Below are 250,437 nucleotides of genomic sequence, written 5' to 3' on the forward strand. Positions count from 1 at the left end.
GCTGTCTATGGGATTGCACAGAGTCGAACGCGACTGAAGCGACTTAGCAGGAGCAGCAGCAGCTGAGTTGGTCATAGCTTTTCTTCCAAGAAGCAAGTGTCTTTGAATTTCATGACTGCAGTCACCATCTGCAGTGATTTTGGAGCCCAAGAAAATAAAGCCTCACTGTTTCCATTGTTTCCCCATCTATTTGCATGAAGTGATAGGATCAATTGCCATGATCTTAGTTTATTTGAATGTTGAGTTTTAAGATAACTTTTTCCCTCTCCTCTTTCACTTTCATCAAGAGACTCTTTAGTTCCTCTTTGCTTTCTACCTTAAGGGTGGTATCATCTGCATATTTGAGGTTATTAATATTTCTCCCCTAGTCTTGTTCCAGCTTATGCTTCATGCAGTCTGGCATTTCACATAATGTACTCTGCGTATAAGTCAAATAAGCAGGGTGACAAGTTACAGCCTTGATGTACTCCTTTCCCAGTTTGGAACCAGTCTGTTGTTCCATGTCTGGTTGCAACTGTTGCTTCTTGACTTGCATACATTTCTCAGGAGGCAGGTAAGGTGGCCTGGTATTCCCATCAGCTTAAGAATTTTCCAGTTTGTTGTGATCCACACAGTCAAAAGCTTTGGCGTAGTCTATGAACTCCTTATTGCCAAATTCAGACTTAAATTGAAGAAAGTAGGGATAACCACTAGACCATTCAGGTATGTCCTAAATCAAATCCCTTACAATTATACAGTGCAAGTGGGAAATAGATTTAAGGGACTAGATCTGATAGACAGAGTGCCTGATGAACTATGGACGGAGGTTCGTGACATTGTACAGGAGACAGGGATCAAGACCATCCCCAAGAAAAAGAAATGCAAAAAAAGCAAAATGGCTGTCTGAGGAGGACTTTACAAATAGCTGTGAAAAGAAGAGAAGTGAAAAACAAAGGAGAAAAGGAAAGATATACCCATTTGAATCCAGAATTCCAAAGAATAGCAAGGAGAGATACGAAAGCCTTCATCAATGATCAGTGCACAGAAGTGGAGGAAAACAATAGAATGGGAAAGACTAGAGATCTCTTCAAGAAAATTAGAGATACCAAGGGAACATTTGATGCAAAGATGGGCTCAGTAAAGGATAGAAATGGTATGGACCTAACAGAAGCAGAAGATATTAAGAAGAGGTGGCAAGAATACACAGAAGAACTGTACAAAAAAAGATCTTCACGACTCAGATGATCACAATGGTGTGATCACTCAGCTAGAGCCAGACATCCTGGAAAGTGAAATCAAGTGGGTCTTAGAAAGCATCACTACGAACAAAGCTAGTGGAGGTGGTGGAATTCCAGTTGAGCTATTTCAAATCCTAAAAGATGATGCTGTGAAAGTGCTGCACTCAATATGCCAGCAAATTTGGAAAAGTCAGCAGTGGACACAGGACTGGAAAAGGTCAGTTTTCATTCCAATCCTAAAGAAAGGCAATGCCAAAGAATGTTCAAACTACCACACCATTGCACTCATCTCACACGCTACTAAAGTAATGCTTAAAATTCTCCAAGCCAGGCTTCAACAATACGTGAACCATGAACTTCCAGATGTTCAAGCTGGTTTTAGAAAAGGCCAAGGCACCAGAGATCAAATTGCCAACATTCGCTGGATCATTGAAAAAGCAAGAGAGTTCCAGAAAAACATCTACTTCTGCTTTATTGACTATGCCAAAGCCTTTGACTGTGTGGATCACAAGTAACTGTGGAAAATTCTGGAAGAGATGGGAATGCCAGACCACCTGACCTGCCTCTTGAGAAATCTGTATGCAGGTCAGGAAGCAACAGTTAGAACTGGACATGGACCAACAGACTGGTTCCAAATAGGAAAAGGAGTACTTCAAAGCTATATATTGTCACCCTGCTTATTTAACTTATATGCAGAGTACATCAGGAGAAATGCTGGACTGGAAGAAGCACAAGCTGGAATCAAGATTGCTGGGAGAAATATCAATAACCTCAGATTTGCAGATGACACCACCTTTATGGCAGAAAGTGAAGAACTAAAGAGCCTTTTGATGAAAGTGAAAGAGGAGAGTGAAAAAGTTGGCTTAAAGTTCAATATTCAGAAAACTAAGATGATGGCATCTGGTCCCAACACTTCATGGCAAATAGATGGGGAAACAGTGGAAACAGTGGCTGACTTTATTTTGGGGGGCTCCAAAATCACTGCAGATGGTGATTACAGTCATGAAATTAAAAGATGCTTGCTCCTTGGAAGGAAAGTTTTGAGCAACCTAGACAGCATATTAAAAAGCAGAGACATTATCTTACCAACAAAGGTCCGTGTAGTCAAGGCTATGGTTTTTCCAGTAGTCATGTATGGATGTGAGAGTTGGACCATAAAGAAAGCTGAGTGCCAAAGAATTGATGCCTTTGACTGTGCTGTTGGAGAAGACTCTTGAGAGTCCCTTGGTCTGCAAGGAGATCCAACCAGTCCATCCTAAAGGAAATCAGTCCCAAATATTCATTGGAAGGACTGATGTTGAAGCTGAAACTCCAATACTTTGGCCACCGGATCTGACTCATTGGAAAAGATCCTGATGCTGGGAAAGATTGAGGGCAGGAGGAGAAGGGGACAACAGTGGATGAGATGGTTGGATGGCATCACCAACTCAATGGACATGGGTTTGAGTAGACTCCGCCAGTTGGTGATGGACAGGGAGACCTGGCATGCTGCAGTCCATGGGGTCGCAAAGAGTCGGACATGACTGAGCGACTGAACTGAACTGAACTGAAAAACCAGAAGTAGATGTTTTTCTAGAACTCTCTTGCTTTTTCTATGATCCAACAGATGTTGGCCATTTGATCTCTAGTTCCTCTGGTTTTTCTGAATCCAGCTTGAACATCTGGTTTATGTACTGTTGATGCCCAGCTTGGAGAATTTTCAGCAATACTTTGCCAGCATGTGAGATGAGCGCAACTGTGTGGTAGTTTGAACTTTGGCATTGCCTTTCTTTGAGACTAGAATGAAAATTGACCTTTTCAGTCCTGTGGCCACTGGTGTGAGTCGGTGAGTGACGTTGCTCAGTTGTGTCTGACTCTTTGCGACCCCATGGACTGTAGCCTACCATGCTCCTCCATCCATGGGACTTCCCAGGCAAGAATACTGGAGTGGGTTGCCATTTCCTTCTCCAGGAGATCTTCCCAACCCAGGGATTGAACCTGGGTCTCCCGCACTGTAGGCAGACGTTTTACCGTCTGAGCCGCCAGGAAAGTCGGCCACTGCTGAGTTTTCCAAATTTGCTGGCATACTGAGTGCAGCACTTTCACAACATCTTCTTTTAGAAAGTGAAATAGCTCAACTGGAATTCCATCACCTCCACTAGTTTTATTTGTAGTGGTGCTTCCTAAGACCCACTTGACCTCGCGTTTCAGGATGTCTGACTCTAGGTGAGTGATCACACCATCATGGTTATCTGGGTCATGAAGATCTTTTTTGTATAGTTCTTTTGTGTATTCTTGCCACCTCTTCTTAATATCTTCTGCTTCTGTTAGGTCCATATGGTTTCTGTCCTTTATTGTGCTCATCTTTGCACAAGATGTTCCCTTGGTATCTCTAATTTTCTTGAGATCTCTAGTCTTTTCCGTTCTGTTGTTTTCCTCTATTTCTTTGCATTGATCACTGAGGAAGGCTTTCTTATCTCTCCTTGCTGTTCTTGGAGCTCTGCATTCAGATGGATATATTTTTCCTTTTTTCCTTTAACGTCTCTTGTTTTCTCAGCTATTTGTAAGGCCTCCTCAGACAATCATTTTGCCTTTTTGCATTTCTTTTTCTTGGGGATGGTCTTGATCCCCGTCTCCTGTACAGTGTCACAAACCTCCGTCCATAGTTCTTCAGGCACTCTATCTTTCAGATCTAATCTCTTGAATCTATTGTCACTTGCACTGTATAATCATAAGGGATTTAATTTAGGTCATACCTGACTGGTGTAGTGTTTTTCCTTACTTTCTTCAATTTGTCTGAATTTTTATTTTTATCCACCCTCTTTCTTACCCCGGGGAGGGGAGAAGATAACTAACATTTGTTGAGGGCTCCCTAGCTGGCACTAGCAGTAAAGAACCTGACTGCCAATGCAGAAGCCCCAGGTTCGATCCCTGGGTCGGGAAGATCCTCTGGAGAAGGAAATGGCAACCCACTCCAGTGTTCTTGCATGGAGAATCTCATGGACAGAGGAGCCTGACAGGCTATAGTCCATGGGGTCGCAAAGTGCTGGACACGACTTAGCGGCTAAACAGCAGCAGCAGCATGATTTGTATCATCCCAATTTTACAGATAAAACAAGACGAAAGTTCAGAATTTCAGTCTTCCAAGGAGAGTGTTTAGATTATAACTCTGCTCTGACTCCAAAACCCTTAAATATTAAATGAACATTACTAAGTATTACATGAACATTTTCAACCTTGTTTTATCTTTAACCCTTTCATAGTAATATATGGTTTTTTTAATTCCCTTGGGAATGTCTTGAACCCATTCTTTGGGTGTTATATATAAATGAAATTATGTAAAGCATGTTTAGATTAACTTGTACTATTAAAGACTATTCTAAAGTCAAATTTTTTCCATCATACTATATAGTATATGAGGTCAAAATTCTATTTTTTCTTGTTTCAAAAGTGTTGCACACTTTATATTTGTTTTAAATTTATAATTTAAGAAAAACAATGATTTGTTAGCAAACACAAAAATTACAGTATATCACATGTCTACCTGTGTGTGTATATAGATATAGACATAGATATATGGTGGTGGTGGTGGTTTAGTCACTAAGTCATGTCCGACTCTTACAATTCCATGGACCGTACTGAATATAAATTGAATAAATATGAAATGTTACTCTTTATGGTATTACAGGTAGTAAGATAGATAATGCTTTTATGACTTGTTTAGAATTATTATACTTTGCTCTTTGATATGTTATTGTTTATTTTATAATTGTCTATAATTTTATAATTTTTATGTTTTGTTTTTAAGTAACAAGAAAATAGAAATGATTTTAAGATGCTTCTGGCAAGCAGTTCTCTACAAACAATACATTTTGGGTGTAGCCAGTGAATGAATATTTTGGCCTGGTGAATGAAAAGATAAATTGGATATAACTGTCACATGTTTGTAACCATTTTTAAAGCCATAGTTGTTCTGATACTATCATTACTTTGTATTATGTTTCTCACTGTAATGCTATATAATTTTTATTTCTCCACCACACCACCACTCCTTGCTATTACAAAGACTTTGCAGATTACTATTTGATAACACATGTTTTCTATTACAAAAATAATGTATGGTCAATGCAGAAAACTTGAAAAATACAGTATTCATGGATAAAAATAAATATACCACTACATACCTGTTGAAATGGCCAAAATCTAGATTGCTGCTTAACACCAAATGCTAGCAAGGATGTGGAACAAGAACTTTAATTCATTTCTGGTGAGAATGCAAAATGTACAACCACATTTGAAAATAGTTTGGCAGTTTCTTACAAAACTAAGCATACGCTTACCATGTGACGCAGCAGTCTTGCTCCTTGGTATTTAACCAAGGGAACTGAACACATTTATCGACACAAAAAACTGCACAGATGTTTATAACAACTTTATTCATAATTGCCAAAAGTTAGAAACAAGATGTCCTCTGGAAGGTGGCTCAGAGGATAAAGCATCTGCCTGCAATGCGGGAGACCTGGGTTCCATCCCTTGGTTGGGAAGATCCCCTGGAGAAGGAAATGGCAACCCACTCCAGTATTCTTGCCTGGAGAATCCCACGGACAGAGGAGCCTGGTGGGCTACAGCCCATGGGGTCGCAAAGAGTCGGACACGACTGAGCGACTTCACTTTCTTTCACTTTCTGGAAGGTGAATGAATAAATAAACTAGTATATCCAGAAGACAGAATATTATTCAGCATTAAAATGATATGAGCTATCAAGCCATGAAAAGACTTGGAGAGGACACTTGTCTGCCTTTTATTGAGTGAAAGAAGCCAATCTGAAAAGGCTACATATTGTATGATTCCAGCTATGTGACATTCTGGAAAAGGCAAAACTAAGGAGACAGTAAAAAGGTGAGTGGTTTAGCCTATGATGACTATCCAATTCCAAAACATTTTCATCACTTCAAAAAGAATCCTCATACCCATTGGCATCACTTCCCACTCTCCCCTCCCTGTTGGCCCTGAATATACTTTCTCATTGCAACATTGTTTTGTTAAGCCCCAGAGATTTCTTGTGTTAAACAAGATTTTTTTTGTTAGATGAATACAATTCACAGATATATGTGAAGAGTACCTTAAGGCAAATTTGCAGCAGTATCATTTGGAAACTCCTCATTAACTAGTATTTCAGTATCAGGGTTCCTTATGCTTGGAGACTTTAACCATGATCCATCGAGGGTAAATTTTTAAAGTATATATGACTTAAACAGTACAACAGTAAAAACACCATGGAGGCTTCCAGTGTTCAGTTGAGTAATACAACCAACCTTTTAATAACATAGGTTAGAACTGTGCAGGTCCACTTACAAGCAAATCTTTTTTTTTCTTTAGATTTTTTTCAATAAATACATATATGTACTGTAAAATGTGTTTCACTTCCTTTCTTAATAACATTTTCTTTCTCTAACTTACATTATTATAAGAATATACTATATAATACCTATAACATACAAAATATGTTAATCTACTGCTTATGTTACAGATAAAGCTTTCAGTTAAGAGTAGGTTATTGACAGTTAAGTTTGGGAGGAGTCAAAAGTTATACTGAGATTTTTGACTAGTGGGTTGACACCCCTAACCCCCATGTTATTCAAGGGTCAGCTATAAACTGTTCCATGTTCCTCTGATGGCCAGGAACCACCCCACATTCATTCTTTCATTCACTCAAGAGTCAAACTGTTCCCTTTTATCAAGAGAAAAAATTTAAATAATTATCTTATTTCTTAAATGTTTTTAAAAAATGAAAATCATGATCATCAGCTTTAGTAATGTGGACCCCTCCCAACACCTTTGTAAACTCCTGATCTCTACCTCCTTGCGCCTCCAACATCACCAGTCTCAGTCTGGTTCAAAGGTATTTTATTTCCAAAATGACATTAGGCTTCCTTTTACCTTCTTCTCTCTCAGGAGGTAAAATGGTGGGTAATAGTGAGTTCTTTACTGGAAGATAGTTGAGTGGAGAGCTATATAATTCAGGCCCTGAGCCATATTACTAGGTTCAAACTCTAATTCCACCATTGCCGATGTTCTCAAAATCTTGGAATATCATTTAATCTATGTCCTTTTGGTCATTCATTTGTAAAGTGAGGATCATAACAAGAATTCATGCTATTCATTTGGGGTAAGAACTGGATGAGATAATCCATGTAATATATTTAGAACAATTGTTAACACAATGAACACTGGATACATGTAAGCTATTTTGAGCAATTACTCTCTGCTGGCATCTTTACATATCAGATCACTTGTTTGCATGTGTGTCTGCTCAGTTGCTCAGTCATATTTGACTGTTTGCAATCCCATGGACTGTGGCCCACCAGGCTCCTCTGTCCTTGGACTTTTTTCAGGCAAGAATACTGGAGTGGGTTGCCATTTCCTCCTCAAAGGGATCTTCCCGACCCAGGGATCAGATTTGCATCTCCTGTGGCTCCTGCATTGGCAGGCAGATTTTTTACCACTGAGCCACCTGGGAAGCCCATCCGTTGCATGACAACCCTGCAAAGCAGATATTATTATCCCTATTTTATGGATATGATACAATTATATCAGATATAGTATATAAATATGCTTACACATAACACATAGTATATAACAATAGTTAAAGAATAATATAAAAAGAGTACCCATGAACCACTACTCAGGTTAATAAATAGAACATTATGAATTCTTCATTTTTATTTTTTTAAAAATTTAAAATCAAAACACTCAATTCATGACTAATTTTTGAAACACGAAAGTTGCTTCAAAGATGCTGCAAAGGTGCCCTCTTAAGTTTAGGTAGTGTTCCTTCATGGAATTCATGCCTGAATCTGCATCATACAATTTTTAGGTGCCTCATTCACTGGCTGAGGCGGTATTTAGTCTTTTAGACTTGGCATTCCGTTGTATTTTCTCTTCCACTTGACCAGGTAGCTATGTTTGCCGCAGGTCAACTTCTGAAGGTGGGAGGCGGCAGTGTGTGCACCTTACTGCGATGCTTTCCCAGTGTTGATAGCCCTTTCCTCACCTCTTCTATGGCCAAGACCAGACAGGTGACCAGTTCTGGAGAAGCCCCTCCAGTGACACTCTCTTTCCACCTCCCCTCCTTTCCCTTTGTTTTTCTCTTTTCCTTTCCTTCTTTACATTCGTTCTTCCATTCTGATCCTTTGAAAAAACTCCCTTTTTTCCCCCTGCACACTGCTATTTCACAGCTATGAAACCTAGAGTAAGACACTGAATTCTTATGAACTTCAGCAGTATCCTGGTCTATAAAATGGGAATAATAGGAACAATACCTACCTTACAGGCTCATGGTGAGATTTAATAAGAGGGTTTAAATGAGATAATCTGTGTGAAATGTTAGCACAGACCTTGGCATATGGTTGGAAGTCAATAAACAGTAGTTGTTTACATTTTTATTATTATTTTAAAATCATTTCAGGACTTCCCTGGTGGTCCACTGGTTGAGATTCCCCACTTCCACTGAAGGGGGCATGGGTCTATCCCTGCTTGGGAAACTAAGATTCATGCTTGCCACATAGCATGGTCAAAAAATAAATAAGTAAACATAAAAAACAAACAAACAAAACACTTCTGTTATGGAAGAACTTTGTGGTATAACGGAAATAGGACTTTAGTCTCTTTGGCCCAGAGAGACCTGGATTCAAATTGTGGTTCCATTATATACCAGCAATGGCTTAATGCAAGTCACTAAACCTCTCCATCTATAACATAAAATGTGGGTGATGATAATGATGGTCAGTAATTGACCATACCAAGTTGTTGCGAGGATCAGAGGAAATGACACATAAAGTACCCAGGCATCCCTTAACACCTTTCCCTCCTTCTATCCTTCTCTTCTTTCTCTGGTTGAGTAAATGTTCTTTCCAACAGGGCTTTTAAAAGCAGCCGCATGCTGGTGCAGTTTCTCCTAAACTCTGGATTCAGTTCAGCAAGTGTGTACCAAGTACCCACTAGGCAGCTATGAGCACCTTCCGGGCTGAAGTGCTGCTAAGCCCAGGACATTAACCCCCTTTGAGAAAATGAAGTTCTAGGATCATGTCCATTCCTAGGTCTACTCCTCTGGGATAATTTTTAAAACAATTTCTTAAAAAGAAGAAAGAATAAGAAGTTGCTGAATTCAACTCTAGGTTCTAACCCGATGCTTATCACATACAACAGCTTCAGTAACAACTTTATCCAGTTGTGTGCTGTCCCAACTAACATTCTTCAGGAACTCTAGGGGTTTGTAACACGGTGAAGGTTGAATATCAATAACCTCAGATATGCAGATGACACCACCCTTAAGAAGAGGAACTAGAGAGCCTCTTGATGAAAGTGAAAGAGGAGAGTGAAAAAGTTGGCTTAAAACTCAACATTCAGAAAACTAAAATCATGGCATCCAGTCCCATCACTTCATGGCAAATAGATGGGGAAACAATGGAAACAGTGAGAGACTTTATTTTCTTGGGCTCCAAAATCACTGGAGATGGTGACTGCAGTCATGAAATTAAAAGACCCTTGCTCAGAAGCAACTGAGTGACTGAACTGAACTGAAGGTTGACACACGTGAGTCCTTTCCCAGAAAAAACTCCATTGCCTTCTCCTGCTGTGATCCCAGCTGTGGCCAGCAGATGGAGTCATTTCCTCCCTCCCCTCAACAAACTTGCCAAGCAGAAAATCTGTTAATCAAAAGCTGTGAGGTCCAGGAATGAGAAGACTGCGGGCATCACCAGACACCAGAGCTAAAGAAGGATGAAGGCTGACTACTACCAGGTAAAACCTAGTGCATCTAAACCCGGTGAGGATGGAAAGAACAGTCAGTCCTATCATGGTTTCAGCTCTACGGATTATTTCAGTTTCAGTTCAGTCACTCAGTTGTGTCCGACTTTTTGCGAACCCCTGGACTTGCAGCACGCCAGGCTTCCCTGTCCATCACCAAGTCCCGGAGCTTGCTCAAACTCATGTTCATCGAGTCGGTGATGCCATCCAGCCGTATTATCCTCTGTTGTCCCCTTCTCCTCCTGCCTTCAACCGTTTAATTCTTTGTTGGGGTTTCCCGGGTAGCTCAAACAATAAAGAATCTGTCTGCAGTGCCGGAGATCTGGATTCAATCCCTGGGTTGGGAAGATCCCCTGGATCAACAATTCTTTGTTGGGGCTGGGAGAGGGCTGTCCATTGTAAGATGTTTAACATCCCTAGCTGCTAGCCTCTAGATGCCAGCAGCATGCCTCTCCCCAACCAAAAATGTCTGTGACAACCAAAAATGTCTCAGACATTGCCAAATGTCCCCTGAGGGGCAGAATCACTCCTAGTTGAGAACCACTGGTTTATAACCATTAATAGTTTTGGGGCAATGGTCTATACAGAATAGACTCCTGTCTGTGCTTCCATTCCAGGGGTTGCTAGTTTGATCCCTGGTCAGAGAACTAAGATCCCACATGCTTCATGGCACCACACACACACAAAAATAATAATAACAACTCCTGGGGACCTTCAAAGGATGTACTCTGAGAGCCACTTGCCCTGAAAGCCCAGTTTCCAATGCTTGGGAGTTGGGGAAAGGAAACTAGCAGCCCTCACCTAATGAGTATGAAAGCTAAGAGGGTCACAAAGAAGAACAAAGAAAGCAAACATGGAGTTGAAACCCTCATGGTTAGGACTGGACTCTGAGGTGCAGTTTATTTTAATCTCTAAAGATAAATTAAGGCTCAGAGATCAAGCAACCTGTCTAAGGTCAAACCCCTAGAAAGTGATAAAAACAAGGATTCAAACCCAAGACTATCTCCAAAGCCTTAGCTGCAACTTTGGGACACCTGGACCCTTATTTATTCATTCATTCATCCATCTGTTCATTTAACAACTACTTAGTTTCCCCTAGGGCTTACCTGGTGGCTCAGACAGTAAAGAATCTGTCTGTGATGTGGGAGACCTGGGTTCAGTCCCTGGGTTGGGAAGATTCCCCTGGAGGAGGGCATGGCTACCCACTCCAGTTTACTTGCCTGGAGAATCCCCATGGACAGAGGAGCATGGCGGGTTATAGTGCGTGGGGTCACAAAAAGTCAAACACAACTGAACAACTAAGCCCTATGTTCCAAGCTCTGGGAATAGAGTGATGAACAAGATAGTCAATCCCTACATTCATAGACCTTATTGTCTAGTAGGAAATAAAAATGACAAGTAAACAATCATACAAGGCATTAGTCAACACCAGTTATAAGAGCATTGAAGGAAATGCTTACGGAACTAAGTCTGTGCTAAATGATGGACAAAGTAAGCCCTTCCATCCCTGGATACCTGCCCTTTTGCAAGGTGACTTTGCATAAAGAAATGAGTCTATTTCTCTGCCTTTGAATTTGTGCTGGCCCTAGGACTTTCTTCAAGTAACAGAATGCAGTAGAAGTGACATTATGTGACTTCTGAACTTCAGCATTAAGGAACCTGGCAGCTTCTACTTGCACTCTCCTGCTACCCTGAAGCCACCATGTAAGGAAGCCCCAGGTTAGCATCCTAGCTTCCCAGACATTCCAGCTGTCCCAGCTGTTTACACCACTTTGACTGAGGCTTCCTACATATGAGCAAAGTTACCCAGGAATAGCTAGCTGTCAGTCAACTCAACAACTGACTGCAGCTACAGGGGTTATCCAGGCAAGATTGAGCCAATCAAACTGCAGAATCATGAGCAAATGGCTAAGGGCAGTTTGTTACTCAAAGATAGAAAACCAATTGAAAGTCCTAACCATGTCTGGGGGTGGGGAGTGAGTCAGAGGGCATCTTTGAAGACACAGGTTCAAGCTGAGACCTGGAGTCAGCCTGATAGAGCATGGGGGAAGAGTATCCAGGCAGCAGAGACAACCATCTAAAGGCATTGAGCTAAAAATGCACTATGTATGTCTGAGGTCCTGTGTAGGGAACAGCAAAACAAGATGGTCTAACTGGAGAGGTAAGCCCAGCACCACAGGCAATGACCAGTGAGTGGAGTGCCTTATTTACTGCCCACCACCCATCTCCATCTCAATCCAGGACCAATTTTTTATCACATTCTGAATACATCCGTAGGCTGTGTCAAGGATGTAAATTTCACTCAGGATGTATGTCAAAGAATTAAAAAGTTGAAAATACAGACGGATGTTAACCTGCCTGTGAGAAACTTGGGAAAGGTTGAGTCACAGTCTTCTGGGGATAAATGGTATGAAAATGACAAGGCAGCCTGAGCACATGGTAAAAAAATGTATTTTTAATAGCTGTGATGACCATCTCAGCTATTATGGCCCCATCTTCACTGATCTAAGCTCATACTTAAATGGAAATTTACTTGAAAAGCCCTTTCTTTGCATAATGGGAAGGCAGGCTTGTCCAGTTCCATTTCCCCGAGGTAATAGCTCTAGGACATAATGGGAGGCCTTGCTACCAGCCCTGTTAATCAGGGGCCCAGAGCATGGATGACCCCCCTTCTCAGTGTTCTTAATTCTTATTACTCAATAAAGTCCCCCTAAGGATGCCTCACCTCCCAGGTCACTGCTGAGAACTGTTAGGAGGGAGAATTGATTGGACTGACATCACTGTGTTGTTCATGCTGTTCCCAGTGGGGAAGATGATACAGTGGGAGCTCCTTCTGTAGGGGCAAAAAGCTGAGCCTGAGCACAGCAGGCTTCCCATCAGGCAGGCTTCCCCCAGGACAACCACAGGACCCCACATCCAAGCAGTTTATTGGCTCCAACCAGTTGAGGGATAAGGGCAGGCTGGGTGTGACTCTGTCTTTATCCAACCTGGCAACTCCTGTTTTCTCTCCTTCCCCAAGAGGGTCCCCGTGCACAGTGCTACCAAAGATGGGCTCATTCACATTTTTTTTTTCACTACAAGTGAATGTTTACTTAGGATAATAAAAGAAAGCACACGAAATTACACATTAAAAAAAAAAAAAAAAAAACTGACAGGGACTTCCAGAGTGGTCCGGTGGTTAGGACTTCCTGATTCCACTGCAGGAGACACAGGTCCAATCCCTGGGGGCGGGGGACGGACTAAGATCCCACATCCTGTGCAGTGTGGTCAAAAACACAGAAAAACCCTGATGAATCCCATAACCATTACAAAATTTGAGGGGAAGAAAATGTTTTTATTAACTTCCTGACTGATATACCTCCACAATACATTTTTTCCTACATTTTAGTCTGCAATTTTTTTTTATTTGAACCATTTCATTCTATTAAACTCTAGCTTGCAAGAGCTTCCTTTTGTTTTTCTTGTTCTTTTTTTTTTGGAGGGGGGGTAAGGTATAAGATACATACAATAAAATGTAGAATGTACTAATTTTCACACATGAAAAGTAATTTGATCTTAAATGTACAATTCAAGGTTTTTTCTTTTACATAGATACACACTCATATAACCATCACCCAGATCAAGATAAAGAACACTTCTGATAGGTATTTACTCTTAGTCTAATTTTATTAACAATAACACCTTTTATTTATTTTTATTTTTTAACAATAATACCTTTTAAAATAAATTGACTGAGGTCCAGGCATTAGACTAAGAGCTTTATGGAACATGATATCATTTGATCTTCACAACAAAGTACCACTATCATCTCCATTTTACAGATGGAGAAACTGACGCTTTGAGAATTTAAATGCCTTGTAAAAGGTCACCCACAGAAGCAGGTGCCAATGTGACACTCGAATCCAAATGTTAGACTCCAAGGCTCATGTGCCTAACCACTGCCATGTGTATGTTAGTCGCTCAGTCGTGTCTGACTCTTTGGGACCCCGTGGACTGTGGCCTTCCAGGCTCCTCTGTTCATGGAATGCTCACCACTGAGCTACTAGGGAAACCCAATCACTACCACAGCAGGGGGCATCCACTGGCTTCACTTCAAAGTAACCGACTGCCTCCACCATTTTTGCTTTATTTTTCTTCTGTTCCCCAGGAACCTCTGGGCTCCCTTTTAAAACTTGGACGAAGCCATCTACACTTTCAGCATACCCACTCCTACGAGCTCAGTGCCCCCTGAGGAAGACATCAGAGGACCCTCCATCAGCCCACTGTTTCTGGAGGCACAGTGCCCACTCCACAGAGGCTGCGGCATCCCCTGAGAGAACAGCTCAGCTCTCACACTTCCCCAGGATCCATGAGTGTAGAAAGTACAGCTTAGACCTGAGAATGCTCTTTACCTGGAGTTGGAATGGAAAAGTCACCCCATCTTTGAATAAGTCTTGCTTCAACCACTTTGTAACCAAATAACCATGAGAAAGTTGTTTTATCTCATAGAATGAGAGCTTCCTCAACTGTAATAGGAGGGTATTAAGAGAAGTTCACTCACAGGGTTACTCTGAGAATGAGATGAGATCATGCCATGCAGACAGTCATTACACAAAGATTGTTGTGTTTCCAACAGGCAAAGGGTATGGTGCCCCTTCACATTTGCCAGATCACCCACTAGGTCTAGGTCACAATAAAAGAATCACAATAAAATTATGGAGTGTTGGCAAATAAAAATAAGAAGTAAGAAAGAAAAGGGAGCCAGAAAGATAAAAGATCTGAGCAGAGAGAGAGACTGAATTACTAGCTGGGAGCTCCTGAGGTGGCACCTCAGACTCAGGAATGAGCCCTTGCTGGGGCAGCCGGGTGCTGAGCATTCAGGCCTTCCCTGTTGTTGGATAGTCTCACAGACAGATTCCAGCTTTCATCTGTCCACTCCAAGGCCCTGGGCTTCCAAGATGGTGCAGTAGTAAAGAATCCACCTGCTAATGTAGCAGACTTGAGTTCAATCCCTGGGTCAGGAAGATTCCCTGGAGGAGGAAATAGCAACCTGCTCCACTATTCTTGCCTGGAAAATACCATAGGATCCTGAGGGCAACAGTCCATGGGGTTGCAAAGAATAGGATATGACTGAATACACATGCATTGTAAGGCCCACCTGGGTGTTGGAGGCTAACGAAATCCCACTTTCTCTCTTCCTGCTGTGCCCTCCAAGCTGAGATTGGTCCCAAGTCCAGTATACATTTCATGGTGTTGACCCCACACTGAGGTGGCATCTGGCTCAGTCCAGGCTCTTTCTGCCAGGGGACACACAGAGACATGCACCCATCCTAACCCTTCTCCCCGAAACCCCATCACCCCCCATACACACACACTCGAGACCTAGGCAAGAGAAATGCATCTTCTCTGCTGCCTCTCTAATTTGAGAAGGTAGACCAGAAGGCTAAGCCCACTCCCACCTACATTGCCTAGGAAGAATTATGAGTACCCATTCATTGAGCAGTTCTAGGACAGCAGACAAGGTATGCATTTGCCCCAGTAAGCATTAACTGCTATGCATAAATTTCTCTAACCGGTACAGCCCTGGGAGGGAAGCGTTATTTCCTCCTTTTTACCCATGAGAAAACTGACATTCTGAGAAGTTAACAGTTACGGCACAAGGTGGCCAAGCCAGAATCCAAACTCAGGTTTCTCTCTAAAACCTGGTTGTTTTAACATGTGTGTCCATCTAAATTAACTTCTTGCGGTAAATGATAATATTATGACCTCAGAGTTAAAGAAACTAAATCTCAGAGAAATTTAGCAACTTGCCTGCAGTCACACAATTTTTCCTTTGTCCCATTCCCTCTTGTTTGCTGATCTCCTTCATCCCTGTCACTGCCCTCGTGGGGCCTGTCTTTTCTCTCCTCAGGTTGGAGCTGACCAGGTGAGCATCCTTCCTCCTAGTCTGCAAACCAAAGTGCCTAGCATGTGCGGGGCTGTTGAACTCCATGCTTAGTCAGTCCTTGCTACTTGAAATGGATCCCAAATGGCGGCCAGAGCCTCTCCTCAGCCTCTGCCCCCAAGGGTCCCTTGGGCCCAAAGAAGTGTGATGACCTCAGATTGGGCTAAAGGCAGTAACAAGGAGCTGCCGGCATGCAGCCTAGGGTAGCAGACAGAAGGCCCCAGAGCAAGTCTGATTTAATCCTGTAATGGAATGTGACTCAGATAAGACTTTTATCAACCCTTCCTAGGCTGTGAGGGAAAAAGGACCATCCCGGAGTCATGAAGGGATGCTTTCCATTGTCCTGGGGCTGCCCAGGTGTCCCTGAAGGCCTGGCCCTACTGGAAAGACCAGGGGAAAGCAGAGGTATCAAGGAGCACTTGGAGGTATTTGACTCAAATTTTCAGGACTGAGGGAACAGGACGGAGGCAGAGAGGATATTAAACTCTAACAATAACAGTAATAGCTGCTATTATTTATGAGGCATTCTACTAGGCTTTTAAGTGTTTTTGCAATAGGTACCATTATCATCCTTATTATAGAAGTGGAAATCACACTCAAGAAGGTAAGTCACACAGTTGCTAAAATGGGAGAGCTGGAATTTCCACCTAAATCTGCCTGATTCCACTGCCCTCCGGCCTTGTCATGGTGCCGTCGGACAGTGCACAATCACTCTTGCTCACACAGTCCTTCACTCCCGGAACCTTTGTCAGCACCCCATGCATGTCTCCTCTTCCTGGAATTCTTCCAGGAAGCTTTATGTAACCACAAGCTGCAGCCTCCTCAACACCCCAGAAGGGAGAAAATACAGGATAAAGCAAGGTGAACTGACCAATCATGAGTAGAAAGCCTTTACAACCCCCACCTCTGAAACCCCAGGGGTAGCCACACCAAAGGCAAAGTGGTGTCTGGCCTTCGGCCAACTACTTTCTCTGTCCCTCGCCACCCCCCTACCCCCAGCCTAAGCTCCCTACCCTCACTTCTCATTTTCTTCCTAGATCAACTTAACTTTCCAGGCCCCACTCCACTTGTCTTGTTCATTGAGGAACACTTCTAAGTATTCATTGTTAGCAATAGACTAGGGATTCACCTCCCTTGCCAGAGAAGAATATGTACAATGCAATATTAATAGTAATAATAAGTAACACTTACTGAGCACTTACTATGTGCCAGTCACTTTTCTTTCATTTTGAGCTTGAAAATGCAGGCAAAACAAGCAGTAGCTTTTACATCAATATACAAGGAGACAGGGGAGGGATCTAATGTTCCATAAGCTTTCTCTGCATGGAGGCCCAGTACCCTCTCAGGAGACAGAGGAGTGTGGTAACAAAAATCATGGACTCTGGGTCTGAGGTCAGCTCCATTACTGACTAGCTATGCATTTACAGACAAGCTAATCCTCTGAGTCTCAGTTTCTTCCTTGATAAAATGTAAATAATAATAATTCTTATTTCCTAAGGTTGTTGAGAGGTTTAAAGAAATGATGGGTATAAAATGTTTAGCAAACTCCCTAACCTGTAATAATAATCAATCAATGTATAGCAGTTATTACTTATTAAAATACCATTAGGATAAAATAGCTAAATTGCAAACTTTTTTTAAGCTCCTCAGACCTAGGCAGGATTTTGTTGTTGTTGTTAATTGCATGGTTGCAGTTGTTCAGACTTAAAACTACTGTGCTCCTTGGGAATAATAGGTCAACGGCTTTCCACATCATTCTGCCTGCTGCTTGGAAGCCTACCTGGCAAGAGTTGTTCTAACAGAAGTGGTTTGGGGCAAGCACATAGAGATCTATTTATCTGGGCTTGGGCAGGAATTACCACTGGGAAAGCCAGAGGGGCAGCATTTCTGGATTTGTTTGTTTCACATATTAATGTTAGTTTGCTAGGGCTGCCTAGCAAATGTGGTAACAAAGTACTACAAAATGGGTGGTTTAACCAACAGGAATTCATTGTATCAGAGTTCTGGAGGCTGGATGTCCAAAATCAACCTATGAGCAGAGTTGGTTCCCTCTGAGGGCTGTGAGAGGAAGGGTTGCAGTCTTCTCAACTAGCTGGTGATTTGCTAGCCATCTTCAGTGTTCCTGGCTTGTAGGATCACTACCTTGATCTCTAACTTCATCTTAACCTGATATTCTCCCTGTGTGCTTGTCTATGTCCAGTTTTTGTCTTTTTTTAAGGACACTAGAGCTTTTGGATTAGAAGCCCACCCTTCTCCAGATTGACCTCATATTTTTTTAAAATTGAAGTTTAATTAATTTACAGTGTTTCTGATGTATAGCAAAGTAATTCCATTATAAGTTATTATATGATACTGAATATGGGTCCCTGTGCTATATAATAGGTCCTTGTAGATGGATCTATTTTATATATAGTAGTGTATACCTATTAATCCCAAATTCCTAATTTGTCCTTGCCCCCTCTTCACCTTTGGTAATCATAAATTTGTTTTCTGTGTCTGTGAATCTATTTCAGTTTAGTAAATAAGCTAATTTGTATCATTTTTTATATCACATATATAAGTGATATAATACTTGTCTGACTTACTTCACTTAGTATGATAATCTCTAGGCCCATCCATGTTGTTGCAAACAGCATTATTTTCGACTTCTCTGGTGGTACAGTTGATAAAAATCCACCTGCCAATGCAAAGGACATGGGTTCAATCCCTGGTCTGGGAAGATTCCACATGCCGTGGAGCAACCAAGCCCGTGCACCCCAACTATGGAACCTCAGGTTCTAGAACTGATGCTCTGCAACAAGAGAAGCCTCTGCAATGAGAAGCTTCCACACTGAAACTAGAAAGTAGCGCCCACTCTCCACAACTAGAGAAAGCCTGTGTGCACAAGCACAAATATAAATAAATTTAAAAAAACAAATAGCATTCTTTCATTCTCTTCTATGAAAGTCAAAGTCTGTCATAAGTCATGTCCGACTTTTTGCGACCCCATGGACTGTAGCCCTCCAGGTTTCTCTGTCCATGGGATTTACCAGGGAAGAATACTGGAGTGGGTTGTCATTTCCTCCTCTAGAGGATCTTCCTGACCCAGGGAGTGAACCCAGGTCTCCTGCTTGGCAGGTGGATTCTTTTACAACTGAGCCACCAGAGAAAGCCCCATTCTCTTCTGTGGCTAAGCAATATTCCACTATATATACATATATATATCTATATAAAACACCTTACTTATCCATTCATCTGTCGATGGACAGTTAGGCTGCTTCCTTGTCTTGGCTATTGCAGACCTCGTCTTAACCATATCTGAAATGTCCCTGTGCTCAAATAAAGTCACATTCTGAGGTACTGGGGAGTTAGGGCTTCAACATATGAATTGAGGGGGTGTAATACAAGCTCAACATTCGGAAAACTAAGATATGGCATCTGGTCTCATCACTTCATGGCAAATAGATGGGGAAACAGTGAAAACAGTGGCAGACTTTATTTTTTTGGGGCTCCAAAATCACTGTAGATGGTGATTGCAGCCATGAAATTAAAAGACGCTTACTCCTTGGAAGGAAAGTTATGACCAACCTAGACAGCATATTAAAAAACAGAGACATTACTTTGCCAACAAAGGTCCGTCTAGTCAAGGCTATGGTTTTTCCAGTGGTCATGTATGGATGTGAGAGTTGGACTGTGGAGAAAGCTGAGCGCCGAAAAATTGATGCTTTTGAACTGTGGTGTTTGAGAAGACTCTTGAGAGTCCCTTGGACTGCAAGGAGATCCAACCAGTCCATCCTAAAGGAGATCAGTCCTAGGTGTTCATTGGAAGGACTGATGCGGAAGCTGAAACTCCAATACTTTGGCCACCTCATGTGAAGAGCTGACTCATTGGAAAAGACCCTGATGCTGGGAGGGATTGGGGGCAGGAGGAGAAGGGGACGACAGAGGATGAGATGGCTGGATGGCATCACCGACTCGATGGACATGAGTTTGAGTAGACTCTGGGAGTTGGTGATGGACAGGGAGGCCTGGCATGATGCGATTCATGGGGTCGCAAAGAGTCGGACATGACTGAGCAACTGAACTGAACTGAACTGAACTGAATACAACCCATATCATGTTTTATTCCTTGACTAAGCTCATGACCTCAGACTCTGGAAAATTTAAGAATGTATGTGTGTTCATGTTGACCTTCTAAGTCCATGAACTCCTCCTCTCCATTCTTCTCATCTACCTACTTTTCAATACTTCTACCCCAGATTTAGAATCCTCTTCAAAATCATCATTTTACTTTCCAAAGCTTTCAAACTGCTATTCAGCCCTGTGATATCCTCCTGAGGGCTCAGTGGTTATTCAAAAAATTATTTACGGAAGAGGCACTGAGTTCTAAGAAAACTATAGCAACCAAGACCCAGTACCTACCCACACAAAGCTACTGAGTGTCAGAGCATTTACTTTAATTTAAATTTAATTTTAGAGCATTTTCCTTTAAAACCTGGTTCCAGCACCAAGTTTTGTCACATTTTCATGATCTTATAGCTAAAAAAAATTTATGGGTTTTAATCTATATGCCAGGCAGCAAAGAATTTTGTATGCACTGTTTCATTTACTACTTGGATCAATGATACAAAGTGGTTCCATTAATATCCCCACTTTATGATAGGGATAATAGACATTTATTACAGATAGATAGATAGATAATACACGCTTAGATAGCTTTTCCCTCCTTTTCCCTGTTTGTTTCTTTCCCCCCGCCTTTTTTTTTTTTTTTTTTTTTGCTGCACCATACAGCTTAGTTCCCTGACCAGGAATTGAACTTGGGCCCTCAGCTGTGAAAGTGTGGAGTCCTAACCACTAGATTGCCAGGGAATTCCCTTCCCTGCTTCTTTGGTTTAGCTCAGTCCTATAACCCCAACCACCCTTAGGTCCTCAACACCCCTTTAGAAACTACATGATCATGTAATGGAATTTTTTTAGAATATCCAGGTGCTGCTGCAAATCAAACATTTTGAGACTTTCAGTATAATGACAAGACATTCAAGAAAATATGGGGGAAAAAGAGGTTTCTCAACTAATTTGTGGTTGATACTCTGCTTTATAACGGCTCTTACTGATTTGTGCTTTCTAGTTAACTGAAGCCCCTGAGGGGCTTCCCAGGTGACATTAGTGGTAAAAACTCGCCTGCCAATGCTGAGACATAACAGATGCAGGTTCGATCCCCAGGTCAGGAAGATCCCCTGGAGAAGGACATGACAACCCACTCCAATATTCTTGCCTGGAGAATCCCATGGACAGAGGAACCTGGTGGGCTACAGTCCCTAGGGTCACAAAAAGTCAGACCAGACTGAAGTGACTTAGCACGTGGCATATAGTTAACTGAGGTATAGGTGTGTTTTGAGTATATAAGCTCATTTCTAAGAAAACCATTCAGGTTTTTAAAAAATATGTTTTATCTTATAAAGGAACAACACCTTTATCCTAGAGTAGTCTCTTTGGGTTGCAAGGAAAAGAGGTGCACTTGTGCCAGTTTAAGAAAAGGTGGGCACTAGCAGCTGGGTGTGCAGAATGCATTGACTCCAAGCACAGGAAATTAGCATATCAAGGCCTTATGGAACTGAAAAATCATCAGGAATAAGGCCATTTCCATCATTTTTACAAGCTAAATTGCCTCTTCTTTGTACATCTCTCTGCACTTCTCCACATCAGTTTCCTCAGCTCCTCCATCAGCTGTACTAGTTCTGGATTCTACATGACTCCCCACTTCCTAGGAGAGGAATCTGATTTGTTAAGTGTTCACTTGAGGTCCAACCAAAAATGGCCAAGAGGACAGGGTCATATGGCACAGAGATGGCTACCCAGGTCTAGCTATTTGGGAAGAACTATGAGTGAGAACCCCTTTCATGGATCACAGCTTTGTCCTGGCAAAGGGGCTTTTGTAACTCAGTGAAGCTATGAGCCATGCCAGGCAGGACTACCCAAGATGGTCAGGTCATAGTGAAGAGTTCCGATGAGGTCCACTGGAAAAGGAAATGGCAACCCACTCCAACATTCTTGTCTGGAGAAACTCATGGACAGTACAAAAAGACACAAAGATATGACACTGGAAGATGAGCCCCTGAGGTTGGAAGGTGTCCCTCTACTGAGGAAGAGCAGACGGCAATTACTAATAGCTTCAGAAAGAAAGAAGCGGCTGAGCCAACAGCAAGGAACAATGCTGGGAACAATGCTCAGTTGTGGGTGTATCTAATGGTGAAAGTGAAGTCTGATGATTATAAAGAACAATATTTCATTGGAACCTGGAATGTTAGGGCCATGAATCAGGGTAAACTGGACATGGCCAAGCAGGAGATGGCAAGATTGAACATCAACATCTTAGGAATCAGTGAAATAAAATGGATGGGAATGGGCGAATTTAATTCAGATGACCATTATATGTACTACTGTGGGCAAGAATCCCTTAGAAGAAATGGAGTAGCCCTCATAGTCAACAGAAGAGTCTGAAATGAAGGTTTTGGGTGCAATCTCAAAAACGACAGAATGATCTCAGTTTGTTTCCAAAGGCAAACCATTCAACATCACAGTAATCCAAGTCTATGCTCCAACCACTGATACCAAAGAAACTGAAGTTGACTGGTTCTATGAAGACCTACAAGACCTTCTAGAACTAACACCAAAAAAGATGTCCTTTTCATCACAGGGGATTGGAATGCAAAAGCAGGAAGTCAAGAGGTACCCAGAATAACAGACAAGTTTGGCCTTGGAGAACAAAATGAATCAGTGCAAAGACTAACGGTTTTGTCAAGAGAACATGCTGGTCATAGCAAACACCCTTTTCCAACAACCCAAGAGACATCTCTACATAGGGATGTCACCAGATGGTCAATACCAAAATCAGATTGATATGTTATTTGCACCAAAGATGGAGAAGCTCTATACACTCAGTAAAAGCAAGACCTGGAGCTAACTGTGTCTCAGATCATGAACTCCTTATTGCAAAATTCAGATTTAAATTGAAGAAAGCAGGGAAAATCACTAGGCCATTCAGGTATGACTTAAATCAAATAAAATCCCTTATGATCATACAGTGGAGGTGATGAATAGAGTCAAGGGATTAGATCTAATAGACAAAGTGCCTGAAGAACTATGGATGGAGGTGCATAACATTGTACAGAAGGCAGTGACCAAAACTATCCCAAAGAAAAAGAAATGCAAGAAGGCAAAGTGGTGTCTGAAGAAGCTTTACAAATAGCTAAGGAAAGAAGAGAAGCAAGGAAAGGTAAGGGAAAGATACATCGAACTGAATGCAGAGTTCCAGAGAATAGCAGGGAGAGATAAGAAGACCTTCTTAATGAATGCAAAGAAGTAGAGGAAAACAACAGAATGGGAAACTAGAGATCTCTTCAAGAAAATTGGAGATAGCAAGGGGACATTTCATGTGCTCATTTCACATGTTAGTAAGGTTATGCTCAAAATCCTTCAAGTTAGGCTTCAGCAGTAAGTGAACTGAGAACTCCCAGATATACAAGCTGAGTTTAGGAAAGGCAGAGGAACCAGAGATCAAATTGCCAACATTCGTTGGATCATGGAGAAAGCAAGGGAGTTCCAGAAAAAAAATCTACTTCTGTTTCATTGACTGTGCTAAAGTTTTGGCTGTGGTGATCACAATAAACTGTAGAAAATTCCTAAAGAGATGGGTGTACCAGACCTGTCTGCTGAGAGACCTGTATGAGGGTCAAGAAGCGACAGTTAGAACCAGACATGAAATAACTGACTGGTTCAAAATTGGGCAAGATGTATGACAAGGCTGTAAGTTGTCACCTTTTTATTTAACTTCTATGCAGAGTGCATCATGTGAAATGCTGGGCTGGTTGAATCACAAACTGGAATCAAGATTTCTGGGAGAAATATCAACAACCTCAGATACACAGATTATGGGCTTCCCAGCGGCTCAGTGGTAAAGAATCCACCTGCAATGCAGGAAATACGGGTTTGATCCCTGCATCAGGAAGATCCCTTGGAGAGGAAATGGCAACCCACTCTAGTATTCTTGCCTGGGAAATCCCATGGACAGAGAAGCCTGGTGAGCTACAGTCCCTGGGGTCACAAAGAGTTGGACACAACTGAGTGACTAAACGAGGTACAAGGTCAGATATGCAGATTATACTACTCTAATGACAGAAAGTGAAGAGGAACTAAAGAGCTTCTTGATGAGGGTGAAATGAGAGGGAAAAAGTTGGCTTGAAACTCACCATTCAAAAAAACTAAGATTGTGGTATCCAGTCCCATCACTTCCTGGTAAATAAAAGGGGGGAAAGTGGAAGCAGTGACAAATTTTATTTTCTTGGGCTCCAAAATCACCACCACCACCATGGCGACTGCAGCCATGAAATTAAAAGACGCTTGGTCCTTGGAAGAAAAACTAGGACAAACCTAGATAGCATATTAAAAAGCAGAGACATTACTTTGCTAACAAAGGTCCTTATAGTCAAAGCTATGGTTTCTCCAGTAGTCATGTACGGAAGTGACAGTTGGGACTATAAAGAAGGTTGAACACTGAAAATTTGATGCTTTCCAACTGTGGTGCTGGAGAAGACTCTTCAGAGTCCCTTGGACTGCAAGATCAAACCAGTCAATTCTAAAGGAAATCAGTCCTGAATATTCATTGGAGGGATTGATGCTGAAGCTGAACCTCCTATACTTTGACCACCTGAAGCAAAGAGTCCGACTCATTGGAAAAGACCCTGATTCTGGAAAAGATTGAAGGAGAAAGGGGCAGCAGAGAATAAGATGGTTAGATAGTATCACCAACTCAATGGACATGAATTCCAGCAAATTCCAGGGGATAGTAGAGGACAGAGGAGCCTGGCATGCTACAGCCCATGGGGTCGCGAAGAGTCGGACACGACTTAGCAACTGAACAACAATGACTGGGAACAGTTACTAGAAAAGTGGACCATAGATGACAAACCAAAGCATGTATACTAGAAAGTCCTGAAGACTATAATGATCCAGTTGACCAGACTCCCTACTCTGTCCCAAAATGTTAAGTTGGCAGATAAATTTGTGAACAATTCTAACATGTAACATTTTTTAAGCTCTTGCCTTAGTATCTTATTTTATTTTCACAGCCCTTCCCGAGAAGCACTGTCATTCCTGTCTTACAGATGAACCTGAGGCACAGAAAGGGTAAGTGGGAAGTAGTCACGTCACGGTGAGCTAGGATTGGAACCTGGGTCTATTTGACTCCAAATCCTGTGCTCTTAACTTCTAGGAGTAGGAGGCTTATGCTATTATGGTAAAAAGCAGTTTTTCAGCTACTTATCTAGCTTAAAACCATAACCTTAAATATATTTGTAAGTTCAATAAACTCCTTTAAATTATATTTGCATCAGTGACTCATATGAAGCCCCAGCAACCTATGCAGTGATCAAGGCAGGCTCGAATGAAGTGCCTTGGCCAAGGGCACAGGTGGGATTCCCAGCCTCAGGCTCTAGGCTATGTTAGCTGAAGACCTGAACTACTGTCTACAACCAGGATGCATCAGGACCAGTTTCTGGTCTCCTGGTTCTCCCTAGTCATTGGGAGTTGTATGGATTAAGAAGCTCCTTTCCCCAACTCCCACCCCCACCTTTAAACACCTTTCCCCCCACAAGAAAAAGAAAAATAAACACCTTTCCCTAGTAAATTTTGGCCTCTGTAGCCCCTTTGCAGGTAACAGGAGATGGTACCCACCGCCAGCCTCCAAGTTTATTTTTATTTTTATTTTTTTTAGCCTCCAAGTTTAGAAAGGAAAGCACAACAAGATTTCTGATCCAGGGAGAAAACTACCTGCTTTATACTTGGCTTCTTTTCCATTAAGATTGAAAGTTCCAAATCAATCAGGAGAAAATTGCCCTCGGGACCGCTGAGCAGACATCTTTGCTCAAATCAGATGCTGGATGCATGTGTCAAAAGCACCTCACACTCTCATTCATTGCCAGCCAAGTCTCTAGGGTGGTCCAATTGATTTAGAAGTATTCTCTCAGATCTAACATTCATTGCACACATCTTCTGTGTATTGTAGCTGCCAGGCCAGCCATCTGACTACTACTTCTCACTCACTGTCCCAGTGGGCAAGGTTAATCTACTGTGCGATGAGAATGTGAAGGAATGAAAGACAGAGTTGCTGTCCTCCACACTCCAGTATCACCAAGCTGAGAAAACTGAAGGTACTAAAATTTATCCAGGTTTTAAAGCTATCACTGAACATCTACCATGTACCAGGTGTTTGGCATATATTAGTTCATTTAATCTTAGAACAACTCTGGTAAGTAATCTTTGTTTATGGGTATAAACAATATTTTAGCTATGCAAAGTAGGATTTCCTTTTTTTTAGAATTTCTTAAACACAATAAATTATAAATAGGCTTTATGAGTATATAACCATCTCTAAAACTAATTTCTCTCACAAAAGGGACCTGGGAAGAGCTCTGGGCAGGCCGTTAAATGGTTATCACTTTTAGTGCCCTGCCCCACTATCGTCTTCCATTAAAAAAAAGAAACAAAAACTTTAAGTGCACTTCTGTGGTCAGCCAGATCTGGATTCCAATCATGACTCTTAGAGTAATCAGGAAAATGAATTCACTCTTAAGTATTTCATACAGAGGGAATTTAATACAGACAATTTAATACTATGACCACTCACATAGTAGAAGAACTGAGAAGCCAAACAGGAAAGTGAGGTGACCCAGAAATTAGCAAGAACAGGAAACCACTACCATCCCTGGTCTGGAGGCCAAAGGAAGGGGGACGGAGCCCAGAAGCTGCCAAGGCTGACGGCGTCCTGGTTCCTCCTGTCCTCAGTCCCCTAATCCCGAGCCAGTGACTGCCAAACAAGATTCAGCTGACAAGGAAGCCTGGGTAATGAAGCCTGCTGGCAGGGAAACCCATTTGTGACATGGACTATCAGAAGGGGAGCAATGGATTTGAGTGTAAACAGGCAAATGATGGGCCTACCTCCATGTTTATAAAATGGTCTCTATTTTACAGTGTTGTGAGAATTAAAGGAGCAAATCTAAGTGTTAAAACAGTCCCTGGCACATACTTTGGAGGCAGCAGCAACTAATTTTCCCTAGACAGGAAAATAAGATTCAGGCAGAGGAGGTCATTTGCTCAAGGAAAGAGTCTGTGCAGGGAACCCAGTGAGCTGATACAGTGAGGAAACTGAGGCACAAGGAAATGAAGTGACAGGCCCAGTTTCCTCACTCTACAGCTCACTGGGTTGCTGTAGAGATCCACTCCATCTGCAAGTATTCACTAAGCACCTGCCATGTGCCAGGCTCTGTGAGTGTAGTTAAACAGGGCAGACCCTCACAGTCCCTGCCCTCCTGGAGCTGACAGTCTGGTTGGGGAAAACACGTTGATCAAAATGTTGTACAGAGCACCATGTAATGACGCTATGACAAAGGCCAAGAAGAAGTCAGCCCTGGGAGGGTGGGTTACACTGTGGCCTGGCCCAGTCTGGGAAAGTCAACTTGGCTTCCTTGTGATTAAAGTCATGGGAGGGCCCCTGATGAGGAGGCAGCCACCTTGCCCCCAGCCTCCCCAGGGGAGGACATCCCGCATCCCACCCCTCGCAGGGGATCCGGGCAGCCCAGGCTGGGACACTGGCTCTTCCCAGCAACGCATCGCGTTCCGCCGCTCCGGGCCACCCAACTAGGATGTTGCAACTCGCGCCCGGGGCAGCCACAGATAGTGCGCTAATGCGTATTGAGTTTTGCTTGAATTCGGCCTGTGGCCCGCGCACAGAGCGCGGCAGCAGCACTGCCAGAGCCTCTTAATTCCCTTTGCATCGATCCCACCGTTAATGACATAACCTTTCCCTCTAATTAACTGCCAACTGCATTAGGCGGCGCGCCCCTTCTGCACGCCGCCTGCGGCTTCCCCCCCGCCCCGCGGAGCCCGCTCGAGGGAGAACCCGCGCCTGTTACCACCCTAATCAAACCGAGGGGCCTGGGAGGTGGGGGTGGTGGAGGTGGCGGGGGATAGTGTTTCAAGATTTGGACGTCCCTGCCGTTCTTATCGGAGAAGGCCATGGCACCCCATTCCAGTATTCTTGCCTGGAAAATCCCATGGACGGAGGAGCCTGGTAGGCTGCAGTCCATGGGGTCGCACAGAGTCGGACACGACTGAAGCGACTTAGCAGCAGCAGCAGCAGCCATCCTTATAAGGCAAAAAACTATTGCCGCTGTTTATGTTGTTTACTGCATACTAATATTGTGTCATGCTTTAGCTTACAGATTCGCTACCACCACCCAATAAAGGGATAAACTGGGGTCCGCAGGTGAAGGAACATAGGCAATAATCAACCAAGGATTGCAGCAAGCCAATGAGGAAGACGGGGCTCTACCCCTCTTACCCAAGCTTGTGTCCTTAGCTCCTAGGCTAGCTCCCTCTAACATGTAATACAGACAACATTAACATGAAATATACTAAATGTGAAGGGCTGAGCAGGCTGACTGACACATAACAAACACTCCATACATTTCAGTGGCAGGATAATTTATTGAAATGCTAATTTCTGTTTATTCTCTTTTGCCTCCCTTCTCTTGTCTGGCCATTTCAATCAGGTTTTGTGATTCCTTGGGCAGCAGAGAAAGCAAAGGCAGCTGCCTCTGGTCTCTTGTCAAACACAAGGGACCCAAACTTTGTATAATTTACAAAAAGTTTCTTCTCCTGCTCCCTCATGCAGGCACATGCACAGTATATGCTGGAACCAGAGCAGGACTTCACCTCAGTTTCATTTCTAAAATAGAAGTATTACCTTTAGCTCCATTTAAGATATACTTTCTAAGCCCTACTACCTGCAAGCATGATATATTAATACTAAGGGTTTCGTGCCAATGGTATTCATCTGGGCAGGATCTGCTCACACACATTACAGATTACTGAAATGATCTATCACTCACTGTTCTCTCTTCATCTTGGTTTTTGTGCCTTTATTTTCATTTTCTTGTATTGTGTATTTGTATAAGCCACCTCAAATCTCTTCTGGGCTAAGGGAGAATATGAAAAAATATATTTAGACATTAAACCCATGAAGTAACAATGCAAGTTTCTGGCCTAAACTGTCCACTTCCTGCAGGAAAAATCTGGATTTAACAAGTCCCTGACACCCGATACTAAAGTAACTATCAGATCAGTATGTTCCCAGCCAGCCATTTCTTCTCCCTCTGTGACAAACCCTACCAGTCACCACCTTTTGACAACAGGGCCCATGATTCTTGTATATCAAGAAACTGAAGCTTAGCAAAGTTAAGCAATTTGCTTGAGGTCATCTAGCTGATAAGTAGTTCTGCTGAGATGCAAAGGGAGAATCCACTTTCCACCGTGCTCTTTTCACTACAACGTGCTTCCACTAAACAGCTAGAGAGCTGTGTTTCCTAAGACACTCTTGACATGTAATTCCTGAAGAATTAAGTGTATTTGATTTGGCCTAAGAGGGGGTTCATTCTGTGTTCCATCACCACATCTCTCTCTCTTCCCCTATGTCGGGGAGGGGAATGGTGGGTAGGAAACCAGTCTGAATTAGATGGTCTCTTTCAGAAGACACAAGGAAGCTTTGTGAGGGAGGCTCTTAAAGGGCACAGGCAGAATGTGCCTGGGGCAAAGCTGGGAAATGAGGCAAGTCTCCTAAATGCCAGACCCATAACCACTGAGAGGGAGGCATGAGATGGGGAGAAATGAGATTGCCTCTCTTCTGACACCTCATAATTTGCTATGTTCATCTCTCAGGCTTTCCTGCCTTCCTAAAGAACACTTCTACTGCCCTTTTCTATCTGTTGAACTTCTCTTTATTCTTTGAGGTTCTACTCAAATGTTGCCTCCTCCATGAAGCCCCCCACAATGAATGAACTGCCTCTTCCTCAAGAGCCTCACAGACCCTAGATCACAGGTACTTTCACAGCAAGCACAAATTCTGCTTAAAAGATACTTGCCAGTGATTAGCTATGTGACCTTGGGCAATAATTCATTTCTGGACATCTGTTTCTCCATCTGTAAAATGGGGATAATAGTGTCTGCCCTTAGAGAGACATGAGGAAATTTAAACTGTATTACACATGTGAGACAAAGGAAAAATATTAACTACATATATTCATGGTGTAAATCTCTCCTCTGAGCTTCCTCTGAGAGAAGAGATTCTGTGGGGATGGCTGCTGCTTTGTGTATACAATAGAGAGAGACAGATAGGGGGAAAGGATTTCGGTTTTGCTGTGTATTTTTTTTTTTTTTTCAAAAGACTGTACAATAATTCTTTAAATTTTTTCAAATATTATGGATGCCAGACAATACCATGTGGAGACAAGCCTATGAGGCAACTTAGCTTTAAAAAGATACATATGCAAAACTCTCAGTGCAATGTTCAACACATATCAAGTGCTCAAATAATGAGGTCTCTGTTGTTTGTCTCCATCACAAAATTTGTCTTCATTTCTACATGTGCCTACTGCCTGCCATACCTAGTCCACAGTAGGTACAGCAGGAAGAAGCCTCCATGGGAACCCCAAAGCCAACCAAAGTCTGGGAAGACCAGACTCTTGAAATGCCCTGACACTGCAGTTGACCACAGCAACTGGAAGATCATGGGTGTGGGGGGTGGGAAGGGTGGGGAGTGGTTATTTGCTGGTATCCCTCTGTAGGGGATGGGCTATCCCTTTCTGCTTTTCACTGTTCCAGGCCAGACACAGTCTCACTTTATCTGTTCACCCACACAGTGATGACCTCTGTGCCCTTGGATGTCACCGAGGGGTCAAGAAGCCATGGGGCTCCCTATGACCAGAGATGCCAAGCATGCCAAGCCAGAACTCGGCACACCAGTTCCCCAAGACTCCTGCCTGCTTCATAGGGTCTGGCTTTCTCAACAGCAGCTCTACAGTTGGGTATGTCCCCAGAGGAGAACCCTCCCCTAGGACAGTGGAATGGGGAGTTGAGTGACAGGAGGACCTGAGAGCACCTCCCCTCAAATAATTCCAGTCACAGCAGACATCTTGTCATCCTCCCTTTCCAGCCTGCATTTGCCCATTCTGATTTTTGGGGTGCCCTTTCCCCAGTTTCTACCTGATAAACCCTATTCATTCAAGATCCAGTCCAAATACCTTCTCTTTGAGGAAGTCATGTTTGTAGCCGAAAAGAGCCCTCTGACCCCCAAGCTCTTCATCATGGCCTCTGTTGAAATTTAGGTAGTGGGATCTCACCCCAACAAATGTGATCACTGGATCAAAGACTGCACCTGGGAGTCAGGGAGATTGAGGTTTGAATTCTGGATCAGACACATGTTAGCCCCGTAACCTTGGACAAGTTGCTTAGCTTTGCTACAGTGCCCTTGTAAAACAAAGAAAATAAAAGAGGATACTTCTGAAAAGCAAATGAGATAATGCTCTTTAAGCCATTAGCCTGGTGCTTTGCACACATTAAACTCTTAATAAATGTTAGTTATTATTATTGTCTTTGTCTCTCCTCCACCCCCACAACTCCCACAGTATGTCAGATAAGGCCTTGACCAGCTCAGCATCTGAGGATGGAACTTTATTGCACCAAGTCTCCCATGTGAATAGGCTTCCTCCTGAGAGAAGCAGAGGTGCTGAAAAGAGTCAGGAATTTTTGAGAACCCAAGATTCCATGAGAGGAGTGAGTGAGAGCCTTGACTGTCAATAAGATGGGATACAGAAGCAAAAATGGAGGGTTATCAGCCAAAGAAGTGGCACTGCTTCTGCTGCGGAGGAAAACCCTTTTCTTCTACTCTCTTATGGTCAGTAATTGCAGGCTTGTGAATTAAGTTAACAAAAGATGTATTAACAAGAGATAAGGTACAGTTTTTATTAATATTTACCTACATGGGAGTTTACAGAAAAGAAGTGAAACTTATATAAGACTTAAGATTAGACTAGGGGCCTTATGTACCCTTTTAACAAAGGATAGAGAGTTTGGGCCCCAGGGAACAATAAATTGTGCAGAAGAAACTAAGAAACATATGGGGGGAAAAATTGGAAGTAATGGCTATTTTCGTAAGGTCTGTTTGTGCAAGCTTATCTTGGTGTTGACTCCCCATCTTCATTTATGCCCTTTCAGGCAGGTAAGGGGAGGACAGAGACCTTGTTGTTGGTTCTTAATTGGCTTCAGATCAAAATAATCCTTATGCCAAAATGGCATATTTTAGAGTGGCATATTCTGATCCCCTTGACTTTGCTTCACTCTTCAACTGTCAGGACCAGAAAGCTAGCAAGCTCCACAGTAGTAAAGCCTCCTTCTGCAGCCATAAAGAAGAAAGCCATTTAGCTCTCAGACTCAAAGGAGCCACAACATTGGGCGTCTGTCCCTAACTCCCATCCTTCAAGAAGGAAGCTCAAAGAAGACACTCCTACACCAGGAAGGAAGCCACAAAAAAAGCAAACTTGGACCTCGGGTGATTAAAATCTACCTCAAGTCCCTGCCAAGTGTCTATGCTCTTGGGGTCTTGCTGAGACACACTGCTTCTCTGAGAACTGCTTTTGGCTAAGAGGCCTGGGACCCTGTAATTACTTTAGTTGCATGTGTGTCTGTGTTTCTTTTACCCAGCTGATAGACCTGGGATGGGCCCTTAACCCAGGAAAGCCAATCTAAAACCTGTGCACAGTCAGATTTTTCATGACTTTGGAACTGGGATGGGAGGTCATCTGGTTGAAGATGCTGGCCCTGGAAGGTCATGCAAAGGAAGTAGGTCTGTAGAGAGAATGAAGTAGATGGCCCAAGATGTCTAGGCCTTCAACAGTTGGAGCTGAAGACTGGCTCCTGACTTTTTAGTTTCAGTCTCGTCAAGGCCCCAGCTGAACTTCCTGGAGTTAAGTTGCATGACATTCCCTTTTTACTAAGTAATTCTAATGTTTCTGTTGTGTGCGTGCGTGCTCAGTTGCTAAGTCCTGTCGGACTCTGTGACCCCTTGGACTATAGCCTGCCACGCTCCTCTGTCCATGGGATTTTTCAGGCAAGAATACTGGAGTGGGTTTCCATTTCCTCCTCCAAGGGATCTTCTGTTACTTGCAGCCAAAAGATCCTTGACTGAGACACTGTCTTTGACTCCACACCTGGTCCAAGGTCCCTCAGGGCCTGAGCTACAAACCAAGAGCTCTGGTTTTCATCCTGGAGTTGAACAGCAAATCGCCCAGAAGCAGCCCCACCCAGAATTCAGCCCCCAGTTGGAGTCAGAGCCAGCATCATCACTCACCATGGTTCCAGGGCTGGGAGTGGAATACATAATACCCACAGATCCCCTCCCAGAAATAATAATTTCAGTAACAGCTGCCATTTATTGACTCTTCATCCTGTATCAGGCACTATGTTAAATGTTATAATTATTTCTAGTCTTCAAACAATCTTGATAGTTCTAAATATTTTTACTATTATCTAACAAATATACATGGAGATCAAAATGAACATAAACTCTTCATGCTTATAAGCTTTTACAGAAATAAGAAGCCAAAAACATTGCCAACCAAAACCATTTAAATTGATGTAAATATTAGTTGATGTTGCTAATTTGCTTTTTTTAACTGAAATTAAATTGCTAATGTATTTATTTAAAACAAAAGCAAAAGTGCAATCTTTAAGTACTCGTATTGGCATCCCTACTGGAGATGAGGAAATGGTGGTTCAGAAGGATAAAGAGTATTTCACAAGGTCAAACAGCTGAGTATTACAATCAGCCAGGATAACTGAAAAGTCCCAAGTGCCTAAAGCCAAGGTCCGGTTGCCAAAGTCCTGGGCTGGGCTGCCCCTTCACCAAAATGGTAGCACATGAATAGGCAGGGACAGATCTTGAAAAATACAGCCTGGAACAGAGCAAGCACTTGCTAAGGTTTGCTGAATGAATACAAGATTGAATGGGTGAATTTCAAGATAGCTGTTTAAAAGACAATCTGCTCCACCCTAGTCATGTAGAGACCTGTAATTCAGCATTCTCTGCTTACCACTGCTGCCAGGAGACCTTCCCACCTCATTACCCAGAAACTAGTCTAATGGCATTAACCACCCTGGCCAGCCAGGATACCATTAAAAGCTTCAGTCCAGCCACTGTGCACCCCCACCCCGGGTCTTGGCTCTGGGCCCTAGGCAGGGAGAGTGGTCTGGTTGTTTACCAGGAATTTGGACCTTCTTCAGAGAAAAGTACAGATGACCTATTAGTCTAATTCAAGCACTTAGCAAGGAATGACTGTACCATTCAACTCCCCAGCCCCATGATAAGAGAGCCAAAGCAAATGGAGAGGCCCTGACGGTTCAGAGATCTTCCTGGGAGGGGAAAGAGGACAGTCCACCAGGTACCCCACTGAAGTGTACAGAATGGCAGGTTGGCTAGGCATTTCCTGGGGCAGGAGTATGTGGATACAAGAATGTTTAGAGAGTGGCTTCCCTATGCCACCCATTGTTCTGGCAGCTCTTCTGCACATCCTACGGCCAGTCACCTCCTCGCTGCCTTAAAACTTGGCTCAGAGAAAAATGTGAAGACAAACAAATATCCATCAATACAGAACTGGTTAAATAAACTATGTATGTAGGAATATGCATTCATACAAGTCCATGTCATGCAGCTGATGAAAAGGATGATGTATTTCAAGCTCTTCTCATGGATGTTGAAAGGGGTCTGTGACTTAACACTTTGACAGGCAGTACCTGATCTTACTTACAAAATATTATACATATCTACAGGTTCTCATGTGCACAGATGTACAGGGAGTAACAGATCCTAGGCAGCAGCTGGGACTAGTACCTCGTACAGCCTCACGTAAGTTACTTTTCTTCCAACTCCATGCCAAGTGCACAAGGAGGCTGAGAAACTTGCCTGGGGTCACACAGAACCTGGTGGCAGGGTCACTGTGTCTCTTAGATAACCTGGCCTGTGCTCTTGTGTCTGTAAACGCCGCTCATTCTATATAAATTCACAATGTGAGACAATGGGAAAACAGAGAAGTTTTAAGTCAAAATGTTTAATCATAATCCAAGAGGCTAAGGGGACTCTAGGACAGTAGCAGGAAGAAAGCAAGGCCCAAATGCTCCAGCTCCTGAAGCTCAAGTGTTGTGTAGGATCCTGGGGCAGGGCTGGCAGTAGGTTCCCATCCCCCACTCAGAGGAGAAAACTAGGGATAGACAGGAGTCTTCCTCCAGCTTTCCTCACCATGAGGAATGTCTTTCCAGGTCACTTCAGAACACCCAACTCTGCCTACCTGGAGAATGCAGCAGAGTGTGACTGATTTGTTAAGAGCCTGAGTGATCCTGGGTGGGCAGGAGAAAGAAATAAGGAGAGAGCCTGGGAGAGCTGGATACCACCATGTGATACGCTGAAGTCCTAAGAAGGGGCAGCCCAACAAGAAGTGAAGGGAGTGACCCTGGCAGTCCAGTGGTTAGGACTCTGAGTACTCACTGGGAGGGTCTAGGTTCAATCCCTGGTCGGGGAACTAAAATCCCACAAGCCGTGTGGTACAGCCAAACAACAACAACAACAAAACAAAAAAAGGAAGTGAAGGGCATGAGAACGAGGCTAGTCAGCTTCTACCATGACCTCATCTGGAGTTGACTGGACACAGGTCAGGGTTGCCACGTGGTAGACTGAACCTCCTTCCCGATGCTGTCCCTTCCTCACCCATTGCAGGCAGCAGGTCAGCTGGTGTGGCAGAGGGGAAGAAGGCCCCTGAGGAAGTCCAGCTACCAGAGGCTCGAGAGCAGAATCAAGGTAAGAGTACAGGAGAAAAGAGTGGGCACCCAAGGCTGTGGCCTCAGAGCAAGGTTTTTGTTCTGCGGAAAAAATGAAATGGAGTCAGCTCCACCCTTTGCACCACCTCAGCTTCCATTAAGGCCTATTCCCCTCCCCTGAGGTGTCCATTAGAAATCTACAGTCCTCATGACCACAAGGAACTCACGCCACCCCCAATCTCTTGTCTCCCTTGTCAGGGTTTCCCCTGATGGTCCAGAAAAGGCAGGAGGGGGTGTAACAGAGGAGCCCCTACCTGGCGTTCCATCACCGAAAAGGTAGAGGCTGCCCAGTCCCGGGAGAAGAGTTGGCTGTGAAAACGCATCTTAGCTGAAATGGCCTCCACTGAGGAGAGAAGGAAGACTGAGAGCAGGCAGATGTTGGAGATTTCTTAGGCTCCAAGAGAAGGAAAGGAAATGTCTCAGGGACCCTGGCATATAGGAGGGTGGGTGTGTGGCAGGTGGGAGTGGGATATTATCTCATTCTGTTTGCTATTCCTTGAGCTGAAGAGTGTTCCTGTGGCTCAGACAGGTGAAGAGGCAGCTTGGCAGGGGCAGGGAGGTGGTCATTTAGGGAATGGGAGAAGGCAGAAAGGCCCAGGCTGGGGAGATGTAAGCCTATGTTGAGGGCTGAGAAGGGGGCGGCTCCATCTGCAGGAGATGGATGGAACCAGTGTGGATCACAAAGCTGACCCCTTCCCTCTCCCAGGGTTGAGCTGAACCAGCCACAGGGACTGGGAGCAGGTGGTGAGCACTCACTGAGGCAGGGGTTGTGGGAGAAGGACTCTTCCAGCCGCTCACACTCCTCTTGCATATTGCCACTGCCTCGGCAGGTGCAGCTTAAGGCAACACTGGCATTGATATTGCTGACAAAATTGGGAGTCAGAGCAGTCCCTGTGGGGTGAAGAGAAGATTATCGGTGACTAAGCCAACCTCGCCTTCAGCTCCCATCCGTCTCCCACCTGTCTCAGGACCACTCCATCTGGGTTCAGTCTTGAGAACATTTTCACCCGCCAGGCTGGCCAACCGGTTGGCTCCCTACCCATGTCCCCCAGCCTCACCAATCAGCCCCATGTATGCTCGCAGACATCTGGACTGCTCTGTTGCACAGGTCCCTAGGATGTCCATTGGATGGCAGTGCGTCTGAAAATCTGCCAGACGCGATCTGGAAAAAAGGAAATTTTAAGAGTCCCTGTTGACAGTCTGGCCTGTAGCCATCACCTTGCTGCCCCTTTAAGCTGACATGCCTCTCTTCATGCCAAATCCTTCTCTGCCTTTCAGAGCCTGAGCCATGGCCGCCTCCTGAGTAAGGCCTGCTCCTGTCACAGTCAAATGTACCATCACCCCAGTCTCCACAGCATACCACTTTTGACTTGGGCTCCAAAATCCCTAATTATGAGACCTCAGGCAGTTTCTTTAACCTCAGTTTCCTTGACAGTAAATAGAGATGAAAATAGCACTACCTTGTGGATTTTTGTGAGGATGAAGTAAAAGTATTAAATGTACAGCATTTAATAGGGCGTGGTATACAGTGAGTATTCAGTAAATGTTAGATATTATTTTAACACTCATCCTACAATAGGTAAAGCTGATTATCTTTAGGCAATGGAATTATGAGTATATTTTTCTGTATATATTTGTGCAGTTTTCCTTACATTTTGCCTTGTGTTAGATCAGTGGTTTACTTCTCTGTCAACCCCATTCAACTGCAAACTCCTTGAAGGGAGGGACAATATCTTGCTATGTGATTGTGAGAGTAATAGTAACAGCTACCAGCATAACAACAGACAGCATAGCAGAGCCTTTAGGAGCCTCTAGGCCAGACTTCTTTCATTCTAAACTTCATTAACAAACCTGATTTACTATCTAGGGGTGAATTTGAGTAAGCTATTTATCCTTTCTCTGCTGTGGTTTCTTCATTTGTAAACTGAGGATGATAAAAAATAATAATAATAACAACAATCTTACAGAGTTCTTGTGAATTTTAGAAGAGTTAATAGATGTTAAGTACTTAAAACAGTACTTAGCCCATAGTAATTACTAAGTGTTAATATTATGCTAACTAAGAGCTTTTACTATGTAATATCTTACAGAAGAGGAAGTGGGACTCAAGAGAGGTGATTTGCCCAAGGTTACAGAGAACTAAGTGGTAGAACCAAGCTGCAACACAAAGTTGGTGTGACTCTCACTGTCAACAAATATGACTTGAAAGGATGATAACTTCAATCTGATGAACATTTGCGTGAGAAGGTCAAGGTAGGCCATATTAAAATTTTGCTTAAATTTTGATCAGACACCTTACAATTCTTCATGTTCTTTGATTTGGTAATGACATTTGTAGCAACACAACCTAAGCAATAATTAGATTTGTGCACAAAGATTAATGAATAACAGTAATATTTATTGCAGCATTATTTATAGCAGTAAAGAAAACAACCTAAATATTTATAAATAGAGGAATTATTAAATAAAATATGGGGCATCTATAAAGTGAAATACAATGTACACAGTCAAAAAGTAAGTTGTTAAAGGACAGTAAATTACAAAATAAGCACCATCATTTACTGCGTGCTTACTTAACTGCACCAGTAAGCTAACTCTCTACACAAATTATGTAATTTAACTGTCACCAGAATCCCCAGAGGTCTGCATTATTATCCCAGTTTTTACAGAGGAGTAAGTGGAACCTTGGGTTAAGTGACAGAGTTTTAGGTTAAGTGATAGATGCAAGGTCACACAGATAAGGATTTAAATTCACATATGTGTGACTTCAGAGCTTGTCTTCATCTCTATTCCATACTGCTTCCATCGGAAAATACTCGCCAGATATGTACCATAAGTGGAAGAAAAGCAAGATAAATAGACCCTCAAAATGTCTGATTTTGTTTATCTGTAGAGAAAAAAGACTGGAAGGAAATGCTCTCCAAAGTATGTTAGATTAACTCCAGGTGACGGGTTTGGGGTGATATTTTAAGACATTTTTATATTTTCTAAGGTTTTTACACCGTACACACACACACTCACATTTCCCCCTAGAAAAGAGTTTCAGAAGGTATCCAGAATAGCTACGTGGTGAAGTCAGTCCAGGATCCCTGGGCTAGGTTATATTCAACCCTGCCCAGGAAGAAGCCCAGAAGGAGTGGCACCCACCCCGTTCACCAGCACCCAGCACATAGCAGCCGCACCTGCACAGCGGGTCGGACACGCAGACGTGCCGAAGCTCCAGGCAGTTGGGGGCCTCCGAAGGCAGCGCGCAGCTGGGGGCGATGGTGTTGCGCCGCCGCTGCCCGCAGCCCTGGTCGGTGGGCGCGCACGGGCACAGCAGCAGGCCCTGAGAGTGAGGCTCTGAGGCCTTCTCAAAGAAGGCGCGCAGCTGCCTTTGGCAAGTGTGGCGCTGGCAGCGGGACCCGGAGCACGCCTCCCCGTACGCCTTGCGCAGCCGGTCACACTTGTCATTAAGAGTGCACAGCATGGCGAACTTGAGGCAGAGGTCCGAGTCTGGGGGGAGAGGGGAAGCAAGTCAGCAGTCCTCTTCACAGACCTGCAGCCCAGCCTCTGATGTATCAAGGGCAGAAGTGGAAGGGCACTACCGTCAGGGAGGACTGCCCTGAAAAAGGCCTTGCGCTAGCCTCAAACAATATTGGTATTCATGAGCTTCCCCCATCCTGCTCCTCTGCTTGCCTAGGTTTTTGTTTGTTTGTTTTTAACCCATATACATCTAACCAAATCCTTTTTACAATTCTATGCAATGAGTGAGATCCCATGGTGGAAACTGTAACCAAGAGGCCCTACAACATTGTAAAGTACTTTCTGGGAAATTCCCTGGAAGTCCAGCAGTTAGGACGCCAGTCTTTCACTTTTGAGGGGTTCCTTCCTTGGTGGGGGAACTAGGATCCCACAGTCCTCCTGGTGTGGAAAAGTATACTTTCTGAACTGTCCACAACAGATGCAACCTAATTCTACTTAGGATTTTGGTTCTGTATCTGTATTCTGTCCATCTTTCTTTGATTGATGCATGCATTAAAAAACCCATACTCTGAGTCTTGGGAAATCATGGTGATATTTCTATTAACAGAATATTTCAGCAGTCAGAACAATGGAGTAACTGGAATAGGTTATTCCCAGATTCCTTGTAACCTAGAGTTTCTAATATATAAATTTCTATACTTTTCTCTCAAAATTCTAACATGTAGAACTGACTGTACAACAAATCTCACATCTCTTTCAAAAAGAAAGTGCATGTGTGTCTTCCTCTCCAATTAACACAACAGCCTCACTTTCTTGAAAAAATGCATCATAGTCCTTGCCAGACAGATGGCTCCCCACCCTGAATCACTCCTGAGGAGTCACACTCTCTCTCACTATTCCCTGCCCAACACCTCGCCCATCCCATTAGAATGGTTGAAAACAAGCAATTTCCTAGTCTTCAGGGACCACAAGCTACTTTCCTGGCTGCCTCGAATTAGGGTAAATACTCCATTTCAGCACATTTTTTCCCTGGAACTGCTGCCACTCCCTTCTAACCCTTTGTTGAGATCCACCCTTTGGAAGCTGGAAGCTCTAACAGGCTCTCTTCGATTATCTCCTTAATAACTATTGCTTTTTGTTGACTTGTGCGACTAGATCATGCCCCATAGCTTAGACTCTCACCATGACAGGGCTTCTTTAGTCACCTGGCAGTCTAGAACTCTCCCCTCTTATTCCCCAGCTGTGTTCCCCACCAGCCACCCTTCCCGCAGGGCCCAGGCCCTCCCATACCCCAGCCCTGGCTGGCCCTGCATACCTGGTATGAGCATGTTCAGTTTGCTGAGATTCATTTTCCAGGGTTTTCTAGTCACTGTGTCTTCATAGGGAGAGACATCCAGCTCATAGTCACCTAGAGACAAGGTAGGATGCATCAGAATCCTGAGGACTGGGCTGGGGATGAGAGTAGGAGGGGCTGAAGCTCCTGGGGAAAAGGCAAAGGCACAATCTCTACCCAACTAGCTGCATCCTGGGCGAAGGAAAGGAAAAAGAACGGGGCCATAAAGGTTCAAGTTGGGCTTGATGAATAAACTGGGTTTAATGGTAAGAATAATAAAGCTACTGTTTGTTGTGCACACTGTATACTGGGCACTGTGGTATTATATATATAAATATATATTATTATATAAATATAATTATTATTATTATATAAGTAATATAAAATAAATAATATAAATATTATTATATATTTGTATTATATGTAAATTATATATAATTAAATTATATATAAATATAAATATATTATTATTATAATATAAATATATATTATATAAATATTTATATAAATTATTATATATTTATAATATTTATACACATATTATAAATATTTATATTATATTTATATATATAATTATATAATATACTATATTTATATAATTATATATAATATAAATAATATAAAATAAATAATATAAATATTATTATATATTTATATAATATATATAAATTATATATATAATTAAATTATATATAAATATATTATAATATAAATAATATAAAATAAATAATATAAATATTATTATATAAATATATATATATAATATATATATAAATATATAAATATTTATATATATATATATACACAAATTCACTTAGTCTTCATAGAAGTCTTTGGGTAGGTAAAAAGAAACTGAGGATAAAAGAGGTTTAATTCACTTGCTCAGGCTCACATAAGCTAATAAGTGGAGCCGGGATTTGAAATCTGGATTATCTGATTCCAGAGTCTCCACTCCTAACTACTACACATATTGCCCATGGGTATGTAAACAAGTAAAGGGATTCTGTCCTGTTTGCTCTTGCAATTGGAGAAGGGGCCATAGTGAACTCTGTTCCAGGACTGACCACTTGACTATGGAGATTTATCACACATTGAGGTGATGGAAACGTGACCAGGCCCAGAATGAACCTGACCGAGAAAAGCAGAGAAGGGAGAGACAATGATTAAAAAGAAAGCACATCTCTTTCAGATGCCGTCATGGGGCTATGGGTTCCTGATAGAGATGTACAGGATCTTATAAAATCACTGCATACACAACATTGTTAACCACCTGTATCTCAATTAAAAAAAAAAAATCACTGCATAGCTCATACACAAGGTGCTTAATAAATGCTGGTTAAAAACTATTGTTTAAAGACAGAGATGAGCTTGCAGGGACATTCTGTGAGTATGTCTTCAGTAGAGAAGGGATATGGATAGTATCAAGCAAATCAGAAAGGATGATTTGAATGCCTGGGGAGACCTGGGAGCTCCCAAGGGAAAAGAAGGGGAAGACAAGAGGATTTAGGGAGAGGGTTCGGGTGAAGCCCTAGAAGTGAGATGATTAGGATGAGGAGAGGAAGTCAGGGAACAAGGAAAGTGGTATATTGTATTACTGTTTCCAACTGCTTGCTGGAGATGATTATATATCCTTACCTGTTGCCATGTGCCTTCTAGGCCCCCTAGGAGAGTACTGTAGTTTCCCACCCTACTGTAAGGCTTGGCCATGTGACTTGCCTTGGTCTGTGGATTGTGAGCTGCAGAGACTTAATCACCTCTAAGAAGAATTTTTAAGAACTATCACGTGGTCCTGCTGTGGTTCTTTCCCACCTACCATCCTGGATCCTCAAATGAAGAAGACAGGTGGAGCTAAAACAAAGCCAACTCATGGAAGCCCATGGCAGATGTGTATAACATGAACAAAAGTTACATTTTTATTGGTGAAAGCCAAGGATTTTGCAGTTGGTTACATAATTTAGCAAACTCCTATTAAACATTTAATTGGTATCTAGAAGTGGAGTATTGAAGTAACAAAAAAATCTAAAATAAACGGTATTAGCTTTGGGAGTGGGCAGTGGGCAGTGAATAAGCTGTTATTGGGGGCTGGCAGCTCTCATTATGCAGTGGCACAATGTTTGGTAAAATTGTTGCCTGCAATAACCTGGAAGGGAGATGAGGTACCGAGTGAGCTTGTGCTTTAAGAGGAAGAAGCTAAGAAAAGGAAGATTACTAGTATGTCGTGAATGCTCATGGCTATATTTGGCAAGGTACCAGAAGAAAGACATAAGCTTAGAGAACTGACCAATATACCAATAAGGAGAAAACAGAGGAGAAAGAATACAGAAATTCTAGGACTTGCAGGATTAAGAAATGCAACTGCTTCTCATATTCTAATGGTAAAAGATAAAACTGAAAAATGCTTTGAGTAATAAGCTCAACTACAACTCAGCCTTGGGGCAAAGACAAATTCAAGTTCATGGCTATCATGCCCTTTGTGGAGATCTCTCATCAATTAAGACAGTATCGAATAAATCCTGCCAGTTGGACAAATATGCTCAGGGTAAAAAGACTGAGATAGTGGCTCAGGCACAGAAGTTTGATAAGGGCAAGGTACCTCTAATTAGGTCTGGAAAGAGATGTATGTCTTGAAAAGGATTATAGGAACAGCTACTGGCACACGAGGTGACAGAAAACAAAAGATATAAAACACAATTATGTATTGACAGAGTTGTACTGCAAAGAGCTACCAGCCTAGATTAAAAGAGACTCTGACTATTTGAGACTTAAGATGCTCCAACATTCCTCAAGTAAGAAGCAAGCAGAGAATGCTCTTCAGTCCCTAAGGAGGTCATAGTCTTCAATGACCTTTTCAGATGTAGCCCAAGAAAATAATGGACAAGAAAGGACCTCCCAGAGGGCTGAGAAACTCCTGGGCTTTTGCTCCCCAATGAGCAAAAGCAGGGCCTTATTAAAGAGCAATTCCTACTCCCAGGGAAGACAGCCCTTGCATCAGTTGTGTGGCAGGACTTCAGAATTGCTATGAATCAATGTCTCCTGTGTGCTTCCTATTATTCCTCTTTCTGAGTTTGTTGTGCTTCTCTGGTCCCTGTTCCCTTACTATATATTGAGTATATATGGGAAGCAGATGACTTTTTAGTTTATAGGTTTCTAGATTAAGAGGAACCACACATTCAGACCTTATACAGAAATTGTCACAAGATAATATCCAAGTCGGGGATCTTGGAATCTGATGTTCTGCTTAAATAGAATACTTAGGCACCTTCCTTAGACAGTGAGTAGATCTATTTTGCTTGTGGAAGGGAGGGAAACGAATGTTTTGACCAAGTGATGTACTACAGTAGATTGCATTACTGTTTCTACTTATTTTTACCCTTCCTGTAAGACTACACATCCTCATTTATTGCCATGTGATTTTTAGTGTCCCCTGGGGGAGGACATCAGGTTTGACCATGTGATCTGCTTGTCAATGGAATGTGAGCAGAAGTATTTCATGTAATGTCCGAGTAGAAACTTTTAAAGGCATCAAATGATTCTGCCAATGCTCATTTCCCTCTGCCATAAGAAAGGAACATCCCAGGTAGAGGCTGAACTGGATCCCAGAATGAAGAGGACATATGACACAGCCAAGACAGAACCTGAGTAAGAACTTAACCTTTGTTTTAGAAGACCCTGTTTCATTATTCCAGCGTAGTCCAGTAAAATTGACTATATAAAAAGGGATTTCTAGAGTCAGAGGAAGCTCCTCTTTGGTCTTCCAGTGCCCTCTGTCTTTTACCATCTCTTGTCTGGTTAATGAGTATCCTGTTAAAGGCTGCACCAGGACACAGCCGCCCAGTCTCTCTGAACCTATGGATTATCTTGTATTTGTATGTTATATTTATGGGTTAAGACCATTTCCCTCCACTTCCTCTCCATATCCATCTGTTCCAGGAGCTCCCCAAGTCGAGCCTCAGTTGGTTCAGAGATCTTCCAAGAGGCAGCCACGTTTCCAGGTAAAAGAAAGGGGGAAGTAGTGGGGAGGCAGGGCAGTATTCTGGGACCCAAAAGGATACAACCAATTGCTCCTTGCATTTCTTACTGATGTCAAATGCAGAGCTTCATTATCATCCCTGACAGAATCTACCATGTGGCCCATATTCAACAGGATTAAAAATCAACTCCCAAAAGCCATCTTCCCAAGCTTAGCCCACTCTAGGAGCGGGGCCTCACCAAGGCTGCGGGCAGGATGAATGGTCCAGTAGATGTCCAGGCAGGTAGCTTGGTTCTTCATGCGCCGATGGCATGTACAGCTCATCAGAGAGCTATTCCTGAGTTGCTGTGCTGCCTCCATGCAGTCCTCAGGGACCAAAGGCTCCTCTGCAGGTGATGAGGTGCTTATACTCGAGGCACAGGAATTCAGGTAGTGGTAGGTAGCATTGCAAGTGGGATTGGCCTGGCACTTCCTCCTGGCCTGGATACAGCTGTTTGTGAGTCGGCCTTCTGTGGGGAGGTGGTGCCCTATGGAGGGAGAGAGGTCAAGAGAGGCTCACATAAGGTCAGAATAGCTGTCTGAGAAAACCAAGTCATAAGGTAGGGTGGGGGCATTCTGGACGAAATCTTTAGCAGGAAAGTCTTGGGGTAGCACAGAGGCCTTTAGCGGGGATCAAGAAGTCCAGTAGGAGGGTCTGCCGTGGTCACAATCTGGACAGAAGAGATCAGGCTCGAGAAAGGGCAGGGGTTTGATAAAGAAAGCTGCTCAGATAAAGAAAGAAAGAAAGAAAGGCTGCTCAGCCTCCTGGGAAGGGAAGGGGAACAACTGTTTGAGGCTGAGCCTGATGACCCTGCCAGGCACTGGGAAGAGGGCCCTGAGCAGAGTTATGCCATGAACAGGGCTAGCATCATAACCAGAGAGTTGAGAATGCATGGGAGTGCTAAACAACAGTTAGCAACAACTCTCAGTCTTCCATTAAAAGTCACTTAAGGGAATTCCCTGGGAGTTCAGTGGTCAGGACTCAGCATTTTCATTGCTGGGGCCCAGGTCCAATCCCTGGTCAGGGAACTAAGATCCTGCAAACCTCACAGCACAGCCAAAAACAAAAAGTCACTTAAGAGTAACATGGTGTAAACAGAATTAAAAACTTAAAAAATATATATAATAAAAACCCTTATACTGGGAACTTTCTGGGATTACTGCACTCCATGGGGTCACTAAGAGTCGGACACAACTGAGCGACTTCACTTTCACTTTTCACTTTCATGCATTGGAGAAGGAAATGGCAACCAACTCCAGTGTTCTTGCCTGGAGAATTCCAGGGACTGGGGAGCCTGGTGGGCTGCCGTCTATGGGGTCACACAGTGTCTGACACGACTGAAGCGACTTAGCAGCAGCAGCAGCAGCAGCTGGGGTTGGGGTAGTTTTTACTGATTCTGTTACTTACTCAAGAATATCATGGTTGGTTACAGGTTAGCCCTGGAGAAAGGCCCTGCACCCTAGGCCTTAGGGTCCCTATCAAGTGGTAACAACACACCATCATCCCCCAGTTTTTCAAGGCAGGACATCTAGGAGTCATTCTGAATTCTTCTCTTTCCTTCACATCCTATGTTCAATCCAGCAAGTCCTGTCAATTCCACTGCATATCTGGAACCTGTCCACTTCTCTCCACATCTCTCACGACTTCCTTAGCTCAAGCCACCATCAATTCCTGTCTGTACTAGTTGAGAGTCCTTATTGGTCTCATGATTCCATCTTGGAAATTCATTCTTCCTTACCATTCAGCCATCTTTTTTGTTTTCCAGCTTTACTGAGATACGATTGACATACAACATTTTTTAAGTTTTAGGTGTACATGTTCATTTGATACATGTATATACTGTAAAATGTTACCACAATTGGTTTATAAATCTTTCACTTCACATAATTACCATTTTTTGTTGTTGCATCCATTTTTTTAAATAAATTGTTTTAGGTTGTGAAACATTTTTATTGAAGTAAAATTCATATCTGGTGATCGTTCTGAGATGTATAGAAATAGCAAATCACTATATTGTTCACCAGGAACATAGCACTGTAGGTCAATTATACTTCAAAAACAAACAAACAATCTCATAGGAAAAGAAATCAAATTTGCAGCTACCAGAGGCAGAGGGTGGAAAGGAAGAACTGGATGAAGGCAGTCAAAAGATGCAAACTATTTAAAAAAAAGAGAGAGAGAGAAAATCATGCAACATAAAATCAATCATCGTAAAGGGCACAAGTAAATCGCATTTAGTATATTCAGTGTTGTACAAGCATCACTTCTAAATCCCATTCATTTTCATCACCCCAACTGGAAGCTCGTACCCATTAAAGTCACTCTCCATTCTCACTTCCCCTAGTAGTCAGCTGTCTCTGCACATTTACCTATCCTAGATGTTTCATGTAAATGGAACCATACAATATGTACTTTTGCATCTAGCTTCTTTCTTCTAACATACTTTTTTTGAAGTTCACCCACATTGTGGTATATATCAGTGTTTCACTCTTTAAGAATAATATTTTATTGTATGGATACCATAATTTGTTTTGTTTATGTAAACATTAGCTGATGGACACTTGGGTAACCCATCCTCAGGTTACTGTGAATGGTGCTATGTAAACATTTATGTACAAGTATTTGCTTGAACACCTGTATTCATTTTCCTTGGGTATTTCTCTAGAAGTGGAATTGCTGGGTCACATGATAATTCTGTTTAACTTTCTGATGAGCCACCAGATTGTTTTCCACAGGAGCTGGTATCATTTTACATTCCTACTAGCAATGCATGAGGGTGGTTCCAATTTCTCTACATACTTATTAACTCATGTTTTCTGTTTTTTGTTCTGTTTTTACAGCCATCCTTGTGGGTGTAAGCTAGTATCTCATTGTGGTTTTCACTTTCATTTCCCTAATAACTAATGATATTGAGCATATTTTCATGTTTTTGTTAGTTATTTGTATATCATGTTTGCTAATAAAGTATAATGTAGAAAAATACATGAATCAAAAAATGTATAGCTTAATGAATTTCTAATTATATATACCTATATAACCAGACCCCCAGATAAAGAATCAGAACATTACTAGCATGCCAGAAGCCATCTGCCAGTCACCATCTTCCTAACAAAGCAAATATAACATCTTGATTTCTAACATTAGTAATTTGTTTTGCCTGTTTTTCAATCACATGTGTGTTTTTGGTGTCTTGGCTTCTTTTGTTCAATATTAAGTTTCTGAAATTCACCCACACTGTTAAGTATAGTTGCAAATAGCTTACTTTCATCGCTGTATAGCATTCCATTGTGTGAATATAACATAATTTTAATGCTGACTGGCATTATATGGGATCATTTCTTAACTATTCTCTTGGCAAAACATCCTGGAATGTGAAGTCAAGTGGGCCTTAGGTAGCATCACTACAAACAAAGCTAGTGGAGGTGATGGAATTCCAGTTGAGCTATTTCACATCCTAAAAGATGATGCTGTGAAAATGCTGCACTCAATATGCCAGCAAATTTGGAAAAGTCAGCAGTGGCCACAGGACCAGAAAAGGTCAGTTTTCATTCCAATCCCAAAGAAAGGTAGTGCCAAAGAATGTTCAAACTACCAGACAGTTGCATTCATCTCACATGTTAGCAAAGTAATGCTCAAAATTCTCCAAGCTAGGCTTCAACAGTATGTGAACTGAGAACTTCAGATGTTCAAGCTGGATTTAGAAAAAACAGAGGAAATAGAGATCAAATGACCAACATCCGTTGGAACACAGAAAAAGCAAAAGAGTTCCAGAAAAACATCTACTTATGCTTTATTGACTATGATAAAGCCTTTGACTGTGTGGATCACAACTGTGGAAAATTCTTTAAGAGATGGGAATACCAAACCACCTTACCTGCCTCCTGAGAAATCTGTATGCAGGTGAAGAAGCAACAGTTAGAACCAGACATGGAACAACAGACTGGTTCCAAATTGGGAAAGGAGTATGTCAAGGCTGCATATTGTCACCCTGCTTATTTAACTTATATGCAGAGTACATCATGCGAAATGCCGGGCTGGATGAAGCACAAGCTGGAATCAAGATTGCTGGGAGAAATATCAATAACCTCAGATATGCAGATAACACCACCCTTATGGCAGAAAGCAACGAACTAAAGAGCCTCTTGATGAAAGTGAAAAAGGAGAACGAAAAAGCTGGCTTAAAACTCAACATTCAAAAAACGAAGATTATGGCATCCGGTCCCATCACTTCATGGCAAATAGATGGGGAAACGATGGAAACAGTGAGAGACTTTATTTTCTTGGGCTCCAAAATCACTGCAGATGGTGATTGCAGCCATGATAATTAAAAGATGCTTGATCCTTGTAAGAAAAGCTATGATCAACCCAGACAGCATACTAAAAAGCAGACATTACATTGCCAACAAACGTCCATCTAGTCAAAGCTATGTTTTTTCCAGTAGTCATGTATGGATGTGGGAGTTGGGCCATAAAGAAAGTTAAATGCCAAAGAATGGATGCTTTTGAACTGTGGTGTTGGAGAAGACTCTTGGGAGTCCCTTGGACTTCAAGCAGATCAAACCAACCAATCATAAAGGAAATCAGTCCTGAATATTCATTGGAAGGACTGATGCTGAAGCTGAAACTCCCAATACCTTGGCCACCTGATGAGAAGAACCGACATTGGAAAAGACCCTGATGCTGAGCAAGATTGAAGGCAGGAGGAGAAGGGGATGACATAGGATGAGCTGGCTGGATGACATCACCAACTGGATGGACATGAGTTTGAGCAAACTCCAGGAGTTGGTGATGGACAGGCAAGTCTCTCATGTAGTCCATGAGGTCACAAAGAGTCAGACACGACAGAGTGATTGAACTGAAGTGAACTTAGAAACTGTATATCAGATCATCTCATTTCTCTGCTTAAATCCTTCCACCAGCTTCCATTGCACTTAGGTTAAGATCTAGTTTATGAACCCTGGTTTACAAAGCCTTGTAGAGATCTGGCCCTGCCCAGCTCTCTAACCTTACCTCCTAGCTCTCTCTTCCTCTCCCACTTCCCTACATCTGCACCGACCTTCTTTCTGGTCGCCATTAAATAAGACAAGCTTGTGCCCACCTAACCTTTCTGTTTGGCATGCTCTTCCACCTGATCTTCACATGACTGGACCCTTCTGGTCATTCAGTGGCATCTCACAAAGGCTATCCCCAACCAACCAAAGTAAAATAGCCCCCCAGCTACTCTAACATACTGTTATTCCAATTCTCTGCATAGTACTTATCACCATTTGATATATTTTTACTTCATTTTTAAATTTTCTTCCCAGCTAGATCTCCATGTCTATCTTATCACTACTCTGTTACCAGTGTTTAGAACAGTGCTTATTCTTTGTAAGCTCCCACTAATATTTAAAAAATAACCAGATAACAGATATTTTATGAGCCACCCCAATAACTTCTCTGAGCACCTTCTCTCTACTTAATAGAGTCCCAAAATTAGGAGGGGCCTCCAAGTTTAGTTAGTCCAACATTCTCTTCCAATCATATAATAATCAATTAGATTACTTATTAAAATGCACATTTCTGAGCCCTAGCTCCAAACTACCAAACGAGAATCTCTGGCGATAATGCCTGGGAATCTGAATTTTAGCAAATTCACTAGACAGAATGATGCCCCTTAAAGTTTGACAATTGATGCCATATCCAACGTGTAAAAAAGGGCAGGGTGAGCAGTACTGATTTTTCCTTTTGCTTCAGGTTCTAATATGCCTTGACATGGCATTGTTACTTTTGCTTTAAAATTTTGGTATTTTGTTCATTGTGGATTTTTTGGCATTTATTTTTATTTTTTGACATGTACACACTGCTATATTTATTTAGTCATTATTTATTTACTTATTTTTGGCTGTGCTAGGTCTTCGTTTTTGCATGCGGGCTGTCTCTAGTTGCAGAGATGGGGGTTACTCTCTTGTTGCAGTGTGTTGGCTTCTCACTGTGGTGGCTTCTCTTGTTGCAGAGCACAGGCTCTAGGTGCACAGGCTTCAGTAGTTGCAGCATGCAGGTGCAGTAGTTGCGACTTGTTGGTGCTAGGGCATGTGGCTTCAGTAGTTGTGGCACAGGGGCTTATTAGTTGTGGCTTGAGGGTCCTAGAGTGTGTAGGCTTCAGTAGTTGTAGCTCACAGGTTTAGTTGCTCTGTGGCATGTGGAATCTTCCCAAAGGATCAAACCCGTGTCACATGCAGTGGCACGCAGATTCTTATCCACTGCACCACCAGGGAAGTCCTTAATTTTGACTTAAAAAATTTTTATTTATTTATTTGGCTGTACTGGATCTTAGTTGCAGCTCATGGAATCTTCCAATGTTTGCTGCAGCATGCACGATTATAGCTGCAGCATGTGGGATCTAGTTCCCTAACCAGGGATCAAACTCAGTCTCCCTCCATTTGTAGCATGGAGTCTCAGCCACTGGACCACCATGGAAGTCCATAATTTTGATCTTTAAAAGGGGGATTGGACTAAACCAGAATTTCTCAATGCAGGGGATAAGAAAGAGAGAGGATGGGACCCTTTTAGGGACATATCAGAATTTCCAAAGAGAACCTGTGGTTCAAAATGGCATGCTTGACAGGAATTCCCTATAGTTCAGTGGTTAGAACTTTGTGCCCTCACTGCTGATGGCCCTGGTTCAATCCCTAGTCAAAGAACTAGGATCTTGCAGGGCCAAAACATGAACTAGGATCATGGCATGGCCGAAACAACAATGATAACAAACAAAATCAAAAAAGCATACATAACAATTTTATATGTGAAAGATGAACAAAAGGACTTTTGAAATTTCAAAATTTATTTAAGGAAGACATAAGATTTTTATCTTTATCAAAAAAGGGACATGGATTTAAACAGTTTGAGATGTGCTGCAAGTTTAAGATGTTACTTCTAGTAGGTACCCAGAAAGTGCTTGCTGAAAGAAATGTAGCAGGTTCAAGTCTTGTTGCTTCAACTGGACTAAATATTGAGTCATAACAATTTTCAAAAATAAACCTAATTTCTTAGCTGATACAGTTCACCAAGTCTGAGCAGTGGTAGATCTGAGGGCATTGCAGCTCCACAAAAGAAGGTGGGGGTCATGTTAAATTTCATCACTAACACAGGGTAACTTGTTCCACTAAATTGGTCATGATGAAGATGTTAAAAATTTACCCGAATCCTGACATACAGCCATACTGTGAGGGTAGTAAAATTTCCTGGGCAGCTCAATCAGATCAGTGATGTCTTGCTGCTCTGATTTACTGACAAAGTCAGTCTGAACAGGTCAGTACTTTCCCTCCTTCCTTCCACATCTGTCTCTCAGCCAAGATTGTACTTCTGCAGTCCTACTTTGTGGAGGAGGTCATGTGTAGATAAGTACCTGGTCTCTGCCTCAAGTGTCCCTCCAGCCAGGTTCTGGACAGGAGCCCCACAGTGAGATTCCATGCACCCATCCCTCTCCCAGAGGCCACATGCATGCTCCTTAGAGGAATGGCATAGTTCTAAAACCAGGCTTTGCATCATGTACTCCATAAAACACTTATTGTGGATCTATAACAGGGCAAGGCACTGTGCTGGGCAGCCTATACAGAAAGCCCATCTTACCCAATAGTGAGTTTTCTGCTCCAATTAAAATAATAATAAAGTACATCCTGAAGAGGGGGTTTGTTGGTGGTGAGCAATATTCTCAACCACTCAGTAATGGTGTTGGCGAATTCTGGGCAGCAGTTTTCAACCCTAATTTGTGACAAGTCAATTTTTGTGTGTGTATGTGAAAGTGCAGAGTCCTAACCACTGGACCACCAGGGAGTTCCCAGTGACAAGTTAGTTCTAACAAAAACTTCAATATTGTCATCTGTACCTAGTGGCCACTTTCCCAGTCTTTACACGGGGTGGAGGTGGTAAAGCCCATGTGGAGCAAAAGGCGTTCTGCTTCTGATTCTCCCTGCCTCCTAGAGATGCTGTCTTGGTAGTGGCCTGGCTGCGGGTTGTTCTATGACTATATAGGAGCACCTCAAAAGAAGGAAGAGGGGGAACCGACAGCGAGGAGATGCCTGGGTGCCCTGGCCACGGTTGACACTCAATCTACAAGTTCAGACACTTGGACTAGGCGTAGAACCCAGCCCCTTCCTGACACCCTAGGCCTCCTCCAGGCTTGGACAGACGGACGCCCGGCACCAGGGCGCAGTGTGGGGTCTGAGACCTCTCCGGGCTCTGGTGCCGGCACCCCACTTACACGGTAGCCACCAGCCCCATCCCCTTGCTCCCCAGCCTGGGCGGCTCCAACGACACTCACCAGCTCGGAGCAGCAGCAGCGGCAGCAGGAGCAGGAGCACAGGCGGCAAAGGTCGCGGGTTCCGCGGGCGCGCCATGGTGGGGTGCGCGCGCGCTGGCTGTCGACGTCGCGTGCTTTGCCTGCACCCGACTCGGCGTTACCCTCGCTCCTAGCACAGGAGCTCTGTGAGCCGGGCTCCTCCACCGGCACCTCCCACCGCTTCTCCCGCCCCTCCTCGCAGGGAGCGCCGCGGCGCGACACTCTCCCACCAGGGTCCCGGGCGCCGCCCTCCAACTCCAAAGCCGACGGACGCATCACGCAGCCTCTCCTGCTAGACCCGGAGGGCGGCGGGGGTGGGGGCGATCCAGGGCACGCGCCCCGGAGCAGCCGAGTCACTGTGGGAGCTGCCACTGGAAACTCGTCGTCCTGGGGGTCCAAATATTTGTTTTTTTAAAAAGTAGCCTATCTCACTTTCCGGAATCCGCTCTACCACCAAGAAACAACCACCCCAAATAAGATCTTGTAACAAATGCATGAGGGCACTTGCATTTCAAGGGTTTTTTTTTTTCCCCTCTTAGAATTTGCACATCTCTGATATCATTTCCCCGCATCAGTATCTTCAGGGGTGAGATTCCGTTGTATTATTAACCCCAAGATTCTGCAGACAGGTGAGATGACCTTGCTGGGGACAGACTTTGGGCAAGATCCCAGGACCTTTGCCAGACTACACTCCTCCAAAATTCAGCCCCTTCAGTGTCATGAGGAAGGATGGAGGGATCAAACCTCCCTCAGACTAAACTGCAGAGATTTCCCTAGACGAAAGATCACTGAGAAAGGTGGTTGGAGAGACCATTTAGGAGCCTCCTCATTTTCAGAGGAGGGTTAGGAGAGCAAGCCATTCTACCAAGAGCAAATACCTAGGAGAAATCCAGGACTTCTACCCATAAAGATAAGGGTTATTTATTAGATAAATTTACTGGGCTGGTTCCCACCTGCTCCCTGGATAAAGACAGAGGCAGAATGCCTTGGAAGAACGACAACTAAACAGTAGTTAGGGAAGATGGTAATGAAAGGTATTGAAGGGTGTCCTCCCCTGATCTTCCAGCCAAGCCCTCTTCTACTTCCATAGCCTACCTGGCAGAGGGCCAGGAGGGAGGGTACTGAGAAGTGCAATATAGACCTCTGAGATTTATTGGCTGCTGCTTCTGAATACGGCCATCCTGCTGTGGCCTCTGGGGGGCATTTGCCAATGTAATCAGCTCAGAAAGAGAGTCATTCCAGCCGGGGTGTAAATCACCCTTCACAAAGCTAGGAGAGAGACATGTGGTGCTAGATAAGGAAAGAGACTTATGTGGCCTCCTGTGCCCTTTCCTCCCTTCTCCTGCCCAAGGGGAGATGATTCCTGGGCTGTAATGCACTTTAAATGGAGTTTGTGCTTCATTTTAATCTATATCTGCCCTGCCAGTCTTACAGGAGAGCTGTGAAAGTGAACATCTGTCTACTCAGCTTTTATACAGGGCCTATTCCCCCCAACCCCCACCAGTCCCACCCTACCTCTTTGTACCTTTCCCAAGTCCTTCCCTCCAGTAAGATTAGGAAACTTGTGGCTGGGGAGCTGATAGCGCCCACTCTCCGCTTCACTCTGGCAAGAGTTCCAAAATGGGATTTACAAGGCAAAATATAACAACATCAGGTGATTAGGATGCTAGGAAAGGGTGCTATGAATCAACAAAGATGTAGGAGGTGATCAAGGGGTATCACCTCTGCTCTCTCCTTCAGCAACCAAGGCAAATCAGTTTGGGATAGGAGGGTAGGCTTAGAAAAGGCATTTGCTCAGGGTGCCTACTCAGTGGGTCTACTCCATGCTCTCCCCACAAAGGAACCAGTAAAGCAAAAGGAACAAGGTCAACTTGATGGGCTGAAAGCAATATCCAAAGCCACCCATAAAAGACCAGCCTCTGTTTGAGAGTAAATGAGATGCTTGGAGCATAATTCTGTCTGGGCACTGTGGTAAAGAGCTTGACATTATCGGGCCTTTAATGAGGATTGGTAACCAAGGTTAGTGGAGGGTTGAGGAAGCCTCTGCAAATAAATATGACTCCAAGACTAATATTTACAGCTCCTCCAGCACACTCTCTCCCCACCAACCATGTCCTTTGTGGCTGCCAACACCTGCTAGATAAGCAGCATTGCTGTTGGGAACCTTGTGGATAATGACAAATGAGCCAATCCTTTCCACAAAGATGTTACTCAACCATCATTCAATTCAATAATGTCTTTTGAGGCTGATTATGAGCCCAGCTTTGTGCCAGGTGCAAAAATGATTAAAACACGAACTGCTGTGGGAGGGCTTTGCAAGCCACTGATTGGGGCTCAAAGGTCCAGAGACTCTGTATCTTACTCCACTTTCATTTGTAACCCTGGTTTCCTGCCTTCTATCAAGCCCTCTCTCACTGTTGGGCCTTAGCTAACCCAGGGTGTTAGCAGTTCAGTGAAAAACAGTTAAGAGAACAAGTTTTACAGACTACCTGGTTTCAATTGACATTATCAACACATGCTGGGTGACCTCGGGCATGTCACTTAATTTTTCTGTGCTTCAGTTTCTTCATCTGAAAAATTAATAGCAGTATTTACTTTGTATAACAGTTTTGAGGATTAAACAAGTATATAGTGAGTAAAGGGTTTAGCTTAGTGCCAGGCACATAGCACACACGGAATGATATCACTGCAGGAGGCACGTAGAAGTTAATTATTCTATGAACTCAGCCAGCCCCTACCAGCCAACCTACAGTTTTGGAGTTGGAGGCTAGATCTTCTTCCTTTTGCTGAATATGGTAGTGGGCCAGAGTGCTTGTAGGGATGGAAGCAAACAGAGTCATTTCTACCTTGAGGGCAGGAACTGTGACATATTTGAATGCTTGTGGTACTTAGAATTGACATCCCTTGAAAGAAACTAGTGAGTCCCTCACATTTGTCTGAACTGAATGGGGAAAGAAGATCCTCCATGCCTCTCACTTTATATATGGCTGGTAAGGAAAGGGAAATGCTTCCCTCTCTGTAGCAGAGGTCAGCTAGGTACTGGGGCTGAGATTGCAACCAGAAGTGTTTTCAGACCAAAAGGTTTCCATTCTTTATCACCTGACTTCCTGCTGAATGAATACCAGTCAGTACAAGGACACCAGCACAGAGCTAACCCCTTCATAGCCTCATGCAAAGATTTCTGGATTGGGGTCTTAGTATCTGCCCTTAGCTTCAGTTCCCAAGCTGAAGCAACCCTCTGGCCCTGACTTCTCAAGAACCTATAACTGAGGCACTTACATATTTAACACCTAATACAATGCCAATTTAGAAAGACACATCGTTCCATCGATGAGGATTTAGTAACAGAAAAATCCATTAGCATTACAGACTCTGGAGCCATGCTGCCTGGGTTCATATCCCAACTCTGCCATTCATTAGCTGTAGGACTTTAAACAAGTTACTCAGTCTTTCTGTTCCTCAACTTCTTTATTGGGATAAATGTACACATGTATAATAGTGACTACTTACTTGCCTCACAGGATTGTTGTGAAAATTAGTTTATTTATATAAAATGAGTAAATGTTTACTTGCAAGCAGTAAACAGCTGAAAGGTTGTTAGCTACTATTATTATTGTTCCTAAAAATAACATGAATCACGTGACATGGTACCTATACAGTGGGAAGATATTACAAGAAACTATATGGGAAAATGTAGCCTTTTAGGCAAATATAATTTTCCACAAAGTAGATAGCTGATTAAGCCCTAGCTTTATGTTTTACAACTTGGAACTTCCATTTAGGATCACTGAGATGTGAATACTTGTGCACCAGTCTTTTCCCAGGTAGGGGCTTGCTCTCCCTTTCTGGAAAGAATTATAGGAAATGACTCACTAGGGTAGGCAGTGAGTCAGGGACCCATCCTCACATTTGGAAGTGGAGGTGCTTCAAGCAGTTTCCTGCTCAGGCGACTAAGCTCCTACCTGTTGTGAGGAAGTATGTGGAGTGGGACAAAATAACAGCATCTTTCCTTCAGCTGTCTGCACCTATTGAAGCTCTTCTCTCCATTTTCCCCCAGCCCTTCTGAGCTCAGAACTCAAGGGCTCAGGACAGGCAGGTTCAAGCTAGGAGTGGAGACTGCAGGCTGCAGCAGCTGCCTTAGAGAATACAGCAGTGCCCTCTGCTGTGAGGCAAGCATGCAGCACTCTGGGAGAAGAGTGTTCTTGAGCCTTGCAAAAATCAATTCAGTCACTCGGGCACACTCTTCCCTCCCACTCACTTTTTAAAAAGTCTCCCTGCTCCATCCAGATCTGGGAAGGTGTCATTTTTGTCTCCATTCTATCTCAGGCTAGGCTTCACAGCCTTTTGTCCATTTCTAGTCCTGAGCTATGACTACTTACCAGGTTAATGCCATAGAATGACAATGTGCAATTCCACTGCCGTCCAGGCCAAGTAGGGCTGTACCTTACTACACAGACAAAAACCTACTCACCTTAAAGAGCTCTAAAAAAGGAAAGCCTGGGTAATGCTGAAGAATGTAACTTAAAATATCTTTCTGTGAGTGCAAGTTCAATCCCTGGTTGGGGAACTAAGATATCACATGCCAGATGGCGTGGACAAATTTTTTTTTAAATTTATTAATTAAATTAAATATCTTTCTGAAGTCTAACTGATCTTGCTTGGTGCTTTCCTTTTCTTTCATTCTTATCTTCATATGGCACAGATCTCTACTTCCAACCATCCTAAATCTGTCTCTGTGAAACATGAAGTGGAGCACAAAAAAAAAAAATTTGGAAAATGGGAAAAGTCAAAATTCTGATGCAGACTTTCCTGGTGGTCCAGTGGTTGAGAATCTGCCTGCCAGTGCAGGGGACAGTTTCAGTCCCTGGTCCAAGAGACTCCACATGCTGCAGGGCAACTGGGCCTATGCGCCACAAATACTGACCCTGTACTCTCCAATGAGAAGCCACTGCAATGAGAAGCACCACAACTAGAGAGTAGCCCCCTCCACACACTGCCCCCACTCTCTGTAACTAGAAGAAAGCCCGAGCATCAGCAAAGGTCCAGTGCAGCCAAAAATAAATAAATAAATATTTTTAAAATTCTATTAAGGGTGAAGATAAGGAACCTTTGGAATACAACTCAGACCTATCACTTGGTCTTACAGAAAGGCAATTATTTTGGTTTTCTGAGTCTTGATACCACAAAGAATTGAGTCTGGGGCACACTTTTAAGCAATTCATACCATGGAATGGTGTAGGAAAGGAAAGTTTGGAACACTGCTGAAGAATTCCATTTAAAAGGTTTTCTTTAATTCCAGAGCTGTAGTTCTCAAGCCTTGACATGCATCACAATCACCTGAAAGGGAGATTTTTAAAACCCAGATTTCTGGGCCCTAACCTCAGACATTCCAATTTAGTAGGTCTGGAGTGGGCTGTGAAAACCTGCATTTCAAGCAAAGTTCAGATAATGCTGATGGACCAGGGCCCAAACTTTGAGAACCATGGTCTGGAGAAAAGCACTTTGGCCTCAGCTATGAACAGAGATGGCTACATCTTTGTCTGAAGGAATTTAAATGTGGTGATTACTTCCTTATATACATCTTCTAGGAGTTTTTCTCATTCATCAATGTTTATATTTCCATTTTTAAAAAAAGAAGAGAGAGGGAGACAAACAAGGAAAATTCAAAGAAAGAAGATGGACAACTCTCTCAACTCTCTCTTGCATAGGCAGAAGCCCAGGAGAAAGATCTGGCTGACCTCTGAGAAGACGCGAGTAGTTAGGAAGAGGAATGCAACAGCCCCCTGAAGCAACATAAATCTCCATGCAACCCAAGGCTCCAACCTTGGAGAACTAGCTCGAGGACTTTCTTACTAGCCAACAGCTCTACTAAAACATAACCAATCCCCATGCCTGGGATTTCTTTAGTTTGGCAGCCTGTTGGTTTACTGACATCTTTTAACATCTTAGAATGAAAAAAGGCTGCACAGAAGATGGCCTCTTTCTGCTCAGGGTTTCTACAGTGCCTTTTGGTGAGTCCCAGGCAGCCAGTAGGTGACCTGATATCATGGGCTCACATCCTTCACCAGTAAGGCAATCTGTTCCTGCAGCTGTCGCTCTCCTTCCCATGCTTTGTTCTGGTTTCGACACCTCAGCAGCTCAGCCTTATGGTCCTGGTGATGCATCGGGCAATAGCTCTGTGGTTCACACAGCTCCTGAAAGGCAAGGGACAGAGTAAGGAATCCTCTTGATGCCTACAGTCTGCCCACGAGGTATAACAGAGATGCTGCAGGGAATGGCTTAGAAGGAACAGCACTTTCTTCTCAGAGGGCTTAGCAGGCCCTGGGAGCTGCATGTTAAAGTTGGCCCCAAGTCTGGGCTCCCCCATTGCCCCACATGCCCCATGCAAGATTTACCATATATTCTGGAAAGAAGTCTCTGTAGCCCCCTTTGAGGATGTACAGCTCTGGATAGTACAGTGCAGGATACTGGTTCAGAGCCCTGTCCTCTTCTCTCAGAGAACGGCACCTTTAGAGAAAATCCAGATGGGCGGGATGGGAAAAAAGCAAGTTCAGGATTCCATGGGTCATTCACTGGGGAAGGGGAGGAAGAAGAGATTTTTGCTAACCCTCAAAAGGAGCTCCAGATCTTATTTTTGCAAAACAAGGTGCAAGTAGCACCTCTCTTTCTCCTTTCCTCCATTGGTACCTAACTCCAAATCCTTTTTCCTTCACTACTTCAAACCTTTGAATTGTAGAAACTCCTTCCTTCCACCTCCTTAACATTCTTTAAACTACAGTGGAAATCATTCATTCATTCAGTTTCTGTCTAAACTGGGCTGGGAAGGTTCCTTGACTGTAAGTCCAAACTCAAGATCCATCACCCTCTCCACGCCCCCTCCTCATGTAGACACTCACATTCGGGGACCCCTCTCAGAGGAGAATTCACAATGGAACACAATGATTATTCTTTTCTGGATATCCAAAGGCACAATGGGTTTCTTCAGAAAGAAGTTATATAGTTCTTCTTGACTGTGCAAGTTTAATGCTCCCTGTAAAATAATTTTATTAAGTATTTCCTTAAGGGTGAGAGAACAGGGCCAACACTTAGAAATAACTGGAATACCATCTTGAAATATTTAGTTCAGGAAGACTACACTATTAAGTACTTTCAGAGTGGAAATCTACCTGTATCTACCCCCAGGGCCTGGCATGGAGCTTGGTTATATATTAGGTGCTCAACAAACATTTATAGACCGGAACTACCTGAAGTGTAGGGATTATTGTGAGAAATGTCTGTAAGCATTAAGTGTCTGCAAAGTGCTGCTCAGTCCCTGGATTAATGTTTTTATGTCCAGGTAGGAGCTTTTGGCTCCTATAGGAAAGAGGCAGATTGGTCTAGGAGGCAAAGGGAAAGTAAATTGCTCAAGGTTCACAGAATTACAACAGGAATGAGGACTGACAACCTTGATGTGTTCCAAATGTATAATGTCTGCCCTGGTTCCAGAGGTCGCAGGACCCTTTGTCTAGACTTCTTAATAAGCAGTATCTCCAGGCCCTCCCCTGCTAAGTCCTCAATATAACCTTACCTGAATGTGTCCTCCCAGGTACTCATATGGATAGCGGCAATCGATGATATAAAACTTCTCAATCAGACCCTGGAACTCCCCCGATAGCAAGGCAGCCACCTGTACAGAAACTATGACTGAATACCCTGCCTCTTCGGAGGGAGAGAAGAGCCAGTAACCCAGTTCCTGATATGTACTCCTTTTAGTCACTCAGGATCCCACTGTATGCCCAGCCTCCAAAGTCCCCCTATATTTGAAACATGGCAATGGTGCAACCGCCCCCCACCAACCCTCCGCAAGTAAGAGAATAAAACAGGAAATAGCCTTTTGGAGAATCAAAACAGTCAGTACTGCCAGGACACAAGGGAGAACATTCAAGTTACTTATTTGGAGGAAGACACAGCTACAATCAATCTCTGAGAAGACACCCAAGGATTTCTCTAAGGGCACAGGTAGCAGCTGTCTCAATTTTACAAGAAGAAATGAGAAATGATTCCCCACCCTCTACTGGAAGACTAGAAAGCGAGTTTCTCAAAAGGGATATCGAAGGAAACGGTTGATATCCAGAGGAAGAAACTTAAGCTATGTGTGGTTATGTAAATTGGCTCAAACTTTCCAGAGGAAACTCTGTAAATACTTATAAAAAAATAAATAAATGTAATTACATTTTCAGCAACTTCTTTTCTAGCATCTTAAGTAAACAGAAGTACATAAAGATAGGGCACAATAATGTTGATCTCACCATTGCTTTAGATTATCAAAATATTATAAATAAATACTCAACAAAAGAAGTTTAGTTAAAAAAGTTATATATTATCAGTATAACAGAATATTACATAGCCATCAAAGGGATAATATAGATTTTTTTTAATAATACAGAAAGATGTTTACAATGACTTATTAAGCTAACTACAAAATTACATGCTTATTATGATACTATTTTTATAAAACTTATTATACCAGAATAAAATCTGTAAGGCCATAAGGAAAGTATGATTAGTGCTTATCTCTGATGGTAAGATCAATGGGTAAAGTGACAAAATAATTATTGCACAAACTAGAATACTTTTGAGAGTGATAGAGAGCACTATTAATAATATTCAGTAATAGGCATAAATGGAATTGAAACATGTAAACCAGGATGTAAGGCCAGCCTAATCAGGTGATTTTTGCTTTTCACCCTTCCCCTTCCTCCTTCCTTTCTTATGTAACAATTATATATCATTTGCTTAATTACAAAGGTGACATATAAATGAGTCTTTTAACATAGCTTCAGCTGAATACAGAGCCCACATGAGTGAACAAAGTGAAAGAAATACAAATGGAAGTGGGGATTTTAGGGACAGAACAGACCAGATGGCAGCTTATGTAACCAGTTACCATCTCCAGAAATCTGCTTACTGTTTCTGGGTTGACGTACTTCAGATCTTGGTGTTTCCCTGACACGGTTGGCAGTGCACATACCTAGAAATACCCAAAAGCTAAAAAAACGGCAAGTTCTCTATACCCAAATTTGAAATCATGACCCATATATTGTCCTATCCAAATGACATTTAAAACCCCAGATGCCTTCAGAAATCAATGGTCTCAATGTGCATATGCAACGATTCCATTTCTAAGAACTGAACCTAAGGAGCTAATTACGAATGCTTAAAAATTCTTAGATATAGCCACAAATATGTCCATCTTGGTACAGTTCATAAGGAAAAATTGTAGAAGTAAATAAGAAGAAAGGATTTATCAGGAAATTATGGGCAGCCAAAAAAAAAAAAAAAAAAAGAAATAGTGTGCTGTTATTAAAAGTGATGAAATGATGAAGAACTATTTATTGACATGAAAAGATGTTCCTGATATATCAAAGGAGATGGAATAAAAACCTCAAAACAAACATGGAAAAACAAAAAGTGTATTTGTGTACATGCATGTGTCTTCTCTGTGAAAAAACATACAGAGATATACACCAAAATATACACCAAAAAAAAATAAATAAATAAACAAAAACAATAATACTCTGATAAGATCTAGGGTAGATTCCATTTTCTATCTTCTGTAGTCACCAAATATGATTTTAAATTTTAAAAAAGTAGAAAGCCTCGTACTTGGGACTTCCTGGCAGTCCAGTGGTTAAGACTCTGCTTCCACCGCAGGGGGCACAGATTCGACCCCTGTGTAGGGAACTAAGGTTCCACATGCCATAGGGCACCACCAAAAAACAGACAAAAGAAAGCCTCATACTTTTTCCACTTCTGTAGATATTTCCAGAATGAATAAGGGATACTTTCTCATGAAAGGCTTAGGGCCTAGATCTACCACTACAGCACCTTCAGGTTATCAGTGAGTACTTGCTGAAGACACATATTAATTAAACTTAGTGTCCTCTGTAAGCAGATAAGATTCAGATCCAAAATATAGGATGAAATATAGGACTGGAGTAACCACACTCACCTTGGAGAAATCACCAATCAGAGGCCCCTGGTTTGAATCTTCCTCCAGCATCTGAGTCATGTTGATGTCACAGAGGGAGACCATTTTCTTTAGACCTAAGTCCTAAGACAAGATTCCCCCCACCCCAATCCTCATGTTAAAGGTTTAAAAACCAAGGAATGGAAGGAGTGTTGGGAGATTCATTAAAAATATGCATACTCTTTGATCTAATAATTCTACTTGTTTTACTAAGAAAATAAAGATATGTAGAAAGATTTGGCTATTAAGGATATTTACAATAGAGAAAAATTACTAATAAATTAAATGATCAATAACAGGATCTTGGTTAAACAAATCATACCCACACATTATCAATTACTATTAGGGAATAAAAAGTAAGCTGTAAATTAACTTCATTAACTTGAAAATATGACATCATTAAGTAGGTTAGAAAACATGTACTTTGTAATGCCTTTTTAATAAAAGAAAAAACATATTTGCATTAAAAAAAGTCTGAAAGGCTATACATTATTAATAGTAATTATCTCTGGCCTGTGGGATTATGCACATTTTGCAATGGCTTCTTTTTGCTTTTTTGGATTTTCTATTTTTCTATAATGTCATACACTGATTTCATAAAATAGCCAAAGTACTGAGATTTCTTTTTTTTTTTTTTTTTTTGAGATTTCCTTTTTAAAGGAGAGATACAGGATGAGGGCTAAGTTTTTACTTAAGTTTTATGAGGGCTAAGTTTTTTCAGAATTTGCTTTCCAGCAAACCAAAACATCATCTCTATGATGTTATTTCTGTCCAAATGCCTATAAAACATCAATAAATGTCCTTCTCAATCAGAGTTCTCTTGTATTCTCTCAGATCTTAAAAAAGGTGGTTGGGAAGACAATATCATTTCCAAAATTATAATATAACATATTCATTATTAAATACTTTATATATGGGTGCAGATGTAGAAAAGGAAAATGGAAAGAGGAGATAAAAGTAAAAGTACACAGCCAAAAGCTATGCGAAAGCAACCCCCAACCCAGAAAGGTGGAGAAGATGAGATAAAGATTAAAGAGACTGTCTTTTTAAAAAGTTTCTGACAAAAAAAAAGCTTCTTACCTTTCCAAGCTTTTTGTGGTTTGAACAATACTTCTTTTTTACTTTATCTGGTATTGTGCTGTCCTTGAATTTTACCAGCTGCTTCAGACTTGGACTGTTCAAGCTGTCTGGCAACGATGAGGAGCGATACAGGGAGCTCCGGTTCAGAGGTGGCTGTTTGGAAACATGAAACCCCAAAGTTCTTATTCCTTAAAGTGTGTCTGCAGGCCAGCATTGTGAACCTCCCCTGGGAGGCTGTTAGAAATGCAGAATCCCAGATGTTAGGCTTCCTCCCAAACCTGATGAATTAAAATTTGCTCCCTAACAAGATACCCAGGTGATTCCTAGAAACGCTTAAGTTTGAGAAACAATGCCCCCAGGTAAGGAACCTGTCTTCCCTTCCTCATTAACACCTTCTCCTCAAACTCCATGATGTTCCATCTCTCCTAAGACCTGATCATCATATATACCAATACTTGTAGAAAAAAGCAAATGCAAGCTTAATTCCTCCAGTCATATGTTAGCTTCTCTATGGGATCCTAAGACCCTGACTATCAAGATTTAAGAATCCCAACAAAACTGAAGATAACAAGCCAAAAAAGTTAGCCTGGGTGAAAAATACTAAGAAGCAAGAGTATATAGTTGTCCCTTGAGACAACTGTGAGGTATCTGTGAGAGGCTGGTTCCAGGACCCCTACAGATACCAAAATCTGGGGGTCCTCAAGTCCCTTATTTAAAATCATGTAGTATACTCTACGAACATCCTTCTGTACATTTACTTTATTTATTTATTTATTGACCATGCTGCACAGCATGTGAAATCATAGTTTCCTGGCCAAGGATCAAACCTATGCCCCATGCAGTTGAAATGCAAAGTGGTTAACCCAGGGAATTCCCTCTTTTATATTTTAAATTATCTCCAGATTGCTTATAATATCTGTGTGTGCCTGTGTGTGCATGTACATGCACACTCATGCATGCATGCTAAGTCACTTTAGTCATGTCTGACTCTTTGCAACCCCGTGGACTGTAGTCTGCCAGATTCCTCTGTCCATGGATTTTCCAGGCAAGAATACTGGAGTGGATTGCCATGCCCTCCTCCAGGGGATCTTCCTGACCCAGGGATCAAAGCCACATCTCCTGTATCTCCTGCATTGGCAGGTGGACTTTTTACCACTGTGCCACCTGGGAAGCCCGCTTATAATACGTAATATAATGTAAATGCTATGTAAATAGTTTCCCATGTAGGCAAATTCAAGCTTTCTTTTTGGAACTTCCTTCAGGGGAAAAAAAGAAAACCTAAAAAATTTTTTCTTTTCCAATCTGTGGAGTGAAAGAGGAAAAATATCATTCAGGCTTAAAAGAGGTTAATGGGGGAAGAAAAACAGTAAAATAAGCAGCATGCAATGGGAAAAGGAAATAATAGAATCTAATATCAGGATCAGGACCAGACGGCTTCACAGCTGAATTCTACCAAAAATTTACAGAAGAGATAACACCTATCCCACTCAAACTCTTCCAGAAAATTGCAGAGGAAAGTAAACATCCAAGCTCATTCTATGAGGCCACTGTCACCCTAATACCAAAACCAAAGATGCCACAAAGAAAGAAAACTACAGGTCAATATCACTGATGAATAAAGATGCAAAAATCCTTAACAAAATTCTAGCAAACAGAATCTAACAACATATTAAAAAGATCATACATCATGACCAAGTGGGCTTTATTCCAGGGATGCAAGGATTCTTTAATATCCACAAATCAATCAATGTGATACACCACATTAACAAATTAAAAGATAAAAACCATATGATTGTTTCAATAGATGCACAGAAAGCCTTTGACAAAATTCAACATCCATTTATGATAAAAACCCTCCAGAAAGCAGGAATAGAAGGAATATACCTCAACATAATAAAAGCTATATATGACAAGCCCATAGCAAACATTATCCTCAATGGTGAAAAATTGAAAGCATTTCCCCTAAAGTCAGGAACAAGACAAGGGTGCCCACTCTCACCACTACTATTCAATATAGTTTTGGAAGTTTTGGTCACAGCAATCAGAGCAGAAAAAGAAATAAAAGGAATGCAGATTGGAAAAGAAGAAGTAAAACTCTCAGTTTGCAGATGACATGATCCTCTACATAGAAAACCCTAAAGACTCCACCAGAAAATTACTAGAGCTAATCAATGAATATAGTAAAGTTGCAGGATATAAAATTAACACACAGAAATCCCTTGCATTCCTATACACTAACAATGAGAAAACAGAAACAGAAATTAAGGAAACAATTCCATTCACCATTGCAACAAAAAGAATAAAATACTTAGGCATATATCTACCTAAAGAAACAAAAGATCTATATATAGAAAACTATAAAACACTGATGAAAGAAATCAAAGAGGACACAAGTAGATGGAGAAATATACCATGTTCATGGATTGGATCAATATAGTGAAAATGACTATACTACCCAAAGCAAGCTATCGATTCAATGCAATCCCTATCAAGCTACCAATGGTATTTTTCAGAGAACTATAACAAATAATTTCACAATTTGTATGGAAATACAAAAAACCTCAAATAGCCAAAGCAATCTTGAGAAAGAGGAATGGAACTGGAGGAATCAACCTGCCTGACTTCAGGCTATACTACAAAGCCACAGTCATCAAGACAGTATGGTACTGGTACAAAGACAGAAATACAGATCAATGGAACAAAATAGAAATCCCAGAGATAAATCCACACACCTATGGACACCTTATCTTTGACAGAGGCAAGAATATCCAATGGAGAAAAGACAATCTCTTTAACAAGTGGTGGTGGGAAAACTGGTCAACCACTTGTAAAAGAATGAAACTAGAACACTTTCTAACACCATACACAAAAATAAACTCAAAATGGATTAGAGCTCTAAATGTAAGACCAGAAACTATAAAACTCTTAGAGGAAAACATAGGCAAAACACTCTCTGACATAAATCACAGCAGGATACTCTATGACCCACCTCCCAGAGTAGTGGAAATAAAAGCAAAAATAAACAAATGACACCTAATTAAACTTAAAAGCTTTTGCACAACGAAGGAAACTATAAGCAAGGTGAAAAGACAGCCTTCAGAGTGGAATAAAATAATAGCAAACAAAGCAACTGACAAAGAATTAATCTCAAAAATATACAAGCAGTTCCTGCAGCTCAATTCCAGAAAAATAAATGACCCAATCAAAAAATGGGCCAAAGAACTAAACAGACAGTTCTCCAAAGAAGACATACAGATGGCTAACAAACACATGAAAAGATGCTCAACATCACTCATTATCACAGAAATGCAAATCAAAACCACAATGAGGTACCATTTCACGCCAGTCAGAATGGCTGCTATCCAAAAGTCTACAAACAAATGTTGGAGAGGGTGTGGAGAAAAGGGAACCCTCTTACACTGTTGGTGGGAATGCAAACTAGTACAGCCACTATGGAGAACAGTGTGGAGATTCCTTAAAAAACTGGAAACAGAACTGCCATACGACCCAGCAGTCCCACAGCTGGGCATACACACTGAGGAAACCAGAATTGAAAGAGACACGTGTACCCCAATGTTCATCACAGCACGGTTTATAATAGCCAGGACATGGAAGCAACCTAGATGTCCACCAGCTAATGAATGGATAAGAAAGCTGTGGTACATATACACAATGGAATATTACTCAGCCATTAAAAAGAATACATTTGAATCAGTTCTAATGAGGTGGATGAAACTGGAGCCTAGTATACAGAGTGAAGTAAGCCAGAAAGAAAAACACCAATACAGTATACTAACACATATATATGGAATTTAGAAAGATGGTAACGATAACCCTGTATGCGAGACAGCAAAAGAGACACAGATGTATAGAACAGTCTTTTGGACTCTGTGGGAGAAGGCGAGGGTGGGATGATTTGAGAGAATAGCACTGAAACATGTATATTATCATATGTGAAACAGATTGCCAGTCCAGGTTCAATGCATGAGACAAGGTGCTCAGGGCTGGTGCACTGGGATGACCCAGAGGGATGGGATGGGGAGGGAGGTGGGAGGAGGGTTCAGGATGGGGAACATATGTACACCCATGGCTGATTCATGTCAATGTATGGCAAAACCACTACAATATTGTAAAGTAATTAGCCTCCAATTAAAATAAATAAATTTAAAAAAAAATCAGGGTGACCATTATAGGATTGATACTATGAAGCCTATCAGGAAAAAAAAAAATGGATTAAATACCATGGAAGCTGCTGACCCAAGATTAGACTAAGTACAGAAGGATAGACTAATTGTCTCTTTGAAAGATATGATATGGGTGTATATACCCAGATGCAGGGGGATATTTTAAAAGATCTCTGATAGCAACTTTAAACTAATCCAAGATTCTTATCCTCTGTTTTCCTTCTTTATATACTCATCTCACTAACTGCCATGGATTGATTTAGAAGCAGGCTAGACCATAAGAGAGTCAAACTTGGAAGACATATTGATAGTCAATGGTTTCTGGGAGAAGAAAGTAAGAACATCAGTAATTTACTGTACAACAACACAATAACTACATCTACACAACAGTATTTGTCACACCCATGGTCCTGTCTAAAGAAAACTCGATTGTTCATGGTACCAGTTGAAGGTACAGATCACATCTGATATACCAACATTCTATACCTACTTTTTCCCTTGGACTCCTGCCAGGCAACACCCTATAGTCTCCACAATCCTACTGCAAGCCACTGGTGACTGGACCTTATTGCTGACTAAACCTCCTATTTAGTGGTCAAAAATATGTAAACATAATCTGGGTCAATCAGGTTCCCTCTCTGGGAGCTGAACTTGCAAAATGTCAAAATAATTAGGCAGCAGTAGAAGTCAAAAGTTTTATTAAAAGGAAGAAGCCAAGAAATACAGTCAAGGTCATGACACCAATGATGAATGGATGGATGAACCAAAGGTATAGTGGTAGAGGAGATGTGGTAAACAACTGAGAAGCAAACTACCCAGCCTCCATGAATGACTTCCCTTCATACTACTTTGGTTTTGTCCTGAGAAGAATGCAGGAGGAAGCTAGATCAGAATATCAAATTTGCTGGCCTTAGTCAATCTTTGTTTCTTTAACCAAAAGAACCTCTCTAGAACACACTGTAATTATTAAGCAAGGAGTTCATTTTAAAGAGTTTGAATTAACTATCTACTAGGTGAAATGCATCCATTTATTAGCATCACATCTAAGAAATCTTTGCTTAACAGAGGGTCACAAGCATTCTTCTCCAGTTTTTTTCTTTAGCTGTTCTACACTCTTATGTTTAGGCCCATGATCCATTTTGTGTAAAGTTATATATGTGATATGAAGTATGGATTGAAGTTTTTGTTTTTCACATGGATTTTCCATTGCTCCAGCATAATTTGTTCAAAAGACTATGCTTTCTCCATTTAATTGCTTTTGTATCTTTGTCTATTACCAACTGACCATACATGCATGGGTCTATTTCTCAAATCTCTACTCTGCTGCACTGAAGCTTTAGGTTTTTGGTAGCTATTATGATGGCAATAATGAGGGTGGTAAACATTTCTTTGGGTTTCATATAGTCCAAGGACAAGAAGCCAGAAATAAAGGTTAACAGAAAACTACTTCAACAAACAGAAACAGCCATTACTGCTTTGATAGATTATTTCCAATACATCTATATAAAAACAAATGGCAACTTATGGCAAAGAGTATAAGTGCTAGGTCATAGAGGAATGATGATAATGATACTTTAGCTTTGTCTAGCTAGTCAGGAGTTTCCCAGTGTCCAGAAGCTGGTGAGGGCAGATCCCAGGAGCAGCTGTCTTAGATCTACAAACTAATGGCTTTCATTGTTTAAGAAACTAATGAACACTTTCCAAATCTGGGAATTTTTAAGCACTGAAAAGACCAGAAGGAAGAAAAGCTCAGTTCTACTTACAGATTTTTAAACTGGATAATTATTTCATAAACTGAAGAGGCAACCATTTCCTTATAGCTTATATGCTCTTTAACACACATAGACTTGGCTTCTGTCTGTAACACTCTACTGCTCTTATCAAGGTTATCAACAATCTTCCTGTCACATCAGACAGTCACTTCTTTAGCCCTGTATCATCCTGAATCACACAGTGGCTTCCATTGACTTGGCTACTTTCTTCTTCTTTAGCTTCAGTGGCACTACCTAGTTTCTGAGTTTAGTCCTCGTATAGGCAACCGTTTACTGGAAAAACTGTGATTCTTCTACCTCTCTGACTCATTCTGTCTTCTTTGTCAAGCTTCCCCACCTACCAAACCTCTAATAGATGTTGGATTCAGAGCTAGGATCTGGCCTTTTTTCTAAGTGATATTTTCCTACCCATGAATTTAGATTTTCCCTCTATGCTGATGATCCCCAAATTTCTATCTCAATACCTCTGTTCTTACTTCCAGACTTTCATATTTACATACCTGTTAGACAATTTTCAAGTACATACCAGGTAACATAGCAGTGAATAAGAGGGTGGAAGAGACAAACAAATAATTATACTCTGTACTTTCATATACTGATAAGTGCCATAAGTGAAAAATAAAAAAGGATAAAAGACAGGAAAAATATTGTGGTTAGAAGCTTGTTGGGAAAGGCTTTCTGACAAATGTGGAGATATGAGACTGAAATGAGGGAGAAAATCATGTTTGCCCAGGGGAAGTGTTCTAGGCTGTAGGAACAACAAATGCTCTGGTGAGAATGGCAAAACCAGTGATGGCAGAATTTAGGATGGTTTCATTTTTAGAAAGCTCAAAAAACTGAAGCAATACTGGACTTCCCTGGTTGTCCAGTGGTTAAGAATCTGCCTGCCAATGCAGTGGATACAGGTTTGAGCTCACAAACCTGCAAATCTTGGGGAAGATTTCACATGCCATATAGCAGCTAAGTCCATGTACCACAACCATTGAAGTCCAAGAACCCTAGAGCCTGTGCTCTACAACACAAGCCACCGCAAGGAGAAGCCCACACAGCACAATGAAGACCTAGCACCACCAAAAATAAATAAATACTAAAAAAAAGAAAACTGAAGTAATACTATAAACCAACTAGATCTAATAGACAACTATAGAATACTGTACCCAACAACAGTATTCTCAAATACACATTCTACTCAAATACACATGGAACAGTCTCTAGGATAGACTATATACTAGGATATTAAAAAAAAAAAACTCAAAAAAAAAAAAAAAACTCAATAAATTTTAAGGATTGAAGTGATATAAAGTATGTTCTTTGAACACAATAGAATAATTAGAAATTTATAACAGAAAAAAATCTGGAAAATTCACAAATGTAGAAATTAACACACTCCTAAATAACCAATGGGTCAACAATGATCACCAAAGAAATCAGAAAATATTTTGAGATGAACAAGAATGAAGATACAACATACAAAAACTTGGGTAAAAATTTAGCTAAACCAGTGATTAGATGAAATTTATAGCTGTAAGTACCTATAAAAAAAAAGAAGAAAGAATTCAAGTTAATGACCTAGAAATAACTAAATCCAAGCAGGAGGAAGGAAATATTCAATGAAGTAGAGAATAGAAAAATGAGAGAGGGGCTTTCCTGATGGTCCAGTGGTTAATAATCTGCTTTCCAATGCAGGGGATGCAGGTTCAATCCCTGGTTGGGAAACTAAGATTCTGCAAGCCATATAGCATGGACAAAAAATACAATACAATAACTTAAAAAAAAAAAAAAAAAAAGAACTTCTCAAAGGAAAACTCAGGTCCAGACACCTTCGCAGGTGAATTCTGCCTAACATTTTAAAAAATGAAAACCAATCCTATACAAACTCTTTCAGAAAACTGAAAAAGGGAGAATTCTTTCCAACTGATGACATTTCACTGATACCAATACCAAAGACATTATAAGGAAAACAAAACAATGAAGATCAATATTGCTCACAAACATGGATGCTAAAATTCTCAACAAAATTTTAGTAAATTAAATCCAACAATACATAAAAAGAATAATATATCATGACTAAGTAATCAAAGAAATGTAAGGTTGTTTTAACGAAGATCAATAAATGTAATTCACAGTATCAGTAGGTTAGAAAAAGAACTCATAAGATCATCTCAGTAGATACAGAGGAAGTACATGACAAAATCTGGTACTTATTCCTGCTAAAATATCTCAGTGAACTAGGGAAAAGAAGGAAACTTCCTCACCTGGTAAGGGACATCTCAAGAAACTTACAGCTAACATTATACCCAATAGAGAAAGTCGGGATGCTTTTCCTGTAAGATCAGGTATAGGCAAGGGGTTCTCAATAATTACAATTGTAAAGGAATCCTGATACAAAAAAAAATTGACAACTATTAATCTAAGAGAAAGAGGAAAATAGATAATATAGGAGAGAGGAAGAGAGAGAAGTACTGTAGGAGCAAACAAGAAGAGATGCTTCCATCTGACTCAGAGGTTTTGCAAAGTCTTTACAATAGATCATAAGGCCCTATATGATCTGTCTAGCTACCTGTCTTCTGCCCTTATCTACCACTCTGCATGTGCTCACTGCTCCAGCTTTCTTGCTCTTCCATGAATATGCCACACTCTGCCATCTCAGAGGCACTCACTTTCTTTTCCTTCTGCCTGGAAGAACTCATTCCTCCTGATAGCTGCTTGGCTCCATTGCTGCTTCAGAAGTCTGCTCACTCTCAGAGAGATATTCTCTAACCTATGCAACCTATCAAAAAGATCAACTCCCAGACTTCCCTGGTGGTGCAGTGGTTAAGACTCCATGCTTCCACTGCAAGGGGCACAGGTTCAACTCTTAGTTAGGAAAGTTCCACGTGCCATGCAGTGCAACCAAATATATATATATATATATATATATCAACTCCCATTCTACCACATTGTAATCCAAGCACTCTCCATTCTTCTTACCCCACTTTTTTTTACAATAGTATTTTTACTATCAGCCAATTATAAATATATTCGGGATTTGTCTATTATCTCTTGACTAGAATGTAAACTCCACGAGAGCAGGGACTTGTGCTGTGTTCACTACTGTAACCCCATGATTATGGAATGAACGAATGCAAAGGGTGCAGTGTAAATAAGTGAAATGGCTGAGTTTAGATCTGAGCAAGGACACTTTGTTTCATGTAACAAGAGGAATGGCAGATCATATGAATACCAGAGAACATGGATTGCTATATTTGGCAAGAAAAGGTAGTTTTCTTCTGCTTGCTTCTGTTTTCTTTGAAACCAAACACTTCAAACTTCATATATCTAGAGTCATCCTTGACCCATCCTTCCTTCATAGCCTATATCCAACCCATCAGGTCCTGTTGATTCTATATCCAAAGTGTATTTTGAATTCATCCACTTCTCTCTGTCCCACAGCCACCACCTTAGTTCAAGCTACCAATAACTCTCCCTGGGAATGTTGCAGTTGCTTCCTACTTGTACCTACTTCCAACTCCTTCCTCTCCCCTCCCCCAACTCTTACCCACTCCTCTTCCAGCAACAAGTATGGTCTTCATAAATCAGATTATACTAGTACCCTGCTTAAAACCCTTCAATAACTTCCCACTGCATTTATTTAGAATAAAATTGAAAAATTTGCCATAGCCTAGAGGCTCTACACAATTTGTCTCCTACCTCTCCTTTCCTACCTCAGGCAACTTTTTCCCTCACTCACACTGGTTTCTCAGCTCCTTAAACACACCAAGATCTTTTCACCTTGGGACTTTGGCACTTAACAATATTCCTTTGTCATGAAACAAACTAGCTATGTATGGATCCTTATCAACTCCTGTCATGTACAATTCCTTATCAGTTCAGTTCAGACACTCAGTAGTGTCTGACTTGCAACTCCATGAACTGCAGCACACCAAGCTTCCCTGTCCATCACCAACTCCCAGAGCTTGCTCAAACTCATTTCCATCGAGTTGGTGACACCATCCCACCATCTCATCCTCTGTCGTCCCCTTCTCCGCCTGCCTTCAATCTTTCCCAGCATCAAGGTCTTTTCCAATGAGTCAGTTCTTTATATCAGGTGGCCAAAGTATTGGAACTTCAGCGTCACCATCAGTCCTTCCAATGAATATTCAGGACTGATTTCCTTTAGGATGAACTGGTTTGATCTCCTTGCAGTCCAAGGGATTCTCAAGAGCCTTCTCCAACACTACAGATCAAAAGCATCAATTCTTCAGCACTCAGTTTTCTTTATGATCCAACTCTCAAACCCATACATGACTATTGGAAAAACCATAGCTTTGACTAGAGAGATCTTTATTGGCAAAGTAACATCTCTGTTTTTTAATATGCTGTCTTGGTTGGTCATAGCTTTTCTTCCAAGGACCAAGCATCTTTTAATTTCATGGCTGTAGTCACCACCTGCAGTGATTTTGGAGCCCAAGGAAATAAAGTCTCTCACTGTTTCCCCATTTATTTGCCATGAAGTGATGGGACTGGAGGCCATGATCTTCGTTTTTTGAATGTTGAGTTTTAAGCCAGCTTTTTCACTCTCCTCTTTCACTTTCATCAAGAGGCTCTTTAGTTCCTCTTTACTTTCTGCCATTAGGGTGGTGTCATCTGTATACCTGAGGTTATTGATATTTCTCTCCCAATCTTGATTCCAGCTTGTGCTTCATCCAGTCCAGCATTTTGCATGATGTACTCTGCATATAAGTTAAATAAGCAGAATGACAATATACAGCCTTGATGTACTCCTTTTCCTATTTGGAACCAGTCTGTTGTTCCATGTCTACTTCTAACTGTTGCTTCTTGACCTGAATATAGATTTCTCAGGAGGCAGGTAAGGTGATTTGGTATTCCCATCTCTTGAAGAATTTTCCACAGTTTGTTGTGATCCACACAGTCAAAAGCTTTATCATAGTCAATGAAGCAGATGTTTTTCTGGAATTCTCTTGCTTTTTCTGTGATTCAGTGGATGTTGGCCATTGGATCTCTGGTTCCTCTTCCTTTTTCTAAATCTAGCTTGAACATCGTAAAGTTCTTGGTTCACATACTGTTGAAGCCTAGCTTGGAGAATTTTGAGCATTACTTTGTTAGTGTGTGAGATGAGTACAATTGTGCAGTTGTTTGAACATTCTTTGGCATTGCCTCTCTTTGGGATTGGAAGGAGTTGATAGTTCCTTATCAACTCACCCTAATTCATCCAGGACTTTCTCACTTTTAGAATGAACATCCCATGTCCTGCAAATCTCCTCAGTTTCAGACAAACTGGGACAGTTCATGAATCTGTTCTCAACTAAATATCTCCTGCTTGAGGAGGCCATTCCTAATTACCTCCATTTAAAGGTTTCCTTCTGTCAGACACTATATTGGTCCCCATTTTGTTTCCTACATTACACTTGGACAATTTGCAATAGTTAAATTATTTTGTCTCTATGACAGTTATTTGCAATTTGGCTACTAAGCATCCTATTTTAGTAAAATCTCAAATTAGACAGAAGGAAGCCCTGCCTCCTGATAAGAAGACAAAAGGGGACAGATAATCCCTTTTCCATTCTCTTATAGTCAACTTCATATTCTTGACTGGATTTTGAACCTTGAGGAACAATACAAAAACACAGCATTGGTTAAGATGTTTTTATGCTGCATCACAGTGGACAGTATAGTGGGTGGCAGCAATGTCCCTGATCAAGGGTCCAGCAGCAAGGTGGGTTATGTTCTGTGGAAGGGGCCAGTAATGGTGGCACTGAGCAGTTAGCCAGCAAGTGGTGGCATCCAGAGCACAACGTTCCTATAGTAGCACTTTGGCCGGGCCTCATCTTATTTTCCAGACTTCCTGGTAATTTTCCAAGTTCCTCAATATCTTCCAGAAAAATCTTTTTTCTGCCTGAGGTAACTAGAATCTATTTCTGTTATTTGCAACCAAAAACTCGAACTAAGTTCATCTAGTAAGTTGATGAACATGTTTTCTGGTTTTGGATTTTTGTGTCTTTATGTCAGGAATATAAACCCCAAGAGGGCATAAACCTAGTCTGTTTTGTTCACCATTGTATCACAGTGCCTGACCCTTAACAAGTGTCAACAAGATTTTTTTTTAAAGAAATGAATAAAAAATCACGAAGGTTACACCAATCTCCTTGCTTTATAAGGTATCTCATTCCATCTAGCATCAAAGAGATAAACCAGTAACAGAAAATCCCTACACTTTTTCTAACCTAAAATCTACTGCAATGCACAGTCTTAAACAGTGGGCTCTCAATAAAAAATTACTTTATAGGAGTCATAATATAAGAAAACAAGCTAATAAAGAGGTTTAATATTTATTAAAGACCAATAAAATAAATACCTAACAGTCACATGTTATTCTTCCATGTAAACAAACAAAATTCCAGAGTATTTACTGGGGTGAGTCTATTTTAAATTCACTGTCATATAATGTTTATATTATACAATTTAAAATGAACGATGTTTCTAAGACTGAAAGATCATCAATCAGCAAAGAAAGATTCAATTTTGTTCAGTTATTGTACTTATAAATTCACAAAAGCAGTTTAAACACTTCAGAAAAATTTAAAACAATAAAATTGAAAACAAAAGAATTTTCTTTTCGATCAACATTAAATTCAACTTTATTATGTTAATACTATTGAGACTTGTCTGTATTAACTCCACATTTTACAAATATGAAGACTAACCTGTATTTCAAGAGCAACACTAAGTGTTCATTTCACAATGGGCTTTTTTGGTTTTTTTCCAAAAAGCCTAGTAGTATTTTCCCCATGCTAACTATCTCTAACTTGCTCTTTTTCCACAGATCTACTCTTCATAATCAGCAATTCCTCAAAAATGTTTTCTTCAGGAAGGTCACTGCCAATTCTCCCAATACCAAGTCTGCCCCTTTTGGATTGTTATCTTGGTTCTGTTGTTTTCCCACAAAACAAGGAAATTAAAAGAAAACAGAATTTAATTTAGCAGGAGCAGAGATCAGGATGGGGTGACATATGTGCACCCATGGCTGATCCATGTCGATGCAAGGCAAAAACCATCATGATACTGTAAAGTAATTATCTTCCAACTAAAATTAATTAAAAACTAAAAAATTTAAAAATTTAATTTATAGTGCAATGGCTCCTAGACTTTAGTGTGCATCAAAATCACCCGGAGGAACTATTGAACTAGATTGCTGGGCCCCACCCACAAAGATTCTGATTCAGATCTGGGGTCAGTTCAGTTTCTCACTCATGTCCAGCTCTTTGCGACCCCATGGACTGCACTGCAGCACGCCAGGCTTCCCTGTCCATCAACAACCCCCAAAGCTTGCTCAAACTCATGTCCATCCAGTCAGTGATGCCATCCAACCATCTCATCCTCTGTCGTCCCCTGCTCCTCCTGCCTTCAATCTTTCCCAGCATCAAGGTCTTTTCCAATAAGTCAGCTCTTTACATCATGTGGCCAAAGTATTGGAGCTTCAGCTTCAGCATCAGCCCTTACAATGAATATTCAGGACTGATTTCCTTTAGGATTGACTGGTTTGATCTCCTTGCAGTCCAAAGGACTCTCAAGAGTCTTCTCCAACACCACAGTTCAAAAACATCAATTCTTCGGCGCTCAGCTTTCTTTATGGTCCAACTCTCACACCTATGCAGGACTACTGGAAAAACCATAGCTTTGACTAGACAGATCTTTGTCAACAAAGTAATGTCTCTGCTTTTTAATATGCTGCCTAGGTTTGTCATAGCTTTTCTTCCAAGGAGCAAGTGTCTTTTAATTTCATGGCTGCAGTCACCATCTGCAGTGATTTTGGAGCCCAAGAAACTAAAGTCTCACTGTTTCCATTGTTTCTCCATCTATTTGTCATGAAGCGATGGGACTAGATGCCAGCTTCTGCTTCATCCAGCCTGGTTTTTCGCACGATGTACTCTGCACATAAGCTAAATAAGCAGGGTGACAATATACAGCCTTGATGTACTCCTTTCTCAGTTTGGAAGCAGTCTGTTGTTTCATGTTCTAACTGCAGCTTCTTGACCTGCATACAGATTTCTCAGGAGGCAGGTAAAGTGGTCAGTGGTCTGGTATTCCCATTTCTTGAAGAATTTTCCAGTTTGTTGCGATCCACACAGTCGATAAGGCTTTATCATAGTCAATGAAGCAGAAGTAGATATTTTTTGGAAACTGTCTTGCTTTTTCTATGATCCAATGGATGTTGGCCATTTGATCTATGGTTCATCTGCCTCTTCTAAACCCAGCTTGAACATCTGGAAGTTCTTGGTTCACGTACTGCTAAAGCCTAGCCTGGAGAATTTTGAGCATTACTTTCCTAGCATGTGAGATGAGTATAACTGAGCAATAGTTTGAACATTCTTTGGGATTGGAATGAAAACTGACCTTTTCCAGTTCTGCGGCTACTCCTGTGTTTTCCAAATTTGCTGGCATATTGAGTACAGCACTTTCACAGCATCATCTTTTAGGATCTGGGGTGGGGCCCATATATTTGCATGGCTAAGAAGTTCCTACCTGATACTGACGCTCCTGCTCCAAGGACCATACTAGTGTTCTAGATCTGTGCTACTCATTATAGAAACACAAACCACACATGGCTATTTGCATGAATTAAAACTAAAAAAAAAAAATTCAGTTCCTCAGAGGCACTACCCACATTTTAAGTTCTCAATGCCTCATATGGCTAGTAGCTAGTGGCTATTGTATCAAATATAAAATATTTCCATCATCTCCGAAAGCTATACTGAACAGCATTACTTTAGATAATTGCTTAATCATCTTTTTTAACACTTTAGTTCATTCAAACTCTGTATATTCAGCTAACCAAGGGTGCAGAACAAGCAACTATCATTTTTCTAAGCCCCTAGTAGTAAGATTTCTTTTTTTTTTTTCTTCCCTGCTGTAATTTTTTTTTTTTTTTCCAGCCATGCCACAAGGTTGTAGGATCTTATTTTCCCTACCAGGTATTTAACAGTGGCTCTTGGCAGTGAGAACACAGAGTCCTAACCATTAGACTGCCAGGAAATTCCTCCTTGTATGATTTTTACCACCCAGGTATCTCCAGCAGGAGACACCATAGTTCAGTTCAGTTCAGTTCAGTTCAGTCATTCAGTCGTGTCCAACTCTGCAACCCCATGAACCGCAGGACACCAGGGCTCCCTGTCCATCACCAACTCCCGGAGTTTACTCAAACCCATGTCCATTGAGCCGGCGGTGCCATCCAACCATCTCATCCTCTGTCGTCCCCTTCTCCTCCTGCCCTCAATCTTTCCCAGCATCAGGGTCCTTTCAAATGAATCAGCTCCTCACATCAGGTGGCCAAAGTATTGGAGTTTCAGCCTCAACATCAGTCCTTTCAATGAACACCTAGGACTGATCTCCTTCAGGATGGACTGGTTGGATCTCCATGCAGTCCAAGGGACTCTCAAGAGTCTTCTCCAACACCACAGTTGAAAAGCATCAATTCTTCTGCGCTCAGCTTTCTTTATAGTCCAACTCTCACATCCATACACAACTACTGGGAAAAACACAGCCTTGCCTAGACGGACCTTTGTTGGCAAAGTAGTGTCTCTGCTTTTAAATATGCTGTCTAGGTTGGTCATAACTTTCCTGCCAAGGAGTAAACGTCTTTTAATTTCATGGCTGCAATCACCATCTGCAGTGATTTTCAGTTCAGTTCAGTAACTCAGTCGTGTCAGACTCTTTGCGACCCCACAAACTGCAGCACGCCAGGCCTCCCTGTCCATCATGAGCTCCCAGAGTTTACCCAAACTCATGTCCACTGAGTCGGTGGTGCCATCCAACCATCTCATCCTCTGTTGTCCCCTTTTCCTCCTGCCCTCAGTCTTTCCCAGCAACAGGGTCTTTTCAAATGAGTCAGCTCTTCACATCAGGTGGCCAAAGTATTGGGAGTTTCAGCTTAAACAGCAGTCCTTCCAATGAACACCCAGGACTGATCTCCTTTAGGATGAACTGGTTGGATTTCCTTGCAGTCCAAGGGACTCTCAAGAGTCTTTTCCAACACCACAGTTCAAAAGCATCAATTCTTTGGTGCTCAGCTTTCTTTACAGTCCAACTCTTACATCCATACATGACTACTGGAAAAACCATAGCCTTGACTAGACGGACCTTTGTTGGCAAGATAATGTCTCTGCTTTTTAATATGCTGTCTAGGTTGGTCACTTTCCTTCCAAGGAGCAAGCGTCTTTTAATTTCATGACTGTAGTCACCATCTGCAGTGATTTTGGAGCCCCAAAAAATAAAGTCTGACACTGTTTCAACTGTTTCCCCATCTATTTGCCACGAAGTGATGGGACCGGATGCCATGATCTTAGTTTTCTGAATGCTGAGCTTTAAGCCAACTTTTTCACTCTCCTCTTTCACTTTCATCAAGAGGCTCTTTAGTTCTTCTTCACTTTCTGCCATAAGGGTGGTGTCATCTGCACATCTGAGGTTATTGATATTTCTCCTGGAAATCTCAATTCCAGCTTGTGCTTCTTCTAGCCCAGCATTTCTCATGATGTACTCTGCATATAAGTTAAATAAGCAGGGTGACAATATACAGCCTTGACATACTCCTTCTCCTATTTGGAACCAGTCTGTTGTTCCATGTCCAGTTCTAACCGTTGCTTCCTGACCTGCATACGGGTTTCTCAAGAGGCAGGTCAGGTGGTCTGGTATGCCCATCTCTTTCAGAATTTTCAACAGCTTATTGTGATCCACACAGTCAAAGGCTTTGGCATAGTCAATAAAGCAGAAGTAGATGTGTTTTTGGAACTCTCTTGCTTTTTCGATGATCCATAGAATGTTGGCAATTTGATCTCTGGTTCCTCTGCCTTTCCTAAAACCAGCTTGAACATCTAGAAGTTCACAGTTCACGTACTGCTGAAGCCTGGCTTGGAGAATTTTGAGCATTACTTTATGAGTGTGTGAGATGAGTGCAATGGTGCGGTAGTTTGAACATTCTTTGGCATTGCCTTTCTTTAGGATTGGAATGAAAACGCACCTTTTCCAGTCCTGTGGCCACTGCTGACTTTTCCAAATTTGCTGACATATTGAGTGCAGCACTTTCACAGCATCATCTTTTAGGATGTGAAATAGCTCAACTGGAATTCCATCACCTCCACTAGCTTTGTTTGTAGTGATGCTTCCTAAGGCCCACTTGACTTCACATTCCAGGATGTCTGGCTCTAGGTGAGAGAGCGAAGCATTGTGATTATTTGGGTTGTGAAGATCTTTTTTCTACAGTTCTTCTGTGTATTCTTGCCACCTCTTCTTAATATCTTCTGCTTCTGTTAGGTCCATACCATTTCTGTCCTTTATTGAGCCCATCTTTGCATGAAATGTTCCCTTGGTATCTCTAATTTTCTTGAAGAGATCTCTAGTCTTTCTCATTCTATTGTTTTCCTCTATTTCTTTGCATTGATCACTGAGGAAGGCTTTCGTATCTCTCCTTGCTATTCTTTGGAACTCTGCATTCAGATGCTTATAGCTTTCCTTTTCTCCTTTGCTTTTTGCTTCTCTTCTTTTCACAGTTTTTCTAAGGCCTCCTCGGACAGTCATTTTGCCTTTTTGCATTTCTTTTTGTTGGGAATGGTCTTGATCCCTGTCTCCTGTACAATGTCACAAACCTCCATCCATAGTTCATCAGGCACTCTGTCTATCAGATCTAGTCCCTTAAATCTATTTCTTACTTCCACTGTATAAATCATAAGGGATTTGATTTAGGTCTAGTGGTTTTCCCCACTTTCTTCAATTTAAGTTTGAATTGGGCAATAAGGAGTTCATGATCTGAGCCACAGTCAGCTCCCAGTCTTGTTTTTGCTGACTCTATAGAGCTTCTCCATCTTTGGCTGCAATGAATATAATCAATCTGATTTTGGTGTCGACCATCTGGTGATGTCCATGTGTAGAGTCTTCTCTTGTGTTGTTGGAAGAGGGTGTTTGCTATGACCAGTGCGTTCTCTTGGCAAAACTCTATTAGCCTTTGCTCTGCTTCATTCTGTACTCCAACGCCAAATTTGCCTGTTACTCCAGGTGTTTCTTGACTTCCTACTTTTGCATTCCAGTCCCCTATAATGAAAAGGACATCTTTTGGGGGTGTTAGTTCTAAAAGGTCTTGTAGGTCTTCATAGAACCATTCAACTTCAGCTTCTTCAGCATTACTGGTTGGGGCATAGGCTTGGATTACCATGATACTGAATGGTTTGCCTTGGAAACGAAAAGAGATCATTCTGTCATTCTTGAGATTGCACCCAAGTACTGCATTTCAGACTCTTTTGTTGACTCTGAGGGCTACTCCATTTCTCCTAAGGTATTCTTGCCCACAGTAGTAGATATAATGGTCATCTGAGTTAAATTCACCCATTCTGGTCCATTTTGGTTCACTGATTCCTAAAATGTCAATTTTCACTCTTGCCATCTCCTGTTTCACCACTTCCAATTTACGTTGATTCATGGATCTAACACTCCAGGTTCCTATGCATTATTGTTCTTTACAGCATTGGACTTCTTCCATCATCAGTCACATCCACAACTGGATGTTGTTTTCGCTTTGGCTCCATCTCTTCAATCTTTCTGGAGTTTTTCTCCACTCTTCTCCAGTAGCATATTGGGCACCTACTGACCTGGGAAGTTCATCTTTCAGTGTCCTCTCTTTTTGCCTTTTCATACAGATAACGTGGTTCTCAAGACAAGAATACTGAAGTGGTTTGCCATTCCCTTCTCCAGTGGTCCTCGTTTTGCTAGAACTCTCCACCATGACCTGACTGTCTTGGGTGGCCCTATACAGCATGGCTCATAGTTTCATTGAGTTAGACATCGCTGTGATCCATGTGATCAATTTGGTTAGTTTTCTGTGATTGTGGTTTTCATTCTGTCTGCCCTCTGATGGATGAGGATAAGAGGCTTGTGGAAGTTTACTGATGGGAAAGACTGACTGTGGGGGAATCTGGGTCTTGTTCTGAAGGGTGGGGCTATGCTCAGTGCAGTTCAGTCGCTCAGTTGCGTCCAACTCTTTGCGACCCCATGGACTGCAGCACGCCAGACTCCCCTGTCTATCACCAATTCCCGGAGCTTACTCAAATTCATGTCCATCGAGTTGGTGATGCCATCCAACCATCTCATCCTCTGTCTTCCACTTTTCCTCCCACCTTCAATCTTTCCTAGCATCAGGGTCTTTTCCAGTGAGTCAGTTGTTCACATCAGGTGGCCCAAGTATTGGAGTTTCAGCCTCAGTATCAGTCTTTCCAATGAATATTCAGGACTGATTTCCTTTAGGATGGACTGGTTTGATCTCCTTGCAGTCCAAGGGACTTTTAAGAGTCTTTTCCTACACCATAGTTCAAAAGCATCAATTCTTCAGTGCTCAGCTTTCTTTATAGGGGCTATGCTCAGTAAATCTTTTTTTTTTTTTCAATTTGTTTCAATTGTTTATTAATGGATCAGATTACAAAAATAATCCTGGTAGATACCTTAGTTCATCCTTCTAATACACCTGTTGATCTGGTCTTCCCTGTTGCCAGCATCTCCACCGTCTACAAAATGGGTGGTCTTTTTCTTCATTCCACCTCGTGGAGAAGACAATTTAAAGGACCACAGGAAGTTGTTTGCTTCTTTGAAACGTTTTCCAACGGTATAGATCTCATGAATCAGATCCTCCATGCAGATGATTCCGTATTTCCCAAGAGATCGAGCAATCAATGTGTTGTCTGTCAGGGCATTCGCTTTTTGTTGATTTTGCCATAACCACGCTTGTAGATTTACAGACTTCAGATTTGGGTACCCCCATGCAATGTATGGCCCCACAATTCTCAGCATGTTAATTGATGCCTTGTTGAGCTTCACAAAGGTGCCACTGAAGATCTGCCGGAGGTGAAGGAGCTGCAGCACCTTTCAAACCTTTGGTCTCACACCGTTGATACCTCTGATCCTGATGACAAATGCCATTTTGGGTTCCGCGGGTACATAGAAATTGCCGGCTTTTGTGCCATCTGAGCCATTCGAATTTCAGTTCTGTACATCTGCCTGTATTCCTTGTGGTAATGCTTAGCTTTTACATAAATAAGCTTCCTCCTTGCCTTTCGAAGCATCTTTTGGGCAAACTTCTTTTTCAGGCGCTTGATCTTAAGCTCTGCGAAATTCTTTCGCTTTTGCTTAAGGGTTTCTGACACAGCAGGAATCTTCTTTTTCTTCTCTTCTGCACCCTCCATGGTTCCAGCCGGGAAAGAGGCTCAGTAAATCTTTAATCCAATTTTTTACTGATGGGTGAGGCTGTGTTCCCTTCCTGTTGTTTGACCTAACACCAAACTATTGTAGGGGTAATGAAGATAATGGCAACCTCCTTCAAAAGGACTTATGCCTGCACTGTTGTATTCATTGTCCCTGACCATGCAGTAGGCCACTGTTGATCCACACCTCCGCCGAGGACTCCTGGACACTCATGGCAAGTCTGGCTCAGTCTCTTGTGGGGACACTGCTCCTTTTTCCTGGGTCCCGGTGCATACAAGGTTTTGTCTGTGTCCCCCAAGAGTCTGTTTCCAGTCCTGTGGAAGTTCTGTTATCAAATCCCACTGGCCTCTAAAGTCAAATTCCCCGGGGGTTCTCAGTCCCTTTGCCAGATCCCCAAATTGGGAAATCTGTTGTGGGTCCTAGAACTTTCTTAACAGTCTACATGTAAAGATGGCAGAGTAGAAGGACATATGCTCATCTTCTCCTGCGAGAACTCCAAAACTGCAACTCACTGCTGGACAACCATTGACAGGAGAGTGTTGGATATCACCAAAAAAGCAAACCCCTGCACATATTTGTTTCAAAGAAAGGAAGTTGACTCAGAAAATCAAAATGCAAAAAAAAAAGAGAGAGAGAAAATCTAAATGCCTAAGAAAGCATCTTTGACATATCGGCATATTGCTAATAACACAGGCTTCATATATTCCTCTTAGTGATATGGAGAGGATAAAAGAAGACAAAAAGATATACTCTAAAACATTTGAAAAATCATCCTAAACATATTTTATCTATTACTATTATTCTGGAGCTATCTTTTACACCAGATTACACTGATGGTGATTTACTCAAACTGCTAACAAACCTTACCAGCAGTAATATTCCCATGATGACCTGACACTCTATCAGTCAGGTAACCCTTAGAGTATAGAGACCATATCTTCTTGATCTCTTCAGACCTACCACATAGTCCAGTGGCTGCAACATATTAGAGACACAATTTTATTTATTCAAGAATGAAGGAACTTGAAAAACACAAAGATACTATCAGAGAGTATTTTACCTTAGCCTTTTCTTGATCTTCCAGTGAAAACTCCATCAATTCATCTGATATCTCTTCTGCCTGATCTTCTGCTAGCTCTGGATTTTTATGTAACTTTGAAACTGTAGTAATGGGACTGCCCAGATGTTTCATTTCACTTTCCACCAAGTTTCCATTGTCCTACAAAGTATATTGACAATATTAAAAACTATCTAGGACTCTTAACTTATAACAATATACAAATATTAACTCAGAATGAATCAAAGACCTAAATGTAAGAGTTAAAATTATAAAACTCTTAGAAGAAAATAGTATGAGGTAAGCTTTATGACACTGGATTTGGCAATGATTCCTTGAATATTATATAAAAGCACAAGCAACAAAAGAAAAATAGGATAAACTGGACTTCATCAAAATTAAAAACCTTTGTACATCAAAGAATATTATTAAAAAACTGAAAAGGTAACCTATAGGAGAAAATATTTGCCAATCACATATCTGATAAGAGGTTAATATTCAAGACACATAAAGAACTTCCAAAACTCAACAACAACAATAGCAACAATAATAACAGAAACAAATAGGACTTGAATAGACATTTATTGAAAAAAGATATACAAATGACCAACTACCATATGAAAAGATGCACAACATAACTAGTCATAACGGAAATGCAAATCAAAACCACAGAGATACTACTTTGTACCTATTAGGAAAGCTACAAGCAAACAAAAAAACAGAAAATAACAAGTGTCAGCAAGGATATGGAAAAGTTGGAACCATGTACATTGTTGTGGGAAATGTCAAATGATATAGCTGCTATGGATAATGGTATGGTGGTTCTACCAAAAAATTAAACATACAATTACCATGTATGATCCAGCAATTCTATTTTTTGGTATATACTCCAAAGAATTGAAAGTAGGGATTTAAACAGATATTTTTATATTAATGTTCATAGCAGCATTATTCACAATAGCTAAAAGGTGGAAACAAACCAAATGTCCATCAACAGAATAATGCATAAACAAAATGTGGTATATCCATATAATAGAATATTATCCAGCCATAAAAAGAAATGAAATTCTAATGCATGTTACAGTATGGATGAACCTTGAAGATATTATGCTAAGTAAGATAAGCCAGACAGAAAAGGCCAAATATTATATTATTCTACTTACATGAAGCAGTACCTAGAGCAGTCAAATTCACAGAGACAGAAAGTAGACTAAAGGTTACCAGAGGGAGAAAGGGGAAGTTATTGTTTAATGGGTGACTTCCCTGTGGCTCAGTGGTAAAGGATCCGCCTACAACGGAGAAGACACAGGTTCAATACCTGGGTCAGGAAGATCCCCAAGAGAAGGAAATGGCAATTCACTCCAGTATTCTTTCCTGGGAAATCCCATGGACAAAGGAGCCTGGTGGGCTACAGTCCATGGGAGTCACAACAGTCAGACACAATTCAGAGACTAAACCACCACCACCATTATTTAGTGAGCAGAGAGCTTCTGTTTTTAATGATAAAAAAATTCTGAAATGGATAGTGAACATACTTAATGTTGTGAATATACTTAATGCCACTGGATTGTACACAAAAATGGTTCAGATGGTAAATGTTACGTATATTTTACTATATTAAAAAAAATTACATATACATATACTAACAGCTATCTAGCAATTTACTATGCTCCAAGTCTTGCCTTACTCCAAGATATGAAAAATCTGAAACATGCTCAACTTTATCTCCTTAGTATGGGGCATATTAAAATGCCTTCCCCAGAGTGTTGAGATTAGGATCCAAATCTCTGGAGTATATCAAGTCCACAGTTTATTAAAAACAAGTGATGTTATATACCTGAAACTAACACAACCTTGTAAATCAAATATACTTCAATTAAACAAACACAACAACAAGTGAGCACCTGTTTAACTTAAAACTCCAGTAGCTAAATGGACAAAGGACACAATCATTCACTAGAGAAAATATACATGGCTAAGGGACATGAAATCATTACTAATTATTTTTAACATAAAACATTTTACCCATCTAATTAGCAAATTTTTTTAAGTGGTAACAAATCATTTATCCAAATGAGCTATGGATTGCTCATGAAAATGTAAATTCTTAGAACTTTATTTGGAAAGGAATTTGGCAATATGTATCAAAAATCTTAAAAATATTTAAACCCTTTAATCTAGTAATTATAATATTTGGTACTAATCCTAAATAAAAAAAATTGTTAACAGGCAAAATTTGTGCTCAGGAATTTACACAATATCATTATTTGTAAAAGCAAAATGTATATACCCATAAGTGCCCAACAATCAGGATGTACTTATATAAATTACAGTTCAATTATTAGAATAAAAGCATCCATTAAGAACTGCTTACTAAGAGTTTTAATATTTATTTAAAATAATAGAATATAAAGTTATATATACAATATGACCTCAAAAAAAAAAAAAAAAAAAACAATATGACCTCAATTTTGTAAAACTATACACATGGTTAAAAGATTGAAAGCAATGAGGTAAACGTTGATAGTTTTTCTCTATGAGGTAGCTATTTTCTTTTTTATGGTTTACTATATTTTTTACACAGTTTTCACAATGGGCACACAGTACTTTTAAAATTGACAAAGAGGTGGTGCATGCATGCTCAGTTGCTTCAGTCGTGTCTGACTGACTCTTGAGGACCCCTTGGACTGTGGCCAGCCAGGCTCCTCTGTCCACGGGATTCTCCAGGCAAGAATACTGGAGTGGGTTGCCATGCCCTCCTCCAGAGGATCTTCCCAACTAGAGATTGAAACCACATCTCCTGCATTCCAGACAGATTCTTTACCCACTGAGCCACCTGGAAGCCATGAGAAAGAGGAGGGAAACACTTAAAGAATAAAGGAAAAATGCTTTAAAAGCCCAAGAATTTATTCTTCTTCTTAAACTTGAACATAAAAAGATCAGAGGACATGTCTCCTCCCTTTCCTTGCTCAAAGGTTACTTCTCCAACCCCCTTTTCTCACTCAAGTCAGCTAAGAAAATTCAAAGGGCCATAAATCCAGATCTGCAATCCTCTACTCCACACCACCTCAGTTGATTGTTGAGGATGATGTCCGGTGACTCACCAGTAGAGAAAGAGGAGACCTCGGGTTCCTGGGTACCCACCACTCCAGGGGCTTTGAAGTGCTCTTTTCCTGCATAAGAAAAACTACACTGGCTGAAAGAAGAGGTGTCAGCAGACTCTGCCAAAAACATTTCATCTGATGAAGCCATGGATAACCCTCACAAAACATAGTACATGTAATCAAGGTTGACCACATATCCTGAAAATACAAATTATGGTTTGGATTTGATGTATGGTGTATAAAACAGCATGCTCTGAGGGTACTGATTTTATGATCACAAGCCAAAGGGAGGGAGGAAAAAGGGAGACGGACAGGGGAAGGAGTGATGAGATTTTTAAATAGTGATTATAAACAGAGAGTAGAACAGTATTAATTCAAGAAAAAGCTGATTAGGACAGCCAAAAAACATGGGCATAACTTAGGCAATGTGAGCAAAGAAGAACAGCAGTTATCATTTATACATACTGACCTGGAGGAAAGGATGGGAGGACAGGAAAAGCAAAAAGATGGTTAGAAAAGGGGATTAATGAAGGGATTAGTTAGAGAATTATTTTAGCTATTATATAGCTTTGGAGAAGCTAGTTTCAACTTGGGAACTGAAGGATGATCTGAGAATCAGACAAAAAAGGACAATGACTTCCTCAGAATAGGGGCTAAGAAGCTAGACTAAGAGGGAAATAAGAAATTAAGAAACCTAGACTTGTATATGAAGCCATGCAATGAATATGTGAACAAGTTATGTAAATTATCCCTGTGTTTTAAGTCCTAAATTTTTTACATTACAATCAACTGAACATGAGTAATAATGATGACCTGCTGTGGAAGACTGGAAGCCAGGTTTCCATACTAGGATCAAACCTTAAATGGAAAAAAAAAAAAAAAACTACAAAGAATTTTTTTCCTCTAGTGTTGCAATTTGCTTGTCAAGCATACTGAAGCACAGACAGCTCTAAGTCTCATAGTGATACTGATGAGTTAGTTGCTCTACTCAAAGGAATAAAACTACTAATGGACCTAGGTTTCCATTAAACACTCACATTTTCCTTATTTGCAGATGAGCCACATACTGCGTCTTTCTTCCTGCAGCCACGGTCCAAGGCATTCGGAGTGCTACAAAACAGCTGTGTCTACAAGAGATTGTTTTCAAAGAACATCCGGCATCCTCAAGCTAAGCTGGAAATCCTCTGCCTCCCACCTGACAAACCCAAACTCAAGAAAGATGAGTTACTCACTGGGCTACATTTTATAAGATGTTGGTGGTAATTCCTGTAGATCAAAAAAAGAAAAACTGCCAGTCATTCAAACCTCAAACACGATTTGGTTATTCTTCAGTGACTCGGGACATCCCACCTTTCTTTTCTCGCACTCTAGGAGACCTGTACCTAACTGATGTCTCTTCCAATAACAATATATAGGGTGTTCTCTGTGGTAAATAACAAGACATTGAGTGACATCCTGGGGATGAGGACCTCACCTCACTGGCATAACCATATATAGATATGCATCAAAGATGATGACTTTGTCCTATATCTTATATAGACACAATTTACAATTTGCTAACTTTTCAGCATGGACTATTGGGAGTTAATATTTATTTTTATGGATTTCTATCCTCCCTCCCCAGACTTCATCTAGTCTACCTGGGTTAGGACATATAAGCAATTCAAAGAAAATAAAAGCAATATAAAGTAAAATTTTCACATGTATTGATTAAAAATACTCATGGAGAGTCTTCCCTAGTGCACAAAGAGGCACCTAATTTATCTAAACTTTGAAGAATAAAGTTACAAAAATATTCAAACAATCAAATGGAAAATTCATGATAAAGTACTTTTCATTCCTTGAGTACTCTCTAACTGAACATTTTTCTAAGATCTTCAATAAAGAATCTTCAATAGTAATAATAAAAAACATTGTAAAATGCAGCATATGTATTAGGTATACATCTTCATTTAATCCTCACAGGAGTCATTTATGAAAAGTGCTATTATCTCCATTATTATTATTTCTTTATTACAAATAAACTGAGGTTCCTTGAGGTTAAGAAACTTGTCAAAGTAAGTTGATGAAGCAGTAAGACACTGAAATCCAGACACTCTGATTCCAGAGCCTGCACTCTGCTGCACTTTTGAACACTAAGATTTAGTACTACTCACATGCAGATAACAGCCTCCATCTAAGTTCAGTATACCATTCTCTTCCATTTTAAAGACAATACTGATTGTATGTGAGGGTTAAAATAAATAGCCTTCATTTTCACAACACTATTTTTTATATAAGTAATCTACTATTTTTTATTTATTTTATTTTTTGGTTGCATTGGGTTTTTGTTGCTGCCTGCAGGCTTTCTCTAATTGCAACAAGCGGGGGCTACTCTTCATTGCAATGCTCAGGCTTCTCATTGCAGTGCTTCTTGTCTTGCAGAGCACAGGCTCTAGGTGCATGGGCATCAGCTGTTGCGGCATGCAGGCTCAGTAGGTGTGACTCTGGGCTCTAGAGCACAGGCTCAAGGTACATGGGCTTACTTGCTCCACAGTATGTGGAATTTCCCCAGACCAGGGATCAAACCTAAGTCTCCTGCATTGGTAGGTGGATTTCCATCCACTGTGCCTCCAGGGAAGTCCCTCACAACACAATTTCAATTTTGGAAACTTAAAATATCTTTCAAGGGAAGAACCTACGCCTTCAAGTCCCCTTACACCTAAGGTGAAACATTCTCTATAATAGAGTCTGCATGGGATAAAATCCCTAGGCCAGTGCTGAGAAGGCTTTAATACTTTAGTACGGGATTCATTTAGCAAAAGAACTTACATTCTAGCTAACTGTACTTGCTCAGGTCCTGTAGACTCCAAATGACCTGCAATCAGATGTAAAGAGTTATTCTTGTTCATGTATTTTGTCCTTCCTTCTAATTTTCATTACCAGTGAGCCGTATTAATTTCAAAAGCTGAACTTTTAAACACAAAGGCTCTTGATAAATACCAATTTCATGATACAAGGTACCATGGTACAAGTTCATGGAAACTTGAAAATCTGCACGTGTCACATAAAGGAAAATTTCTCGGTAATAGTGCATTATGCTAACCTACAGAGATTTTTTTCATCAGTAGAAAGGAAAATTTATCACTCAGGAAATATGAAATTAGAACAAATACCAAAATGGTTGACTAGTAAAACACATTCCTTTGGGGTACACACCCTATAAAAACACATAAGAATTAGTTGACAAAGCATTTCTTTATGTTGGCTTCTTTGTCTCTGCTGAAATTAGACTGGGGCATAAAACTTATCATCTTTAACTAGCACTTTCATTCCCACAATCAATCAACAAAATATTCCTTCTTGTCTAACTTTCTCAATGCAAAGTGACTCCTACTCAGGTCAATTCTCTTCCCATTGGCTGAATCATTCTTCTCAAAAATCCTCTAGGTACTCAAAGAATTTCATCCTCAAGGCTCTCTATCTACTTTTTTTTTATCCACTTTTACCACCTTCCATCTCTATCATACTACTGTCCTCTCCCATAACAATTATTCTTTCCCTTGAGGCCTTTACTTCCCTTTTCCCTACCAGTTTCATCAAGGTCTGCAGAAGCAGTAAGCTGAGTGGCAGACATCTCCCCGCTGCTAAGGTTTGAAAGATCAAGGCAACGTTTTGGGGTTCCTCTGTTGAGACATAATAATACATCAAGATTCCCACTGGGTTATAATATCCTAAAAGGCAAAAATCACATTATCCTCTTCATTTGAAATACCCCTCCCTGACTACCACATAAAACAGTCTTCAAATAAATCTGATTTTTGGAAACACGTCAGACTAGGCTTGAGAAAAATCTCCCACCTTTTCTCTACTCCAATAATGCCTCATTTTCTCCTCATCAACATGTTGAATCAAGGTAATTTAAGAAAATGGCTGAGGTGGGTCTTGACTTCTCATCTTTTGCCCTGAGCACCATGAGCACACAGATTTTATTTCTCCCTGGAGTCTTCAGTACTTCTCTGACTTCCAACTTTGCTGGCTAGTTGAGGCATCAGAGCATGGCATTACCAGAATTTAAAGTACAATAGGGGCTTCCCTGGTAGCTCGGTGGTAAAGAATCCATCTGTCAATGCAGGAGTTTTGGGTTAAATCCCTGGGTTGGGAAGATCCCCTGGAGAAGAAAATGGCAACCCACTCCAGTATTACTGCCTGGGAAACACCACGGACAGAGGAGCCTCGCCAGCTACAGCCCATGGGGTTGCAAAAGAATTGGGCACTAGCAACTAAACAACAACAAAAGTAATGTTAACTGTAGTACTTATAAAGTGACAACTCATGTGATGCAATAGTTTTCAAAGACTTTCCTCATCACTTGATTCTATATGATCCTAGAAAGATAGTAAGGGATTATTATTTCTATGTCACAGAAAAGAAGCCTTAGACTCAAAACTGTCAAGTGGTTAGTCAAGGGCAGTAGCTTAACCCTTATCTTTGAACCAGGATAATTTTTAAAAAACCCAAAAACTGTTTAGAAGAGCAAAGGAGATGTGAAAAGAAAAGGTAGATTTACCCAGACAAAATGCTTAGGTTTGCAGAGTCACCAAAAAGTTTCTTCTCCACTGGAGTTCTAGGGAGATCTGAACTGATGGAAAAGGAGGCATCTCTCTCAAGAAGCAGGTTTAATATCTTCCTCTGATTGGACCTAAAACTAGGTCCTGAGGCAAGGCTTCCCTCCTCTCTTTTGGATGAGAATTCTGCAGACATGGTCTCCAAGTTCTAAGAAAAAACAAAACTTAGCTAAGAGACAAGGCTTCCCAGATGGCTCAGCGGTAAAAGAATCCGCCTGCCAATGCAGGACACGTGGGTTGAATCCCTGGGTGGGTAAGATCCCTTGGAGGAGGAAATGGTAACCCACTCTAGTATTCTTGTCTGGGAAATCCCATGGACAGAGGAGCCTGGTGGACTGCAGTCCATAGGGTGGCAAAAGAGTCGGACTCTACTAAACAACACAAGAGAGGGAAAACGTCACCTACACAACCTCCTCCACCCTTTCCAGTTGCAACCAAATAAACCAATATTGGAGAAGGGGGCATTCCCAAACGGTGAATCACAGATTGGCCTGAAGGTGACATAGCACTTGCCGGAAGCGGCTTGGCCTTTCCATTGGAATCTTAACTTACAGAAAGGCAATCTCGGGGTTTTGAAGATGAAATGAAAAGAGGCCTTTGACTTGTTAGGGGCCACACAGTTCACGACTCCTGACAGGAAGGAACTCAGGTCTTCTAACTCGCGATAATACCTGTTTTGTCCCCCTAAACACCGTTCGCGAGGCCCGTCATTCTGTGGAGGACACAGTTCCAGGCTTACCTCAGGTTTGAGTCCAAGACTTGCCTTCAGGAGCAATGAAAGTAGGCAGGGAAATCAGACACAAGCGAAGATTCTAGAAGAATTAAAGAAAATCTGAGGTAAAGGCGGCGATTTAACCAGCCATCTATGCCTCTCGACCAGATAGGCCAGGGTCGGGTTTTGCAGCTTCTCTCTGCAGACGGTTGACGTTACAGCCTCAGAGTAAGATTAACAGCCAAAAGCCTTGACCATTCAAACCTTCCGCCTTCCCAAAAACCTATCACGTTCGCCTCAGAGCTGCGTCAGCCTACCGTTCCGCGCACCCGCCTAGACCCGCTGGGCCAATCTTTTGCCTCCTACATCACCGGGGGCGTGAGCTGTTCGGAAGAATGTTTGCCCCGCCCCACAGGCCAGCAGGCTTCCGATTAGACTACCTGCTTTGGGCCCGCCCCTAGCTAAGCCCCGCCCCATAGGGAGCTTGGCCCCTCATTGGCTCTCCCTCTGGCCAATCACCACACCCTTTCTGAGCTCTCCTTTCCTTCGGCCCCTTCAGCCCCTTCAACCCCGGGACATTTAAATTGCGCCTTGCTAGCGACGACCACTCCCTAGGATAAGGCCTGGAGGAATTCATTTATGTGGGAAGATGTTTTAAATGGGTTGTGTTTTTTTCCCTTGCTTCTTTCTCGTGCCGTTACGTGGACCATTCCTTATTTTTGCTAGCCTTTCCCTATAGATGGAACATTTGCAGCCAGGGTGGCAGATGTTGCGGCAAGACAGGTGTGTGTATTTATGATGAGTAGCACTGGCCCCTTCCAAGAGCTTTCCTGGGTCCGTGACCCTTTTAAGCGCGCAGCATCTGAGACACTAGGTTTGTGAGGTAAAAGAAATTTCTTTTCAAGGAAAGAATCATCTCATGGCGTAATCTTTATCAGAGTCCAAAGGATCCCAAACTTTGGTTGTTTCTGGAAATTTGAACATTGACTAGGTGGTTATTATTGTTAAGTCGTTCAGTTGCGTCTAACTCTTTGGGACTCCATGAACTGCAGCACGCCAGGCTTCCCTGTCCTTCATCATCTTCCACAGTTTGCTGAAACCCATGTTCCTTAAGTCAGTGATGCTATCCAACCATCTCTCTCATCCTCTGTCTAGATGGTATTAAACATTTATTCTTAATGTTGGGGGTTTGCTTTTAAATAATCCTGTGGGATTGGTGGTGAGTATAGATGAAACAAGATTGGCCATGAGTACTGGGTCATGGGTAACTAGGAGGTCCATGATATCCAGTGATCTCAAAGTTTAATCTATATACTAATCACCTGTGGATCTTGCTAAAATGCGTACTCTGGTTCACTAGATCTGGTTACCAAGATTCTACACTTCTAACAAGTTCTCAGCTGATGCTAATGCAGCTGGTCCTGGGGTCAAACTTTGAGTAGCAGAGGATTATGCTATTTGCGTACTTGAAATTTTCCATAATAAAAAATGTTTAAAATAACCTTGGAAGCTCTTTAAAATATAACTTCCCAAAGTGATAATTCAATAGGTCTAGAGTGGGGCTGAGGAATTATCAAGGCACCCATAAGCTACCCACAGAAATGGCTTACAGACCACACTCTGAGAAACAAATTAGAAATGCAACCTTTGAGAGACAGTGAGTCAGGAATATAACCTGTATCTGGTGCCAGGATCTTGGTAGTGTAGTGGCTGAGAGGTATAGTATAGTTAGCTGGGTTTTATCCTAATACCCTTTTCATCTGTAGAATCTGCTTCCCCAGAAAGAAGGTGTGTGAAGAGTCCTTATCCTCCAGGATAGAGATGATGAGTGTGGGAGTCAGTACAGAGCCCTGCCATGCCAGGTAAGTTTGACAATCAGGCTGGAGATTAAGGTAATGTGGGAAGAGCTGGTTTCTGCTTTGATGACTATCATAACACTTCTTGGGACCACTGTCTACCTTTATAGGTGGGAGCTAGAGACAGATGCAACTGTCCTACAGCGGCGGCAAAAGCAGATAGATTATGGCAAGCGCACACCTGGTTACCAGTGCTTTCTGCAGCAGGTCCCCAAGTGAGTGCAGTTGTGGGTAGTCACAAGAGTGTCAACCACATGGCTTTTCTTCAATGTCAGATGATGGAAAGATACTAAAATGTTAATGCTCCCACAAAGTTGCAACATTACTAAATTATCCTATAATCTAGTCCCCCAAATAAATTTCCAAGATTTTTTTTTTTAAATGGAACAAGTTATACTTGACCCATAAGACTTCTCAAAGCTTTATTCGTGTTTGCTAATGAATTTTTTTTCTTCCATTTTCACCTCATGCCTCCATGTGCGTGCATAAATTACTTCAGTTGTACTTCAGTTGACTCTTTCCGACCCTATGGACCCCAGCCCCAGGAGATTCCCTCTGTCTGTGGGATTCTCCAAACATGAATATTGGAGTGGGTTGCCATGCCCTCCTCCAGGGGATCTTCCTGACCCAGGGATCAAACCTGCCTTTCTTACATCTCCTGCATTGACAGGAGGGTTCTTTACCATTAGTGCCACCTGGGAAGGCCCATGCCTCCATCTGACTGTTAATTACAACATACCTGCCTAATTACATGTAAGCTTACAAGCATATATACAAATTAATGAATGAAAAGGTAGAATATGTTTTAAAGAGATGTCAAATACTTTCCTCTCTATCTATCTTGACTAGTGAGGGACTTGGAATATCTAATTTAGCTTACCCAGAAGAAAGAATATTAGAGAGTTGGGAAGTTTCATGTTTAATCCAATTTAAACATTTTCTTTGGATTGAGGACATTGATCTTACCTCATTCTCAGGAAATCCCTAATGAGTCTCCTAATTCACCATAATAAGCAGTAAGTTGTGCCCCTTGGCCTTGACCTTAGTCTGACACATTTGTCATTTATAGGGCACAGCGACAACCAGGACTTCACCCTCAAACACCAAACAAGAACAGGAGGTACAGCCGTCGCTCCTGGGATGCCCAGATCAGGAAGTGGAGAAGAGCCCTACATTCCTGGGACCCTCCCAGCCAGCCTCTGCAGGTTGAGGGGTGTGTGCACTATTCCTTGTTCCTTCCTTGAGTGGTGGACTAAGCCTTATCTCTCCCCACTTTGCAGAGGTTTCACTTTCACTGGCTGAAAAGGGAGAGTCTGAATGAAGTGCACATTTCTCTGACTCTGCTGCCTTCCTAGGTGTGGAATGGACAATCTCTTAGAGCCAACGGATTCCACCCCTTTGGATGACTGGGTCCAGGCCCTGGAACCCTCAGAGAATCAGGATGAAGACTAGGAGGGAGCCCAGGTAGTATCCTCTGCTGAAACCCACTGGAACAGGGTCAGAGATGGGGTCTAGCCCAGGAGGTCACAATTATGATAGGGCTCAAGGTAGTAGCCCAAGAACAAAAGAAGGAAAATGGTACAGCAAGGGGGGAAATATGCAGAATGCAAGTAAAAAAAAAAAACACAAACAAAAAAAAACCTTGAACCAAAAGTGGCATAAAGAGATCTGGTTATAGTTAGAAATGGGGAAGAGGCTGGGCTGCACTGGGGACACTGTTTTATACTTGATGAAATGGGTGTCATTTTCCTTTGAATCAAGACCTGAAATTTGATTTGCAGGGTTTGGTTGTTTTAAGTGTTTCAAATTTGCAAATGCACCAATGCTAACTTCTTATACTCAATCACTTACCTTTAGTAAGCATGATATTTTATTATTAAATAAAAAGGGAGATTTACCTAGTGGTGAAGACCAAGGGCTTTAGAGTCTCAGACAGCTTTTTAATACTACCATTGTCTACCACATGGGTAGCTACTTAACCTCTCTTGCTGTTTCATCTGTCAAACAAGGAAATTTTCTCTCATCTGATGATTGTAAACAAAAATGAGAATACATATTTAAAGTACACAGCACAGTGCCTGGCACATAAACGCTCCATAGCAGCAATTACTGGAAACCGTGTCCTCTACACTTCATGGTCCCTGACCCTTCTTTTGCCAAGGGGAAATGTGCAGGGCAAACAAATGTGCAGGGCAAACAAATGTGCAGTGTATCTCCCATCACACCCCCCTGCTCTGCGTATTTTCTTGTTAACTACCTCACTTTCCCTTTACTCTTCTTTTTCAGTTTGCAGATTTGGTCGCTCCTGCCTTCTCTGTCTTTCTGAGGAAGATTCCCACCACTGGCTCTACCTTTGAGCTGGTCACAATTACTTATCTGTCCCAGACTTCAGCGGTGCATAAAATATTTAGGGAAAACGTGTCTTTTAGGGGACTTCTTGCTGAATGTAATAGTGAAGATTACTTGCAGTACTTCTGCTTTCCAATTGATTAAAAATCTAAAACTCTGTCCTACAAAGTGATCATAACACGAAGTCATTGTTTAAAACCTCTCCTTTCCCCATGTTTTACCCTCTGTCTAAACCTTCTTTGATAGCTGATACTCAAATTTACTTAAGAGCCAGAAACCACCTAGCTGTTCCACAGCCTCTTCACCTACCAACTGCTACATTCAGTCTCTTCAAAAAGGACTTAAACTTTGGCTGAGTAGGAGGCAGTGGTAGCGATGGAGATTTAATAAAAGGTGCTTTCCTCTCCCTGAAGAGGAATATAGCACTATCAATATCTTTTCCCCCAGCGACCTGTTTCCTCCCTCCCAGAAAGGTTTAAAGGGGTCCAGCTGCAACTACCGTACTTTCCCCTCTCCCCCCTCCCCCACGCAAGCAACTGAACCGCCTATGATGTCATAATCACAATCCCATTACCTCATCCTGCTGGGGGTGGGGGCATAGAGGGAGGAGAAGGAGTGAACAGCCCTGGGCCCTCGTCGGAATTACAGTATTTTGAGTGACAGCTAACTACACAACCAAGTGGGAACGGCCCGCAACCGTTACCGGTCCTGGGTTTATAAGGTTCGAGCCGATCCGGCCGCTGGAAGAGGGGCTCCTGGGACTCAGAGCAGGCCCTAATCGCCGCTTGGACTACGCCTCCCAGAAGCCTTCACGACGCGGACGGGTCCTCTGCTGGGGGAAGGGGGATTCCTTCAGAGCCGAGGCCGTAGAGAGTGGGGGCAGGAGAACAGGTGAGAGGAACCCTGGCTAATTCCGTTACGCTGCCGGAATCGAGTTGGGGGCTGTCCGTGGGCTGATATAGTAGCAGAGGGCGGGGGCAATGGCTTTGTTTACCTTCGACCAACACGGCCTCCCCCGCGGGTTTCGATATTTGCGTTCGACTGGCCCAGTCCACCTTCGGCAATATTTTGCAGGGGGTGACTTCCTAAGGAGGAAACCACCCTCATCGCTAAATCAAAGAGCCCGGCCTCTTTCCGACGGCGTCAGCCAAGAAAGACTTTGCGAGAAAAACGACGCGGGGCTCGAGCCTCCGCGGACGGTTCAGGGGGGTTCTCCTAACCCAAGCAATCTCTCCACTCTCCTCAGGGGCCCGTTGGTTCACGCCGGAGCCTTTTAAGGGCACCGTGGGGCGAACCGAGCGCTCAGAGCTGCTCCGGCCGCGGCCCTGGGAACTGGAGGAGCCGCGGTAGGTGGCGGAGGGCAGGTGGCGCTGGGGCCTCGGGGCGGGCGCCTAGACCGTCCCTCCCTCCTTCCCTCTTTCCCCTCCCCCTGCCCGTCCGCCCGCGAGGCACGGCCTCGCTGGCCGCCTCCGCGGGGAGAGCACGGGACCCGGTGGGGGAGGGGGTGGCGGAGTGTTAAGTCCCAGACCCTCCCGTCCCCTGTGTCCTGAGTTCGCTTCCCCGCGTCCAGATGATGGGAGCTGATTGGGAACAGGCGAGCGACAGCCCCCCTGAGCGTGCCCCGGCACCCTCCCCCCCACCCCAAGGGGCTAGCGGATGCCCCATGCCCCACCCCGCGGGGACAGGCAGAGCAACCGATGGAGAGGTTGAGGATTGGAGAGGGGGGCCTAGCCTTTTGCTTCTTCATTGGGGTGGGGGGAGGGGTGCTCCCACTTGTCACCCCTATGCCCACCGGTGCCATATGGAGAAAAAGCAGTCAGGTCCCCACATACCTGTTCGTGTGCCTCCCTGCCTCATGTTTTTCTTCAGTCTCCCCCAGAGCTGTGGGACTGGGACCTAGGGGGAAGGTCTCCAGGGGTTTTTGACTGTCTTCTTCCTTGGCCTGACTTGATCCTAGGTTATCCAGGTTTTAGCACAACCTCAGCATCCCTGAAACCCTTATGTCAGGGGTTACTGCCACCCAGTGGGGTGGGGGTCCAACCTTTATTGGAGGGAGAGGTGATGGTGCAGAGAAAGCTTGAATTGAGAGTTGGGCCTGGTGGGGTTTGAGGGAGGGCCTAGCGGCCTGCTGCTCTGTGTTGGGCTTAGCCCCATGCCAGTTGTTAAGCTGAGAAGTTTTAACTTGTTTAGTGAACGTTCAGGGCTGTCTGTGCCCCTCAGATACACAAAATGGAAGGGGAAGGAAGGCGGCAAGAGAGGGCTTCTTACACTTTTTTCTCTGCCTGCCTGAGAAAGAGGAGGCCCCTCGCGGAGCTGGTTTGCCTTCTTTTGTGTCCTGGTTTGATTCCTTATGGCTTCCGTTCTGTTCCCCCTCTCAGCCTGGCCTGTTTTAGGAAACTCAGACTGAAAGTATCAGTTGCGTGGTGGTAGTTGCATTGTTCTAATTACCGCTGTGTGTGGTCACATCCCAACAATTAAAATGCAGAAAAACACAAAATCACTCTCTTGATCCCAGAGAGGGCTGGAAGTTTGCTATTTGGCCAAATGCCTCATGAAAACCTTGAAAGAGTTTGCTGCATTCCCTGCTCCTCATGGCTGGTCAGCCTGAGGCCTGGGGTCTCTGGGGGTAAAAGCCTGCCTTAGGTTTCCTCTCTGGTTGGTCTTTGAGGGCAGAGTTAAGAAACCAAGAGAAGAAGTGATACAAGCTTTAGTTTCTCCTACAAGAATGGGGGAAGCAGCTGAAGGGAGCGCTCAGGAAACTGGAACTTCAGGGTAGTAATAATAATTATGCATGAAAATGTTATTTAACTACAGTGGTGGTTGACTTCTCCTGCCTCCTTTTTGCCTAAACTCCAAGTACATCGAAGTGTGTTTCTTTGCTTTTCTTTGTGGTCTGCCTCCCTCTGAGGTGGAAATCGAGTAGAAGGGATCCCCCCCCACCCTTTTTTTTTTGGCCAGAGTTGAAAGTTATCTGCCCTCAAGGTCAAGCCTTTTGGGCTTTTCTTGGCATGTGAGTGAGGGAGGTTGATACCCAGCCAAATAAATCTACCCAATTGCCTTCTTCATCTTAATATTATCACTTGTAGCACCCTGAGGCTTTGTAGAGCAACAAATAGGAAGGGTGAGAAACGGCAGTCTGTGTGGACTTCTGATTTGTACAGGCCAAGTGGTATACTTACGTTTTGATATTTTGCATTATATTATCCCTGTGACAGATTAAGATTATTCTGCCCATTTTTCATATGGGTAAACTGAGGGAAAGAAAAGTTTGATGATTTGCCAAGACCATCACAGCAAATCAGATTTGATTTCTTGATAGTTTGTTCTCTCTGCTAGCAAATGCTCCTTATACTATCTGATTGCTGTCTGCCTGCTGGTCATTTCTGGGAATAGGCAGAACAGTATGGAAATGTTAGATTAACTTCCCCTCCTCCTCCCTTGATCGAGGTCCCTCAGGCAATTGTGTGGGCTTGAAGCCTGTTCTCTGATAGAATTAGTTTGCTTCTACTGTAATTGACCATGAGAAAGAGTCTTGATTAATTGTATTCATGGTCTTTGAGTCAAATCAGGCTAAAAACTTTGTTGAATGAAGTTAGAGTTGTTGTTTTTAACATCTATAGAGTTGAAATGTGAATGGAATTACCCTGGTAGCATTTCCTTATCTTCTTATAAGAGAGTACGTACAGTATCTGTTGGAGAACAATAATATAATATCAGCTGTTCGGGATAAAGGAGAATATAATACCTTGTTTACTCTGGTTTGAAGTAGAAAGTCATTCCTACAGCCACTGCACTGTTACTATTTCTGTAGTTTAGGAAAAGGCTACCTCTCCTTGCTTTTGACTGGAAGATAAAATATTGAACTAATCAGGATGGAAATAACAATGTGGGCATTTCTCTCATTTGAGCTGTTTTCTAAGTGGTGCTGGTATTTTGGGTAGGCAGAGCAGAGCACGAACCAGGTTAGGAGTGGCAAATAGGTTTCAACTTGCTTGCCAACTCCATTTTATTATACTGGTTATCCGGAGTGCCAAGTTGAGAATGTTTCTGAGGCTATGTTTAGGCTTAGCCGGAAAGAGCTGTGATCAGTTGATGATGTCTGCCAGAGGCCTGACATAGGGATGCTGGGGTATGTGTGCCATGCATTTTCCATCTCTGGACTAGGTACATCTCTAATATCACTTGGGGCTGATCCATCTGTAATTGGCAGACTCAGCAGGCATGACTGGAGAGGGAAGTCCTGATGGTGCTAGAATGGTGCTGCAGTGGCAGAAGACGGCTCACGAGTGAGGTCTGGAAGAACAACAGGGAAGACATCCATCATTCGCTCCAAAGTGTGCAAGTCAAATCCCGGGGAGAATCATGATAACCCTGATCACTGAGCAGCTACAGAAGCAGACTCTGGATGAGCTGAAATGCACACGCTTCAGCATCAGTCTGGTAAAAGACAGTCTTCCCACTTCTTTAAGAGCCCCTTGCCCTTTTTTCTGAGGCTATTTGTTGTTACTACTTCACCCTTGTCCTGTGCTGTATGAATCATGGTACTTGTACTGGATGTGCCCACTAAAGACTCAAAACCCAGCCCAAAAGGAGGGGGGCAGGGATTTTTTACTGTTAAGAGAAGGGACACTAACATTTGGGTGGAGAAGGGTTTGAGATACTGGAAGATGGGAATTATTTTACTCACTAACTGGGAGGACAAGAAGAGAACACTTAGGTGTCCCTAATATCCCTATAGCCCATGAATTGCAGGGGTGAGCTGAAAGGGCTTCCTGGAACTCTGTCCTGATCTTGAATCATGATGGATATTCTCTGTCTCTTAGCCTTTGCCTGATCATGCAGACATCTCCAACTGTGGGAACCCTTTCCAGCTTGTGTCTGGTAAGACATTGTGTGTATATTTGTGTGTATGCCCATGCCTCCATCCACATGTTTCTTTTATTGGTTTTCCGTAACCAGGTCTAGCTAGCCTGCCTTCACAATTTTCTTACCAGGGTCAGCTGCTGAGATTGGTGCTTGTCTCCATTTTATTGCACCAGTATGGGAGTTTTCTGTTTACCTTGCTCTTATTCTAGCCTTGTGGGAACTTTTATAATGTAATTTTTTGAGTCGGCGATACAGTCATGTTTCAAATTTTTTAAAATAGGAAAAGTGTTAAACTGAAAAAAGTCCCCCTTCCTTTTCTATCTCCCCAGCTTCTATCACCTCCCTAAAAGTAACTCCTGTTATTAGTTTCTTGTCTATTCAGCCAGAGTTTTTGTTTTTGCTTTTTTACAAATAGAAGCAAATATAAATGTAAATTTTTTTTATTCCCACTTTTTTAACACAAAAGGTTGCATTCTGTATATTTGGAACTTTCTTTTTAAACTAATCATAATAAGACTAGAAGATCTTTCCATGTAAGTATGTTGAGTGTTTCCTTGTGGGTGGCCAGACCCAGAGGAACACAAGCACCATCAAAGGCCTTTCCCAGTGTACCCTCCCCACCCTTGCCTTCACTGGGAATACAAATGATCTCTTACCTGCTTGATCACCCTGTCTTGGTGCTTTGACACATAGGAAAGGTAAAGGCTAAGGACAGACAGTGCAGGCCAGCTTTCTGCAACTCAGGGTTGGGGGGTTGGGGGAGCAAAGTAGAGCTCGGTGGAGTGGAGTGAAAGATGAGCATGGCACACACACCTTCACTTCTCTTGACTCATTCTACCTTTGAGAGGGATTCGCAGGCAGTTTATGATTCTATATTTTTAGTTTCAGGTGGTTCCTCGTAACGGAGGCACTATAGTCTACTGGGTAAAAGACCTAGCTTTAGCATCAGACAGATCTGGTTCTGAACCCTGCTTTGGTCATTTGATTCCTGCATAACTGTTGGCAAGTTACAGAACTTCTCTCATCTGTGAAATGGGGGTAGTGATAGTACCTAACTCATGAAGTTTAGGGGAAACCTCACATAAAGTGCTCACTATGTTTTCTAGCACATAGTAAGCTCTTGAAAATATATTAGCTATCATTAATTCTATATTTATTATGAATGCCTTCCAGAAGGTGCTTCCTGGAGGGGCCTGCCCCACTGTTCCTGTGCCGAGTTCCAGGATAGCCTCAACCTCAGCTACCACCCCTCAGGCTTGAGCCTGCACCTCAGACCACCCAGCCCGGGAAGTTCCCCACAGGAGCAGTCCCTCTCCCAAGTCCTAAGCCCTGAGCCCCCAGACCCAGAAAAGCTTCCTGTGCCCCCTGCCCCTCCATCCAAGAGGCACTGCCGCTCACTCTCAGTGCCCGTGGACCTGTCTCGCTGGCAGCCAGTGTGGCGGCCCGCCCCCTCCAAGCTGTGGACTCCCATCAAGCACCGGGGCAGTGGTGGAGGGGGTGGGCCGCAGGTGCCTCACCAGAGCCCCCCGAAGCGGGTCTCCAGCCTCAGGTTCCTCCAAGCTCCCAGTGCCTCTTCTCAATGTGCCCCGGCCCACAGACCCTACAGCCCCCCTTTCTTCAGCCTGGCCCTAGCCCAAGATTCCTCTCATCCCTCTGCTGCCTCCCCGCAAAGTGGCTCCTGGGAGAGTGATGCTGAGTCCCTGTCACCTTGCCCACCCCAACGCCGCTTCTCCCTGTCACCCAGCCTGGGCCCACAGGCAAGCCGCTTCTTGCCCTCTGCCCGGAGCTCCCCTGCATCCTCCCCAGAGCTGCCCTGGCGACCTCGAGGCCTGCGCAATCTTCCCCGAAGCCGCTCACAGCCTTGTGATCTTGATGCCCGCAAAGCTGGGGTCAAGCGGCGCCACGAGGAGGACCCTCGGCGGCTGCGGCCTTCCTTGGACTTCGACAAGATGAATCAGGTGGGACTGGCAAGACCAGGGAAGCTAGGATGGGAGTAGTGAAGACTGTTCCATTTTCACTTGTGAGGTGTCCTCTAGCTCCAGGCCCTCCTGACGTGGCCTCCCCTGGCGCTCCTGTCTGCCTGAGCCTTTGCTAAGGGTGGTCTACCATCTCAATTTGCCCAGGATTATCCTGGTTTTAGCATTGAAAGTCCTGTGTCCTGTGAAATTCCTGTTCTGGGGGTTCCAGAGAAACTTAGTGGACCCATGTTAAACCTTCCAACAGAGATCCCAGATTGTCCTACCGGAGGCATCTTCCCTCCTTAGGCATGGCTCAGAAAAACCCAATCATTAGTGCCTTGCACCTTCTCATGCATGGCTGGTTTTGTCCCTTGCCCTTCACTGCTTCACGTGGGCCTGTGAGGGCTTAAGTAAAATAGACTGCTGCATCATTCATTCGCTCAACAAATGTTTTTTGTCTTCCCAGTAGTGAGTACAGTTGTTGTAGGCACTTGTCCACTCTTTTCATATTCTTCCTTCTAGACCACTGGGTCATAAACCACTTTGAGAACTTACTTATTCATAGTCATTCATTCAAGCAGTCAACAAACGTTATTGAATACCTACTATGTAACAGACTCCGACTAGGCACTGGCAATATAGGAGTGAAACAAGCCATCAATCAGTATTCCTACACACATGAAGTTTATAAACAGGCTTCTAATCTTGAATCTGATAGAAACTATGGGCTCTTTTCCTCAAAAAAATACGCATGTACACTAAATTTTCAAAATTTTATCTGGGAGTTCATGACCTCACCCTAATGCATAGGACTCCTGCCTTCAAGGGTAACCAAGAGGGATACTTTGAAATACAGCTTGGGCAAGGTTCTCTGGGAAGTTAATATCTTTCTTTGCCTTAATTTTGTTTGTTTGTTTGTTTGACAGAAACCATACTCAGGAGGTCTCTGTCTCCAAGAAACAGCCCGGGAAGGCAGCAGTATCTCTCCACCATGGTTCATGGCCTGCAGCCCCCCACCCCTCTCTGCGTCCTGCAGCCCCATTGGGGGTTCCTCCCAGGTGCTGAGTGAAAGCGAAGAGGAAGAGGAGGGGGCCGTGCGGTGGGGGCGGCAGGCGCTGAGCAAGCGGACACTGTGCCAGCAGGACTTTGGGGACCTGGACTTGAATCTGATTGAGGAGAACTAAAACTGAGAGGCTACTTCCTGGGGCTACACAGACTGACTCTCTTACGGCTACTAACAAGTGTCGAGGTCCCAAGGCCGGGGGCCCAGCCTGGGAATGGGGGTGAATGGAGGGCTCCGACTCAGGGCAGCCGGAAATCTTCTTGCTCCAGGAAGCTCGACCATGCCGAGAGACTGGCCGGGACAAGATAAACGGAGCTGGTGGCGGGAGGGACAGCCCCAGAGCAGACCCTTCCCATGGCGGCCCTGAGTGTGAGTATCCCTGCCACCGAGAAAGCAATGGGCAGGGACGGAAGGGGTCTGCTGACCCCAGCTCGGGGAATTTCACTAGCCCCTTTGCTTCAAAGGGCACTTGTGTCTTAGAATTTGGCCAGGGTGGGGGGTTCATTCAGCCTCCTTGGAGAAATTGTGTGAGAGTGTGTGAGTGCATGAGAGTGCTCGAGGAAAGGTGTGTTTGGGTAGCCTTAGGGAAGGAAGGCAGTTGCTCCCTAACAGCAGAGCACCACAGTACTCCCAGGATCTTGGGTTTTCACGGGACAGCAGGCTTGTTCTAGGAGTCGGGGCTCTAAGGAGCTCTGGAAGCAAGCTTGTAATCTGTTAGCAACAGTGGCTCTGCAAAGGATTCTATTTGGGGGTCCTCAACTAATGGTCTTTTCCTCAGGCCCACACCTCCTCCAGATAGATCTAGTATTGGCTGGAGAGAGTGCTGCATATTGATTCTGAGCTGGCTTTTTTTTTCTCATCAGATTGCCAAGGCTGGATACAACTTGCCTGTCTCCTTCACTAAGTAGATGCAAGCACATGTGGGCAATTAAGGCAGGGCTGAAGGGCTCCATCTCTTTCTTTCCCTCCCTACTGATGGGACCTCTTTTCCCTCCTACTTACTTGACCCTTTGAGGGTCAAGAAGAAGGAAGGAAGCCCCTGTATGGAGGCTGACCTGCAGCAGAAGTAGTGTTCAGTCCCCAGCAGGCATAGGTGAGTGCACCCCAGCACTGCCCTTTGGAAGCAGACTGTAGAGAAACTCGTTATAAGATCCGGGCCTAGCCATTTTTTCTGAGTTGGTTGAGAAAGAGGAAGGGGATGTCAGCATTTACTAGTTTGCTTGTCTTCCATTCCTGCCAGGAAATGTTTATTTGCCTCTAATTGGTCCTTAGAGACCTCCGAGAGGTTGAGGCTCACTGAGGGATTGGCTGAAGATGTGTAAAGCAGACTGTGAGAAGCAGCTGGGAGTTTGTTGTTGCTGGATTGAATTTCTTTTATTGTTTCACACCCACAACTTGGGCCCGGGCAACAGGTCTCAGTGGCCACACTGATGGGTTTAAGGATTTCAGAAGCTCTATAGAGCTGGCTCCAGGGGAGATACATACTGAAGCTGCCGCCATAATGGCTTTTGAGGCTTTGTCCAGCTTTGCTTAGACCCTGCAGGACCAAATTGGACCTGCCCTTCCTGTTTATTGGAAGAAGGACATTTTCCCAGGGTTTTGTAGGAACCAATTGCTCATGTTAGGGAAGGGGACCTATGTGTTTTCTTCCTTATGGAATTGAACCTATGGTTTTCTGGGTCTCCCACATGTTGGATAGGCGCATCAGTGAGGCCCTAGCATCCTTGCCTCCACTCCCGAGGAGATGGCTATGTCTTCTTCAGCCTCCTGCCTTTAGAGGTTCTACCCCTGCAGGACTCCTTCCCTTCACCTGCTAGTTAGCACGAGTACCAGTGAGCTACCAGGTCTGTAGGGGCCTGAGAGAGGTTCTCTAGAGAATCCAAGGAAACTGTGAGCCCAGGAGTTGCCCCTCCTTGGTCTTATCCCTCCCTTGGCTGTTCTCCCTCTTTAGGCCATAATTTCCCTGGTACCAGCTTCTTTTCCTCCTGGGGCATCCTCATCCCTGGGCTCTCTGCTGCAGATTGTGCCAGCTTACAATAGGCCACTGGTAATGTCAGGGGGTTCTCTGCAGGCCCAAAGCTGAAGAAGTGAGGGCAATAATTTCTGCCTCCAACCTGGCTTCCTCAAAGCCCTAGGGCACCATCCCTAAGGGAGAACGTCTATAGATGCCATATTTGAATTCCATTACTTTAAGATCTGGAAAGTTAAACTAGCTGGAGCTATTGTTTTGCTTCCTAATCTAAGTACCTGTGGTCCTTGGACAAGCCTTTTCGAGAAGTGGTTTATTTTGCTTTACACGGTAGATCTGTTCCAACAGTTCTGTATAAACCAAATGCTATTTTTCAAAGCATTTGGACTGCTGACCATTTAAAAGCAGCCTGTGATTGCTTCTTTTGTAAAGCAAGCAACCTCCCTCTACTTTAGCTGTTTTGACAATTTGGATTTTCACATATTGGGCTTACCCAGAGTGGAACACACCTCTGCAGTGGTTGACCCTGGGTAGACATCTGCATCTGTGTTGTGTGTGTGGTGTGGCTGATCAGTAGGTGAGTATTCCTGCGTGTGTGAGTGAAGCCACTCCCAGGCTGGTGCTCTCCTCCTGTGCCCGGTGACTGCCCACTGGCAGCTCCAGCTGCCCTTCACTCCCACCTGCTGCCAAAGTCCCTGTGCTAATGGGATTACAAATATAAAAAGTGGAAAAAACTTTTTCGTAAACTTTGTTTTATATTAAAAAAAAATCCATAAGTCTGTGTGTGTTAAACATGAGGTCCTGCCTCTGTGGCTGTGTTTGAAAAAATAAAGTTTTATTAGAATAATCCATTTTCCCAAGCAACCTTGTGTACTATAGTGTCGTCTTCCTTTCTTCACAAAGAAAGGCAAGGAGGAAGTGGGGAGAAGGCCACCCAACTCTTCCAGCTGCTGCTTCTATGACATGGCTGAACTTTTGCCCCTCAAGGACAGTATTTGGTCCCTGGGCCCTTTGCAGCCACAGTAGTTATATCCTGTGACCCAGCTTCTCCTAAGACCTCAGTTATTTCTGGCAGTCTGATTTGGTCTCCTGTTTCCTTGGTACTTATACCCATCTCTTCTTACCTCCTGTCACTCTCACTTCCAGCAGGGTGAAGTCAAGTATTAATCCATTCTTCCTCCCTGAGAAATGCTAGATGGTGCAATTAGAAACTTGTCTAGAATGGTTTGTAGGCTTTGGGAAGTATGGAGAAGGCATGATAGGGACCTTGTCCAGGAGTGTCTTTTCAGAGTTTTCACACATTATGTTGTGGAGAGCTGGAGATAAAGTTGTCAAAATTCAAAGTCCAAAGACCTCAGCAATTTCTCCATCCTGAAAATACTGATTTTGGAAAACTACCCTAGCAGCAGAGCTGCTTTTTTGCTCTAGAAGGTGGTGTTTTCCCTAATGCTTCAATTTGGAATGTTCATTTGCTGAAAGAAGCAGTGTGGCTCACTCTCTCTCTTTAAACCTTTCTATTCCACCCTTCCTTTCTTCTCCCTCTGTTAGCATTCTTCCAATGTGTGTGGGTGAAGTGTAGTTGCTTAGAGAGCCAGGCAGGAGCCTCTTGTCCCTAAGGCATAGCCTTTCTTTACCAGTTGTGGCACTGACTTGCCAGGTGGCAAGAAGAGTCAAGTTGCTTAGCCTCCGACCCAGTTTCCTGCTTCAAATTGGTGGCACTCATCACTGAATACCAATGAAGTGTGCAGGAAGACAGGATTGGCTTGACTACCTGGAGGAGGAACTTTGAGGGGATGAAAATACACCCTGAAAAGAGTGGGAGTTGTCACCTATCCTGGAAACGAAGTAAGAAGGGCTTTGAGGGGGTAGGGCTATAGCGTGTGGTTAAAGAATCTCAGAATTACAGCTTCGTTCTTTGTATAAAACTGCTGTTACGTTTCACCTACTGTTTGAGCAGGGTTAAGGCCTGAACATCTAAACTTACCTCCCTCTGCTTTTTTTTTCCTTTCTGTTCAGTTTTTTTGTTGGGTTTTTCTACTGTTTATTTTCTCTGAAGGCTAGTGTGATTTCATTTTCCATTGCTGAAGCATAGGAAAGAATATAAACTTGATGAGGGTTTTGTTTTATTCAGTGTTGTAGCCCCAACACTTTGAAAACTTACTGGCTTATGAAAAATGTTGCCATATTTGTTGAATTAATTTTTTTTTTAATCTTTGCTTTCCCATTCCTGAGCTTAGGCACAAAGACACCACTTGTGTCTGGTGCTGTGAGAAGCCAGCTTTGGACAGTGGGACAGTAATAAGAGCTCCACGTGGGAGAAAATCCCAACAGTGAATTTTAATGGAAAATCTGCAAGGCAGCTAGGTCATGTATGGATTCATCCCTCTTTCTCTTCTACCAACTACAATTTGTGTGTGTGCTTTAAGAGGTGTCTTGGCCCAGAAAAATCAAGAAAAATTGAATCAGGCCTCAGGTTGGCTATGGGAAATGGACATTATAAGGAATAGGGAGAAGAAAAAATCCAAAGAAATGTTTCCTTGGTGCTCCATAGGGTTAGTTCTAGAATGGCTTCACTGGATGTTGTATTTTGACTGAAGCCAATAACTGGTGCTTCCCTCTGGCCCCCAACCTTTGCTACAAGGCAAGTAGGTCAAGGGTAAAGAAGATTTTGAACAGATTTCTGGGTAGGCACATAAGTCTGGAAAGAATGCTACTGCTCTTAATTGTGGGTCAGATCAGTGAAAGAAATGGGTACTTTTAGGGTAGTAATCATGGATTAATACCATATCTTTTCCTGGTTTGTATCTACTTCCATGTATACTCTGCATCCATAAGATTATGGAGCTTGTGCTAGTCTCTAACATAACCAATGTTTGTGATTGAGATTTCTCATTGCCCAGTGTAAACAAAAATCTAGGCAAAAAATATCTCCCCTTCTATACAATATCAGCCTTCCATGCCTATGAATTCAGATAGGAGTGGTGGGGTTTTCTTTGTCCTCAGCTCCACTTATTTCCATGGTAAGATATACTTTGGTCTCTTTCCAGTTCCCTTAAAAGTTGAATTGAGAAACACCTGGACTTAATAACATTGGCTGATTTGGAAGCAGGAAGAAGCTCCACTGGGATATGTCAGACTATCGAGATGTTGGAAGCATGTTGGCCTTCAGCCAATATATTGAGTGGCATTATCACATACAATGGGTATAAAACGTTGGTCAGTTGGAAAGGGACCTATGAAGTATTGGTAATGAAATGATACCATAATTTCAAATAATGAAATGGTACCATGTTATGGACCAGTGAGAAGAAAGATACTATGTCCCGTGGGCCAATGGGAAGTTTCCTAAAAGATAAGGATGGGAGGGTAGTGCCTATTTTCAGGCTTGGAAATCAATCAGGTACCGGGGCACTAACTTCTTATCTCAGAATATCAATTCTCTAGGTAACTTGCCCCTCAGCCACCCACCCCAGTTAAAGTCTTTGGTATCCGAGGAGGGTAAGCTAAAACCTTCTCAGATGAAGGGGCCCCCTAAGGGAAATATGGCACCAGGATGGTGCCAAGGGAGACTGAAGGACCCGCCCACTTCCCCACCCCGGCCGAAACTGCAATTCCCCTCCCTGCCGCAGGGGGCACTGCAGGCCCCGGGGAGGTTGGGGCGGAGCGCTGCGAGGGGCCCGGAGCTGCCGCCCCGCTCCGAAGCGCGGGGGGCGCTGTGCGGGGCCCGGGTTGCGGCTCCGCTCCCGGCCACGGGGGGCGCTGCGAGGCGCCGGTGGTTGGTGGTGGCTGTTGGGGGGGGTGGGGGGGAGCCGCGGCCGCGGGTGGTGCGGAGGGAGGCCTTGCGGGCGGATCGGGAGATCGGCGGCGGAGGTGGTGGGAGGCGGCGGGCGGGAGCACGGGTCCGGCCGGCCCTGGCGATGGCGGACGCGGCGGCCTCCCCGGTGGGCAAGCGGCTGCTCCTTCTGTTCGCGGACACCGCGGGCTCGTCCTCGGCCTCGGTCCCCGCGGCGGCGGCGGCGGCGGCGGCGGCGGGCGGAGATCCGGGGCCTGCGCTGCGCACTCGGGCCTGGCGGGCCGGCACGGTGCGGGCCATGAGCGGGGCGGTGCCCCAGGACCTAGCGGTGAGTGGCGGCCGAGGCGGGCACTCGAGGCCGGGGTTGCACGGCCTGCGGGCGGCCTCCCCGGGGGCCTTTGTGAGGGGGCGGTGGGGTGGAGGTGACCCAGTTCCGCGCCCCCAGATCTCCTCAGCGCCCCCCGCCGGCTCCTCAGCACCCCGAGCTCTGACCAGCATGGCTTCCGCGTCGGGGTGCGCGCCCCGGTTTACCTCGGGGGGCAGCCAGGGCGCTAGGAAATGCTGCCTCCACCCGGCAGGCCCCGCCTCCTGAGCGACCCCTTTCTCAGCGTCCCCCCCAACACTCCTACGGAGCAGGCTCTAGCACCCTGGGTTCCGGGGCCCCTTAGAGTTCTGCCCGTGTGCCGCTGCCTCCTGGAAGAAGCGGACCTGTAGTCTCCAGCCTCTCGTGGGAGACCTGCGCCCTGTTCCCTTCTTCCCCGAGCCCCGAATGGGGCGGGAATGTGGGCACTTGTGGGAGATCGAGAGGCTGCAGTTGGAGCTGCTCAGGGCTTTTTTATCTGGCAGTTACTTCCTCCTTGTCTGAGCCAGACTCGGCCAGGCTGTCTCCAGAAAGGCCAGCTCTCTTCAGGCTCCTCTCTCTTTGCGCTTCTGGGTGACAGGAGCTGCCGTAGTGGCTGCTTTTGATAAGTTTGAGATCTGTCTTAGCAGACAAATGGGGCTGTTGGGTGGTGCTTTTTATCTCCGAGCTGGGCAACTCCCCCAAACCTTGGGAGAGGTTTTGTTTTGCAACTTTATGTTGGGGCTTGGCCACTTTTGAATACTTGTCTTGGTGTATTTTGTGGATAAAGTTGTTCAGTAGTAGAACTTAACTAGCATTCGTGTCCGTGATGTGTTATTTTTGTTAATGTAGCGACGAAATGTTGTCTTTGAACTTTGGCAAGCCTCTTTAGTTCCTCATTCTGATAGCGGCCCTAGGTTCTGTGTTGAGATAAGGCTGTGAAAAATAGGGGGATTCTTTTAGATTGTGGTAGATCCGCAGGCAGAAGGAAAATTTTCTTGATGAACTTGCTTTTGCAGATTATTTTTTTCGCTGTAAACGGGAATTCATTTTGTAAGATTTGATGTTAACATTGCAGGGTTTTGATACTCATTTTTCTACCTATCGATCAGTGGTTTTGGACTCCCCGTCCCGCCCCATATATTAGTCTTCTGGGTTGTTTTGCTTGTGCTGGCTTTGGCTTTAAGAAAAAGGCTGCTTGGACATTTATGAGGCTTTAGTGGGGCGAATTTTTAAAGAGGTATCAGGAATATAATGAGGTGAAGAGGATGATTAAGCAAGGAGATTTGGAGTTAAATTCCTTTGCGATTTCTTTAGAAGATTGCTTTTTAGGTTAAGACGGGGGGTGGGGGGGGGGAGTGTCCCTCTTAGATCCAGTAATTTACCACCTTGAACGCGAAACTTAGGTTAAGATCCACCATTAAATGCATATTTTGACCTAAAAACTTAGTCTGTCCTAGCGTTTCAGTCGAAGTTTTCTGTTCTAGTTGTTTCCTCCATCAGATGAATTGCTAATGAGCTCTGCACCTGAAATGGCTACCCGTTCACTTTGTTGTTTGCTGAGCTCCCAAAGAGCAGTGGTTTTTGAAGCTCACTGAGATGCTGGACACCTACTAAGCTAAAGACTGAAGAATTGTGCCACTGGGCCCATGGAACTGGTTTCTCAAATCAAGTTAAAAGTTTCAGTGATTCAAAACAAAGTGTTACAACTGTGTTGAGGTCTTGGATGGAGCTGTATGCATTTAGAAGCAAAGGCAGTTTGGGGTTTTAAGAATAGGCTTATGCTTGTCTCTTATGTATAATCAAGGAACATAGATGAGAAAAAAGCGACAACAAAACTCAGCCTTTAAAATATTTTACTAGCTTGGAGAATTGCTCAAGAATTGCTGCTGTGATGATGAGGTTCAGTTAATGACAACAACTAATATAGAATCAGAACTGTCCGTTTGTTTTCCTTTTTCATTAAAGAGATTTCCTTTGGACCCTTGGCATGTGTGCCTTTCCAATTTTGCACCACACAACCGTAGTAAACACAACTGTCTTCCAATCAAAAGTGTTCTTCCTGTACTCAAGGGTGGAGTTTGCAAGCAGCTGGCCTGTGATTGGACAGATTTTCATTCAGTTATGTTTAAGATGTTTTCAGGCATGCCTGGTTTTGAGTAATGCATGGCAGGGCGCCCCCTCTTAAGGATGAGTAATTGAGGGTTGAATGAATGAGTTTTTGAAGTGATTGCAAACACTTTACAATTTTAGGCTCCATTAATATCCTCTTTCTAAACAATTTTGATCCAGAAATCTTTCAAAATGTAGTCCTGATTCATTAATGAACCCCCCCCCCTTTTTTTTTTTAAAAAACATTACTAAAGCCATAAATCAGGATCTTGATCAAGAGTTTTATTGAAAAGAATTTGATAGCTGGGCATTTTCCTCACCAAAGCTATGCTGAGAAATAAGTACTGAGATTTTGAATTAAGTAATTAAATATCTTTTTTTCCTTCCCCTCTTCCATGTAATAGTAACTTTATTTGTATTTCAAAATAGGCTTGTTATATTTGAAAAAAAGTCTAGTTGCAAAATTAGTATCATGGATTTTTATGCCTTTCTAACACTGTGTTCTCTTTGTGTTCTGGATCGTTGTTGGTCCATGTGACAGAGACCTTGGGACCTTCACATATGTAGGCATGGTAACACACACAAAAACATAGATTTTTCTTTGGGGGATAATAAAAGCAAAACTTGCATTTTGCAGAATGTCAAAATGCCAAGAGTATACACAAGAAGGTCAACAATCTGCATCCTTTAGCAGCTTCCACATGTTGAAGAAGCCTTGTGTGTCTTCTTAATACTGGTACAAAAATATAAAAACATTTCTCTCTATACAAATAGTGGGGTTTTTTTTCATTTTGTTTTTTAAGCAAATGCTATCATACTGTGCAATATTTGTAGCCTGTGTCTTTTTTTTTTTTTCTTTCCATTTAACATTAGACCATGAGTATCAGTACCCATGACCTTACTCATCATTTTAGATAACTACATTATAGAATGGATGTACAATGATTTATTCAATCATTTCCCTTTATGATGGGCATTCAAGGTATTTTAAATTTTTTGGCACTTACAGTGCAGTTAGTATCCTTGTACATATGTCTTTATGTAATCATGGCTTTATTTCTAGTTTAGCCATCCAGGAGTGAAATTGTTGGGTTAAGGAGTACATGTATATATTTTTATTTTATTAGGTAATCCCAGTTTATTTTCCTATGAGATTGTAGCATTTCATACTCTCACCCACATGCAGGCAGTGCTTGTTTCTTTTCATCCTTGCCATCTCTGGTGTCATCAGTCTTTGTCATTTTTTGCAATCTGATGAGTGAAAAATAGTATCTAGCATTTTCATGACCACTGATCTTTTTCTGTGTTTATTAGTCTCTTACATTTCTTTTATGAGTTATTTATGCCAAGTTTTTGCCTGTTTGAAAAAATGGAAGTTTTTTTATTCTGTTCAAGTTCTGTATTTGGCACATTAACCCCTTTACCTGTCAAGAGTATCATTTCTCTCATTTGTCTTTTAACTTTGTTTAAGGGTTGCTTTGCCACATAGAAAAATAAAATGTTTATATCGTCAGGTCTATTAGACCTTTCTTAACGGCTTCTGGGTTTAACTGCTTGGGAAGAAGACACCCAGCCTCACCTCTGCCACCTTGAGCCTGTATAACTATTCTTCAGATTTTCTTTCTAATGTTTCATTTTTTTACCTTTAGATCTTTAGTCCATCTGGAATATGTTTATAAGTGGTATGTGTGATGGACAATGTAACTTTTCCTACTGAGTAGGAACCACTTGTGGCAGCATCAATTTTATTAACTAATTCATCCTTTTCTTTCTATATGATAAAATTAAATTATGCTTTTAGTAGTCATGAATTGTTTTGAATGTTTATCTTATCTATCTCAGCTATCCAGAACTTGCAACAGGAGTACAAGCATATCTGCCTTAATTTTTTTAACCCTTTAAAAGGAAAGGTGGGCTGTAAAGTACTCCTTTTCTTTGATTTGAGTTGATGTAATAGATGTGGGAGTGTCCAGGCTAATACCATATTTCTTCCGTCTGGTAGTCTTCGAAGAGGAGTGAAAGCATATCTCCTTTTTTTTTAAAAAAAAGAAAAAACTCTTCCTGCAACCTCTCCACTTTGTCTCAGGATAGGTGGACTTTAAAATAGCTGTCTAGTTTGTTTCTAGATAATATAATAATTTCCAGTGTACAATCTAATATTATTTATTCTCAACCCAAGTTCACACATAGAATTTCAGCCCTAATTGAATTAGGAGATCAACCTTTAATGATTATCCGTAAGTGTTCTTTTTTTGCTTATAATCCCTAAGCTAAGTAAAAATATAATATTGTAGTATGCTATTTATTAAAGTCAGTAGAATATGTTTTGTGAATCCGTGTATGGTTTAGAGAACTTTAAATAAAAATGAGATGGTGCAAAAGAATATATAATGGTTAAGTGTGAGGCCACACACTTTTCATCCTAACTCTCCTCTTACAGCAGGAGGTCTGTTTTTGAAACATGGAGCCACTATTGAATTTTTTAGGCACTCAAATGCTTTGTGTAAGTTGCTTTTTAAAGTTTGTCTTCATTTATGTGTGTATGTCATTTTTGATACTTCTATCTTACTGTCTTTGCATTCTGTTTATTTCAAGACTACAATATGTCCACCAGTGGTCACACTGTACACTGGTCATTTTGTCCAGCATCCTCTCCCTTTACTGTACAATCAGATTTTTTTCTTGTTAATTATACATTTGTTTCTAAGAGTTGTTTCACTAACTCTCCATCTGTCAAGGGCTCATTCCCTCCTTTAGTACTCACTGGCCTAGTTCTATTCTCCACCTTCTTGTTGATTTAGTTTCCCCTCCACCCGCCTAAACCACGGGTAACTAACATGGCATTTTCTGTTAGTGATTTTCTCAGCAACAGCTGGAGTGGGTTCCAGTAGGCTTTGCTTCCTCAAGGCCTGGGGGACACAACACCTGTTGCTGTTTCTCAGTTTTCCACTGCCTTTGACAGGTTGGTGGTTTTTAAGCCCTCCGTATCCCACTTTTCCTACCGCTAAAGTGTCTTTTACCCTTGTTCTGCAGTTGGATAAAACCTTCCTGATTGAACAGTGACCTCGCTTAGTTTTGCAAGGGCAGGAGCTCTGGGAGGGGGCGGTGGTGGGGGAGTTGTGTGTCTTCAGGGGTAATCAGGCTCTAGGGAACTGATTCTCACTAGCCAGACTCTTGAGACTGATTTGTAAATCCACATGTAAAGTTATTAATTTACAATGGGAGATAAACCTATCCAGAGATCTGCACAAAGCCCCCTCCTGGTCTACTCAGGAGACCAAATTACAGATAAGAGGGATCCTTGTCCTGCAAAGAATCAGACAAGGAAAGCTGGGCATTGCCAAAGGGATATTTACAATATGCACTCTTGCTGATCCTCTGCTTTCCTAGTACTTTCTGGCTTCTGTGTTTTATACCCCCTCTACCCTTTGCTTTTGATTTTGTCGTCCATTGAAATTCTGTGAAGAGAAAAGAACACCTCTATCAAGTCTTTCTAAATCCCAGTGTTTTTTCCTTTATCACTTGGTGAGATACTACTTTTGCAATATTTATTAATTTTTCTTGGTGTAGATACATAACAAGATATATAGCTTATCTGACCTTCTAGATTGTAAGTTCATCAAGAACAGGGAACATGTGCATTTTTACTATTACTCACCTTAAGTAGAATATTTAGAAGCCAGTATTATGTTAACTTTTATTTCTGATTTTTTATTTATTATGGATTTTCTACTCTGTGGCCCCCTGTATTTAACTTGATCTTTAAGGTTTTTTCTTTTGTATATTTTTACTGATATTGACTCACAACTGATTTTCTTCTTTACATGATTGGATTTATATTTGGGACCCCCATCCAAGGTACATTGTCCCTTGGTTTTTGTGATTTACATCAGAGTTGTTAGATGTGTTTTGTTTTTCTGATTCTCAAATAGTACATGTCTAGTATACAAAATGTAGAAGTTATTTTAATAAAAATAATAAGTAAAAAAAAAAAGCCCCCGTAGAATCACAGCCTATTAAAAACTGCTATGTTTGGTACATATTCTCATCTTTTTTTTAAGTTGAATTCATACTGTATTTTCAGTTTTGAGTTTTTCTTTTAACTTAATATGTCAGTTATTTTCATGTATTACCAAAAATTTTGTATTATAGGTGATTTTAATTTTTTGTCATTTTTTGTATTTTCCACAGATAACTTGTGTTGCTTTCATAACTGAAAGGGAAACAATAAATGCTCTCAAAGAAAATCTCATAGTTTTTGTTGACTGGCTAATTTATTTAACTGTTCCTCTTTCATTGGATACTGAAATTGTTTCAGATTTTATGGTTTATTAATATTTCTGTGATGAATATTTTTGTGAATAAAGCCTGTTCTGTGTTTACTATGATTTCCTAGGATTATTGCCAGAAATGCTATTATGGGTATACACATACTTAAGATTCTTGATATATGACAGTTTTTTTTTCCTTTTAAGTCATTCCAGTTTATATTCTAACCAGTTATGAATTTGCTTAAGAAATGCATATTTATCAGAAGCCCAAGATCCACTAGGCATTTCACATTATTTTATTTAATTCTACCACAGTTCTGTGAGGCACTTACTGTCCCTATTAATAGACAAAGGAAGTAAGTCTCAAAGAGGCTAAAGTAACTTGCTCCCACAGCTAAGAAATGGGCAAGTTGGGATGCAAATCCACATCTTTATGATTCCTCTGCACCTAAAACGATTTATATATATGTATATGTATATATGTATATGTATATACACACACTTGAGTTTGTATTCAGGTTATTTCTGTGCTCAGTTGCATTTGACTGTTTGCAGCCGCGTGAACTGTAGCCTACCAGGCTCCTCTGTCCATGGAATTTTCCAGGCAAGAATACTGGAGCAGGTTGCCATTTCCTACTCTAGGGGATCTTCTTGACCCAGGGATCTAACCCTTGTCTCTTGCACCTCCTACATTGGCAGGCAGATTCTTTACCACTATGCCTGCTGGGATTCTAATATCATTTGTAACAGTTCATATTTCATTTAGAATGTAGTTAGGAAAACTGGAAAAGAAAAGTTAGGAGCCTTGGAAATTAGTTACATTTTCCTTACCTTCTCACAGTCATTACCATATCCTGTTATTTTTATCTCTTAATTTCTCAAATATGCTTTTCATTCATACAGTCTTGATCTAGACCTTGGTTTAGGCCTTTTACATCTCTTACCTGGGTTTTCATCACTTTATAATTACTCTCCTTGCTTCCAGTTTCTTGCCTCTATGAGTTCCTTTCAAACCTGATCCAAAAGTTAATTCTTTCCTTTAAAAAAAAAAAAGTTAATTATATAAATAATATGTCTAAGGACAAAAAAGGAACATTTACTGATAAAGTATTACCTTATTATCAGATAATACTATTACTGCTCCTATCCCAACCCTTCTCCTGTCCTCCCAACTCCCTGAAAAATCTGCAGCTTGCTTTTTTCCATATAGTATATCTTAGAGATCTATGTTCATCTATTAGATATATCTCATTTTTAAAACTTCCTTATGTTATTCCATAATTTGAATAAAGGATGTTTAATACTTTTTGTAACTTCTGTTTTGATTTCCTATTTAAACTGAGTATTGAGACATTTTTCCCCTTAGATGGCATTATCTTTATAAAATGCACATGAAAGATGTCTGTGTATATCGTCATTTCTCCCACCCACCTTAAAACAATCAAACGCTCCCCCAAGGCCTATAGAAGACAGCATAAACTCGAATGTGTCCATGGCTAGGGTTGTAGAAATAGCTGGGCAACAGACTGAAGGGTATGGGGGGATTGACTACTGGAGAGTTCAGACATACCAACGGAACCCCCACTCTGCTGACCAAACAAGAACCTTTGCCACCGGGTTTCAATTTATCATCCGTTAACAGGCCAACAAAACACTTTACAGCTGACTTACTAGCTGCTACATCCTCCTCCTAGAACACCGAATCTGCTCTTAGGTTTCTCTGATTTTGCACCTGCTGCAGTCTTTCTCTCCCTTCTCTGCCAGAAGAATACAGTTTGTCCTTTGAGATCCAGTTTGTATACCACTACCTCTTCCATGAAACCTTTCTTGTTTCCCAAAACATATACCTATATACCTTCTCTAATATGTTCAGTCTTTATTACTGCTCTTATTACATACCTCTCTAATAATTTCTGTACCTCTCTATTGGCTCATCTAAGGTTTGATTCCCTCCTGCCAGGTGCTACCTTATTCACCTTGATCTTCTTGGCCCTGGCAAGTGTTTTCTGCACATGCACACAAACACACACATATTTTTGAGGCATTCTGTTTTTTTTGAGTGAATAATACTTTTATTAATTGTAGTAAGAATGGCCATAGGGAGGACCAGAATCCAAACTGATTACTACATAATTATGTGGTTAGCATGAAAGTTTGTATTACTCAGACTACTACTGTCTGATTTTATCAAACTTAGGTTAACTTACTTGATTTTTTTAAAAAATTATTTCATTTTAATGTCACTGAAATGAATGTGCATTACATATAGACCATAAAAGGGATTTTGAAATGAAAGTGTTTTACTACTAACTCTCCTTAACTAAAGAAATATTTTACACATCTAGTCCTTAGGCTCTAGCTGCACAATAATACTTTTTGCTACTTTTACTCTAATAGTAGAAATTTTAAAAATACTTAAAAATCAACTCAAAACTGTTTTAGTTCTGTTCTGTCCAGATTATCAACCTGCGTTGGCCATCTCTAACTTGGTCCAAGCACTACCATTGATTTTGTTAGCTTATATCCCTTCTTCCTGTTTTGTGACCTAGCCAATACCATTTTAAAAAAAAATATTTGTTTGTTTGGCTGCACTGGGTCTTAGGTGCAGCATGTAGAATCTAGTTCCCTGGTCAGGGATAGAACCTGGGCACCCTGCATCGGGAGCATGGAATCTTAACCACTGGACCACCAGAGAAGTCCCTGGCCATTACCATTTTAAGAGTTCATGTTCTGTGTACTTTGACCTGAAATGATTCTTCACCTCATTTATATATTGTAACTCCTTGCATCTCTAGCTAGGAAGTGGAACAGAGAGTGCTAGGATGAGAAATAAGCCATAATACTGGTAGAACATGTTTACATATATCCACATTTCATATTGCTCTCAAAACAAATTTATATTGTTAGCCTAGAGCAGTTGTTTGGTCCTAGAACATACAGCACTGTGGTTGCCAAGTACAATACTTTATTCCTTTGCCCAGGCAGGTTAGGAAATAATTGCCCTTAAATTTGCTAAAATATGGCTTTCAAATATTTTAGCTCTTCCATGGTGTTTTCAGATGTGTTATGATAGAATTCCTGAATACTAACTTTTTAAATGTTCAAATTCCTATATAAAGAATTAAAATCACTACAGCTTTGATACAATGACTTCTTGTAGTGTTGTCCTTGTATTTGTATGTTGGTATGACTTAGAATTTTGTGACTCATATGTTGGCTTCCCAGGTGGCACTAATGAACCTGCCTGCCAATGCAGGAGACATAAGAGCCGCTGGTTCGATCCCTAGGTTGGGAAGATCCCCTGGAGTAGGAAATGGCAACCCACTCTAGTATCGTTGCCTGGAGAATCCCATGGACAGAAGAGCCTGGCAGGCTACAGTCCATGGAGTCGCACAGAGTGAGACACGACTGAAGCGATTAGCACCAGCGCCAGCACCATGTTGATTTTTAAAGTAGTTGGCAGATTACCACTGTACATGGCACCTAGCTGTCAGGCACCAGAGAGCCTCAACCTCTGGTTTTCTAAGCTATGCCCAGGAGAGCACTGTGTCACTCAAGGTCAGACTCCACCTAGGGTTTCGACAGCCTCTGTTCCTTTTCATGGCTTGGAAGGCCTTGTCTGTCCTTCAGCCATTGCCTCCTCTGGACATCAGTTATGACACCACTGAACAGTAATGGGGCTGCTGTTCTCCTAGTCTTTGGTTCAAAATCCAAGTCATTTTTGAGTTTTCCCTTACTCTTATTCCAGCCAGTCATCCTGCTTGTTGATATGACTCATCAACTCTCATGAGCCCTGGTCACTTCCTTCCTTGTCTCACTGCTCGCACTCTAGGTCATGTAAGAACACCCCCTGTTCCCCACCGCACTCCCACTTTAAACCATCTTCATCCACTGAGTAGCTGAATTGTCCTGAAACAAACTGTTCTGCTTATGTTTTTACCTCAGAAACCTTTTACTGGCAATTGCATGTATACACATTCACACACACACACACATACACATATATATCTCCCATTGGCAGATGGATGAACCCAAGTTTTATCCCAATATTTGGTGTCTTCCACATTGACTATTAATCTTTTTAGTCTCATTGCCCACTCCTTCCCCCACAGTGTGCTGTAGCTCCTGGCCGTCCTAGAACTTGATTGGGACTTTTTTTTTAACCTCAGCCCATATCAGTCCCTTTGCCCACCTGAAGTGATCTCTCCTGCTTCTAAACACTCCCTATACTTTATTTTATTTGTTTTATCTTATGGCATGTTATTGCCCAAGTAGTGCTTTACAATTGACCAAAGTACTTTTGAATCTATGACTTTATTTAGTCTTCACAACCAGTCCATGAGGTATGTCTTATCACGAAGGATGAAACCAATACTTGAGAAGCAAAGAGTGACTTGCTCAAGTTTTCGATTAAAACTAGCATCTTAAGGTTAAGACAGAAATCCAAGCCTTCAGGAACATAAGCCCCAAGCTTTGTTCATTACTGCCTTTCTTGTTGCCTGAGTCTGGACTTAAATACAAGTTTGAATACATCTCTTTCCAAATTGTCAGCAAGTTACTTAAAGTTGTATATGATTCCCCCAGAACACATATTAATATATGAATGATCCCCTTCATATTTTAAATGTAATGCAGTTTAATGTTCTTTCTCTGTAAAAATCATGCTTCCCCTTTTGAGCCTTATTTTCCCATCATTTTTTTTAAAGTAGATGTGAAACTTACTTAATATATTACAAGTAATAAACCTAGAGCTTTATGTAATGAATTTAATTGCCCTACATTGTTGCCTTTGGAAGTGTCATATGAGAAATTTCTTGTAGAGCCAAGTGGTTGGAAAAGTGTTGCTTCCATGAGACATTGCTTTGTGTTCTCTTTTTAGACAGTGAAGACAATGCAACTGACCTCTCCATTTTCAGATTGGCCTTTAGGAAGCTCAGAGCCAAATCAGTAATCCATCATTCATCATGTATCCCTCAGTCATACAGCTGTATAGACCCTTATTCTCATAAGTTTTCCCTCTTTTTATACTTTAATAGTGACTTCCTGTTGTAGTTTGCATAGTCCTAATTGCAAATTTACATTTCATCATTTTCTTGCATCTTTCCCAAAAGCCAACTAAAATTCTTTGAAGTGGGTTATAAGTACTCTAGCCTTTATTAATTTTAAAAGTTCACAATAGAAGTGTAAAAAATTTGTCATTCTACCTATTAGACTATGAACTCCTTGAGATCAGTGTTCTAGATTCCTTTCCGTATTCATGAACCTAGCATAGCCCCCAGTTAGTGTGCTTAGATGTAAATTGGAAACTAAGAGTTATAAATCTCAGTAGGATCTTGGCTAGAAATTACTAACTGTAAATAACTAATGCCCCCTTAACTCTGTACCCTCTTCTCAGAGTGAGGATGAGACCAACTTTCTGGCTCTGAAGTAAGATTGGTTTTTATTGAAATCCATTGAAAGAAGTTAACAAGTTAAAAGTTTTCAAAACAGGAAGTTTGTGTTTGTTTTTATGTTATAGTGTGGGATTTTTTCCAATGTAACCTCAAGATGACTTTTTGTCTCTTTTTCCAGATCTTTGTAGAGTTTGACGGCTGTAACTGGAAGCAGCACTCCTGGGTTAAAGTTCACGCTGAAGAAGTTATTGTACTTTTGCTGGAAGGGTCTCTAGTATGGGCACCTCGGAAGGACCCAGTCCTTATCCAGGGCACTCGAGTCTCAATTGCACAGTGGCCAGCCCTGGTGAGTGACTTTTATTGGCTAGAAACATATTTGGGCTTTATTCCTATTCTATATGGTATTTATGCAATAGCTGAACTCTTTAGAATTCCCCAAACTCTAATGCTTTGTCCTTAACAGGCTTTTATTCTGAAGTTACTAAAGCAAAAATTGGGAGAGATCTCTTTTCCTGTGCTTTCTGGAATGTTTTATATTAAGTAACATTTGATACTTTGTTTCTAAATAATTTTTCACCTTTCTTTTCTCATAATAATATTATGAAACAATGTAGTTCTTAAAGTCTGTTTTTTCCCATAGAAACTGTTTTGTTTCCAGCTTTAGTGAGGTAAAATTGACATATAACATTGTATAAGTCTGTGTACAAGGTGATGATTTTATATTTATAGTGAAATAATGATTACAGTAAGGTTAACAGTTCTGTGTCTCACATAGTTACATTTTTGTGTGTGTGGTAAGAACTTTTCTTTTTTAGCTTTGCAGAACAAGAACATTTTAAAAATCTCAGTAAAGTATAATAATCTCATTGTTTTATAGAGTACCTTCCTACATATTATCTAATTTGCTTCTCACAACACATACATGGTAAGAACTTTTAAGATTTGCTCTCTTAGCAACTTTCAAGTATACAGTACAGCATTATTAACTATAGTCACCGTGCTGTACATTAGATCCTCAGAATTTACTCTTCTTATTACTGTAGCTTATACCCTTTGACCACTTTTACCCATTTCCCACATTCCTCCTACCCCTGGCAGCCACCAATATATTCTGTGCCTATGAGTTCAGTTGTTTTATATTCCACATGTAATTGAAATCATACCATATCTGTCTTTCTCTGTCTGACTTATTTGACTTAGCATAGTGCCCTGGAGATTCAGCTGTGTTGTTGTAAATGGCAGGATTTCCTCCTTTTTTATGGCTAAATAATGTTTCATTGTGTATAATATTTGTGTGTGTGTGTATGCACTGCATTTTTTTATCCATTCATTCATCACTGGACACGTAGGTTGTTTCCTTGTCTTGGCTGTTGTAAATATCGCTGCAGTGAACATGAGGGTACAGAGATCTCTTCAAGACAGTGATTTCATTTCTTTGGATAAATACTCAGAAGTGGGATGTTGAGTCACATGGTAGTTTCTGTTTTTAACTTTTCTGAGGAACCTCTGTACTGTTCTCTGTAGTGGCTGCACCAGTTTACATTCCCACTGATGGCGCAAGGGTCCCCCCTTCTCTACGTCCTTTCCAGTACTTGGTGTGTTTGTCTTTTCACATCCCCACTGATGGCACAAGGGTCCCCTCCTCTTTGTCTTTCATTTAGGTATGAGGTGATTACTCATTGTGGTTTTGATCTGCATTTCCCTGAAGTTAGTGAGGTTGAGCCCCTTTTCATGTACCTGTTGCCCATTTGTCTGTTTTTAGAAAAATATCTATTCAGGTGATATGCCCATTTTTAAATCAGACTGTTTGTGAGGAATTTTTTGTTTTTAGCATTTTGAATCACCCATTTATTAGTTGGATAAGTTAGAAGCATAGACATTTTGTGTACTACTTCTTAGCTCAGACTCTCACAAGGCAAAAATCTAGTTCTCCTATGACTAACCAAATTAAATAATGCTCAAAACAAACATTTTTAACCTATTGATTTTACATATCATCGCCTACTGAACTCTTTTCATTTGTTTTTAAAGCCACTTTCCAGTTGAACTTTTATTTATTTATTTATTTTCCAGTTGAACTTTTAGAAGAAGCTCAAATTGATCTTGGTCCCTGGGTGACTTTTGTAGGCAGATTATTTAAGAAACACTAAATATGAATTTACCCATGCATTTTTATATCACTGATCAGTTTAGAAATCTCACAAAGGTTTCAAGAGTTCTAGAGATGATAATGGTGTAACTATTCTGAGAGCTTACTGTAATGTAACCTTCTTTAAGCCTGACAAGATTAGTTAAATTGCAAAAGAGAATGAGGAATTTCTTATTCTTCTTATCCTTTTTAGCTGTTAATAAGGCTATTGAGCTGACTTTATGCTCTAGTTTGCTTCATATGATTGTTTGAGGACAGATGGTGGGTTAGGAATGACTCTCAGAACTTATGCTTTAGCTTATCTGAATTTACTGAAGTGAAAGATATATATTAATAATGGACATTTTCTTTGCAACTAGATATTCAGTTTAATTGTCATTTATTTTCTCTCCCAAGTACTAATCTATTTCTTGTCATTGTATTTCACAGACTTTCACTCCCCTGGTAGATAAACTCGGTTTGGGTTCTGTGGTTCCAGTTGAATACCTTCTGGATCGGGAGCTTCGTTTCCTGTCAGATGCTAATGGGTTGCATTTGTTCCAGGTACTTATCAGTTGGTCTAGTCCTGAATTTATTTCTCTCCCTGCTAATTTCTCTGTTGATTGTAAATAGAGTGTTTCCTCTTCTCTTTTACACTTGATCTTAGCCAAAAGGCTGAGAAGCGATCCTCTTCTCTTTTAATGTTGAAGCAAGTACTTTCTCCCAGTAATTCCATGTGCCTTTTTTTTTTTTTAATCCATGTGCCTTTTAAAGTTTCTTTGCTCCCTTGAAAAGTACATTTGGTGACTGAGGCTTCTTTTCTCCCCTCCACACCCCCACCTTACCCTAAAACTACTTTATACTTAAGACCACAGTTCCAGAGAAGTAGTGACTTTCCAGAGGTGTCTGCTTCTGTAACTTGTCTGAGAAGGGCCTATACCTTTGCCGGTGGCAAGGAGGCTGGGAATTTGGGCTGGTTCCAATCAACATTAAATATTGAAGAGCTTAGATATATTTTTAGTTACAAAAAAGGGATAGGTTAGTAGTTTAAACAAGCTAGTATCTGAGTTAGAGTTTCAGAATATATGGATGATAATATTTATTTCTCACAAGAGTTATTGTCTGAATGTTAAAATTTAGGAGACTTCCAAGAGTTTTGCTGTCTTATTGAGGCAGCCAAGAGCAATATTTACTAAACTGTGTTTTGTGAAATATTAATGATGATTTTTTTTTTTTTGTCGAAATGTCTTCCTGCCTTATTAGGCCTCACTCCCTCTCATCAGTTCATCAGTCTTGTTTTATTCATCTTTGTAATCCTAGTGCTTGTATGAATAGGCACTCAGTGAATTGTGGATAAGTATCAAAATAACAAGATTTACAGGGAATAAAATGTTTTACAGTCAAATAAGTATGAAGAACATTTACCTAAACATGCTTTTTTCCTACATGTCTTCTCAGAGCCTTTAAATGTACTATTGTATGTAGAAAGATATAGTATGCTGTTGTCCCTTTAACAACGCAAGTTTGTAGAAAGATATAGTATGCTGTTGTCCCTTTAACAACACAAGTTTTAACTACATTGGTCCACTTAGTGTATGGATGTTCTTCAATAAATATAGTACCTATAAATTAAGATGACTTTTTTTCACTGTGTCTTTTCATTTAGATGTCTAATGTTAGTAATACTTTTAATATCTGTAGTGTTTTGTTTTATATAAGGCAGTCTTTTTTTTTCTGGCTATGCTGGGTCTTCGTTGCTGTACAGGCTTTTCTTTAATTGCAGCAAGTGAGGGCTACTCTTTAGTTGCAGTGTGTGGGCTTCTCATTGTGGTGGCTTCTCTTGTTGCAGAGCATGGGCTCTAGGGCGCACAGGCTTCAGTAGTTGCAGACCACAGGCTCTAGAGCACAGGCTCAATAGTTGTGGTGACATGTAGGATATTTCCAGATCAAGGGCCAAACCCGTATCTTCTGCATTGGCAGATAGATTCTTTACCACTGAGCTACCAGGGAAGCCCTGAATAAGGCAGTCTTGATGTAGTGCATTGACAGATAGTTCATCTTGTAAACAGATATCATGAACATAGGGTATCAATAAATACAGTATAGTACTCTCTTCCTCAAGATTTCAATATTTTCTTTTCTCTTGCTTTATTTTAAGAATACAGAAAAATATATAGGATATACACAATAGATGTCAATCAACTATGTATCAGTAAGGCTTCCAATCAACAGTAAGCTATTAGGAGTTAAGTTTTAGGTGAGTCAGACATACACAGATTTTTGACTGGATGGGTTGGGGAAGCAGTTGATGTCCTGCCCCCTTCCCACCTTGTTCAAGGGAGGTATAATATTTCCTAAACCTAAATGATCGTAGCATCTTTAACTTTTGTAGAACATCTTGTAGTCAGACTAGGGTTCTTTGGAACATTTTGATATATGCTGATGTAGAGCTCCTCAAGGGTATAATTTTTCTCTTCTGGTTAGATATTATTGCTATTTATTTCAGTATTCAGTTGTTTCTTCTTTTATCTTTACTAGATGGGAACAGATAGCCAAAACCAGATTCTTTTGGAACATGCTGCTCTGAGAGACACAGTTAATGCTTTGATCAGTGACCAAAAGCTACAAGAGATATTCAGCCGAGGTAAGAATAGTCTTCTGTCCTTGAATTCTGAATCGGGTGTATGGCCAATGTTGAAAGTGATAGAATGGGGGAAACACCATGCAACTCTTAAAACATCTGTGCTTATCTTCTTTTTGTGGGTAGTGTCACAAGTAACTCTAGTTAGCTGGATCTCTAGAATGGATTGGAAAAATAGGATCTCCCTCAAACCAATTTCCTTTTTGTATTACCTTTCATAATATGCAATTTTGTCTTTTTAAAAATTTCTTTATTTCTTAAATATTTAGTAAGGACTAACCTTGCAGTCGACACAGTGTTAAGGTACTGGGATTTAACGACAAGCTAGAAAATCTCTGCCCTTGTTGAGCATACTGTCTTGTAGGGTTCAGTGGACCAAAGACTATTAACACCAACAAATAACAACTTAGAGTGTAAGGTATGTTCATAAAGGAAGGTGTCCACAGACTCATTCACATTAAGAGCATGTTAACTTTTAAGAATGAAAAGAAAAGAGATTTATTAACTTTTTCATTTTACATACAGATTTTGCCCAAGATTCTACACAAAGGGTAGACTCTGGCTTCATTTATCCTTCCCTTCATGTTGTACATCTGCTCTTTGTCCTTCCTGACCTCATGATAATAATGATTTTCAGTGAAATAGGGCTCTTGGTTCTCTTTTGTCAAACTAAATCTAAATAGGTAAAGGTAGGAAAACTGGCCTCTTTGAAGAAGGAACGTATCAGTGTGAAATGATGTTTAATGATCAAGGAAAGGTATGAGAGAGGAAAGATAGTGAGGAAAAATAGGTAGCAGTGAGAAGGAAATCAAGGGACAGGATAAGACGTAGACATATATATGAATGTGTATAGAAAAATTAAGCTTAATTATAGCTCTGAAAGATAATTAAAATAAGCAGTGATTTAACTATATAGTCTCAAATGTATAAGATATGTAGGAGAGAGAAACTGTTGTTCTTGGAGGGCCAGCTGAAATTGTAGGGTAACATTACCTGCTGATAAAGTAATATCTTTGAAACTCAATGTTCTTAGGAAGACAGGTGCTATATTTGTTCAGATTGTTATTAGAGCAGAGGCTGGAAACCTCATAAATTGAATTCTCCACCTACTGTATTGAAAGTAAGATTGCAAAGGGCAAATGGTTATGTGTCATTCTTATGCTAACATAACAAAATAATACATTCAACTTACTAGCCTACTTTTTTTAAGTATATGTCAGATAGATCTGTGTATATTTTCATATTATCTATAGTTTTTGACTTGTAAGTTGCCTTTCTCTTTCCTATATTACTTCTAGAATTAGAAGATTGAGATAAGGTATCAGAACCTAGGATAGTCTAAGAAATCTCCAAATAAAATTTACAAAAGTCACTGGGAAAAACTATGTTTTATTTTTAAATTGCTGTGTATAGTAAATCTGAAATTGCTCATTTATTCAACTCCATACAAGAGGATTGAAAATGCCAATAAGTCTTCTTTCTGTTTCTGATTTTTAGGAACAATCATGAAATACAGCTTAGCCAAAAATATTCAGTACTGACTGATCTCTTCTTTAGGTCCCTACAGTGTTCAAGGTCACAGGGTCAAAGTATACCAGCCAGAGGGAGAAGAAAGTTGGCTCTGTGGTGTTGTAAGCCATCAAGACTCCATCACCCGTCTTATGGAGGTGTCCGTAACTGAGGTGAGGCTCTGTGTTATTTTGTCTGCGGTCCATCCATCCCCTTACCATGGGTGGTATGGAGTAAGGGAGCACTTCATTACATGTAAGAAGAATTGGGTTCCATCTCTGGCTTTATCACTTTTGATTCTATCACCTTGAGAAAGGCTGTTCTACTTTTTCAACCTCAGTGTTCTCATCTGTAAATTAGATGTAATTAGGTAACCACCCTTGGCCTCACAGTATGTGTTTTGGGAACTGAGATGATGTATTGAAAAGTGCTTTGAAATCTATACAACAGTAGACAGACGTGAAGTGCTATTATCATTATTTTATCATATTCATAATGTTTATTATTTACAAATCTAATCAATTAGCATTTGCTTCTATAATACTTATGCCACTCTCCCCTAGATGCTGATAAAATGAATTGTTTTCTAAGGAAATAAGTAGAAAAAACATAGCATCTATAACTACCTGGAGAATTATCTATCAAAAACAAGAGTATTTTGAGGCAAACACATATGTATTTATAACACCTTTGAATTGGTTTCAGACTTGCCCTCAGCAGTCACATGTAATATGAGCATAATGATTTTAGTTATTTCTTTATTTAATTTATTAAATTATTCAATCTTCATTTACAAATTTCAAATGATACACATATATATAAAATAGAACATGAAAGCCATCCCTTCCCATAGGCAAATATTACTCCTGACAGTGGTACCCACCATTAACAGTTTGGTATATATTCCATATTCTTCCAAATACCTTCTCTCTATGTGTGTATATGATATTTTTATACTGTCTATTTAGGTAAGAACTGTATAAATCATACTGTACTAACAAATGGGATCATATGATACATGTAGTTCTTTGATTTATGTTTTTAACTTAATTTTAAATTACTAGCATCTTTCTCTGTAAATATATATAGAAATCTACTTAATTCTTTAAAAACAGATACATACTATCCACTGAATTGATGTATATTATAACTAATTTAATTTAAAATTGATGGACATTTAAAAATCATTTCCAGTATTTTACTAATACAAATAATGCCTCAGTGAATATCCTTGAGCATATATCATCATACATTTTTCACATTATTTATTTATTGAAATAAATTCCCAAGTGTGTAATTGCCAGGTCAAAGGATGTACACATTAAATCTGACAGTATCCGTCAAATTGGCCCCTGCCAAAACCTTTAGTTTTTTTTCTGAAGGTTTCTTTTTTCTTTTAAATTTTATTATTTATTTATATTTATTTTTGGCTCTGCAGGGTCTATGGGCTACTCTCTAGTTGCGGTATGCAGGCTTCTCATTGTGGTGGCTTCTCTTGTTACAGAGCTCTGGCTCTGACACTGGCAGGGCTTCAATAATTTAAGCACATGGGCTCAGTAGTTGTGGCTCCTGTGCTCTAGAGCACAGGCTCAGCAGTTGTAGCTCACAGACTTAGTTACCATAGCATGTAGGATCTTCCTGGACCAGGGATCAAACCCATGTTTCCTGCATTGGCAGGTGGATTCTTCACCAGTGAGCCACCAGGAAAGTTCATTTTTTGTTTGTTTGTTTTTTTAATTACAGAATAGGAAGGTTTTAGAGATGCAGTATTTGAAATTAGTAACCCTAAAAGAGACAATTGGGCATTGAACTCAATTTTTTCATTCATTCATTTAACAAATATTTGAGTGCTTACCATATTCTAGACCTTGTTTCAAATGTTATTCCAGCAGTGAATTAAATAATAGAGATCCCTATTCATGGAGCTTTCATTCTAGCAGGGAAGTAGAAACAAATAGAGATAATTGCATAGATTATGTAAGAAAAAATACATAATTATGTCTTTGGTGGGCAGGCATTAAATCTTTCTCCTCTTTTCTTATTTCTATCCCCCTCCTTCTATAGAGTGGTGAGATCAAGTCCGTAGATCCCAGATTGATCCATGTGATGCTCGTGGATAATTCGGCGCCTCAGAGCGAGGTACAGTAATGGAGTGAGTCTCTGAGCAGACTCATGAGCTTGCATTATCTTGTTACATAGACTTCATTATGTGTGTGTTATCCATGTTAATAGGTTTGGGTTTCAAGCTCTGACCACTATACAGTTCTTGCTCTCACCACAGTCTTGTCTAGTTGAGGGAGGATAATCTCGAGAAAGAGACCTAGTCTGAGCAAACCCTTTTCTTTATGGCTATGTTGCCTAACTGTTTTAAAATGGCCTACCTTTTTCTTACATTTTTTTAGGACAGGTATATTTAAAAGATACAATAGACAAAGCTGTAATAATAAGCAGTAGTAGTATTCATGACCTACCCAGTAATAAGAAATGGAGAAGAAGCTACATCCTTTTTTCTTTCCATTAGGTGGTAGTGAGCTCCATATGAAATCTGAAATTTCATATCCCAAGAAGAGTTCAAACTAAACTAGTGCCTAGTTCAGTGCTCAGCACACAGTGGATTACTCCATAGTTTCTGAATCAGACCAACTTTTGGTTCATTCAGAATTATCATAACCCATTAAAAGACGCATTGTAAATCAGTGCCTGAAACAATCAAGGAATCCTGTGTGAATTTCCTTCAGTAGGACATTGACTTGGACAGCCATCTGTCCATATATTCTTCATAGTTTTCTTAGCACCTGTGTTTGTATTGCTCTCTTGGCTGCTCCTGCTGGGTATACAGTTCTTCCTGTTCTTTATCCAGTCATTTTGGTTGATAAAACAAGATTAGGGTAAGAAAAGTAGAATCGGTAAAATTTAATAGTTCTTTACTACATATTATATTATTACAAATAGGATAAGTCTCTTGACTGTGCTTACATGGCTGAAAAACACTTGTTACTTTGATGCTGTATTGGGTCCCTTTTTTATTTCCTTCCTCATTTCATTTGTTCTTTAAGCACCTATTATATGCTAGGTACATTTAGATTGTGCCACATATAGCTAGGGAGTACTGGTCTGAGTGTTCTAATCTACTCACATGTGAGTAGCTCACCATTAGTAGGACATACATACAAGTTGTTGCTCAGGGAAATTGCTGTGAGCCAGGCTCTGTAAGTTGGCTGAATGAGTTAAAGGTGAGATCTTTGGTTTTCAGCAACAGACGTTGATTCTTCTGTTTTCAGCTTTGCCATGGTGTGACTATCTTCTTAGCTAGCAAAATACAATTATTGACAAATCTGCCAAGTTTTACAGTAACGCTTCTTAGAGATCCATGGTCACCTCATTTTCTTGGAAAGAGTGAGCAAGAAAGGAAAGATTTCAGTGATCATACTTAAATACTTCACAACGCTGAAAACTGAGTGATGATAGAGGTTGAAGAACGGGTAAAAAGATTTTTAAATGATCAAATGAAAATAATTCTTAACAAACAGAAACAGTTCTTAAATGAAAGATTTAGAAACTTAGATTAATATTACCAAAAGTATGGGAGAAACAAGTAAATCTTGAGCTTTGGTTAATGTTTTCAGAAGGAATTTAAGGGGGAAAAAATGAAGACAGAAAAAAAAGAAGAGAAAACTAGCAAGAAGAAATGAAAAATTTGAAAAAAATTCAGTTATAAGAGCTATAATAATGATTGATTACAACAAAGATACAGATCTGCACAAAGAATCTATATGTATTCAAGGGCAATGAGAGTCGATTAATCAAGCTGGTAAATAATAACAGCCAAAATAACTATGTCACTAGCTTATTGCCACCCCAGCACATTATCTAAATGAAACTATCTGAAAGTTAGTTAAATGCAGCTAAAAAGAAATAATAGGATATCAATCTAAGAATGTTCCAGGTATACGTTGCCTGAGAGAGTGTTAACTGTGTCCCAAGCCCCTGTCCTCTTGTCCTTCTCAGGGAAATAGTTTTCACTCAGAGATAGGAATTACCCCCTTCTAATTCTGTGTCTTTTAAGGTTACTGACCTTTCAAATAAGGCTAAATAAGATTTCATGAGATAGGATGAAATTACTAAAAGAGCTAAGAGATTTGAGTTTTTGGTTATTGTAGCCTGCCTTTTTAGTTTTCCCCCTGTTTGTATCTAATGCTTTGAAATAAGATCTGGAAATTGTTTGTGTTCTTTATAGTGTCCATAAGAGCAACTCAAACCCGTCTCTGTTGGGCTCACTTTTCCTCTGGTCACAGACTCATAAGTGTTTCTTTTCCTATTGTTAAGTTGTCACCAGTTTTTAGTGACTTCTAGATAGAGGAGACTTTATATTTCAATACTTTCCAGTTTCTGTCAAACAAGGAGATAAATATAAAGCAGATTTTTTTTTTTCCACCAAGGGGCAAATAAGTTCCCAGACTAGCTTTATCAGTCCGTTTTTGTAAAAGAAATTCCACAAATTTTTAAAATCCTGGAAAAAGTCCATTTAAGAAAGGAGTACATCCTTTTCCTGCAGGAGCAGGAGAAGGAGGCGCAGAGCAGGGCGGCCTACATCTCTGCGCTCCCAGCGTCCCCGCACTGGCGGAGGGGCTTTGACGAAGACAAAGACGAGGACTTTTATAAAACTAAATAAAAAAAAAAAAAAAAAGAAAGGAGTACATTTCATTTAAGGGAAGTTTTGCCAAGTGAGTTAACCTCTAGTAACTATTATCTTGAATATGTGTGTGTAAATTGAACCACAGGAAGATTGGAACTTTTTAACAAAGGGGATGTCTTAGAGCTGGCATTGGAATTTGGCAATCTGTCCCAGCTTTGATTGTCTGCTTCTAGAGATGGGAAAGAGCTAATGGTTTATGGTTTTCACAGGATGGAAAGTCCCTTGTAATAAATCTTTTTTGAATTTTGTTTTGTAGGGGGGTACGTTAAAAGCAGTAAAATCTTCCAAAGGAAAGAAGAAAAGAGAGAGCATAGAGGGGAAAGATGGCCGGAGGAGGAAAAGTGCTTCGGACTCTGGGTGTGACCCTGCATCAAAGAAATTGAAAGGAGACAGGGGTGAAGTAGACAGTAATGGGAGCGATGGAGGCGAGGCAAGCCGAGGGCCCTGGAAAGGAGGGAATGCCAGTGGAGAGCCAGGGCTGGATCAGAGAATCAAGCAGCCACCGACTACATTTGTCCCCCAGATTAACCGCAACATTCGCTTTGCCACTTACACCAAAGAAAACGGCAGGACTCTGGTGGTGCAGGATGAGCCTGTGGGTGGGGACACACCTCTACCTTTCACTCCGTATTCTACAGCCACAGGTCAGACACCTTTGGCCCCAGAGGTGGGTGGAGCCGAAAATAAAGAGGCAGGAAAAACACTGGATCAAGTTGGCCAGTGTATGGTGGCTTCAGCAGCTGTGGTCACTACCGCCAGCTCCACCCCAACCACGGTGAGGATCTCAGACACTGGCCTTGCAACAGGGACTGGGCCGGAAAAACAGAAAGGCAGCTGGTCGCAGGCCCCAGGAGAGGTGAGTTGTTTCAGGGGCAGATTTCCAAGATGTGGGTTCACCCTTTCACCCTACTTTGTTCTTAACACATTAAAAAGCATCTCAGATGCCATAGGGAAGGAGTATTTCTGAGATGTGTTTAAATTGTATTCTGTGGATAGTCCTTTACTGCTTGTTGGACAAATGTGTATATTCTTAAAACTTTCTCAGCTCTTAAAAGTCACCTGAACAGTTGGGCTAATCAAAACTTGATTATACAATCCAATTTAATGTGTCGTTAAAATAGATCTAATGGGGAATCTTTTAAATTCAGTTATCTATTTAGTTCATGTAGTGGTTTAGCCTCCACCAGGCCTTTGAGAGGCAAGGTTAATGAATTATAGTGTTGGAAACAGTGAACACTATAATTAGGGCTATGTGAAAGCTACTATTACCAACCCATTTTCAGTTCATCATTTTCTATATTTTCCTTTGAGGCTGGGCCGCTTTGATATGACCATAGAAGGTTTTTTTCCCCTCTTAACTTAATCTTTTAAGCCTTACTTGGAAATTTTGATGAAATTAATCGTGGTAGTATCCAGCTTGCTAGGCTCTTTATCTGATATGCATATATTGTTGCTGAAATGGAACTTTTGTTAAATAAAGTTAACATCAAGTTGGCTCCCCAATCAAATTTGAAACAGTATCAAAATCAGTTTTTATATTCTTTTGGCTCTTATTTTGGTCACCAAAGTATGATTAATGATGCTGGCCATATTTTCTTTTCAAATTGGCTATTAATTCAAACTGGAATATGAACTACAAATAAAATACTAAATGACTTTTATAAATTATGTATAAGAAACTACTGTGTGCTAAGTACTGTATATTATAAACAAAGAATTGAAATCCTATTTAAAGGAGCTCACATCCTAAAATGGAATCGTTTTATAACAGTGTCATATAAAACATGACATATACATTTCATCTGACTTCTTCCCCTCCATAGCAGATCCAGTTTTTTAATCTTTAGTGTGCAGGGATGGGGAGGGAGGTGAAGTGCCAAGGCAGAAGAAGAGAAGGCCTGTAAATGCAAAGTTTACACTCTTCATGATTTGTTCTCTGTTAGTTTACCAGCATTCCCAAGAGAACTAGGTGGGGATCTTATGTGGATTTCTCCTCTTTTTAAGTCATCATATTGCCCACATTGATTAAAATTAGATCCATGTCAAAGGCAGAATAGATGTAAATGGGGATTACAAAACAGAGCAAATATTACATGCTTCATGAAGAGATCCACTGAATACTGTTGTTCTTGGAGTAGCAAATCTGAATAGATGAAGTGCAGATTCAGAGGGCATTTTCCAAGCAGGTCTGAGAAATTTCTGTGACTGTGTCAGTAACTTTACTAGTGGGTTAGCCTAGGTATTCTCTTGGGATATGATTTTTTTTTTCTTTTTTTTTTGGGGGGGGGGGGGCGGTGGATATGATTTAAAAGTCCAGAAATGGATGTTTCCATCATGAACCAGGGACACAGCCCATCAGGAAACTTCCTGCCCTAAAAATTGTGTTGAAATCAGTTTGTCATCACTTTCTTATAAGAAAAGGATTTGAAATTTAATCAGTTGTAGGAAAATGAAAGAGCATCCAATTATTTTTCATTCATGTGTGTATTTTTTTATATAATTTTATTTATTATTTAATATTTTTGTCTATGCTGGGTCTTCATTGCTGCACTGTCTTTTCCTCTAGTTGCAGTGAAAGGGCTTTTTACTGTGGTGAATTCTCTGGTTGCAGAGCATGGGTTCTAGGTGCTCAGACTTCAGTAGTTGAAGCACATGGGCTCAGTAGTTTTTGCTCCTGGGGTCTAGAACACAGGCTCAGTTGTGATGCACAGGCTTAGTTGCTCCACGACCATGTGGGATCCTCCTGGATTAGGGATGGAACCCATGTCTCCTGCACTGGCAGGAGGATTCTTTACCACTGAGCCACCAGGGAAGTCCATGTGTGTGTTTATTTTTAGAGAGTAACTTTAGTAGTGAAACCTGAGATCCTTATGCTCATTCCTTGCAGTCACGCAGGTGTCAAGGGACCTGGCCAGATCCAGCCAGTGAAACAACAGCATAGCATCAGTGCTGTGTCTCTCTATTCTCTTTTTATTTGGAGGAGTTTTAGGTCAGTGGTTTTTGGTTAGTGGGAAGGAAAAGAAAAAAGGAGCATGAACTAAGTTATTGAAATGCCATGAACTGGTCTCTGTAGCAGATGTTACCTGGAGGCAAGCCGTAGAGGGCCTGCCTGGTTCTCATGCTTCTTTGCCACCCTCAAAGAAAGTCCTAATGTAGACTCCTCTTACATAGTTAATGAAGAAACTACCCCCTAATCCCACTTTTTTTTGAACAACACCCTTTCATTTACTTGGTATATGTTAATTTTCTAAAAATTAAGTTAACACATAAAATTTACCATTTATACCATTTGAAGTGTACAGTATCACGGCATTTATATATTCACAATGTTATGCAACCATCACTACTACATAAAGAAATTTTCTTCTCCCCCAAGAGAAACTCCATATCTATTAAGCAGTCATGAAATAATTTTTATTTCTAATACTTTAAAGTGAATATAAGTATTATGTAAGTACTTGTACCTACCTGCCTATGGATATTTCTCTGTATTATCCACGTATATGAGTGTGTGATATACTACATGAAAGTGATTCTAACCCCTCTTTATGTACACATCCTTCTTTATCCAAATGCGGAAGTTAGCATTTTTAAGGTATAAAAAAAAGATTTTTTTTGTCATTCTCCAGTTTGTTATGCTGAATGCTTTTGTTGGTGGATGTTATCAGTATCTATAGTTCTCCACTTTGGAGACTTGTTAAATCATAATGATAACAGAAGTGTTCAGTAACTGGTATGTCTCTTTAATTTAGCACCTTTAGGTCTAACTTTTAAGAGAAACAGATAATTCAGCTTTTACGTTGACTTGGGTCCATCTTAACGATTTTCAGACAATTTCAGACAAGTGATTTTCCTTAATGTACAATGAGCTTTTCATAGGGCTGAAGTCACTTTTGTAAGAGTGGGCAATTTGCAATGACTTAAATCAACCAAAGCTTTAACCATAGCCCCTAAGGTCTTTGAGGTAGATTAATATTACAGGGTCACTAGTAATATTTCACTCTATTTCAAACTAAAAGCTCATTTATATTCGGGAACCCCTTTCTTCAGTTCCCTGGCAGAGTCTTCATTTCTAAATAGATAACTTAGAAGCCTACACAGCCTCCTGGTGCTTTGACCATCAGTTGGTTGACAGCCAAGGGTATCATTTCATCCTGCCATCTCTGTCTCACCTTGCTAAAGACCCCTCTGTGTTGTCTGTGGCAGTTTTCTTTCCTGGTGAAGTAACAGTTATAAGAGCAGTTTCCCTGGAATTGTAGGAGAGAAAAGTTGATTGACCCATAAGAAATGTTGGCTAGGTCCAAGAAGATATCATAAGATTGTCAAGAGAAGCCAGCATCACTAACTCTGGCTATCTTCTTTTCAGAATTCAAGGAATTCTATCCTGGCCTCTTCTGGATTTGGAGCATCTCTCCCGGGTTCATCACAAGCTTTGACTTTTGGAAGTGGAAGGAGCCAGTCCAATGGGGTTCTTGCCACAGAGAACAAACCTTTGGGCTTCTCTTTTGGCTGTAGCCCAGCACCAGAGTCTCAGAAAGACTCTGATCTCTCCAAAAACTTGTTTTTTCAATGCATGTCCCAAACTTTACCCACCAGTAACTACTTCACTACCGTTTCAGAGAATTTGGCTGATGATTCCTCCAGTCGAGACTCATTTAAACAAAGCCTTGAGAGCCTCTGTAAAGGGAGATCCACTCTCGGAGCAGACACTAAATCAGGCTCTAAGGCTGGCAGCTCTGTGGATCGGAAAGTGCCTGCAGAGTCCATGCCCACCCTCACGCCAGCCTTCCCACGGAGCCTCCTAAATGCCCGCACCCCAGACAGTCATGAAAATCTATTTTTACAGCCCCCGAAACTGTCCCGAGAAGAGCCTTCTAACCCTTTCTTGGCATTTGTGGAGAAAGTTGAACATAGCCCTTTCAGCAGCTTTGCATCTCAGGCCTCAGGTAGCTCTTCCTCTGCTACCACTGTCACCTCCAAGGCAGCACCCAGCTGGCCCGAGTCTCACTCCTCTACTGATTCGGCATCTTTAGCAAAGAAGAAAACCCTCTTCATCACAACTGACTCCTCCAAACTGGTGTCTGGTGTTCTGGGCTCAGCTCTTACCACTGGGGGGCCAAGCCTCTCTGCCATGGGGAATGGCCGCTCCAGTTCCCCCACCAGCAGCCTCACCCAGCCCATTGAGATGCCTACTCTCTCCTCCAGCCCCACAGAGGAGAGGCCAACTGTGGGGCCTGGGCAGCAGGACAATCCTCTCCTTAAAACCTTTAGTAACGTCTTTGGCAGGCACTCAGGCAGCTTTCTGTCCTCCCCAGCAGATTTTTCACAGGAGAACAAAGCTCCTTTTGAAGCTGTGAAAAGGTTCTCACTGGATGAGCGAAGCTTGGCTTGCAGACAGGACTCAGACTCCAGTACCAATAGTGACCTGTCAGATTTAAGCGACTCTGAGGAGCAGCTGCAAGCCAAGACCGGCCTGAAGGGGATTCCGGAGCACCTGATGGGGAAGCTGGGCCCCAATGGGGAACGCAGTGCTGAGCTGTTGCTGGGAAAAGGCAAAGGGAAGCAGGCCCCCAAGGGCCGGCCTCGGACTGCTCCCTTGAAAGGTGATCCTGCTGAGATTATCCATGGGCCTGGCTCTGGCACTTGCCTCAAATGCTTGCTGTGCTCTTGGGCAGCAGAGGCCCTCTTTTTGATGGAAAGTCCTATAATCTCATAGAATTACATAGTCCAAAGGGCGCAGTAGGGATCCCTCATCAGATCATCTGGTTCAAGGCAGGGTTGATTTAAACCAGCACTGTAAGAGGGATATCTGTCCTGTTAATGATAACCCCACAAAGTCTTGATAGTCTTGTTAATTTTGGTCAGGAGCTCTTTCCTCCCTTAGTGTATTTCTCCTGCCTTTGGTCCTTCCCCTTTAATGAACGTAGGGGAGTTACTCAGTACTAGTCTTTATTCTCACATAGCAGCCTTTAGTAGAGTTGATGAAGCAAGAGAACTGCTCCTCAGTTTGCTCCTGTCTGTCACATATTTATGGTTTTAAACCTCTTTCAAAAGCAATTAACTCCTGTGGAGTGAGGTTATGGTCTGAAATTGTGTAAAGACAAGTGTCTAAGAAAATGGCAAGTTACCATTCTCATTAAGATTTGGTTTCCCATAGAAACCCCAAGAGTTCCTGATTAGTAGAACAGTTGTATCCTGAGGGGCTGGTGGCAAGAAGCTACCTTCTGCCTTCTTGAGTTTTCCTCACCCATACTCAGTGTTGTTTCATTGTCATGGGGTACTTCCCACAAATTCTCCATGGTTTTTACTTCCCAGTTGAAGACTCTTTGTTCCCTCTGTTCCTTTCTGCCAAGGATGGACCTGATGGGCTCATGCCCATCCAGTGCAAGGAGTGACTCAGGTCAGGACAATGTCTGTCCTCAGGAGGATTATGTTTTTGCATCTCTTTTAAACCTTTCATGACCAACCATTTCTCTCTCTGCCTTCTCCCAGTGGGCCAGTCAGTGCTGAAAGATGTGAGCAAAGTAAAGAAGCTGAAGCAGTCCGGAGAGCCCTTCCTGCAGGATGGGTCGTGCATTAATGTAGCCCCTCACCTGCATAAGTGTCGTGAGTGCCGCCTGGAGCGGTATCGGAAGTTTAAGGAACAGGAGCAAGATGATTCCACTGTGGCCTGCCGCTTCTTTCACTTCCGGAGGTACCCAAACTCCTCTCTTCATCTCCTTCCCAGTTTCCTTAGTGATACATAACTTCCACTCTTTCTCTGAATTGGTAAACATATTTCAGCATCTTTTTCTTGTTTTCCTAAACTCCGTTGCTCTCAGAGTCTGTGCTAAGGTTCTGCCATCCCATTAGTTATTTAGGTTGTGAAATGATACATGACTTTGCCCTTAAGAGAACTGAAATTTACCAGTCTCACCTGCTGCCCCCTGAACTGTGTTATTATTCCTAACTTGAGTTCCATTTGAAACCAGTGATGTGAGCAGAAGGATGCCATTTTGTATTATAGATTTGCTTAACCAGTTACTCCTCTTTAGTGCTAGAGTAATTTGCGTCCCCTAAGAAAGAAGGGGAAGTAAGATTAGGAGATAACGTGAACCTTCTTTAAAATAGGGATAACTGTTGACAATCCTTGAAATGTCCCTTGCTTTTACCAAACAATAGCTATTTACTCACTTTGCTTCTGCTTGATAAACTTAGAAGAGGAATTTCTTCTAAGAAATCATTCAAGAGTCCTTGGTTTTTTAAATAAAAAAATCCAAGTGGTTTATCCATGTGGCATGGATTCACTTCTTCAGCAAATGTGTATTGAGCATTTAATGTGTGTCAGCTATTGTTGTGGGCATTGAGGATTAAACAGTACACAAAACCATCAAATTCCAGCCCTCCGGAGGCTTGTTAGGGATGCAGATAATAAATAAAAAAAACAAGTTTAACTATGAGGAAGATAAAGAAGGGAAAGAGGATTGATATGTGGGGAGGCTAGAGAGGCTACTTGATGGGGGACTTCCTTGGCAGTCCAGTGTTTAGGACTCTGCACTTCCCCTGCAGGGGGCACAGGTTCAATCCCTGCTTGGGAATCTAAGATCCCACATGTGGTGATGCCATGGGGTCCTAAAGAGTTGGACATGACTTAGCAACTGACCAACAACAATGATGGGGGGATTATTCCAGCTATTTTGGGAAATTCAGTTCAGTTCAGTCACTCAGTCGTGTCTGACTCTTTGCAACCCCAGGGACTACAGCATGCCAGGCTTCCCTGTCCATCACCAACTCCCAGAGCTTGCTTAAATTCATGTCCATTGAGTCTGTGATGCCATCCAACCATCTCATCCTCTGTCATCCTGGGAAAGGGCAAGGATTTCCAGGAGTTGGGCCATCGCCCACTTTTGGGTCTTTGATGGTTGGCCTCAGAACTGTGATGGCACTGGTGGGTGTGTCAGTTTACTTTGCTGATGTGTTCTAATGAGTGTATACTGAGGCTCAAAGGTCTAGTGGAAGTCACTCTGACATCTTGGACCTGTTTGTTCTAATCAGTTTATGTCGTGTTCCTTGGGCTATGTCGTTCTTTTAAAGTCTGTGCCCTCCCTCTTCCCTCCTGTTTCAGGATGAGGAGGAACTAGTAAAGGAGACTGAGAAGGAACAGCCAGTGAGGTATTCTGGAAGACAACTAAAGAATGTGTTTCTAGGAAGGAATAATGAACTCTGGCAAATGCTGGTGATTGGGTGTGGTCAGTTAAGGACAAAAAATGACCTTTGGATTTAACAGGGGGGAATGACCTTGTCAAAAACAGTTTTAGGACTTCCCTCACAGTTCAGTGGAAGACTCGTGCTTCCACTGCAGGGGATGTGGGTTCCATCCCTGGTCAGGAAGTCAAGATGTCATATGCCACACAGTGCAGCCAAAATAAAGTTTTGGTAGATTGATGAGAGGACATCTGAATGTTGTGGTTTAAGAGAAAATAAAAGAGAAAGGAACTGGTAACTATCAGTATAGACAAATCTCTTAAGAAACTTTGCTCTTACAAACAGATAAATGAAGGAGGATGTGGGATCAAGGGGACTGAGATAGCACATTCAAATACTGACAAGAGTGATTCAGTAGAAAGGAAAATCCCTGATTCAGTGGACATGACTTTGAGCAAACTCCAGGAAGACAGTGAAGGACAGGGAAGCCTGGCGTGCTGCAGTCCATCAGGTCACAAAGAGTCGGACACGCCTGAGCAACTGAACAACGACAAAAAGAAAGGAAAATAGATGTAGAACAGAGAATTAGTGAAGCGATGCCTATGCAAGAGAATAAGGTGTAGAGCAGAGGTGGGGAGATTGGTCTTCACTAGGAACTAGTTCATCCATAGTAGCAGAAGACGAGATGGAGTACATGGGGGCAGGTGTAGCAATGTGTGATAGTGTGGTGGGAGCTTGTGGGAATTCTCTCTTCTGGCTCCTTGCAGAAGTTTTTGAGTGAAATAATTAGCAAGGTCCTCGTGGGGAAAATAATACTGGAGTTTTGAAAAGAAAGAAGATATTAAACAAGCATTAAAGGCTCACCTGATGTAAGCAGACAGGCATTTCAAGTGTGACAGTGAGCACAGATCTGTATTTTTCTCTGGTCACATTTACTGGTGTGGTTGCTGGTATGGAATAAGTGGTTAGAGAAACTGGTAGACAGCTCTTTAAAGAACCTGGACCTAATAAGTGTTAACAATAAGCCTTTCTATTAGTGCATACTGTGTTGGTCAAATATGGTACAAGTTCTTAACTCTGCCTGATTCCTATTAAGTCTCACTTAATTTCTTTTAGGTCGTAGGATTTTTAAGTGGGTGTTGGTTTGCATGGTTGCTGCTATTTACTGTGTATTTGACTGTGTATTTCCTATCTCAGGTTGATCTTCACTCGAAAAGGTGTACTCCGAGTGGAAGGGTTTCTGAGTCCCCAGCAAAGTGACCCTGATGCCATGAACCTGTGGATTCCCTCTTCCTCCCTAGCAGAAGGAATAGACCTAGAAACCTCAAAATACATTCTGGCCAATGTTGGAGACCAGTTCTGCCAACTTGTGATGTCTGAGAAGGAGGCCATGATGATGGTGGAGCCACACCGTAAGGCACCCTCTTGCTTGTCTTCTAGGCAGTTCTAGTTGGAAACTCATTTTCTTTTGCTTAAAGTGAAGTGTGGAATGAGTGGCAGATAGCATTTTCTATGGATGAATTAAGGCTGCTAAAACTTCTATATGAAGTAAATTGAATAGCTAAAGCAATACCTATGCCTAGCAGTCCTCAGTCTTTTCATCTTTGGCATTTAACAGACTAAAATTTCGTTCCCTGTTTGTCTTTCATTTTTGTAGCACAGTTGCCATAATTTGCATTTTGATCCCTATTTGGGTTTGGTTCACTCTGAATATTTTCTTCGCTTTGAACTAATTTGTGTCAGTAAGTAGTAATACTTGATGGTTTGTGAATAGATTAAGTGCTACTGGTTGTTGTGTTTCATACCTTAAACCCATATTATTCATACATTTATGGTATTTCCATGTCTATGAGATACTATACCCTATTTCTAGACCAAGGAATATTGTACTATAAAATTATGCCCTATACTTAAAGAGAAAAATCCTCTTATTTCAAGCTTCCCCAATTTGAAAATTTTATAGTATCTATTAAGTGACAACATATGGCATTCATTCTCACTGACACTTGTTCAGAAATATTAGAAATTCCATGTTTTTGTTTCTCTTAACAATTATAGAAATACGAACTTCATGAATCTTTGAGTTTAATTGCTAGACAAAATGCTTGAATGGGAATCAGTGGATCTGGGATCTTTTGCTCTCTCTCAGGATGATCATTGCCAACAGTATTCCTCTTCCTTTTTCCACCAGAGAAAGTGGCATGGAAGCGAGCAGTCCGAGGTGTACGGGAGATGTGTGATGTGTGTGAAACAACCCTCTTCAACATCCACTGGGTTTGTCGCAAATGCGGATTTGGGGTCTGCCTTGACTGTTACAGGCTCAGGAAAAGCCGACCACGCAGTGGTGAGCAAATGTTGTCCTATACAGCTGAAGGTGAACTGTCAGTGGAGGTGTGGACTTGGAAACTGAAGCAGAAATAGCTATGGGCCCCTTCTTTAGCTTATGTTTTGTCACATTGGGAGGTCTTAAAATTGCCAATACTCCAGCTTAACTGAGAAGGTTAAAACTTTTAAAGTATACACTTCAAATGTTTTTAGTATATTCCCAAGTTTATATAGTTATCACCACTATCTAATTTCATTTTCATTGCTCCAAAAATGAATCTTGCGTTCAATAGCACTCACTCCCTATTCCTTCCCCCCTTAAACCTTGGTAACCATCAGTCTACTTACTGTGTCTATCAACTTACCTATTCTGTACATGTCATATAAATGGAATCATACAATATATGGCCTTCTGTGACTGGCCTCTTAAACTTAGCATTCTCTTTCAAAGTTTCATCCGTGTTATAGCACGTATTTCATTCCTTGTATTGCCAGGTAATATTCCATTGTATGGATATACTACATTTTCTTCATCCATTCTTTAGTTGATGGACATTTGGGTTGTTTCTGCTTTTGGCTGTTATGAATAGTGGAACATTTGTTACAAGTTTTTGTGCGGATGTGTGTTTTCATTTTTTTTGAGAATATATACCTTGTGGTAGAATTGATGGGGCATATGGCAGTTCTATGTTTAACCATTTCAGAAACTGCCAAACTGTATTCCCAAGTAGCTGCACCATTTTATAATTCCACCAACAATGTATGAGGATTGCAAACTTTCCACATCCTTGTCAACGCTTGTTATTATCTGTCTGATTATAACCATCATAGTGACTGTGAAGTAGTATATAGTGTGATTTTAACTTGCATTTCCCAGATGACTACTAATGTTGAGAATCTTTTCATGTGTTTTTTGGCCCTATGTTTATCTTCCCTGGGAAAATGTCTACTCAAATCCTTTGCTTCACTTTCTTTTTGCTTTATCTTATTACCTGCCAAGAATCTTCCTTGCCCCTTGACTTCATCATTCTTCCCTCTTCTATGATACAGTGTAACCATTGTAACAGTGATTTAGAGCTTAGACTACTGGGATCTGAATCCTACTTCTGTATCTTATCATACCACCTATGGTATCTTGGGCTAGTTACTTAACCCCTCAGACTCGTTTCCTTGTCTGTAAAACAAAGATAATACAAGTATGTCCCTCACAGCATTGTTTGAGGATTAAATGAGATAGTGTATGTCAAGTGGTTAACACATTCACTAGGTACTGCATGTTACACAGCTAAGATCTTCCACTTTTGCCCATGAAAGACAAACTTCTGTAGAAGTTGCCCTCCTATCATAAACAATAAGAAAATCAGACAAAATATACAAAACCACAGTTTCAGAGGGCTTCCCTGATAGCTCAGTTGGTAAATAATCCGCCTGCAATGCAATGCAGGAGACCTAGGTTCAATTCCTGGGTCGGGAAGATCCACTGGAAAAGGGATAGACTCCCCAGTCCAGTATTCTTGGGCTTCCCTTGTGGCTCAGCTGGTAAAGAATCTGCCTGCAATGTGGGAGCCCTGGGTTCGATCCTTGGGTTGGGAAGATCCCCTGGAGAAGGGAAAGGCTACCTATTCCAGTATTCTGGCCTGGAGAATTCCATGGACTGTGGGGTCTCAAAGAGTCAGACACAACTGAGCGATTTTCACTTTCACACTTTCACAGTTTCAGATATTGGACAACAGGCAGCTTGAGTCTGTATTCCCTCAGAAAAATGAAGAAACAAGGTGAGTCCTACAGTTGCCCCAGTTTACTGCCTGGAGGCAGTTTCTAGCCTTACCACAAGGAAAGGCAATTAAAATAAAGTTTGGCAATCTCACAAGTTCAGACCAAGATTAAAATCTGAGAAGAGTGAGGCAGTGTACTGAAGTGCTACAGAAAGAACACCAGATCTAGAGAAATCATCTCAATTTTTTTTTATTATATAGTGGTCTGCACATGCATCAGAGGAAACTGTCCTCAAGCCATTCAACTGAATAGTATACAGAACTCACAATTTGTATTCCCACCAGCCAGAGTGGAGAGACATTGGATAGAGTCCAAAGGGGTCACACCCTTTGTAGTAGAACTAACATAGTCCCAGAATAAGGTTGCTCTGGAGCTGCCATAATGAAGTATAGAGCACGACTTGGAAGGATCAAATTCATCTGCAAATTGCTTAGTTATACGCTACAGTAAAACCAAACATTCTTTAAAGGATTACACAAAATCCAGTACTCTGAAACGTAAAACTCACAAAGCTCTGCATTTGGTGAAGAAAGATCTGGTGTACAGAAAAGAATAATGCAACCAGTATAATACAACCAGTAATCTGGGAGGAAGAAAACAATTGATAGAACAAATCCAGAAATGACAGTGATGATGGAGTTATTGTAAATGGACCTTAAAACAGCTATTAAAATAACTTTTAATATGCTTGGACATAAAGGAAAACATAATGAGTAACATAGAAGACATGTAAAAGACAGATGAAACTTCTAGAGATGAAAAGTATCTCAGAAAAAATTACACTAGGTAGGATTAGTGGCATATTAGATACTGCAGAAGAAACAGTGAACTTGAAGACATAAAATAAAAACTATAAAAAACTGAGTACAGACAGAGGACTTAAATTTATAAGTTGAAGAGTGCCTTGTTGAACTACCAGATACATTAGGTAGTCTCCCAAACAAGTAAGTGGAGTTCCAGAAAGAGAAAGGGCAGGAGAGCAGAGATAGAAAAAGTATTGGAACAAATAAAGCCAAAAATTTTCCAAATTTGATGAAAAAGCTATAATATTACAAGTCCAACAATAATCCTCAAATGAAAAAGACATTAAGAAAAACACACCAAAGCACATCCTAATTACTTACTGAAAAACAGTGTGGTAAAGAGAAAAGCTGAAAAGCACAAGAGGAAAAGCACATTATGTAACAAAGATAAGAATGATAGCTAACTTGTCAGAAAACTATACTCTAGAGGCAATGGAACAGCATTTTAAAGTGCTGAAAACAAACCTGTTAGTCTAGAATTCATACCTAGTGGAAATATCTTTCTAGGGTGAAATAGTTTTCCAGGAATGGAAAAAGTGATAGAATTCATCATTCTATCAGCAGCAGACCCATGCTGCAAAGTTAAAGGTAGTGACTCAGGCAGAAGAAAATGATACAATGTGGAAATTTGGATTTATACAAAGGAATGAAGAATGTGCTACATGGTAAATATGTGGGTACATATAAAAGACTTTTTTTCTTATTTTTAATCTTTTTAAAATAATAATTGTTTAAAGCAAAAGTAATAGCAATATAGGACTTCCTTGGTGGTACAGTAGATAGGAATCCACCTACCAACATGGGTTCGATCCCTGGTCCAGGAAGATTCCACATGCTGTGGAGCAGCCAAGCCCATACGCCACAACTACTGAACCCACACTCTAGAGCCTGTGAGCCTCAACACTGAGCCCAAGTGCTACAGCTGCTGAAGCCCATGTGTGTAGAACCTGTGCTCTGCAACTAGAGACGCCACTGCAACGAGAAGCCCGCATACCACAGGGAAGACTAGCCCCTGCTACAGTAGACCCAGTACAGCCAAACATAACTGACTAGATAGATAAATAGTTTCAAAAAAAGACAAGGAAGGGCTTCCCTGGTGGCTCCGTTAGAAAGAATCTGCCAGCCAATGCAGGAGACATGGGTTCAATCTCTGGTCAGGGAAGATCCCACATACTGTGGAGCAACTAAGCCTGTGCGCCACAGCTGATTGAGCCTGTGCTCTCAAGCCCGGGAGCCACAACTGCTGAGCCTGTGTGCCGCAGCTGCTGAAGCCCGAGTGCCCTAAAGCCCATGCTCTGCAACAAGAGAAACCAGTGCAATGAGAAGCCCGCACACTGCAGCTAGAGAGTAGCCTCCACTGTCTGCAACTAGAGAAAAGCCCACACAGCAACTAAGACCCAGCACAGCCAAAAAATTAGAACATTAAAAAGACAAGGAAAAGCATCTGGAATCTTCCTGGACCAGGGATCAAACCCAAGTTCCTTGCACTGGAAGTGTGCCACCAGGGAAGTCCCCACAACCCAGTTTTTAAATGGGAAAAATATTTGAACAGATACATCATCAAAGAAGATAGGTCAATGAAAAATAAACACATGGAAAAAACTGTCATTACTTACTAGGGAAATGCAAATTAAAACCATAATGAGAAACCACTATCCCCACTAGGGTGGATAACATTTTTAAAACTGAGAGTGCAAAGTGCTGTCAAGGATATGGAGCAACTAAAACTTACTAAACATTGCTGGTAGGGATGCAATTTGGTACCATCACTTTGGAAAACAGTATATCTATTTCTTTATAAATTTAAACATCAACTAGCATTCTACTAGTATGTATAAGGGAAATGAAAATATGTCCACACAAAGTCTTGTGCTTGAATGTCTGTAGCACTTTATTCATCAGTTCAGTTCAGTCGCTCAGTCATGTCCGACTCTTTGCGACCCCATGAATCGCAGCACACCAGGCCTCCCTGTCCATCACCAACTCCTGGAGTTTACTCAAACTCATGTCCATCAAGTCGGTGATGCCATCCAGCCATCTTCATCCTCTGTCGTCCCCTTCTCCTCCTGCCCCCAATCCCTCCCAGCATCAGGGTCTTTTCCAATGAGTCAACTCTTCACATGAGGTGGCCAAAGTATTGGAGTTTCAGCTTCAGCATCAGTCCTTCCAATGAACACCCAGGACTGATCTCCTTTAGGATGGACTGGTTGGATCATAGTAGCCAATAATTGGAAACAGTCCAACTATTCACCAATAATTGAAAGCAGTCCAACTATTCATGAGTGGGTAAACAAAATGTGGTACATCCAAACTGTGGAACAGCACTCAGATATAAAAAGGAATGAATTATTTATACATGGAACAATATGGATAAATCTCAAAATCATTATGCCAAATGAAAATATCTCAACACAAATGACAGATGACATACCATATGTTTCCAGTAATATGAAATTCTAAAAGAAGCAAAACTTTCGTGTTAGAAATTTGATCATTAGTGGCCAGGGTTTGAGGAAAGGGTATTGACTGCAAAGGGCTAAAGGAAACTTTGGGAAGGAATAGTAATGTTCTAAATTCTGAATGTCACACAGTTTTCTACAACTAGATACCTTTGTCGAAATTCAAATATATTTGAATTTGAAGCGTACACTTTAAATTGTTGAACTAATTTTATGTAAATTATACCTCAGTGAAGCAGTATTTTTAAAAGTTAAGGACTTCCCTGTTGGTCCAGTGGTTAAGACTCTGCTTTCACAGTAGGGGGCATGGTTTTTATCCCTGGTTGGGGAACTAAGGTCCCACAAACTGTATAACCAAAAATAAATAAAAGTTAGCTGTGATCTTCTTTGACCCATGAGAAAATTGGCCTTTAGAGTCTGAAACTCTCACTCACTGAGAGAGATACATCTTCTGACCCTCATAAATAGGAAAGTCATTCATTTCTGTTTCAGAGACAGAAGAGATGGGTGATGAAGAGGTTTTCTCCTGGTTGAAGTGTGCAAAGGGGCAGTCCCATGAACCAGAGAATCTCATGCCCACACAGATAATCCCTGGCACAGGTAAAAGGCATTCCTTTTTTAGATTTGGTGGGAGAAAAATATTTTTAAGTTATAATGTATACACTATAAAATTTGGTAAAATGGTTTATGTCAGCTTGACTGTTTTTAAGCTTCACAAGATTTCTCTGAGACTTTGAATCTTCAGAAATGTTAGATTGATTATATGCCACCAGGGCACATACTTTACCTCACCTTGCTGGGTGTAGGGGTGTATTGCTTTTCAGATGTCATTTTACATTCCTATGGTCAGCAGGGCCAGAATAGAAAAAACCTGTCTTGGAATTCTTTGGTGGTCCAGTGATTAAGACTCTGTGCTGTCTCTGCTGAGACAAACTCTGCCCGGGTTTAAGCCTGGTTGGGGAACTAAGATCCTGCAAACTGTGTAACATGGCAAAAAGAAAAAAAGGAAAGAAAAAGCTAGTCCCCTGGCTTCCAGAAAGACCTTTGTTTTTAGGCTTATAAAAATCCAGCTGAGGGACTTCCCTGATGGTCCAGTGGTTAAGATTCCATGCTTCCAATGCAGGGGGCCTGGGTTCAATCCCTGGTCAGGGAACTAAGATCCCGCATACCCCATGGTGCAGCCAAAAATAAATATATTTAAAAAAAAAAAAATCCAGCTGAAGCTAATCAAAGCTCTTGAAACCATGAAGAAGGCAGCTTGCCAGTAGGAAGGAATGGTCATATGGCAACTTACTTCAGTGATTCCTCCAGAAAGTCTATTTCCAGCTTCCATACTTTCACTAACATACTTTCACACACTGAAGCTGGTGAATCCCCTGCCTATAGTCTCCTTCACTTTGGGGAACCACCCCCTGTATCTTTATACCCCAGTGTATGCAAGCAGAATAGCTTCCAACTTATAGTAAAGTACCTAAATCTCAAGTATACTTTTCAAAACGTTTATATACGCTTGAATATTAAGGAATCTACCCTTAGAGTTTCTGCTGAAGGACACCTTGTTAATGTTTACTAGAGGAGGGAGGGAGTGTAGCTTAGTGGTTAAATGTGTATGGAACATTAGTGCTAGATAGACCTGGGTTAAAGTCTTAGTACTTTCACTTACCAACTTTATGTACTTAAGCAAATAACCTAACTTCCCTGAGTCTCAGTTTCATCATCAGAAATCAAGGGTACAAGTTGCTACCTCATTGAAATGTTGTAAGGCTTGAGAGAGATAATGTAAAGTATTCCAAGGTTGATTATTATTATTATAATTATCTTTTTTCCAGCTCTTTACAATATTGGAGACATGGTACATGCTGCCCGGGGCAAGTGGGGAATTAAAGCAAACTGCCCTTGTATTAGTCGGCAGAACAAATCTGTATTGAGACCTGCTGTCACTAATGGGATGTCACAGGTAAAATGGTGTGAAAAGTGGTGTTTCTCACAGGTAAACTGAGAGAAACTTAAGTTCTTTGTTCCAGGCTACTCTTGGATTCCTGGGCAACTAGGGGATAGGGAAGCCTGTCTAGAGAGAGCACATACAGTTACTGGAGGGATTTAAATTCCCCCTAACTGGTGTGAGTTTCTTTTCATTTGTCTTTAAAACCAGTTCAGGCTTGGTTGAAGTAGCACAAAGAGATTCTTCGCATCTTGTCAGGATTTATACCTCAGGGTCTTTATGCAGATAAAGAGTATAGAAAAGGTCACTAGGAATACAGTCTTATCTGTGTGCATGGACCCTGCCTTGTCATGTTAGGTACTGAGGAAAGAAACATGAATATTGGCCCACTGATCTGGGATCATTCCACCTGAAACCATCCTAAGCCTTCATAGAGAGGCAGTAATTTTCCCATTTTCTGTCAGGTGGAGGTCATTCTAGTTTGATGGTGACCACTAAGAATAAGACATTATTTAAAAACAAAAAACACACTGCTTACTTTTGGAGGACTTTCCAGGAATGCTACACGTGATCAATAAGAGGTACAAGGATTAACCCTGAGAAATCTCAAGATATGTTTTCAGTAGAGTTGATATATTAGAACACATCATCTGGAAAATTTTAACAACAGAATTTGAGCATTTATGTATGCCAGACACTGTGCTGAGCTCTTTGCATATACTATCTCATTTGATCCTCAGAGCAGCTTTGTGCAGTCAGGTTCTGATCACCGATTTGCCATTGTAGAAATTGAGCCTCAGGCATGCCAAACAAAAACCCTGTCTTGTTCATTGCTCTTTCCATAGAACCTAGCATAGTTTCTATCACATATAGGACTCAATAAATATATATTAAATTAATGAGTGAGTGAAATAGCAGTTTATGGGACAATTCCAAATTGCTTTCCCAGACTTATTTAGTGTCATCAGTCCTTACTATTTGCATTGTATTTTTTCTACACAAGGACAGCACTTTAATCATTTTGGCGTTCTGTGCTATAGCTTCCTAGCATAAACCCTAGTGCCTCTTCTGGAAATGAAACCACCTTCTCAGGCGGAGGAGGAACTGCACCGGGAACACAACCAGAGACAGACCATGTTCCCAAAGCCGACAATACTGACAGCAGATCAGATGAGCCTCTGAAAGCAGACAGTTCGACATCAAATAGCAATAGTGAGCTAAAAGCCATCAGGCCCCCTTGCCCCGACACAGCCCCACCCTCCTCTGCCCTGCACTGGTTGGCGGATTTAGCAACTCAGAAGGCTAAAGAAGAAACAAAAGGTGAGATGAACACAAGCCCCTGCCCTGCCTGTCGGTAGAACACTTGAGTTATTCTGGGATTCTTCAAACTCACACATTACCATCCACATTTTTGAAGCATGCTGCTTGCTTTCTCTGGCCGATCACGTAAAATGAGGGAATCTCTTTCAACTTCTTAATAGAAGTGGAGCTTTTTTAAAAAGGCACATGCCTGGGCTCTAGCCCAAACCTCTTTAGTCAGAATTGATGTGAGGTTTTTAACAATCTTCCCAGATTGCCCTGTTATTAAGCCAGTATTACTAGCCAGGAAGGCTAGACTTGTCTTTTGATGGGCACAAGAATCACCTGGGGAATCCTTAAAAATGAAGATTCCTATGCCCCACCAGAACTATTAAATGAGAATCTCCATTTTTAACAAGCATTCCAGGTGATTGCAAGTATTCCAGATTACAAGTGTTCTGGAGACTCACTTGAAGAAACACTGACTTAGAAAGTGAGGGAGACGAAAGATGAATGGGAACAAAAGGAAGTTTGAAATCCAGATCTGGAAAAGAAAGGAAGAAGTAGGAGAGCTTCTCCTTGGCCATGAGACTTGCCATAGTCATAGCTCATCAGGCTTGGCCCAGACAGGCTGTATGTAGTTTGGGGGGCAGGGGAGGGGAGAGTCTTTCTTCTTTTCCACTTAGCTGATTTTTAGGAGGCAGTTGCCTGCTGGGTATTCCTTGTGCCTAATGCTATTCCTGGTTATGTTCTTACAGAAGCAGGGTCCCTGAGGTCGGTGCTCAATAAAGAGTCTCATTCACCCTTTGGGCTGGACTCGTTCAACTCCACTGCAAAGGTCTCTCCGTTGACTCCAAAGCTTTTTAACAGTCTGTTACTGGGTCCCACTGCCTCCAACAACAAAACTGAAGGCTCTAGCCTTCGAGACCTCCTCCACTCCGGGCCCGGAAAGCTTCCTCAAACCCCCTTGGACACAGGCATACCCTTTCCCCCGGTCTTCTCTACATCCTCAGCAGTAAGTGTCCTCCCTAAAACTCTAGCCTTTGCTGCTTTTCCATGGAAGAACCATCAGAAAAAGATCTGCTAACTAGGTTAAAGGGTATAGAGTGACTTGTGTTCTCTACACTATCAGTCCCAGCTGATAAGATCTTTCTTTATATTGAGTTTGGGGAATGTTTGAGATCCTTTTAGGTAGTAAAGCTTTTGTGCCATGTTAGGAAATCACTTAGAAACTGAGGCATTGGAATTTTTCAGTCATCAGCAGGAATCACTTTATTTTCTTGATGATAACAGATAGCTAATTTTTTTTTAACATAGGCAATACATTTGTGTGGTATCCTCTTGGATATCTAATAGATACCTCCAACTTAACACGTCTAAGACCATGTGGTCTAACATGTCTTAGCGTCTAAGACTAATGCCTGTAAACTTGCATTTCCTTTATTTTTTCCCTCTCTTGGTCAGTGGGTTTCCAATTGCTTGGCCAAAAGTCTTAGAGTCATTTGGGACTCCCCTCTCACATTTTGTGTCTAATCTGTTAGCATATCCTTTCAGTTTGATTGCTAAAATGTATTCGTAGCACACCCATTTCTCATCAGCTCCCCTGCTTCCCCATTCTAATCTGAGATAACATCCTCTGTTGCCTGAATTCTTGCAGTAATCTCCATTTCTTCCCTTTCCACTCTACAGTCAGTTTCAACAGAGCAGTTAATATGATCCTTTTAAGATATAAATCATATCTTATCACCTCTGCTTAAAATCTTTCAAGGACTTCCAATTTCATAATAAAAACAGAGTCCTTTCAGTGGACTAAAATGTTCCAGCCCTATCTACTCCTCACTTCCCTGACTTCAACTACCACTCTTCATTGTCCACTCTTGCTCTGGCCACACCCACCTTCTTGCTTTTCCTTGGACATCGCTAGCCATGCTCTCTTCAGAACCTTTATATGTGTCCTTTTCTCCACTGAGAGCTGTCTTTTCCATGTCACCACATGGCCTGCTTCCTCATCAGCACCCTCTCCTCCTTTCTGAATTGTTACCTCTTCAGTAAGCCTTCTTTTTAGATTACCCTTTTTTAAAGTCCATTCCACTCCCATCCTCCACTCATATCTGTTTCCTCTGCACCTATAATCATCTGACTTACTGTGTTTTATTTATTTTCTGTCTCACCACTTAAAGGCATTTTTGTCTTTTTTTTTTTTTCCATGCTGTGCGGCTTTTGGGATCTTATTTCTCCAACCAGGGATTGAACTGGGTCCCCAGCAGTGGAAGCACAGAGTCCTAACCACTAAACTGCTAGAAACTCCCCATTTTTGTCTGTTTTATTCACCTGATAGCCATAGTGCCACAATGTTCGATACATAGGTATTTAGCAAGCATTTACTGAACAAATAAATTCAAAAGATATAAAATTTAAATTTCAAAGATACAGTGAAAAGGCTTCTTCTCGCTCTTGCCTCCCCTTTGTAGGCAACCACTGTTTCATGATTGTCCTTTCTGTGATATTAAAATACATTCAGTATATAGTTTTTTCCTCCTCTTTTTACACAGATATTTTTATACATTGCGTCTTTATTTTCAGTTTATGTATTTCAGAGATCATTTCAAACAAGTACATAAACATGTTTCTCATTCTGTTTTATGACTGACTGAAATTTGATGATAGTCGAGCCCTGTACAGTGTGGGTTATTTGTTTCTCTTTTGGATAAATGCCCTCCAAAATTACGTTGAGCTCTGTTTTATTTGTACTTGGCTTGGACTCCCAGTTCTCCTTTTCCTTTTTAAATTTTCCAAGGATGTTATATGGTTACATATACTTTATAGAGATAATGATTAGTGATACTTAAGACATTGGGTTAGACAGTTTACAGAAGCCCTCCCCTTCCTTCACGTCTGTGATCTTAGGTTTGTCACTTTCATCTCTGGGCCTGAGCTTTCCCACCAGCCAAAACAAATGAGAGATTCTTGGTAGGGGACAAACTGAGGAGTGGGAGACTACTTTCAGAATATACAGTTCTCTTGGATACAAACATTTAGTGGGTACACTCCCCAGTAAAAAGTCACTGTGTTGGAAAGTCACCTCAGTTACTTAATTGAAGTATTATATCCCTTGAACCTGCTGGCCAGAGAAAATGTATAACCCTCAAAGTAAATGATCTTTTTCACTCAGCTATAGCATTTTGTGATCCGTAAAGTCTATGTGCATATGCTTAAAATGGGCCTCAATGCCAAAGATATTTCTTTGTTTGTTTTTTTTTTTTGGCTGTACCATGCAGCATGTGGGATCTTCCCTGACCAGGGATTGAACTTATGCTCCCTGCATTGGGAGCACAGACTCTTAACCACTGGACCATCAGGGAAGTCCCCAGAGATATTTCTTAGGTCTCAAATCTCTTGCAATAGAGGGGATTTTTCTGTATTTTTCTTTCACAAATAAAAAACAGAATACATGAAGGCCAGGAAAATGTAAGATATTGACTTAATAGATTCCCCTTCCAACCACAAAAGACTTCATAATAATTTTTATGAAATTGAATCAGGTAGATTAGAACTCCATGTGAATAAAACTGTGAGACTGTTTTTTAATACTCTACTGATGGTGCCTCAGTCATACTAACCTGATGGATTTGTGTCTGGCAGGGAGTGAAGAACAAGGCCAGCCTACCCAACTTCCTTGACCACATCATTGCCTCAGTGGTAGAAAATAAGAAAACCTCAGATGCTGCAAAGCGGGCCTGTAACTTGACTGATACCCAAAAGGAAGTGAAGGAGATGGTGATGGGGTTAAATGTGCTGGACCCCCATACCTCTCATTCCTGGCTCTGTGATGGAAGACTTTTGTGTCTTCATGACCCCAGCAACAAAAACAATTGGAAGATCTTCCGGGAGTGTTGGAAGCAAGGCCAGGTAAGCAAGAATAAGCAGATCCCAGGGTTGGCTGTCTACCTGCCCACCCACCAAAGCTAGCAGGATAGTTTCAGTTCTCTCTGGGAGATACTCTGCCAAGGAAATTTAGATATACAGTAAGTTTGTTGTAGACAGCCTTGCTACTTTGAGTTTTCTTTGATTTTTGAAAATCAGAAGATTCATAAAATACACTATGGATCTTTTTTCTTTCTCAGCTGTGTAGCTCTGTGTTCTTAAAAGTGCAGTTGAAATTCCTGTGAGGTGGTGATATGGCATTAATGACACCTTTAGAGGAAAATCCTTAAGTGAGATATGGGGTGAGGCAAGAGTGGGTGGAAGTGGGTGGTACTTTTCTAGGTAAATGTTTCAAGACCACACAAGTCTGTGTGATAGTGTGATAACACTTCCTGAGTTTTATACATTAGCAGGTGTGAGGAAGGAGGAGTTTATGGAATTGTCTAGATAGTTTTTCATATGAGATGTGAGGGAGTATTCTGAGTTGCATTTGTTGGCTTTTCATCCTCTCACCTCAAATTAGTGGTACATATCAGGGCAATAAAAGTGATTTCTCTGGAATGCACCCCCACCCCCACCCTGTGAGAATCAAGTATAGTAACAGAATAGAAGTGTTTTCATTTTCTGTAGCTGACATGTTGAATCCATGGATTCTGAAACTGGGAGGGATCAATAAGTCATCATGGAGAAGAAGAGGTTGTCCTCAGGAAACCCTCCTATTCTATCCTTAGCCCTGCATTAAGTGTTTCCTACATGGCGGTGATTAAGATACTCTTGTTTCCACAGCCAGTGCTGGTTTCAGGGGTACATAAAAAGCTCAAGTCTGAACTCTGGAAGCCAGAAGCCTTTAGCCAGGAATTTGGAGACCAGGATGTGGACTTGGTGAACTGCAGGAACTGTGCTATAATTTCTGATGTGAAAGTTCGGGATTTCTGGGATGGCTTCGAGATCATATGCAGTAAGTAGCTTTGATATCTGGTTCTATAAAAGCAGACTGGAAAGTAAGCATCTATATGCCCAGCCCTACCCCTAAAATAGCAAATTATTGATACATCCTCTTAGTGGGAGAAATAGTCTATCATGGTGGCAACCAGGTAGCTCTCATGGCAATCACATGTCTCCCAGACCTTACCTGGACTTAAGCACATGATCACATGGGCTGTGTGGGGCACTTTCACTTTGAGATGGAAAAACTCACCATGGTTTTTCTGTGGGTGAGGAAAACAAAGCCCACGTAATCCATTATAGAGATTTGCAAACTAAAAAAAAGAGAGAGTCTAGTCTTCTAAACCTTTTAGTCACTGGAGAATCAGGAAATAGCCAACCCAGCAGATGTTTGTAGGAGTGCTTTCTGTCTTCCAGAGCGATTAAGGTCAGAAGATGGGCAGCCAATGGTGCTCAAACTCAAGGACTGGCCTCCTGGGGAAGATTTTCGGGACATGATGCCAACAAGGTTAGTGAACTACAGTAAGTCATCTTGAGAGACTTGTGCTTTGCTGAAGCCATCACAAAGTAATCACAGAAAAGTAAGCTCCACCTCTTTGCCTTTTTTCCCCTGTAACAACCTAAGTCATCTCTTATGCTTTTTTGTAGGTTTGAAGATCTGATGGAGAACCTTCCTCTGCCAGAATATACCAAGCGAGATGGCAGGCTCAATCTGGCCTCCAGGCTGCCCAGTTATTTTGTAAGGCCCGATCTGGGCCCCAAGATGTACAATGCCTACGGTATGAGGGAGAGGCCATAACTGATCTTTTTGGACACTCTTGTTTACATTTTACCTGAAGAGGGAGATCTGTAATCAGTGTCTTGTGTAGAGATGATAGAGGGCAGAGTGACAGGTGCTGAAGAAGTTGACAATATCCAGGATGGTTTTGAATGTTTGCTTTTATCATTGATTTACATAGCAGCCCTATGAGCCCAGTCCATAAAACATACATTACAGCCTTAGAAAGATTCCTCTCAGAGACTCCATCCAAGGAATTTCCATGACAGTCCAATGGTTAAGATTCCATGCTTCTATTGCATAGGGCGTGGGTTCAATCCCTGGTCAGAGAAAGATCCTGCATGCCACGCCACTCAGCCAAAAATGAAAAAAATAATTATAATAATACAGAATATTGCCACTTCACCTTGTGTATCTTCCTTTTATCTTCAGGCTTGATAACAGCAGAAGACAGAAGAGTTGGCACAACAAATCTTCACTTAGATGTGTCTGATGCAGTTAATGTGATGGTGTATGTTGGGATCCCCATTGGGGAGGGTGCTCATGATGAAGGTAAGATTTCTAGAACTCACTGCTTCAGGAGGGTGAGGTTTAGCCTCAGAAGTAAAATGGGATGTCTTTCTCCTCAGTCAGGGCTAGTTGCTTTTTCTTAAGTCTCCACCAAACATGATACATTGTAGGCGCACAAAGGGGTGATTGTAGCGAAGAAGAGTGGTACTTGTGTGTCATCAACCAGAGTTATTCTGTCTCTGGGAATGCTGCCCCTTAACACTGAGTGTGTAGCATCACAAAGAGGAAAAAGAAAAAAGGGCAAATTGGCCTACTTCGTCCAGTAGCCAGTTCAGCTGTGGGGTAACAGATGATAAAGCCAGGTCATTTGCACAGAAATGAAGAATAAAACTGATACTTTGCTGCATTTGCACTGTCTGCTATTTTGGTGTAAAATTAATATGTGTTAATTGTGCAGGTTTCAGAAAACAAAATTTTAAAGAAGAAAATAACTCAAAATCTCAAAGTTCAAAGATAATCAATGTCATTACTTTGGTAATATTTTCTGCCACACATTTGCTTTTGATGCTTCACACCTGTAGATCTTTTCATTATGTTGTCCTTTAAAGGGTTATAATAGATAAGGATTAGAAGCCAAGCCTCTTACCTTGGCAGAGAAGCTTTACTCTTCATGGCCTTAAATCCATAGAATCCTAGAGTTTGAAGAGGTCTTGAGAAAGTATACAGTCCATCTACATACAATAGGAAATAACGTGCAATCTGAACATAAGATATGGCTACACAGTTTGAACAGGAAATATGTTTTTAAAAATAACTGTACTTCCAAAAAATGCTGAGTCTCTATCAAAAGTATGGAAGATTAGGGTCACTTCCCATGTGTAGGAAGCTTAGACTTCAATGTGACTTTTGATTCTTTGAGTCTACTTTTTATCACTCCCAAGAGATAGAGAATGTTGTTGTTCAGTCGCTAAGTCATGTTTAACTCTTTGTGACCCCCTAGACTACAGCACATCAGGCTTTCCTGTCCATCACCATCTCCTGGAATTTGCTCACACTCAAGTCTATTGAGTCGGCGATGCTATCTTAACTGTCTCATCCTCTGCTGCCCCCTTCTCCTTTTGCCTTTAGTTTTTCCCAGCATCAGGATCTTTTCCAGTGAGTCAGCTCTTCCCATCAGGTGGCCAAAGTATTGAAGCTTTAGCTTCAGCATCTCTCCTTCCATTGAGTATTCAGGGTTGATTTCCTTTAGGACTGACTGGTTTGATCTCTGTGCTGTCCAAGAGACTTTCAGAAATCTTCTCCACCACCACAATTTGAAAGCATCAGTTCTTCAGTGCTCAGCCTTCTTTATGGTCTAACTCTTACATCCATACATGACTACTGAAAAAACCATAGCTTTGACTCTATGGACCTTTGTCAGCAAAGTGATGTCTCTGCTTTTTAATACTCTGTCTAGGTTTGTCAATAGCTTTTCTTCCAAGGAGCAAGCGTCTTTTAATTTCATGGCAGCAATCACCATCCGCAGTGATTTTGGAGCCCAAGAAAATAAAATCTGTCACTATTTCCACATTTCCCCCCATCTATTTGCCATGAAGTGAGGGACCAGAACCATTCAACTTGTACTTCTTCAGCATTACTGGTCAGGGCATACACTTGGATTACTATGATACTGAATAGATTCAAGGGATATATCTGATGGACAGAGTGCCCGAAGAACTATGGACAGAGGTTCGTGACATTGTACAGGAGGCAATGATCAAGACCATCCCCAAGAAAAAGAAATGAAAAAAGGCAAAATGGTTGTCTGAGGAGGCCTTACAAAAAGCTGAGAAAACAAGAGAAGCAAAAAGGAAAGGAGAAAAAAGAAAGATATACCCATTTGAATGCAGAGTTCCAAAGAAGAGCAAGGAGAGAGAAAGCCTTCCTCAGTGATCAATGCAAAGAAATAGAGGAAAACAATAGAATGGGAAAGACTAGAAATCTCTTCAAGAAAATTAGAGATACCAAGGGAACATTTCATGCAAACATGGGCTCGATAAAGGACAGAAATGGTATGGACCTAACAGAAGCAGAAGGTATTAAGAAGAGGTGGCAAGAATACACAGAAAATTCTTCTGTACAAAAAAGATCTTCATGGCCCAGATAATCACGATGGTGTGATCACTCACCTAGAGCCAGACATCCTGGAATGCGAAGTCAAGTGGGCCTTAGGAAGCATCACTATGAACAAAGCTAGTGGACGTGATGGAATTCCAGTTGAGCTATTTCACATCCTAAAAGTTGATATGAAAGTGCTGCACTCAATATGCCAGCAAATTTGGAAAACTCAACAGTGGTCACAGGACTGGAAAAGGTCAGTTTTCAGTCCACTCTCAAAGAAAGGCAATGCCAAAGAATGTTCAAACTACCACACAGTTGCACTCATCTCACACGCTAGCAAAGTAATGCTCAAGATTCTCCAAGCCAGGCTTCAACAGTACGTGAACTGTGAACTTCTAGATGTTCAAACTGGATTTAGAAAAGGCAAACGAACCAGAAATCAAATTGCCAACATCCATTGGATCATTGAAAAAGCAAGAGAGTTCCAGAAATTCATCTACTTCTGCTTTATTGACTATGATAAAGCCTTTGACTGTGTGGATCACAGCAAACTGTGGAAAATTTTGAAAGAGATGGGAATATGAGACCACCTTACCTGCCTCCTGAGAAATCTATATGCAAATCAAGAAGCAACAGTTAGAACTGGACATGGAACAACAGACTGGTTCCAAACTGGGAAAGGAGTACATCAAGGCTATATATTGTCACCCTGCTTATTTAACTTATATGCAGAGTACGTCATGAGAAATGCTGGACTGGACGAAGCACAAGCTAGAATCAAGATTGCCAGGAGAAATGTCAATAACCTCAGATATGCAGGTGACACCACCCTAATGGCAGAAAGCGAAAAAGAACTAAGGAGCCTCTTGATGAAAGTGAAAGAGTGAAAAAGTTGGCTTAAAACTCAACATTCAGAAAACTAAGATCATGACATCCAGTCCTATCACTTCATGGCAAATAGATGGGGAAACAGTGAAAATAGAGACTTTATTTCTTTGGGCTTCGGAATCACTGCAGATGGTGACTGCAGCCATGAAATTAAAAGACGCTTGTTCCTTGGAAGAAAAGCTATGACCAACCTAAACAGCATATTAAAAAGCAGAGAGATTACTTTGCCAACAAAGGTCCGTCTAGTCAAAACTATGGTTTTTCCAGTGATCATGTATGGATGTGAGAGTTGGACTATAAAGAAAACTGAGCACCGAAGAATTGATGCTTTTGAACTGTGGTGTTGGAGAAGACTCTTGAGAGTCCCTTGGACTGCAAGGAGATCCAACCAGTCCTTCCTAAAGGAAATCAGTCCTGAATATTCATTGGAGGGACTGATGCTGAAGCTGAAATTCCGATACTTTGGCCACTTGATGTGAAGAACTGACTCATTTGAAAAGACCCTGATGCTGGGAAAGATTGAGGGCGGGAGAAGGGGACGACAGAGGATAAGATGGTTGGATGGCATCACCGACTCAATGAGTAAACTCCAGGAGTTGGTGATGGACAGGGAAGCCTGGCGTGCTGCAGTCCATGGGGTCGCAAAGAGTGGGACACGACTGAGCAACTGAACTGAAGTGAAGTGAGGGATAAGATGCCATGATCTTAGTTTTTTGAATGTTAAGTTTCAAGCCAGCTCTTTCTCCTCTTTCACCATCATCAAGAGGCTCTTCAGTTCCTCTTTACTTTCTGCTATTAGAGTGGTATCATCTGCATATATCTGAGGTTGTTTATATTTCTCCTGGCAATCGTGATTCTAGCTTGTGATTCATCCAGCCTGGCATTTCACATGATGTACTCTGCATATAAGTTAAACAAGCAGGGTGACAACGTACAGCCTTGACGTACTCCTTTCCCAGTTTTAAACCAGTCTGTTGTTCCAGATAAAGAATAGTAGAGATTAAGACTAAACTTGTTTGAATTGGACATTTTGCTTCACTCAGAGGTACTGAAATGGCTGCTTACATTGAAATGTCATTTTGCTTTTTTCAGAGGTTCTCAAGACAATTGACGAGGGAGATGCTGATGAGGTGACAAAGCAAAGGATTCATGATGGAAAGGAGAAACCCGGTGCTTTGTGGCATATCTATGCAGCCAAGGATGCAGAGAAGATCCGGGAGCTGCTTCGAAAGGTATGTCCCTGCGTGGGCTCCCAGCTCACAGATTAAAGGTCTGGGGATGCTAAGACAGTCTAACTGGGGTTTCTCATGTGGAGTCCCTTGGCATTAAAGACCTGTGTCCTTTGTTACAAGGCCCCATAGGGCTGAATCCTCACTTAGAGGATATTAAATAAAGTAGCCATTACTGCAGCCAGCTGGATTTATCCTGTTAATAATCTTTATGTGTTTATTGATTTTTCCATCTTTGGGTTTTGATCGTGGTTTCATGATCAGGTTGGAGAAGAGCAAGGCCAAGAGAATCCCCCTGATCATGATCCAATTCATGACCAAAGTTGGTACTTGGACCAGACCCTACGTAAGCGGCTCTATGAGGAATATGGTGTGCAAGGCTGGGCCATTGTTCAGTTCCTGGGAGATGCTGTCTTCATACCTGCTGGAGCCCCACACCAGGTATGTCCCAGCTTGTGGGTGGGGCTCCACAGTTCCCATAGTTTCCTTATTTCTGAGTTTGTTGCTAATCTGGCAGTAGATATAAAAGTGTGGGTTAGACCAATTACTCTTAAACTGCAATTTATTTTTTGCCTTTTCATTTTCTTCCATGTAATTTTAAATGCTCATTTAAAGAAAAAGTGAGTCTCAGTTCAATCCCCTTTTCAATCCCCTTATTCTGCCTTCCCCAGAAAGTAGCCTACTGTTAACAGTTTGGTATATATTTTTCCAGATCCTATTTTTGCACAACTACTAACATTTTCATTTATAAATTTGTACTTACAGTCTTTCTGCATTTGTTGTCTTTATAAAAGTGGGATATCAGAAGTATTTCTAAAGTGTCCTTTTGAACTAAATGATGAACAGTTTGCACATGTTATTGACTCCGGTGCCTGATGTTTGCCTCTGTACCTTTCCTCTCCCAGGTGCACAATCTATACAGTTGCATAAAAGTAGCAGAAGACTTTGTATCTCCAGAACATGTAAAGCACTGTTTTCGCCTGACGCAGGAATTCAGGCATCTCTCTAACACTCATACAAACCATGAGGATAAACTGCAGGTAAAGAACTCCTCCTCCACTCCAGCCCTGTCTTATCTCCTTGTAGGCTACATACACAGGAGGTGCACACTGCCTTCTGAGGATATTATCTGGGCAGTAGAACTGTAGAGAGCTGATTAAAGGACCCATGTCTGGGGTATGGCCTCCTCCCTCAGGAAGTATATAATCAGTCCTCTTCAGGTTTGCTTTTAGAGAATATTCATCTTTTAACCTAATCACTTCCAATGTGGCAGTCTTCTCTTTCTCTGCCCCTGGAAGATACAGTGTTTCAGTGTTGGTGACTAAACTAGACTGACTTCCCCCATCAGGTGAGAAAAGCACTGTGGCAATGTGTTCTAAACCTGTTTCCACAAAACTGCTTCTCCCAGCAAATTTCTGTGCAAACTCAATTCCTTAAAAGCCCTGCTAGGGACCTTAATCCATGTCCCTAAGAGTTGTTTCCCCCTCATAAATCTAAACTGGAGAATCAGATTTTCCTCTGTTCAGAAATGGATTGGAACTTTAAGGGTAGAATTTCATTGTTAATATACTTGGATGCTTAATAACATTAAAAAAAAAAGAAAGAAAGAATAAGAAAGCAAGGTTCCCCAGGCAGAGGTTTAGCACCCAAACAGGCATTCTTCCAGCCTCTCACTTATGGCCTATTTTCCTGCGTCATGCCTGTGACTCAGGTGTGTCAGTGACCCATGAGGTTGGATATTTTTCTTGGTTGTTGGTAGATTGATAGATGACACTTATATTATAGGTATAATGCAAGTATTCAGGCATATATATTTTAGACTACCCTCTGTTAGGTCTCTACTTGTCACATATCACCTCCCAGTCCTCTGTTATTGCTTTATTTTTTCCTGTAGTTTTCACCATCTAACATACTATGTATCTTTTTTTGTTTCTATCCCTACTAGAACATAAGCTATTTAAGCTCCATGAAGGCAGGGGTTTTACTATTTTAGTTCACTGCTTTTCCCTAGGACATGTCTGACACATAGTAGGTACTCAGTAAATATTTGTTGAATTAATACAAAAAAGTGTAATAGAGAATAGAAAGGGGGCTTGTATGGCCATCATTCAGCTTAAGAGATAAAGCATCATATTCATACCATATATACAATGTATTTGTATACAACAACTATATTATTGAAGCCTCCATGTACCCTTTCCCATTCCATTTCCCCAGAAATAATCATCATGTTGATTTAAAACTGTCTTTATCCTGTTCACTCTATTTTAATAACTTTTACTTTATACATTATATGTGTTCCTTTTTGACAAATTAGAAAATATAGGCACGAAAGGGAAAAATACCCAATAAATCCTACCTGCCCACTGTTTTTAGTGCATTCTTATTAGCTATATTACCTTAATGTAAGATTCTTAACCATGGAACCTCAGTTCTCATCTATAAAATGGGGATAATAATAGAATCTACTTCATAGGATTATGGTAAGGATTAAATGAAAGTCCACATAAAGAGCTTAGCAGTAGTGCCCAGCACATACATACACATAGAGGATGGTGATTATATAGCCTTTCAAATGATGAATCATTCTTTTTTGAATATAGACTATATATTCTGTGTGATTTGTAAATCATCTTTTGGAGTCAGTTAGGGGAGCGTGCAATCCTGGTTGAGGGCTTTCCTCACTCATCAGTAGGCTTTTAGTCATTGCAGGATATTTTCATTTGCAGAACACAGTCTGTGGCTGCCATGAACTAACTGTGCTGATTGCTCTCTCCAGGTGAAGAACATCATTTATCATGCAGTGAAAGATGCTGTTGGCACCCTCAAGGCTCATGAATCCAAGCTGGCAAGATCGTAGGCATGGAGAAATTTCAAACTCCCCTGTGAAGCAGGTCTTTCACTCACAACACATACAGGGAACGACAGGGTTCTCTGCTGGAGCAGAGGTCCTTCACTTGGAGCCAGTGTGGTCAGTATTACAAACTCTCCAGCCACTCTTTTCTACGCTGCCTCAATACTGAAGGTTGACACAGGAAAGTCGCACTGTTCACACACACAGTTTCAGACTCCAAGCCGAGGGTGCCACATCCCTATCCTGTGGCCTTTTGGGACTTCAAATTGCCTGAACATCGCTGGGCTGTCCTGCACATTCTCATGATTTGAGATTTGTGGAAACCAGGAATGTGGGCACACCTTGCTTTTTTTTTTTTCTCTTGTGCCTAGTTAAGTGGGAATGTGTTTGGAGGTAGGGGGAAATCACATACCTGGTACATGTGGGGGCTAATTATTTAAACACGCCTGGTGGAAGCCTGATGATGTCTCTACACATGACCTCTGACACAGCCCATCCCAGGAGCCAGGTGAAGCCATTCCCCACCATCTCTCCCATGAACACTGAAGTCTTGAAGGACCCAGGGAGAATCCACTGCTTTTCCCAAGAGGCTCCAGGATTAGGAAACGTGTGTATTTAGTGAAAAATAGGTTTGTAGTGAAATAGTTACTATTTCATGAAAGTAGATATTTTTAGAACTTTTGAAATACCACAGTTGTTTTCCTGGATTATGAGGAAAGGCACATTACATTTAGTCTTCCTTCGAGAAAACTCTTTGAAGAAATAAGATTTTTAGAAATCAACTGCCCATTATAGCACAAAAATCAGCCAAAGCAGAATTTAAAAGAATTGGCTTTTTAGGGTTCTTTTAATTTCACCCCCCCTCCCATCTCAGCCCTATCTTGAGGGAACAGCCATCTTGAGAAAGAACTTTGTCGTGTCTGAGCTGTGGTGTGTTCCATGCATACACACACTGGTGACTCCAGGAACCATTTCCACCTATTACCAGCGTTCCCTTGGGACTCCTCTTGTAGTTCCAAATTCAAAGGAAAGTTTGCTTTCCTACATGAGGCTTTTTGTTTTGGGAGTTTTTTTGTCCAGAAATATTTTCAGCAAAACTTTCCAGCTCAGTGGAGTTTTATTAAGAATTTATTTGAAAATGATGGAATTCATTGGCCCATAGATACATTGGGAAATGTATCTACCTTCTTCCCAGCTGTACTGTAGTGCCCTGCAGGCTTGTTTATATGTTCACAGTTACTTTTTTTTTAAATAAAAGTCATTTACTGTAGAATACTTTTAATTTCACTTTCTGTATTTTAATTTTGTTGAAGGGCTGATTGGGATTTCCATGTTCTTATTAAAAATCTAACAAATCTGTTCATAGTGGACTAACTTCTTCCTGTGCCAGTTGTTCTAAAAAGCAGGGCCAGGTTGAGGGTGGGGTTGGAGTTGGAGGATAGTTCATTTTCATATCATCATTACATTGTTGCATCCAATTATTACTCTTTGCTTCCTGAATTTGTGCCCAGCTGGGAGTGGGATGTGCCAGGCCATTGTGGTTTGAGGGCTTAGGGACAAAGGGGAATGTGCTACATGAGCTAGAGTGTAGGAGCAAACATGGGCTTTCCATAGTTTCTGCCCTATGGGAAAGGTGGGTTCCTACCTTCCAGAAGCAGCCTGGGTGAAAAGGGCCATGGAGAGTGGCCTGAGCAAGGTTTTGGGCAATCAGTGACAAAGTTGCTCAAAACAAGAGGCCTGGCTGCCCACATAGGAAATTGAAGTGGCTTGAAGGGTGAGGACAGACTGTGTTCCAATGAGAAAAGGCCTTTTGAAGAGGAAGTTGTAAAGAATAGCAAGAGGGGTCATCAGAGGCTGCTTCCTTGGATCCTGTTGGAAAAACATCTTCCAAAGTGTTTGAGCCTGGAAATACAATTATCAGGGTGGAAATAGACCATTGTGTGTAGTTCAAGGATACTGAGTTTGAATAGCACCATAACTGAAATACAGAGTTCTGAGCATGTCCTTTAAGCCTCGATGGGCACGGGCTGGTGCTGTGATCATCAGAGGATTATACCTCGACATAAAGAATGCAGAAGCTTTGAAATGGGACGGGAAAGGAAAGCAGTGGGGGAAGGGAGGTTGCAGAGGTTGCTGGAGCTTTGTTGCTTTGGTGAAAATCAGGAGGCAGGCTAGCCTACATTCTGGATATAAATGTCTTCAGAATTAGGGCATCCATTGCCACCAGTGCTTGCTGATGGGGATGGAACTGGAGCCCCTTATTCATCGCCTCCCTGGACCTCAGGCCTCTCTACCAGCCTCTCTTTACAAAGAGGGAGATTCCCCTGCCCCAGGGTATCCTTGAGAGCACAGGGCCCTGTTCCCCTACAAAACTTAGAAACTGACCACCTGAGAAAGCAGATCAGATTGGGAATGGGGTTAGGTCCTTTTACAATTGGAGTGATTGGTGATGGCGGGCTGGACATATGCCTCTATGCCTTTGACCTCAGGACTTCCTGGGTGGGTGTCTTGACAGTCAGTGATAGGGGAGAAGGGTTTGATAGCAGTTGGAAGAAGTAGCCGATTCAGTAGGCTTCCTGAGTTCCTTTCTTAGCAGCATGACTTAGTGGTTCTGTGACCCGAGGCAAATTATTGAACCTCCCTGAAGCTTCCCATTTTCTTATCTTCAAAATGATAATTATAACGTCTATCTTATGGGATGGTCACTGAAATAACACATGTGAAGCTCTTAGCACAGGGCCCGGCACACAATAAGCACTCAGTAAGTCATAGTCATTATTCCTCTTAGGATATTTAAGTCTTTCAGCCTGTTGTGATCAGCGCAGGAGGAGGGCTAGGATGTCCGGATGGAACCATGAAGGCCTCTGAGGACCTCAATCCTGGGTTTGGAACCCAAAAAAGGTGAACAACCCTTTGGAGGAAGGCAGGTCAAAGGCGCATGCCCAGCGACAGCAGGTGCAGGGGGGCGCGCCACCGCCGCCGCCGCCGCGGCCTCCCCTTTAAGAGCCGCCGCCGCCCACGGCCCGCCGCTGCGGCAGGGACCTCCCCTTTAACGGCGGCGGCTCGGCGCTCCGCGGCCCCCGCGGCGGCTGCTGCTGCGGGTGCTGCTGCTACTGCGGCTCCTGCTGCCGCCGCCGCTCGGCTTCCAGCAGCTACATCCTCAGCCCGGGCCGGCTTCCCGCCCCGCGCCCCGCCCGGCCCCGCCATGGTGTCCTGGATCATCTCTCGCCTGGTGGTGTGAGTGCGGCGGCGGGGCGCGGCCGGTTGGGAGGGGGATGGGGGTTAGGGGTGGCGGGTGAGGGGTATGGAAGCCTGGGATGGACCACTCCGTGGCTTCATACAGCAGAATCACCTAAAGGCACATCATCCCTATTTGGGGTCCCCAGAGACGTGGAGATGAGGGATCCGGAGGAGAAGGGAGTGAATGTTCGAGGAGCAAGGCAGGCCTGGCTTCCCACCCCTTTTATTTTTAATTTCCCTGTTTCTGCGCCCTCCCTCATCCTCCGGGGGTGGGGGGGCTAGGCAGCATGGCTTGATTTATGAGGGGAGGCGGCTTGTCCCCTCCCCCACATAGCAGATCTGGCCGGAGGAGCCCCTCAAACCTGGGCTCTCGTCTCCCATCGGGAGAGCCAGGGGAACAAGGCAGCGCGTCCTCATTCCATAGCTTAGGGCCATGGCAGCCTTGGCCTCCCCGAAGGGCCCCATTTCTCCTCCCTCTTCCACTGTCTGTCAGGAGACTGGGGGTGAGGGCACATGCTCTGACGGCCCCCCAGGAGGACGGGAAGCAGAGATGCTGGGACGACAAAGTGTGGGAGGTAACTGGGAGAGGATATGTGTGTTCAGCCTGGGATTGTGAGAGCCGTGGAGGGAAGGGTGTTAGGTGGCCTTCATCCCAGGCTGCCGGCTCTGTCCCTCCCAGCTCCCCCTGGCTCCAGGAGGGTACCCTCTCCCACAACTGTGGACTTTGTCCTTGAGGATTCCACCCCCGACTCCATCTCTGAAGTATCCTGCCTCAGTGAGGCAAGTCCATGGGGAACAGGCGGTATCCATCCACACATTGTCAAGAGGCTGGGCCTGGCAAGGACTCTGCATGGCTTCAGTTAACCTGCCCCAGCTCAGGACCCTGCCCCTCAACCTCCACCTTTGGGGCACTGACACCCCAGGATCCCCTCCCTGCTATCATGTTCTTGTGTTCTGGCTTCCTCTAGACCCACCAGAGTCTCCCCTTCCCACCTGAGGGAACCCAGGGGCCTCAGACCTCCATGTGGCCTTCAGAGTGGCTGCTCCTCTTGTGTGAATGAGCTCCCCGAGTGACATCAGTCCTCTCCTTGCCTCACCTGTGTCCTCTATGTGGTCTCTGATGGGAACAGCACAGACTCCACTATAGCCGGGATCTCTAGCCCAGAGCACTTTCCGGAGCCTAGTCCCAGAAGTGTTTACATTGGGAAATAAACCACTTTGCCCCCGAGGGCCTCCTGCCCCTGTGCCCTCTGCTCCTCAGGTCCCCAGGGCTACAGTAGTACTTCTGACTGCCAGGTACCCTGTTGGGTGGTGGTACTGGCCCTACGACGGGGAGGTAGCGGGTAAGGGCTAATGGGTAAGAAAGTGCGTGATGTCTGGAGAAGGATGACGCCTCTGAGGCAGTGACCTGACCCCCACCCCATGATATGGTTATGCACAAATGAGGTTCAGGGCCAGATAAGCCACATCAGACCCTCTGGCCTCTAGGTCTTTCTGTCAGGGGCTGGAGAAGAATTGAACAATAAAGGGTTCCAGGGCATCACCCTAGCTGGCTAGGGCTTCCATGCTTGTGTATCACCTCAGGCTTGCCTGCTTTGACCTTACTCCCTGACCTGAGATCATCAGTCAGCTGATGTGGTACCCTGGAGTTCTGTCCATTCTCCCCTTACCTACCCAGGGACTGATGCAGAGATGGGAGGGAGAGGCCATTGCTTTTGACCGAGAGGCCCAGTAACCGTGCCTGCCTCCCTAGGCTCATCTTTGGCACCCTGTACCCAGCCTACTCTTCCTACAAGGCCGTGAAGACAAAAAACGTGAAGGAATATGTGAGTGTGTGACCCTTCATCTCCCACCCAACTTACGTGGCAGAGATCAGGGAGGACAGTGGGTCACATGACAGACGGGGATGACTTTATACTAATGCTGTCAGCACTAATGAGACCTGGTTCAGGGGAGGCTCCTGTGTATTCCCTTTCCCCAGCCCTGGTGTGATACACAGACAAAGTTGGGGCCCTCTGTGCCCCCCCCCCCACAACAGTGCCTCCAGCATGGTTGGCAAGTAGAGGTGGGGTCCAGGGTGTTTCCCCAAGGCCCCAGCTAACACCGCCCTCTGTACCTTTAGGTGAAGTGGATGATGTACTGGATCGTCTTTGCCTTCTTCACCACTGCCGAGACACTCACAGATATCGTGCTCTCCTGGTGAGGTCCAGCAACCCCCGCCTCCCTGCACCTCAGGGGCCAGGGCTTCTGACTTCTTCTACATAGCCAGTCCACCTAGGGTAGCATCTCCCCAGTAGTCCCATGGGGTCCTGGGTGTCCCCTCCTCTCAGCCCCCATCCAGTCCTTGCTTGATTGAGCAGAATAAGAACAGACATAACTCTCACCCTTCTTTTGGCAGCCAAAGCAGCACAATAGAATTCAGGAAACCTGCTTCTGCCAGACTTACAGTGACTTTGGGCAGGTCACAGTTTTCTAGGCCTCAGTTTCCCTATTTGTAAAACAGGCATATGAGTCAATCTCGTGAACATTGGATTGTATTTCAAAGCTTTTATTTCAAAGGCTTTTTCTAGGCACTACTAGACTATATATATGCACTCTTGAGGACACGGAATGGTCTAACCATCTGTATATTCACAGCAGGCGCTCAAAAATGTTTACTAAATGAGCAAATGCCTCTTGGAAGAGAGGACAAACATAGCACAGTACACTGGAAGTCAAAAGAGTTTTACTGAGAGGTAGAGGACAAAAGATCCTGGCGTTTGTAGATTTCAAGGACCTTTGAGAAAAAAGAGTTTGAGCAGAGAAAGTTGAATGGGGTCAAATTAGGAAAGAGTAATGGGTTAAAAATTGAGAACAGGTGAGCGCAGGTGCCTCTTGATGCAAGCAAAGGAGGGAGCTTTGATGAGAGATTTGTGAGGATAGAGGAGACCTAAAGGAGTGTGTGGCCTGAGAAGGAGCCATGAGTATAGAGAACAGTCCTTAAAAAGCAGGGGCCATGTCACAGCAGCTAGGGATAGATCCAGAGCACAGCTGGAGAAGCCCGACTTCTTCATGGGAGGAAGAGCAGGCAGGAAGGGAGTGAGGACCCAAGAATGCACCTGGAAGGTTAGGGAGCTCGCCTTGGTGTTGACCCCAGGATAGAGGAGTGAGTGCTCTTCTGTCCGAGAGAAGAGGGTGATAGAGCCACTGCTGCTGGGAATTCCTGCTGGGGTCACTTTTCACCTTGCTACTGGGAGTCTCAGCTGAGCCTCCCCTTGACCAGTCTCCTAAGCCACATGGGGACCTTAGGGCACTAAGGAGTGGGGGGCCAGCCAGGGTCCTGCAGCGGGTCCATACGCCTCCTGACTTCCTGCCCCAGGCTCTGCCCTTACCTGTCTCCCACCCACAGGTTCCCCTTCTACTTTGAGCTCAAAATCGCCTTTGTGATATGGCTGCTGTCCCCTTATACCAAAGGCTCCAGCGTGCTCTACCGCAAGTTCGTGCACCCAACCCTGTCCAACAAAGAGAAGGTCTGTTGGAACAAGGGATGCTCGCTTCCCACCTATCTCGGGTCAAGGCAGCCCAGTGCCTGCAGCCACGTGCATTCATGGCTCTCCCTGTGGGTGATCTGGGAGGGCCCTGGCTCCCTGGGGCAGGCAGTGCCAGGTGTGAACAAGGGTAAAACAGGGTAGGACCCAGCCCTCACCTCTTCCTCCAACCCCTCAGGAGATAGACGAGTACATCACACAGGCCCGAGACAAGAGCTATGAGACCATGATGAGGGTGGGCAAGAGGGGTCTGAATCTGGCCGCCAATGCTGCAGTCACGGCTGCTGCCAAGGTGAGTTGGGGGCAGACCCAGCTCCCAGGCCCCAGCTTGCTCATCTCGTCCCCCAGCCAGTCCCCTTTGCATCCACCGCATCCTCGGGTCGGTGAAGGTTTGGGGGCTTGTGCAGCTTGGGGTTCCCATCCTGCCTTTAACATCCCCCCACTAAAGGACTTCCACTCAGCAGACCACAGTTTCCTCACCCATCCAAAGGGAACGCGTGGCCCCCGCCTGTTAGAGCTGCCGTGGGATGGGGTGAGGACACCATGGGGAGAGCACTGAGTCCAGTGGCTGCCCGGTGCCCCATGGTGACCTCTCTCTCCACCCCGCCCCTTCTTCTCCGGTCCTCCCGGTGCGTGGTGGTGACCCCAGGGCCAGGGGGTGCTATCAGAGAAGCTCCGAAGCTTCAGCATGCAGGACTTGACTCTGATCCGGGACGAGGACGCACTGCCCCTGCAGGGGCCCGACGGCCGCCTCAGAGCCAGCCCCGGCAGCCTCCTGGACACCATTGAAGACCTGGGTAGAGGCCGGGCCCAGGGCGGGCAGGGGGCAAGGGTGAGGAGGCTGGGTGCGAGAGAGACCAGACCCCTGCTCTCCTTTCCTCCCCAAACCAGGAGATGACCCCACCCTCAGCGTAAGGTCAGGCACCAACCAGGCAGATCCCCGGACAGAGATCTCTGAGGATGACATGGGAGACAAGGCCCCTAAGAGGGTCAAACCCATCAAAAAAGTGCCCAAAGCCGAGGTGAGAGCCGGGCCAGAGCTTGGGGAAGTGGGAAGGGCTTGTGGCTCCAGGCAGAGCCCTCCGTCTCCCTCTCTTCCTTCCACAGCCACCGGCTTCCAAGATGCTGAAGACCCGGCCCAAGAAGAAGACCTCCGCAGGGGGTGACTCAGCTTGAGGCCCCAGCCCCCTCCCCGCAGGCTGCAGAATCCCGGCTCCACACTGTGCCAGCAGCCCTCAGCCTCAGGCCCCGGGGCCTCTCAGATGGCTGTTTCCGGTGCCTCCCAGTGGCCATTCCCCTGGAAGGGCTTGGGAAAGAGAAGGGAGGCCCTGCTGTGGGGGGCCGAGGGTAGAGGCTGGACCCAGGAGCTGAGGATGGAGCCACTCGAGGAGGTGCGGGCCCCTCAGAGCCCAAATGCTACCCTCCCCGCTCCAGCCCCGCCCCCGCCCACCCAGTGCCTTGCTGAAGACCATGGCCATCCCCTTGTCCTAACACGTGGCCCCACTGCTCTCTCTGAGTCAGGGGCGGCCGCCAGCCACAGCCCAGACTGACTGGAGCTTGAAGGCCCAGCAGAGAAGGAGGCGTGGGGAGGCCTCGGAGAACCTGGGCTCTGGGCCTGCAGGTGTGAATGGAGGACAGGGGCTCAGTGTGTGTTTAAGTGACCAGGAGCCAGGCCAGAGCTGCAGCTGAGGGTGTTGGGTAGGGCTGTGAGCTACCTGTGCCCACTGAAAAGAGGTGGTGTGCGTGTGTGAAAGAGAAAATGTGTATGTGTGTGTGAGTGTGTATCTTTCTGGGTCTAGAGCTGGGGGCTTTTGAGTAAAGGACTTTCCCTCCAGCAGTAACCTCCCCCCACCCAACCCAGCTGCCCTTTCCCCCCTCGGCCCTCCCGCCTACTCTCTGAGCCTCAGAGGACCCCAGCCCATGAGAGAGTAGGGCTCCAAGGGGCCTCTCACCCGCTGCTCTGCCCTTGATCCGCTCCTCTCTTGCCTCCTCCCGTTCCTGCCCCAGGACGAGGCTCCACTGCTCTGGGCCCTCAGTGAGGCCCCTGCTGAGCCGATTCCTTTCCTCCTCTCCTGGGGGCCCATCTTCCTTCCCCCTAAGGCCCTCTTCCTGTGCCAAGCAGGCTAGGCCCCCTGTAAGCAGACCCCTGTCAGAGCCCAGCCTTTGCCCCACACTTTGCCCCAGCGTCTGCTGTGGCTTCCTTCCGCCAGGGCTCGGAGGAGCGTGTGAAGAAGAAAAAGGTATTAGGAGCCAGGGGGCTCCAGATCCATGGGAAGAGGGTGCCCAATGGACCTTTGGCACTGGATGAGCCAATAAACCAAATTCTGGCACCTCATTTGTTTTGGCCTCTGTGCTTTGTTCTTGGTCTACCAGTCCACAGGTGAGAAGGACTTCAAGTGAGAAGCCAGGGCTCAGCTGTGGGATGGAGAGGTGAAGAAGTCAAACTGTGAACTCAAGAGATCTGATCTCCAAGAGATAGGCTTGAGCTGGTTCCATCTGGGAAGATGGTTTGGAGGGTCAATATAGAGCCAGGGGGCTGGAAAGAGCCAGGACTTATGAAGGGCAAGGGACCACCCTCAGAGGTTGTCCTGTCCCTCAGAATCCTACCCAGAGACCCCTCCCCATTCTGACACCTCACAGAAAGTGCCAGGGTGTAAGTTCTAGGGGCAAAGATCATGATGAAGCTCCAGGAAAAAGAGAATGGGATATTGGGGGCTCCTGGCAGAGCCTGGGGACTGGATCGCTATGGCCTAGAAAGGCTAAAAAACAATGGAGAGGGATGGTGAGCCAGACACGGAAGGGAGGATCTAGGTGGGATGAAGGGAGAGATGGAGATGAGGAACCAGCCTCATGGTTCACATCTGACCCTGGGGACAAACAAGGCAGACAGGGACCCAAGGGCCGGAGCCAGTGAGGCAAGCCCATGTGGCCCGTGGAGGGATGGCTGGAGCCCTGAGCTGCTGGGCTGGGGTGGAGGAGAGAAGGAGGGAGGCTGCAGGGCCTGGGGTCAAGTTCTGGGGAGGTGGAGCCTAGGTCATCAGGGGCACCACTGATGGGAACAGAAACCAGGAGAAGGGAAAAGATGGCAGAGGAGCAGAGGCAGCATCAGAAGAGACAAGGGAAAAGAGCAGAGAGGGAGGGGGTGAAGAGAGTGAGGGAAGGAGAAGGAAGGGTGAAGGAAGCTAGAGAAACAGCAGCTCAGCCTTACAGAAGGAAAGTGGAGGAAGCAGAGCTGGGGACGGGGTGGGGAGTGTGAGTGGAGACCTAGCTCCAGGCCCTGGACCCCACGATTGGCAAAATGTCCCTACATTTTGGAAGAGGCTTTCCTCTCCCTTCCCTGGCATCACAGGGGCATGTCCTTCTGCCAAACTTGAGCCAGCTGGCCAAGAACCTGAGGTGCCCGTGGAGATTGGGGGTGGAGGGAGGGAGGCGTGTGAGATGCCCTTTTCATCTTTCCTGAAATTCTCCAGTCAATAGCGCTCTGAACAGCATTCCTTTCGCCATTGCCCTCTGGGCAATTTGGCCCCTTTCTATATCAGAAAGGAGAGGAAGTGTCAGAGTAGAAATCAGGTGAGAGACTCCCTTGTTCTAGAAAGATCTCCAGAGAGTAAGTTGCTTGCATCTCCTGATAGCAGCTACCATATGGCCAGGAAAGCAGTTTAGGCCTCTCTAACCTAAATCCCATTTGCTGCATTTCACACACACACACTCACACAACTCACACTCAGATTACACACTTCCATCCACAGGGACCAGTGGCCAAGGAGGTCACTGTCAGAGTCCACATCTCCAGCCTCTCCCTGCACATCTGGGTTTCCCTGTGTCAACAGAAGATGCTTAGATTTCCAAGTTCACTGGTCCGTTGCCATGGAAACATTGTCTCCTAGACCTCCACACAGGGTCTGACCCCTGTGGTGCTGGGGAGGAGAGGAGAGATGGAGGGTGACAAACAGAATGGGGGGAGGAGGCTGGTGAAGCACATCTGGGTCTACATGACCCCTTGCTGTCTTATTCCCTGGGGTCACCTGCCCTCTCCCCTCTGCCTTAGTAGATCTCTCTAGGCCAGGGGAGTGGGAAAGAGAAGTCATGACAGAGATGTCTGGCAGGAGCTATGTGGAGGGTGCTTGATCACTGCCTGGAAACCCACTGGGCACTGAGAGAGATAAGCTTTGAAGTGGGGGCTGAGGTCTAGCCCTGTGTCCCACACCCAGACCATGTTGGGGACACTGGGCAGCCCTCCAGGCCTGAGGTCCCTGGCTAAAACGGTCCTCAGGCCTGAAGCGGTTTCATTCTGCTTCCCCTCCCTTCCTTGTGTGTGCCCCACACTAGGAGAACCTGCTTAAAATGTGATTTCCAGGCTGTGACGTCAGAGGAAAGCCAGCAGCTCCAGCCTATGCCAGCTCTTCCTTGATCAGCAGAGCTGAGCCCAGCCCTTGCTCAGCCTGGGGGAAAGGAGGTTAGGTAGAGGACGGAGGGTCTCTGGGGGCCTCTGGTCCTCATATATGTGGCATTCAGAATAATAGGGAGAGACTATTTTGAGGCCAAAGTGCTGGCTTCCCCATTGCCTTAAATGCCTGCAAGTACGTGATTATCTCCGTCACAGATTCCGCCTAACCCCAGGTTTACCCTCTCTGAGCTGGGTCAGGCCTGCATAAAGGAGGAGGGCACCTTAAGTCTTAGAGCCATTTGGGTTCTGCCCGAGAACTTGGCGCAAATCTAGGCTGGAGGCAGTGACGGGTGGGAAGGATGTCTGCAAGGAGGAAAAAAGCCCACTAGGTGGCGCAGCTCACCCCCAGTGTGGGATTCCCCGGCCCTTGCTGGGGGATAGTCTTTCCTTCAGCAGTCAGTCGGCTTTTAAGGTCCGCTGAGCAGGATGCTTTATGCCGCAGTCCCTGGAATTGGAGGTTCATGAAGAAAGCATCCATGTGGGTGAATAAGCAGATATGAATTCTCAATCACTTCCCAACCCCAGTTTGTGTGCAGAGGAGATGGTCAGACCCAGCAAGCAGGTACTCCCTTTGGGGAAGGATCAGGCGTCTCCTGGGAGCAAGGAAATTGCCAAGCTGACCCTGGGAGGGTCATACAGCCCAAAGGACCCAACTTGGGCTTCTAAAATATTATCAAGAGAGGGCCAATTCGGGCGAGCAAGAGGGACACTCACCTAGATGCAGGGTTCCCTGGAGATGACTCTCTTACGGCCACAGTGGCAGTCCCAGGTCTGCCCCTAGGTTTCCCCGTCCCCTGCCCCTTCCCTGATTTTCATCATGGGTACTGTAGGGCTGAAAAAGGAGACAAAGACCCTAATCTTCAGACCCTTGAACCCCAAGGTATTTCTTCCAGCAGCCTGGGCTGACTCCTCAGTAACCTACCTTTGCCTGACCTTTTTCCCAAACTGACCCCACCAGCCCCGCACACCTAATGAATTACCCTCTTCTTTTGTCCCAGCCAGATGAGTGATCAATAAATAATGCTGCCTGAAATATTAATGGCAAGTTTTACACCAGCATCCCTTAGCCGTGCCTGTCATTGGGGAACTTGAGAGTTGACAGAGAAATGCATGGCCCCCAAAGAGCTCCTTTCTTCCTCTTTTCTTTGCCAAGATTTTGACCTGTCCCCGTCTCCACCAGATCATGATTCATTGCCATTAGGTGAGAAGAGGACGGGTCCCCCAGAGACCGACACAGGCAGCCTCTAGAGGGAAGATGGGGTAAGCTAAACCAAGCAGCGACCCTTCTTGATTCCTTTGTCTCCTCTGATGCAAGTGAGATCCCATTTCCTCTGTTCCATGTCCATCTTGGACCTGCCAGGTCCAGCTTTTGAGTGGCAACTCAGAAGGAGACCTGGGGCTTCCCTCCTCCCTCTGTTTCAACTATTTTGGAGCCTGAGCAGAAAGGACTCATGTACTCCCAGACTTCTGGCCCTGGCATTCTCTTCTGGCTTTCTTCTCCCTGGAAGAAGAGGAGGAAATGGAAGCTCTTAGCCCTCTTGAGCCCACTGGTAGGCTTCCCGGGGGGCCAGCGCCCTCCTTCGGGGAAACCAGGCCCACCCAAATCTTTGAACATGCAGTGCCCTCTGCTCACGTGCTCTTTGTCTCCTGCTTCACTTGGTAATCTCTTGCATGCGCTTCAAGTCTCAGCTTAGATGTGACACCGCACCTGGTCCAGGCCCCTGTGGCCTTCTCTCGCCTGACAGCACACATCACCCTGTTTCATCATTGCCCATGTTTCCCCACTAGACTGAAAGCCCGAGCATAGGCAATGGGCCTACCTGGTTCACCACTGTTTCCCCAGCATCTAGTACAGGGCCTGGCACACTCTAATAATTCAGCCCATTTTTCTGGAATATATGAATGACATCTCTGCAGCATTTTTCCTCTCCCAAAAAAACACCAGCCTTCCACCTGCAGCATCTCCCTGCAGAGCTGTTTGCCTGCACCTGAGGAGGGGTGTCTGTACTAAACAGCAGCTGCCCAGACCACCTACCCCCAACCCTGACCCCCCCAGCATGTGCTTATGCTCGCTTGCTTTGCCTTTCTCTCTCTCACACACAGATGGGAGTCAGTTTTCCAGCCACATTCACTTCTCACTTTAATTCAAAAGCTAAATTGGGAAGAAGAGCAGCTTCACACTCCCGATTTAGCCTGGGAGAGAAAAAGGGAGACAGTCTAGATGTTGCCAGGGAAAGGAGAACGTTGGGTCTGGGGTGGGTAGTGGTGGCAAACATACCCAGAACCCAAGAGAAGACAATGAAACCCCCACCCAACTACTAAAAATAAGTCATCCAGAGGTATGACTCCAGAGTGACCCCTGTGAGGCCTCCTGTGATGGTGCTGCCTTTCTGGACACCACCCCAGCCTAGGGATGGGATTAGAGGAAGTGGAAGAGACTCAGGTTATTGGAACTATCCATAGGGGGAGATGCTGCTGCTTAGGTCGCTGGTAGTAGGAAACCAGAAAGTCCTTCTTAAATCTAACTTTAATCTATTTGGTAACTGCTGAGAGGCATGATGAATAAAAACAGAATCCATAAACAGATAGTTGTTCATTAATATTCATAGCAGCATTATTCACAATAGTCGAAAAAGTAGAAACAACCCAAATGTCCATCAAGAGATGGGAGGATAAACAAAATGTGGTATATACATACTTACTAAGCCTTAGAAAGAAATGAAATTCTGATACATGTTGCAACATGGATGAACCCTGAAAACATTATGCTAAGCCAGGCACAACAGGACAAATATTACGGACAAATATCTTCACTTACAGGAGGTACCTAGACTAGGCAAATTTATATATAGAGAAACTCTAATAGAGGTTACCAGGGGCCAAAGAGGAGGCAACAGGATAGAGAATTCATGTTTCCCTATCCCCAGTGTTTCATGGGTACAGAGTTCCTGTTTGGGATGATAAAAAAAAGTTCTGCCTATGGATACTGGTGACGGTTGCACAGCACTGTACATAACTGAATGCCACTGAATAGGACACTTAAAATGGTTAAAATGGGATATTTTATGTTATGTATATTTTTTGCAGGTAAAAACTAACATATTTTTAATGTTACAGTAACTGTAACATTTTTACTATAACATATTTTTGGAAAAAAAACAATGAGTCCAATGTCAGCCTAAAGACATCATCATCCTGCCATGATAGCTCTCTCTGTAGCTTGACCAGAGGGAAAACAAATCCTTTCAGTTCCGAAGAGTCCCTCCCTTGGCTGATAGAACAGAAGCGTGGCCTCTGCCCAGAGTGACCTGAAGACACCTCTGTGGATGTTCCTGGGCCCCGGGGCTAACTGTCCTCCCTCTCATTACTACTCGTCAGTGTGATAATCCGGATGGAAGTGCTTCTCCCTGCTTCTGGGTGCCAGCTTCCTCTTTAGTCACTCAGTTTGACTTTGCCCTAAAACAGATTTCCTGGGACTTCCCTGGTGGTCCGGTAGCTAAGACTCCATGTTCTCAATGCAAGGGGCCCAGATTGGATCCCCGGTCAGGGAACTAGATCCTACTAAGAGTATGCATGCCACAACGAAGAGCCAGCACAGCTAAATAAATAAATAAGTAAAAAGCGGGGGTTCCATAAGGATAGACCAGTTAGGGGGATGATTAGAGGAGGAAAAAGAGAAGACTCTTCCATCCAACCTCTCTGACTTTCCCGTTGCCACAGTACCACCGGGAACAGATGCACCTTGGGCTGAGAGGCCTGTCTGTAAATTTGGGGGTCAGTTTTTCTTGCTCTCTGACTGGGAGGTCCCTGAAGAGTCTCTGATAGCTGACCCTGAGGCATGCAGATCTTACCCTCTCTCCTGGATGACTACACAGTTTCCTGGCTGGTCTCACTACCAGTCCTCCCCCACCCAGCCTCCTGGAATTATTTGAAAATTGTGTGTTGGCTCTTTGACTGCCTGGGAACCACTTCAGTGGGTGGGAGCTGGATTAGGGGTTCCCCCAGGATAGCACACAGCACACTGTGGAAATTGCTTGTTTACTTGTCGGTCTCCCCCACTGAGCAAAAAAGGGAGAACCTGCCTTACTGCTCCTCATATTTTGAATGCCCAGAGTGGAACAGATGTGTGATAAGTAATTGCCGAATGAATGAATTGAAATGATGTGTTCATGTCTGCCTCTCCTATTCGATTTGACTCAAGAGTGCTGGTAGGATGAAAGCTTTGTCTGATTCATGCTGGGGCCCCAGAAAACAGTTCTTAGGATGAACTGAGGTTCAGCCAGACAGACCTGAAGCCAGACTGTCTGGATTGGAATCCTGGTTCTGCCATTGCTGGGCTCTCTGACCTTGAGCAAATTGCCTGCCCTCTCTGAACCTGTTTCCTCATCAGTGAAACAGGAGTGAGAATGGAACTTACTTCATAAGGCATTGTAAGGACAAATACCTGTCAAGTGTTTAGTATGAATCCTGTCACACTGTAAATGTGTCTGGGGGGTGGGGGTGGGGATAGGAAATGCATCTAGAGATTGAGGAAAATCAGAGGAAACAAACATCACCACTGATTTCTGATTTCGGCATCCCGGTGTTTAGGGGGAGGGGACGGTGAGGCCAGTGCCAGAGTGGGGTAAACCCAGGGGCTACCTGCCCTCCCTCTGCCCTCCCCCCAGGTCTGCAGAGTCCAAGCTCACCCACCACGAAGCTGAGCAGCCCTGGAGCTGGGCGGTGGTGAGGGGCCAGAAATAACCACCGTTGCTATTCCTGCCTTTCTGGGCTGGATGGGAACGCTGCCTTTCTAATCTAAAGGCTGCTCTAGACTTCCTGCACATCAGTGGGTTCTTATGTAACACTCCCCTCCCTCTGCCTGCCCAACGAGCTTCCAGAGATTTCTGCAGCCAGCTTTGCTGCACACTCAGCTGGGGGTGGGTGGAGCAAGGAAGGATGGATTGTCCTCTGAGCCCAGGATCCCGCTGACCCCAGGCCTGGGAGAGGGACCACTCAGCACAGTGCAAAGGGACTGATGTCCAGGGACAGCAGCCTCTTCCTGCTTCTGCAGGGCAGAGAGGACCCAGTGAGCATGCTGAAATGTTCACCTACCTTGACCCACTCCCTCTTCCCTTCATGGTCCCTCTGTGCCACTCCCGTGACTTCCCTTCAGGCCTTACCTAACTCTGTCCGGCACATGACCCCTCATGCAGACTCTAAGGACAGCAGCCCAGACCCTGATTCTCACAGGCAGACCCCCCACCTGGGCCAGATCCTACATGGACTCCTCGCTGCAGCCCTGGATTCCATCTGGAGGGTGCAGCCAGGCACCTCTTCAGGGCCTGGGGGACCCTCCACTTCCTGAGGCCTCAGCATCACTCTGTGTGGGCCTGTCTCAGAATTTGTCCTTCTCCACCTGTCCTAGGGCTCAGGATCTCCTCTGGCACCCAGTTTTCCCATCTGAAATTGGGGGAAATAGGATGGCTTCCCACGGGAGCACTCTGGGGTGATTCGCTCTCATTTCTCCTCTTCCACCATGCCTCCACTTCTCCCCCACCCTCTCAGCGCATCTTCTGTCCCACTCCATACCTGGCCTCTTCAGGTTCTTCTCTCAGCACCCAAAGACCCTCCCTGGGGTGGGCGCAGAGCTGCCCCTAGACCCACTGAAGGCCAGGCCCTCCATGTTTCCGGCGGAGCTGATCAGCCATCGGAAAGTGTGACAGGCACCCCAGGCAGAACCAAAGCAAGAGTCACTTCCTGAGCCCTGGGCTGGTCACAGTGGTGGCAAACCACTATCCGAGCAGCACATGTGGGTGCTGACGTAGCCTGGGGTGAGGAGGAGGAAGTGGCGATGGAAAAAGGGGCTTGTTTTCCTCCAAGAGTTGCAGCCTGCTCAGCCCTGGGTCAGACATGATGGTTCCCATTGACTCTCTCCTAGCGTCAGCTGCCATGGATCAGCTCAGTTCTGCTCACCTCTTCCTCTTCCTCTTCTCTGGTTTGCAAGGAAAGTCTGAGCACAGACATCAGCTCAGACCTGCAGACCCTCTGAGGGCCTCTCACCTTTTCTAGACCTTTTGGCATCAGTCACCCAGTGGGCAAGGTCTGAGAGTCCCAGACTCAGGGCTGCTGCCTAATCTTAATTCTCTTGTAGCATGGAGTCCAGCTTCCCTTCTACCCAACTGTAAGCTTCTCAGGAGCAGAAGCCTATGCCTCAGGCCTTTGTCCACAGAAAGTCCTCAAAAAATTTATTGTTGTTGTGGATAATGGGTGTTTTAATCAGAACCTGCCAGATTGTAATAGAAACTGAAATAAGCTTTATTTAAAAAAGAAATTTATTAACCTGTGTAACTCAAAGGCCCCAACTCTATCTAGAGATTTACTCTCTGGGTGTGGATCTGTTTTTTAATTTCTTCTGCATGGGCTTCATTCTCAGGTAAGCTCTCCAGGTCAGATGGCAAGATGGCTTCCAGGCTTACATTCCATTGGTTTAGTACCACCCGAGAAAGAGAATTCCTATTGTTCAGAGTTCCAGAAAAAGTCCTAGAAGAGGCTCTCATTAGCCTGGTTTGGGTCATGTGCCCATCCTGATGCAGTGGCTATGCCTAGGGAGATAGAATGCTCCTGGACTGCTGGAAGAAAGCATCCTAGATGGATGGCCAGGTAGGGGTGACATGTCCTCACCTAGATCTAGGATGGGGTTTTCTTCCCTCAACCATATGGATTGGGGGTGGTTCTCCAAAGGAAATAGCTGACTGGGAGCATTTAGGAAAAGAACGGTTGGACACACAAAGCGAAAGATGCAGACTATTAGGATTTTGAGTGCCCAGCTTCAGTGAGGACCTGAAGATCCCATGGGTCAGATTCCACATTAGAATCATAGGGAAACCAGTTTGCCCTGGCTGGAGGAGGAATATGTACTCTCAGAGCCTGGGTAGCTCCCCAGACACAGAAAAAGGATCCTAGGAAGTGTCTGCTCAGTTCTGGCCCTCACGAGCTCAGGAAGATTGTGATTCAGTTAGCCTAGGGTAAAACCTCTTTTTCAGAGCTCCATTTGTGCACAGTCAAGGTTGAAAAAAAATCTGCTCTATGAAATAATGTTCTACTGCAGCAAGAAGGATTAAGATGAGCTCTTCAGGACAATGGCCCCTGTGTTAGGATTAGAATATTTCTTCTTCTCCGTACAACTTTTCAGAAAAGGGTCACTGGGGTTTACTTGGGGGCTGAGGATGGGTGGGTGAACTGTGGGCAGCCCAGTGGATCAAAAGCCCCAGAAAACAGCAATAGCCACTGTTTACTGAATGTCAGCTGCAAGGCAGGCACTGTGCTTTGGAACTTCACACATGGAAGTCCATGTAAGTTTTCAGTCCTCACAACAATCCTTCCATCATTAACATTAGCTCTGTTTTATAGCTGAAGAGAGATAAGAAAAGCCTGGCCAAGGTACCCCACCAGGGAGGAGCAAAATGGGCATTCAGACACAACACATCTGACCCTGACTGGCCTGGCCATTCGGCCCTGCAGGAGGCTTTTGCTTCTAATGGACAACTCGGTACCAGTGGGAGTTGGCCCCCACCAGGTCCTAGCGTTTGGGATGGGGAGCTCAGATTTAGAGAACAGAGATAAGGGAGCCCTGGTTCATTGCTGGATTCCTTAAGCCGATTTGTGTGTGTGTGGAATACAGAGGGATGAAGCCGAAGATAGTTACATCCTCCTCCCCCATTTTACATTCTCAACCCCGACTTCCTGAAGCTGTTTGGGTTCAGGGAGACCCTAACCCGCCCCCCTCCTTCCCTCCCAGTGCCGTCAGCACACTCCTTCCACACACACACACTTTCTGCTTTCTTTTTAAATTCAGAAAAACACCACCTCCTCTGGATTCAGAGCTAGAGCAGAAGCCTGCCCCAACAGGAATCCCCTTTCTGTTTGGGGTGCGCACTTGAAGGGGGGGAGCGGGGACACAATGCGGAGGGCTTCCCCGTTTGCGTCTAGCTCCCAGGAGACCGGCTGGAACCTTGCCAGCCTAACCGCCCCCTCCTCCCACCCTAGCCCTTGGCCTGGCTGGAGGAGGGGAGTGTTACCCCGCCGGGGAGTTGCGAGCCTCGGCTGTGGCGGCTCCCCGGGGACTGCAGGGGGAGCCCAGGCTGCGGCGCCTGCTCAGTTAGCGCTCACTGCGTCTAAGGCTCCCCCTGCCTGGCGCAGCGCCCAGCACAGGAGCTGGGAGGGGGAGCAAGAAGGCGGCGAAGAGCCTACTCGGCCAGGGACCGGGGGAACCGAGCTGGAGAGGGGACCTCCAGAGGGCAGCACCAACTCGCTAAGCAAATCTCTCTTCTCGCCAGCCGGGGGTCCGCAGACAGCCCGTAGGGAAGCCTCCTGTTCAGATTCCCACACTTCTCGCCCCCCCCCCCCCACCAAACACCTGTTCTGGATAACGGTGGGTCAGTCTCCCACCATCCCAAGGACCACTAGCTCCTGGTGGGAAAAGGACTCAGGTTTCTCCAGAGACAATCAGCTTCCCTTGTCCAGCCACCCAAGCGTGGGCTCTTCCCCAGAGAGAACCAGAGAATCGTCTTTCGGTTCTGGTGGCGCAGAGGGATCCCGAGGCCCCAACAACCCTACTTCATTAGCAGATGGCGGAGAAGCAGGTGGGCCACCGCACTGCACAGGAACCATCTGGCTATTATTTCCTAAACCTCAGTTTCCAACGCGACACCGGGAAAGGCACCATGCCATTGGTCGAGGCCAGGGGTCAGGGCCCCGCCTCTCCTGGGCGGCCTCTGCCCTGGCCAGCCCAGCCTCTCCTCCCCTTCGCTCCCGCCCGGCTCCCACGGTCCCAGAGGTGGGCGGGCGAGCCCTGGATGACGGCGGCAGAACCCCAGTCCTCCTCGCCCTCGCCTCCGCCCAGGGCCCGGGCTTTCCCAGCCCAGTCCCCGCCGGGGAACCGCGGTGCGCCTAGCACTACGCGCCCGGAGCCCTCCCCGCCTGGGCGTCCCCGGCTCTAGCGCGCGCTTTGGGCTCCGGGCTTGGAACCAGGCAGGAGGGAGGGAGCCAGAGAGCAGTAAGCAGAGACCCGGAAACGCCATATAAGGAGCAGGAAGGATCCCCCGCCGGAACAACCCTTATTTGGGCAGCGCCTTATTTGGGGCGCCCCGATATGGCCCGGCTGCTTCCGGCTCCGGGAGGAGGGAAGAAGGCGGAGGGAAGAGGCGGGGGCAACGCCGGGGACTACTGAGCAGCTTTGGTCTGGAAGTCCTCAGCTGCGGCTTGAGCACTAATTTTCCTCGAAGCCTGGGCATCCAGGGTGCGGGAGCCGGCGTGGGGCCCAGGGTGCGGGATGGCAGTGCCTACAGTTCTTGGAGAGGGGGCTTCACGTCACTCCGGGTCCTCCCGGCCGGTCTTGCCATATTAGGGCTTCCTGCCTCCCATATATGGCCATGTACGTCACGACGGAGGCGGGTCCGTGCCGTTCCAGACCCTTCAAATAGAGGCGGATCCGGGGAGTCGCGAGAGATCCCAGCGCGCAGAACTTGGGGAGCCGCCGCCGCCAGCTGCCGCCGCCGCCAGCTTCCGCCGCCGCAGGACCGGCCCCTACCCCAGCCTCGGTAGCAGCGCCGCGTCTACACCGGCCGGCGGCGAGGGCGAGCCTGCGGACCCCGCCTGCGCTCTCCACAGTGTGCCCCGCGTCCCGCATGTGACCTGGCCAAGCCCCCGAGACGTGTCCCCCGCAGCTTCGGTCCCCGGCTGCGCCCACCCGCCCCAACACCAGCTCTCCAGCCCGCCGGTCCGGGATGGCGGCAGCCAAGGCCGAGATGCAGCTGATGTCCCCGCTGCAGATCTCCGACCCCTTTGGCTCCTTTCCTCATTCGCCCACCATGGACAACTACCCTAAGCTGGAGGAGATGATGCTGCTGAGCAATGGGGCTCCCCAGTTCCTGGGTGCCGCCGGGGCCCCGGAGGGCAGCAGCGGTAGCAGCAGCAGCAGCAGCAGCGGGGGCGGTGGAGGTGGAGGGGGCGGCGGCAGCAGCAACAGCAACAGCAGCAGCGCCTTCAACCCTCAGGGGGAGGCAAGCGAGCCGCCCTACGAGCACCTGACCGCAGGTAAGCCGTGGCCTACGCCGAGAGCTAGCCCGTTCGCCGACATCCTGGCGTCCAGTCCTTCCCCACGGCCTTTGCAGCGCCCCCTTCGCCGCAGGGATGCAAATGGGGTTTCCCTTCCATTCCTCGCATCCCCAGGGTCCTGTGTTAGAGGACTGCCTGGAGACATTCTCCCCACCCCCACCCGGTCCTTGACGGTGCGCAGAGGAGCCAGCTTTTGTTTTGGATGGAGAGCTGTGGGGCTGCGTGGGTGGATGGAGGAGGGAGAGCTTGTTTTGTCGAGCAGGGCTGCGCCCCCTCCCCCTCCAGAAAGGCTTGCCTAGCCTGCCGCTATCCCCGAGGAAAGGCCGGGATCCTTGGCCCGGGATGTCCCGGCAGCCCGGGGTAGGGGGCGCGCACTAGCCGCGGCCGTTGCGGGGGTACTGGCGGGAATCCCTCGCCCGCGCAGCCGCCGCTGCGGAGCGCTGGGAGCTGCAGTGGAGGGGGATTCTCCGTATTTGCGTCAGCGGTTGTTGAAATGGGTTCTGCGTCTGGAGCGGGTCCAGGAACATTTCAATCTGCTGCTATCAATTATTAACCAGCTCAAGAGTCAATGGTAGCTGGCCCGACCTCTTGTCTGGCAGCGTGGGTCTTCCGCGTCCTCCGGTGATTGCTCTCCAGTAACCAGGCCTCCTCCCTCTCTTTCTCCTGCCAGAGTCCTTTCCTGACATCTCTCTGAATAACGAGAAGGTTCTAGTGGAGACGAGTTACCCCAGCCAAACCACCCGGCTGCCCCCCATCACCTACACAGGCCGCTTTTCTCTGGAGCCTGCACCCAACAGTGGCAACACCCTGTGGCCTGAGCCCCTCTTCAGCCTGGTCAGCGGCCTCGTGAGCATGACCAACCCACCGGCCACCTCATCTTCAGCATCATCTCCAGCGGCCTCCTCCTCGGCCTCCCAGAGCCCACCGCTGAGCTGCGCAGTGCAGTCCAATGACAGCAGCCCCATCTACTCCGCGGCACCCACCTTCCCCACACCTAACACTGACATCTTCCCTGAGCCACAAGGCCAGGCCTTTCCGGGCTCAGCAGGCCCCGCCCTTCAGTACCCACCTCCTGCCTACCCTGGTGCCAAGGGGGGCTTCCAGGTCCCCATGATCCCCGACTATCTGTTTCCACAACAGCAGGGGGACCTGGGCCTGGGCACCCCAGACCAGAAGCCCTTCCAGGGCCTGGAGAGCCGTACCCAGCAGCCTTCACTCACTCCACTCTCTACCATCAAGGCCTTTGCCACACAGTCGGGCTCCCAGGACCTGAAGGCCCTCAACAGCACCTACCAGTCTCAGCTCATCAAACCCAGCCGCATGCGCAAGTACCCCAACCGGCCCAGCAAGACGCCCCCCCATGAACGCCCCTACGCCTGCCCGGTGGAGTCCTGTGACCGGCGCTTCTCCCGCTCAGATGAGCTCACCCGCCACATTCGCATCCACACCGGCCAGAAACCCTTCCAGTGCCGCATCTGCATGCGCAACTTCAGCCGCAGCGACCACCTCACCACCCACATCCGCACCCACACAGGGGAGAAGCCCTTCGCCTGTGACATCTGTGGGAGAAAGTTTGCCAGGAGCGATGAACGCAAGAGGCATACCAAGATCCACTTGCGGCAGAAGGACAAAAAAGCAGACAAAAGCGCAGTCTCTGCTGCCCCCTCCTCTCTCCCTTCCTACCCGTCCCCCGTGGCTACCTCCTACCCATCCCCAGTTACTACCTCTTACCCATCCCCAGCCACCACCTCATATCCGTCGCCGGTGCCCACCTCCTACTCTTCTCCCGGCTCCTCGACCTACCCATCCCCTGTCCACAGTGGTTTCCCGTCCCCCTCGGTGGCCACCACATACTCCTCCGTCCCTCCTGCTTTCCCGACCCAGGTCAGCAGCTTCCCCTCCTCAGCTGTCACCAACTCCTTCAGCGCCTCCACTGGGCTTTCGGACATGACAACCACCTTTTCTCCCAGGACAATTGAAATTTGCTAAAGGGGAAGGAAAAGGCAGAAAATGAAACACAAGAGACTTAAAGGACAGGAGGAGGAGATGGCCATAGGAGGGGGTTCCTCTTAGGTCAGATAGAGGTTCTCAGAGCCAAGTCCTCCCTCTCTACTTGACCCCAGCGGTCACTGTGGAAGGTCTGTTGGCCAACAATTCTTTCTGTCCACTTCCCTTTCCTTCCCAGTCCCTATTCCCTTTGACTTCAGCTGCCTGAAACAGCCATGTCCAAGTTCTTCACATCTATCCAAAGAACTTGATTTGCATGGATTCTGGATATATCATTTCAGTATCATCTCCATCGTATGCCTGACCCCTTGCTCCCTTCACTGTTAGAAAATCAAGTTGGCAAAAATGGGGTTTGGGCCCCTCAGAGCCCAGCCCTGTACTCTTGTACAGTGTCTGTGCCATGGATTTTGTTTTTCTTGGGGTACTCTTGATGTGAAGATAATTTGCATACTCTATTGTATTATTTGGAATTAGATCCTCGCTTTTGGGAAAAAAAAAAAAGAAAAGCCAAAACCAATGGTGATCCTTTGTTTTGTGATAATGCTGTGACGATTAAGTTTGAAGCTTTTTTTTGAAACAGCAGTTCTCGGTATTAAACGGAGCATGTGTCAGAGTGTTGTTCTGTTAACCGTTTTGTAAATACTGCCCGACTGTACTCACCTGTGGCAAAATAGGTTTGGTTTTTCTCCTTTTTTTGAAAGTAGTTTTTTTTTTTTTTTTGTCCTTTTGGTTTAAAAGTTTCACGTCTCGGTGCCTTTTGCGTGATGCGCCTTGCTGACACGGTTTGACATGTGCAATTGTGAGGGATGTGCTCACCTCTAGCCTTAAGGGGGGCAGGGAGTGGTGATTCGGGGAGGCTTTGGGAGCAAAATAAGGAAGGGGGCTGAGCTTGAGCTCCAGTTCTCCAGAATGTAAGAAAACAAAATCTAAAAATCTGAACTCTCAAAAGTCTATTTTTTTAAACTGAAAATGTAAATTTATAAATATAATTCAGGAGTTGGAATGTTGTAGTTACCTACTGAGTAGGCGGCAATTTTTGTATGTTATGAACATGCAGTTCATTATTTTGTGGTTTTATTTTACTTTGTACATGTGTTTGCTTAAACAAAGTGACTGTTTGGCTTATAAACACATTGAATGCGCTTTATTGCCCATGGGATATGTGGTGTATATCCTTCAGAAAAATTAAAAGGAAAATAAAATAGCTGTGGTTGGGTGTGTTTCCTGGGCTAGGGGGAGGCCTTTGTAGTAGCCATCTCTATCGAGGGGTTTGAGGGACTTCTACGAGGACAAGGATATTATAACCAGAGACGTGCCCAGTGTGTGTCACTGGAGTGAATTCTTAGAAAATTGAATGTGGGTCTCCTCTTTTTGATACTGGGCTTGTTCCTCAGTCTGGTGGGCTGTAAGCTTATCTTGGTTAATTAAAGCTACAAAAGGCCAGATGTGTAGGTGGAGTAATTGTGGCCAGAGGCAGTACCATTCTGGCCACAAATGTTCAACCAGCCCTGCCCGCCACCCCCCTGCCTCCGCCCCGCCATCTCTATCTGGTCTTGGGAAATTGTATTCTAGGGAATCCCTGCCATAAGCACTCTGGGGAATTAAGGGGTAGGCAGAGGGCATTGGGAAACAGTAACAAAGGTGGGATTGCCTCGGTCTCCCCCTCCTGTCTTCTAGGTCCCCAGAAACCTGAGGATACTGAGGAAGACTGGAAGAGGCATGGGCCAGTTCTCAAGCCAAGAATCCTTCCAGGAAGAAACCTCATTTCTTGCCAGCTGGAGCTGTGATCCTTGGCAGCTTTGTGACACAGGGCAGAGTGGGCAGGAGGTTGGCCTGCTGTCTAAGGTTCCATCTAGACTATGTCTCTCCCCATTGTGCAGGAGGCCTTAGGTGCTAGGTTCCTCTGGTCCCTGTCCCTTGAGGGTCCACACTCGTATGCAGAGCGACACTCATGGGCTCATGAGCATTTGTCTATCGTGTGAGAGGCCTTGAGCTGGCCACAACAATGCAGATTGTCGACTGGGGAGACAAGAGATGTAAGCCGAAAATTGTAACGTGGTTTTAGGTTATATAATATGGGCAAGCATGAGGCTCTCAAACCCACCCAGGGGCTTAGGAAAGGTGAAAAAGTTGAGTTTGGCAGGGCAAGTAGAAGTCAGCCTGATTGGCTTGTATTTTGTGTGAGCCAGGGGGGATGGATGGATAGATTCCTGAAGGGAAACATGGCCTCCAACCTGGATAGGAGTCTTCTGTGACTTGGTCAGACACCCCTTCCTTTATTCAGATGGGTACAATAGATTTGGAATCTGATAGTTCTGGAACTCCCAAGCCTTGGCTCCTCTCCCAACTTCTGACCCCCAAATCAAGGACAATGAAGTATCTCCTCTATTCAGTATTGATATCAGGCCCTGAATGAAATGGAGGTCTAATCTGCCTCCACACCTTCTCCTCCTAAGGGTCTCACTGGTTACCAACCCGCACCTCTCCTGGAGCCAGGGGAATTCCAGCAGTCCCCTGGCATCAGCCCAATGCTTCCTCTTCCATTCTAGCCCTCAAGCACCAGCAATGTTGATCTCTGCCCTTTCACAGGACACCAGCCTCCCCAGCCTGGAACAGGGGGGAAACAAGCCACCTTCTCTAGCAAAGTGCACATCCCTGTGAGCCTCCTGGCAAAATTGCCATGTCCTGATGGGACAATACTGCGCTGGCACACCTCTTGCCAGCCCCACCTACCCTCCCCATATTGGTCCAGGAACACAAGTCTATGCCTGTTACACATTCTTAAGAATTTCTCATCACAGACTCCTGAGAAACAAAACACGACAAGAATAAAACACGAAAGAAGGAGCAAAGATACTCACTCTGTTCCTTTAAAACAAAGGGACTCCTACATTGTTACAGAGCATTAGAGTCAGATTCCCAGGCCCCATTCCCAGAGTGTCTGATTCCTGACGTCTGGAATTGGGTTCCTGGAACTGGCCTTGATAACAAGCATGCCAGGTGATTCTGATGCAGACAGAAATTCTGCCAAGCCTGCCAGCTAATTATTACTAGTCCTGTCACCAGAGTTTCTTTAGGTTCTGACAACTGAGATTCAAGTTTCTTTGCATGGTTGAAATAGGCCAAGACACACTAATTGCCCCATTTTATAGTCCTGTAGTATAAAGTAAAAGGAAAGTGTTCGTTTTAACTCTGGCTCCTATGAGAGAAATCCAAAACCAAGGGCACAGGGTAGTGATGATAAAAGCTCTCATCATCCTAAAGGCTGAGGTTTGCGCAGGGACCCAGAGAATGTTAAGCGATTGATTGTTACCTGGGGACATTGTCTAGGCCTTTGGGATTGTGGAGAGGGACAGAAAGGAATGGGATGGAAGAGGAGAGCAGTCAGGGGAACTCGGCCAGCAAAGGACAGGTTTCAATTCTGAAATGAAAGAAAGAACCAAATCCTTAGGACCCTTGACCCTTACCTCTTGGTATCTGAGAGTTCATCTTTTCTCTTAACTTCAGGAATGTTTAGTATCATCCTTTTTGAAGAATCCTAAGTACTGAGAAAGGTGGAGCTTAGCATTGCCATCAGGCTGGGTTTGAGGTGTGTTTCCTTTCAACCTGCCCCCACTTACAGCTCGTCCCCAACTTCAGGAAGAAATGGCAGTCAGGAAAGGGTGCAATAGAGGCAGAGGTCTTCTCTCCAATGTCCCCCTCTCTCTTCTGCGGTTTTCCCTGGTGCAGCCGCACTTAATTCTGTTTCAGAGGGGAAAATTGGGCAGAGTAAGATCCTAGTGGTCCTAAGGGGAAATGAGACAAAATCTAAAATAATCAGGTATTGAGCAAATAAGATTTCAACATTCTACCCATACACCTTTGGGCGCTAATAAGATTTTGCACCCAAACAGCAAATCTAGCCCTCCACTGCAGTGATTTTTCGTCCCATCTCGCTTTTTCCACTACTAGAACCTAGGAGAGACTTTTCAGGCAAAGCTTACTTGATATGTTCTCATAGGTCAAGTTGGGCTCAGCTCCTCAGATCCAAGCAGCACGATCTCATCTTCTTTTTCAGGAAGCCATCCCGTAAGTCCATTCTCCTCAGCACTTAAGTGAGTGAAGTCGCTCAGTCGTGTCCAATTCTTTGCGACCCCACGGACTGTAGCCTACCAGGATCTTCAGTCCATGGGATTTTCCAGGCAAGAATATTGGAGTGGGTTGCCATTTCCTTCTCCAGGGCGTCTTCCTGACCCAGGGATCGAACCTGGGTCTCCCGCATTGTAGGCAGACGCTTTACCGTCTGAGCCACCAGGGAGGCTGTTTGTTGTTATTACTGTTGTTGTTGCTATTATGACTTTATTGAGGGACAGTTGGTGTGTATATATAAGTACAAAACACTGATACAAATACAGCTGAGGTACATGTAAAGTGTAGTTTGATAAGTTTTGATACATGTGTACACAGGTGAAATGATCACCACAGTGAAGGGTATGAACATATCCATCACCTTCAAAACTTTCCTTATATCCCTGGGAAATCTTTCCTTCTTCCACCTCTGTCCCCAGGCAACCATTGATCTGCTTTCTGTCACTATAAAGATATCAGCTTGCATTTTATGGAGTTCCATACAAATTGAATAATTCAATATCCACTGGTTCTGGCCTGGGTTCTCCCACTTGGTGTTATTGTGAGATTCATCCATGTTGTTGCAAGTATAAATAAATGGTGACTCCTTTTCATTTCTGAGCAGTATTCTGCTGTGTAGGAATGGCAGAATTTGCTCATGTTTTCACGTGTGCATGGACGTTGGGGTTGGTTCCTTTAGGGGTTATTAGAAATAAAGCTGCTGTGGGCATGTGAGTGCAAGTCATTGTGTAGATGCGGGCCCATCCACTCCCAAACCTCCCTCTCCCATTTCTGGCTCCTTCTTCCTACCATGTCCCCATTCACTGGCCTCTCTCTTACTCAAAGCAATAATCACCTGCTTCCCCCCACACTCACAGAGTCAGTACCTAGCCTTCTAAAAATTTTTTGTTTCATTTCATTTTTCTGCATGGAAACAGAGCCAGTGCCTTCATCATCTTTACTGCTCTATTTCAAACTCCCACCCGTTTGTTCATACCCTCTTTTAACGAGATGTCTGGGGCTAAACAAGGTGTATTTATTTATATGTCCTTATTTATTCAGTTTAGCAAATGTACTTAAGTCCTCAGCAATACTCTTCTAAGGAGAATAGGTGCCTGGTGGGTGGTGGGCCACACACTGATGAGGTGCTCCTACCTAAAAAGGAGAAAGTGGCTAAGATCAGTTGATGTGGGAAGCAATCCTGGGAGACTAGTCCTGGGAGCTTATCTGTACACATTGCATTTTGTTACTGTCTCCTGTGGGATCTTACCTGGATGGACTTTCTAGAACACGGGCCCCCCTCACTCCCTAGTTATCATAAACCCAGTCTTACCACATTTCCAACCCTCCGTTCTGAGGCAGTCTTGTAACTACATCTTTTGTCTCTCCTTTGGGCCAAGGGAGCCTGGGACTGGACAGCAGCCTGAGAGTGAAAAGACAGCAGGGGCCAGAGGGTAGGTTCCCAACTCTCATAAACTGGCACTTGTTGCCTCCCTGGGTATGTGTTGGGATTGGGCTAGGGAGAGCGTAACTTGACTTATTTTAGAAAAGTATCCTTAACATTTACCCTTTCAGACAGACATTAACAAGTGTTGGTGATGTGAAGAAACTGGAACCCTCATACACTGCTGGTGAGCATGTAAAAAGGTACCACTTTAGCCATTTAGAAAATAGTTTAGCCATTTCTTCTTCTTTTTTGAAATATTTATTTATTTGGCTGCAACAGGTCTCTGTTGTTGTGCATGGACTTAGTTGCCCCTCGGCATGTGGGATCCTAGCTTCCCTGCCAGGGCTTGAACCCGCATCCTGCACTGGAAGGCTGACTCTTAACCACTGGACTACCAGGGAAGTCCTTAGTTATTTTTTGTAAAGTTAAACATACACTTACCATGCCGCACCATTCTAAGTTGCTTCAGTCGTGTTCAACTCTTTGTTGTTTTTTTTTTCCATTTATTTTTATTAGTTGGAGGCTAATTACTTTACAATATTGTAGTGTTTTTTTTTTTTTTTTAATTGTAGTGGTTTTTGCCATACATTGACATGAATCAGCCATGGATTTACATGTGTTTTCCATCCTGAACCCCCTCCCACCTCCCTCCCCATGTTCGACTCTTTGGACTGTAGTCCACCAAGCTCCTCTGTCCATGAAATTCTCGAGGCAAGAATACTGGAGTGGGTTGCTCCAGGGGATCTTCCATATGACCCAGCAATTCCACTCCTGGCTTCTACCCAAAAGAAATGAAAACATGTTCACACAAAGATACAGATGCAAGTATTCATAGCAGCATTATTCATGAGTCAAAAAAGTTGGAACAAGCCAAATGTCTATTCAACTGGTGAATGGATAAATAAGATGGAGTATATCCAAACAAAGAAATAACACTCTGTAATCCTTAAGGAACAAAATACAAATGTGCACTACAGCATGGATAAACCTTAAAGACATTATAATAAAGAAGATTGGTCATATTGTATGGTTGCATTTATATGAAATATCCAGAAAAGACACATCCATAGAGACAGAGAGCAGGTTAGTAGTTGCCAGAGGGTGTGGATAAGAGGAGATCTTGAGGGACTTCTTATTGATCCAATGGTTCAGATTTTGCCCTTCCACTGCAGGGGGCACAGGTTCAGTCCCTGGTGGGGGAAATAAGATCCTGAGTGCAGTGAAGCAGCCAAAAACACATTTAAAAGTAACATTTTTTAAAAAAGAGTAAGTCTTGACTGCAAATCAACTTGTTATTTTGAGGATGATGGAAATGTTCTAAAAATAAATTATGATGTTTGAACTCTGTAAATTTACTAAAAGTTCATTGATTGTATTCTTAAAATGGATGAATTAAAAAAAAAAAAAAAGGATGAATTTTAGGATATGAAATTATACCTCAGGATTTGCTGGTGGTCCAGTGGCTAAGACTCCATACTCCCAATGCAGGGGCCCCAGGTTTGATCCCTGGTCAAAGAACTAGATCTCACGTGCCGCAACTAAGAGTTCAAATGCAAGTAAAGATCCAGTATTCCTCAACTAAGACTCGGCACAGCCAAATGAAAAAAAGAAAGTCAAAGTATAGTTGATTTAAATAAAAAGAAAGTATAGTATTTTTAAATCCTTTATACTCACTAAAGCCAGATTTTTTAAATCTTTTCCTTCCCTGTCTTAGGTGCCTGTTCCCCAGGCGGGTTTCCTATATCTCACTCCATTCTACAGACCTGTCCTTCCTCCCTGGGGAGGATTCTCATGGGCCCTCTCTCCTCCTGGCTGCCCTGACCTGGGCTCTGACCAGCCCCTCTGCTGGGAGGACACAGCTTTCTAAGATCATGGTGCTGATTTGCAAACTAGAGTCCAAAGAACAGACCTGGGGGTAGTAGCGGTGGAGGCCCTCTTAAGACTCTCAATTGGGACTCATTTTGAGGGAAAGGGCTTAGTTAATCTGGAGAGGCAAATGGATGGAAATGAATCTATGCTGAAGAGTCTTCTCCCCAAATCAGGCTGTACACCTGGGCCTGGGTGCCTTCTCAGTTCCCAGACAAACCCAGAGGTTTCCATTTCCACAGAACCAGAAGTGGGTGCCCTCCTCAGAGACAATTATCTCAGCATTCTTGGAAGCTCTCTTCTGCTCAGAACCAACTTCTCATCCTAGAATCTTTTTGGATCTGAAGACCAGACTCCTGAGAAACAAACCGGGACTCGTTTATTGAACAAATTTACTAAGTGTCTGCTGTGGGTGGGTTGATCCAGGGGATTTGGAGGGGGTGGGAGAAGGAAAAACAAAAGCATCCCAGCCTGCCAACCACCTCTGAATGTCTTTTAATTTCCTTACATCAGCTTGTCAGAGACAGTGAATCTCCAGCTACCTTATCACAACCAGTTTTCAATCACCTCAACACCAATTATCCATCTTGAACTCTTCTCAGAACCACTTATTTAATATTCTCAGGTCCACCCAACCTGGCCCATTTGTAATTCTTCTTAGATCAGTGATGAGGTCAAGCAGTACTTTGGGAATGTTCTCGATATTCTATGAATGCTGCAAACACACATTTGATCGCCCCAGGTTCCTGTAAAACGGGAACTCTGGAGTGCTAACTGCTTCTGATCCCATTCCGGAAGGCTCAGAACCTAGTTTGTCCCCTCAGATCTGTGATGACTCCCCTGAATAGTCTCTTCAGAGTCATTTTTCATTCTCTTCAGAGTCAGACTTCATTTTTGGCTAATGAAACTGACATAGCTCTTAGAATTTTCTTCTTAGAAGCATCTTGATTCTATCCAGAAATACCCTTTTTTCAACCTCCTCAGATCCAACTGTCAGGCTTCAAAAAAACCAAGTCTTTTAAAGTTATTCATCCATGGGCCTCAGGTTTCTCATCTGTTTAATGGGGAAAATAGTGCTTATTTTCTTTTTCTTTTAAAAAAGAACATGAGTGCTTCCCTGGCAATCCAGTGGTTAAGACTCCATGCTTCCAATGCAGGGGCAGGGGTTTGATCCCTGGTAGGGAAAGTTCCACATACCACGGGGTGTGGCCCCCTCCAAAAGAATGTGAATGATTTTCTGATTACAAAATATATCTTTGTTGTGAGAATAAACTTATGTTTTCTTCACACATGGTGAAATGAGAGATAGCACTTTGAGGCATGAAAGTCTCACACACTGATGGAGGGAGAATAAACTGGTGCAAGCCTTCCCAAGAACAATTCAACAACATGCACCAAAAACGTTATAAAAGTTCATACCCTTGGACCTAGCAATTCTTCCAGGATTGCTGTTAATTATAGTGTATTATTCGTAATGGGAAAAAAAAACTGGCGGCAACATAAATGTCCTATGGGTGATGGCTGAAGTCAACTGTTATATGATGAACTACTAGGCAGTCATTATAAATCATGTTCTAAAATAGTAATGACTAAAATAGTCATGACTAGTAACACAATATACCACAGTTGAATATATAAAAGTTTTTATGACATGATTCCAATTATATAAAATACACACATGCACACACACATACGTCAGATGTTAATGTTAGTTTTGGTGTGATTATGGGATATTTTTATTTCATGTTGGGGACCTGTCTGTATTTTCCAAATAAGCAGGTATTTTTTTTATCAACAGAAGAAAATAATTTTGTTTATGAAAGAAAAAGAGAAAAAAAGACTAAGTAAGCAAACAATTATTTTCTAGAATCTGGTGTGATGTAGAGGTCTTTATGAAGGTCCTCCGGTGGAGTACTTTCTTCCCCTGCACAGATCTGCTCCCTCAGTTGTAAGGTGTTAAGAAGAACGCTAACAAGAAAAGAAGGGAAAATTTTTCTAGGGACTCAGGGCTCTAGGTTTTTGCTGAGGGGACACAGGTTGCCTGTTTAATATTCCTTGTAGGTGGATTGTCTGTCGGATCTGGCAGGATAGAAGCATCAGAGGGCTGCTGCTGGCTTCTAAATTTGGGGGCTGTAGGCTTTTTAAAAGTCAGAAAGCACTATTTTATTAGCTTGTCACCTTCCCTCAACTATTAGAGAACTCTTGAGATCTTGCCCCCATCACCAAATTATTTCTGTCTTCATTTTCCATACACAATTCATGCACATTACTAGGCTCAAAGTTTTTCTCCTAAACTTGTTTCTTCTGCTTATAACTGAGTTGTTGCAAACCAGGTGATTTTGTTGGTTGTTCTTGGATCAGACTGTTTGCTTTGTTGTACACCAATGTAGCAGGCACATGATGGGAGAGCCCAAGTCTGGGTAACTTTCTTGGGGCCACCCTGAGCACTGGGCCATCCAAAGTCTATGTGTTCCTCAGTCACTCCATCTGTCTGTTATCCAAAACATAGTAATCAAATACTACCTGATTTATGTCAGGCTCTGAGCTTGTAGAAATAAACAAGATAGAGTCTGGGGCATCACAGAATTGGGTGGGGGAAAATTTAGAAATGAATAATTGCTTTGCACTGTGACAGAGGTGTGTATAGAGCAGGGAGTGACTAATTCTATGAAGGTGGAGGAGAACAGGGTGTAAAAGAAAGATGAGGCGTTCACAGGAGAGGGATTTGCAGGCAGGGGAATAACAAGTATAAAGGCAAGGAGGTCAGGGTGTTCAGGAACCTGTGACTTAATGGTGGTGTGGCCTGAAAGCAAGGAAAGTGGGGAGGGGGCAAGAAATGGGGCTTGAAACGCAGGTTGGGGCCAGAGGCCAACAACTTAGTTTGACTGTGTTTCTGGGTATTTGACAGGCTGCATTGCTTCCTGCCTCCTTGGGGGGGTCCTGGTTCCCCTACTCCACTTCCAACTTGGTTATTGGAATAACAAGAATGGTAACAATAATTTGACTGGTTCCTTCAGATTTTATACATGATCTTTAATTTCAGCTTTCAAGAAAACATGAGTGACCTCACACTCTATTTGCTCTTAACCCATTTTCCTTTAAATAATATATAACATTTAAATATGCCCCAATTTTGTGGGTAAGTCAAGCCTCATTTTTACATTTGTGTGTAAATTTTCAAACATTCACGAAAGTAGAAGGGAGTAGTGTAGTGAACTTCTCTGTATCTAACAATCAGTTCAACACCTGTCAGTTCACAGCTGGTCTTGTCTCATCTACACTGCCTTTCTTGCTCCCTGCCAACATCCACTGGATTGTTTCGAAGCAAATTCTAGACATTACATAATTTTTTTTGAAAAATACTTCATTTTATGCTTTCTAAAATTTTATTTATTTATTGTTGGCTGGGCTGAGTCTTTGTTGCTGTGTGCAGGCTTTCTCCAGCTGCAGCGATTGGGGACTACTCTCTAGTTGCCGTGTGAGGGCTTCTCATTGTGGTGGCTTCTCTTGTTGCAGAGCCCAGGCTGTAGGCGTGTGGGTTTCAGTAGTTGTGGTACATGGGCTTAATTGCCCTGTGGCATGTGAGATCTTCCCAGACAGGGATTGAACCCTCATCCCCTGAATTGACAGATGGATTCTTAACCACTGGACCACCAGTGAAGCCCTTCAGTATATATATACACATATACATATGTGTGTGTGTGTATATATATATATATATATATACTCATATATATATGAGTATTTTTGAAGTTCCTTTGTTTAAATCAAGGGACTAAAAAAGACTACATTTTGCATTTGGTTGATATATCTTTTACATTTCTTTTCATCTGTAATAGTTGCCCTTGCTATTTATTTATTGAAGAAACCAGATTACTTGTCCTAAAGAATTTACCACTTTTAGGACTTGATAGATTGCATTGTTTTTCTCCTCTCATAATGTTATTTACTATGTCCCTCTAGCTCATGAGTTTCCTATAAACTCATTTTATACCTAGAGGTTTGATCAAATTCAGGTTCACATTTTAGGTCATGTGATATACTTGCTCCTGCAGTGTATCAAGAGACATCGATTCTCTCTCTCTTTTTAAAATTTCCTATATATGATTTTTTAATTGAAACATAATTAATATAACATAAAACTAAACTTTGAAGTGTACAATTTAGTGGTTTTTAATATAGTCATAATGTTGTAGAACTATTGCCACTACCTAAGTCCAGAACATTACCATCACTCCCTAAAGAAATCCTGTAGCAAAAAAAAAAAAAAAAAAAGAAATCCTGTAGCTATTGACAATCACTCTGCATTCCACCCAACCCTCCTGCAGCACCTGGTAACCACCAATCTACTTTATGTCTCTATGGATTTGCCTATTCTGGACATTTCATGTAGATAAAATAATAAAATATATGGCATTTGGTATCTCTGTTCACTTAGCACAATGTTTTTAAGGTTTATCCATGTTGTAGCACGTATCAGTACATCCCCCTTTTTTTTCACTGAATAATATTCCATTGTATGGATATACCACATTTTACAAATCCACTTATCAGTTAATGGACATTTGGGTTGCTTCCACTTTGGCTATTACAAATAAGGCTGCTGCTATGAACATTGTATACAGGTTTTTATGTGAAGATGTTTTCAGTTCTCTTGGGTGGTCTCTCTTTTTGTGATGTTAAAATTAATTGATGGGTTCAAGTATTATTGATATTATAAAATTTCTGAAAAAAAAAATTTCTGTCAATCCTTCACCACCCTATGGTTTCAGGAATCTAATGATCTTATCCAAATCTATTATCTCATTAGAGGTTACAAAATGGTGATTTTGTAATTCTATCATTCCATTTGCATTTGTTAGCCAAAATATGTTGATGATGAATTTAGGCTTAATCATAGTTGTTTAAAAAAAAAAAAAAAGACAGGATAAATCCTTGACTATTTTCTTTCACTTATTACATAATGATATTTTGTACTTTCCTGTATGGATCCCTAACAAATTCTGGATCTCTATATGATTAGAGCTCTACAAGCTTTGCAACAAAGAGTTGCAAATAAGGAATTATGACCCTGGAGTCAGAAAGTACAAACTTATTTCAATCTCTACTTGGGGAATTATAGAGAATCTACTTAATGCCCTACAATACTTCATAAAATTCCTCATACTCTTCCTTTCTAGCTTTCCTTCTCCCTCTCCTTCTTTGTTCTTTATTAAATGCATCAGTTTAGCCTCTATGCCCAAGTCCTTCCCTTTTCCAGCCTCTCAGGCTCTGGCATGCTGCAGTTCATGGGGTCACAAAGAGTCGGCCACGACTTAGTGACTGAACAAAAACAACAGGCTCCACATCTCTAACTATTCCCCTCTCCCAATTCTGATTCTGCATGACAAAATGTCCAGAACTGGACTATAAAAACTGAACTCTTTAAACTGGAACGTGGGATTGGATTCTGAGCTGGAAACCTTTTGGTGGGTTGGTAAGTTAGGAGAGGAAAAAGGGCTGGGGGGAATGCTTTCATTGGGACTTCTCTGGCAGTCCAGTGGTTAAGACTCCAAGCTTCCACTGTAGGGGGCATGGATTGGATCCCTGGTCAATGAACTAAGATTCTACATGCCACATGGCACAACAAAAAAAAAAAAAGAAAAAAGGAAGGAACACTCACACTAAAAATCTTCATTTCCATCACATGTATTTTCTGCAATAACATGCATCACACATGGTATGATAAAAATTAAATACATAAAACGTTTTTAAAAATAAAAGAGATGGTAGGGGAGGAAATGAGCACGATTCCTTTTCACTTTCCTGTTACCCTTCCTTTCCAGATACACTGCCTGCTGTATCCTTGACCTGCTGTTCCAGGGAAAGTGAAGTGGAACCTTGCCTCTGACTCAGGATTCCAAGTGTTTCCCACCCCCACAGTCCTGCAGTGGGGCTGGAAGCAATGGAGTCTGCTCATGTAATAATGCAGAGGAGCCTCTGAGAAAGGCCACTGGGAGCCTGCCCAGCTGGAGAGGATGTTGCTTTCAGTTCTCACTGGTTGAAGTTGCTGGACTCCTCATCCTCTCCTGCAAGAAGCACTTTTCTGGGTCTTAAAGACTGTTCAATTTATACATCTTTGTATCTCTTAGGGAAATCTCAAGGCATGAAGAGGGTAATGAAGACCTCTCTGGGTTTCCTCCCACCTTGGGAATCTGGATGGGAGATAGCCAAGCCCCAAGATACAGGGCCCCACATTACCCAGACCTATCTATTCAGGCCCTACAAAGACTCTGATGGCAAGTCTGAACTAAACCAAATGAATGCTCCTGGATGGATTTTCACCTGTGTGGCAACTACTAGGAAAATGCAAGTGTGGGCAGATATTTGTGGTCTCAGGCTATGTGAGCAGAAGTCCCCAAAGGCATGGAGAAGCCTTGGTGGCAGCAAGACAAAGTGGTCGAGCATGTGTTCTGAGGTCACACGTCAAATTCTAATCCCTCACTCTGCCACTTACATTAATTACTTAGTGATCACAGGCAAGTTTCCTGCTTCTCAGTCTTCACCTCTAGAAAATGGGCATAATGGTTCCATCTCACTGGTTCGTGGTGAGGATTAAATGAGACAATATCTACAGAGTGCTTGGCCCACTTTTATTGGGAGCTATGGTCATTGAGGAGCCCCATAAACCTATTTTGTTTTCTCTAAGACAGGGGTACCAGTAAGATCTATTAAATGAGGTAATAAAGAAAGTGTGGTTGACACACTGTAAATAAATACTAACTATTAATACTATTAAGGCATCCCCTGTTTTGCTCGAGGTCACAATCTGATAGTTCCCGCCTCCTACTGCTTCCTACCTCACCCTGCTTCAGTTGCCAGGAAATGACTGTTTCCACCTTTTGGATAAAAGGCCAGAAGTTCCACAGAAAGAAGAATGACACCCAGAAAACAGCATGACAGGAGATCAGTGGCCTTCCTCCCTCCTAAGACTGCCTCTCATTCCAGCCCCCTGCACTCAAACCTTGGGCTTTCCTACTAGCCTCTCTCCCTGGCATACCTTTTGCCTAAGGGTTCATTTTAGAGACTTCTGTAATCTCCAGAGGATCAGTATTAATCTTCCCGACCTACCAGATGAATGGCAGCTGGAAGCCAAGTGCTTCCCAGCCAGAGAAATTTTCTGTTTGGTGTCTCTCTGCCCCTCCCTTCTGCGGGGGAGCCGAATGTGCTCACTCTGGAGGGACTGAGGGAAGCCGGGGCTGGCGCTAATGCAATTTTGTCTAGATGAGGCTAGCAGCTGGGAACCACTTTCCCTCGGCTTGCCCTCTGCCGGGGAAACTCCGTGACGGAGACAAGGCAGCTGGCAGCGGGAAGCCTCAGGTTTGAGGATGAGGACGCTGTTACTGCTGTGCCGCTCAGGGCCGCACAGGACCCCACAGCCACAGGGACCGATGGTGATGCCCATTTCGTTCCTGAGGACCTCCTAGAAAGGGAATGCCTTGGGACCTGGGGGCAAGGATTCCTTTAACAGTAGTACAATCACAAATACAAAGGAACACAGGACTTTGTGAGGGATTGGGAATCTGAAAGTCTCAGTGCCATCACTTCAAGGCCATGTATTTTTGGACAAGTTGCTTGAGATCTCTGCCCAAATTTTAGTTTCCCCACTTGTAAAAGGAGTGTTTTAATACTTCCCTCAAAGGGCTGTGGGAAGAATTAGTTGAAATAATATATGGGGAAACTGGAACATGGGAGATGGTTAATAAATATTCATTTATTCCACAGGGCCTGAGGAGAAAGGAAATCACTGGATTCTGGAGGCTTTTTGGGTTTATCAGTTTATTCTACAGGTTTAAGCACCAGGAATCATATGATTTGTTGGGTGCCTGATTTAAGTGAAGATGTGTGCTTATCATTCACCACGAGATCCAGAGTGTCTCCCTAAATATTCTGAATCTCAGAACTGGTTTCTCTGGTGGCTGAGGATCAACACATACAGAAGGACAGAAGGAACAGAAGGAACCTGTTCCTCAGAGATCCAATCAACATCTCCCTTAAGTCCTTTGCCCTCCATGAACTAGTCCTTTTGTGCCACCAGCACCACATCCCCATTCCGGGGGAGGCCAGATGACACAGCTACATGTCACCCTGTGATCTACATGGGGGAGGTGGGGGGAAGGAGCTGTGTCCCCGCTGGAATTGAAAAACATCCTTGAGGGCTGCAACTTTTACAGGCAAGGTTACCATGCCAACGACAGCCTCCTTGCCCAGCAAGGATGAAAGGAAACAAGGCCGTGGGTGACACATCTATTGTGTGTGTTCACAAACTTGCCTGGAACCTCTCAGGGGCTGCAAACTGCAGGATGGAGCTGTGACTGAGAGGCAAAAAGATTCTGGTTATATTTAAGTGGAACTCCAGGACAGGCAGAACTGATGAGTGCAGGGCAGGGCCAACAAGGGAGGGTTGGGAAATGTTTTTCTGAGATTGATACCCATCTCTTGGTGAAACGTGTGGGTGTGGTACTGACAGGCGTGGGAATGTATGGTGTCCTAGATACCAGGTTCTGGCTCTGATGGGAACTTCAACTTCCTCCAGGTTGTTTTTGCCCTTGCCAGTGTGTTCAGGTCATCGAGGCTCTAGGGTAGGTAGAGAAGAGCAGGCAAGGATGGCAACTCATTGGCGGTGGTGGCTGAACTGAGAAAGGGGAGCATTAAGGGCCACAGATATGCCTCTAGAAGAAGAACCAAATATTAGCAACAAGGTCCCATACATTCTAAAGAAGGGACAGTCTTCTCCAAGAGAGTAGGACTTCCAGGAGGAATGGCCAAGTTTACTTAGCCTTTCTTATCTCCTCCCCGCTGGCAGGATGGGAAAGTGCCCAGTGAACGGAAGAACTGTCATTAATTAAGCACCTCCTCCATATCAGGGGCTCTCTTTCTCTCTCTCTCTTAAACACACACACCAGTTTCATTTGATTACCACAACAACCCTGCAAATTAGGAATTATTATCCCCATTTTACCGATGAGGAAATTGAGATTTAGGGAAGGAAAGTAGCTTTCCCAGCATCAATCAGCTGGAAGGGGAGAAGCTGGGATTGAAACCCCGTCTTGTCTGACTCCCAGAGCTTGAAAGGAAAAACTCTAGACTTTAAGGTAGCCCTATTTTCTTCAAGAAAAATATTTTCTTGAAAGCGTCAGCTCCATATAGCACCCCCAGGCACCTAGTAGGCTATAAAGAGGCTAAAGGGACACAGCAAGGGAATGGAAACACCTCGGCCCCTCTCCCGCCACACACAAATGTTGGGTTAATGCGCTGCTACTGCGGGCAGTGCCGCTCCTGGCGGTGCTTAACAGGCATCCTCTCATTTTATCCCCATTTCCTTCGGAGGAAGAGGAATCCGAAGCTCAGAGACCAAAGTGTTTTGCCACAGAGCGAGTGCTGGGAGCCGGGAATCCTTCTCCGCTCTGTCAGTCGTCAAAGCCGGCCTGGACCCCGCCTTCCGTCCCCAATCGCCGTAGCTCTGGAACCGAGGAAGCGGAGCGAGAAGCCGTGCGTACCTCCGATGGGAGGAGGGGTCGGGCGGGGGTCGCGGCCCGGAGCTGGCGGGGGTGGGGCGGCGCGGCGTGGCTCGGTCTTGCGGCGGCGGAAGCGACCTCCTTCGCGGGCGCGCTCCCCGCCCCCGGCCAGCCCCTCGCCAAATATGGCGCTTCCTCCCTGGGGCCCTGCCTGGCGCTTCCTCCCTGCCTGAGGCCCATACAAGGCGCTTCCTTCCCGCCGCGTCTGGCAGGCGGCCCGCAGGCGGCTGTGGGCGGGAGCTCGGCCCTCCCGGCCCGCCCGCGCCCGGGAGCCCGCGGCCAGGAGACTCTGCCAAGGAGGGGGCGGCGGCGGCGGCGGCGGGGCCGGGAACGCGTGGCCTGGCCGGGCTGAGGTAAACGCGGGATAGGCCGACTCGGGCGTCCCCAGAGGGTCTGAGGTTGCCACTCTCCCCACCGGTTTCGTATTTTGTCCCACTTTACCCCCTGATTCTCTGAGCGCCGCCGACTTTGCTGGAGTTTCTCCGGCGGCTGCTGACCCGAGGCCTAAAGCCCACACCTTAGCGTGGTGTGAGGGCCTGGCCTCGCTTGCTGCGCGCCAGCGCGCGCGCATTTTGCTAGTCGGTCTTCGCTATTTCTCTGCTTTCCGTTTCTCGCTCCTTTCTGCCATTATCAACCTGTCCCTTCTGCCTGGAATATCCTTTCTACACCATTGTGGTGGAACTGTGCGTCACCCTTACTTGTTTCAGACCTCTGGCCGTCTGGAAGTCCTTCCAACCCCCCACCCATAGACCTCTTGTGCACCTAACACATCATTTATTTATTGAGACTGTGACTCCATCTTTACATTCCTGGTGCCGGCCTCAGGATGTGAGAGTTGTTATCATATCTGAGCGAGGGGAAGGAGGGAAAGACCCTGTTGTCAGGCTAGCCTTAGTATCTTTCCACCTTGGACAGGGGTCCGCGACTTCAGGTCTAGTCCCAAATATCTTCACCGCTATGCTCCCTGTCAATCTGGACCTTCATGAGCACCACAATCCGACATGAATAGTTTGGCTCTTTGTGGAAACTTGGAAGGTTGGAGTTGGGGGAGCCAGAGCTGGGGCAGCCAGAGCTGGGGCAGGTGTACACCTCCGGTGGCACTGAGGTCTGGAGTAGTGCCCACTGGGTGCTTCTACCACCCAGAATGGCCTCCCTTCCTCAGCCTGACACCTTTGGTTTATCCACTGCAGGAAACAGCAACCCCTCCAGGCTCTCCTACAGCGTCTCCAGGGACTTAAACGTGCCTCAGCCACGTGATTACCCTGATCTGCCTGCTGGGAGATGAGCAAAGGTCCGAGAGGGACTAGATCTCAGCAGAGACAGCAGTTCCTGAGCACCCACCCCCGAGCGCTTCCAGAAGTGCAATGCAACATGGACCAGCCTGTGAGCATTTGCTCCTCCTCAGGTGAGGCAGGGAGAGAAAAGCTGAGAGCTTGGGAGTAATGAATCGAGTAAATGCTGGGGAGGGGGGCTTTTAGCACTAAGAAGCCTCTGGACTTGATCCAGAATAAAATCACTCATAGACTTCCAGTCTTTGGTTATAGACACACACACACTGTGAATAAGGTGAAAATAAACGGAATTTTGTCCGTCTCCCTGGCCTCAGATCAGCTGAGTGCCTGTGAGTTGAGTATATGGAGAGGAGATGATCTCTAAGGTCCATGACTGAAGGTTTCTGGATTAGATTTTTGGAAAAAACTGGGCCTGGGCTGCACACGCAGGCACTAGGTTGCCTCTGGCCTTGTTCCCACCTAAGGCTGTGGGCCCAGAGAAGCCTCTTCTTTCCAGCTATGATCTAGGATTGTGGGTAATGTAGTCCAGTGGCCAGTTTCTCTGTGGTGCTCATTTTTGCCCTCCCCTCCTCTCCTTCTGGAGAAGGCAATGGTAACCCACTCCATTACTCTCGCCTGGAAAATCCCATGGACGGAGGAGCCTGGTAGGCTGCAGTCCATGGGATCGCTAAGAGTCAGACATGACTGAGCGACTTCACTTTCACTTTTCCTTTCATGCATTGGAGAGGAAATGCCAACCCACTCCAGTGTTCTTGCCTGGAGAATCCCAGGGATGGGGGAGCCTGGTGGGCTGCCGTCTGTGGGGTCGCACAGAGTCGGACCTGACTGAAGCAACTTAGCAGCAGCAGCATCTCCTTCCGGCCGCCAGCTACCACCCCCTTCTGCTTCAGGCTGAGGGCAGGACAAGGTGAGAAGGCGGTGCTTACTCCTTTCAGGGCTGGGAGATCCCCAGCTGGAAACCTGCAAGCTATTTATAGCTGAGCCTAGCAGAGGAGGAAGGCCTGAGAGGCTGGGGAGCTCTAGCAGCTTCCTCTCCAGCTACAGAATTTGCAGGAACCCCAGGCCTCTTCTGGGGAAGCCTTGTGTTCACTTCTGGGTTGACATGGATTTGAGCCTGGAAAAACCCTATGTAGCAGTAGGGTTTCTATGTTGTTCCCTGTCATTGAGAGAGACTGATACTCCAATGGCCCTGGGTCCTAGCTTTCAGGCCTCTCTGTGGTGGGGATATTTGGAACCCGAGTTCCAAATAAGCTGAGACTTTTTGCATAAAAAGCCAATGTGACACCCAGTATGACAGTTTCCTGGGATTTCTTTGCACTTTTCTTCTCCTTAACTATATTATTTTCCTGTGCTTACCTCCTAATTCTCTTTTAGGACAGGAACCAGACCTTATCTTACCAATGGCACCAACCCTGTATTTATGCTATAAATGAGTGATCTTGCCCAAAGAAAAGCCAACCCCCTGCAACAGTACTAGGGGTGTGACTTTTGTTCCCCCACCCACCCAATTCTCTGCCAGTGCTTTTCCTATCAAGCATCAGATCTTTGTTTGACTAGGTCTGCCACTAGATTGGATACTCCTTGTTGACATAGATGATGTCTGCCTTGTTGTCTATTATATTGCTGTTACCTATACAATAAACAGTTGTTGAATGAATGAATGTGAACCTATGATAGCTAATTCTCTAGGTGGAGTGTTTGATACATGCTTCATTGTCACTGTTTTACAAATTGGAAAACAGTTTCAGCCATTTACATATCTTTCACCAAGATCTTGATAAGTGGTAGAGCTGTGTTAGGAACTGGTGTGTGACTTCGGAGTAGTGCTTAACTGTGGCATGAGACTGCCTGTTTGCTGGCACCCAGTAGAAACCTCTGGCTCCTCAGCAGCCAAGTGGGTGAGGTGGGTTAGATGAGATACATAGGCAGACATGGGCAAACTGGCCTGGTCCTGTGATAGAGCTAGTGCAGCCAGCCAGAGGAGCTGCCAGGGAATCTTAAGAATCTTAATGAGAAAGACTTGCTTTGATCTGCCAGAGGGTAAGTCCTGAGGCAGTGACTGTGGGGCCATAGAGAGGCTAGACAAACTCCCAAGGTCTGAGCAGCAGTGTTTGGGGGCTCCTTAGCTGTTACCAGGGACCCCCTGACTCTTGAATCCAGTAGATTTTTTTTCAGTCTTCATTTTCCTTTAGCAATTCTCACCAGCATGGACTTGTAAGTGACCATCTGTGTTTTTTTTTTTTAAATATGGAACGCTTCACGAATTTGCGTGTCATTCTTGCGCAGGGGCCATTCTAATCTTCTCTGTATCGTTCCAATTTTAGTATATGTGCTGCCGAAACGAGCACTTGTTTTTTTTTTTTTTTTGATTTATTTGACTGCATTGTGTTGTGCATCTTAGTTGTGGCGCCCAGGCTTCTCTATAGCCCAGAGCATGTAGGCTCTTTATTTGCAGCATGTGGGCTTAGATGCCCCATGGCATGTGGGATCTTAGTTCCCCAACCAGGGATCAAGTCTGAGGCCCCTGCCTTGAAAGGCAGATTCTTAACCCCTGAACCACCAGGGAAGTCACTGATTATCTCTTCTTGAAGGCTTTTCTTTCATTGCTTACATGTCTTGATGTTCAACGCTCTATTTGGATATTAAATGTTCCAGTACTAGAACTTTGCTGGTGGTCCAGTGGTTAAGAATCTGCCTGCCAATGCAGGGGACATCAAAGGATCCCACATGCTGTGGGGCAACTAGGCCCATGCACCGGAACTGCCGGAACTGCCGAGCCCTCACGCCCGGAGCTTGTGCCCTGCAACAAGAGAAGCCACCACACTGAGAAGCCTGACCACCACAACGAAGAATAGTGCCCCCACTTGCCGCAGCTGGAAAAAGCCCCAGCATAGCAATGAAGGCCCAGCATAGCCAAAAATCTAAAAAAAAAAAAAAAAAAAAAAAAAAAATTTCCTATTAAAAAAAAAAAAATGTCCCAGTACTTCAAGACTCAGCCTCATGCTCTCTTCTCAAACTGCACTGTGCCAGAAGGATCTTTTTGAGAAGCAGATCTGCATTTGTTACCCTTCTACTTAAAACACCTCAGCAGCTTCTCCTATTCCTCAATAAAACTTCAAGGTCTCAGCAAGGCTCTTGAGACTCAGCTGGACTGCCTCTTCTGGCCTCCCTTCTCGCTTCCTCCACCACATTGCCCTTTCATTCTTTGATTCATCCACACTTCTCTCCACCTACCTCCTTAACTGTACTCTTTGCCACCGCCAACATATTCTCACTGCCTGAGATGTTCTTCCTCTTCTTTGCCTAGCTAATATCGCCTGTGCTCAATGAAAGCACCAATGTCTTCACAAAAGTTGACAGCCAGGTCAAAATACCCTGTGACAGACACTCAACCTGTGGCCCTCCCTCAGGTGATAATTGCATTTGGGGATTCACATTCACTGGGATAAGGCATTGGAAGCTCAATGGTTGTGTCTCTTTTACTTATGACTGCATTGTAGGGTTTAGCACAATGCTTGGCTGTAGTAGGCTGCAGTTATTAATATTTTATGTGACAAATGAAATAGCTTAGTTTATTTAACAAAGCATCCTATTAAAACCTTTAAGAAATTTAAAGAGAAGTGAAACAACATGCTTAAAGTCATGCAGCTAGTAAGCAGCAGAGTGGGACCTAGGTACGGCTCCAGTGTCTGTTGCTAACCTCGTGCACAGTGTTTTCCTTCCACCTGTGAAGTATTTTTTGAGAGTAAGAGGAACAGAAGAAGGAAGAAAGTATCTGAGAGACAGAGGGACTCTCTCTCTCTCTTTACTCAAAAATGTAAAGTGGGAGATTAAGAATGAAAGATTACATTTCACCAAAAAAGATATATGAATGGCTTGTAAACACATGAAAAGATGTTCAGCAGGATCATTTTCCTTATTAAGAAGACTGTAGATTTTACTGGTGGTCCAAGGGTTAAGACTCCATGCTCCCAATGCAGGGGCACAGTATCATCCCTAGTCAGGGAACTAAGATCTCACATGCTACAGGTGGAATAAATAATTTAATAAAGGACTATCATCTGAAAAAAAAAAAAAAAATATGTTCAGCAGGAAAATGAAAATCAAAACCAGAATGACACCAGCAATGAACAATCCAAAAAGGAAATTAAGAAAACTGGTCCATTTACAGTAGCATCCAAAATACTAAAGTACCTGGGAGCAAGCTTAACTAAGGATGTAAAAGATTTATACACAGAAAACTGTAAAACACAGTTGAAAGAAATTAAAGACCTAAATAAGTGGAAATACATCTTGTGTTTATGGATTAGAAGACTTGATATGTTCAAGATGATAATGCTACCCAAAGCAATTTGGAGATTCAGTGCAATTTCTATCAAAATTCCAATGTCATTGTTTGCAGATATGGAAAAGTTCATCCTCAAATTCATATAGAATTTCAAGGATCCCTCCCAGTACCTTGGTGTGTTCACCACACTGGAAGCTCTCGAACTGCATAATTTAGGGGTTTTTATGGAAGCATCATTATGTAGACATTATTGAGTAAATCATTGGAAATTGGTGATTCGATCTCAAGCCCCTTCCCCCTCTCAGGGTAGGGCTGAATGTTCCAACCCTGTAATCCTATTTTTGTTTATTTGGCAAGCAGCCCACATCTTGAAACTATCTGGGTATCTCATTAGTGTACTAAAGACATTCATCACTCAAGAGATTCCAAGGGTTTTAGAGAAAGTCTTTGCCAAGAATAGGAGACAAAGACCAAATGTATATTGCTTATTATATCACACTACTCAACAATAAAAAGAAACGAACATGCATCTACATGGATGTATGTAAAAAGAATTCATCTAAATGAAAAAAGCAAAGTGAAAGAAACCTGATGTAAAAGACTGCATATGGCACTATTCCAGTAACATGAAATTTCTAGGAAAGGCAAAACTATTTAGACAGAAAGCAGATCATTGGTTGCCTCGGATTGGGAGTGAGCAAAGGTTGACTACAGAGGGACACAAGAGACCTTTTTGAGAGGTGGACATTGGATTATGTAATGTTTGCATAACTGTATGAATTCATTTTTAAAAAATCACCGAACTATTCATGCAGTGGGTTGATTTTATAGTTTGTAAGTTATACCTCAATAAAGCTGTTAATAAACAACAAAAATGATAGCAGGTTTTAAAAAGTATTTTAAAATCTGAGTAGTTTCCTGGCCTTTGGGTCAGGTCAGGACCAACACATCTGCCTTTTGAAACTCGCCTCTCACCTCTCCAGGCCAACCCTGGCTCACCAGGCAGTTTGGCCACCCCTGGATGAAGTGGAGGTGCCCTCCTCTTATCCTCTAATAGTCTTCACTTTTATTATAATACTTGCTGTCTCCTGCTGGAGGGCAGGGGCAGGGACAGTGACTGTTTCTCACCACTGTGCCCCAGCATCTTGCACAGGTCCCAGGACATAGGAAATGTTTGTAAATACTTGCTGAAGGAAAAGGAGACCAGAGTTAACCTAGGCACAATGTAAGGAATAGAGGTGGCATTGAGCAATGTCTGAGTTTCTGAGGGCCTTTGCTTAGTTCCCCAGGGAGGAAAGAGCCCATTCCGTGTCATCTGTCTCTAGAATCCAAGTTTGACAAGGGTGTGAGGGAGGGCCTCTAGCCTTGAGGACTGAAGTGCAACTCCTCTTCCTCAGGTGACATCCTGTCCTTTTAAAAACAGAGTGCCCCTTTGCAGGCCCTCCAGTGGGGATTGCTATGTGAGGGGGTTGGTTCATCCCAGTCCCCAGGGGAGCCTAGCCTGGGAATGTGCTCAGGTCTGGACAGATGTTTAACTTGGGGCAGGCCTTCGAGCATCAAGCCCTGATTTCTCCTTGTTCTCAAGGCTGGCTCCCACCTCCCTTCCTCCATGGAGCAAAATATTCCTAAATCTTGGGTTTACCTCAAAAGATCCTTGCCGTTCCTGCTTGGAGAGCTTCTCTTTGAAGTTTCCACCTTCCTTTTCTGGGTCTCCAGGCTCAGCTGGTAAAGAATTTGCCTGCAATGCAGGAGACTTGGGTTTGATCCCTGGGTTGGGAAGATTCCTTGGAGAAGGGAAAGGCTACCCACTCCAGTATTCTGGCCTGGAGAATTCCATGGGCTATATAGTCCATGGTGTTGCAAAGAGTCAGACACTTTCACTCACTCAGGCTTCCTTGAATATGGGTTTGCCCCCTAAGTTTCCTTTGGGTGAGGATGAAGAATCAAGCAGAAGGGGCTGAGCCCAGGCAGGGTTTCTCACCAGAGTGGAAGAGCCAGAAGCCTGACTGTAAGGGAAACCTAGATGGTGCTAACGTGGAACCCTGGAGGCTGGAGAAGCAAGTTAATCTATACACTCAAGCCAACCCTGACTCACAGGGAAGTGACTTCAAAACAACTTTTCATAACTCCACCTGGATGGTGGCCACCTTTCCCTTCCCAGCTCTGTCTTTGGCTTCGTGCCACTCCCTTATTCTCCGATCCTCTTTTCTCATCTCTAACAAGGAGGAGAAGGGGCTTAGATGAAGAATAACAAGATCGCACATTTGGTAAGAGCACTGAATTTGGAGCTGTAACAGCTGCTCATGTTGGCTCTCCTCATTTGCTGCATGAGCATGACAGGTTGTTAGGCTGCTCTCTGGGCTTCAACTTTCTTACCCCTTTAATTAGGAGTTTGGGATGGTAAAGTCCAAGCCCCCTATAAGTGCTGAAATTATGATTCCTTAAGTATTGAAGGGGTGTGGCTGTGGACAAAGGACTAGAGTCTGATGTCACTCTTGTCCTTTCTGTGAATGGGTTGTAGGCTTTAAGGTAGCAGCGTTGCCTTCTTCCCTTCATCCCCAGGGTCGCTCAGTGAAGCAGCACTCAAGGGTCCCCCAAGAAGTCTTGTTCTTCATGCTGTCTCATCTCACTCAGCACTGACCCAACTCCAAAGCTGATTTCATCTCTGAAGTGTTTGACTGACAGAAGCTCCTCTCCTGGCACTGCCTCTGCTCTCTTCCTTCCAACTGGGGCCCAGTTCTTAGGTTCAGCATCCCCAGCCCCTCTGGCTGGGGATTTCTCCTCAGCTGTACACCCTGCAGAATTAACTCTTCTAATGCATTCTCTGCTGCTTAGTCGCTTCAGTTATGTCTGACTCTGTGCGACCCTATGGACTGCAGCCCGCCAGGCTCCTCTGTCCATGGGATTCTCTAGAAGCCGGAGTGGGTTGCCATGCCCTCCTCTAGGGGATCTTCCCCACCCAGGGATCGAACCTATGTCTCCTATATTGACCTTTGAGTCAAACCCAAATTCTGAGTAAAAAGCAAACTTGAATGAAGGGTCAAACTAAAGTTGTGTTCTAGATACTTTGTGAATCAATTGGAACCTAAACATTCATTATATTACACTCGTTCTATAATGGATGTTCATGATGACCTTAAAACGTTAGTTAAATGCTGCTTTTAGGTTTTTCTTCCCTATTTCTGAAATTTCAAAAATTTTCTTAATGAACATCTTATTTTAAACCTCTTGCTACATCAGTGTATATTTCCTATGAGAAAGAGTATAATCTTACATAACCACATATAGTTATCAAGTCAGGAGATCAGAAGCATTGATACAACATTTTATCCGTTGTCCACATTCCAGTTTCATTAATTGCCCTCTGACAGCATATTTTTTTAAGAGCAGGGGCCAATGCCCTAGTGTCTGAGAAATTCCACTATGTGTAAACATTCTTCTTTGAAGATGCTGGATCAATTACAGGGATCCTCTAGAGTCCAAGGGAACTTCTTTTATCCATTCTCAACTGTGGATGTGACCGGGCTGTCAGAACATGTATGTTCCGAGGGAAGGACATAACTGCCAAATGAATGTATTCCAGATGCAATCCAAATTGTTGGTTGTCTCTGAAAGCAGAGGTTGATGAGGTGAATTGACTGGTCGTCTTAGCAGTAGCAACACCTGTTCTCTCTTTTTGAGTGAAGAATGACCTGTATTTGCATTGGCTTTGGAACCAAATGGGCAGATATACAACAGAATGAGGCACATTGTTTTTCTAAGGATTAAATGAGAGAACGCACGTGACATGGCATTTTGCCTGGTACGTGGTAACTGTCCAACAAATGTTAGTGAGTGTAGTTATTTTTCAGATGGGCCACTCAAAGCCCTGGTTATCCTCCCTGTTCACTCATCCCTGCTTCCTTTGGTAGTTTGCCTTATCCATATAGCCAAATTTTAAAGTTAAACAAGCTGTCCCAGGAATCTTAATGCTTGTCAGAGATCTCCCCACCGGAAGCAACTTTCTTCCACAACCAGTATCCTTAACTCTAGCACCACCTTGTGGTTTCCAGTGCAAATTCGCCCAGGCCACTTGTAGAGGACCAAAGTTGGTACAGGTGTGATCATCTCCCAGCTGAGTTGCTAAGTGCCACTGTGTATTTCATGTGCCTCATTGCATTTAATCCTTACCACAGTCTATAGGGAGCAGACACTGTTACAGGTAGGGGAACTGCTGCTCAGACACATGGCCAAATGTGTCTCTATTCATCAGATGTCAGATGTCCTGCTCACTATTATATCCTGATAGCTTTACAGTTGGAAAGGCTCTTTGAGATTCAGACTCATCCTTACACTGATACGGAACTGCGAGATAGAAAGGGACTTATGTGAAGTCATAAATTCAACAAATGGCAGACACAAAACCAGAGATGTTTGCCTAAAGAGCTGATTCTTTGTCCTGGGCTCTTGACTAAGCCCCACGGTGAGCTTACCAAGCAATTTGACTATACCCAAAACAGAGTTCTCAGACATGTTTTGGAGTTGACTGTCAAAGAGAACCCTGGAGATAAACTGTTTCCACATATACTTCTAGTGCCAGTTATTTGGCCCACATTCTCAATAACTTTGGCGCCCATTACTTCCACACCTCTTGGTCGGTCAGTTCCTGTGTCCCTGGGAGGCACAGCCCCATCAGGGTGGACTTGGCAGGTAGGAGTCCCAGCAGGCACACACTCAAATTGGCAACAAGGGAGAAGCTGGCATGAAGCTTACATTCCATCTTGGCATTCAGCCCTGAATACACTATGTCTGTCTGGGAGCACCATGGCATGAGAACTGGAGCCAGGGAACAAAAGATGGCAAGTGCTGCAGGCCCAGACAGGCAAGCACAACAGCCCACATAACCGGCACTACTGTGCTGCCTTCTAACTTTTGACTTCAAACAGCAGCTAGGGGTAGAAAACACTACCTCTGCCATGCATGGGCATGTCTGCCTCTTCCCATAGGGTGACTGGGTTTCATCAAGGCTGTCATCTAAATCAGATGAGAAACTGGACAAAATTATGCTGAAAAAGCAAAGTGACAGAAGAGATTCCCTTACTGGTCAGTTTTGTTAATACTTCTTAAATCTGGACAAAGAAAATCACGTACCACCTTGGTACTTCAACTAGGTTTTCTTAACTACTAAATAGGAGCTCCACTTTTGGGAAAAGCAAATGAAACAAGAATCCTCTTCTGTTTTAACACATCCTAGAAGCCCTGTTCCATTGAGCCAGCCTCTAACTTGCCCTTGAATGAGGTTGCTGCTCTTCTACAGGTACCAGGTGTGCAAGATCAGAGCAGGGGAGGCTTAGTTTCCACCTTTCCATCTGGATCATGCTGTTGACTCAAAGGCAACCACATGTAGAAAGAGAATCAATTTTGGAATTAAGCCTGGCATAAAGATTTGCCACTGAAGAGCTGCTACTTAAACCTCTTTCAGCCTGTTTTTAAAAGTGCCATCTATCTCCATAGAATGTTAACAAGGGTAACCCCCCCCCCCTTTTTTTTTAAAAAGGGCAGGTTTCCCTTTGGCTTGCACAGGGAAAAGAGTAAGGTACAAATTAGTTTGGCCCATCAACTGGAACCTCTTTCTCTGGTGTTAACACTGGGATCATGGCCTTTTGCATATATCCTTCCATAGGAAAATGTAGCAGAAGACAACTAAATCACTAAATCTATGGTTGAAGAGTAACTATGAGGAAATTGCACATGCTTTGGAGAGCTCACTCACACTGTCTCCACAGCTCAGACCTTTCTTAGAACAGTCCTAAAGAATCTCAAGCACACAAAGTATATTCTTAAATATGGTTTAATACTCTTCTCCATTTCTGTACATCACAACACCAAGATTTTGCTGTTTAGGATCTCTCTGTAGAGGCTATAGAGAATGCAAAGGCTACGGTTTTCACCCCCTCATATTTATGTGTTTGTATTGTGTAAGTGTAATACATATCAGTATATATTGATACACACATCAATATATAATGCAATATATATCACTGAAGAGAACACATTGATTAAAGAAATACAAAAATTTGGCATCATTTCCAAACTTAAATAGTAAAAATAAAAACTACAAAAGGAGCTGCATACCCTAAATGTATCATGTGAAACAACAAGCATATTCAAAAATGTAAATTTACATCCAATTTCTCTGATCTTGTCATATATCACATTAGACCCATTTACAATGGCAAAACCCTAAGGTACTGCTATGAAGAGAGCAAGTTTGCTCGCTCTTGGGTGTTCTGCAAACAAACAGCAGAGCCCAAAGAAAAAGCCTGTTCTGGTGAAGCCTCCCGCATTGGTGAATACCAAAGAATTGACTCTTGTTACTGGGGGTTGAGACATCAGGTTATACATTGACAGACAGTCATTTGGACCTCAGAGTACAGTGTTGAGAACCAGAAGCTTTACATTTAAGACACACTCCCTTCATTCAAGTGAAACAGGATTACTGGAACGATAGGCAGGTCTGCAACCTGGGAACAAGGAGCTGGTTCAGACCAATAAAGCTACGAGTGACTGAGTCAAGTCAGTGAAGAACAGCAGTCAGGCACTAAAGTGTTTAAAGTACCCAATTTGAAAACCAAATGCACCCCACTACCCTAGCAGTGTGGGAGGATACCAATCGACTTTTAAAACCTTTGGTCCTTCAAAGTCCATTTGGTATACTTTTTTCAATTGCTACCACTGGGCACGTCCTATACACTTTGTTCACTGTCACCTCAGGCACCCTGTCCGTGGCCTTGCATGTTAGCTGGGGTCAAGTCTGATTTACAACCCAGCTGTGAAGCCTAAGCTTCAAGTTTTCAGGCCCACTTTTGGGTCCAACATGGTTAAGTCCTTGGTGCCAGAAGCTGTGTCCCCATCCCTTCCCACCCCTGCCCTTCCCACCCTCCTCCCATAATTTCTATGAGAGGTGCTTGTAAGTCCCATATTTCAAACAGATGCTCCAACCCCACCAGGAGGTCAGGGGTTTACAATTACATGCACAGTCATACATGTCTCGTCTGTCGTTCCTGTGAAAAACCTTGCAGTTCATTTTTAAAAAATCAAAACATTCACATAATCTCATGCCATCCAACACAAGGAAAACACGACCACCTCCCTTTTGCAAGGACAGACCCAAGCAAAATAAAATATTTAAATGTCTTTGCTTCCACTTAAATTGCATGTTTTATTTCTCCCAATTCCAGCAATAGCATAGAAGTCCCATCATATCCATCCCGAACTGGTTTCTAGTATGCAAGATTATGTGAACCCTTGTCAAAGCAGTTGATGCTAAGGGCTCCCAAAACCTGGGCGCAAAATGCGCCTGCAGAACAGATGGAAGGAAACAGCAGTGGCCCAAATGCTTCATGTGTCAGTTTAATCTTTGCAATGCAACCTGCATCATCCTTGAAACTGACGGCCTGGAGGGGAGGGGTAGTGAGGGAGTGAAGCTGAAATTGCCTATTAGCTCACTCTTTCAACATTAAACAGAGACTGAGAGAAATGGTTCCAACATTTCACCACATATATTTCTTCTTATGCAGTCTAAGCTGAGAATGCCATGTAAATGGGTCACTGCAAAATGCAGCAATTTAATTTTTCTCCAATCAAAATAAGAAACAAACCAGTATGATCTCATTTCTATTAACTTTTGAAGGTTTACAGCAGTTAAAGTATTTTTGCTTCTATGTATGAAGGTTAAAAAAATCTTTTTTTTTTCCATAAAATACAAGAGCAACCAATTTCACCATCAAGTAAAAGTAAAAACTGGGATTCTTTTTTAAATTAGTCCAAAGTGGCATTTAGGAACTTAGTTGTAGGCTGCTGCGCTGACACCATGACAAACCAAAGTGTAGGGTTGGGTCTGGTTTTGTTTCGGTTTTCTTTTCAATATCCAATGCTCATGGATTAAGTTCTGGAAATGTTCCAATTGTAAGGCAGGGATCTGTTTGGATTCCACCACGGGTATGCTCCTTGGGTTGGATGCTGGAGGGTGAGGCACGTTTTGCCGGACCCATGTCGACTACCTAGTAGTCATCAAGGTCAAAAAATTCATCATCTCCTCCTTGGTATTCCATTCCCTGGAAATCTACTCGGTACCGCAAGATACCTATGGGAACAAGCGAACAAACAAACAATAGCTGTGGTTGACAAAACTGGAGGGTGGGGAGCAATCCCATTGCAGAATTATAGCAAGGGGAGATGATATATGAGCACACCTCTCTGGAAGTAATGATATATTTTTGGGATACAAAGGAAAGGTTGTGGCTGAGACCCTGGCATTCAGTTTTCTGATTTGCTACTCACCTCCAATTCCACCAAATCCTTTGACAAACTGGGATCCTTCTTGTGACTTATCTGTGACAATTTCCAAAGTAGCTCCAAATTTTTTATAGTTGTTGGCAAACCACTCCAGAAGGGGCATGCTCTCAATCAGCTCATGTTCTTGTCCTGTCTGCAGGGGCAGCCATGAGATACAGAAACAGCGGGATTAGGATATATCAAGACATGGATACTTGCTACCCTGCCTGCCATTCTCCCTCTTCCTCTCAGATCTATGGTGTGTTAAACTGTAAGCAAATTATGGGTTCTGGCAACATAAATGCAACAGCACAGAAATTCTGATTTTTCAAACAACATTCCTCCCCAGGCTCTAGCATCAGTAATGAAATGTTAACACACACTTGGCAGTTTTTCAATTTATGGTTCCTCCCATTGTCTTGAGAAGTCAGGCTGTTACAAAGTGTCTCTAGACAATACTCATTCAACAGCTAAGAGAAAAGCCAAAACTGCTTTTTGGAGGAGCCTTTTAAAAACCAAAGTTGTCCAACTCAGAATTTGAAGATGCTACCAATTAAAAGGGACCTGTGTTGAGCAAGTAAACTTTTTTAAACTTTAAAAAAAAAAAAAAACCACAACAAAAAAAAAAAGAACCAGGGTAACCATCACCTGGCCTCCTTCCTTGGAATCAGACTATTACATGGCACATGGGAGTGGACCACCTCCTGGTACTCCCACTGCCAACAAGGAGAGGTCTGGCTTCCCGAGGCTGATGCTACTCTATGCTGCCAGTGCTCTAACATACGGATTTATGTTTCCTTGCATGTATCATCAAAGCACATCAACAATCACATACCTCTTTGTCTGTAAAATGAGACTTATCCTTCTCTTGTTCTGGAGTTAGATAGAGAATTTTCTCCTCTGCAGTATTAGGGGAAAAAAGATGTGTTAACCTGCTTCTCAGATACCAATAGGTTTAAGTTCCATGAGATGAAAATTAGGTTAGATGAAAGGACTCCTGAACTGATTCTATCAACCTTCTTTTCATAAGCACATTAGTCAGTATGCAGTGAATGAATGTCTACCAGGTATACTGGTCCTATCATAAGGAAACATCAAAGACATTTAAGATACAGCCCTTATCCTCAAAAAATCTTAGGCAGACATTTATCAGTTCGATCGGGTACAGGCTGGGAGTGGGGAACAAGGTACACATCTGCCTTTTAATTGCTCCTGAAATCAGCCACCTTGTCCAATCTCCACCCCAGGCTTCTTGAATACACAGGTTAGTAACAAATGGAAACTTCATTTACTAATTATCATACCTTCTGTGCCTTGGCAATGAAGAACATATCTCATGATATCCAGATTTTCATAGACTATTAGAATCTCTACAGCTCCCATTTCTAAAGCCTTTAGTGTATCTTCAACTCCGAAACAGTACTTGCCCGTGTCCTGGCTTATTTCATCGAAGTATCGCCCTGTGGTTAGGGACAGGTCAATAAGAATGTATATTAATGTTTCTTTTTGTACACATACACCTTCTTACTCAAAATCAGAGAAAGAGAAAAAGTCAACTTAAAAACAACTGCCAAAAGTTAGTGAAAAATCACACCACTAGTCGAGGCTCCAGAAATTGAGTCTCAAGAGGTACCAGTTGGGCCAAGTACATAATCATTTGGAAATGTGCATGTATCAAATTGGAAACACAGCCAAACAATGGCCCTGTTAATCTTTAATTTGAGCTTTTGAATTATTTATCGCTCTAAAACAAAAGATAATATGGGAAATTTGACTGAAGTTTGGTTCCTACTGCCAAAGGGTAAAAACAGTAAGAAAGACAAACATTTATTATTAATATTAGATGTGACAACTAAAGGATGATTTAAAATTATGATTCCATTGAGAAGGATTTTAATAAAAATGCTAAACCTTCCTCTTTTACCCTTCTCAGTGTCTTGTTTTGTACATACACACATACAAAAACTTTTCACAGTAAAGAAGCTGTATTTCACTGATACCTATTAATTTCTTCTCTTGAATAAACTTCACGTTGGAGAGGACTTCAGTAGATAATTCAATAGCTTGATTGAATCCATTTTCACCACCATAAGATATATCAACTAATTTTAAAACTTTTGATTGCAACCTCTAACACAAAACAAAATAAAAAAAAAGAAAAAGCACATCATTAGTACTTCAAAACACCCTTACCAAGAACCATGACCTCTTAATGGCATGCAAAACTAGCCAGTGAAACATCAAGAGGAAGAATATGGGGGAAGGTGCCCAATTTATTCATGAACAGGTCTCATGAAGATCACCTCCCCAGCCAACTGTATTGCATATCCTATTAGACTTATAAAACCAGCTCCTAGTTTCTTTGAAATCAAACTTCAATTTAAAGCCAATTATGGCAACCTACTAAAACCAGGGGCCAACATAGGGCCAAGAAAGATTCCATCCCAAAATGGCTGATTTCAAAAGAAAATAAGTCCAGACATAGTAGGGGAATATCTCCTAATATTACTAATAATACACACAAAATTTTGCCAACTCAAGAGAGAGGTTTTTAACATGGAATTTATCACTGTAAAAGAAAAGAGATGTGCATGTCCCAGCACTCAGAGAACTCAACTACTCCCACCAAGAAACTTACATAATGGAGCATCTACTTCTCACTTACCTGATCAAACATATCAGATTGACTTAGTTCAGTTTTAAAGTCAGCTGATCCAGCTAAAACGAGACCAGCCACATTCACCTTGTCCCCAGAAATAAACAGCTGCACAGCAGTCTCAGCTACTTTTCGAACATAGTTATGTCGCTTTTCCATTCTTAAACGGGCAAAACGCAAGGCTGACTGACCTCCTCTACCTTTGACAAAAGTGATGAGAGAAAAAGGCATTTATTAAGTATATGATACCTTGCTAATTAAAAAGTAATTATATAACCATGCTATTTCCCAAGGAAAGGAGAAAATCACTATTCCTTTCAGAAGAAAATTGCTTTTATTGAGTTAACACTAATTCTGTAGTCAAAAGAGTCACAAGTAACAATGCTTCTCCCATCACCTGAGTTTACTTCCCCCATTACACAATTTGCTTCCTTAATGCTGGACACAAAGCAAAAGTGTTCATGTTCTCTTCCTAGATTACCATGTTTCTTTGGGAGATCCACAGTGAATTTGTGCAGGACTTCTCTTGTATTTCCTTGGAGTGTGCCAAAAAGTGCACCACTACCATCTATTACAATGAAGCCAAACTTGCTATCATCTGAAAGTAGTGCTGTAAGAGCCTGAAAAGCAAACAGAGGTACCACACCGTAAGTCTCAAAGCTTTGCAAAGTTAAGACAAAATTCCAAAGGGACATATACAAGCCCTTTCCACTCAGAACGGTATGGAGTACTACAGAAAAACCATTTCACGGAGTAATTTAAAGGCTTTAGCTATAAATATGTAATTCATATAGACAAATCTGAACCTGATGCAGGAGAAAACCAACAATATCAACGTAAAGCCTTTTTACAAAGCTGACCTAGGCACAGGAACCCAAAACAAATACAGAGTTATAGGGATCAAATTCTTCCTAGGTTGTTTTTAGATTGATGGTGGTCTAGGGAACATAATATTCAAAGTCTAAGCTCCAAAAGTTGACTTGCTGTTACCATTAATAACCCCAGCATTAATAGGCAGTATTCACTATGGCTAATAAGAATCTTTTGCAAATCAATTCTAGAACAGGTGTACTCACTGAGGACAAAACCCAGAAATCGTCTATAAAAAGATCCAGTTTTGAAATGTTTCATTTAATTATGTCTTGAGTAACATTAATGACATCAATATCTAAAATTCAATTTTAAAGGTACTATAGGTAATAATTGTGAATTTTTATGAGAAAATCCTTCTGGGTTAGTATTATATCATTCTGTTTCTGCCTCCTGAAAGATCAGATCTTTAAATAGTTCTGGGACCCATATAGATGGGCAAGAGTTGGCGTCTATAGACATGGTAGGTGACTAATTACTAGGTGGCAGCCTCTATAGAGCTAAGAATTATTACCCATACCATTTAACTGGGGAAGAAAACAGCTCTTCACGAACTGACTGGAAAGCAGATTAGTCACTAAGAATCACCCTTTAACCAAAGCATACTTGATAATTAGCATTAAGATATGAATATTGCCCATGTTAAAAATTTTGCCTTAAGACTCTGTCTTCCAATGCAGGGGGGGGTACAGATTTGATTCCTGGTCAGGGAACTAAGATCCCACATGCCACAGAGTGGGGCCAAAATCAGGGAACAGATTTACCCCTCATAATAAGAATATATAAATATCCTGATTAAACACAACTTCAGTTGTGCTCTTCAGTATACCACATGTGTATGTAGTTTTTGATATACTAGTTAGAGCCAAAACAAAGCTAGTTAAGATGAAATGGTATTCTGGAAAAAGAGTTAAGCTAACTTAGGTAAGTAAGGTAAAACTAGATAATATGAGTATCATGTACTATTTAAATCAAGAAGACTCAAAATCTGCTTTCATCAAAGCAGATACAGTTAATTGGAAGAGGGTGGCAAACTGCCTCCCCAATGGAACTTTTGCCAGAAGGAGGTTGTGACAGCCAAGAGAAAAGTCCGTCTCCACCATCTATGCAATCACTCAAGATCCGACTGGAACTGAACTTCCTGTCAAGTTAGCAGAATCATCGATTGTAAACTGTGTCAACAAATGTCAGTTCTAATTCCACTATAGAGGTTTTCCCCTATGTTGATGAAAGGCAAGAGACTGAACTAGAAGCCAGCTGTGAATTCTTGATTGTTCTACTGTTGACTGATTTAGGTCACTCTAATGAGGTTTCCTTTCTACCCTTAATGTTCATCATATTATGACAGTTCTGTCACTCAAAAGTTTTTTTTTTTTAATGGATGGGGGGAAAAAGCGCTTATGGTCCTGACTACTGAAGATTTTTATAATTTGTGAGCTGAAACTAAGAGTGCAAGAAATATATTTAAGTATCATGGATACATAAGGAGACCTAGAGATCAGGTAGTCATTTATTTCTCTGCTTCTAATTAGTTCTTCAAACCCAGCTTAGCACTTTCCTCAAACATGCTGAATATTCATGTCATTCATTGTCATAATAATGAAAAAAAAAAAAAAATTTTTTTTTTTAAAAAAGAACCAGCCTTATAAAATGGAAGTTATTTGGAAAACAGCCTGGCAATTGTTGAATTGGTTAAACATAATTACTATATGACCCAGAAATTCCACTTCTAGCTTGTATACCTGGCCCCCCAGTAAAAACATAGGGACATACAAAACCTTGTACATGTATGTTCAAAGCAGTATTATTCATAACAGCCAAATAGTGGAAATGACAATTTCACCAAATGATGTTATTAAGTGAAATGTGGCATATCCATGAATAGATAAAATGTAGAAAATAGTATTTGGTAATAAAAAAGGAATGACGCATAATACATACCACAAAATGGATAAACCTTGAACACACGCTAAGTAAAAGGAACAAGCCACAAAAGGCACAGAAAAACAGATCAGGGGTAGCCTATAGCTGAAAGATCTTGGGGTATGGCGGCAGGGACGAGGAAGGCCTGGGAATGACTGCTAATAGGTATGGTGGATTTCTTTTAGGGTAACAAAAACATTCTGTTTTAACTTCTTACCTCTGTGTGGAATTTGTTGTCACACAAATACAATGATGTATTAATTGGTTTGAAAGGTTCAAAGTCAATGTTGACTTTCTTTTCCTTTCCTTCTTCTGTTACAATTGTACCACAGTAAACAACCAGGCCATTTGGAGGTACTGCAAAGAACAAACAATTTCTCTACTTATATACACACCTAATTTTCCTCAATTAATAGGAAATGTTCCCACAGCCCACTGGTCCTGTCCCTTTAAATCATAATTTACATCAAGTAGAAATACCTGTAAATTTCTCAGGCAGATTTCTCTTCCTAATTTTGAAACTTGAGATGTTTTCAAAAGGATTTATTATTTTAAGTATAGTACATACTACTTAACTTTCAAAAAATAACTTAGGGGAAAAAAAAAAGACCAAAGGAACACAGCTCATGTCTGGGTAAGAAAGCACTTGTGACCAAAAACATCACAACAGAATCAAAGTGGAAAATATAGCCAAGACAAAGTAGAGGAGGTAAGGTCAAGCTCCAGATTACCTTTGTTATAAAGTTTGAGTCTTTGTTGTACAGATGTAATGGCTCCCAGGACTGAAAGGCGGTTTACTCGTGACTTAATGTTAGATGCAGTTCCAAACTCATCTGCTAACATTTTTGCCACTCGTGAAATCTGGTCTTTGGGAGGAATGATCAACGATATCATGCTTGTGCCATTGCTGTGGAAGAATAGCATTAGAGGTTTAAGTACTACGTAAGTAAAGAATTATCACTAGTAAATGGAGTTAAAAGTGAGATACCCCTAATATAGGAAAAATAAATCACTCTAAAAGTGACCATGAAGGTAGGGGCTATACCTCTGTAATTAGAGTGTACCCAGAGCTAGAATAGTGTTCAAAATATGGTAGGTATATCAACCTTCAACAAAGAGGCAAGAACATACAACGGAGTGAAGACAGTCTATCTTCAGCAAGTGGTGTTGGGAAAGTTGGACAGCGCATTTAAATCAATGAAGACACACCCTCACACCATACACAAAAATAAACTCAATGCTTTAAAGACTTTAAGACATGACACCATAAAACTCCTGGGAAAAAAAAAAACCTCCTGGAAGAGAACACGGGCAAATCGTACCAGTGTTTTCTTAGGTCTGTCTCCCAAGGCGACAGAAATGAAAACAACAATAAACAAATGGGACCTAATCAAATCTATAAACTTTCACACAGCAAAGAAACCATAAACAAAACAAAAAGACAACATACTGAATGGGAGAAAATACCTGCAAATGATGTGACCAACGGCTTAATTTCCAAAACATACAAACAGCTCATACAACTAACTCGAACAAAAAACAAACACTACCAAAAAATGGGCAGAAGACATTTCATGAAAGGATGCTCAACATTGCTAATTATCACAGAAATGCACATAAAAATTAAAACAAGGTATCACTTCCTATCAGCCAGGATGGTCATCATCAAAAAGTCTACAAATAACAAATGCTGGAGAGGTTGTGGAGAAAAGGGAACCCTTCTACACCATAGGTGGGAGGGTGTTGGTAAATTGGTGCAGCCACTGTGGAAAACAGTATGAAGGTTGCTTAAAAAACTAAATACACACACACAGTCATAAAAAGAATGAAATAATCCCATTTGTAGAAAGAAAAAGACATCCCATCACTTAAGGTGGAATCTAAAATATGACACAAACTTATTTACAAAACAAACACTCATACAGGAAAAAAACTTATGGTTACCAACGAAGAAAGGGGTTGGAGGAAGGCATAAATTAGGAGTTTGAGATTAACAGATACAAACTACTATATATAAAGTATCAACAGATAAGCAACAAGGTCCTACTGTACAGTACAGGCAACTATATTCAATATCCAGTAATAAACCATAATGCAAAATAATATGAAAAAGAATATATATATACACACATATAACTATCACTGAATGTATATGCTGCTGCTAAGTCACTTCCATCGTGTCTGACTGTGCAACCCCATAAACAGCAGCCCACCAGGCTCCTCCATCCACAGGACTCCCCAGGCAATACTGGAGTGGGTTGCCGTTTCCTTCTCCAGAATGTATATACAATCAACTATACTTCAATTTAAAAAGAATATGACAGGTGTTTAATTATTTGAATTAATACTAGCTTTAGCTATATGTAAAGACAAAAAGCACTTTAAGGAGTACTTGGGAAACGCCTCATTCACCAAGGAATGAAGGGAGAAGCTTTGGTAAGGGTGTGACAACAAGACTGGAATTTAACCTTGAGTCCAAGGCAGAGGCTTAGAATCTGGTGGTTCTTCAGAGGAAGATGCAATAATAGGATGGTGCAACAAGTCTTCCCAAAGTCTAGATGAAATACCAGTTTAATATCCTGGTCCCCTCCTTCAAAATTCCAGGCTCACCACAAAAACTTAGAATCACTAATTCAGCACCCTAAGTATCCTGATAATGAGAAACAAGAGTCTTGGATTCACATAAATATCCCAGTTAGGAAATCTCTGTCACACACACACCTTTCTCTAAATAAGTGTACCTCTAAATGTATTTTACATATTAATCACTTTTGAGTTTGATTAAAGAGAGAAATGCATAGTCTGATTACCTCCGGGTAACCAAGCAAACTGAAGTTTGTGCAACTAAAAACCAGGACAAAACCCTAACTTATGGAGGACACACCCCCAAGGCTTTGTCACATGGGAGCTTCCTTTTGAACAGCTATCAACCCCTCTAACCTTAATGCTGATGCCAACAACATGTCTTTTTAACCCAGACATTCTCAAGACTTATTATTAGCATCACTAGTTAAGAAATATTTCAATATTCATTTTCTTTGAATATAAAAAAATTATCAAAATATAGCAATTCACTAATCATTAATCAAAACACAAACCCACTTCACACCCAATAAGATGGCCACTATTAAAAAAAAAAGTGTTACCAAAAAAAAAAAGTGCCTCCTCTGCAGGAGGCAGAGATATGGAACCCATATGCATTGCTGGTGATAATGTTAGATGGTATATAACCATTATGAATAACAACATGGCAGTTCCTCAGAAGGTTAAACAGTTATCATAACTCAGCCATTCCACTCCTAGGTGTATGCTCAAGAGAAGTAAAACTATATGTACACACAAAAACTTGTGTTCACCAAAGGCACTGTTCATAATAGTTAAAAAGTAGGAAAAAAACCCCACGTCCAACTGATGAATGGATAAATGAAATGTGGTATATGTCCAAACAATGGAATTATTCAGTAATTAAAAAAAAAACAGAGTGCTAGTACATTATTTCCTTTAAGGTTTCTTAATCTGCTAGCTTACAAGAAAAGCCAAAGGATTTTACTGAGAAGTGCTAATTTGTGTTTACCATTAGTAAAAATAAGTTAAAAAAACTACATAAAACAAGTAACAATATGAACAGAATTAGAAGTATAACAAATATATACATGGGACATTACAAGTCCCAAATGTGCCCTGACCAAATCTAATGGCTGGCTTTCTAATATCTATCATTATATATTGATCCAATTTCATATACCCAGACAAAACCCTAACTGAAAGATACACACACCCCGCTATGTTCATAGCAGCACTATTCACAATAGCCAAGACCTGGAAACAACCTAAACGTCCATCAAAAGATGAATGAATAAAGAAGACATATACATGCAGTACATACATACAATGAGTACTACTCAGCCCCACTGCCCGCTAAAGAGAACAAAATAATGCCATTTGCAGCAACATGGAAGCAATGAGAGATTACCATACTAAGTGAGTCAGAAAGAGAAAGACAAATGCCATATATCACACCTTATGTGATAGTGTGGAATCTTAAATATGACACAAATGCACCTACTGACAGGACAGAAAGAGATTCACAGAGAACAGACCTGTGGCTGCCAAGGGGGTTGAGGGAGGGATGGAGTGGGAGGTTGGAGTTAACAGATGTAAGCTATTATATACAGAAAAGAATATTAAAGAAAAAAAAATCAATGTATATACATATATATAACTTTGCTGTAGAGAAATCATATTGTAAATCAACTATATGTCAATAAAAAATAAATTGAGCCAATTTATATTTTGAAGGCAAAAGCCGATCTGATATGAGCCAAAGTATGTTAAGAAATTTGACTGTTGTTTTACAAACTGTTTCTACTTGATACTTAATGAGTCTATAGGAAAGTTACTTCCTGAGATTCTTCAAGATCATGATCCTAAAGGCTATGATAAGTTTAATCATTACAAGTTTTAGTGTCAAAATGAAACGGGTGGGGGCTTTCTTTAGATAAACTGGATAGACCACCAGAAACACCTAAAACTTTTTCCTAATTGCTGAGTGTGTTAACTTCACATATATCCAATGTCTGGTGGAAGTCTGCAAGAAAAAGAAATTACAAAGATGGCTACAGTGTCAAGTCAAATAGGCTTATGTGCCAGTGTCATAAGAAAGAAGGGAAGAGGCATAGTAGAGAAAAAAAGAGAGAAAACCCCTAATATTAGCTTTGTAACTATAAGTGTTTGAAAGTGTCTGGAAACTATCTTCCTAGAATAAAGTTATCTTCACAAATGTGCATCTTGGTACCAGCATTGGAAAAGAACCTCATAGTTTTCTCCTAGTGGCAAAATTCACAAGTCCCCTAGTCAGAAAAGTTTTCTTTAGAAGGAGACAAGCTGACTAGCAAGCCCTTCCACAATCAGGATAGTTGCTCTCAGACTGTCTTCAAAACCAGCATTCTTTCTGTTGGGGTATCTACTCAAAACTTAGAAGGCGGGTTCACAACCTTTGTGATACTTTCCTCAATAAACTGCAGGTTGATTAATTTGTGAATCGTGAACTACAAACAGGTGGTAAAGCACGGTGTGTGCTCTGCTGCCACCACTGGACAGGGGAGCAGATACCCTAGTCAAAGCGGAGAATCAAACCAATTCATGGTAAGCAGCTTTAGTCACCACAAATAAAAGCAATGATCATGAAATAAAAAAAATCAGACATATATACAACTGTAGTGGCCATGTTCCAGTTTCTGAATTAGATGGAAAAAGAACTGCCAAATGAAACAAGTTGGTATCTTCTATTACAAAAAAGAAAACTGCTCTTTACAATCAGTGGGTGTTCTTTTAGTAACAAACTACTGCACTTCCAGTATGTATCTTGCTAGGGACCTAAATTTTTTAAACACTTTTTGATAATTCCTTCTGGAGTTTTGCCAAATCTTACAGGCCAAAGAGGAGAAAAGGAGTTTGCTCTAGGAGGGGCTAGAAAAATTAGGCAAGTAAACTGAAATTCAAACTTGTTTTAGACTGTAGGTTTCACCTTATGATATGAAACTATACAAGACAGGGAAAAGTTGCAATCTAAGTGAGATAGGTAAATTCAATCTGAGCTTTACTGATTTATATTTGTTTTCAGATGAACAATTCTCAAAAGAGAATTTCTTTACCCTGGGGCTTTTGGACTCTTTAGGGACCAAAAGAGTTTAGCTACTTCTCAAAAGGGCTCAGTTGTAGGAAATGTAATGAGAAGGGGCTAAAAGGATAGCAGGGTGGAGGCTCAGAGATCTGAAAGCTAAACAGGCAACAAACCCAAAGGAGGTAAAGTTTGAGGCTAAAGAGAACCTCTTTAACGTTTATCATTGGGATAAATTAACTGAGAGGCTGAAATGCCTAAAGGAAGTCCCTAAAGCAGGATAATCATGTGGAGGACAAAGCAATGACCTTAAGATAAGCAGCTATTTACTTTTCACTGTGGAGAGGTTAAGAAGATAAGCATCCGTTAAGCAACTTTACTGTATAGCACCAGAGTTGGGCAACCTTAAACTCACATCCATTTAACATCCTAGGAAGGACAGAGTAGTAGAGATACCTAAGAACATAATCTTGTTATGGAATTCCACTTAAAACATTGGTAGATTTCTACTAAGTTGTTAAATAGGAAGCCACTTGACAGTCTTGGCTTCTTACTCATTTTGAATTCTGACTAATGTTTTTAAAAAACTGGGCTTCCCTGGTGGCTCAGACAGTAAAGAATCTGCCTGCAATGCAGGAGACTCAGGTTGGATCCCTAGGTCAGGAAGATCCCCTGAAGGGAATGGCTACTCCAGTATTCTTGCCTAGAGAATCCTATGAACAGAGGAGCCTGGTGGGCTGTCGTCCATGTGGTCACAGAGTGTCACACATGACTGAGCGACTTTCACTAGTTTCCCTTTGTGCCTCTCTACCCAGTCTGGGGGAAACCTTAAGTTTCCGAATTCATCTGACACCACTGGGGATGAGGATACAAGGATTATTTAAATAGATGGCCTCTACTTTAGAAGTTTAAAGGCTTCATGATTTGCATGTTGGGTTTGGTAAGAGCAAATTAAAGTTTTTCCAGGAACTTTATGGCTGTCCAAGTGGTTAAGACTTGTTTCCACTGCAGGGGGCACAGGTTCGACCCCTGTTTGGGGAACTAAGATCCCACATGCCTCACAGAACAGCCAAAAGAATAAAACTTAAAAAAAAAAAAAAAAAGGGAAGCTTCTGGTTTTTAAAAATTAAAAAAAGCTTTTCCAGGAAAGTTTCCAAACAAAATAAACACTCCTTTACCCCCCACCCGCCCCCCAGGCAAGCCAATCAAAGTCGCTAGACCAGTTTGTGTAAACACCAAAATAAAACCAAGAAAGCTGAGTATTTCATTTGAAGTAGAGCAAAGAGCCCTTAGGGGAGAGTGAGAAATAAAGCTCTCACTGAGTTGCTGGCAGTGTAAGCAAACTCCACCTTATAATTTTAATAGTTTCATCCATGCCTCGGGCTTTGTCACTACGTCCCTTTCCCACTGAAGCCCGTGGGTTATGAGGCACGCAGCAGTGACTGACAGGCGGGCTGTGAAAAGACACAGCATACAAAGTGCTGCGCAAGGTGGCGAGGGGCCTCTTCTCAGACCCCTTCTTCTCATCATTTTAGGAGCATGTTCCCTTTTCAAAGAAGAGTTCAGCAGTGCTTCCACTCAGAGGACTAACTTCTGAGAAATAAAACAGCTGGGAGACAGAAGGAGTAGTTGTAAATAGACTAAATACGGACAGTTAAACAAACTAGACACAACTTAGGAAAAGCAAGAGAATTTAAAGAGACAGCTGACAGCTTTCTCTTCCTGCATTCTCAAAGGTGACTGTTGAAAGAAAAGTTTCTCTCCCTAGAATGGGCGGTCAGGGGTAGTACCACCAGTTACTTATCAAATCCAAGGTTTCATGGCCCTTAAACACTACGGACAGGGAAACATTAAGGTTCAGATTACCAGGACTGCAAGGACTCTAAAGAAGAAAACTCAAGGTAATCAGAGCAAAGCTTGGGTTAGGGGGTGTATGTTTATGTAGCTTTACAGTTAGCAGTGTTCCAGCCTTTGGATTCAGGAAGCCTGCTCATGCAGTTAGTCATAAGAGTGACACAACGAAAATCTCAGTAGTCTTTGACTTGTAAAGATCTTGCCAGTGCTTATCATTAACAATGCTTAAGAACACTTCAGAAAGAAAATGTGGCACCCACAAACTTATCCACTGGCCAATTTGCATGAGAGCCCCAGAACCCTTGAAGAGCTTTCTGAAAAAGCAAAACAAACAAAAATGCTTAGATACAAAAAGATTTCCTCTTCCTTTATATTCTGATTCAATAGCTCTTGAATAGGAGGAGTGAGGGTGGTAGTGATTATGGTTGAGAGAGTCTCAATTTTCAAATGGATTGATTTAAATAGAATCAGACTTTAATGCATAACTAGGGTTAAGAATCACTGTGTTTGGCTTCTTTTCTATGCCTTTAAGAAGGACCTCTCAGCCAGCTGAAGTCAAGGAGATTCCATGATCTCACCCCTACTTAAAAGAAACTCAGAGCTCATCTCCTGCAGGTAAGCTGCTGTCCTGTATCTTAGCAATAACGTAACTACAATGAATTGGAATAGCTCAGATGTGTCCAACTTTCCCCAGCCAGAACACTCTCCTCAAATCACTGCCATCCATCTTATCACCCCTACTTTCAGATTAGGGCGAGGAGCATTTTAGAGACTGCCTACTATCCTTTCTAGTTGGGATTTAAGAATATATGCTCCCCAGGAAGCTATCATCTCAACGTTTGACCAAGATAAGCCTAGGATAGAGATGATCAAGGTTTCCCCTATACCCTTTTCAAGCTCACAAAGCTCAACTTAAACTTTAGACACAGCATTTCTGGGATTCACTAGCCTAGCTACATGGTAGGGATCCCAGCTGAAAATCAATTGGTTCCTCTCCAATTTCTACTACTTCTGTCATTTTATTCACTATAGGTTTTCCATTTTTCTTCTTTAACCAAATGCAGAAAGCTAAGTTTAAATTCTGAAACTAAAGCAATTTTTATGTGGGTTTAATAAGGGAACGTAATAGGATGGTGGTTATGATTAGGACGGACAGGTTTATGACTGTCCTACTGCCACAACCTGGGCAAATTAAGAGTCTCAGTTTCTCCTTACTTCACAAAGTCATGAGGATTCTATAAAAGAATATATATATCAAGTGCCTAGCATGGATAGCAGATAGATCGCTAAATGGTAACTAGATGGAACTTGATAGCTTCTTACGCCCCACCCCCCTGTCCTTAACAGAAGCCAGAAAGAATTAAGGGCACAGCACAGTTAGGGGGCAGGGGAGAGTAGCAACACTGTTAAGTGATGCTATAGACTTATTTGAATCTGAGTAAGCCTAAAGAGAGAGATATAATAGTTAACTTTGTGGTAGGTGATAATCACCTTTACTGTGTTACAGGACCTGCCAAATCTTCCAACAGAACAAAAGAACCAAGCCAAAACTCAGTTCAAACAATATGGTCAGAACACTATAAGCTGTTTTGGAATTCATCACAAGGGAGAAATACAGAAATTAATTCCCCTTTACTTCTATCTGGTTATCAGTCACTTCAAAGATTTGACCTGTTTTTCTCTTTCACCCAAAGAAAGTGTGTTAGTTGCTCAGTTGTATCCGACTCTTTTGCGACCCCATGGACTGTATCCCGCCAGGCTCCACTTTCCATGGAATTCTCCAGGCATGAATACCAGAGTGGGTAGCCATTCCCTTCACCAGGGGATCTTCCCCACCCAGGGATTGAACCTGGGTCTCCTGCACTGTGGGCAGATTCTTTACCATCTGAGCCACCAGGAGTCATTTCCACCAAATAACTGTGAAACAACACTTCTTGAAGGTAGAATTCATTTCAGCACTGAATGCATGCTTAAACATTTGAGAATGAATAAATGGTTAATTGCTAACATAAGAAAAAGGGTCTTCTTTATACAGTCTCTTCTAAGCCGACACCAAGGGTTTTATTCTAAACTATTAAATAAAATACCAATTAAGAGTTTGCCAGTCTTTGGAGAAGAACTAACGTGTGTGGAAATGACTAATCATCTCTGCTTTAGCTTCACTAAAATGCTCAAACCATCCCATCAGTCTTTTACCATAACAAAAACGACACTTTCAGTATCCTCTTTTGCCACCTTTAAACTGGTTCAACCCCACCTCAAACCTGCTCCCAAGTATTACCTGTGATGCGCGTAGGAGGTGGGTAGGGCTGCTTTCTATAGAGAGCTTACAGAATACCAAGAGAGGATTCTGTTACTGTTCAAAGAGGCTTGACAGAGTTACTGGAAACTGGTTTTGTGCTACTGACCTCAGGGTTAGATGCCATTACCAGTTGGGACAAGGACGAAGATATGAACACGCCAAGACATTAAAGCAGCCTCTACCCTAGAAGACACAGTAACTCAAAATGTCCCAATATTCTGCAGAAAGTAAAGTTTACAAAAAGCTCATTTTAGTGTTTTATCCTCAAAAGCATTAAGATTACTGTACTCTAAAACAAAACTGTATGTATCTGGTGTGACTACTTTTTCTACTATTACAGGAATTTACTTTGTCATAAAAGGGAAACTAAAAACAAACAAATCGACACAGTGGAATATTCCACTAGGGAGCAGCAGAAGCTGGAAAATTTCTCTAGCATTCTCACATTAATGAGAAACCAGGAGACAGCAATCACAACCAACATTAGGGACCAACTAACCATCAAGGTTCTACACAGGGCAAGAAAGTCCACTTCTTATCTTTCCTGGCCACTATGCAAGTACTTTTCAAATAAAACAAAAGCCACAGCCTTCCTGTTAATCTTCTTTCTAATATACACATGAGCTTCTGGGGAAGGATTTAGAAGCTAGTTATTTCCCTCACCAATGATGCTCATTAAGAACAAACTTGTTCAGTACCCAAGTTCTTCCAAGGTAGACTTGCAAACAGCATGCCTGTTCCCTTTTATCTTTGCTCTCGGGTCGCTGCACATCTGCTCCCTCTAGTAAATTGAAAATCTCCTTGGACAAGAATCCTCCTTTCAGAAGAGAATAGGAGATGTTTTTATTCAGCAAAAGAAAAATGTTTCTATTCAGCAAAATCAAAGAGCAAGGCAGTGTGGCATAGTAGTTAGGACCAGAGGCTCTGGATCAGGAAAGTGGGGACAGATAGCATTGCCCCTTGTTAAGACTGTTGTATTAGTAAAGCTACTTAATCTCTCAGCACTGCAAATTTTTCATCCATGAAATGGCAGTAATAGCTTTTTTCATAGCGTCATTGTGAGGAGTCAAAATATATGCTCTTCAACCCATCTTCAGGAAACTAATTTCATTGCTTGATTAAAACTCAATCTTTCTTGCCCATGAACTTCTAACCCTGTCTTTCCTGAGGATCCTTCTTGCTTTTAAGTAGAGACATAAAAGCCAGAGGAGGCCAGAGAATGGGATGGCCAGAAAGGAGGAAAACTTTTTTTTTTTTTTTTTTTCAGTAAAAAGCTAAAAATAGCCAGAGGTGTTAAGAAATTAATGTTTGGGGATCAGTACATTTTCACTACTTGCAAACTAGTGTTGGGACTGTCAAACTCTGTCAAGCCAACTTTACCAGTGAGACACATATATGCAAATACTCTGCACTATTTCAATACCCTGACAGCTCACCAACTATCAACCAACACAAAGTTTTTCAGTCTAATTTTAGGCTAACTGGCTTTTAATCAAGAATGAATGTCAATGACCATTTCAAAGCTGCAGATCAGTTACAGCTCCACTACATCAGTGTATCAAAGATACTGTATCAGTCAAACAATGCCCAAAGTAACATTCTGACAACATTCACCTGCCTTATCTAGGAAATCTGCCCAAGTAGTTAAACAATCTCTCCATTTTTGACCATGCCCAATACCTCATTTAAGACCCAAACAATCTGCCTACACCCCCCCCCCCCCCCCCATCAGCATGTACCCTGCCGTTCTGAGACCGGAAATGGTTCCCATCATCACTCCACGTTGTGTGTCAGACCATTTTCTCACGGTGCTGCACAGTGCTTCCCTGAATGTGTAAATACCCAACCTACAGCAGATGTTTGATGGAGCTTGTAAGCTGACTAGTTAATAGTAAAAATGCATCTGTGGGCTTCATTTTTCATATACTTAGATGTGAAACTGGGGAAAAATCTAAGTTAGAAGGCCACAGACATCGAGAAAAAGACAATCTTCTATTTTGACTAGATCATTCTTTTAAAGGAAACCTTAAAGGATAAAATGAAAAAACAACTTCAAGGGTTAAAATAAGGACAAAGTGACATGTAAATACTTATAGAATGGGTATTACATACAAATTAAGTAGCTAAAAGAGAAACAGCACTGGATTACAGCACAGAAAGCCTGATCAGTCTATCAATGTGAAAGAATCATCTGTTTTTATCCTTGTATCCACAAGAAAAACAAATAAATTATGGCTCTTTATCAAACAATTATGTTTTGGAAGAAGTGATAAAAAGAGCAACGACGCTTTATCTTGATTCACTTGATTCAAAGAAAAAGATACCTGTTCACAAAGGGGGGTGGGGAGGAAACTTTCATTACTACCTAATAGGCAGTATTAAGAGGAAGCTGTTATGAGAGGGAACTTCAATCCTCATGCTCTCTGAGGACAGTTGCCCACAGAAAAACCTTGTAATTTCCAACTTGGTGGGAAGAATCTTGAACCCCCTCTAAATCCTTTCTCTTCCTCACTAAAAGAGCAGGCTGCTGCAGACACTCCTATAGAATGTATCCTAGGAGAAGGTTCTATCCTGAGATCCCTGGAGAACAGGGTGGACTCAAAAATTTCTGCTGCCCAAGTTCAGAGATGGATGGTTCCAGCAGTAGGCCTAGGGAAAAAAGGCAAATTTCTCCTGACTCTAAATAGGGCCTGAAGCCATTTAGCCCTGCTGCAAAACCCACATTTTAAGTTTTTCCACAAAAACTTTTTTTTCTCAAAAAAAGGGCCCTCTGCTAAAAGGGTCCAACCAGTGTGTGTGTGGGGCAGGCGGGTAGGGAGGACACTGGAGACCTATACTGCATTCTGCCTTAAACAGTATTCTAATTAGGTACTCCTGCTTACCTAGGAATGTGTCCAGAGCAAATGTTCCTTTCCTGGAAGGATAAGTGTATCTGCTATTACAATAAAAAGTCTGTTAGGAGTTGAAATTCAAAGAGAGTAATTGTTCATTAGGTTCACAGTGCATAGAACACCATGCCAGAATACAACGGCTGTGAGGACTAGTTCTGAGTTGAGGCAGGCAGCCTAATACACTTGGAGTAGACTGAGGACCACCACCACACCCTATCAAATATACTCTTATCTGTCCTTCTTCCCTTTACCACCTCAACAGGCCCAGACATGTTGGTGGCATCTATATTTTGACCGCTTTGTGGGAAGTCACTGTAGTTTGTGTTCTACACTCATCTCTTCCCAGGAAATTAAAAATATTCTAATTCTTGACTTTTCTCTAGTGGGTTCTTTTACCTGTATAACTATCAGAGACAGGAAAGGCAGGGAAAGCCAGAAGAGAGGATGAAAAACATCCTCTTTAAGAGCCTGAATATCCTGGTATCAGTATGAAAGACAACAAAGTATCATTCTAGTTACAGCCACCTGTAACTAGGATGTGGAGAACTAAAAAAATAAAACCACCTGAAATTCATCACTTTGAGACCATTCCAAGAATCCTTTAGGTGAATGTTCTACTAATCAACAACTTCCACTTAGGGAAGGAACCCAAACACATTTACACAGTTTAATTTATTCAAATCATATAAACAACCTGTTTATATTCTATTTAAAAAACCCATTCATCGATCTCATAAAAATACTAACTTTTAATTCAATATAATGTGAGAAATTTTCTGGAGATTTTGGTCTGTCCCTGGCTTTTAGAAAGCTCTTAAAAGCCTTAGAACTTCCTGAGATGGGGAGTGTTTTTTTGTTATTATTCATAAGGAGTCCCCAAGGAGCATACCTGAGTTTATGCCAATGAAGTGATTAGGGTGGGGCCCCTAGGCAGAATTAGGATGGACCAGTCTGCAGAAAGACCAAGTTTTTTGAGGGCTGAACTTTCAGCTCCATTCCCAGACCTATGGGAAGGGGTAGTTGCAGAGTAATCTATATAAAATTCCTGAACAAGATTTAATGAACTTCTGGGTTGGTGAACTGGGTTGGTAAACTCAGGTGGCATGCTCCAGTTTCACAAGGACAGAAGCTTCTGCACTTGGACCCTTACAGACCTTGCTCCATGTACCACTTCATCTGGCTGTTCATTTATATCCTTCATAACATCCTTTGTAATAAATCAGTTAACATAGTTTCCCTGAGGTTTTTGGACCCTTCTAACATATCATTGAACCCAAGAAGTCATAGGAACCCCCAAGGCCCAGGCTTGCTTTGGCATCATATGTGTGGGCAGTCTTGTGGGACTGAGCTTTGTGGGATCTGATAGTAACTCTAGGTAGTGTCAGAATTGAATCCAACTGTAGGAATACCTTTTTGGTGTCCAGTGAGATTTGAAGAACTGCTTGGTGTGGGGGAAAAAACCCACACAGCTAGTATCAGAACTTCTCAGAGGAGAAAAATTGTCCCATCCTGCTGTGCATCCTGTGTCCCCACTCCCACCCCTGCCCATATATATCTGGGGGTAAGAAAGACAGTCATGTAAAGTCAGGCAATTTATTTCCTTCAAGGTATCTACAAGTTATTTTTAACAAAAGCTTAAAAAATGTCCCCAAACCACAGAAGACTCAAATGAAGCTTAGAAACTGCCCTAATCCTTTAAACATGGGTTATCTGACTGAGCCCTGATTATATATGAAATATATGATTCCCTGCAGAAGATAAGTGAAAAAAAAATATTCTAATACTCACAGACATAATTTAGTCCAGATTTACCTTGTCCATTCCTTAGTTATATTCACTACCGTCCTTGCTATAACAGGCTCTGGTTATGATTTTATTACCTGAAAACTACACAGCTTCCAACACTATTTCTGGGGCTACCTCTCGCAGGCTCAGAAACATTAAACAACCTAAATTTGCTACATACCTTTCTTCTACATATCTTCACCTGATTCAGTTCCTTTTTGAAAATATCTACAACCATGGTTTCCATCCACATGGCCCTAGGTCGAGTTTTGGCTTTTGTACACATCTGTCCTCATTTAAGCCAACTATGGAGAATACACCAAGAGCAATCATAAACCAGGAAGAACTACAATTAATTTTAAGTGGGACCTATGGATAGGAAAAGACTTAGCTGGTTTTTTTTTTTTTACTAGCACACACAGAAACCAACATTTCACCAGGCTTATACAAAGCTAAATATGTATGTTCCACCCAACATAAATTCAAATTATATGTATAACACTCCTTTTAATTCAGAAAGTATGACAAAGAGACAATACCTCTTGTGAAGACTAAATGAAATAATATATTGCTTAATACAGTATCTATACTATGCTAACTGCTTAAAAAACTAATGTGCTTAGAAACTTCACTCTGTTCAGATTTACTTAATCAGTGAGTCTATTTTGCAGGTGGTTTTCCTTCAAAGCTACATTACCTTGGGATCATATATCAAGATAATCACATATTGGCTATCTCTATTTCAAGATCACTCTTATCCCAGCATACCTTAAGAGCCAAAGTTAAAAACAAACCAATCTGATTCTCATGCCCAGAACTGACTGGGGCAGGGGTGGGGGGGCGGGCAGGAGAGGGAGAGTGGTGGTGAAGAAATCTTCATTTCCAAAACAATTCTACTAGTCTACCACTGTTTCACTATCTAGTACTAATAAACATGCTTGAACACCTGTTTTCTCCTGAAACCCACAACTTGCCCCTGCCCCTTAAACACCACCAGAAATGGATTCATTGTAACCATCCAGTTTGTGCTTAAAATTAACAGTCCACCATGTTTCTCAATGACTATTTTAACATTAGGGAAAGAAGGAAAAACAATTCTCACTGCTATGATAATCTAATGAGTCTGACTAATATAACTCAGCCATAATACAATCTTGCTATTCTCAAAAAGAAATTGGTATATACCAAGAAACTTCTGAGTCAAAAAGAATATACTTGTGACTCCCTTACTGAAACCTAGCGATGGTCAATAATTTAAATTTTCATGGGATCAGAATATAACCAAATCCTGAATAAAAGCAAAGTAGGACATGATTATCAACCACGTTGTTTATAGGACAGCTTAAACTTGTATAAAATGTTCAAACTTAACTACCACTTGCAAGAAAAGTTGTGCATAAGAACCTCATTTTTAGCATGCTTCAACTTTACCTAAGTTTGTTAATCAAAGGACTACAGCTTTTAAGCTTCAAAGAGGAGCTTAAAAGTTTCAAGTGGCTAGGTAACATGGCTAGGAACAAATTTAAGAATGAGCTCCCTCCATTAAACAGTAGAAAGGAATGCTGTTGCTTATTTAGCAGCAACAACAGCAATCTAGAAAAGTCATACTCAAGTGAAGGATTCAAGCAAAACAACAGAAGATGCTAATGAAACAAAAGAATCTGGCTAATTCCTGGTAGTGCATCATAATGGGTCATGATCTATTATATTATCCCTCCTGTACAGTATTCTCACACTTGGGGAATAATTATTCATTCTACCATGTAGCATAGAATCATCTATGTGTTCAAGTTCTGGTAAGATTATATTAACTATGTCTGAATAATTCTACTAAATTCAAAGAAAAACAAACCTAAGGAATGAAAAATAAGCTGCTACCTTCAATTCATACCAGAGAAAGTGAGCAAAAACTCCAGTAACTGAAGAGAACCAAACTTTCAGAAGTTTCACCCCAAACAGAACTGTCACTAAACTAATTGTTAAGAACAAAGCACAATGGCAAAGCTGTTAGCCTTGGGCTTCAATGGATCTAAGCATACTTTACTTCATAAAGGAGTAACTACTATGAGTTTGATGAATCCCATCATTGCAAATCTACCAACCAAGGACAAACCTGCATCAGAAACCAGAATGTCCAATTCATGTACTGAAAACAACTTTCAACATGGTCCCAGAAAAGTCACTCTGCTATTCTAAGAATGCTCAGACATACAAATATGTAACGTTCCAAAAACTTTTTTTTTTCCTTGCCACTTCCTGTAAGTAAAAAGTTTCTATGACTGGGAAAAGAACAAAATAAAGTAATAAAGTGAGAGAATAGATACACCCCTGACACACTCTCCCCTAAAGAGTAACTTTTTTTTAAAATTTTAAAAGAGCACATAAAGTTAGTTTTAAACTAGTTCACCCTTCCCACAGTGGACACACCTAACAGCTGCTTCTCAAAATCTACCAAAGAAAACTCAAAGCCCACCCAATCCAGTTCTGAATTTCAACAATCATTAATACACTAGGCACCTCTACTCCAGGAGTTCCAGAGACAGGCCAAAAGGGAGCCTGTTCATACCAACAACCCCATAATTCGGATTTCTCCTGTATATACAGATACACAGCTGTCAGCCAAAACCTCCCCTCCGGGCGCACACATTCTCAGTTTATAGGTGGGTCCTGTAACAGCTAAAACCAGGAAGCTAAATGGTAATTACAGGACTAGGAGGAAGTCATCTTGGGAGAATGGTAAAACCCAGAGAAATCAGAGGAAGTCAGAAAAAGGTTGTCCTTGACTACCTCTCCTTCCCGCCCCATCCAGACTTAATCCCACCCGGGTCTCAAGAAGCCCGGGAGGGAGAGGCCATTTTAATGAGGCTTGGCTTAAGAATGTAAAGGAAGGGAAAGAGGAAATCAGGGAAGGGCCTTTGGAAAGAAAGGCCTGGCCCTTTCCCCCAACAGTACCCGAGGTGGGTGGCAGCATCTGGAGCTCAGAAAAGGAGGTGCTGGATTCAGCGCCAGAGAGAGATACAGAAGTAGTAGTGGCCTACCACGAGGGGGTCGAGTGGTCCGAGGACCGGGAGCAGGACCCCCTAGCCCCAAAACGGAGAACTGCCCCTTCTGGGGCCAACGGCGTAGACCCTCGCCCCTGGGACTGAAGCTACTACCCACAGGTCCAGAAGGCGGGAGTTGGCTAGTGCCTGGTTCTACTCATCCGGCCATGCGGCGCGGGGGCGGCCATCCTGAGGGGTCCCGGAACCAAGAGGGCACGGGGGGGCCCAGATGCGGCGCTCACCCGCGGGCCGCCTCCAAGCTCTTAATGAGCTTTTTGATCTTCCAGATCTCCACGTTCCTGTCGGCAGCACTGGGGTCGTCCGCCATCTTCTCGCCTCCTCCTCCCTAGAGCGGCCCGGCGGGGCCCGGAGACACCAAGACCACAGAGTTAGCGCCGCCGCTGGGGCAGAGCGGCCCCCTTCCTTGCCACCCCCGAGAGTCCCTCCTCTTTCCGCCCCGCGCGGCCCGCCGCGGTGGTAGCTGGCCTTTCCCTCTCCCTGGCTTACCTAAGGGCCCAGTCCTGGGCGGCAGCGGCTGCTCCTCCCCGGCGGCGGCTCCGCGGCGGCGGCTCTGACGTAGGACACCGGCTCCCTCTCTCCAGGCAGCTGCATGTGTTGCAATCCGCTCACATGGGGCCTGTGACATCACTTCCTCCGCCAGGGGCTGAGTGGTAGTCGGCGGGCGGAAGGGAGGGGGCCAGCGAGGAAGAGGGGGAGCTCTGCGCGCGCCGCGACTTTCCATTGGCTGTTTGGGCCGTGGCCTACAATGAACCCGCCGATTGGTCTCATCTGGGGCCGCGCTGCCTTGTGAGGTAGAAGCCGGGGGCGGGGAAATACCTCCTTCCTTCCGGTTCGGAGAGCAAAGAGCAGGAAGCGGGCGGAAGTAGATGAATCTCGCGAGAATTTACTCTAGTTCTGGCTGCCTAAACCGGGGGTGTTTCTTAAAGGGCAAGGCGCGGGGGTCGTTGTCTTTTCTCTCCCACCTTCTTGACTGGAATGGACTTCTGAGGGTCTGCGACACATTTTTACTCTCGAGCTGGGACGCGCGGTTTGAATTGCGTTTGAGAAGTCTCAAAGAAGCGCCTCACTGTTTGCTATTTCACAGCTGACGAAGCGCTTGGGCCTGCGTGCGTCACGGCTCCGCGGACTAGTGTTCAGACGCTCGGCCAGGGTGTCAGGATTAGGAAATTTCTCCCGGATAATCCAGCACCCCGACACCCGCACGGGCAAAAGAAGCACGTTCCTTCCCGGCCCAGGGCTAAGAGGGGTTCTCTTTGGACCTGGAACTTTATGGGGAAGGGGAGAAAGCAGGGGCTGCCTGAGGTTGAAGACATGAGGTATCTGATACCTTGAATGGTTTGATTTGAGCTGTGGAGAGTGAAGGTGGGGAGAATGTTGAAGGAACGTGGGCAGCTGTCTTTTTTATTTTGGAGTTGTAGTTGGCTACTTTATGTCTCCACCTCAGCTGGAGTCATTCGGGTATTTGGGCCCAAGCTGTGTGCCAGGCCCGGGTTTCCTGAGAAGAGCCAGACAGCTAACAGTGCCTAACTTCGTGGTGCTCTCAGTTTAGTTGGATTTATAGCCGTCTGTGATTTTATACGTTTGTGTCGTAAAATAATTGCACAAATACATAAGTACTTCAGAGGGGTGTGAGTGTGTAATGAAAGAGGAGTGAGTGAAAACTAGAATGAAACCAAGGGTGAATAGGAGTTTGTCAAGAGGGAGCATAACACATTTCAGGAATTGCAAAAGCTCGTGTGGTGGAGCAAGGTTAATAATTTATGTGAGATAATTTGTAGCTTAGACTAGGGTGATGACAGTACAGTGAATGATATTTGAGGGTTAGAATGGTTAGGCCTGGATGATAGGTTGGATGAGGAGGAAGAGCAAGAATGACTCCCAGAGTATTGAAATGGTTAGATGGGGAAGATGAGCAGATTGTGGGGGATTTTTGAAAATTTCTTCCGCTTATTAAATCTGAGATTGTTTATGAAATACGCCAGCGGTGGGTGCTCAGGTGGTTGCATTTGTGTGAGCTTTGAATCCTTTTTGCGGGTTATCTCAACTTTATCTACACCTTGGAAATGGGGCTTTTACTCCCATTTCGTAGATTCGGAAACTCAGGCAAAGAAAAGTGAAAGGAAGTTGCTGAGAGTGAGAACACTGACTCAGGGCAAGTCTGTCCCCCAGCAAATGAATTCCCAGAATGGAATCGCTTCCATTTTGTAATTTTTACCATATATGTTCACTCATTATATAATAGGTATTGTACTTCTACTGTGTGCCATTGACTGTGCTTAGTAGTGGCCCTTCTGAAATAGTCAAATACTGCTTACTGACTGGGTGTCTGCTGTGTCCCTCCATTTTCCTTACTTCATTCTCTTTGCCCCAATTCCTTGTTTTTATACTAGTTTGCCTTGATTTTCTTTTCTTGCTCATTTTTATGTTTATAGTGTTGTTTTGGCCCATGTTTGATGGCTTTACAGGTGTTCTAGACTAGCTCACAGGCTTGCTTTTTGGTTTTATGCTGAGGTAAGCGTGGTGACATCCCAGATAGAATTGCTGTTCATTTTTTAAATTAATGTTTATTGGAGTATAGTTGATTTACAGCGTTGTGTTAGTTCTGCTGTACAGCAAAGCAAATGAGTTACACATACACATTAATCCACTTTTTAGATTGTTTCCATATGGGTTATTACAGAGTATCAAGTAGAGTTCCCTATACTATACAGCAGGTTGTTATTAGTCAGCTCTTTTATATTGGTGTTCAACAGTGTCTACCTCTTTGCGACCCCATGGACTGTAGCCCACTAGGCTCCTCTGTCCATGAGATTATCCTGGCAAGAATACTGGAGGGGGTTCCCATTTCCTCCTCCAGGGATTTTCCTGACCCAGGGATTGAACCCTTGTCTCTTTCAGCTCCTGCATTGACAGGGTGATTCTTTACCACTGAGCCACCTAGGAAACCTCATTCTATATATATAACAGTGTATATATGTCAATCCCAATCTCCCAATTTATTCCTCCCCTCTCCTTTCCCCTTAGTAACCGTAAATTTGTTTTCTACACCTGTGACTGCATTTCTGTTTTGTAAATAGGTTCATTTGTACCTTTTTTTTTTTAAGATTCCACATATAAGTGATACCATGATATTTGTCTTTCTCTGACTTCACTCAGTATGACAATCTCCATCCATGTTGCTGCAGATGGCATTATTTCATTCTTTGTGTGGCTCAGTAATATTCCTGCAACTTATTTCTTAGAATATTTTAAATCCAGGCAGTTTAACTGTAGCCCTAAAAGCTTATTTGCCAAGTTGCTGCAAGTTCACTATCTCTGTACTTAACAGTTGGAAATAGAGCATTAGAGACAAAAGCTGACATGGATCTCTAGTAGAAGAGATTTGGGAGGAACAGAGATGCTCTTCCCTTTGTTAAGGAGGAGTCTGTGACCATTGTCCAGGAGAACCTCCTGTAATATCAGTGATTAAAATTTTTTTCAAAATCCAGAATATATAGCCTCTCTAGGCACAGGTTGTCCTCTGAAAAATGAAAGATTTGTTCTTGATGACCTCGGAACTTTCCCCCCAGATCTAACATTAGGTAATAATTTTAAATACAGGGTGTAGGTGATATTCCTACTAAATAGGTGCAGATTCGGGGGAAAAGAAAACAGATGGATTGTTTTGATGTTGAAAACACCTGTAGCAACTTGAGACTAAAGTGCTTTTAGGTACAGAATGAGAATTGGTTGCCGGTGTAGAGGCCAGTTTAGGAGTAGCCAAGGTGGAAAAGGTAAGGGAGAGATGGTTCTGGAAGGGTTTGCTTTGACTCTTGCTATGACTCTTCTAGAAGTCAGTGGATTTGTTAAAGAGAAGTCTGGAGCTAGGAAGTCTTAGGGCTGAGCCTTGACTCTCCTCCTTACCTTGAGCAAGTCAACTTCTTAAAGTTTGAAGAATCTCTGTTTGTTTAACTGTAAAATGGGAATTCCATCTGTTTTGTTGAGAGTATTATTATCCTGGATAATTTGTGTGAAGCTCCTAATACCATTTACAGGAAGCATGTGTCACCAGTGAATTTTAGTTCTCTTTGTGGTTTCTGCTAATTTGTTCTGTCCTCTTCCACTATTTTCTGTACTCTTTGTATTGAAGATCTATGACAGTACTTGCTTCATCAGCAAATAAGTTTGAGAAACTTAAGAACAGATCCAAAGTACAGTTCTTGGATTCTTTCCTTCTGGTGGAAAGAGGGGGCCAATAAAATGGGTTTGTGGTATATTTCCCCCTACTTCCATGGCTGATGTGTTAATAATTGTTAGAAATTTTCAGAGTTGGAGTTTAAAATCCTGAATATTTATAACCTTAACTGTATTAGTAGAATGAATCATTTTTTTCCCCTAGGTATCTTAGTATATGTTTTCCCTGCTCCATCCATCCATCTGTCCATCCATCCATCCAAGAGTTACAGATAGTATTTTCTTTAAAAAGAAAAAATGTTTCTGTGCCTAGAAGAATAAAAAATAGAAAATTCTTTGGATTAGACCATTTCTAAAATGCTTACAAGTTCATGAAGTAGAGGTCAATAAAGGAATGTGTAGTCTGCCCTCAATTCTTGGTGTACTTATGCATAGTGAATTTGAGGAATGCGGTTCTGTAGATTCCAGCTTCAAATAAAAAAGTCTTACAGTAAGTAAAAGTCACTGGAGAAGACCTAAACTATATGGTATAATACAAAAAACATGAGTTTTTTTGCAAATTGACATAAGGCACAGTGGCTTAACTTTGGAGTGCAGATGTGTGTGAAAGTGACTTGAAATGGGCCAGTGTAAGGTATCATTTCCTCCCCTGTGAACCCCTAGTGTTGAAACATAACCTTTCAGTGGGAAGAGGAACTACAACTAGGGAATGATAGGAGTTTCCTCTGTAGATAAAATATCTTTACACTAATTCAATCTTGCTAAGTTAATCAGGTATTAACCATTAAATGCTTTACCTTAGAATGATTTCTAACTTAAATGATATGCATAGAGAACTCTTTTTCTCATTCAGCTCTAGAAAAAAAAAATTTCTCTTTTTTTAGAATTGTTTTAGGGAGTACTCACTAGCTGTTGTAGGTCTTCCCATAACATGAAAGAATAATTAGCAGAGTGAGATTAAGTCATGCCATTGAACCACCTGAGGAGGAGGTAAGTAAGTGCTTAATATTTCCAGTGCTGCCTGTTTTGAATCAGTAGAGATCCTTGTAGAATTGCTAGATAGAGGCTAATCTTTTAGTTCAGTTCCATAAATATTAATCTCATACTAGTTTTCTGTCTAGCAGAGTGCTAGGGTGAGTACTAAGTATTTTTAGATGTAGTGCAATGCATTAAATTTATGGTGGTGGTCAGGGGAAAATAAATAGACAATAGTGTAAGAGGAGAGGTAACTATAGGACTGAGGCAGAAAAGAACAAATTGAGCCTGAAGCACTTTGCTATATCATTTAGAAAGCAAAGGAGCAAAGGCTACTGGGGTCTTGGTCTTTTTTTTTTTTTATGGATACTTTTAATATCTAGACTTTTTTTATGGAGGTACAATTGACATTAGTTTCAGATGTACAACATGATTGAATACTTTTATATACTGTAAAAAGATCACAGTATAGCTAAAATCCATCACCACACATAATTAATTTTTTTCTTCTTGTTGGGAAAACTTTTAAGATTTACTCTCTTAGCAACTTTCAAATATTCAATATGTTCAGTTCTGTTGCTCAGTCGTGTCTGACTCTGCGACCCCATGGACTGCAGCATGCCAGGCTTCCCTGTCTATCACCAACTCCCGGAGCCTAGTCAAACTCATGTCCATTGAGTCGGTGATGCCATCCAGCCATCTCTTCTTCTTGTCATCCCCTTCTCCTCCCACCTTCAGTCTTTCCCAGCATCAGGGTGTTTTCAAATGAGTCAGTTCTTCGCATCAGGTGGCCAAAGTATTGGAGTTACAGTTTCAACATCAGTCCCCCCAATGAATATTCAGGACTGATTTCCTTTAGGATAGACTGGTTGGATCTCCTTGCTATCTAAGGGACTCTCAAGAGTCTTATCCAACACCACAGTTCAAAAGCATCAATTCTTCAGTGCTCAGCTTGCATTATAGTCCAACCCTCACACCCATACATGACTACTAGCCTTGACTAGACAGACCTTTGTTGACAAAGTAATCTCTCTGCTTTTTAATATGCTGTCTAGGTTGGTCATAACTTTTCTTCCAAGGAGCAAGAATCTTTTAATTTCATGGCTGCAGTCACCATCTGCAGTGATTTGGGAACCCCCCAAAATACAGTCTGTCACTATTTCCATTGTTTCCCCATCTATTTGTCATGAAGTGATGGGACCAGATGCCATGATCTTAGTTTTCTGAATGTTGAGTTTGAAGCCAACTTTTTCACTCTCTTCTTTCACTTTTATCAAGAGGCTCTTTAGTTCTTCACTTTCTGCCATAAGGGTGGTGTCATGTGCCTATCTGAGGTTATTGATATTTCTCCCAGCAACCTTGATTCCAGCTTGTGCTTCTTCCAGCCCAGCATGTCTCATGATGTACTCTGCATATAAATTAAATAAGCAGGGTGACAAAATACAGCCTTGACGTACTCCTTTCCCGATTTGGAACCAGTCTGTTGTAACAGAGTATAATAAATTACAGGGATTCCCTGATGGCTCAGATGTAAAGACTACACCTGCCAATGCAGGAAATGGGTTTGTACCCTGGGTCAGGAACATCCCTTGGAGAAGGAAATGGCAACCTACTCCAAT

At 42.9% G+C, this 250,437-nt stretch overlaps 8 protein-coding genes, 2 long non-coding RNA genes, 3 other non-coding genes and 1 pseudogene across 27 annotated transcripts; 7 read left to right on the forward strand and 7 right to left on the reverse strand.

Annotated features, from left to right (window-relative positions):
• Positions 1-7,451: 7,451 nt before the first annotated feature.
• On the reverse strand, positions 7,452-52,979 carry GFRA3 (GDNF family receptor alpha 3). 3 transcript variants are annotated; one of them, XM_061151395.1, is made up of 8 exons: positions 52,775-52,979; positions 44,672-44,959; positions 40,445-40,537; positions 38,847-39,159; positions 36,723-36,826; positions 36,421-36,555; positions 18,513-18,604; positions 7,452-7,739 (listed from the first exon to the last, which is right to left on the reverse strand). In XM_061151395.1, exons 1-8 carry the CDS (start codon positions 52,848-52,850, stop codon positions 7,518-7,520), a joined length of 1,323 nt encoding a protein of 440 aa, XP_061007378.1. In that variant the 5' UTR covers positions 52,851-52,979; the 3' UTR covers positions 7,452-7,517. The 3 variants fall into 3 exon arrangements, with proteins under 3 accessions (XP_061007378.1, XP_061007379.1, XP_061007380.1); XM_061151397.1 differs by lacking the exons at positions 7,452-7,739; positions 18,513-18,604 and adding exons at positions 35,468-35,706; positions 35,919-36,007; XM_061151396.1 differs by lacking the exons at positions 7,452-7,739; positions 18,513-18,604 and adding an exon at positions 33,029-35,706.
• Positions 52,980-53,068: 89 nt separating this feature from the next.
• CDC25C (cell division cycle 25C) lies at positions 53,069-93,845 on the reverse strand. 8 transcript variants are annotated; one of them, XR_009694168.1, is made up of 18 exons: positions 93,583-93,845; positions 92,786-92,991; positions 91,807-91,901; positions 91,048-91,093; positions 89,469-89,502; positions 89,274-89,363; positions 88,237-88,305; positions 85,136-85,294; positions 63,882-64,034; positions 62,784-62,885; positions 61,740-61,802; positions 60,360-60,458; positions 59,689-59,822; positions 59,188-59,299; positions 58,831-58,986; positions 55,282-55,362; positions 54,318-54,395; positions 53,081-53,179 (listed from the first exon to the last, which is right to left on the reverse strand). XR_009694168.1 is itself a non-coding variant. In XM_061151389.1 (15 exons), the coding sequence occupies exons 2-15, from the start codon at positions 92,977-92,979 to the stop codon at positions 58,837-58,839; spliced, it is 1,500 nt and encodes a 499-aa protein (XP_061007372.1). In that variant the 5' UTR covers positions 92,980-92,991; positions 93,583-93,844; the 3' UTR covers positions 55,372-58,836. The 8 variants fall into 8 exon arrangements, 5 of the variants coding, with proteins under 5 accessions (XP_061007372.1, XP_061007373.1, XP_061007374.1 ...); XR_009694167.1 differs by having other exon boundaries at positions 53,069-53,179; positions 54,318-55,362; XR_009694169.1 differs by lacking the exon at positions 54,318-54,395 and having other exon boundaries at positions 53,161-53,179.
• Positions 83,305-84,071, reverse strand: LOC133062425 (large ribosomal subunit protein uL30-like; annotated as a pseudogene).
• Positions 93,846-94,117: 272 nt separating the features above from the next.
• Positions 94,118-97,855, forward strand: LOC133061406 (oocyte-specific histone RNA stem-loop-binding protein 2-like). Of its 3 annotated transcripts, none has more exons than XM_061149419.1 (6): positions 94,118-94,338; positions 95,322-95,417; positions 95,522-95,626; positions 96,481-96,624; positions 96,767-96,875; positions 97,698-97,855. In XM_061149419.1, the coding sequence occupies exons 1-5, from the start codon at positions 94,295-94,297 to the stop codon at positions 96,861-96,863; spliced, it is 486 nt and encodes a 161-aa protein (XP_061005402.1). In that variant the 5' UTR covers positions 94,118-94,294; the 3' UTR covers positions 96,864-96,875; positions 97,698-97,855. The 3 variants fall into 3 exon arrangements, with proteins under 3 accessions (XP_061005402.1, XP_061005403.1, XP_061005404.1); XM_061149420.1 differs by having other exon boundaries at positions 95,337-95,417; XM_061149421.1 differs by lacking the exon at positions 95,522-95,626.
• A 1,005-nt stretch (positions 97,856-98,860) lies between these two features.
• FAM53C (family with sequence similarity 53 member C) lies at positions 98,861-108,480 on the forward strand. Its single transcript, XM_061151398.1, has 5 exons — positions 98,861-99,106; positions 101,971-102,200; positions 102,584-102,641; positions 103,800-104,584; positions 105,511-108,480. The coding sequence occupies exons 2-5, from the start codon at positions 102,123-102,125 to the stop codon at positions 105,766-105,768; spliced, it is 1,179 nt and encodes a 392-aa protein (XP_061007381.1). The 5' UTR covers positions 98,861-99,106; positions 101,971-102,122; the 3' UTR covers positions 105,769-108,480.
• Positions 108,481-111,516: 3,036 nt separating this feature from the next.
• Positions 111,517-167,802, forward strand: KDM3B (lysine demethylase 3B). Of its 2 annotated transcripts, XM_061151399.1 has the most exons (24): positions 111,517-111,737; positions 123,704-123,871; positions 126,104-126,217; positions 128,192-128,297; positions 129,852-129,976; positions 131,868-131,942; positions 134,756-135,355; positions 138,866-140,102; positions 140,992-141,193; positions 143,881-144,095; positions 144,875-145,027; positions 150,539-150,646; positions 151,876-152,003; positions 153,029-153,308; positions 154,046-154,302; positions 156,930-157,196; positions 157,998-158,169; positions 158,574-158,664; positions 158,805-158,935; positions 159,367-159,486; positions 163,525-163,664; positions 163,926-164,102; positions 164,567-164,701; positions 166,441-167,802. In XM_061151399.1, the coding sequence occupies exons 1-24, from the start codon at positions 111,534-111,536 to the stop codon at positions 166,519-166,521; spliced, it is 5,286 nt and encodes a 1,761-aa protein (XP_061007382.1). In that variant the 5' UTR covers positions 111,517-111,533; the 3' UTR covers positions 166,522-167,802. The 2 variants fall into 2 exon arrangements, with proteins under 2 accessions (XP_061007382.1, XP_061007383.1); XM_061151400.1 differs by lacking the exon at positions 134,756-135,355.
• On the forward strand, positions 151,127-151,199 carry TRNAW-CCA (transfer RNA tryptophan (anticodon CCA)). Its single transcript has one exon. It is a non-coding gene; the product is annotated as a tRNA-Trp (tRNA).
• A 1,518-nt stretch (positions 167,803-169,320) lies between the features above and the next one.
• Positions 169,321-175,605, forward strand: REEP2 (receptor accessory protein 2). 3 transcript variants are annotated; one of them, XM_061151401.1, is made up of 8 exons: positions 169,321-169,416; positions 171,509-171,581; positions 171,878-171,954; positions 173,144-173,264; positions 173,461-173,574; positions 173,932-174,079; positions 174,174-174,304; positions 174,390-175,605. In XM_061151401.1, exons 1-8 carry the CDS (start codon positions 169,370-169,372, stop codon positions 174,456-174,458), a joined length of 780 nt encoding a protein of 259 aa, XP_061007384.1. In that variant the 5' UTR covers positions 169,321-169,369; the 3' UTR covers positions 174,459-175,605. The 3 variants fall into 3 exon arrangements, with proteins under 3 accessions (XP_061007384.1, XP_061007385.1, XP_061007386.1); XM_061151402.1 differs by lacking the exon at positions 169,321-169,416 and adding an exon at positions 169,601-169,752; XM_061151403.1 differs by lacking the exon at positions 169,321-169,416 and adding an exon at positions 169,601-169,752 and having other exon boundaries at positions 173,938-174,079.
• Positions 175,606-187,227: 11,622 nt separating this feature from the next.
• Positions 187,228-191,038, forward strand: EGR1 (early growth response 1). The gene is made up of 2 exons (XM_061151404.1): positions 187,228-187,806; positions 188,498-191,038. The coding sequence occupies exons 1-2, from the start codon at positions 187,497-187,499 to the stop codon at positions 189,814-189,816; spliced, it is 1,629 nt and encodes a 542-aa protein (XP_061007387.1). The 5' UTR covers positions 187,228-187,496; the 3' UTR covers positions 189,817-191,038.
• Positions 191,039-194,058: 3,020 nt separating this feature from the next.
• On the reverse strand, positions 194,059-194,131 carry TRNAC-ACA (transfer RNA cysteine (anticodon ACA)). Its single transcript has one exon. It is a non-coding gene; the product is annotated as a tRNA-Cys (tRNA).
• Positions 194,132-207,049: 12,918 nt separating this feature from the next.
• LOC133062431 (uncharacterized) lies at positions 207,050-235,694 on the forward strand. Its single transcript, XR_009694170.1, has 4 exons — positions 207,050-207,164; positions 208,002-208,216; positions 234,163-234,245; positions 235,138-235,694. It is a non-coding gene; the product is annotated as an uncharacterized LOC133062431 (long non-coding RNA).
• Positions 210,345-210,451, reverse strand: LOC133062964 (U6 spliceosomal RNA). The gene has a single exon (XR_009694283.1). It is a non-coding gene; the product is annotated as a U6 spliceosomal RNA (small nuclear RNA).
• Positions 218,206-244,313, reverse strand: ETF1 (eukaryotic translation termination factor 1). Its single transcript, XM_061151406.1, has 11 exons — positions 244,157-244,313; positions 243,892-243,995; positions 226,888-227,063; positions 226,374-226,513; positions 223,845-223,983; positions 223,373-223,563; positions 222,708-222,837; positions 222,012-222,167; positions 221,543-221,607; positions 220,714-220,861; positions 218,206-220,516 (listed from the first exon to the last, which is right to left on the reverse strand). The coding sequence occupies exons 2-11, from the start codon at positions 243,975-243,977 to the stop codon at positions 220,434-220,436; spliced, it is 1,314 nt and encodes a 437-aa protein (XP_061007389.1). The 5' UTR covers positions 243,978-243,995; positions 244,157-244,313; the 3' UTR covers positions 218,206-220,433.
• Positions 240,403-243,869, reverse strand: LOC133062432 (uncharacterized). Its single transcript, XR_009694171.1, has 2 exons — positions 242,722-243,869; positions 240,403-240,913 (listed from the first exon to the last, which is right to left on the reverse strand). It is a non-coding gene; the product is annotated as an uncharacterized LOC133062432 (long non-coding RNA).
• Positions 244,314-250,437: the final 6,124 nt, after the last annotated feature.

Source organism: Dama dama, chromosome 9 (genome assembly GCF_033118175.1).
Source record: "Dama dama isolate Ldn47 chromosome 9, ASM3311817v1, whole genome shotgun sequence".
Classification (NCBI taxonomy): Eukaryota; Metazoa; Chordata; class Mammalia; order Artiodactyla; family Cervidae; genus Dama; species Dama dama.

Excerpts from the sequence above, each read along its gene's own strand:
- GFRA3 (XM_061151395.1), bottom strand. The coding sequence starts at position 52,850 with ATGGCGCGCCCGCGGAACCCGCGACCTTTGCCGCCTGTGCTCCTGCTC. Across the intron at positions 40,538-44,671 it reads TCATCCTGCCCGCAGCCTTG|GTGACTATGAGCTGGATGTC; the intron begins GTGAGGCCCCGC and ends CCTTGTCTCTAG. Across the intron at positions 36,556-36,722 it reads AGCATACATGGGGCTGATTG|GGACTGCTCTGACTCCCAAT; the intron begins GTGAGGCTGGGG and ends TTCACCCCACAG.
- CDC25C (XM_061151389.1), bottom strand. The coding sequence starts at position 92,979 with ATGTCTGCAGAATTCTCATCCAAAAGAGAGGAGGGAAGCCTTGCCTCA. Across the intron at positions 88,306-89,273 it reads CATCTGCAAATAAGGAAAAT|GAAAAGAGCACTTCAAAGCC; the intron begins GTGAGTGTTTAA and ends TTTCTTATGCAG. Across the intron at positions 64,035-85,135 it reads AAGATCAAGAAAAGGCTAAG|CCACCTCTGAACCGGAGCTC; the intron begins GTAAAATACTCT and ends GTTTCCAAACAG.
- LOC133061406 (XM_061149419.1), top strand. The coding sequence starts at position 94,295 with ATGGAACATTTGCAGCCAGGGTGGCAGATGTTGCGGCAAGACAG. Across the intron at positions 94,339-95,321 it reads CAGATGTTGCGGCAAGACAG|AATCTGCTTCCCCAGAAAGA; the intron begins GTGTGTGTATTT and ends TTTCATCTGTAG. Across the intron at positions 95,627-96,480 it reads TTTCTGCAGCAGGTCCCCAA|GGCACAGCGACAACCAGGAC; the intron begins GTGAGTGCAGTT and ends TGTCATTTATAG.
- FAM53C (XM_061151398.1), top strand. The coding sequence starts at position 102,123 with ATGATAACCCTGATCACTGAGCAGCTACAGAAGCAGACTCTGGATGAG. Across the intron at positions 102,201-102,583 it reads CACGCTTCAGCATCAGTCTG|CCTTTGCCTGATCATGCAGA; the intron begins GTAAAAGACAGT and ends TCTGTCTCTTAG. Across the intron at positions 104,585-105,510 it reads ACTTCGACAAGATGAATCAG|AAACCATACTCAGGAGGTCT; the intron begins GTGGGACTGGCA and ends TTTGTTTGACAG.
- KDM3B (XM_061151399.1), top strand. The coding sequence starts at position 111,534 with ATGGCGGACGCGGCGGCCTCCCCGGTGGGCAAGCGGCTGCTCCTTCTG. Across the intron at positions 135,356-138,865 it reads GGTCGCAGGCCCCAGGAGAG|AATTCAAGGAATTCTATCCT; the intron begins GTGAGTTGTTTC and ends TCTTCTTTTCAG. Across the intron at positions 159,487-163,524 it reads GGAGGGTGCTCATGATGAAG|AGGTTCTCAAGACAATTGAC; the intron begins GTAAGATTTCTA and ends TGCTTTTTTCAG.
- REEP2 (XM_061151401.1), top strand. The coding sequence starts at position 169,370 with ATGAAGGCCTCTGAGGACCTCAATCCTGGGTTTGGAACCCAAAAAAG. Across the intron at positions 173,265-173,460 it reads CCCTGTCCAACAAAGAGAAG|GAGATAGACGAGTACATCAC; the intron begins GTCTGTTGGAAC and ends CCAACCCCTCAG. Across the intron at positions 173,575-173,931 it reads CAGTCACGGCTGCTGCCAAG|GGCCAGGGGGTGCTATCAGA; the intron begins GTGAGTTGGGGG and ends TGGTGACCCCAG.
- EGR1 (XM_061151404.1), top strand. The coding sequence starts at position 187,497 with ATGGCGGCAGCCAAGGCCGAGATGCAGCTGATGTCCCCGCTGCAGATC. Across the intron at positions 187,807-188,497 it reads CTACGAGCACCTGACCGCAG|AGTCCTTTCCTGACATCTCT; the intron begins GTAAGCCGTGGC and ends TTCTCCTGCCAG.
- ETF1 (XM_061151406.1), bottom strand. The coding sequence starts at position 243,977 with ATGGCGGACGACCCCAGTGCTGCCGACAGGAACGTGGAGATCTGGAAG. Across the intron at positions 226,514-226,887 it reads ACTCAAACTTTATAACAAAG|TACCTCCAAATGGCCTGGTT; the intron begins GTAATCTGGAGC and ends TGTTCTTTGCAG. Across the intron at positions 222,838-223,372 it reads AATCTGATATGTTTGATCAG|AGGTTGCAATCAAAAGTTTT; the intron begins GTAAGTGAGAAG and ends GTTTTGTGTTAG.